Genomic DNA, 288358 nt, shown 5'->3' with positions numbered 1-288358 from the left:
TTTAATGATTTTTGGGGTAACTGTGGGTTATTTTTTTTCCTCATCCCAAATCTAGCTGATTTGAATTTATTAGAAACTGAATTCTCTTTTGCCATCAGTTATATTCCTAAAACCTAGCTGGCTTGTTTTCACTCTACCTGTTCTGCCAGCTGGCCACATGAACTGGCCTCAAGCTTTTCTTGACTTGCCCAGGGCCTAGCTCTTTTCCTAAACCACACAGTCTATGTCAGTGGTATAAGTTCCAGTGTGAAGGATGGCAGGCTCAAGACCCAAGAAGAGGTGAAGCTGTGGCCCCATCTGCAGGCAGGAAAAGAGCTAACCCTGCTCAAAGACGTCAGGCAGGATGAGGTCCCACTTGCTCATGGGAGGGTCTGTGTCTTGGGTCTACTCAGGCCTTTAACTGATTGGATGGGGCTGAAAGGGAGCAGAATACATGACTCCAAAGCAGTCCACTTTTGCATGTGGATGAACTGAGAGCAATCAGCACCTAGCAGATTCAAGAACAAATTTTACCTATCCATTAACAGCCTAAAATAATTTAGACTGGGACCTCCACCCCCACCCACATTCCTGCTCAGAGAGAGAGCTACCACCACAGACAATTTTTATCTGAAAGACCTATTTGTATGCAAGGCAAACATCTAATTGCTCTTATTGTCCTGTGAATCACTCTCTTCCCCTTTGAAGTCCCAGGCTCTATCCTATTTCTTATTATACTCAGGATGGCAGATAAGCCTCAATCACCTGACTTGTCCTTGGGTCTCATACTTTTATGGGGCTCCTGTACAGACAAAATTGAATTTGTTTTTCTCCTGATTATGTTTTATACCAGTTTAGAAGTGTAGAACTTAGAAGAACAGGCCCAACTCATATCAGGAAGAGCAATCTGCCTTTTCAGCCTAACAATTAGAATGTTAAGTTCATTCAGAAACACCTTCCTAGATGTATCTCACATAGTGCTTGACCAAATATCTGAACATCCCATTGCCTAGCCAAGTTCATAACATAAAATTAACCATGACAGTGTTCTTTATAATAAAATCGTAAGTGTACCACTTCCAGTGAATTCTGTGAGTAATTTGAGTGAATTATTGAAACTGAAGGTATTGTGGGAATCCCCAGATCTATAGCTGGTTGGTTAGAGGTGCAGGTGGCCCTGAAACTATAGCTGGCATCTGAAGTGGGGGCAGTGTCACCACAGACTTTGCCTTTAACCTGTGGGATCTGTGCTAATTGGGTGGTTAGTATTGTTGGGGGAATGTTGTGTATTTTCCTTGGTCCTTATCTCTGCTGCAACAAAAAATTGAAGGGCAGAGACACAGTAGTGAAGCCGAGTAAAAGTTTTATTTAATGTTACTTAAAGAGAAGTAAGTACAGGCCACCTCAGTAAGGACATGTGCCCTGAAAGGTTGGAGAGAGAAAGTTTAAGATTAAAAGTTTACACACTTAGAAAGTGCGGGTGACCTCAGAGAGAGGAGTGCCCTGAAAGGTGGGGTGTGGGATTAATGGTATTAATACATAAATCAAGTAATATAGAAATCAAATGTACAAGTACATATGACCTGATTGTTTCTCCTACAACTCCTGATGCTTGATCAATAACAAAATGAGTAAAGATAAAACAGTTCCTACAACTCATGAGGGCCCTCACATTGTTTTTGTGTCCTTGAGGAACGTCACCCCCTAGGGCTGGACTCAAGGTCAGATAATGATTGTGTGTTGATCATGTGTTGAACCCCCTACTCAAAGTTCTTTGGATGTTTGGGTTCATTTTCTCAATAAATATGAGGAGTCCTTTTCACCATTACTCTTGCGCTGTTACACCTTGAGTCTTCTGGCTGGCCCTTTCAGATCTTCGATAACTCATCGTGTCTCCTCCCTTATCTGCGAGTCAGAGGCAGGAAGGGACCGAAAGTTGGGAAGAGTTAAATTTATGTGCTTAGAAAGTGTGCGCAACCTCAGAGAGAGGAGTGCCCTGTGAAAGGAAAGGAGCGACACATAGCAGCAATTCACCGGAGAGTTCCGCTTTATTAGGGAAAGGTGCTGGGTTATATAAGAAGGGGCATGAGTTGATTGAGGTGTCACTTCTACGGGGCTGGTGGCTGTTGGCTAGGTGCTGGGATTGGGAGGGGGGCGAGAGGTGATTGGGCTTCAGGTGGCGCCGGCGGGAACTGAGGACCCCGAAGAGAAGCCGAAGTTTGCCATCTTACTGGTGGGGACCCTTCATTCCCCCCTTTCTCCTCTATGGGTTTGTGGACGTTGCTTTCTCTCTGGCTGCTTCCTGCTGAACAGGGGCGGAGAAGGGAGTGAGGGCTTGAGGATTGGGAGGAAAGGGTTGATAGGAATCCCCGCAGTAAGGACGAGTAGATGTGGACTTCTTCAGGTTTGGAAATTAATGAAGGTTCCCTGTAACCATAGGTTGGCCAAGAGGATATGGGTGTCAGGAGCCAGGCGTCTGCAGCTATTGTTTCCAGGAACAGTTTCCAGTGGAGAGAGGGGTCCATCTCAGCATGTGGTGAGGAGGTCACGTGAGGGTGAGGGATCTTCTGTGGCCAGAAGCTGGTAGTTCCTGAGTAAAAGCTGGTTGAAAGCTTGATTAGAGATTTTTCTGACTTGGGATTTGATGAACTTTATTATACAGGGTAAGAAGAGACAGGCGAGAAGAATGATTATTATGGGGCCTGCAATGGGCCAGAGCCAGGTGAGGAGGGGGTTTGTTAGTATTGAAGAGAATGGGTTGGAATTGGAAGCAGAGTGGAGGCTGGAGGCAAGGTCGGTGAGTTTGGTAATGTCAGTTTCTACAATGCCAGATTCGTTGATGTAATAGCAGCACTCTTCCCAGAGGAAGACGCAGGTGCCGCCCTTCTCAGCTGTAAGCAGATCTAGGGCCCGCTGGTTTTGAAGGGTGACTTTAGCTAGCGAAGTGACCTGTCTTTGGAGAGAGGTTAGAGAATCGGCAGTGGATGTCAGGGCTCCCTCAAGTTTGGCGTTGAGATCTCTAACTGCCTATAGAGAGTGACCCAAGGCTTCTCCCGAAAACCCTGCCCCAATGGCTGAGGTGATCAAAGAGCTACTGACCATGATGGGAAGGAAAGCAGCTCTTTTTGTGCGCGAGGGCAAGGGAGGTTGGAGCTCAAGAAATTCTGCCATGCTGTAAAGTGTTAACTGTGGGATTAGGGTGACGAGAATGCAGGGTGTATTGGAGTTGAGAGGCAGTGAGTTGAAAAGACTGCTATTACACTAAAAGAAGTGTCCCGGTTGCGTAAAAGTCTTAGAGATGGAGGTAGGGGTGTAGATAGAGAGGCAGTGAAGTGCGCTGGAGGGGGGTGGAGTTGGGCCTACACAGTGGTGGATGGTGAGATTATCTGCGTATTCTGGTTCCCATAGGGGTATGTCTGCCAGGGGGCAGAGGGGTTGTCTTTCTGCATGGAAGGAGTAGTTGGAAATATTAAGGGGCACGGCGGCCAGCAGTGGGTGCTGTAGTGATGTGCACAAGAAACAATTGGCTGTGTTAAGGGTGTGGTTGAGAAAGATGGTGGTGTCCTGAATGAGCTGTAATGAAGAGTAGGAGAAATGGGAAGAGGGGTGGGGATAAGAAGATGAAGAGGCGCTATCAAGAGTTTGGATAATGACTTTTTTGGAATGTCTGCTATCTGATGCAACTTGAGAGATCTGGGAATGAGAGGGAACATACTTTCGAGAGATATGAAGGGTACTGTGGGGGGTCGAGGACTCCCCGTAGTAAACTGAGGCTGTGACTCTGGCAGCCCATCGAGAGTCCCAGGGATCTGGGATTGATAAGGAGAATGAGCTGTTGGGATATTTCATGAAACGGTTGGAGGAGTAATACTGTGGGTACTGGAAGTTACCTATGTAGTGAATGGTGCAAGACTAGTAGGGACATCTCCCGTAGGTATCTGGCCATCGCCTGCAATAGGCTTGTTTTTGGTCATAGAGGAAGCAGAGGTAGGGAGAATAAGGGTAGCTGCTAGTGAACACTTCGGTGGAGGGAGGAAAGTGGAGGTATAAAGGCTCAGAGCAGCTTTTCAGAGGGCAGTCTGGTGTGGCAATGAGGGCAGTAACTTTTGTTTGATGCTGTGTGTAAGTCTCTCTGACTTTGAATCGCCATACAAAGGAGGCTGGGGTGGTGGGGAAGACAATAGGAATGAGGAAAAAAAGGCGAGAGAGCAGTAAAGGAGGAAAAAGTCATGATTCGGGTATGGATGGCAAAGGGGGTGAACGGGATTTTGGAGGAAAGAGGACAGTAAGGTCAGGAGTCTGGAGGGAGGGAGAGTCTGTAAACTTTTGTAGGTTAAGAGATGTTTTAGGTGATGTGGGGACAGAATGGTAAGGGGCGCCCTGAATGTCAGTTTATGAGCTTCTTCCTGCAAGAGCTGTCTAGCGGCTAATGCTCGTAGGCAGGGGGCTCATCCCCGAACTGTGGGGTCTAATTGCTTGGAGAGATAAGCTACTGGGGGGCAAAAGATGGGCCATAATATTGGCCTAGGACTCTTAGAGCTTGACTGGACCTCTCATGAATGTATAATGAGAAGGGCTTCGACAAATCAGGAAGATGGAGAGCTGGGGCTTCCACAAGGGCTTGACAGAGCTTAATGAAGGAGTGTCGGGGTGAGGAGGATAATGGTTTTTTAGGGGGGCTCTTGCTGAGGTTGTATAGGGGTCTTGCCAACAGGGTGCAGGGAGAAGTTAGGGATCTACGTTCTAAAATATCTAGCTAGGCTTAGAAAGGGCCTAGAAAGGAAAGGATTTTTGTCTTGGTTTTGGGAATGGGCAGGTCAGAGAGGAGCCATTTTCTGTCTAAGGTAATGGACTTTCTTTGTTGAGATAGAAGGAATCTGAGGTAAGTGATAGGAGGGGAAGAGATTTGAGCTTTGACGGGGGATACTCGGTAACTTCTGGAAGCTAGAAAGTTAAGTAGGGAGGCAGTGTCAAGTTGAGACTGTTCCCACGAGAGACTGCAGAGTAGAAGATTGTCTATGTATTATAAGGTGGACTTGGAGTGATCATGATGAAACTGTTTGAGGTCCTGAGCTAGGACCTGTCTAAAAATATGGGGACTATCTCGGAAGCTTTGTGGCAAAACTGACCAAGTGAGTTGTTTAGAATGTCTTGTGTATGGGTCCGTCCAGGTGAAGATGAAAAAATCTTGGGAGCAGGGGTCTAGAGGGATAGAAAAATGGGTCTTTGAGATCTAGGACTGAGAAGTGGGATGCAGAGGCTGTATGGATTTGGAACTAAGGGATGGATAGGGACAATGGCTATGTTGATGAGGCGAAGGTCTTGGACAAGGCGGAAAGATCCGTTGGTTTTTTTAACAGCTAATATGGGGGTATTAAATGGGGAGTGAGTGGGTCTGCTTGAATGATGGGTTGGAGGCCTATGAGGGCTGAAGTGGTTGGGGGTATTGGGCCTGACAGATATACTGAGAGGGCTCACATAATTTGATAGAGGCAGGGGGACATAGGGCCACGGAGGGGCTTGTAATGTCCCAAACTTTGGGATTTACAGGGTGTATGAGGGCAGAACCGGAGCTTTCATTGGGTAGAGGGGGGTCGTCGGCTATGAGGGCCATCAGAAAGGGAGTACTGGGGGCTGTGGGAGTGGATATAGTTATGGAAACGTGGAGGAGGGAAAGGATGTCTCATCCTAGTAAAGGGATGGGACACTGGGGCATAACCAGGAAGGAGTGGGAGAAAGGTATGGGATTGTCTTGGATTGTGCATAAAAGGGTGGGTGGGGGGTTTAATGGGAAAATCTGTTTACCTCCTACTCTGACTATAGGAGTAATGGCTGGCGTGGTAGGGCCCCGGTATTCTCACAAGACTGAGAAGGTGGCTCCTGTATCTAGGAGGAAGGAGATGGGGCGACCGTCTACTGTTAAAGTAACCCTGGGCTCCTGTTTGGTGATGGAAATGGTCGGGCGAGAAGCCCCCGGGCCCCTTCAATCTTCTTCTGCCAGCCCCACTATGGCGGGCTTAGGATGGGGGTTGTTCGTCCAGCCTCCCCTTCGGGTGGTTGGGCAATCAGACCCCCAGTGGCCCTTTTTGTGGCATCTGGGGCATGGGGTGGTAGGAGATCTGGGGGAGGGGCACGCCCTTGACCAATGTCCCTCTTTTCTGCACTTGAAACAAGCTCTTGGGGGGGCTTGTTTGTAGAGGGGCGCCCAGGTTGTGGTTTTATCAGCTGGGCCAACATCTGGAAATTGGCCTGATCAGCCTTTTGTTTACGGCATTCTTTCTCCTCCTCCCGCTTATGGAAGACTTTAAAGGCCACTGTTAGGATCTCAGTCTGTGGGGTAGCGGGGCCCTGTTGTAACTTTTTGAGTTTAGCTTTAATGTTGGGGTAGCCTTGAGCTAGGAAGTATGTCATAAGGACATGTCTTCTTTCAGGTGTTTCTGGGTCTAGGCTGGTATACTGTAATAGGGCTTGAGTGAGTCTGTCTAAGAACTCGGAGGGGATTTCATCTCTCTTTTGAATTATGTCTTGGAGCTTTTGAAAATTGACTACTTTACGAGCTGCCCTTTTTCAGACCTGCTATTAAGCAGGAGGCAAAAATATCTCGAGAGCAGAGACTCATGGCGGTGTTATAATGTCAGTGTGGGTCTTGTTCGGGGACAGCAGTGGGGCCAGGGGGACAGGTGGGGTCAGTCCTGTGGGTTTCAGTAGCCTGCATTTGGGCGAAGTCCTAAACTCGTCTACGCTCTTCAGGGAGGAGAGTATTGGCCAGGAGCATGAAAATGTCATGATGTGTGAGGCTATAAGACTGGAGGGTCTATTGAAACTCCCTGATGTATGTCATGGGATCAGTGGAAAAGGAACTTAGGCGTTTCTCTAGTTGGGCTAAATGTTTTAAGGAGAAAGGGATGTGAACGCGCACGCTGCCTTCGGATCCTGCTACCTCCCGGAGGGGGGCGATAATTTTGGGAGGCTCTCGGGACTGAGTCTGAGGGGGACTGAAGGGTTCTGGCTCAGTCTGTGGGGGAGTGACGCGGTCTAGCCGTGCCTAGTCGAGCAGGTCCTGAAGTGCAGAAGGGGGGCAAAGAAAATAAAGAAAGATAGAATCGGACCCACATGTCGCCAGCTAGCAGCCCAGCTGCTTACTTCTGCCGCTCTAGTTGGGCTTGAACTCATGACTCTGAATTAAGAGTCCCATGCTCTACTAACTGAGCTGCAGCAGGGCTCTAGTTAATTGCTTATGGAATATGTAAACAGAATGTTCTTTGTTCTCCATTCCTGCCACATCTGCAAGTGGGGGAAGGGCATATTTAGAAGCAGGGGCGGTGTTTCTACACATCTTCAAGGTCTCCCTATTTTCAGAGTGAGGAGTCTTGGCAAGATATGTTTTTGTGGACAGATAACTTCTAAGGACTGCACCGGTTGTTCTCTAGCTTGTGCTTTCCCATGCTGTGTTCAGACATGGGGGAAGGTGCTTTCCCATTCTCCCTGCAAAAGTGTGAGAAGACAAAGGCGGTCCCTAACAGGGGAGAAACAGGTGTTGAGGGCAAAGACGGAGGAGGCCCCTGGGACCTAGTTAAAGGGGGGCTGAAAGGCTCAGGCTTAATCTGCAGGGAATGAAGGTGGAGGAGGTGAGATGGGGGAGGAGATGGTTGGGGAGGAAGGGAGAAGGGCTGTTGTAGGAGAAGAAGGGGAAGGGAGTGAACAGGAGGCTTCTGCGGGGGCGGCGGCTTGCAGGCTAGGAGAACTTGGGAGGGGGCGGGGAGAGGAGGAGGTGGAAAGCTTCGATATAGGGAATCTCCTTCCATTTTTTCAGGCACTGGCAGTAGTTAAAAAGATTGCGAGTGATGTTAGGATCAAGAGTTCCCCCTGCAGGCCATTGGTTTTTATTGTCTAGGGGGTATGTCGGCCAATCTTGGGAGCAATATTTACGGAGAAGTTTTGGTTTTATATCAGGCATCAGGGAGAGGGTAGCCAGATGCTTAAGCAGGCATTCAAGAGGTGAACTTTCAGGGAGGGATGAGGAGGCTCCCATGGCTAAAGGACAGAGAAGGAGACAAACAGGGGAAGACGAACAGAGATCCTCGGACTGGAAGCAGACCACAAGAAGACAAAGGGCGTCCCCGATGATCCTTGGTGGTCTGTGGAAACTCGTATACGAGTCGGAATTTCTTGGAAAGTGTGGGTCGTCACCCAGACTTCCCTGAGAAGGCAGAGTGCCGGAGTCACGAGGTACCTAGCGCTAGGCGTTTTCGGCGGACGGAGCAGAAGGAGGAGGGGGGGAAAGGGAGCGTTCTCATCCACAAAGGAGTCACCTCGTTTATGGCTGTTGGAGGGGGGTGCCTGAGAGTCGGCCGCAGCCGTGAAGGCCTGAGGCGGGGATTTATGACTGTCGGAGGAGGGGCCTGAGCGTCCGCCACACCCGTAAAGGCTTGAGGCGGGGATTTATGGCTCTTTGGGGAGGGCCCTGAGGGTCCACCGCAGCCGTGAAGGCCTGAGGCGGGGAGAGTTCCCTCCTCATCTCCGAGTGTCAGGGCCTTGCCGGACGATTACGGTCAATGGCACTGCGATAGCTTGGGGAAGAGTGGCCCACCCCGGGGAAATTTTGCTTAAAAACTTTCAGCACTGATGGAAGGGATGGTGAATGCGTTTGACTGTCGGAGGAGGGGCCTGAGCGTCTGCCGCAGCCGTAAAGGCTTTGAGGCGGGGATTTATGGCTTTTGGAGGAGGGGCCTGAGGGTCCGCCGCAGCCGTGAAGGCCTGAGGCGGGGAGCGTTCCCTCCTCATCCCCGAGCGTCAGGGCCTTGCCGGACGATCACGGTCAATGGCACTGCGATAGCTCGGGGAAGAGTGGCCCACTCCGGGGGGAAAACTTACCTAAAGGCCAGAGAGGAGTGGTGAGTGTGATGAGCCAGCGCCGGAAAAAGAGGACGAGGGCAAGCTGCTGCTGGTGTCGGGGGAAGACGGGGCCCAGTTGGGGTGTCCCGTCTCCCGGGTTTCGGCACCAATGAAAGGAAAGGAGCGACACATAGCAGCAATTCACTGGAGAGTTCCGCTTTATTAGGGAAAGGTGCTGGGTTATATAGGAGGGGGCATGAATTGATTGAGGTGTCACTTCTACGGGGCTGGTGGCTGTTGGCTAGGTGCTGGGATTGGGAGGGGGGCGAGAGGTGATTGGGCTTCAGGTGGCGCCGGCGGGAACTGAGGACCCCGAAGAGAAGCCGGAAGTTTGCCATCTTACTGGTGGGGACCCTTCACCCTGAAAGGTTGGAGAGAAAAAGTTTAAGATGAAAAGATTACACACTTAGAAAGTGTGGGTGACCTCAGAGAGAGAAGCACACTGAAAGATTGGGGGTTCACCCTTTTAAGGATTTTTCAGGAATGTGACAAAGGGCTAGGGTGTGGATTTAAGTGGTCTCAAGTACTTTGATGAGATATTAAGTTTCTTATCAGTCAGTCCTCTAGGTAGGTAGTTCTGAAAAATTAGCTTATCAATCAAGACTACCCTTCCTCCAAGGTAGGCAGAGCTTTTGGTTGCTAAAGAGTATGTTAAGAATCTTTTCTTCTTAAACTTCCTGGGTTTTTTTCAAAATGCAATTTTGGCTTAAATGTGGGATCTCCCTGTCTTTTTTATGCTGTTCATAGGTGGGCCTTTTAGCAGGCTAGAGTAAATCTTACAATGATTTAATTGACACAAGGAAAACATGGGCTGTGCTCAGATACTTTTCTTATCTGGGGAATATTCAAACATTCAAGGCCAAGATGCTCCTGACCTTTTGAGCTTTAACTGATTAACTGATTAACTCTGATTTCTTTTCTGGCTTCCTAGTTTTAACTGGTTAGCTGAGTCCTTTCTAGGGGGTTTTACTGACATTGTTCTCTTTCCACCCACTCATATCTATTTTCCTGCTTAACAGTTGCATTTTAAGTCAATTTAAGTATTAAAATGACTCTGTAATGCAAAACTACTTATAAAAACAAAGTAAAACATAATGTATGTCCAGTTAAATTTGTAAGATAAATTCTAGTTGAAATAAGCAAGTGATGAGAGGCAACAAAGGGCCAGGCAGTTTATTTGAGGGCAATTCCTGGGCGATGTTTGCCGGTCTGGCTAGTCACAGGCCGGGGAAGTCACACTCAGCAGGGCAGGCAACAAATTTTTAAAGAAGGTAGGGGGAGGCAGAGCTTAGATTTACAACAGCATGAGGATTGGCTAGCCTAAGGCACATTTTTCAGATTGGGAGGGGGCAGCAGCCAGGGACTTTGGCACGTCATCAGTCTCTGATGTGCTCACCCCTCCCTCCAGTGCCTCCAACCTTACATTCCAACCTTTTGGTTATAATGGGTGCCAACTTGATCTGGCTACTTTCGGCTGAGGAGGGGTGGTGTGGGTAGGGTTGAGGCTGGTGGGAGGCCAGAGGAGGCTTGGAGGGAAGGGGTGAGTACTGATGTACCCACATGGTCTTGTTCACTTCTACTATCCGACCTCTCTATCGGTGGCCGGAGGTTCTAGCAGATATGTTGTCTTTGTCTCTCAGGACAGATATACCTAGCATGATCACTCAGGCTTTGCCCCGTCTAGTATTGTAGTCTGGATGATGAGAGACAGACTGAGGCTTGTTTGTAGCAGGCAGCCTGGATGAAAGAATGGAAAGATGAGCATTGGGTGGGACAAGGGGGTATCTCTCTTAGGAGTGAGAAGTAAGGTAGGTAGGAGAGGTGTTTGGGGGAACTTGAGATAAGAGAGTATAAGGGTTAGGGATGACCAGGTGAAGAGGGACTACAGCTTTGTTGATTATCTGCAGGTCTTGAACAAGCTGGTAGGCCCCCGATGGCTTCTTGACTGGAATTATTGGAGTGTTATAGGGAGAGTTAGTTAGTACCAGAAGCCTTTGGGAAAGAAGATGGTTAATGATAGGTAGGATGCCCTTGTGATGGGTTTGGGAAATAGGAAATTGGGGTCTAGAAGGAGAGGAGGATGGGTCTTTGAGGCAGATGAGGACTGGAGCATGATGGCTCAACACTACAGGAATAGAGGTGTCTCAGACTATCGGGTTAATGCCGATCTATGGTACAGGAGGGTCTGTGGAGGGCTCAGGGCTACAAGTTATATTGGCTAAGATGATGAGTGAGCTTGGTTGGGGATGACTAAGAGGCAGGGAGATAGAGGCAGTAAGCTTGGAGAGGAGATCTCTCCCTAACAAAGGGAAGGGACAGGACGGGATGACTAGAAATGAGTGGGTAAGAAGATGGCTCTCAAATGTGTAGGCAACTGGACCTGTCTCTAGAGGCTTAGAGGGGATTCCTGTGACACTCACGACTGAGACCTGGGAAGGCTGTAAATGCCTATTAAAGGAAGGTAAAACAGAGTAGGCAGCTTCCGTGTCCACCAAAAAGGAGACGGACTTACCTGCTACCCACAGTGTGACCCTGGGCTCAGCAAGGGTGATAGGGGTGTTCAAGTTTAGGCATCTTAAGTCTTCGAGTAGGCCCAGCAGGTCCAGAGGGGAGTCTCTCAGGGGGGCCTGCCTCCCATGAGACTCTGTCATGGGGGGATGACCTTCCCCAACTGGGGACTCTACTTTCTAATGACTTCTCTTACTGCAAACTGGGCAGGGTTTAGTCGGCTTGTTGGTTGGGTTGGGGAATCTCTTTGCCCAGTGGTCTTCTTGGCCACACCGGAAGCAGGGTCCCGGAGGTTCACGAGCTCTGGACTGGTCTTTGGTGTGATGAAACCCCTGTCCTGCCAGCCGCAGGGCAACCACAAAGGCTTGGGTTTGGGACACTGTCTTCTTCCTATGTTCTTCAACACAGGTATTAAAGACTTTAAAAGCCATGGTTACCAGGTTACGGAGTGGAGTTTGGGGTCTCTCTTCTGCCTTTTTAACTTCCATCTTATGTAACTAATATTTGTTCTGGTGAAATCTAATTCTTTACTAGTTTAGGAGTAATAAAACAGTGAGTATAGATGACAAAAGACTTACAAATGACAATGGTTAAAGATCTGATGAGAGCTTACTGTAAGACAGTTGTCATAAGGAAATTTGGATACTTCTGTAACACAAAACATTCAGTAACAAAGTTTAGCATCATTCCTTTTGACAGTGCTTTCTAGGTAAATATATATCAGATAAATAAGCCAAATTGGCCAAATATTTTTCCCAATGAGGAGAAAAAGAATTCTAGAAAATATCAGAGTTAACTAGAGGTAAAAGGACTTTTTTGAATTTGATTTTGGAAAGTTGTCAAAAGAGTTTTTTTGGCATTTGCTTAAATAGGATTATAGGTTGCCATGAAGAAATACTTACCCATTTAACCAGAATGACAATAAAAGATTTTAAAGGCAAATACAGAAGGTTACACAGTTATTAGCAAAGTTTAACATTTAGTCCTTTGATATTAGAATCTCATTTTCTTAAATACTCAGACAATTCATTGAGATTTTAAGCATGAGAAACTATTTTGATAAAACAATTAGAAAGCCTTTTGCAATCTTTCAACATTAAGAGCAGACTAACAGTTTAAGAAAACTGTCTTTTTAACTGAAAACAAAATTCTAATTTTGCTGTGCACTTGCTATCAAGACTCACTTGCTTTAATTTCACATAGAATGACTATATCAATTTTTCCACAAGCTTTCTACAACTTTCTCTTTACATTCAGTGTTCTCCCCTTTAAATAAATAGCTGTACTTTGGAACAATTACCTTCTTTTACCCTCAACAAAACGAATTTCCATTCTTTATACTTTCTCTTATTAAAACACACATCTTTAGCATACAGAAATATTTTCCTTATTATATTAAGTAGTTTTCATTAGAACTTAAAACCATTACTTTAACCTTCAGTGAAGTAACCTTCAGTGAACACTGAAAAATAGGCCACTGTAAACTGTTAAACTAGCATTCTTCAGATTGATACATCTATGAACATATCATTTTTGGAAATGTACTTAACAGCACAATTTCTCATTAGGCACAAAATACGTCTATATAACTTAGCAAACTTTAAGAATTTTGGTTACCACAAAAATTCTCAGGGCTGTTTGCATATATATATACACTGTTATACATTAATACAGTAATATTAATAAGATGTTTATTTGCTACTCTTGTTTACTTACTTTTAGCAACCATGCTAGATAACTTACAAAACTTTTACCAAACATTAGACAAAGTCAAGCTTTTCTTTAAGCATCGTCTTAAAATAACAGATAACATCAACTTAAATGACTTCAAGTAAACTTTGGCAGCTGATAACTATAAGGACATGTCTGTTTCAGTTAAACTTAAATTAGCATTAATGCTTAATATTTTTTATTAGATTTTCTGGAAGTTTTAGAATGCCCAATTTTCACAAGCACCTTTTTTAAATCAATTTTTATTAATACCATCTGGAGGTAGGAAAATATTTTTCATTTACACACTTAGACACACAAACATACAAATTGAGACATAATGACTACAGTTGGCAACACTTTTCATATAAAAACATATACATAGACAAACTGATATAAAGATCTGAGTTACTGATATTGAATTGCTTTCTTTCTTTTTAGCTTCTTGTCCATGGCTTCCAGAACTGGAGGGTGGGAGGAGCATGTTCTGGTGGGGGAAGAGGGTGGTGAAGGGGGAAGGAGAGGGGGAGGGGGTGGTGCAGCCACCAGAAGAGGAGAGGTGCAGGTAGGCGGCATGGCTGGGAACAAAGGACCTGAAGATGGCAGTGACGTGGGGGAGAACAAAGAACTTAAAGATGATGGCGGAGAGGGGTGGGGGTAGCACGCTGAGAGAGGTGGGAGACCAAGGTCCTCCAGCAGATCTGAAAAGGAAGAAGGACTAGGCAGAGTAAGAGGCTGACAATCCTTAACTGGAGATCGGGCCAGGAGAACTTGGGTTGTTGAACACTTAACATAAAGGTTTGGGCGGGAGTGCAAAGTCCAAAAAGCCTGCACATATGGGATTTCACCCTACTCTCCGCTCTGGTGGCAATAATTAGTCAAGTTGGTGAGGAGGCTAAAATCAAAAGTTTCCTCAGGGGGCCAGCGAGATTGATTGTCCAAGGGATACTGAGGCCTGGCCTCATAGCAAAGAAAGGCTAGCTTCTGTTTGCAAACTTCTCAGGACAAATATAGGGTAGCCAAATTAGAAATGAGACACCGCAGCGGGGTCTAAGCCTCTGCTTTCAAGGGCTGGTTCCCCATGTCTGCGCCACTTCCCAACTAATCCTGCTGAGAGGAGCACCCAGCATCCCAAGCGCGCCAAGTCAGGGGAGACGTCCTGGGAGCCTGGGTGAGGGACGTCTCCCACACCGCAGGGCCAGGGGCGGGTATCCTGGATGCCTGCAGTGGATGGGCTGGATGCCCAAACCTGGACGTAGCTACGATTTCGGACGGACCAGGTGAAACAGAGTTCAGAAGGGAAACAGACTGGGGGAAACTGAAGGACTCACTGGAAAATAGTCTACACAGCAGAGAGCAGGCTGAGGTCTCAGGTTGGGGCAGGAGGGGGGCAGGGCCACCGATGGCTGGTTGGGGCCCCACGCTCATGCTCCTTCCCGGGTTTTTCAGCACCAAATGTAAGATAAATTCTAGCTGAAATAAGCAGGTGACGAGAGGCAGCAAAGGGCCAGGCAGTTTATTTGAGCACAATTCCCAGGCGATGTTCCCTGGTCTGGCTAGTCACAGGCTGGGGAAGTCATGCTCAGCAGGGGAGGCAGGGAGTTTTTAAAGAAGGTAGGGGGAGGCAGAGCTTAGATTTACAGTGGTGCAAGGATTGGCTAGCTTAAGGCACATTTTTCAGGTTGGGAGGGGGCAGCAGCCGGGGACTTTGGCACGTCATCAGTGTCCAACGTGCTCACCCCTCCCTCTGGTGCCTCCAACCTTACAAAATTATTTTATTTTATTTTTGAATAGGTGATATATTCCCAATGCTCACTAACTATAAGAGAGTGAAAAGTTCTACTTCCACCTCTGCAACATCTTCCCCATCAACTGACCAAGTAACACTTTTATTAGCTTCTTATTCATTCCTCCCGAGTCCTTCATGTGTTCCTACAAATTAGAATTAGAATATAGACTCCTCCCTACCTTTTTTACACAAAAGAGGATTGATTAAATACATTATTTTAGACCTTGCTTTTTCTACTTAGCAATATTTCCTAGAGATCTTTCTGTGTATGTGAGAATGTGAGACAGGGACCATAAACTTAGAATAGGGTGAGGGCCTCTGGAAAAAGCAAGGCAAGATACTTAGAGCAATGTAACTACATGCAAGGAAATCCCCCTACCAAAACTCTGTGTTAAGCATTAAGCTCTAAAGTCATTCTTCAGTGAGATCAGTGAATATTCCCCAGATAAAGAAGAGTAGCACATGTTTTTATTATGCTAATCATTTGTAAAAATGTGTAAGATTCACTTTAGCATGGTAAAGGCCAAGGCCTATGTGCTGTCTTTCCTCCTTCAGACCTGATGAGGTGATTTGCAAACTGGGCAACTAATTAAACATGCAAACCCAGCTGTAAACAACATAGTGAAAGGGTGGAAGGATCCCACCTTAAAGATAAGGTTGCATTTCAACACCCATGAAGTTAAGAAGTAAGATTCTTAACTTACTCTTTAGCAAACAGACAATACCTCAGCCCACTTTGGGGGCTGGGCAGGCAGCCTTGTTTGATATGCTCCCAGACCAAGATGCCAGTACCCCAGAGAAAAATCAAAGCAGGAAATTCCTTATGTTAAGTTAATTCTAAATATTCAGGGGCCACTTAACAAGTCCACACCCCTAAGCCTTTTTTCAGGTTCCCAAATATCCTTAACTGCCTATAAAACCCCTCAACAACACTCCACCACTAGCTGTCTTGTCCCCTCCTGGCTCACGCCAGGAGTTCTGTCTGTCCTCTCACTATATCTCTCAATAAAAGCCTCTCCCTGGCTCTCCTACCTTGGGTGTTTGCTAAGTTCATTCTTTGACTCTGCAAACAAGAACCCCGGCATCATATGTACATTGACAGCTACCTCATTTTTCAAAATAGCTAAGTGGTATTCCATTGTATGGATATGTATCATTTTTTAACCAGTCCCTATTAATGTGTATTTGAGTTGTTTCTCATTTTTGGAAAAATTACAAGAAATATACAATAACTTTGTATATAAGTTGTTTCATATGTCTACCAGCATCAACGGAGATTATTTTGTGAATTCACAGTGCTATATTATGGTAAGTTAGACTATAACAAATATTGACAATTAATATTTGCTTCAAGTCTCAGCACAAGTGATAAGGAAAATATCCAACACAGCCATCAAGGTCAGCAAACCGCTTTTTTCCTCTGGTTGGCAAAGCACTCCCAGCTCCCTCCTCCCCTCCTCCAGGGTCCTCTTTTGCCCTGTGCATGCCAAAATGCCATATATCCAAATAATATAATTGCTCCCCTTTCTTTTGCTCAGGGCTCAGACCTTGAGATATTAATCCCCTCTGAGCCTGCCGGTGTAAAAATAAAACCTCAACACTCCAAGACCTCTGAGTGCTGCTTGGTCCTTCTGTCAGCATTCCAGTCCAGGTTTTCCAGTTTTTTTCCCATAACACAAGCAGATAGTAACAGATTTTAAGGAGGAGGAAAGTGATATTCAGAGATGTCAAGGATGTGGTTCAGCAGTGGAAGCCCACTTAGCATGTCCTGACTCGAGGGGTTGGGCACCTTGTCATGCCAAGCTGGTTCCATCTACATACCATCACTCTGAAACCCTTTCCAGTCAAGCCTGGAAACCTTATCAAGGATTATGATGCAAGGACAGAGATGCAAGGATTATGTTTTCAGAATCTAATTAGACAAGGAATCTTGGCCATATCTACATGTTGCAGTTTTCACATTCCATTTTTTCAAATGCTTTTGTACAAAATTTCATTTCATCTGTATTTTCAAACCTTCTGTTAAACTAGTGACAGTGGTTGCCCTATAGGAAAGACATTCTGGGGAACAAGTGAGGAAAAGAAATTTATATTTTGACATACAGTCTTTGGTATAGTTTGAAAATTTAAAACAGATATTACCTTGTTATTTAAAAAGAACAATTGTAGATTAAACTGCTCTAAAATTGTTTTCTTTAAGGTATAGCTTCCTCAGGAAGTATTTCCAATCACACATGTCCTCTTCCAAACCTCTCCCCCTCTGTTTACCATTTGCATACACAACGTTTATGTTATTCAGCAGAATATGAAAAGCCTTTTTTGAATCTTCTGTTTTGGCCCCAAAACTCTTTGAATATCAAAAGCAACTGTGTAAAAAGGGAAAGTTTCAACTTGAAAAGCAAAGCATAGAAATATAGTATATAGTATTGAAGGGCCCCCACCAGTAAGATGGCAAACTTCGGGCTTCTCTTCGGGGGTCCTCAGTTCCCACCAGCGCCACCTGAAGCCCAATCACCTCTCGCCCCCCTCCCAATCCCAGCACCTAGCCAACAGCCAACAGCCCCGTAGAAGTGACACCTCAATCAATTCATGCCCCTTCCTATATAACCCAGCACCTTTCCCTAATAAAGCGGAATTCTCCGGTGAATTGCTGCTATGTGTCGCTCCTTTCCTTTCATTGGTGCTGAAACCCGGGAGATGGGACACCCCAACTGGGCCCCGTCTTTCCCCCCGACACCAGCAGCAGCTTGCCCTCACCCTCTTTTTCCGGCGCTGGCTCATCACACTCACCACTCCTCTCTGGCCTTTAGGTAAGTTTTCCCCCCGGAGTGGGCCACTCTTCCCTGAGCTATCACAGTGCCATTGACCGTGATCGTCTGGCAAGGCCCTGACGCTCGGGGATGAGGAGTGAATTCTCCCTGCCTCAGGCCTTCATGGCTGCGGCAGACCCTCAGGCCCCTCCTCCAACAGCCATAAATCTCCGCCTCAAGCCTTTACAGCTGCGGCAGACGCTCAGGCCCCTCCTCCGACAGTCATAAACGCATTCACCGTCCCTTCCATCAGTGCTGAAACTTTTTAAGCAAAATTTCCCCGTGGTGGGCCACTCTTCTCCAAGCTATCGCAGTGCCATTGACCATGATTGTCCGGCAAGGCCCTGACGCTCGGGGATGAGGAGGGAACTCTCCCCGCCTCAGGCCTTCACGGCTGCGGCGGACCCTCAGGCCCCTCCTCCGACAGCCATAAATCCCCGCCTCAGGCCTTCACGGCTGCAGCGGACCTTCAGGCCACTCCTCTGACAGCCATAAATCCCTGCCTCAGGCCTTCACGGCTGCGGCAGACTCTCAGGCCCCCCCCTCCAACAGCCATAAACGAGGTGACTCCTTTGCGGATGAGAACGCTCCCTTTCCCCGCCCCCTCCTCCTTCTGTTCCGTCTGCCGAAATCTGTTCTTTCTGCCGAAAACGCCTAGCGCTAGGTACCTTGCGACTCCGGCACTCTGCCTTAGGGAAGTCTGGGTGATGACCCACACTTCCTAAGAAATTCCGACTCATATACGAGTTTCCGCAGACCACCAAGGATCATCAGGGACGCCCTTTGTCTCCTTGCAGTCTGCTTCCAGTCCGAGGATCTCCGTTCGTCTTCCTCTGTTTGTCTCCTTCTCTGTCCTTTAGCCATGGGAGCCTCCTCATCCCTCCCTGAAAGTTCACCTCTTGAATGCCTGCTTAAGCATCTGGCTACCCTCTCCCTGATGCCTGATATAAAACCAAAACTTCTCCATAAATATTGCTCCCAAGATTGGCCGACATACCCCCTAGACAATAACAACCAATGGCCCGCAGGGGGAACTCTTGATCCTAACATCACTCGCAATCTTTTTAACTACTGCCAGCGCCTGAAAAAATGGAAGGAGATTCCCTATATCGAAGCTTTCCTCCTCCTCCTCCCCCCCACCCCCTCCCAAGTTCTCCTAGCCTGCAAGCTGCCACCCCCATAGAAACCTCCCGTTCACTCCCTTCCCCTTCTTCTCCTACAACAGCCCTTCTCCCTTCCTTCCCCACCATCTCCTCTCCCATCTCACCTCCTCTGCCTTCGTCCCCCACAGATTAAGCCTGAGCCTTTCAGCCCCCCCCTTTAACTAGGTCCTGGGGGCCTCCTCCATCTTTGCCCTCATCACCTATTTCTCCCCTGTTAGGGACCGCCTTTGTCTTCTCACATGTTTGTAGGGAGAATGAGAAAGCACCTTCCCTCATGTCTGAAGGCAGCATGAGAAAGCACAAGCTAGAGAACAACCGGTGCAGTCCTTAGAAGTTATCTGCCCACAAAAACGTATCTTGCCAAGACTCCTCACTCTGAAAATAGGGAGACCTTGAAGATGTGTAGAAACTCCGCCCCTGTTTCTAAGTATGCCCTTCCCTCACTTGCCAATGTAGCAGGAATGGAGAACAAAGAACATTCTGTATATGTATTCCATAAGCAATTAACTGGAGCCCTGCTGTAGCTCAGTTAGTAGAGCATGGGACTCTTAACCTCAGAGTCATGAGTTCAAGCCCACCTAAAGCAGCAGAGGCAAGCAGCTGGGCTGCAGGCTGGCAACACGTGGGTCTGATTCTATCTTTCTTTATTTTCTTTGCCCCCCTTCTGCACTTCAGGACCTGCTTGAATAGGCACAGCTAGACCACGTCACTCCCCCACAGACTGAGCCAGAACCCTTCAGCTCCCCTCAGACTCGGTCCTGAGGGCCTCCCAAAATTATCACCCCCCTCCGGGAGGTAGCAGGATCCGAAGGTATCGTGCGCCTTCACGCCCCTTTCTCTTTAGGAGATTTAGCCCAACTAGAGAAATGCCTAGGTTCCTTTTCCACTGATCCCACGACATACATCAGGGAGTTTCAATGGACCCTCCAGTCTTACAGCCTCACACATCATGACATTTTCATGCTCCTGGCCAATACTCTCCTCCCTGAAGAGCGTAGATGAGTTTGGGACTTCACCCAAACGCACACTACCAAAACCCACAGGACTGACCCCGCCTATCCCCCTGGCCCCACTGCTGTCCCGGAACAAGACCCACACTGAGATTATAACACCGCCATGGGTCTCTGCTCTCGAGATATTTTTGCCTCCTGCTTAATAGCAGGTCTGAAAAAGGCAGCTCGTAAAGTAGTCAATTTTCAAAAGCTCCAAGACATAATTCAAAAGAGAGACGAAACCCCCTCCGAGTTCTTAGACAGACTCACTCAAGCCCTATTACAGTATACCAGCCTAGACCCAGAAACACCTGAAAGAAAACATGTCCTTATGACATACTTCCTAGCTCAAAGCTACCCCGACATTAGAGCTAAACTCAAAAAGTTAGAACAGGGTCCCGCTACCCCACAGACTGAGATCCTAACAGTGGCCTTTAAAGTCTTCCATGAGCGGGAGAAGAAAGAATGCCATAAACAAAAGGCTGATCAGGCCAATTTCCAAATGTTGGCTCAGCTGATAAAACCACAATCTGGGCGCCCCTCTACAAACAAGCCCCCTCCCCAGGAGCTTGTTTCAAGTGCGGAAAAGAGGGACATTGGTCAAGGGCATGCCCCTCCCCCAGATCTCCTACCACCCCATGCCCCAGATGCCACAAAAAGGGCCACTGGGGGTCTGATTGCCCAACCACCCGAAGGGGAGGCTGGACGAACAACCCCCATCCTAAGCCCGCCGTAGTGGGGCTGGCAGAAGAAGATTGAAGGGGCCCGGGGGCTTCTCGCCCGACCATTTCCATCACCAAACAGGAGCCCAGGGTTATTTTAACAGTAGACGGTCGCCCCATCTCCTTCCTCCTAGATACAGGAGCCACCTTCTCAGTCTTGCGAGAATACCGGTGCCCTACCACGCCAGCCATTACTCCTATAGTCGGGGTAGGAGGTAAACAGATTTTCCCATTAAACCCGCCCCCTTTTATGCACAATCCAAGACAATCCCATACCTTTCTCCCACTCCTTCCTAGTTATGCCCCAGTGTCCCATCCCTTTACTAGGACGGGACATCCTTTCTCTCCTCCACGTTTCCATAACTATATCCACTCCCACAGCCCCCAGTACTCCCTTTCTGATGGCCCTCATAGCCGACAAACCCCCTCTACCCAATGAAAGCCCTGGTTCAGCCCTCATACACCCTGTAAATCCCAAAGTTTGGGACATTACAAGCCCCTCCGTAGCCCTATGTCCCACTGCCTCTATCAAATTACGTGATCCCTCTCAGTATATCTGTCAGGCCCAATACCCCCTAACCACTTCAGCCCTCATAGGCTTCCAACCCATCATTCAAGGTCTCTTAAACAAAAATTACCTCAGACCCACTCACTCCCCATTTAATACCCCCATATTAGCTGTTAAAAAAACCAACGGATCTTTCCGCCTTGTCTAAGACCTTCGCCTCATCAACATAGCCGTTGTCCCTATTCATCCCTTAGTTCCAAATCCATACAGCCTTTTATTGCAGATCCCTGCCTCAGCATCCCACTTCTCAATCGTAGATCTCAAGGACCCATTTTTCTATCCCTCTAGACCCCTGCACCTTGACGGACCCATACACAAGACATACTGAACAACTCACTTGGACAGTTTTGCCACAAAGCTTCCGAGATAGTCCCCATATTTTTAGAAAGGTCCTAGCTCAGGACCTCAAACAGTTTCATCATGATCACTCCAAGTCCACCTTATTACAATACATGGACAATCTTCTACTCTGCAGTCCCTCGTGAGAACAGTCTCAACTTGACACTGCCTCCCTTCTTAACCTTCTAGCTTCCAGAAGTTACCGAGTATCCCCCGTCAAAGCTCAAATCTCTTCCCCTCCTGTCACTTACCTCAGATTCCTTCTATCTCAACAAAGAAAGTCCATTACCTTAGACAGAAAATGGCTCCTCTCTGACCTGCCCGTTCCCAAAACCAAGACAGAAATCCTTTCCTTTTTAGGCCTGGCTAGATATTTTAGAGCATAGATCCCTAACTTCTCCCTGTTGGCAAGACCCCTATACGACCTCAGCAAGAGCCCCCCCCCTAAAAAACCATTATCCTCCTCACCCCGACACTCCTTCATTAAGCTCCGTCAAGCCCTTGTAGAAGCCCCAGCTCTCCATCTTCCTGATTTGTCGAAGCCCTTCTCATTATACATTCATGAGAGGTCCAGTCAAGCTCTAGGAGTCCTAGGCCAATATTATGGTCCATCCTTTGCCCCAGTAGCTTATCTCTCCAAGCAATTAGACCCCACAGTTCGGGGATGGGCCCCCTGCCTATGAGCATTAGCCGCTAGACAGCTCCTGCAGAAGGAAGCTCATAAACTGACATTCAGGGCGCCCCTTACCATTCTGTCCCCACATCACCTAAAAGATCTCTTAACCTACAAAAGTTTATAGACTCTCCCTCCCTCAAGACTCCTGATCTTACTGTTCTCTTTCCTCCAAAATCCCATTCACCCCCTTTGCCATCCATACCCAAATCATGACTTTTTCCTCCTTTACTGCTCTCTTGCTTTTTTCCTCATTCCTATTGTCTTCCCCGCCACCCCAGCCTCCTTTGTATGGCGATTCAAAGTCAGAGACTTACACACAGCATCAAATAAAAGTTACTGCCCTCATTGCCACACCAGACTGCCCTCTGAAAAGCTGCTCTGAGCCTTTATACCTCCATTTTCCTCCCTCCACTGAAGTGTTCACTAGCAGCTACCCTTATTCTCCCTACCTCTGCTTCCTCTGTGACCAAAAACAAGCCTATTGCAGGCGATGGCCAGACACCTACAGGAGATGTCCCTACTGGTCTTGCGCCATTCACTACATGAGTAACTTCCAGTACCCACAGTATTACTCCTCCAACCATTTCATGAAATATCCCAACGGCTCATTCTCCTTATCAATCCCAGATCCCTGGGACTCTCAATGGGCCGCTGGAGTCACAGCCTCAGTTTACTACGGGGGGGGGGTATCTCTTGAAAGTATATTCCCTCTCATTCCCAGATCTCTCAAGTTGCATCAGATATCAGACATTCCGAAAAAGTCATTATCCAAACTCTTGACGGCGCCTCTTCATCTTCTTATCCCCACCCCTCTTCCCATTTCTCCTACTCTTCATTACAGCTCATTCAGGACACCACCACCTTTCTCAACCACACCCTTAACACCGCCAATTGTTTCTTGTGTGCATCACTACAGCGCCCACTGCTGGCCGCCGTGCCCCTTAATATTTCCAACTACTCCTTCCATGCAGAAAGACAACCCCTCTACCCCCTGGCAGACATACCCTTATGGGAACCAGAATACGCAGATAATCTCACCATCCACCACTGTGTAGGCCCAACTCCACCCTCCTCCAGTGCACTTCACTGCCTCTCAATCTACACCCCTACCTCCGGCTCTAAGACTTTTACACAACCGGGACACTTCTTTTGGTGTAATGGCAGTCTTTTCAACTCACTGCCTCTCAACTCCGATACACCCTGCATTCTCGTCACCCTAATCCCACAGTTAACACTTTACAGCATGGCAGAATTTCTTGAGCTCCAACCTCCCTTGCCCTCGCGCACAAAAAGAGCTGCTTTCCTTCCCATCATGGTCAGTAGCTCTTTGATCACCTCAGCCATTGGGGCATGGTTTTCGAGAGAAGCCTTGGGTCACTCTCTATAGGCAGTTAGAGATCTCAACGCCAAACTTGAGGGAGCCCTGACATCCAGTGCCGATTCCCTAGCCTCTCTCCAAAGACAGGTCACTTCGCTAGCTAAGGTCACCCTTCAAAACTGGCGGGCCCTAGATCTGCTTACAGCCGAGAAGGGCGGCACCTGCGTCTTCCTCTGGGAAGAGTGCTGCTATTACATCAACGAATCTGGCATTGTAGAAACTGACATTACCAAACTCACCGACCTTGCCTCCAGCCTCCACTCTGCTTCCAATTCCAACCCATTCTCTTCAATACTAACAAACCCCCTCCTCACCTGGCTCTGGCCCATTGCAGGCCCCATAATAATCATTCTTCTCGCCTGTCTCTTCTTACCCTGTATAATAAAGTTCATCAAATCCCAAGTCAGAAAAATCTCTAATCAAGCTTTCAACCAGCTTTTACTGAGGAACTACCAGCTTCTGGCCACAGAAGATACCTCACCCTCACGTGACCTCCTCACCACATGCTGAGATGGACCCCTCTCTCCGCTGGAAACTGTTCCTGTAAACACTGGCCACAGACGCCTGGCTCCTGACACCCATATCCTCTTGGCACCATTAGAATCAACAGGTCCTTGACCTATGGTTACAGGGAACCTTCATTGATTTCCAACCTGAAGAAGTCCACACCTACTCGTCCTTACTGTAGGGAGTCCTATCAACCCTTTCCTCCCAGTCCTCAAGCCCTCACTCCCTTCTCCGCCCCCGTTCAGCAGGAAGCAGCCAGAGAGAAAGCAACGTCCACAACCCCATAGAGGAGAAAGGGGGGAATGAAGGGCCCCCACCAGTAAGATGGCAAACTTCCGGCTTCTCTTCAGGGGTCCTCAGTTCCCGCCGGTGCCACCTGAAGCCCAATCAACTCTCGCCCCCCTCCCAATCCCAGCACCTAGCCAACAGCCACCAGCCCCGTAGAAGTGACACCTCAATCAATTCATGCCCCTTCCTATATAACCCAGCACCTTTCCCTAATAAAGTGGAATTCTCCGGTGAATTGCTGCTATGTGTCGCTCCTTTCCTTTCAAGTATGAACATAAATATTTCAAAACAATTATACATACACTAAGGAAGTACATTTCAAAACATTTTTCAAGGAGGTTATCTTTGATCAGTGTAACTCTTGGAGTGATTTTTAAATCTCTTTTGCACTACTGTGTTCCACAAATTTTATGTAGTATGGATATGCATTAGTTTCCTAGGGCTGCCTTAACAAATTACCACAAACTTGGAGGCTTAAAACAACATAAATTTATTGTCTTACAATTCTGGACTCTAGAAGTCCAAAATCTATGTATCTGCAAGGCTGGTTCCATTTTGGAGGCTCTGAGAAACAATTTGTTCTCTGCTTCTCTCCTAGATTCTGGTTGCCAGCTGTCCTTGATTTATAGACACATAGTTTTTCCTAAGTGTCCCTATGTTGAAATTTCTCTCTTCATATAAGGACAATAGTGCTGGAATAAAGGCCCACTGTAACTTGACATAACTTCATCTTAACTTGATTACCTTCCAAAAATCCTATTGTCAAACAAGGTCATTGTCATAGGCACGGGAGTAGAACTTGGACATACCCTTTTAGGGGACACATCTGCCCACGACAGCACATGTTCATCATGCTATGACCTTTTCATTAAGACAAAAGTAAGCAGTAAATTGTAGAGAGGTTAAAAATAAAGCAAGTTGCACACCATATATCTGAAATGACACACAAGAATGTGGTAACATTACTCACCTCCCAGGAAGGGAGTTGGAGGGACAAGAGAAGGAGAAAGAATTTCCATGGTGTCATTTTATATCCTTGGTACATTGCACATGTACATGTATTCCCTATTCAAAACTGAAGTTTAAAATTTTTAAAAAGGTGACCTGAAAAATAGGAAAAGTAATATTATGTATACTCTATCATCCAGAGACCATCCTGTTAACACTTTCAGATATATTTTTTCACACAAATTCTTCCCAAGGATGCCCACTTTGGCACTTATATTCAACACAGTATTAGAAGTTTTAGACAGAACAATTAGGTATGAAAAAGGAAAGTCATCCAAATTGGAAATGATGAAGTAAAATTATCTCTGTTTGCAGATGACATGATCTTATATGTAGAAAACGCTAAAGATTCCATGAAATAAAATTTTGGGACTGAGAAACGAATTCAGCAAAGTATCAGGATATAAAATCAATACACGAAGTCAGTTGCATTTCTATACACTAACAGCAAACAATCTGTAAAATAAATTAAGAAAAGCATTTTATTGACAATAGCATAAAAAAATACTTAGGAGTAAATTTAACCAGGGAGGAAAAAGACTTGTAAACTGAAAACTGTAAAACACCTCTACCACTCTGAGGATGCAGAAGCACTAAGGTATTAATTTTAACAATGCATAACCAGAGGAGGGGATTAAAGATCGTGGCATGAGAGGTGAGACAGAGACCTCTTCCTAAAACCACATATAATATGAAAATATAATTAATACAACTAATCCTGAAAGAGCAACAGGAAAGAGGACTGCACCAGACTGTATACACCTGGAGAAAAGAGCAAACCTCACAGAACAGGGTGATGTACCAAAGCTGTGGCCCAGCCGGACCCAAGCCCTTTCCCCACCACAGGTTATCGGCAGGAGGAAGAGAAACGGAGCAGGGAGGGAGTGGAGGCCTGGGACTGCTGAATACCTAGCTTCAGAGATCTGCTCTGGGAGCACCAACCTACATTTCATGGTGCTTCCATGGTATTCTCGTGATTAGGGGGTTGGAAAGCTAAGACAGGCAGAATTCCTGGAGAGACTGAGATTCCAGCCACTTGTGGAAAGCAGGGATCCATATCCGGCTGCTCTGGGACAAAATAAAGGTGGGCAGTCTGAGAGACTTCCTAACAAAGAAGCCCTTAGCAAGAGGGCTGCTAAAGGGGCAAAGATTGCACAGAGCTTACTGCTCAGGAGAAAGGACAGGTAGACAAAATTGTCTGGGTGCACTCTGCCCACCAGGTTAGGAGCTTTCATGATCTTCTGGTGCCCTAACTTCCTGGTGGGCTACACAGCTCCAAGGACCCTCTCCATGATATACAGCCAACTGAGCCTTTCTCCCAGCCAGGTCCACCTGGCTAGCAAATGGGCAAACCCTACCCTGGTGTTAGGCCAGCCAGAGGGAGGGATCTGTCTACAACAACTACAAATGCAAAGCATAGAGGCTTACACCTGTGTGCTTGGCCCACTGGTTCAGGCAGTGGAGGCAGGCACAGCAGCCAGGAAGCAGGAAGCAGCTCTTTCCTCCCCCCAGGAACCAATACCACTCCCCTGTGACCCCTGACATTGCTTCAGGGGCTGAGCAGCTCTAGAGAGTAGAACTCTGGGCACCAGACGGTGCCATATACAAATAAGAAATGCCAAAGGAACCTGGTTCAAAGTAAAATTATTAATACAACTGCTGAGAAAGATTTAACCAACATAGACCTCATGAATCTTCCTGAAAGGGAGTTCAAAATAAAATTAGTTACCATGCTCATGGAGGTACAGAAAGATATTCAAGAACTCAGGAATGAATTCCAGTTGGAGATACAATTGTTGAAGAGCACAATGGAAGGTATTAAAAGCAAATTAGATATGGTGGGGACAATAAATGAAGTAGAAAGTAGAGAAGAGGAATACAAAGAAGCTGAGGCACAAAGAGAAAAAAAGGATCTCTAAGAATGAAAGAATATTGAGACAACTGTGTGACCAACGCAAATGGAACAATATTCACATTATAGGGGTACCAGAAAAAGAAGAGACAGAAAAGGGATAGAAAGTGTCTTTGAGGAGATAATTGCTGAAAACTTCCTCAATCTGGGGAAGGAGATAGTCTCTCAGACCATGGGGATGCACAGATCTCCCAAAAGAAGGGACCCAAGGAAGACCACACCAACACATATAGTAATTAAAATGGCAACAATCAAGGATAAGGAGAGACTATTAAAAACAGCCAGTGAGAGAAATAATATCACATACAAAGGAAAGTCCATCAGGTTATCATCAGACTTCTCAGCAGAAATGTTACAGGCCAGAAGGGAGTGGAATGATGTATTCAATGCAATGAAGCAGAAGGGCCTTGAGCCAAGATTACATTATCCAGCAAGATTAGCATTTAAATTAGAAGGAGGGATTAAACAATTTCCAGATAAGCAAAAGCTGAGAGGATTAAATCTCTACAGTGTATTTTGGAAGGACCGCTATAAATTGAAGTGTTGCTAAGGTTTAATTGTTGTGACCAGAGGTAATAAAACACTGTAAAGAAAGTAGAAAAGCTATTTGCTAAGCAAATGAAAAATTAAATTAACTATCCCCAAAGTCAATTAAGGGATAGACAAAGAGTACAGAATATGATACCTAATATATAAAGAATGGAGGAGGAAGATAAACGAGGAGGAAAAAAAGAACCTTTAGATTGTGCATGTAATAACATTCAGTGAGATAAGTTAGACTCTTAGATAGTAAGGAAGTTAAACTTGAACCTTTGGTAACCACGATCTCAACCGTGCAATGGCAATAAGTACATATCTATCGATAATCACCCTAAATGTAACTGGACTGAATGCACCAATAAAAAGACATACAGTCACTGAATGGATAAAAAAACAAGACCCATCTATATGCTGCCTACAAGAGACTCACTTTAAATGCAAGACATACACAGACTAAAAGTGAAGGGATGGAAAAACATATTTCATGCAACTAATGGGGAGAAAAAGCAGGAGTTGCAGTACTTGTATCACACAAAATAGACTTCAAAACCAAGAAAGTCACAAGAGACAAAGAAGGAAATTAAATAATGATAAAAGGGTCAATCCAACAAGAGGATATAACCATTATAAATATATATATTCAACCAACATTGGAGCACCTACATATGTGAAACAAATACTAATTAAAAGGGGAAATAGAATACAATGCATTCATTCTAGGAGACTTGAATACTCCACTAACTCTGAAGGACAGATCAAACAGACAGAAAATAAGTATGTACACAGAGGCACTGAACAACACATTCAAACAGATGGACCTAACAGACATCTACAGAACTCTACACCCAAAAGCAACAGAATACACTTTCTTCTCAAGTGCCCATGGACCATTTTCAAGAAGAGATCATATACTAGGCCACAAAAAGAGACTCAGTAAATTCAAAAAGTTTGAAATTGTACCAACCAGTTTCTCAGACCACAAAGGTATGAAACTAGAAATAAATTATGCAAAGAAAATGAAAAACCCCACAAACACATGGAGGCTTCACAACATGCTCCTAAATAACCAATGGATCAATGACCAAATAAAAACAGAGATCAAGCAATATATAGAGACAAATGACAACAATAATTCAAAATTGCAAAATCTGTGGGACACAGTGAAGGCCATGTTAAGAGGAAAGTATGTTGCAATACAGGCCAATTTCAGGAAAGAAGAACAATCCCATATGAGCAGTCTAAACTCACAATTAACAAAACTAGAAAAGAAGAACAAATGAGGCTCAAAGTCAGTAGAACAAGGGACATAATAAAGATTAGAGCAGAAATAAATAAAATCGAGATGAATAAAACAATAGAAAGAATCAATAAAAGCAAGAGCTGGTTCTTTGAGAAAATTAACAAAATAGATAAACCCCTAGCCAGACTTATCAAGAAAAAAAGAGAGTCTACACACATAAACAGAATCAGAAATGAGAAAGGAAAAATCACTACAAACAAAACAGAAATATAAAGAATCAATAGAGAATACTTTGACAAATTATATGCCAACAAACTGGATAACCTAGAATAAATGGACAACTTTCTAGAAAAATACAATCTTCCAAGGCTGACTGAGAATGAAACAGAAAATCTGAACAGACCAATTAGCAGCAACTAAATTGAATTGGTAATCAAAAATTACCTAAGAACAAAATACCTGGACCAGATGGCTTCATTGCTGAATTTTATCAGACATTTAGTGAAGACCTAAAACCCATCCTCCTTAAAGTTTTCCAAAGAGTAGAAGAAGAGGGAATACTTCCAAACTCATTCTGTGATGCCAGCATCACCGCAATACCAAAACAAGGCAAAGACACCACAAAAAAAGAAAATGACAGACCAATATCTCTGACGAACATAGATGCAAAAACACTCAACAAAATACTAGCAAACCAAATTCAAAAATACATCAAAAAGATCATCCATCATGATCAAGTGGGATTTATTCAAGGGATGCAAGGATGGTACAACATTCGAAAATCCATCAACATCATCCACCACAGCAATAAAAAGATGGACAAAAACCACATGATCATCTCCATAGATGCTGAAAAAGCATTCGACAAAATTCAACATCCATTCATGATAAAAACTCTCAGCAAAATGGATATACAGGGCAAGTACCTCAACATAATAAAGGCCATATATGACAAACCCACAGCCAACATCATACTGAACAGCGAGAAGCTGAAAGCTTTTCCTCTGAGATCAGGAACAAGACAGGGATGCCCACTCTCCCCATTGTTATTCAACATAGTATTGGAGGTCCTAGCCATGGCAATTAGACAAAACAAAGAAATACAAGGAATCCAGATTGGTAAAGAAGAAGTCAAACTGTCATTATCTGCAGATGACATGATACTGTACATAAAAAACGCTAAAGACTCCACTCCAAAACTACTAGAACTGATATCAGAATACAGCAAAGTTGCAGGATACAAAATTAACACACAGAAATCTGTGGCTTTCCTATACACTAATGATGAACTAATAGAAAGAGAAATCAGGAAAACCATTCCATTCACAACTGCATCAAAAAGAATAAAATACCTAGGAATAAATCTAACCAAGGAAGTGAAAGAACTATACCCTGAAAACTATAAGACACTCTTAAGATAAATTAAAGAGGTCACTAACAAATGGAAACTCATCCCATGCTCTTGGATAGGAAGAATTAATATCATCAAAATGGCCATCCTGCCCAAAGCAATATACAGATTTGATGCAATCCCTATCAAATTACCAACAACATTCTTCAATGAACTGGAGCAAATAGTTCAAAAATTCATATGGAAACACCAAAGATCCCAAATAGCCAAAGCAATCCTGAGAAGGAAGAATAAAGTCGGGGGGATCTTGCTCCCCAACTTCAAGCTCTACTACAAAGTCACAGTAATCAACATGATTTGGTACTGGCACAAGAACAGAACCACAGAACAGTGGAACAGAATAGAGACTCCAGACATTAACCCAAACATATATGGTCAATTAATTAATATTTGATAAAGGATCCATGGACATATAATGTCTCTTCAACAGATGGTGCTGGCAAAACTGGACAGCTACATATAAGAGAATGAAACTGGATCACTGTCTAACCCCATACACAAAAGTAAATTCAAAATGGATCAAATACCTGAATGTAAGTTATGAAACCATAAAACTCTTAGAAAAAAACATAGGCAAAAATCTCATGGACATAAACATGAGTGACTTCTGCATGAACATATCTCCCTGGGCAAGGGAAACAAAGGCAAAAATGAACAAGTGGGCCTATATCAAGCTAAAAAGCTTCTGTACAGCAAAGGACACCATCAATAGAACAAAAAGGAATCCTACAGTATGGAAGAATATATTCATAAATGACATATCCTCTAAAGGGTTGACATCCAAAATATATAAAGAGCTCACACACCTCAACAAACAAAAAGCAAATAACAAAAATTAAAAAATGGGCAGAGGAGCTGAACAGACAGTTCTCCAAAGAAGAAATTCAGATGGCCAACAGGCACATGAAAAGATGCCCCACATCACTAGTCATCAGAGAAATGCAAATTAAAACCACAATGAGATAATATCACCTCACACCAGTAAGGATCACCACCATCCAAAAGACAAACAACAACACATGTTGGTGAGGTTGTGGAGAAAGGGGAACCCTCCTACACTGCTGGTGGGAATGTAAATTAGTTCAACCATTGTGGAAAGCAGTATGGAGGTTCCTCAAAATGCTCAATATAGACATACCATTTGACCCAGGAATTCCACTTCTAGGAATTTTTCCTAAGAATGCAGCACTCTAGTTTGAAAAAGACAGGTGCACCCCTATGTTTATTGCAGCACTATTTACAATAGCCAAGAAATGGTAGCAACCTAAATGTCCATCAGCAGATGAATGGATAAAGAAGATGTGGTACATATACACGATGGAATATTACTCAGCTATAAGAAAAAAACAGATCCTACCATTTGCAACAACATGGATGGAGCTAGAGGGTATTATGCTCAGTGATACAGGCCAGTTGGAGAAAGACAAGTACCAAATGATTTCAGTCATATGTGGAGTATAAGAACAAAGAAAAACTGAAGGAACAAAACAGCAGCAGAATCATAGAACCCAAGAATGGACTAACAGTTACCAAAGGGAAAGGGACTGGGGAGGATGGGTTGGAAGGGAGGGATAAGGGCAGGGAAAAAGAAAGGGGGTATTACGATTAGCATGTATAATTAGCATGTGGTGGTGCATGGGGAGGGCTGTACAACACAGTGAAGACAAGTAGTGATTATACAGAATCTTACTACCCTGATAGACAGTGACTGTAATGGGGTGTGGTGGGGTACTTGGTGAAGGGGCTAGCCTAGTAAACATAATGTTCTTCATGTAATTGTAGATTAATGATAACAAAAAATAATGGGTATAGAGGGCAAGTACCTCAACATAATAAGGGCCATATATGACAAACCTACAGCCAACATTATATTTAAGAGCAAGAGGCTGAAAGCTGTTCCTTTGAGATCAGGAACAAGACAAGGATGCCCACTCTCCCCACTTCTATTCAACATAGTACTGGACGTCCTAGCCACAGCAATCAGGCCACACAAACAAATAAAAGGCATCCAGATTGGCAAGGAAGAAGTCAAACTGTCCCTGTTTGCAGATGACATGATATTGTACTTAAAAATCCCTAAAGAATCCAGTCCAAAACTACTAGATCTAATATCTGAATTCATCAAAGTTGCAGGATACAAAATTAATATGCAGAAATATGTGGCATTCCTATACACTAACAATGAACTAGCAGAGAGAGAAACCCGGAAAACAATTCCATTCAGAACTGCATCAAAAAGAATAAAATACCTAGAAATAAGCCTAACCAAGGAAGTGAAAGACCTATACTCTGAAAACTACAAGACACTCATGAGAGAAATTAAAGAAGATACCAATAAATGGAAACACATCCTGTGCTCATGGATAGGAAGAATTAATATTGTCAAAATGGACATCCTGCCTAAAGCAATCTACAGAGTCAAAGCAATTCCTATCAAAATACAAACAACATTCTTCAACGAACTAGAGGAAATCATTCTAAAATTCATAGGGAACTACCAAAGACCCCGAATAGCCAAAGCAATAGTGAGAAGGCAGAATAAAGCTGGGGGGATAATGTTCCCCAACTTCAAGCTCTATTACAAAGCCACAATAATTAAGACAATTTGGTACTGGCACAAGAACAGACCCTTAGACCAATGGAACAGACTAGAGAGCCCTGATATAAACCCAACCATATATGCTCAATTAATATATGATAAAGGAGCCATCATCATACAATGGGGAAATGACAGCCTCTTCAACAGCTGGTGTTGGCAAAACTGGACAGCTACGTGCAAGAGAATGAAACTGGATTATTGTTTAACCCCCTACACAAAAGTAAACTCAATGGATCAAAGTCCTGAATGTAAGTCATGAAACCATAAAACTCTTAGAACAACATAGGCGAACATCTCCTGAATATAAGCATGAGCAACTTCTTCCTGAATGCATCTCCTCAAGCAAGGGAAACAAAAGCAAAAATGAACACCTGGGACTACATGAAACTAAAAAGTTTCTGTATGGCAAAGGACACCATCAACAGGACAAAAAGGCATCCTACAGTATGGGAGAATATATTCGTAAATGACATATCTGACAAGGGGGTTAATATCCAAAATATATAAAGAACTCACATGCCTCAACACTGAAGAAGCAAATGGGCAGAGGATATGAAGAGACAGTTCTCCAAAGAGGAAATTCAGATGGCCAACAGACACATGAAAAGATGCTCCACATCAGTCATCATCAGCGAAATGCAAATTGAAACCACAATGAGATATCACCTCAGACCAGTAAGGATGGCCAGCATCAAGAAGACTAAGAACAACAAATGCTGGCAAGGATGTGGAGAAAGGGAAACCCTCCTACACTGCTGGTGGGAATGTAAGCTAGTTCAACCATCGTGGAAAGCAATATGGAGGTTCCTCAAAAAACTAAAAATAGAAATACCATTTGACTTGGGAATCACACTCCTTGGAATTTATCCAAAGAATACCATATCTCAGATTCAAAAAGACATATGCACCCCTATGTTTATCACAGCACTTTTTACAATAGCCAAGATATGGAAGCTAATTGTCCATCAGTAGAGGAATGGATAAAGAAGATGTGGTACATATACAGAATAGAATATTATTCAGGCATAAGAAAGAAACAAATCCTACCATTTGCAACAACATGGATGGAGCTAGAGGGTATTATGCACAGTGAAAGAAGTCAGGCAGAGAAAGATGAATACCAAATGATTTCCCTCATTTGTGGAGTATAAAAACCAAGCAAAACTGAAAGAACAAAATAGCAGCAGACTCAGAGACTCCAAGAAGGAGCTAGTGGTTACCAAAGGGGAGGGGTGTGTGAGGGCGGGTGGGGAGGGAGGGAGAAGGGGATTGAAGGGTATTATGTTTAGTACACATGGTGTGGAGGATCACAGGGAAAACAGTGTAGCACAGAGAGGGCAAATAGTAATCTGTGGCATCTTACTATACTGATGGACAGTGCCTGGATTGGGGTATGGGTGGGGACTTGATAATATGGGTAAATGTAGTAACCACATTGTTTTTTTCATGTGAAACTATCATAAGAGTGTATATCAATAATACCTTAATAAATATTTTAGAAAAAAACTGTAAAATATTGTTGAAAGTAATTAAAGAAGACATAAATAAATGGAGAGACATTCTATGTTCATGAACTGATTGGAAGACTTACCAATGTAAAGACAAAAGTACTAGTTGAGTTGCTACAGGTCAGCAGGCAGGGGGGCTGCAGGTGATGCTGGGGGAATCCAGGACGGATGGGGGCCTATGTCGTGTCTTGCCAATAATGAGGACTAAAGAGAAGGTGATGCCTTTGCCTTAGGACTATGCTCACACCTGCTTATGTGGGAGGGGTCTTCCTCCTACCACCAGGTGAGCAAGCAGTTGTGCACCTGGGGGGAATCCCAATCTGCAGAGAATGGCTTCTCTGTTACTGCACCTTCCTCATCTCCTGAAAATCTGTCTGTTCTATGGTCATCCCAACCCAGACATACACAGATAGGAATTCCACAAAGCATAGTTCTGCTTAACCATGTTGAGAAAACAAAACCTCCACATAGACGTTATACTCCAAGAACTAAATAAATAATCTACTTGTTAACAAATCAGGAGATTGTAAAGGCATCAAGTAAGATTAAATTCAGCTATGTTCTAACTTTCATTAGAAATTGCATTTCCTATCTATTGTTGATTCAAGAAATCCAATGGACACTGATCAAATTGGTTTGCACAAAAACTCTTTTTACCCATCAAAACCATAATTTTGTACTTAACTCAGAGATGTCATCATGATTTATGAAATACATTTTAGATTATTTCCAAATTTATAAATGATTTTGTTTTCACTAATTTATATGCATATGTATCTAATAATTTTAGATATACCTGAATTTATAGTGAATTTGCTGTTCCCTGTTTCTCTTCCTCCTTGATCTAGAGTACTCCTTCCACACACACTCCTTTCTATTTATAGAACCAGATGTATCTTCTGATGGTTGAAAGGTGTTTCAATTGCTGTTTCCCTGTTGTGGTCATTTATAATTAATATTTTTCATGCCTCTGACAGTTTCAGACTTAAAACAGTACAGGGAAAATTGCAGAAGACTTTGAAGTGGACCAAGAAGACATTGGGCATATTTAGTGGAATCTGGTCTGGGTTCCCTGATCCTGTGGGTTCCCTGATCTTTTTTGCTGTATGAGGTATTTTATAATTCTTTAATTCATAGAAATCTGGTAACAATGGCAGTGATTCTTGTTTGCAAGAAATACAAATTAATTTTGTCCAGTAGATTGTAATGGATTATTCCCTGTGTATAGTTCATTTTACTTCAGTTTGTAAATTCATGCCAGTATTTCTTCAATTTTCCACTTAAACCTGTTGTAATTTCTTACCAACTCTCCACTTATCTGAGGTAAATAAAATCTTCGGCAACTGTTCACATCTGTCTCAGTGTCTTGACTATACCCTCTTTCTAAAAATTACTTTTTCACAACAGCATGATGCTTTATTCACTTCTATATGCTGATTTCAGTAGAGCTCATGGGACCACAGGTGCCTTCTAGTCTCATTATGTGTTTATTCCACTTTGAGGACTCAAGCCTTCCTGTGGCTCTTGGGAGGAAAGACGAAAGCCTCCGTGGCAGGTCAGCGAAGCACCTGGTGCAGAGAAGGGTCGCAGTAGAGAAGGGTGCAGGGGACTTGTGGACGTTCAGAACGTCCCTGAGGGCGTCCTGGCCCAGATCCTGTGGAATGGGCAGGACCTGGTCAGAGAAAAGGGGGAAGGGCATTTGTGCAGCAGCACAGAGGGACGCTGGGAACCGGCCAGCGATGGAGAAGGGCCGGTGGCTCAGTCCACGGGTAACACAGTGAAATCCCAGAATGGGTGGTGTATATACAGCGTAAGAGTATTTCTGAACAGTTCTGGCGGCTATGGGCTAATGGCTCCGGCAGGCTGGGTGTCTCTAGGTTGCAGATGCCAACTGCGTCCTCAGTAGTGGGAAGAGGCCAGGGCTCTTTGTAAGGACACTGATCCCCTTCCAGAGGGCGCCACAGTCATCTCCCAGAAGCCCCACCCCCTAAACCACTGCCTTGGGCGTTAGGTTTTCAACATAAGAATTTTAGGGGGACACAAACCTTCAGACCTTACCTGTTGGAGAAGTGACTGAGGGCCGTGGCCACCCCAAGGAATTCCGACTTTATTCAGAAGCCTGTTGTGGGACTGTAAGCACACAGGGTCCTCAAACAGAAAGATGCTCTGCTGGCAGGAGATGTCCACTTTGCTCAGAGGCAGGAGGCCTGGCGGCTGACTGAGGAGTGCCCCCCAGGACTGCTCTTCTCAGACTCTCAAGCTGCTACTCCTGCGTTCCAAGGAATCACCCGCAAGTCAGGGGCAGGGAGCCCTCCTTCTTAATAGTGCTGGAGTCCGACAGCGTGGAAAGGAAAATTTATATTGCTCCTTTCTTAACATATATCTTAAGTTTATCTGAGCAACTTCATATCTAGTTACATCTTAATATATTTAAAAATGAAATACTATTATTTTAACCAAAGAGGCTTATCAACACCACAAATTAGTCTTTTCTTGGTGGATAAAGTTCTGTTTCCTTTCACAGCAGCTACTAAGCAATATCGCATAACTAATCTTTTTCTAAAAGAATCATTAATATGTAAAATCATCATTTTGAAGGGCACCTCGAACTCTACATTCATTACTTAATGAAATTGTCTATTCTGTGTCCATGAGAACTAGAGTTTGCACATAATTATATGATACTGAGAATAAGTAAACAAATTGTTTAACATATTTGTGAATTTGTCAGCTGGCATCTTTTCTTTTGAAGCGTCATCTAACTTTTAAACTCATTCAAAGTAAAATTTCACATTTGATAGTGGTTTGATACATATACATAACTCCTTAGAGGGAGTTTGCATTTTGACAGCAGATGTCAATGGTAAACTCCTTTGAATTTTTAGGTCCTGTGACAGAGCCAGTGGGAGAGTTGGTTTAGGTCATTAGGTACAATCATTCTAAATGTTTTGTAGACATTTACTGAATAAGTAAACAAGTATGTACTGTATCTGGGCCTAAAACCTCCTTTCCTATGTCCACAAATGTTATTTCTTTGCCTGTCTTTAGTGCATGCTTTTTTAATTTTCAGAAGTTTTATAAGAAACAGTCATTAAACAGTGTTCTTGAGTCAAATATTGTTTTGCTGTAATAATGCAAAAAGTCCTGAGAGGGGAGGAGCATTTTGCCAATTAAATAACCATTTAATCCTCTAGAGCTTTTAGTCCTTTCCAAAGTTCCATTGGTAAGAGGGAAGAGGTTTCATACACTTAAAATACAGCTTCACAGTGCTTGAGTTTCACCTTGTGGTATCTCAGTGTTCAGAATGTGTCTCTGATAACATATAAGTAAACCATAATGTTCAGGAAATCTTTTACTGTAACCCCATTTTAAATCATCACAGCACACAGCTTATAGACAATTCATGACAGATGCTATATGCAATTTCAAACTGATTGAAATGTTTTGATTGTAACTTACATTACAATATAATTTTCCAACTAAGGAAAGACTTTTCATTTTTGCAAGACTGCATTAGGGTTTCCAGGGCTTACCAATATCACATCACACCCTTTCCTTTTGAAACACCATTAAAAAAGCAAGGAGCACATGCAAGGAGAGTACTAGGCATCTGAGCAGCAGGTAGAATGGAGACTCCTGAATTTTATGAGCAACAAATTTCATCCAATTAGAAATTTCCATCTAAGGGCTGATGCAAAGCACGGGCCCATATTGTCTATTGTTCTCTGGTGGTAATACAGCAAACACTTCTGCAGCTTGGATCTTCCTACAGACCATCTCCTGGCCCTTGTGGAAATCATCCCTCCCACACATGTAACAGTTACTGTGAGGAGCTGGAAAAGGAAAAAGGTGGGAACCAGGGAGGAAAGGCTGGGATGGAGGCTGAGTACCATGACAGATGAGGGGCCGTGAAGGGGCAGCATTGCACATGCCTCTGGGGCAGTTCCTGAGGGCTTATAGGGAATGAGTGGCCTCTGTGTGCAACTTCACAGTCAAGGCTGCACAGCAGATGGGTGAGAAGGAGCAGTCTGACTATTCAAAGAGGCTGGGTTCACAGCCATCTTGAGCTGAAAACAGTCTCATTCTATAAAATATCCTTTAATTACACATTACTGCAGAATAGATTTATCCATGTATATGGATGTGTATACTGATGAAATACATATATGTGTGGTGTAAATATATGAACAGTTGATCCTTAAACAGGCAGCGATTAGGGCCCCCCTAGTCAAAAATGCAATTACACCTTCTGACTCCCCCAAAACTTAACTACTAGTAGCCTACTGTGGACTGGAAGCCTTACCAATAACAGAAACAATCGATTAACACATATTTTGTAAATTGCATGTATTATACACTGTATTCTTACAAGCTAAAGAAAAGAATGTTTTTTCAAATTGTTACAAATCTCCAAAAATGTTTCCAATATATTTATTGAAAAACATCTGCTTTTAAGTGCACCCACGCAGTTTAAGCCTGTGTTGTTCAAGGGTCAACAGTGCTTTTAAATTATAATCCAAATACAAACACAACATTTTCACATAACTCAAACCCCCAGAATATGTATAGGAGTCCATTTTGCCCTTTTGCTTTTGTAGTAAAATCCATAAAAATAAAAACGATCCATGAATTTAAATAATAAGAGATGGATAGGCAAATTATGTGAGCCTTTAAGTAATAAGTGAAGAACACCCAAATGAGAAATGAAAAGGCCATTTATTCAGAGCTAGTTCCAGCAAGGTGCTGTGATGGTCAGGACAGCATGTTTGACTTTCTGAATATTGGAAATGGGGACAAAAATTAGGGAAGCTGGCAGTTTTTAATCAAGTCCTGGCCATTTGGGGCTGACTGTTACAGACGTTATTGTTGAGCTTATTGGACTGTTACTAGAGGTAACAGTCAGATAATTTGATAAACATTAAAAACTGTAACCTTAACAAACAAAACAGAAAAGTCTGACCCCACCGGCTGGCTTCTGGGACTGCTGATTGTAGATAAGGGGCCCATAACCAATGTGGGGCAGGTGGCTGCAGGTTGTGGGGCACACAAGTTCTATTTTTATGTATGGTCTGGCTATTGTCCTTTTGTATATTCTGTCTTTCAAATAGTATTAAAGTAAAGGTATAATCTGTTGTATGAAAGTGTATACTTGAAAAATTATATTCTGGAAATGCTGGCATCACCATCAGAAGTAGCTTAAAAATAAGTATTTGTGTTTCTTATCTTGTGACCATACAGATCCTTTACCTAGTTCAGGGATTGCTAATACCTTTTTATATTGATTTTAAGAAAACTCTGTATGTTAAGAAAACCAAATTTAGGGTATATGTTTTGGAAATATTTTTCTGTTTGTGTTTTAAGCTTTGCATATAGTATTTAATGCAAAACATTTAAATTTTGGTGTATTCAAATATGCCAGTTTTTAAAGGGTTTCATAACTTGTTGTTCTGATTTGAATGACCTCTCCAAGGTCATAAAAATATTCTTTACTTATTTCCCTAGGTAATATATGTACATGATAAGAATTTAAATAACAGAGATGGTGAAACATCATTGTCTGCCACGCCTAACTTCCAGGCCCCCAATTTCCAATACTTTTGTCATTTTATTATTCTTTTTCTTTTTTTTCAATTAGTGGAATACAAAAATCTGTGTTGTAGAATACAGTGAAGGTTTGGAGAAAAAAAATTGGGGGTCTAAACATGGGCTCTGGAGCAAGACTTCAAATCTTGGTTTTGCAACTCATTTGTCCTAGGACAGGAGACAGATTCCATCCCTTTCCTTGCCTGGGGTCCTGTCTGTAAGGTGGGCATGCTAACTGCACTACTAGTGGGGAAAACATTTTGAAGAGTATGGTACACAGCAATGTGATGTGTTTGCTAAATACATCATGGAATCAGTTGTTCAGTCTAGAAGGCTGACAAAGCATGGAAAGTAATGGAGGCAGTTTTTAAAGTTTTTAACTTTCTATTTGCAATTATGGACAGACCAGTCAGAGAGCTAGGAGAAGAAATAGGTCAATACACAGAATTCAAAGGATAAGCACTCATGAGGTCTTGGGTTTTACTTTTTTTAGACTTTACATTGTCAATGAGATCATACAGTATTTGTCTTTCTCTGAGATACTTCAATTAGCATTACTTTTATTAGCATGTCTTGAAGGTACATCCACAAGTGGAAGGATTTCCTTTTTTTAATGGCTAAATAACATTTCATTGTATATATGGCAGACTTCTTTATCCATGTGTACATGGATGACACTTAGCTTTTTTTTTTTTCCTTTTTTTAAATTTTGGTATCATTAATCTACAATTACAGAAAGAACATTATGTTTACTAGGTTCCCCCTTCACCAAGACCCCCCAACATACCCCTTCACAGTCACTGTCCATCTGCTTAGTAGGATGCTGTAAAATCACTACTTGTCTTTTCTATGTTCCACAGCGCTCCCCATGTCCCCACGCACTATACATGCTAATTGTAATGCCCTCTTTCTTTTTCCCCGCCCTTATCCCTCCCTTCCCACCCATCGTCCCCAGTCCCTTTCCCTTTGGTAACCATTAGTCCATTCTTGGGTTCTGTGATTCTGCTGCTGTTTTGTTCCTTCAGTTTTCCTTTGTTCTTATACTCTACAGATGAGTGAAATCATTTGGTACTTGTCTTTCTCTGCCTGGCTTATTTCACTGAGCATAATAACCTCTAGCTCCATCCACGTTGTTGCGAATGGTAGGATGTTTTTTTCTTATGGTTGAGTAAAATTCCATTGTGTATATGTACCACATCTTCTTTATCCATTCATCTACTGATGGACATTTAGGTTGCTTCCATATCTTGGCTACTGTAAATAGTGCAGCAATAAACATAGGGGTGCATCTGTCTTTTTCAAACTGGAGTGCTGCATTCTTAAGGTAAATTCCTAGAAGTGGAATTCCTGGGTCAAATGGTATTTCTATTTTGAGCATTCTGAGGAACTTCCATACTGCTTTCCACAATGGTTGAACTAATTTACATTCCCACCAGTAGTGTAGGACGGTTCCCCTTTGTCCACACCCTTGCCAACATTTGTTATTGTCTTTTCGATGATGGCGATCCTTACTGGTGTGAGGTGGTATCTCATTGTGGTTTTAATTTGCATTACTCTGATGATTAGCAATGTGCAGCATCTTTTCATGTGCCTGTTGGCCATCTGAATTTCTTCTTTGGAGAACTGTCTGTTCAGCTCCTCTGCCCATTTTTTAATTTTTGTTATTTGCTTTTTGTTTGTTAAGGCATGTGAGCTCTTTATATATTTTGGATGTCAATCCTTTATTGGATCTGTCACTTATGAGTATGTTCTCCCATACTGTAGGATACCTTTTTGTTCTATTGATGGAGTCCTTTGCTGTACAGAAGCTTTTCAGCTTGATATAGTCCCACTTGTTCATTTTTGCCTTTGTTTCCCTTGCTCGGGGAGATATGTTCATGAAGAAGTCACTTGTGTTTATGTCCATGAGATTTTTGCCTATGTTTTTTTCTAAGAGTTTTATGGTTTCATGACTTACATTCAGGTCTTTGATCCATTTTGAATTTACTTTTGTGTATGGGGTTAGACAGTGATCCAGTTTCATTCTCTTACATGTAGCTGTCCAGTTTTGCCAGAACCATCTGTTGAAGAGACTGTCCTTTCGCCATTGTATGTCCATGGCTCCTTTATCGTATATTAATTGGTCATATATGGGTTTATGTCTGGAGTCTCTATTCTGTTCGACTGGTCTGTGGCTCTGTTCTTGTGCCAGTACCAAATTGTCTTGATTACTGTGGCTTTGTAGTAGAGCTTGAAGTTGGGGAGCAAGATCCCAACTACTTTGTTGTTCCTTCTCAGGATTGCTTTGGCTATTCGGGGTCTTTGGCGGTTCCATATGAATTTTTGAACTATTTGTTCCACTTCATTAAAGAATGCTGTTGGTAATTTGATAGGGATTGCATCTAATCTGTATATTGCTTTGGGCAGGAAGGCCATTTTGATGATATTGATTCTTCCCAGCCAGGAGCATGGGATGAGTTTCCATTTGATAGTGACCTCTTTAATTTCTCTTAAGAGTGTCTTGTAGTTTTCAGAGTATAGGTCTTTCACTTCCTTGGTTATGTTTATTCCTAGGTATTTTATTCTTTTTGATGCTGTTGTGAATGGAATTCTTTTCCTGATTTCTCTTTCTATTAGTTCATTGTTAGTGTATAGAAAAGCTACAGATTTCTGTTTGTTAATTTTGTATCCTGCAACTTTGCTGAATTCCAATATTAGTTCTAGTAGTTTTGGAGTGGAGTCTTTAGGGTTTTTTATGTACAATATCATGTCATCTGCAAACAGTGACAGTTTGACTTCTTTACCAATCTGGATTCCTTGTATTTCTTTGTTTTGTCTGATTGCCGTGGCTAGGACCTCCAGGACTACATTGAATAACAGTGGGGAGAGTGGGCATCCCTGTCTTGTTCCTGATCTCAGAGGAAAAGCTTTCAGCCTCTCGCTGTTCAGTATGATCTTAGCTGTGGGTTTATCATATATGGCCTTTATTATGTTGAGGTATCCCCTCTATACCCATTTTGTTGAGAGTTTTTATCATGAACGGATGTTGAATTTTGTCGAATGCTTTTTCAGCATCTATGGAGATGATCATGTGGTTTTTGTCCTTCTTTTTGTTGATATGGTGGATGATGTTGATGGATTTTCGAATGTTGTACCATCCTTGCATCCCTGGGATGAATCCCACTTGGTCATGGTGTATGATCCTCTTGATATTTTTTTGAATTCAGTTTGCTAATATTTTGTTGAGTATTTTTGCATCTACATTCATCAGGGATATTGGTCTGTAGTTTTCTTTTTTGGTGGGGTCTTTGCCTGGTTTTGGTATTAGGGTGAGGTTGGCTTCATAGAATGAGTTTAGGAGTATTCCTTCCTCTTCTATTTTTTGGAAAACTTTAAGGAGAATGGGTATTATGTCTTCTCTGTATGTCTGATAAAATTCTGAGGTAAATCCATTTGGTCCGGGGGTTTTGTTCTTGGGTAGTTTTTTGATTACCTATTCAATTTCGTTGCTCGTAATTGGTCTGTTTAGACTTTCTGTTTCTTTCTGGGTCAGTCTTGGAAGGTTGTATTTTTCTAGGAAGTTGTCCATTTCTCCTAGGTTTTCCAGCTTGTTAACATATAGGTTTTCATAGCATTCCCTAAAAATTGTTTGTATTTCTGTGGGGTCTGTGGTGATTTTTCCTTTCTCGTTTCTGATTCTGTTGATGTGTGTTGACTCTCTTTTTCTCTTAATAAGTCTGGCTACAGGCTTATCTATTTTGTTTATTTTCTAGAAGAACCAGCTCTGGGTTTCATTGATTTTTTTCTGTTGTTTTATTCTTCTCAATTTTATGTATTTCTTCTCTGATCTTTATTATGTCCCTCCTTCTGCTGACCTTAGGCCTCATTTGTTCTTCTTTTTCCAATTTTGATAATTGTGACATTAGACTATTCATTTGGGATTGTTCTTCCTTCTTTTAATATGCCTGGATTGCTATATACTTTCCTCTTAAGACTGCTTTTGCTGCTTCCCACAGAAGTTGGGGCTTTGTGTTATTGTTGTCATTTGTTTCCATATATTGCTGGATCTCCTTTTAATTTGGTCATTGATCCATTGATTATTTAGGAGCATGTTGTTAAGACTCCATGTGTTTGTGAGCCTTTTTGCTTTCTTTGTACAACTTATTTCTAGTTTTATACCTTTGTGGTCTGAAAAGTTGGTTGGTAGGATTTCAATCTTTTGGAATTTACTGAGGCTCTTTTTGTGACCTAGTATGTGGCTTATTCTGGAGAATGTTTCATGTGCACTTGAGAAGAATGTGTATCCTGTTGCTTTTGGATGTAGAGTTCTACAGATGTCTATTAGGTCCATCTGTTCTAGTGTGTTGTTCAGTGCCTCTGTGTCCTTACTTATTTTCTGTCTGGTGGATCTGCCCTTTGGAATGAGTGGTTTGTTAAACTCTCCCAAAATGAATGCATTGCATTCTATTTCCTCCTTTAATTCTGTTAGTATTTGTTTCACATATATTGGTGCTCCTGTATTGGTACATATATGTTTATAATGGTCATATCCTCTTGTTGGACGGAGCCCTTTATCATTATGTAATGTCCTTCTTTATCTCTTGTTAGTTTCTTTGTTTTGAAGTCTATTTTGTCTGATACTAGTATTGCAACACCTGCTTTTTTCTCTCTGTTGTTTGCATGAAATATCTTTCTCCATCCCTTGACTTTTAATCTGTGCATGTCTTTGGGTTTGAGGTGAGTCTCTTGTAAGCAGCATATAGATGGGTGTTGCTTTTTTATCCATTCTATTACTCTGTGTCTTTTGATTGGTGCATTCAGTCCATTTACATTTAGGGTGATTATTGAAAGATATGTACTTATTGGCAGTGCAGGCTTTAGATTCGTGGTTACCAAAGGTTCAACGTTAGCTTTTTTACTACCTTACTGTCTGATTTAACTCACTTACTGAGCTGTTATAAACACATTCTGATGATTATTTCTTTACCTTCTTTTTCCTCCTCCTCCATTCTTCATATGTTCGGTTTTTTGTTCTGTGCTCTTTTTAGGAGTGCTCCCATCTAGAGCAGTCTCTCTAAGATACCCTGTAGAGGTGGTTTGTGGGAGGCAAATTCCCTCTACTTTTGCTTGTCTGGGAATTGTTTAATCTCTCCTTCATATTTAAATGTTAATTGTGCTGGATACAGTATCCTTGGTTCAAGGCCCTTCTGTTTCATTGCATTAAATATATCATGCCATTCTCTTCTGGCCTGTAAGGTTTCTGTTGAGAAGTGTGATGATAGCCTGATGGGTTTTCCTTTGTAGGTGACCTTTTTCCTGTCTGTGGCTGCCTTTAATACTCTGTCCTTGTCCTTGATCTTTGCCATTTTAATTATTATGTGTCTTAGTGTTGTCCTCTTTGGGTCCCGCCTCTCAGGAGTTCTGTGTGCCTCTGTAGTCTGAGCAACTATTTCCTCCCCCAGTTTGGGGAAGTTCTCAGCAATTATTTCTTCAAAGACAGTTCCTATCCCTTTTCTCTCTCTTCTTCCTCTGGTACCCCTCGGTACCAGATATTGTTCCTTTTGGATTGGTCGCACAGTTCTCTTAATATTGTTTCATTCCTGGGTATCCTTTTATCTCTCTCTGCGTCAGCTTCTATGCGTTCCTGTTCTCTCGTTTCTTTGCCATCAATGGCCTCTTGCATCTTATCTATTCTGCTTACATATCCTTCAAGAGTTTGTTTCACTTCTGTAATCTCCCTCTGGATGTCTGTACTCTCCCTCCGGACTTCATCCTTTAGCTCTTGCATATTTCTCTGCAGCTCTGTCAGCATGTTTATAATTTTTATTTTGAATTCTTTTTCAGGGAGACTGGATAGGTCTGTCTGTGCAGATCCTTTCTCAGGTGTTGAACTATCTTGGACTGGATTAGATTTTTTTTGCCTTTTCATGGTGATAGTGGTGGCTGTGGTCGCGGGTGTGTCAGCTGGGAGAAGAAAGTCCTTTCCTGCTTGCTGGATGCCTTGCCCTTCTCCGTTGCCTGTGACGGTTACCTGCACTCCTGGAGCAGCCACCGGGTTAGTCCCCTAAGCTGCTGTGGGCGGGGTGTCCGTCAGCGCACCACATAGTCCTGCAGGGAGTGGCAGGCACGCCAGGTGCACCCTTCCGTGCTAGCAGCAACCTGTGTGGCACCAGCAGCCTTTGGGGCTGGCCTGGGTGGCTGTACGTTGGGCTGGGATTCTTGTCGGTTGCTGGGAGCGTGCCTGCTCCCTCTGGCTCTGCTGCAGGTGCACGCAGGTCTCTCTCACACGGGCTTCTACCGGACTCCTCTGGCTTTACTGCCGCTGGTGCGCACGAGCCGCGCCCGGGCTGTTTGGTTGCGCCACTGCAGGCTCGCACAAGACTCTCTTGATCCCATCTGGTGCTGCTGGCACACGGATCTGCTCCCAGTCCCTTCAGGCGCTGTCATCCCCGGCATGTGCAGCCACTCTCCCGCTGCTGGGTCGGTGTGTCAGGGTCTGCGCCAGTTGGAGGAATGCCTGGCAGGCTGCTTAGTGCTGTGAGGGGCTTCAGAGCTGTGCTGCCTCCCCGGGGTTTAGGGCGCCTAAGTTTCCCCGGGATTCCCAGCTGCTGGCTAGTGTGCCGCGACAACTTCATCCAGCTATGAGGTCCCTGTCTCTTTAAGACTTGCAGAAAGCACTCGCTTTTCTTTTGTCTCAGGGGCACCAGTTGCGGGGACCTGCCCACAGGTTTTGATTTTCCGTTTCTCTAATATCCAGCACCCCGTGCACCTTATGTCTGCGTTCCGGGTGTGGATTTCTAGGGCTGGTTGTTTAACAGTTGTGGGCTTTCACTCCCTCCCCGTTCTGACTTCTTTCTTCCCGCCAGGTTTTGGAGTCGGGGAGCATTTGGGTCCCGCCTGGCTGAGGCTTGTATCTTACCTCCTTTATGTGATGTTGAGTTCTCACAAATATAGATGTATCCTGGCTATTGTACTGCATCACTAGTGTCTCTTTTAGGAATAGTTGTATTTATTGTATTTTCATAAATAGATATGTTTTGGGGAGGAGATTTCCTCTGAACTACTCACGCTGCCATCTTCCCGTGATCCCCGACACTTAGCTTTTTATCCATGTTTTGGTTATTGTAAATAAGGAGGTATGAACAAGGGAGTATGAGGTTTTATAAATTGCTCCCTTTATCTGGAAAATTTGTAGCTGCCTTAGAAAAAGACCCTCTCTTCTGGAGTTTACATGCTAATGGAAGCAGACAAAGAGTAAATTCCTAAACAATTCATAATTTCTGACCATGACAAATCTTAAAAAGGAAACTGTGATGGAATAGAGTGATGAGACAGCAGCTGGCTTGACTCCTTAGAGCAGGCAGCTAACAGAAGGGCTCTCTCAGGAAAGGATCTCAAGTTTATGAACCTATGTGAAGTCCTGAGGGCATCCACACAGAGGATGGCCAGCTGAGGGTAAGAAGCCAGCCTGAGCCAGTAAGGATGGCCTCTGGCAAATGGTGTGTTTACAGACCTTCAGGACGGAGACAGTTTGGACACAAAAAGGTATTTAGTGTGACTGGAACATCCTGAGTTAGTTATGGGTCCCAGAAGCACATAGGGGTCAGATCCTGTAGTGTTTTAATTATGAATGACAAGGAGTGTCTAGTTTATTTTTTTTTTTCATTTTATCATTTTATTTTATTTTTAAAAAATTTTTCTTAAGGTATGATTGGTATACTTTTCAAGGTTTCACATGAAAAAAGCAATGTGGTTACTATATTTACCCATATTATCAAGTCCCCACCCATACCCCAATGCAGTCATTGTCCATCAGAGAAGCAACATGCTCTAGTTTATTAGAATAGGAATCTCTGAAAGGTTTTAAGAAATGAGATAATGCCAGTTAGTATGGCATTGCCTAAGTGGAATAATGTGATTTGTTTTTAAAAGATCAACTTTAGCATTGAAGGGTAAAGAGGATCATGTGGGCAACTTACTCTCAAAATTTGATGAGAAACTTATTTACATAGTTTGATTATCTCCCCACAAGACAAAATTATAAAGGAGGAAACCTGGAAGACACTACCTGGCTCAGTGGCCAAGGTGAGCCTCACCATTAAAGTGTCATGTTTAACGGCGCTTCTTGGTTAGATGACTGAGACACAGCCAACACTATGGGCAGCTCCTCAAAAATGGATGCTTGGAATCTACTCATAGATATCAAACCTGAACTAAGAGGCATTTTACAAAAGAACTGGCCTGCACTCTTTAAACTGAGAAAAAACATGAACGTTCCAGACTAAAGCAGACGAGACATGGTGAGAAATCTGTAATCCTGCAAAGGAATGTTTTCACTTTTACTATGAACAGTATTGACAATTGATGAAATTGGAATGTCTGTAGATTTAAGTTTGTTATGAAATTATGGTTATATAAAGCAATGTCATTGTTTTTATGGTATACATATATTTTAGCAAGTACCTAGAAGGGGCATCCTGTCTGTAATTTACTCTCAAATTATAAAAAAATTAGAGAGAATGATAAAAGCCGACTTGAGAAGTTGACATTAAAGAAATTTGAGTGAAGAGTATATGGGAGTTATTATAATTTTTGTATAAGAATGAAATTTCAGCAAGTTTTAAAAATTGAAGCAGAGGTATTTTAAAAAATTACCTTAGATTTATTAAGTAGTAGCACTTTCTTATTTCCTAGCATAATGCCAACATTGTCTTTAAATTCTGGGTTTCTTTATTCTTCTTGCTAATACTTGACTCCTTTGGATTGAGTTGGTTATATTTATGATGGGTAGTGGAAGAATGACACATGTATATTTGTGAAAATCAAATAAAACCATTCTAAGCAAGTCTTGGTATCTTACAGGATCAAAATCAGAGGGAAACTCCAAATGGAGTTACTTATATTGTAATGTTATTATTTTAATATATATCCTTAAGAATTAAGCCAAAATTGTATTGTCCCAGTAAGAAAAAACCCACTCTCCTAACTGTTCGCAGTAACAATCCCCACTGAGCACTTACTGGGTGTTAGTCCTAAGCAGTGCCACTAGGAGTGGCTGGTGAGCTGGGGCAGCCCACACCTGTGCTCACAAACACCTGTCCAAGTGCAGAAGATACTCTTCAGCCCAAGGTCTTGGCTCTCAGCCTCTCTTGCCCCAATACTCCTGAGGGGTACCAGGCACACCAACTGACTCTTGGGGAACGCCCTTTAAGGGAGCATCTGCCAGAATACAGGGAAAGAGCTCTAATTTCAACACATCCTCCTATTCTACTCCACATTCTAAGTTTCACTGATTTCAACGGTGCTGTGGTAACTTTTACATCCTCTCTCCCTTCATGGAATCAGTGCTATCAACAAACAAATCAATGCTTCATGCAATCGATAGCATCAACCAGGCACTGCCAAGAGGGTGTTGGTCACCACTTTCAGACCCGCAGGCCATTAGGCAAGCTACATGTGAGAAGTTAACTCATCAAATTCAATAAACTTAGATTCACAAGGGAACCTGCCCGCACCAGGACACATTTTCACTAAACTGAAATTCTAATTGAGCTATATACATTTCATTTATAATTTTATGTAACTTCCATCTAGGTACTGAAGTGCAAGGTTTAGAAACACATAACCTTCAGGGAAAAGAACACCTTAGCAAGTGTGTACTGAGTATCCACTATTTCCCGAGCAGTTTCAGGTACCATGCAAACTGTATAAAGGAACCAGCTCTAGAACCCTGACATTGTGTTCTAGCCAACTAGTGACTGCCAGTGTTTGCTCTTTATGACTTTATAATTGCACAGGCTTTTTCTATGGTCTTCTTCAGTATGCAACTTAGGGTAAAGTTGAGGGTGCTTTCTGTGGTCAGAGAACATGATTCCCAATTACTTTTAGGTAACTTTACCTCACAAATCCCTACATAATTTGTGTAATATCTATAGTGTAAATGTGCTTTTACACAGCTTGACAGTGGCAAGCTCAAAAACAGTCTAAGAGCCAGCTATCTTTGAGTAACTCTAGCCCTGTGAATAAAATTTATTTTGTCTGCAAAACATGGCATCACAAGAACACAGTTCAACAAACTTCTCTTCAATGGGACATTTATAAAGTATGCACCATGTGACAGGACCCAGGGACCCTGCATGATTCTGGAGGCGTACACAGTGCATTCGAAAGCACTGAACAGTTAAGCATCTGTGTTATACCCGAGTGCTGAAAGTTAAGTTCTAAAGACAGACTCTACTGTTTTTAATTTCATCTCCATATCCTGCTTTGGGTCATGTGAGATGAGACTTCTTGCTTCCCTCATCCATAAAAAGTAAAGTACTGATCCTATGCAGTGAGCTCACTGAGGAAAGCTCTCTAGTGAAGCCAGCTGGTGGGCAGCTAGCCTTGCACCCTCTGATGCCCCCACCTAACCAGCACCTCCCTCAAAATGTCAGGTGTTTTGCAAACCTGCCAGGGACAGTACAGGTAAGAATGGCAACTCAGGAAATGAGTATGGTTGGATGACATCTAAATGTCATTCTGATGTTAACATTCTAATGCTATTCATTTTCTATGGATACTTTATTAATGATGGTAGCCTCTTAAATTATAAAAAAAAGGCTTAACTCATATAATGACAATGTTTCAGAAATTTTTTATTACAGTAGTATTTCCATATAAGATTACAGCTGTGGCAGTTTTATAAGAATAATGACTGCTAAGATTGAAATAATTTTTGAATAAAATGAAACCCATTATAGTATAGGGAATTTCTTTTATGATTCATCAAGTACTTACAATCATGAATTTTCATGAATATAATCTTCATTAATGCTTTTTTTTGATGAAAAAGAATGCCAGATAACCAAATACTATTTATTCTATCATTTATTTAATAGGAAGAAATTTTATTTATCAGCATAAAGTAGTAGAGATTAACCTAGAACTTAATCATTTCTAACCACCCATTTTTTATCCAGTAGTCATGAGAACAAGCCTCTAGGAGAAATGATACTTGAGAATAAGAAAGGCCCTCATCCTTCACTACCTCCCACTGACTGATATACCCTGGCTAAGTCTTATCTCCTATTACAGAAACCTCAAGCACTTGGGACATTGCCATTAGAAAGGATGAACAAAAGCCATGACCCAGACTGGCATCTCCAAAAAGACCGACACCTGCTTATCTGTGTATAAACACAGATAAAGAGCCTCGGTGCTAAAGTAATGGCACTTGAGGAAAACAATTTCTACTGTGTATGTCTGTAAACTGACACAGAACTTTTACTTAAAATAAAAAAATAAAAACACACGCTTCAGTATGAAAATTGAACCCAGGTTAGGAAATTTTCAACTCTATCTCCACTGACAGCAGCAGCAGGTGACCAGCCTGGGCGCCACACCACACAGATATGCAAGCACGTGCCATGCACAGGGCAAGTGTGCAAAACATAGCACTGCTCAGGGCTTCAGAGCAGGCGGACGGTTTTTCCAGTTACTGTCAAGAAGTCATCATCAGCCAAGACACGGAGGGCTTCTTCAAACATATCTTTGGTAATTGCCTTTGGGGAAGAGATGAAAACGAAACTTTACATGGCACGTACTCCTTTACCTGATGAAGGTACAGTGATTTCAACAGTAAAGAGCCACCAGCCTCTCCTTTTTTGGTGGTTGTACTTCCTATGCTCTGACTCAGGAGTGGCAAACACTTCCTATAAAGTGCCAGAGGATGAGGGCTGCAGGTGGCTTGAAGTCCAAAGGTCTGTCACAACTACCACACACTGCCCTATTGTGCCAACATAGCCTAGAAAACACATCGCATGCAGAGTGTATGACGGTGGGCCAAAGGGCCGGATTTGGCCAGTGAAGTTCTTCTCCCTAAACAACTCCACTTCACTTACTCACAACAAGGAACCTGAGTATCTCATCCCTGAAACAAATTTATATAAACAAACTTGATAGTTACTGCAAACATCCTAAATGTCCACCAACTGGTTCAGTAAGTGATGGAATATGGGTGCAACAGAATGTTTCCCAAGCCTTATGTCATGAAGTTCATTTACCATCACAGATGATTTAGTATTGTTCATCAAAAAGAAAACAAACAGCAAGTTAAAAAATGGCGACTACAGATGGCTATTCATTTTTCAAAGACCGTATGTGTAACCGTAACACACAGAAAGTTACGAGGAGTTTAACAAAATTTGCATTCTAATGTTTTTTGATGATGTATTTATGGGTGACCTTACTTTTTCTTCTTTATTCTTATCTATACTTATTACTTAGACAATAAATGAAGAAAAAAAAGAAAACCTTGAAAGCAGTCTAAAGGGAAGAAAGAAAAACTCTATAAATTAAAAAAAATATATGTAAACACTTACTATGTCAGATTGTCCCCGAATATCTTCAAAAAGTTGTTGGTATTTCAGAGCTGGTGTTTTGCCCTTAGATAAAATAAGTTTTTTCAACGCTTCAGCTAATTCTTCTTTCCGTTTACGAGAGGTGGCACTCATTCCTAATTTAAAAGAAATTAACAAAAATGTTTATGCTATAAGCAAGTGAAATACTTCAAATTTCTGTTAAGTATCTCTAAAGTAGTGTCACCAGAAGTCAGGGTACGGTGGCTGAATGCCAAAATTTTCAAAATCATGAGTTCTCAATCCTTTGCTGTTTCTAATTTTCTATAAGTCAATAGCTGTTACTTTCTACTGAAGCATCATCTATATAACCTGTATATGAGTAGTTGCTGCTCGGTAAGAAAGGAATTACTTTAAAATGGGTTAATACGGTGGCCTAGACAGAAAAGATTAAATTCCTTTCAAAATTAGATACAATACTGTGTGTATGTGCATACATGAGTATTCTTCTCACAACTTTTTTCAGATTCTCAGCGGCTCTAATCCAAAAAAGGCTAAAAACCTCCATTTCACATGCTGTAATCATGAGCTCAATTATGAAATATCAATTACATATATATCTAATAACTTTCATGTGCTTTTATGTTCAATGCAAGTAACAAACCTGTGGTAAGAATGGCTATGTCCACGATGCCAGTCCGGGGGTCCGTTGCAGACTGCTTTAGGGCCTCCCGATGGAGGCGTTTTGCCTCTTCAACATCAATTGCTTCAACTTTGTTTGAAAACCGTACTTTTGCATGGGCTTCTGCTAAGCGAATTAATGATTCCAGCTGTCGAGGGTATGCAGAAACCATTCCTCGGCTACTACCAATCTTCCTCATGTCTACATAAGCCTAGTGGGAAATAAACCCAACAGTAACAAAAACCTCAGTTTTGTGGGTGAACTTTGAATAGCCAGAATTTTGTTAAATAAACCAAACTCCTGCAGGGCTGCCATGTGTAGGTACAAAGGAGAATTACAAGCCAGACCTAGCCCTGGGTCTGAAGTCATCAAGGTATATCTGATGTAGCTTTGAAGAACAGGAATGCAAGTGAAGGTGTGTGAGGCTTGGCACCCAGGGGACACAGTGTGTGCGGTTAGGGGCGGGATGCCGTGACTGCACAGCACTCGTCTGAAAAGATGCTCAGGCTTGCTCTGCTTTACAACCCCCACCGAGGAGTCATTTAATGAGCAATGCACAGGATTACCAGGATACCGAAGGTAAGCTGTATTAAACTTAATATAAAGATGCCATTATTTTATTTCTTTTCAAACTCTCAAGAATAAGATACAAATGGAAAACTACATACCATTTGTAACTTTTATTTGCATACTTTTGGGGGCTTAGTTAGGATGTAATCATAAAGCCCATCAAAGCTCCAGGAACCTTCCCAGTATATCACAGTGTTGGAACAACTAGCAAGTGTCATTGGATACTGCGGCCCATGTAAAAGGATACTGAAAAGAGAATATAAGTACTTGCAATTCACTTTATTTTTTAGAAATTAGCAAGTGGAAGCTCAGAGAAATTGGATGACATGTCCAGAGTCACAAAGTTACCAAGTAGCATCATCTATATTTCAGCTCAGGTATTGATATTAAACTCACTGTGCTTCTAAGTATTTGAATATAAAAAGAGTATGTACAATGTACATAAGTCAATCTTTTTTTTCCCTTTTGTTTACATTTGGAAAAGTCAATTTGCAACATAGAAAACAGGTATAGAAAAATTTGTTATTTTTAACAAAGTAATTCATGTTTTGAAGGGAATAACCAGCTCATCCTATTAATGTTTTTGGCTACAGGCTCAGCAAAATCTTTTTAGGCTTTAACGATGGATGTGTTACCTCGATGAGAGCCTGGCTGGCTTCCTGGCTCAGCCGGGGCATGACTGTGCTGTGGGCGTAAGCGATGTAGTCCTTCAGCACTGCCATGTCCATGAACTCCTCTGCCTCCTGCTCCTCACTGCGGTAGTACAGAGCCACTAGGTGGTGAGCCAAACGCCTGTCATAGGCTTCGTCCTGAGGGTCCAGCATGAGGAATATCAAATCAAACCTGAGAAGACATTGTAAAGGCACTGTTTTTCCTGGATGGGAACACCACATACCTACAAACGTAATTTTAAAATTACTCTTGAGCCACCCAGGCATGCACAGTAGACATGTGTTTGGTGGGGCTGTCTTGGGAAAAGGGCCTTCAGATCTGTGCACTTCACCCTGTTCTGTTCCCAGCAGGTGCCTGCTTTCCTGGCCCTGAGGAAAGGCTGGTCACAAGAAGTGAGATACTCCTGAGGGAAGTGTTACCATAATTTTGAAGACTAGATTTAAATGAAAACACAATTATTCTGGGGGAGAAAGAACTATTTGGTTAAAAAAAGTCAAGTAATTAAAATCAAAAATCCTTTTAAGAATGACATTAGTATTTGGAGTAGGGGGTGAGAAAATGTGTGGATTATATGGCTACACTTTAGCACACTAGAACTCATCTACTATCTGAAGCTGTTTCCTGCATGCACTGTTGATTCTCTATGTCATCTTTAAGACTAAGATTAAAGTTGTGAACAATAGGCTTCTGAAAAGGATGTCAAGGTGAGATGTCCTAATTGCTTCAAAAAATGAATTAAGGCACTACCCACTGTTGATTGAAATAGCATATAGTCCTTGCCCTGAAAACCCTTGAACAAATTGAAAACTTTTACATCAGTGATGAGTTTATCACATAAGCAGTTGCTGAACTTTAGTATTTCCTTTATCACATAAGCAGTTGCTGAACTTTAGTATTTCCTTTTCTTAATTTCACCCTGAAAATTCTACAAATGGAGCCAGGTTAGGTCTCTTTTACAAAAATGTTTTTATACCTTGATAATAATGTGTGAGGGAGCTGGATATTTTCAATGGTGGTTTTTCTAGGATTCCACTGAGACTCAATTGGATTTGCAGCTGCCAGGACAGAGGTGCGTGCATTGAGCTGACAGATAATCCCAGCCTATGAAAGAAACAGTGCCGTTAGAGGCCCCACCCCAACACTGACACCCCAACACATTGCTAGAGGGCAAGTTATCCTCACACGTGTCCTCTACCATATGTCCACTGTCACTCAGAGCCACGTCACCTTGGAAAGTGTCCTGTCCTCAAATTCATGCCAAGAGCCAAGTTTTAAATGTATGTACACCAATACATCTTTCTCAGAAACTAAATTCCATGCATGAGACTTACAACAAACTCAAGTTCTATGACTACCACATCACAGCAGATTACTACAGCAAAAAAGATGAAAGAATTCTGGAGAAAACACTCAGTATTAGCTATAATCTAGTGAGAAAAGTTATTTACCAGTTTCCCTAAGTTAGAACCAAGGTTAACACTGTGTGGTCCACAGATCTGTATTTCAAGTACTCATGTTTATGAACAGAGAATGGGACTCACCTTGGCTATAGAAAGAGTCTGCTGTTCCATGACTTCATGCAATACTGATCTTGTACTTTCATTCATCTTGTCGAACTCATCAATACAGCAGATACCATTGTCACTCAGGACAAGGGCACCGGTCTGCAGGACGAGCTGCCTCGTCTCAGGGTCTTTCATTACATAGGCAGTGAGGCCAACAGCACTGGAGCCCTTCCCGGATGTGTACTGGCCCCTGGGGACCAGGTTGTACACGTACTGCAGCAGCTGGGACTTGCTAGTTCCAGGGTCACCACACAGCAGGATGTTGATCTCAGCACGAAATTTGCCCCTTCCTGTGTGGCTAAAATCCTTTCTTGTTCCACTGAAGAGCTGAAGCAAGATTCCCTAAACAAATAAACAAACAAGTAAACTATGTCTAAACATTCATTTACTATAGAATAACTGAGGTACAGCTTAAACATGAGAGGTACTTTTCTACTCTGTTAATAAAGAAGTCAAAGGAAGGTAGAAAAAATGTTAACAATGCTATAAGTTACTACTAAGCAAATTATTCGTAAGCATATAATTCCATCAGGCCAGAACGGGAGCCCTGTAAATCCCTATTCTGACCTGACTCCGTGCGGCTTTTCTTAAGTTTAGAAACATTTAAGTTTGTTGTAGAGTTGAGGTAAAACAATGATGCTGTGGTTCTTGTCAACCAATAACCAGGTCAGGCTGTGAGTGCCTTGCTCTGCCTGACAGGCAGCAGCCCTTATTCTTTATTGGGGAGAGCAGGGGGAAAGGATGTTTATATCATTTGATCCCAAAGAACCATAAATTCCAGCCACATGTTACAAATCCATTGTTACCTTCTTTATATCTTCATGTTCATAAATGCTGGGAGCCAAGGCTGAAGCAAGTCTCTCATAAATATCTGGTTTTCTGGAAAGTTCCTTAAGCAATTCCACACGCTTCTCTGAAAAAAGTTTCTGTTCTGCTTCTTCATCAAGACCATGCAGACGTTTTGCGTCGGTTTTCCGATAGTGAATGACATCAATGTGGGTTTTGTAGACAGATTTCACGTTACTCACTCTTGGATTCACTCGAATTGGAACAGCTCGATAGATGCCTGAGGGCACAAACACAAAGCACTTTACCTCCCACTATCCAGCTCACTCAGCCAGCGCAGACCACAGGCAGTGCAGAGAGCTGAGCGCTGGGCCTGGAGGAGGCAAGCTTCCCAGCACACTGCCTGCACGGCCTTCCCAGAACTCAGGACTCAGGCATACCCTGCAAAGCTTCTGCCTAACAGGGCAGGGCAAGAGGAAAGAACACAGATCTCTGAAAAAGGCAGACCTAAAAACACGTTCCTCTGTGAGCACTCATCAGCTATGGCTTTGCGCACCCACATGAACATAACCACGGCACATAACCATTCTGAGGTTTAAATGAAATTGCTTTGCTTCTAGCACAGCACATGGTTATATTCAATGAACAGTATTCAATTAACAGTACTTTCACTTTTAAGCTGAGTGTACAGAATGTTAATAATTATTGGACTGGAAAAAAACACTATGATCTGGTACCAAAAACTTGGGTGAGTGGCCACACCCTACCCTACTTCGTAAAGAGAATTTGTGAGCATTAAAAGAAGCAGATGAACCTTTCAACCTTACCAACTCATCCATTCTCTATGAAGAAAAGCTTCTAAGACTGATACGTCTGATGTTTATCTTTTTTGAAGTCCAAACTTGAAGGATTGAACTCCAGGACAAATGTTTCCTGCTGCTTTGAGAAAACACTGGATTTCTCTCAGCCTTCACAACAGGCTGCCACAGATCACCTGTCATTCTGTTTATTAACAGGTCACTGAAGTCTTTTTTATGATTATAAAAAATGGTTTCTATGTAACATTTTCAGATTGTACACTATTCTTCACCCCAAGACAGATGAGGCATGGATGACTGTTTCTTGGGATAAAGGGGCTGGCTATCTCTGCTGGTGTGCACCACAATTCATCTCTTCACAGAACTGCACTGATGGCACTCGCTTCGTATCTACATGGTGCTTCCCACAGCCCCCAAATGCTTTCCCACATATCCTCACATTAATTCCACTTCGCCATGAGGAAATTAAAACATTGGATTAAATACTTTATCAGAGGTTTCAGAGCAGTAGGGTGGCAAAACTAGGATTGAAGGATGACATTCATTCCCATTTGGAACTACTACAAGTACTTTTACTACGTGAGTGCTGGTGACAACTGCTGGGCTCCTTCTCAGGGGACTGGGCGTGGCCGGGCTCACAGAGCAGGGCAGGTGAATACCTCAGGAGCACAGCCCCTCGGCCCCAGCAGAGGCCTGAGCCTGCCACAAACACAAATCCCCAGTACTGAGAGGCCAAGTGAAACGGCGCCACACTACCCAGTGGGACTGGGAGAAAGACTGGCAGCTGGGTGCAGTGAGAAGAGCCCCAGGGCAGCAAGAGAGGAGGAGTCCTGGTGCCACTCATTACCACAGGCTCTTAGCACAGTGATCTACACATCTGAGTCTCATCCTCCTCAGCTCTAAAAATACTACAGTGAAATCCTGCAGTGTAAGTAAGGTGCTCTGACTCATTCTTCCCTAAATAAATATATTTTAACCCTTAGCTGTGTATTTGGGAAATAAGGAAATTATTAAAAATTCCAGAGCTGGCCAAGCGCTGATTCCTTGAGTGGTTGGCATAGTGCAACACCTACCACCACCCTCGTTTGAAGCTTTCTCCAGACATCGACACTCTCAAGTCAAGATACACACGTAGCTTGGGATGCTGAGACAAGGCAAGTGACTGCAGGGGGTGCACACTGGAGGGTTCCATCTGGCTAAAAAGAGCGTGATTGAAGCAGCACACCCCACCATCTCCAGACCTGAAGGACAGCGGAGGCAGGACTGAGCCCTAGGACAATGAATTCCCAACTAGGCAAAGGAATAGAAAGTGTCACTAAAAGCCAGACAGACTTACTGCCATCAATACAACCTACATTCTTACCTGTAACATTCACTCTGTCCCCTGGTTGAACCTTGTCAACAAGATCATTGTGAGCAAACAGGATGACAGTGTGAGGTGTCTGTCCTGCAGGCATATCTTCAGGGGACTCCTGAAGCTTGATCTGAAAAAGGAGCAGTGCGAACAGAAAACTCAGGAAAGAGCATAATGGAGACAAAACTTTGTACCACTTACAGGCAACTGTTTTTGATACCTAGCATCTTTCTCTTTAAAACATCATTCTTTGTTTTAACCTCTGGATGGTTAAGTTTTTAGAAAAGCTTTTAATGTGGCATGGACACATGCTTTGTGAGAATGTTATTCATTTAAAAACTTCTATGAAGAGGAGGAGCAGCAGTTCACTTGACTGTTTTCCCACCATTTAGAGACTGTAGTGGAGATCTCTGCATAAATGTTTCTCTACATTTCTAATTATTTTGGGGGATATTACTGCTAGCAGACATCCTGGGTGGAGCTGTTCATGGTCAAGCACTTCTGTGCATCTGTAACTGCCTGCAACTCACAAGTTCCTACCTATTCACCTGACTTGTATTTACTCACCTGATGGGCACCTGCTGAGCACAATGGCACAGGCTGAGCCCTATTCCAGGTGTTGGGGACTCTGAAGCAATCAGTTTCTTCCCCCAGATTGGAGGGGGGACAGATAATACACAAAAGCATTGCACAGAAGAAAAAAAGCAAGGATCACAGGCAGTGGGTTGGAGATGCTTTCCATAAAGGTTAGGAAGGGTCCTTCTCAAATCAGGTGACCTCTGGGCAGAGGTCTAAGGATATTAGGAGGGACACAACGTTCTTAATGAAAAGAACAGCAAGTGCAAAGGTCCTGAGGCAGGCCAGTGCTTGGCTGAGCTGTGAATAAGGAAATGGCTGACATAACATCAGTGAGGCCTGTGGGTACAAGGGGGTGCTGTGGGGTGACACTTGGCCATGTAGACTTGAAGGCTACTTTAAGATACTAGGTTTTACTTAAGTCAGTTGGGAGTCTTTGAAGCATTCCAAGACTACTACACCAATGAGCTCCTTGGAAGCAGGGCACCCACCTCTCCATCTCCATCGCCTAGCAATGTGCTGGCATGAGTTGAGGTACATTTGCCCCAGTAATTTATACCAATAGCAGATAAAAATTTATATCTTAATTTTCAGTTTTTTTGGTTAGTAAAGAAGTTGAGCACTTTTCCACATTTGCTAGTAATTTTCTTACTGACTTCCTGTCAGTAAGTATTCTGAACACATTCTCTCTACTTAGCATTAAAAAACTGTTAAAACATTGTAACAATAAAAACTCAAGACCTTGTGCATACTTTTTACACCACTACAATCATGGTAAATAAATGATTTCCTTTTACCACTTACTTCTGTCATTTTAGTAACTTTATCTTTTAAGATTTTCATGATTGAAGACATAAAAGACCAAGCTTCCTATAAAGTTTGCGAGGAAAACTTAGAAAAATTTCTCAGCCTATTCTATACCAGTGAGACAGTTGCAAAATGACACAATTTAATCAAGTAATTTTCACTGATTTTAAATCTTTGATCTGACATATATGAAAAATTTTTTTAACAATCTTAATTACTTCCCATAGAAGTATCTGATGTTAAATTTAATAGATGAAAAAGTAGGCTAGTTTCATCTGTTAAATTACAAATGACATTAAACTTAAGATGTTTATAGTGGAAGAATGCATTTTCTTCTCATTATGAAGTACTTCAGGCTGAGAACAGAGTATATAATAAAGAGGCGGAGCTCACTGGTAATAAAAACAGGGACACTGCTATCCCTAAGCTGAAGTGCTGCAAATGCCAAACCAACATCCTGCTAACAAAACCTACATCATCAGAGAAGGAGCTGAATGCCGTTTAGGAAGCAAGGCTTCAGGGCCTTCCTAGCAGGCAGGTTTGGCTTTTGAGAATCTAGACAGATGTAGAATGGAGGCAAGATATATGCTAAAGGGTTGGTGGCGCATGGGTCAGAAGGCCACGTACCATCTGCTTGTCGGAGAACATGGAGCGGTTGTGGATCAGCGCCATGCTGTGGGCAGTGCGGCAGCGATCACACACACAGGGCTCAGCAATGCGGCCACGGTCTATCTCCACCCGGGCCGTGTGGGCGCACAGCTGGCATTGGAAGAAGGCCTCCTGCATCTCCGGAATCAGCTGGGATGTCCTGATCACCATGCCACTGATAGCGATGAGCTGGTCGATGTCTGCAAAGGGAGGGAGGCTGGCTCGCCCACCAGGCCAATGTCCCCAGCCCAGCCAATGTGTCCCTTAGCTGGCCCCTGTCAGGGCAGGTTTGGGCCTGCCACCAAGTCCAGAACAACACCGGGAGATGCAGAGGAACCAGGGATGGCAGAGGTCAAGGCAGGTGCATGTCCAGGTGCCCTCAGTCTGGCCTAGGATGCCCTTCCTGTGTCCAGTTTGCCTTCCTCCTGACCTTAATGGGTTCCTGGCTTCTTTCCTCAGGGCACTGTCCAATAGGCATCCCCACCTCGTTTCTCTCCTGCTCAGCTCCACTGTCTTGTTTCAGATCAGAAGCTCTGTGCTTTTGCCCTGTCCACAGCCTCCATTCACTCACTGTGCCACGTGCAGTCCTGCTCTGTATGTGAAAGCCAGACAGCTGGGCCTGAGTACCTATGTGACCCTGAGGACACTTAGCCTCTCTCTGCCCCATGGTCAGAATGGGACTAATGACAGTACATGCCTCACAAAGTTGAGACTAAGACGGGGCATACATCAAGCCTAATGAGAACAGTAGGCAGAGAATAAGCACTATAATTCAGGCAGTCATCACTATCTATAAGAAAACCCCTGTATAATTTCTCACTCTTGCTCATGGTTCCTCTAAAATTTGGACCCTTCCTGACGACTTTTTCCCCAACTAATTCCCACTGCTGGTTCCAAATGAGTTAGTTACTTGTGGTCTAAAAAACTTGGCCTGTAGTTAGCCACTGCCACCTTGTAGATGGCTCCATCCTTCCCCCTCCCAGTGCTGAGGCCTCTGCAATTCAGCCCCACCCTCCTACCTACTTACAAAGCTTCCTTGCTTTTTGACCAATCCTTCTTTTCCTTTAAATGCAACTTGTTAACAAGTTATATAAATAAAAGTTAAAAACCTTTGAAACCAGCGGACTACTTGGCAGTTCCCTGACTTCTAAAACTATGTAATCTCCAATCTTACCAATTATTTTTCACCTAGCAATGTTCTGCCTCTGGAAACCTCAATGCAGCTCCCCTACTTGCTCGTGTCCCCACCAGAACTGCCTAACAGAGAGATGAGGTCAGGAACCAATTTCATAAGAGAAAAAATACTACACTTCTTTAATCAAAAGCGAAGTCCAACATTTGTTCATATTTATGGCTGTCTTTTACTGAAATCTGTGTCTTTTCTCAGACACTGCCTTGTTTCAACAATTTGCCTACAGGGGTATTCATGAATTCTCAACAGCTTTTATACCTCAATCTTCAATGCATGGCAGATAATCACACACATGACATGGCAGGTAACTGTCTTGTACATCACTGTTCAGCTTAGGGTCCTGTCTCATGCCTGAGCTACTGATAAATTCTCCTAACCGAACTTCAACATACCTTATATACTAGACCCACTGTGAACTTCTCAGGAGTGGCAAAATCCTTCTCCTCAAAATTATCAATGGCAGTCTATTGACTTTGGAATAAAAGTCTGATGAAGTAGGAATTCAAAGCTCTTTGGGACCTCAGCCTTACAGCACCCCCACAAACATTTCCTCCCAACTCCCTGCTCCAGTACCACTTATTGTCCACATGTAGTCCTGTTTCCCTTCTGCTTATATCCCTTCCTTCTGCTAAGTGAATTCCTTCACATCTGCTGTCCAAGTGCTGAGAATAATCCAAATTTCTCTTTCCCCATGAAATCTTCCACTAGGTTCTATGCTCTCTTCCTCCCCCTGGGCTAAAAGGCATCTCCGCACTGTTTTTCTGTTATTCTACCTCTTTTTCTACTTACTTTCTAAACCAGATTTCTTTCTTAAGCTCCAGGCAGGGATCATAGCTTGTTATTTGTTTTCTACAGTGATTTCGACAAAGTGCCTACTATAAACCCTAAAATTATTATTTGGGAAAATTCACCTTAAGATAGAGAATTGTTATCAATAGTGCGAAAATATTTTATATAATTTCAGTTAAGTTAGAAAAAGGTATGGTGAGTTCATAAATGTACAGAATAATCGACTCTGCTAATATTTTGCCAAGTTGTAATCTATTACCACCACTATCACCAATTCTTTCGATGAAGTAAGATACTGCTTTTTGTGTAAGGTATTTTCCTGCTATTCAAAATATTACCTTCTGGATTCAGGTTTCTCATATTCTTAGTCTTCAATGCATTGAATGGTCTTACTTGAATCTGATGTTCTAAGATAGAGTCAGGGTAACGGTCAAAGAAGATCTCATTGACGGCCATGTCAAAAGTTGGGATAACTTCCTATAAAAAATAAGTAAAAGGATGTTAAGCTGTGCTTGTATTCCTATCTTAGGCTTAAATGTATGAAACAAAGCATTTCATAGCAGCAAAGTATAAAACAAAGACACATGGCATAATCCTAAAGTGTTATCATGTATCATCATACACATTGTTTACAAAACTTTAGGCACACTGGACTAGCTCACCTCTGCACATTCTCATTTGGGTTAAATGTGATTACACGAGAGAGTGCCTTTGTGACATGCAGGTGTACCTCAGTAACACAAGTCTGAGCTCATACCTTCCATGTCTTACTTTTTCTCCATAATGAAATGATACCAAAATAGGTTTAAATCATAGCTATTTTTATCAAATTTGTTAACATTTGTTTCTTAATTCTCCAGATGAAGAAACAGCCTCTGGGAGCCTAAGTAACTCAAGTTTCAAGGTTACATAGCTATTAAGCAGCAAAATTAAGTCTGTCAAGTCTGCTTATCTCCAAAGCCTATAGCTAAAATCAACATAGCTGATAGTTGAAAAAGACTATAATATGGTTAATATATTGTTAGAGATGACAGAAGAGTATATGCATTTATAGAATATTTCCCTTTAAGATAATTTACTTAATCAAACCCAAGAAGTCATCAATTTTAAGATTCAGCATTATTGTTAAACTATCAAGAAACTGCCGATTAAACTATGACACGCCATTGACAGTAATACACATCCCAATTTCAGAAATGTTCAAGTGTGAAAAAATGTTCATCTTAAAGGAGATGAAACATGGTTTGCTTAAGTTTCTGTGCTTTGGAGGCACATTCTGTTAACCAGGGAAATTTTGCTGTCCAGAAACCTAGTTGATCTACATGTTTACTGTAATTCAAGAAGGTCAAAGCCAAGTTCTTACCTGTGGGTAGCAGATGAGCTGTCTGTATAGATTTTTGTCAAATGATTTTATGTGTTCACAGTTTATATCTAAAAATGGCTCCCCAATAACATTAATCTATAAGACAAAACAAACAAGTTATATTCTAGTTGTTTTAAAATGCATAATTTGCATTTATAAGTAAGAACATCTGATTACCTCCCCGAGTCGTTGCATGTACAGAGGTTCAGTAATATCTATGCCAACGTTTTCTTCTTCTTTGGCCAGTGGGTCAATAAAACGCTGAAGGAATCTCTTGATGTGGAGAGAAAAACCATTAAACTCAATGTATTAAATGAGCAACCATCAAAAAACAAATAGTTTTAAGTAGGTCACTAACTGGAGGAAAACAAAAATACCTTTTCTTCTTAAAAACTAGAAAATCAACAATTCTAAATTACCTAAAACTCTGCCCCTAAGCATTATGGCTCCTTAGATATACGCTATAAACACTTTCTCTAGCATTTTCAGAGCCCTAAAGGCATGAATTTTAACACATATAGCTTACCTGAAAATTTTCTTTGCAGGTTGCCACATTTACATCTGTTCCCCAAATCACAAGTTTCTGGCCTAAAGTCTGTTCACTTGCCACTGTATCTTCTGCAGTGGGCTACACAGAAAAATATGACAATCATGTTAATGGGAAATTACCCATTTTATGTTCCCCAGTGATGCCAGCAGAAGACTGTACTGTATACTCACCCCATCTGACTGCAAATCCACCTGCAGGCCCTTGCGGGCAGACCCCAGATCAGGCCTCTGCCTCACTGGTGTGCCTCTAACACCACTCCTTGGAGTTCCCTCTATCCGAGAGCTGGGAGTGCCATATGTCAGTGGCGAGCTATCAAAGTCAAGAGGAACAGCTACAAAAATAAAATTTGAAATTCTACCGTTAAGTTTTGGTAGTGCACAAACCCTAAACTACAGGATAACATAAACAGATAACACGTGTTGATCTAAGTCATCTAACCGCAATTGCACACAGTGTTTATAAATCCTGTGGTGGAGAACTGTCTGAGGACTATTGAATGCCCTGTTAAAAGAAGCTGCGCCAAGTTTGTTTGCTCACTAAACTCTGAATGTATGATCCCTGTACTCTTGGGTGAACGCATCAGCTCGTGCACGGAGTTGCAACTACCCATCAACAAAGCAGCAAACCTGATGCACCATGTGCATAAACCACAGGATAACCCAGACCTGCACAAACATACCTGAGGAGGGCATCCTTGGAGGGCTGGAAAACAAAGGGTCGCGTGAGGTGGGGCTCTGCAACTCGGCCCCCGGGGAAGTGGGCATGGGCTGCAGCTCTCCGGTGGACGTGGAGTCCTCGCTCCGGCGCTTGTGAGAAGGGGAGGCCCTGGCATCCTCACCGCGAGCTGGGACACAAGAACAGAAAGGCGCCGTCACCCCTCTCTCTTCCCGATGTGCCTCTTGGGGCGGTCAGACTCGTTACTGGACATATATCACAACACCGCGCCGGCAGGCGGCGACGCCACGTTTGCCCGTACTGGTGTGGCACCGGCCGGCGCGGCGGATACCGTCGCCGCACGCCCAGTCTCCGGAACGGTGGGAAAAGCGGGCGGGACCGTACGGCCCACCCGCCGGCCGAGGCACTTACGCGTCTGCGCTGGGGTCGCCCGCCCGCGCCGGCTTCCGCGGCGGCTCGGGGTCGATGCCGGGGACGACATGGTGCTCTGGAACGTGCGCCACAAAACACCAGCTAGCTCTGCCCCAAGCACTCACAGCCCGCTCCGCTCGACGGCACGCGCAAGGGCAGCGCTTCCGCACCGAGCCAGCCACGACGGAGTTTCGCGCCCTGGGCCCCGCCGTCCCGCCCTTGGCAGCGCCTCACCAGTCATGGAGGCGGCTCTGGAATGGCCCCGCCTCTGGAAGGCTCCATTGCGCACCGACAGGGAGAACTGAAGGGCTGCCCAGGGAGGTCCAGACAGGGCTTCTCTCGGAGTACCCCTTCGTGCAGATGGTTTGCTCCCGTGGTGTACCGCGCTTTCGCAGGAAATCTGCGGACTCCCACCAGGCCAAGTGACGTGGGCTCATCTTCACGGTGGCGGCGCCCAGGGAGAACACGCTTCTTTAGCTCTTAGGCGTTTTCCGTTCTAACGATATCCCTAGTGCTTTTCCACTCATTTCATCACAAATGTTAGATCCCGACCCAAGCCCTGGCTTGTCTTTTTCTGCCTCGGGTACCTACCTAGTCAACTTCAAGTTACCAACTCTCACTCATTTCAGGTCAAAACGTTGGATTCCAGTTTCTCTTTAAGCGTCCACATACGCATCCTAAGTGTACTGTGTGCAACACACTAAAAAAACCCGCCACTATCTTAATTCACGGGTGAAAGGCAGTTCCTACGTTTAGGACCCACCGCGACGGCCTCATGGAAGGTTCCCGCCGTCGCGAACACCACCCTCCGCCAGGCCCGCCCCGAGCCCCGCCCGCCCCCGCCCCCCCGCCAGGCCCGCCCCATGCGCGTGGCATATCGGGACCTGGCGGCTGTGCGCCGACGCGTGAGGTCTAGCAGCCATGGCGGATTCCGGGTCGGCGGTGTCGCGCTCTCTGCTGCAGCTGCAGGAGGCCTTGTCTGCAGCGGATCGCTGCAGCGCGGCGGTGGCCAGTCATCAGCTGATTCGGGGGCTGGGGCAGGAGTGCGTGCTGAGCGCGAGCCCGGCGGTGCTGGGTGGGTACGGCCTGCGGCCCCACAGCCCGCTTCCCCCGCCGCGGGATGGAGCGCTACGTTCGTAGCCAGCCAGTGACTGTGGGCCGCCAGCGTTCTGTGGATGTGTGTTAAAGTGACTTGCTATACTGCTTTCTTTCCTAGCAGGGAAAAGGTGTTTCAAAACCAGGGTTGGTGAAAGTCCCCCAGTCTGGCAATTGGCTGTGCAGAGTCGGGGGACAGAACAAGAGGAAAGTTTACTTTCGCTTTAATCTAGCCTAAAAAAAAAACTTTTTCCAGACTCTTGTATGTGCTGGCCTGCTTTTCAGAAGCATTGCGCAAATACAAATGAAAAGGCATTCTGTTCTTTTAACTTTTTAAGCAATGCCTGGATGAGAACATTTCTCTATGCAAAAGTGCCTCTTTTAAGCACTTTTAAAATATTTTGCGTGAGAATTTCTGACGATGCTGTATGGTACCTCTATGTTGTCAACGCTGTATTAATGGGAAATTTAAAAATTAACATGCTTTCTAGTCTCAGAATTAGTAAACTAGAAGTCTTTTTGTTTTTTTACTGATTTCTTCATAAAGCAGTTCCAAGTTTACTTTTAATATTCAGTGTATGTCTCTTCTTTAGGTTATAGAGTGACTTACTAGTTTTCTTTTGCTGCTGTAGTAAATACTGTAAACTTGGTTTAAAACAACACGTTTGTTAATCTTACAGTTCTGTAGCCTGAAAGCCCAACACCGGTCTCATCAAGTTGAAACCTAGGTATCAGGCAAGGCCATTTCCTATCTGAAGGCTTCAGGGGAAAATTCATTTTTATTCAGGTTAGAATTCCTTGGAGCTGTGGGACTGAGGCCCCTTTTCGGTGCTGGTGTTCCTGCCCACGTTTCTTGGATTATAGTCCCCTCCTCCATCCTCAAAGCCACTAACACTCCCACCCCCCAACTATCGGTCATTAACTAGCATTCCTGCTTGAAATTTTCCTCCTGATCCACTGGTAAGGGCCTATGTGATTATATTGAACCCACAGGTAATGAAGGATAATCTCCCCATTTTAAGGTCAGCTGATTAACAACCGTAATTCCATTTGCAACCGTAATTTCCTGTAAAGGTAGCATATTCACAGGTGTGAGACGTTGGGGATTAGGGCTCTAGCATCTCCGGGGGGCCATTCTACCTCCTGCATCCTTGTGGAACATTGCCTGATTTCCTTGTCGGTATAGCAGCTTTAGGCTAGTGTTTTACTGCTTATGAGGATGCAGCACATTGCCCTTTGGGGGCAGTTTATGTAGTGCTTCTTGGCAGCGCTCTTAACACTTTTTCTTTTTTTTTTTGTCCAGCGTTACAGACTTCCTTAATTTTTTCCAAAGATTTCGGTTTGCTTGTATTTGTTCAGAAATCACTTAGCATTGATGAAGTAAGTTGAAAATTTTCATTTTTCTTTCCCTGTATAATTCCTTTATGTTAGAGTGATTCTTATTCTTACCCATATATTTACTATAGTGTTTATTTTTTTTCATATAGTTCCGTGATTGTAGAGAAGAAGTCCTAAAATTTTTATGTATTTTCTTAGAAAAACTTGGTCAGAAGATCACACCTTATTCTCTTGACATTAAGGTAAGGAGGAAAAAAATATACCTCTTTATACCAACATCCATTTTAATTTATGGTGTTAAACTTGGATTTTTAAAATTTCCACCTTATTTGGAAGTTTATTTCTGTTTGATTGTGTTAAGAGATGAAGTGGGCTATTCAATTTTTTACTTTTTTAGTTTTAATAAGCTAAGGCTCTTATCAGCTATTTTGATAGCTTTCTGCACACAGGATAAATAATACCTTTTGTAGGAAGTCATACTCTTTGGAATTGTGGGGAGATTTCAGAATACTTTAGAAAGCAGTTTTGACAAGCTCTCCCATTCGGTAAGAATTCATATTTCCTGCAGTTCATGGGCTCTCTGACCACAGTCTGAAAAGTGTGCCTTTCTTGTGCCCATCCTCCTCCACCCTGCCTTACCTGGTGCTTCATAACTTACTATGGAACTAGCAATCGTAAATAAAAGTTGTTCTTCCTCATAACACTCTCAACAAGTGCCACATTCTAAGTGAGTTGTTTTAATTGGTCCTAAATTTGCTCCTAGTTCTGGGATGCTAAGAGTTGATGAAGATGTATGTTTTCAACCTGAGGTAACTTTTAAGAGGTTAATTTACAAATTATAACTAGCTCTAATATATAAGCTATTTTTAATAATGGTCAGTCTTTTTTATATAGGTTTTTATTTTATTTTCTTTTGACTTCTAGTCGTTTTGGATTGGAATCTTAATATTTAAAAAAATTGTCTCAATGGTAGGAGTAGTTAACATTTGCATAGTGGTTCATAACAAAGTTCTTTGATGTACAGTTTATCTGGTTTTTGCCAAGACTGTGAGATAGTAGTCTTACTCTCTCTAGCTTGCAAATGAGACTTAGAAGTTAAGAAACTCACCCAAATCTTGGAGCCAGGCTGCCTACTTATGGAGGGCTGCTTCTGTCATCACACTGTGGTTCCTCTGGGCTCCCAACTGTTCTCTGAATAGCCTTGGTTACCTTTTTAAAAAAATTTTTTTAAGTATCATTGATATATAATCGTATATGAGTTTCAGATATACAGCACAGTGGTTCAACAGTTACCCATATTATTAAATTCTCAGCCCTTCGAGTGCAGTTACTATCTGTCAACATAGATGTTTCAGAACCAGTTGACTATATTCTCCATGCTGTACTACTCTCCCTGTGACCAACTTACATGATTGAGAATTTTTGTGTCCCTTTATCCCCCCTCACTCCCCCATGGTAGCCACTAGTCACTTCTCAGTGTCTGAATCTACTGCTGTTTTGTTTATTCTGTTCGGCTTTGTTTTTATATTCCACAATAAGTGAAATGATACGGTATTTGTCTTTCTCTGCCTGTCTTATTTCACTTAGCATAATACCCTGTAGGTCCTTCCATGTTTGCAAAAGGCAGAATTTCTTTTCTTTTTATGGTTGAATAATACTCCATTGTGTATATATACCACATATCCTTTATCCATTCATCTGTTGATGGACAGTTAGATTGCTTCCATACCTTGGCTGTTTTAAATACTGCAGCAGGAAACATAGGGGTGCATATATCTTTTCAAATCAGGGATTTTGTTTTCTTTGGTAAATTCCTAGAAGTGGAATTAACTAGGTTGAATGTACCATGAGAACACGGCAGTTGTACCAGTTGACATTCCCACCAACAGTGTAGGAGGGTTCCCTTTTCTCCGCATCCTTGCGAACACTTGTTAATTTATTGTCTTTTGGGTAATGGCCATTCTGACAGGTTTGAGGTGATATCTCATTGTGGTTTTGATTTGCATTTCCCTGATGATTAGTGACATAGAGCATCTTTTCATGTGCCTGTTGGCCATCTGTATGTCATCTTTGGAGAAATGTCTGTTCAGGTCCGCCGCCCATTCTTTAACTGGGTTATTTGTGTGTTTTTTTTGGTGTTGAGGCATAAAAGCTCATATATTTTGGATGTTAACCCCTTGTTGGTTATGTCATTTAGGAATATATTCTCTCATACTATAGGTTGCCTTTTTGTTCTGCCGATGGTGTCCTTTGCTGTACAGAAGCTTTTTAGTTTGATATAGTACCACTTGTCCCTTTTTTATGTTGTTTTCCTTACCTAATGATATGTCTCTAGCAAAAAATCGCTCATACTTATGAGATTTTTGAGATTTTTGCCTGTGTTTTCTTTGCCTTAGTTACCTTTTTATTCTTCATTCTTTCTTTTTTGATGTAAGGCAGTAAGTGCTATGGGAAGTATATAAGGAAGAGTAACTTTTTAAAAAATCCTGCTGAGCTCTCCATTTATTTTGTGTTTTTGTGGTTATTGTTATTACCATAGTGTATTGCAACAATGTTTTCAGTAATGTTTAATCTGTCCATCACATATTCTAATATTATACTTTTAACAGCTAAATGTTAACTTGTGGTCTGTCATATATCAGTCTTGCTTCTTTCAGAGATGTAGTTTTAGCTATTGTTAAGTCTTAGTTATAAGAACTCAGATGTTATCTTATTGGTGATTTTGGTATGTCTCCTTTTGAAACCTAGAAAACTTGTACCAGTGTTTACACGAAAGATAAAGCTGCTAAGTGTAAAATTCCAGCCCTTGATCTTCTTATTAAGGTAATTTTATATTTTTAAGTACATATATTTTATATTAAACATATAACTTAGAAAACTGAAAACTAGAGTTTTGGGTTGTGTTTTGGATGAGAGGTGGTGCACGAAGTCCTGAGTTACATCAGTGTGTGGATGAGATGTGCATTTCCCACCCACTGCCTGACTTCCCTGGGTGTCTTGTCTCAGACTCCTCAGGCAGCAACAAGAGCTGGGTGTGAGGGGACCCGAGGGAGAGCAGGGAAGATGTGTGTGGTGCCCTGTTTCTCTTAGGCTAACGGAACTGAGAACTGCCAGGACCCACCCCTTGTGTCTCTGAGTTTTCCTTAAAGGTGGACCATGAGACTGGGTCTTCGTTGTGTTGAGTGGGCTTTGTGGCTCACTCTTACCTGCATCTCAGGTGCATCTCTTTTTTTGCATCTTAATTTGAGAATTCCTTTGGGTCTAGTTGGTCCCTGTCTTCATCGCCTCTCAGAGAATGGTCAGGTCATATCGTTGGTTCCTTGTGGGGGTAAAATGAAGCTTGTACCCTCTTCTCCCATTGTAACCCCTGTGTTCTTCCACTGCCCACCTTAACCACTCTCCCAAATAATCTGGCCAGGTAAAAGTGCTGAGAGGCCAACTGTAAATCCCACAGAGACACATAATTCTGGAACTTTGCTGTCTACAAACACGCTTAGGAAGGTGAAGCCTTTAGTTATTTTTCTCTTTAGACAATGCTGCTTTGTATTCTTTTAGTTACTTCAGACTTTAAGAAGTTCCAGACTCATGGATGAACTTAGAGTTGGAGAATTATTTAGCAAATTCTATGGAGAAATTGCATTGAAAACAAAAATAGCAGATACAGGTGAGGTGCATTTAAATGTTATTTTAAAGTGTTTTTACAAATTTGCATTAAAAAATTTAGTATAAAAATTAGGTTTTTTCCTACTAAGGTATTACATACTTTACAGATGAATCTTTTTTTTTTACTGAGAGCAAACCAAAATTGAAACAAACAAAAACCATGTGTGAAGATTTAGCTTATAAAATTTTAATCTTTACAAAACAATTTCTTTAAATAGATAACTCACAACGCATGTCAAATATGACTTAGTCTATAATAACAGATTTGCATAAAACTTATCAGGAAAGATTCCAGCCCATAAAACTAGATATTTTGTATTATTGTGAAATTACCTTTGAAACTAAAAACCCTGTCATATTCTTTTCATACATTTTAAATTAAATGTAATTTTAGGCCTTCATTTGTCTAAAATTTATTTTTCAGTTTTAGAAAAAATATATGAACTCCTAGGAGTATTAGGTGAAGTTCATCCTTGTGAGATGATAAATAATTCAGAAAGTTTGTTCCGCGCTTTTCTTGGTGAACTCAAGACCCAGGTATGGTAAACTTTATGATATTTTGCTTCCATAGATTTGGTTGTATTTTTCTCTTTTCATTATAATCATCTTAAAACTCTCCTTGTAGATGACATCAACAGTGAGAGAGCCCAAACTACCTGTTGTGGCAGGGTGTCTGAAGGGATTGTCTTCACTTATGTGTAACTTCACTAAATCCATGGAGGAAGGTATTGCCTCACTTCACTTGTCTTTATTCGAAAACTGTAAGTCTAAATGAATTACCTGTGTATTTTTTTAAACTCTTAACCAATTGTGAATTCACCTAAGTTGTGAGAAATAATACAGAGATTCCATACATCCCTCTACTGTGTCTCCTAGAGATGACGTCTTTCAAAACTGTAGTACAGGGGCACAACCACAATACTGACACTGAGAAAATCTAGTACCCTTACTCAAATTCACAAGTTTGACATGTGCACATTTGTGTGTGTGTATTTAATCCTATGAAATTTCATAACATGTAGATTTATGTATGCACTGCCTCAGTCAAGGTGCTGAACAGTCCCTCACTATGAGGATCCTCCCTGCTTCCCTTCCCTAGCCATAGCCACCGCTCTCCCTTCCCCACCTCTTGCAACCTCTAATAATCTATCTCCATCTTGAATTTTGTCATTTCAAGGTTGTATAAATGGACTAATGGACTGTAGTACATAACTTTTGTTACTGGCTTTTTTTTACTTAGTGTAATGTCTTCAAGGTTCATCCCTGTAATGACCTGTGTCAGAATTTCCTTCCTTTTTAAGGCGGAATAATATTCCATAATATGAATATCCTATATTTTGTTCATTCATGGATCAGTAGACACTTGGGTGGTTTCTACTTTTTGACTATAATGAATAATGCTTTTGGAAAATGGGTGTACAAATATCTGTTTGAGTCCCTGCTTTCATTTTTTTGGTTTATGTACTGAGAAGTGTAATTGCTAGAACTTATAGTAATTCTGCATTTTAATTTTTGGAGGAATTGCCATACCGTTATCTACAGATAACTGTTTAACATTACTACCAGCAACCACCACAGGTTTCAATTGCCCTACATCCTTACCAATACTTACTTTCTTTTTTTATAATAGCCAATGGGTATGAAGTGGTATCTCATGATTTTGATTTGCATTTCCCTTATGAGTAGGTATTGATGTCAAGTGCTGATGGGCTATTTGTATATCTTCTTTGGAGAAACCTATGTTCAAGTCCTTTGCCCATTTCTTAAACAGATCATATGACTTTTTGTTGTCAAGTTGTAGGAGTTCTTTATATATCCTAGATAGCAATTCCTTGTCAGATACATGATTTGCAGATATTTTCTCCCATTCCATGAGTTGCCTTTTTATTCTATTGACTGTGTCCTTTGATGCACAAAAATTCTTTTCTTTGTCCTGATGAAGTCCAAATAAAATAAAATTTATTTTTTCTTTTGTTGCCTGTAGTTTTGGTGCATATCCATAACATCGTTGCTAAATTACTGTTGAATTGTTTTGTGCCTTTGTAAAAAGTCAGCTGGGCATATATTTCTGAGTTCTCTGTTCTGTTCTTTACCTGCCTGCCATCACCACACTGTCTTTTTGACTAATTATATAATAAGCCTAATGTTGAGTAAAATTCTCCCATTCTATTATTATTTTTCAAAATCATTTTAATATTATATGGCCTATATTTTTCCATGTAAATTTTGGAGTACATTTGTGTCTGCAAAAAGCTTTCCTTGGATGTTGATAGTCACTACACTAACTATGTATTATTTGGCATATTTACTGTGTTGAGTTCTCCTATCCATACACAGTCTATCTCTACATTTATGTAGGTCTTCTTTGATCAGCATTTTGTATTTCTGTGGATGCAGATACTTACCTTCCAATTTTAAGTTCTGTTTAATATACTTTCTTCAGAGTTATCAATGTTTTCCTGTAGTGCCTCAAAATTAAAGGTTTTGAGAATAATACAGCTGTGACATTATAAACATTATGAAACTCATTTCTTTTTAAAAGGCATATAAAATTTTTAGCTCTAAAAGATTCTTTAAAAGAAAAACATCTCTACTTCGTTTTCCTTACCATTTTTACTCAAATAAGCAAATATTTCTACCTCCTATTTTTGCTTTTATCGGGTTGAAAGTTATGAAATTCTAATATCCTGTATTTTTAAGTTCTGAAATCAATGATTTTTTGCAAAAATACCAATTTCATATGTGTGAATCTATTATTTCTACTCATCCTTTCTTTATTACCTCTTACCAAGAATATTGGAGTAGCCCTGTGATTTCTTTCTGTCTTCTTTCTCATCTCTCCCATATCCTGTTATCAGCTTCCACACCGTCAAGTTCTTGTTCAAAGATCACCTATGTTATGAAGCCTTTATGATTCCCCTGAGCTGAGTAGTAACTTCTTCTGGCTTCTGTATTTCTCTCTGTTACAGCACTGACTAAAATATGCTTTTAATTTATCAGGTTATATGTTTATTTTTGTTACTTGACCCTGTTGGGAGGTAATATTGCTTATTTGTCCTTGTATTTGTTTGGCATATTAATTGACATCTTCAGTGAACATACATAATTCAAGAATAATAATACTCATTGTTCATTTACTGTGGGCTAAAGATTCGAAACATGTTGCAAGGAAAATTCCTGTAATAACTAAAACAGGTAATAATATGTCTATTTTATAGATTAGAAAACTAGAACTAAGGCAAGTTAAATAATTGTGTAAGTTGCACAACTATTGTGATAGACAGAACAGTCGCCCCAAGGAGGCTCTTATTCTCTCTACTAGAACCTGTGAGTATGTGGACCACAGGGTAATTGGGAATCAAGGTTGCTGATACAGTTACAGTTGCTAATCAGCTGACCATGACATAAGGAGATTATCCAGGGGGCCCCATATGATCATAGGGCTCTTAAATGTGGGAGAGGGAGGCATGAGAGTCAGAGTCATGTCAGAGTGTCCCTGTGAGAAAGACTTAACCAGCCACTGCTGGCTCTGAAGATGGAAGGGGGCCATGAGCCAAGGAGTGTGAGTGGCCTTTAACTGGAAAATCTGGGGAAGACAACCCCCTAAAAGCTCCCTAGAAAGGAACACAGCTTTGTTGACAATTTGATTTTATCTTTTATTATATTGATTTCCAAAGTAGGTATTTTTGATTTTCTTTTATGGCATTATCCTCTGTACATGCTGATGTTTCTCTCATCTTAATTCCTCTTTGACCCCCTTCTCCCTCTATCTACTATCATATCTGGGCTCTGTTTTCAAGTATATCAATCCTGGCAATCAGAGCAAACAATTCTTGAGCCTCTGCTGTTTGCAAGTCACTGTCACAAGGGCAGAGACCTCAGTGATGAATGAAACATGATTTCAGCTGCAGGGAGTACTGGTGGGAGTAGTTACAGAATAATTGTGATGTCCATCCATCAGGCAGGATAAGAGCCTCAGATTATAGTTGTGTGCCTGTTTTATCTTCCCTTTCAGGTAGTATTCCCTTAGGTAATAAGTTTACTAAGGTCAAAGATCATATTTTATTCATATTTGTAATTCCCATAATAATTTGGCATATGCTGTTGTTCAGTAAATGCATAGGATATTGGGAGAGTAATGATGTATTTAGCCTTGTTTAATTCTCCTAACAACTCTAAAAGAAGGAATATAGTGTCCCTGTTTACAGGTGAGAAAACAGAGGCTCTGAGAGGTGATCAGTAGCTTGTAAGTGATGAGTTGGACTTGTTATTCCAGAGTTCTTCCTGCCTCGGGCTGTATAACGGCATGCAGTTCTGAGCTGGATTGAATGAGGTATGTTAATTCTGAATTCACAAGAGACACTTGGGATTCATATAGACGTGAAGCTGTCTGAACTAAAGCTGCTGTAAAGTCGTTGGTGAGATTTCTCAGATGATGCTGTTATAATTAGTAACACAAGTTTTTTTTTTCCCCTCAGATCCCCAGACTTCAAGAGAGATTTTTGATTTTGCCCTAAAGGCAATTTGTCCTCAGGTAGGATTCATATTACTCTATCTCTTGCACAGCTGAGATTTGCATTCATCAAATATTGATGGCAAATTTTTTTTTAATAGATTGGTCTGAGGAGATACGCGGTACCCTTAGGTAAGATTCGATTCTATAATGAAGTATAGAATATTCTAGATTATTAAATTAATGTCTTGAGTAAACTTTCACTTAAACTACAAATGAAAGTAAGTATCCTAACATCTGTGATATTTCACATGCAGTTATTTACAGGGAGGCTTTTGGAGACTTGGCTTCTAGCAACACGCACTCCAGTCAGATGGTCACACTCAGATTGCACGATTTAAAAAAAAGATGACCTTAAGTGCATCTTTCAGGAGATCCAGATTGTTTGATTCTGACTTGATCTAAATAAACCCTGATCCTACTTCTGAACTTTGGTTTGGGGGTCATTGGTCTGTAGATTGAAGTGGAGTTTGGTGGTATTAGTACTCTGGTGAGGGTCCCTGCATCATTACAGTGTCATGATGCTGGCTCTTCACGAACAGTTTTAATTTTGATGTCTACCTGAAGCTTTCTTAGTTCTTTGTCTGCCTTCTCCTGTCCTGTTTTAAATGTAATGGTTTTGCAATTGCAGCTGGCTTATGCTTATTTACTCAGCATGCATCTCAGTTCAGCACCTGCCTTCTGGATAACTACATTTCTTTGTTTGAAGTGCTGTCGACGTGGTGTAGCCACACAAATATAGAGTTGAAGAAGGCTGCATATTCGGCTCTGGAATCTTTTCTGAGACAGGTACTACAAATTCAACTATCACTTTAAAATACTGTTGCCATTCAAAAATTTAAATTCCAGTCTTGCACATGCACATTTGAAAAATAAATGCAAGAGGATCCATTAGCTTCTGTAGTATTTACAGAAAAAAGCTTGGTTATTGATCAGCCTCATGTGTGGCCACAGGACTGAAAGAAAACTGCTCAGATAGCAGGTCTGATCAGAGCATCAGAGCCAGGATTGGGGCAAAGTAGGAGGGTTCCCCTTTCTCCACATACTTGCCAGCATTTGTTGTTCTTAGTCTTTTCTATGCTGGCCATCCTTACTGGTGTGAGGTGATATCTCACTGTGGTTTTAATTTGCATTTTGCTGATGATTATTGATGTGGAGCATCTTTTCCTGTTTTTTTTTTGGCCATCTGAATTTCTTCTTTTGAGAATTGTCTCTTCATGTCCTCTGCCCATTTGTTAACCGGGTTATTTGCTCTTTGGGTGTTGAGGTGTGTAAGTTCTTTATATATTTTGGATGTTAACACCTCGTCGGTTATGTTGTTTACAAATATATTCTCCCATACTGTAGGATGCCTTTTTGTTCTGTTGATGGTGTCCTTTGCCATACAGAAACTTTTTAGTTTGATGTTTAATTTTGCTTTTGTTTCCCTTGCTCGAGGAGATTGGTTCAGGAAGAAGTTGCTCATGCTTATATTCAGGAGATGTTTGCCTATGTTATCTTCCACGAGTTTTATGGTTTCATGACTTACAAGTCTTTAATACATTTTAAGTTTACTTTTGTGTATGCGGTTAAATAGTAATCCAGTTTCATTCTCTTGCATGTAGCTGTCCAGTTTTGCCAACAAGAGGTTGTCATTTCCCCATTGTCTATCCATGACTCCTTTATCATTTATTAATTGACCATACATGGTTGGGTTTATATCAGGGCTCTCTATTCTGTTCAGCTGGACTGTGGGTCTGTTCTTGTGCCAGTACCAAATTGTCTTGATTACTGTGGCTTTGTAGTAGAGCTTGAAGTTGGGGAGCGTAATTCCCCCAGCTTTATTCTTCCTTCTCAGAATTGCTTTGGCTGTTCGAGGTCTTTTCTGGTTCCATATGAATTTTAGAATGATTTTCTCTAGTTCGTTGAAGAATGCTGTTGGTATTTTCATAGGAATTGCATTGAATCTATGGATTGCTTTAGGCAGGATGGCCATTTTGACAATATTGATTCTTCTATCCATGAGCATGGGATGAGTTTCCATTTATTGGTACCTTCTTTAATTTCTCTTAAGAGTTTCTTGTAGTTTTCAGGGTATAGGTCTTTCACTTCCTTGGTTAGGTTTATTCCTAGGTATTTTATTCTTTTTGATGCAATTGTGAATGGAATTGTTTTCCTGATTTCTCTTTCTGCTAGTTCATCATTAGTGTATAGGAATGCAACAGATTTCTGTGTATTAATTTTGTATCCTGCAACTTTGCTGAATTCAGATATTAATTCTAGTAGTTTTGGAGTGGAGTCTTTAGGGTTTTTTATGTACAATATCATGTCATCTGCAAACAGTGACAGTTCAACTTATTCCTTACCACTCTGAATGCCTTTTATTTCTTCATGTTGTCTGATTGCGGTGGCTAAGACCTCCAGTACTATGTTGAATAGAAGTGGGGAAAGTGGGCATCCTTGTCTTATTCCTGATCATAAAGTAAAAGCTTTCAGTTTCTCGCTGTTAAGTATGATGTTGGCTGTGGGTTTGTCATATATGGTCCTTATTATGTTGTGATACTTGTCCTCTATACCCATTTTCTTGAGAGTTTTTATCATGAATGGATGTTGAATTTTGTGGAATGCTTTTTCAGCATCTATGGAGATGATCATGTGGTTTTTTTCCTTGTTGATGTGGTGGATGATGTTGATGGATTTTGGAATGTTGTACCATCCTTGATTCCCTGGAATAAATCCTACTTGATCATGATGGATGATCTTTTTGATGTATTTTTGAATTTGGTTTGCTAATATTTTGTTGAGTAATTTTGCGTCTGTGTTCATCAGGATATTAGTCTGTAATTTTCTTTTTTTTTGAGAGGGCATCTCTCATTTTTATTGATCAAATGGTTGTTAAGAACAATAAAATTCAGTATAGGGGGGGTCAATGCTCAATGCACAATCATTAATCTATCTCAAGCCTAATTCTCATCAGTCTCCAATCTTCTGAAGCATAACGAACAAGTTCTTACATGGTGAACGAATTCTTACATAGTGAGTAAGTTCTTACATGGTGAACAGTACAAGGGCATTCATCACAGAAACTTTCGGTTTTGATCATGCATTATGAGCTATAAACAATCAGGTCAAATATGAATATTCGTTTGATTTTTATACTTAATTTATATGTTGATCCCACATTTCTCCCTTTATTATTACTATTTTTATTTTTAATAAAATGCTGAAGTGGTAGGTAGATGCAAGATAAAGGTAGAAAACATAGTTTAGTGCTGTAAGAGAGCAATAGTAGATGATCAGGTGTGTGCCTGTAGACTATGTGTTAATCCAAGCTAGACAAGGGCAATAAACCATCCACGGATGCAGAAGATTTCTCTCAAAGCAGGGGGGATGAGGTTCTGACCCTCACCTCTGTTGATCCCCAATTTCTCACCTGATGGCTCCCCTGCGACTGTGCCTGTTATAGGTTGTTCCTCCCTTGAGGAATCTTACCCGTCTCTGGCTACCCAGTCATCTTCCGGGGCCATACAGGGAAATGTAAAAGTGAGAGAGAAGCCATATTGTTTGAAAAGGTTAGCTTTTTACTTCTCGGCAGATTTATGCCCTGTGGCTTCTATGCCCAGCACTTGTCTCGAGGTATCTTTACCACGTGGAGGAATTATGATACTCAGTAACTTCGATATGAGGCACGAATTCTATTAAGGGTTGTAATTAGGAAGGAAGAAGAAAAGCTATAGAGGTAGCATATGGAAGAAAACATGGGAGGATTGATTATTTCTTTGACATATCTTCTTGTAGAGTACCTTAAGTATGTATAGGTTTTAAACTACTAACTAATTTGCACACACATATTAACATAATAGGAATAGGTGACATAAACAAAGCAAATCTATAATTACCATCCATCTCCAGTGAAGCCAAGAAAACCATTTAGGCACCCTAGGCATTTGTGAAAATTTGTCTATGATATGATCGATATTGTCCAACTGTACTTGAACAGTCTGAGAAAAATCAGACAAATTAAAGCAGCCCATTTCTGGGATCTGTTCACCTCCCATATGTTCTTTTAACCGTAGATAGTCTATAGTCATAAGATTTTGGAGTGCTACAACTTGCACCCCTCCCAACTCCTGGTTGAGTTCCAACAGTACAGATCCGATCAAATTCGTTGTCTCACTGTATGCACGTGCCAACCTAGACATCTCCCTCCTCATTCCAATGGCAAGTCCAGGAAACGGTGGGGTGAACGCAGCCACGACCGCAGCATCGCCCGGATCCCTGTGGAGGCTTTTTCATGATCATCCCCCGGCACGAGTCCTCCAGAGAATGCTGATGCCGGAAGCTCCTCCTCATATCGTATCTTAGTTCATTTTCTGGGTAGCCAAGCTAGGCCTTGATCTTCTGCATAGAAACAAACAGACCCTTTGCCCACACTTTGACATGCCCTCTATACCACTGTGTAGAACTCATTGGAGGTCAGCACACAGGAACTGCTTTTTTTTAATTTTTTTAATTTATTTTTTTATTTTTTAATTTCTATTAAGAGAAAGGAATAATATCAGAAAAGAGTACCTCCATAGCTTATCATCTGACACCATTTAAGTGATCAACATTAAGGATATTTAAAGCATGCATTGATCTTTGATTTACCAATAGTTTTATCCTATCAAGGAGTAATCACCCTTTTCTTTCGTTCTTTCTTTTTTTTTTTAATCTTTAATCTACACTTACATGAAGAGTAATATGTTTACTATGCTCTCCCCTATATCAGCTCCCCCCTAACAACCACATTACGGTTACTGTCCATCAGTTTAGCAAAATGTTGTAGAATCCCTACTTGTCCTCTCTGTGTTGTGCAGCCCACCCTCCCCTTTCTCCCTCCCCCCCCATGCATGCTAATCTTAATACCCTCCTTCTTCTTCCCCCCCCTTATCCGTCCCTGCCCACCCATCATCCCCAGTTCCTTTCCCTTTGGTACCTCTTAGTCCATTTTTGGGTTCTATAATTCCACTGCTGTTTTGTTCCTTCAGTTTTTCCTTTGTTCTTATACTCCTCAGATGAGTGAAATCATTTGGTATTTCTCTTTCTCCGCTTGGCTTATTTCACTGAGCATAATATTCTCCAGCTCCATCCATGTTGCTGCAAATGGTTGGATTTTTCCACTTCTTATGGCTGAGTAGTATTCCATTGTGTATATGTACCACATCTTCTTTATCCATTCATCTACCGATGGACGTTTAGGTTGCTTCCAATTCTTGGCTATTGTAAATAGTGCTGCGATAAACATAGGGGTGCATCTGTCTTTCTCAAACTTGATTGCTGCGTTCTTAGGGTAAATCCCTAGGAGTGGAATTCCTGGGTCGAATGGTAGGTCTGTTTTGAGCATTTTGATGAACCTCCAAACTGCTTTCCACAATGGTTGAACTAATTTACATTCCCACCAGCAGTGTAGGAGGGTTCCCCTTTCTCCACAGCCTCACCAACATTTGTTGTTGTTTGTCTTTTGGATGGCAGCTATCCTTACTGGTGTGAGGTGATACCTCATTGTAGTTTTAATTTGCATTTCTCTGATAATTAGCGATGTGGAGCATCTTTTCATGTGTCTCTTGGCCATCTGTATTTCTTTTTTCGAGAACTGTCTGTTCAGTTCCTCTGCCCATTTTTTAATTGGGTTATTTGTTTTTTGTTGAGGCGTGTGAGCTCTTTTTATATTCTGGATGTCAAGCGTTTATCGGATCTGTCATTTTCAAATATATTCTCCCATACTGTAGGGTTCCTTTTTGTTCTATTGATGGTGTCTTTTGCTGTAATGAAGCTTTTCAGCTTAATGTAGTCCCACTTGCTCATTTTTGCTGTTGTTACCCTTGCCCGGGGAGATATGTTCAAGAAGAGGTCACTCATGTTTATGTCTAAGAGGTTTTTGCCTATGTTTTTTTCCAAGAGTTTAATGGTTTCATGACTTACATTCAGGTCTTTGATCCATTTTGAATTTACCTTTGTATATGGGGTTAGACAATGGTCCAGTTTCATTCTCCTACATGTAGCTGTCCAGTTTTGCCAACACCATCTGTTGAAGAGACTGTCATTTTGCCATTGTATGTCCATGGCTCCTTTATCAAATATTAATTGACCATATTTGTTTGGGTTTATGTCGAGTCTCTAATCTGTTCCACTGGTCTGTGGTTCTATTCTTGTGCCAGTACCAAATTGTCTTGATTACTATGGCTTTGTAGTAGAGCTTGAAGTTGGGGAGTGAGATCCCCCCTACTTTATTCTTCTTTTTCAGGATTGCTTTGGCTATTCGGGGTCTTTGGTGTTTCCATATGAATTTTTGAATTATTTGTTCCAATTCATTGAAGAATGTTGCTGGTAATTTGAGAGGGATTGCATCAAATCTGTATATTGCTTTGGGCAGGATGGCCATTTTGACGATATTAATTCTTCCTGGCCATGAGCATGGGATGAGTTTCCATTTATTAGTGTCCCCTTTAATTTCTCTTAAGAGTGACTTATAGTTTTCGGAGTATAAGTCTTTCACTTCTTTGGTTAGGATTATTCCTAGGCATTTTATTCTTTTTGATGCAATGGTGAATGGAATTGTTTTCCTGATTTCTCTTTCTATTGGTTCATTGTTAGTGTATAGGAAAGCTACAGATTTCTGTGTGTTAATTTTGTATCCTGCAACTTTGCTGTATTCCGATATCAGTTCTAGTAGTTTTGGAGTGGAGTCTTTAGGGTGTTTTATGTACAGTATCATATCATCTGCAAATAGTGACAGTTTAACTTCTTCTTTACCAATCTGGATTCCTTGTATTTCTTTGTTTTGTCTGATTGCCATGGCTAGTACCTCCAGTACTATGTTAAATAACAGTGGGGAGAGTGGGCATCCCTGTCTGGTTCCCGATCTCAGAGGAAATGCTTTCAGCTTCTCGCTGTTCAGTATAATGCTGGCTGTGGGTTTATCATATATGGCCTTTATTATGTTGAGGTACTTGCCCTCTATTCCCATTTTGCTGAGAGTTTTTATCATGAATGGATGTTGAATTTTGTCAAATGCTTTTTCAGCATCTATGGAGATGATCATGTGGTTTTTGTCTTTCTTTTTGTTGATGTGGTGGATGATGTTGATGGATTTTCGAATGTTGTACCATCCTTGCATCACTGGGATGAATCCCACTTGGTCATGGTGTATGATTCTTTTGATATACTGTTGAATTCTGTTTGCTAATATTTTATTGAGCATTTTTGCGTCTACATTCATCAGGGATATTGGTCTGTAATTTTTTTTTTTGGTGGGGTCCTTGCCTGGTTTTGGTATCAGGGTGATGTTGGCTTCATAGAATGAGATTGGGAGTATTTCTTCTTCTTCTATTTTTTGGAACACTTTAAGGAAATGGGTATTATGTCTTCTCTGTGTGTCTGATAAAATTCCGATGTAAATCCGTCCGGCCCCGGGGTTTTGTTCTTGGGTAGTTTTTTGATTACCATTTCAATTTCTTTGCTCGTAATTGGTTTGTTTAACTTTTGTGTTTCTTCCTTGGTCAGTCTTGGGAGGTTGTATTTTTCTAGGAAGTTGTCCATTTCTTCTAGGTTTTCCAGCTTGTTGGCATATAGGTTTTCATAGTAGTCTTTAATAATTCTTTGTATTTCTGTGGAGTCTGTCGTGATTTTTCCATTCTCATTTCTGATTATGTTGATTTGTGTTGATTCTCTTTTTCTCTTAATAAGTTTTGCTAGAGGCTTATCTATTTTGTTTATTTTTCTCAAATTACCAGCCCTTGGTTTTGTTGATTTTTGCTATTGTTTTATTCTTATCAATTTTGTTTATTTCTTCTCTGATCTTTATTATGTCCCTCCTTCTGCTGACTTTAGGCCTCATTTGTTCTTCTTTTTCCAGTTTCAATAATTGTGATGTTAGACTATTCATTTGGGATTGTTCTTCCTTCTTCAAGTGTCCCTGGATCGCTATATACTTTCCTCTTAAGACTGCTTTCGCTGCGTCCCACAGAAGTTGGGGCTTTGTGTTGTTGTCGTCATTTGTTTCTGTATATTCCTTGATCTCTATTTTGATTCGTTCATTGATCCATTGATTATTTAGAAGCATGTTGTTAAGCCTCCATGTGTTTGTGAGCCTTTGTGTTTTCTTTGTAGAATTTATTTCTAGTTTTATACCTTTGTGGTCTGAAAAATTGGTTGGTAGAATTTCAATATTTTGGAATTTACTGAGGCTCTTTTTGTGAGCTAGTATGTGGTCTATTCTGGAGAATGTTCCATGTGCACTTGAGAAGAATGTATATCCTGTTGCTTTTGGATGTAGAGTTCTATAGATGTCTATTAGGTCCATCTGTTCTAGTGTGTTGTTCAGTGCCTGTGTGTCCTTACTTATTTTCTGCCCGGTGGATCTATCCTTTCGGGTGAGTGGTGTGCTGAAGTCTCCTAAAATGAATGCATTGCAGTCTGTTTCCCTCTTTAGTTCTGTTAGTATTTGCTTCACATATGCTGGTGCTCCTGTATTGGGTGCATATATATTTAGAATGGTTATATCCTCTTGTTGGACTGAGCCCTTTATCATTATGTAGTATCCTTCTTTATCTCTTGTTACTTTCTTTGTTTTGAAGTCTATTTTGTCTGATATTAGTACTGCAACCCCCGCTTTCTTCTCACTGTTGTTTGCCTGAAATATGTTTTTCCATCCCTTGGCTTTTAGTCTAGGCTTGTCTTTGGGTTTAATGTGAGTTTCTTGTAAGCAGCATATAGATGGGTCTTGCTTTTTTATCCATTCTATTACTCTGTGTCTTTTGATTGGTGCATTAAGTCCATTTACATTTAGGGTGACTATTGAGAGATATGTACTTATTGCCATTGCAGGCTTTAGATTCGTGGTTACCAAAGGTTCAAGGTTAGCTTCTTTAGTATCTTACTGCCTAACTTAGCTCACTTATTGAGCTGTTATATACACTGTCTGGAGATTCTTTTCTTCTCTCCCTTCTTATTCCTCCTCCTCCATTCTTAATATGTTGTGTGTTTTGTTCTGTGCTCTGTTTAGGGGTGCTCCCATCTAGAGCAGTCCCTGTAGGATGCCCTGTAGAGGTGGTTTGTGGGAAGCAAAATCCCTCAGCTTTTGTATGTCTGGGAATTGTTTAATCCCGCCATCATATTTAAATGATAGTCGTGCTGGATACAGTATCCTTGGTTCAAGGCCCTTGTGTTTCATTGCATTAAGTATATCATGCCATTCTCTTCTGGCCTGTAGGGTTTCTGTCTAGAAGTCTGATGTTAGCCTGATGGGTTTTCCTTTATAGGTGACCTTTTTCTCTCTTGCTGCCTTCAAAACTCTTTCCTTGTCCTTGATCCTTGCCATTTTAATTACTATGTGTCTTGGTGTTGTCCTCCTTGTATCCTTTCTGTTGGGAGTTCTGTGTAATTCCATGGTCTGTTCGATTATTTCCTCCCCCAGTTTGGGGAAGTTTTCATCAATTATTTCTTCAAGGAGACTTTCTGTCCCTTTTCCTCTTTCTTCTTCTTCTGGTACCCCTATAATACAAATATTATTCCTTTTGGTTTTGTCACATAGTTCTCTTAGTGTTGTTTCATTCCTGGAGATCCTTTTATCTCTCTCTATGTCAGCTTCTATACGTTCCTGCTCTCTGGCTTCTATTCTTTCAATGGCCTCCTGCATCTTATCCATTCTGCTTATAAATCCTTCCAGGGATTGTTTCACTTCTGTGATATCCTTCCTGACATGTGTGATCTCCCTCCAGACCTCATCCCATTGCTCTTGCATTTTTCTTTGCGTCTCTGTCAGCATGTTCATGATTTTTATTTTGAATTCTTTTTCAGGAGGACTGGTTAGGTCTGTCTCCTTCTCAGGTGTTGTCTCTGTGATCTTTGTCTGCCTGTAGTTTTGCCTTTTCATGGTGATAGAGATAGTTTGCAGACCTGGTGCGAGTGACCGCTGGAAGAGCTTCCCTTCTTGTTGGTTTGTGGCCTTCCTCTCCTGGGAGAATATCGACCTCTAGTGGCTTATGCTTGTCAGCTGTGCACAGAGAGGGCTTCTGCTACCTGCCTGTTTGCTATGGAGTTTATCTCCGCTGTTGCTGTGGGTTTGGCCTGGCTGGGGCTGCTCCTCCAAAGTGGTGGAGCCCCATTGGACGGGTAGCGGCCGGGAGGCTGTTTATCTCCGTAAGGGGCCTCTGTGCTCCCTGTTGCCCAGGGGATTAGAGTGCCCAGAGATCCCAAGATTCCCTGCCTCTGGTCTAAGTGTCCTGTCCTGCCCCTTTAAGACTTCCATAAAGCACTCTCCAAACCAAAACAAGAACAGCAACAATGAGAGAGGGAACAGAAAAAAAAAAAAAAAAAAAGGAAAAAACACCCGATTTTTTTTTTTTTTTCCTCAGGCGCCGGTCCTATGCACCTGCTCACTGGTCCTGCTGCCCTGCCTCCCTAGCACCAGGGTCCCTGTCCCTTCAAGGCTTCCAAAAAGCACTCGCCAGAAAAAAAAAAACACTCCGGTTTCTTTCCACCCGCCGGGAGCCGGGTGGAGGGGCACTCGGTTCCTGCCGGGCCGGGGTTTGTATCTTACCCCCTTCACAAGGCGCTGGGTTCTTGCAGGTGTGGATGTGGTCTGGATGTTGTCCTGTGTCCTCTGGTCTCTATTTTAGGAAGAGTTTTCTTTGTTATATTTTCATAGCTCTATGTGTTTTTGGGAGGAGATTTCCACTGCTCTACTCACGCCGCCATCCTGGCTCCGCCCCTGTAATTTTCTTTTTTTATGTGGTGTCGTTGCTTGGTTTTGGTATTAGAGTGATGCTGGCCTCATAGAATGAGTTTGGAAATATTTCCTCTTCTTGTACTCTTTGGAAAACTTTAAGGAGGATGGGTATTAGGTCTTCACTAAATGTTTGATAAAATTCAATGGTGAAGCCATCTGATCCAGGTGTTTTGTTCTTGGGTAGTTTTTTGATCACCAGTTCAATTTCATTGGTGGTAATTGGTCTGTTCAGATTTTCTGTTTCTTCCTTGATCAGGCTTGGAAGGTTGTATTTTTCTAGAAAGTTGTCCATTTCTTCTAGGGTATCCAGTTTCTTAGCATATAATTGTTAATAATGTTCTCTAATAATTCTTTGTTTTTCTGTGTTGTCCTTAGTGATTTTTCCTTTCTCATTTCTGATTTTGTTTATGTGTGTAGGCTCTCTTTTTCTCTTGATAAGTCTGTCTAGGGGTTTATCTATTTTGTTTATTTCTCAAAGAAGCAGCTCTTGCTTTTATTGATTCTATTGTTTTATTCTTCTCAACTTTATTTATTTCTGCTCTAATCTTTATTATGTTCCTCGTTCTACTGACTTTGAGCCTCATTTGTTCTTCTTTTCTAGTTTTGTTAATTGTGAGTTTAGACTGCTCGTATGGGATTGTTCTTCTTTCCTGAAGTTGGCCTGTTTTGCAATATACTTTCCTCTTAACATGGCCTTCTCTGTGTCCCACAGATTTTGCAATGTTGAATTATTGTTGTCATTTCTCTCTATATATTGCTTGATCTCTGTTTTTATTTGGTCATTAATCCATTGGTTATTTAGGAGCATGTTGTGAAGCCTCCATGTGTTTGTGGGGTTTTTCATTTTCTTTCCATAATTTATTTCTACTTTCATACCTTTATGGTCTGAGAAACTGCTTGGTACAATTTCAAACTTTTTGAATTTACTGAGTCTCTTTTTGTAGCCTAGTATATGATCTCTTCTTGAAAATGGTCCATGGGCACTTGAGAAGAATGTGTATTCTGTTGCTTTTGGGTGTAGAGTTCTGTAGATGTCTGTTAGATCCATCTGTTCTAATGTGTTGTTCAGTGCCTCTGTGTCCTTACTTATTTTCTGTCTGGTTGATCTGTCCTTCAGAGTTAGTGGAGTGTTGGAGTCTCCTGGAATGAATGCATTGAATTCTATTTCCCCTTTTAATTCAGTTGTGCTCCTGTGTTGGCAGCATAGATATTTATAATGGTTGTATCTTCTTGTCGGATTAACCCCTTTATCATTATTTAATGTCCTTCTTTGTCTCTTGCGACTTTCTTGGTTTTGAAGTCTATTTTGTGTGATACAAGTACTGCAACTCCTGCTTTTTTCTCTCTATTAGTTGCATGAAATATCTTTTCCCATCCCTTCACTTTTAGTCTTTGGGTTTAAAGTCAGTTTCTTGTAGGCAGCATATAGATGGGTCTTGTTTTTTATCCATTCAGTGACTGTATGTCTTTTGATTGGTACATTCAGTCCATTTACATTTAGCGTGATTATCAATAGGTATGTACTTATTGCCATTGCACACTTTAGATTCGTGGTTACCAAAGGTTCAAGGTTACCTTCCTTACTATCTAAGAGTCTAACTTAACTCAGTTAATATGCTATTACAAATACAATCTAAGGGTTCTTTTTTTTTTCTCCTCCCTTTTCTTCCTCCTCCATTCTTTATATATTAGGTATCATATTCTGTATTCTTTGTCTACCCTTGATTGACTTTGGGGATAGTTAATTTAATTTTGCATTTACTTTGTAATTAGCTCTTCTACTTTCTTTACTGTGGTTTTATTACCTCTGGTGACAGCTAGTAAACCTTAGGAACACTTCCATCTATAGCAGTCCCTCCAAAATAGTCTGTAGAGATGGTTTGTGGGAGGTAAATTCTCTCAGCATTTGCTTATCTGGAAATTGTTTAATCCCTTCTTCAAATTTAAATGATAATCTTGCCAGATAAAGTAATCTTGGTTCCAGGCCCTTGTGCTTCATTGCATTAAATATATCATGCCATTCCTTTCTGGCCTGTAAGGTTTTTGCTGAGAAGTCTGATGTTAGCCTGATGGGCATTCCATTGTATGTGATCTTATTTCTCTCTCTGGCTGCTTTTAATAGTCTGTCTTTATCTTTGATCTTTGCCAGTTTAATTACTATATATGTTGGTGTTGTCTTCCTTGGGTCCATTGTGTTGGGAGATCTGTGTTTCCTCATGGCCTGAGAGACTATCTCCTTCCCCAGACTGGGGAAATTTTCAGCAACTACCTCCTCAGAAACACTTTCTATCCCTTTTTCTCTCTCTTCTTCTCAATATTCTTTCATTCTTAGAGATCCTTTTTTCTCTTTGTGCCTCAGATTCTTTGTATTCCTCTTCTCTACTTTCTATTTCATTCATTGTCTCCTCCACCATATCCAGTCTGCTTTTAATACCCTCCATTGTGCTCTTCAACGATTGGATCTCCGACCTCATTCCTGTGTTCTTGAATATCTTTCCATACCTGCATTAGCACGTTAATGATTTTTATTTTGAACTCCCTTTCAGGAAGAGTCATGTAGTCCATGTCATGTTTCTCAGGGGTTATATTAATTTTACTCTGAACCAGGTTCCTTTGGCATTTTATATTTGTGTATGGCGCCCTCAAGTGTCTGGAAGCTCTACTCTCTGCAGCTGCTCAGCCCCTGAAGCAATGTCGGGGGTCTCAGGGGAGTGGTATTGGTGCCTGGGGGGGAGGAAAGAGCTGTTTCTTGCTTCCCGGCTGCTGTGCCTGTCTCCACTGCCTGAACCAGTGGGCTGAAATGGCTATTAAATTTGCCAGTTATTCCGTGAAGCCCTCTTTAAACTGTTGCACAGGTAATACTCTGTAGTAAGGATATACTGCAGTTGGTTTATGGGCGTTGGGTTGTTTCCAGTTTGGATCTATTTTAAATAAAACAGCTAAGAATATTTGAGACCAAATATTTTTGTGGACAAGTTTTCATTTCTTGAAGTGGGATTGCTTGGTCCTATAGCAGGTATGTATTAGACTATAATAGAAACTGCTGAGCTCTTTTCCAAACTGGCTCTGCCATTTTACATTACTACCAGCAATACAAGGGAATCTGTCACCCCACCTCTTCATCAACACCTAGCACTGTTGTTCTTTTTAACATTAGCCCTTCTATTTGGTGTATGATGTTATACTATTGCAGTTTAATTTGAATTCCTATGGTAACTGTTGATAGTGATCTTTTTTTGCCTGTAGTTGTTAGCCAGTTCTTATATCTTGTGAAGTATTTGTTCAGTTAGTTTGCTCATTTTAAAATTAGATTGTGTATTTTTATTAATGAGTTTAAGAGTTCTCTACATAATTTGGATGTAAGTCTTTTTCTAAAAATATTACAAATAGTTTTCTTTCTCTTACCTTTTCATTTTTTTAATACTATCTTTCAAAGGGCAGAAGTTTAAAAAATTAAGTCCTATTTACCAATTTTCTATCTGCTTCCTCTTTGTGTGTCCTACTTAAGAAATTTTTTGTCTATCCCATGTTTGTGGACATTTCCTTCTGGTTTTCTTCCAGAAGGAAGAAGGTAGTTTAAGTCTATAATCCATTTTCAGTTAGTTGTAGTGCATAGTGTAAGGGTTGAAGTTGATTTTTTTTTTCTCCCATATTTTGGTTTGGGCGCTGTTTGTTGAAAAGACTCTTTTTTCTCCATTGACTTACTTTGGTACCCTTGTCAACAATCAGTTGGCCTCTTGTGTGGGTCTGTTTGTGGACCTGTTCTGTTGTGTTCACTTTTTATCTGCTCTTAATGTCAGTTTCTCAGTGTCTTGATTACTGTAGCTTTATGTTATGTCCTGAAATTAGGTAGAGGGTGCCCTCCAGCTTCTTCCTTCATTCCATTATTGCTTTGACTATTTTATGTGCATTTTTAAATTTAAACATTACTCTTGTGGGAAAGAAATTTTTCTTTTTTAATTCAACTTTATATAAAGTTCTTGTGAAAAACATTGCAGGTTAGTAGTACCATATAATTAAAACAGTATAGGAGAGTACAGAGAATGAACGGTTAAAATTTCCTTCAGAGGGTGGGAATGGGGAGGGAGAAAGAGAGACATCTCCACATAAAAGGAGTATTCATAATTTCTGTAGCCTTAAGATTTTCCACAGTATTGGGTATTTCCTGTTAGCACATTGAAATCTACTTGATTACTTATTAATGGCAACATAGCTGATCATTATATTTATGAGTCAAATGTTTTAACCTGTTGTCTACTGTTGGATAATTGTTTCCAAGTTTTTGCTGCTCTATGAAGAAAACAATTGGCTAAAAAGGATGTTTCTTGAAAGTACAATAATAAAAAATTAGAAATTCCAAATGTGTAAACATTATAGTATATTCAATGAAGACTACTCTGTAATTAAGTAAAATGATGTTTGTGTGCTTCTTCAGTAACATGTTCATGATATGCTTGAGAAAAGAATTGTGAACCAGTGTTTATGATGTCCCATTCTTGTAAAGTAAATGGGGAGCAAAGTGCCTAGAAGGACATAAATACTTAGATTCTTTCCATTCTTGTCTTTCACAGTCTGCCCTGAAATTGGGAATGTTTTGACACTGTGTTCTTGAATTCAGGCTATTGCCACTTTTTGGTAGATAGTGATCCTACTTACTTATCAAATAAATACTTACTTCCCTTGCCTCACCTAATTTAAGCTTTATTGATTGTAGTTTATTTTTCTGAAAATGAGATGCTTGGTCTTTCTGATTGTTTTTAACTCTTTTGTGTTGCCCTTAATGAGGCGCCCAGTCTGTTGATAAATTCTGCACTTTCTGATCCCTGGGCCTGCACAACTCTGTGTCACCTTGTGAGTCACAGATGAGTCCTAAAGAACTTTCTACTTCATCAGGGAGCCTTAATTTAAAATCTGCTTTTGTGTGTGTGTGTGTCTGTGTGTGCATATGTTTTCCTGCATTTCCCTGGTCTCTTTCAGACCCTTTCTCTAGGAAAAAATGAATCACATGTTATATATAATTATTATTTAAGAGAATGTCATTTCTGTACTTGATGGAGACTAAGCAAGTGGAAGCAGTGGTTGGTATGAATAGAGTGAAAGGAACTATATGGAATTATGACAATACATTGATAATATCTAAATAATTTTAGTCTTTATGTTTGTACAGATCCTTTGTTTTGCTATTAAATATTTTTAACAAGTAAATATGTAATTGCAGGTTTCTCTTATGGTGGCAAAAGATGCAGAAATGCATAAAAGTAAGCTGCAGTACTTTATGGAGCAGTTCTATGGAATTATCAAGAATGTGGATTCAAACAGCAAGGACTTATCCATTGCCATTCGTGGATATGGACTTTTTGCAGGAGTATGGTCATTAATTTACCCATATCTTTTTAGTTTCATTTGAGTGTTTAAGGGAATATAATTATTGCATTTTTGTGACAATAATATTGTGACAATATTATTATTTTTGTTGTTAACTTAATTTTTCAGTATCTGCTATGTACTAGGATTCTGTTCATGTATCATCTCCAATACTCACACATTTCCTACAAGCTTTTAGGAGTATTATTTCACTTTACAAATGAAGAAACAGACCCAGAGAAAGTAGGTAACTTGTCAAAGGACACACAGTTAGTAACTGACAGGCCCAAGACATAATTCAAATCTGAAGATGAGAAACACCTTTTTTTCCACTATGCCTTTCTGCCCCTTACTTGTGAAGTAAAATTGTAGTTGCTGTAACTCAGCATTTTAGAAAGAGAAGTTCTTGTGGCAGAAAGAGGTCTAGTTAAGCATATTGAGAATAACCATAGTTATTTCCCTGTTAATGGTTCGCTATGACTTCTTCTTCACAGAAAGAATCACTTGCTACTTTGCTTTCTACATATCTGTCCCTCAGTGTCTGTTCCCTTGTTTCCCAAAGTGAGAATCCTTCCCTCCCGCCTTCCACTCTCACTGCTCATTCTACACTGATACTTAATGAGTTTGCTTCCAAATGATCTGTCTACCGACCCCCTCCCCCCCCACCTTTTTTTAAAATCTCCATCTTCATTTGTCTCTGTTAGGTTCTTGAATATACTTAGGGCAGAAGAATTGTATGTGAGAAGGCTCAGAACAGGAAACTTTGAACTTTGTACATGCTGGTCTAATCAGCTTCACTTGTTTATTGTAGTTAGGTATATTCGCACTGTGGCTAGAGGGTGATAGACAAACAAAAAGGGAGAGCCTTTAAAAGATAAACACAGGTTCTCATGATGGTGAGACTTGATGTGAAGTCCAAAGTAGCCTTTGGAAAATCAGAGCTGGGAGGTAGCATTGTCAGGTTGGGCCCTATAAAGATGGCCCTGGGCACAGTGTATAGCACAGTGTAGTAGTGTGTTCCAACTTTGAGGTTACCTCCCAGCCATTTCCTTGGGGTGACTGGACTCCCTGGGGGCAGGGACTTACTTGTCTTTGATATCTGGCATCTAAACAGTGCCTAGAATGTAGCTGAAAATCACTAGATGTTTTGCGTATGAATATTTAGAACATAATTACAGATCATTTAAAAAACATCTTTGTAAGATACACAAATTTTCTATTCTCCATTAGAAAGCTTGTTAATTTTCAATTTATAATCATTTGGCTTAACATGCCACCTTAAATATTATTTGACACTGATAAGATTGATAAAAAACTTCCGTTTTACATTTCCTGTAGCCTTGCAAGGTAATAAACGCAAAAGATGTTGACTTCATGTACGTAGAGCTCATCCAGCGCTGCAAGCAGTTGTTCCTCACCCAGCTAGACACTGTTGATGACTACGTTTACCAAATGCCAAGCTTCCTCCAATCTATTGCAAGTGTCTTGCTCTTCCTCGATACAGTAAGTGAAATAGTTAACTAAACTGAGCAGAATTTTAACTATTTAATCTTAGTTTAAATGATATGATGGAGTCGTATGAGTTGCAGGCATTCAGGACAGGCACCATTCTGATCAGGTGGATATTTTTAATTAGTATTTTGTGTCAATAGAAATATTGTCATGGAACTTGACTTTTTGTTACCCAAAGCAGGAAAAATTATTTCTTACTGTTTTCTATCTTTCTAAAAGATTAAGATTACTGCTTGGGATAGAAATGCACTGTAAGTATTCAGTTTTGCTCTGATTTTTGTAGGCAATCACAATAATAACTGGTAAGCTTATTAGCAAACTAGTAAAACTGGGTTTTTTTCATTGATCTAATATGTATCTGAGTTGTAATTACTTTGAATATGTGTATTATTCCTATTTTTACTTACTCCCTCCTTAACTTTCAGTTCTCCATTTCTGGTAGGTTCCTGAGATATATACTCCAGTTCTGGAACATCTCATGGTGGTCCAGATAGACAGCTTCCCGCGGTATAGTCCAAAAATGCAGTTGGTATGTTGCAGAGCCATAGTGAAAGTTTTCCTAGCCTTAGCAGAAAAAGGACCAGTTCTCTGGAATTGTGTTAGTACTGTAGGTAAGTCTGGAATTCACTGTTGTTTCTGTGATGATGAGTGATGAATACTCCACATGTTTGGTATAGTGACTATCTGATTGCTAAATTCTTTTGTATCTTTGGATGTGTCTTGGAGAACTAATATTTTAGTGAAAAAAAAGTCTTCTTTTCTATCCTTTTTTTTTTTTTGGATCTTTTTTTTCCCCTTTCTTCAGAATCTTAATATTCCAAAAAGTAAACCTAAAGATACTAACAAACTTACAGAAAAACTTGAGAGGTAAGGTTATGTTCAAAAGCAATGGCTGTCATTTTTGTTGAGTGTTTGGTTGTATATTTAAGTGTTTCCTTTATTTTTGTTCTCATTTGCTTTTTTTCAGTGCACCAGGGGTTAATCAGAATATGTTCTAAGCCAGTGATCCTACAAAAGGTAAATTCTGAATCTAATGTTTTGAAAATTAGTCTTTTTCAGTTTTGCTGAAAGTTAGAAACATTGCTGGCGTTTTTTTGTGTGTTAAATATACAGAATCGGTCTTTTTAGTTATTAGCCATGCCTTAAGTTTGAAGTGTAGGACATACTACCTCTCTGTTTTTTCTGGTGAATGAACTTCTCCTAAGTTAAGAAACATACTTAAATGTAAGTTTACTATTATAAACACATTTTTATAAAAGGAAAATGTTTCTTGTCTTAAAACTTGAGGGCAAAATACTTCAGTGTATTATGGGAGGCATATCTTAGTTTCAGGAAATAGGATGAGATGAGAGATTGACTTGCTTAAGAAAGTGAGATAAAAGATTTATAACACATTCCTTGGATATTGCCTTGAAATACTTTTTACTGTGTCACTATTTTAATCCCAGTTAGAAAAATCATGACTTTTTCTAGCTTATTTGTTTTATAATGCTTCATAATATACTCTTCCTCAGTCAAATTTAGTCTCCTACTGGTGGCTATTTTAGCTTAGAAAACTGAAAATCAGAAAGTTCTAGCAGCAGTGCTTATTCTGTGACTCTGTCAGTAAGCGTTGGCTGTTGTCTTCCTGCCCAGCTTGCGGAGTCCGAAGACCACCGTGCATCAGTGGAAGTCAGAACCAGCAAGTGGAAAGGGCCCACGTACAAAGACTATCTGGACCTTTTTAGAAACCTCTTGACTTGTGATCAGATGGTGGTAAAAATGACAATTTTAAAATCTAAAAGTAGCCTAGTTCCCCTTTGTCAGTCTCCATAGTTTTACAATTAAGACTTATTTATTTCAGAATTAGATTTTCCTAGCTTTCAGTTGTTTTTCTAAAATGTAATTCAAGTAATAAAAAATTAAAGCAGTATAAGTTAGAACAGTTAAAGTGAAATTAGAGAAAAATCAGTTAACAGGAACAAAATCATAGAACTCCACTTAAAGTTAATTGCTGAAGCTGAGTCCTCATTTTTCTTCAAGTGGCCATGTAATAGAGGTGATTCTAAGTTGTTCTAACAGTCTCTTAGGTAACAAAAATACAACAGAAGTATCACTGTGGAAGAGCTCTTCTATTTTTAGTTGTTAAAGATGAAGATAAATCCATTCGATTTAATCGATATGAAGGAGAATGGTGGATAGCTATTTCTTACATCATTTATGGCTAGAATAAAGCTTCCTGCCTAATGTGTTTCTAGCTGTTGTTTCTTTAATGTCTACTTTAAGCCAGGTCTGGCCACTGTTTTAACAGTTTTTGACAAAGCATTAATAGGCTAGGAAAAACTAGTTTTGTCAGTGAATGGTTCCTGTCCTGTGGAAAATCTTAGGAGTTTTTACTTTTCTTATTGAGGTAAAATAGTGTATATAACAGTGTTAGTAATTTTACCTAAATATTTCTTCTTTATACATGATATTATAGGCACAATAATTGGCCTGTATTTTTAGAATGGTAGAATACCTTCACTTTTAAAGAAATGATGGATAATACTTTTAAATTCATTCTGAGGATATATATATCCATTTGTATGTATGAGCATATGTGTATATATGTGTGTGTGTGTATAGGTATACACCATGCATTAGCACAAATACACAAATGTGTAAATATACATATGTATGTACAGACATATACACAAATTAATTGGGGTAAATGCTTTTACAAGGATTGGCCTAAATCTTCTCATTGACTCCTATGTACTAGTAATTATTTGACATGACTGGATAAGTCATATCTGACTAAATGAATGTCCTAATAATTTAGGGAGGTGGCTACATTTTGCTGCTTGAAAACTTCACAGTTTACATAGTAGTTTCTATATCTAAATATGCATGTATGTCTGTATGCATCATAATACTTAATACTTAGGCTTTTTAACACCAAATTTTGAAGTTTATTATTTTTCTTTGTTTTAAAGGATTCTCTTTTAGCAGATGAAGCTTTTCTTGTTGTGAATTCCTCCCTTCAAAGTCTGAACCGTTTGCTATATGATGAATTTGTAAAATCAGTTTTGAAGATTGTTGAGAAATTGGATCTTTCACTAGAAAAACAGAATGTTGGGGAACAAGAGGTTTGAAGTTCTTGTCAATAATGATTTTGCATCATTTTTATACCAATTCTGTTTGCATGTAAATAATCAAGGGAAAATAGCACATTTGTAGAGTGTTACAGTTAATTGGTTTCTTCCTCCTTAGTCTGTTTTGCTGATTATTTTCTATTTCAATAGCCTAATGTATAGAAAATGTTATTACTAGATTGTTCAAAAAGTAATTTAGTATATGTTTAATAACGTTGAAAGCAATTTTTAAGTTGTTTACGAGACTTGTTTGTTACTTACTCCTTAGCAATGGTAGAGTCAAATCTTGCTTTTTTGTAGAGGTAGCTTTTTGCAGTAGGAGAGGGAAACTTGTATTCGTCTTGTTTTTAGCTAAGGAAACTCCAAACACTGGATATATAGTGGTTGCTGTGTTCCTGGGATAGTAGGATACAGACAACAGGCAGCAAAATGAGCATGACCCTCCATTTTTCCTGTACCCCACTTTCCCGGTGCAGGTAAAAGTCATGGTTTAGTGCTGCCTCTAGGAGCTGCTGTGATCTCCTTTGAGGAGATCAAAAAACTATGATAATGAGACAAGTGTCAAATGGCTTGAGTTTCAGTGGGAAACATAGCATTTGAGCCCAGCTGTGGGATCTCAGACTAGAGTATGCTTGTTGGGGTCAGTGCATGTGTACTTCAGTGCAGTGCCATGATCAGGGGAGATGACAGGGAGGGAATGCAGAGGATACATAAAGGAAACAGTAAAAGGCCACTTGTCACATTAGCTTTATTTCATTTTTTATGTTGGTTAATGGGAACACCAATGTGTGTTTTCTTGCTTTTTCTGTTTTGTGAAGGTCTGAAATAATTTCATTTAAAAACTTGCAGAAAAGGGACCTGCTGGGACTGTGTTAGTCAACAAACCTACTTTTTAGATTACACGTCTTAATCATTTTTGTTGCATGTATTTTGTTTCTCTTTTATTTCTTGCCCTTTTTACTTCATTCCAAAAGGCCAGGTGTGACCTGTTAGCATTTCCCAAGTACATCTAGTCTCCAACCCTCCTTGATAGTTTCCAGCTCCATATTTCTAACTACTTATTTAGCATTTCCCCCTGAATCTGGTAACACAAATTCAGTATGTCAATTTTAAGTTAATATTACTTAACACTGTTGTTTCTGTTTCTCACTTTGAAACTTCCAAGTCACTATTGATAATTTCTGCTTCTCCTTTAAGAAATTATAGCTCCCCTTCATATTTTTGTATTCGTACCATTCTTTTATCACTTTATCACCTCCCACGTGTCCTTTAATTTAATGTTTTCTGCAAGATTGATTATTTTTGTCAAATTGTAAGTTCTTGAGGGCCCATCTATACTTTCCTCACATTTGCATTTCTTCCTCATAGCATTAGGTCTTGATTGTGAAGTCAGTCAGTTATTTGTTGAATGATTGAATGGTACAATGTTAGTTTTGTTACAACTGATTTTTAAGGATGAAAATGAAGCTACTGGTGTTTGGGTGATCCCGACTTCAGATCCAGCTGCTAACTTGTATCCCGCTAAACCAAAAGATTTTTCAGCTTTCATTAACCTGGTGGAATTTTGCAGGTATTTTAAAAAAATTCTAATTATTTAAGAGTAAAAATTACTAGTTATTGGCTATAATATAAGGAAAACATATAGGTATAAGAAATGAAAGTCTTAAAATCTAAAATCACTTATATGAACCTTTAAAATGAATCTAAATGTACCAGCTTAAATTTATCTTTTTTTATATTTAAAAGATCCTTAGGTATGGAAAACAAGGAATATAGGTATGCTTGAAAATGTTAAAACTGGAATCACAGACCTGTTTGATTATGTTCCATATAATTTCAAAGCTGAATAAAAGTATTATATAATAAAAATTCTGTAGTAAGCTTTTAATTATTTTTACAGAGAGATTCTTCCAGAGAAACATGTAGAATTTTTTGAGCCATGGGTATACTCATTTGCATATGAATTAATTGTCCAGTCTACACGGTTGCCACTCATTAGTGGTTTCTACAAATTACTTTCTATTGCTGTGAGAAATGCCAAAAAAATAAAATATTTTGAGGTAAGTGTTTTTTGGAGGACATGAAATATTCCTGTGTTCTGTGTTTTTTTAGTTGTTTGAGCTTGTATAAATGCATTGTAGGCGTACCTTGGATATATTGCAGGTTCGATTTCAGACTACTGCAATAAAGCGAATATCGCAATAAAGCAAGTCCCAGCATATAAGTTATTTTTACACTATATTATAGTCTGTTAAGTGTGCAGTATTAATTATAATCATAACATTGAGGATCACTGATCACAGATCACCATAACAAATACAGTAATAGTGAAGATTTTTGAAATATGGTAAGAATTACCAAATCTGACACAGAGACTAGAAGTGAACAAATGCTATAGGAAAAATGGTGCTGGTAGAATTGTTTGATGCAGGGTTGCATAAACCTCCAATTTGTAAAGAAAACCAGTATGTGTGAAGTGCAATTAAATTAGTGTATCTGTATAAAATATGAGGTTATAACATACTGCAGTTTTTAAATCTAATTTTATTATCTGTATTTTTAAAAACTGTTAATGTGAGTGGCAATTGGATGACATGCTTTAAAAGCTAATTGCATTTTCTGTTCCGATTTACAACCACCTGGCTGATTATGTCAGATTAACGGGTCCTTGAGGCTTGGTCCTAGGATCTGTAGCACAGCATTGCTTGGGAAGTCTCATGCCTTCTCTCGACTTACCTAATCAGAAACTGTGGAGGCAAGGCTCAGCAGTCTGTGCTAACCAGCCACCCAGATGATCTGGTGGCTCGTGAAATTTGAGAATAACTGGATTAGAGAACCTAAGGCTCCATTCAGTCATGAGCAGTCTGGTTAATTATAGGGTGAATGGATGGGTCTCTGGGATATAAGTGTGCGTTTTGGAAGATAAGGAAGGAGAAATGGATTTAGCCAGGCCTCTGGCTTTTGACTATCCATTCATCTCATACCTCACACTGCTTTCCACTGTCCTCTGCCTGGAATGTTTTCAGAGCTAATTTTCCTTTTCATCTGCACAAGGCCTTGGCAAAGTGGAAATGGATTTATCCCTCAGAAGGAAGGTTGCCAAATTAGGACACAGTATAACCCTACCATTGTTCATTGCACTAATTTGGTATTTTATTTAACAGGGAGTTGGTCCAAGGAGTCAGAAACAGCCTCCTGAGGACTCAGAAAAATATTCTTGCTTTACTTTGTTTGCAAAATTTGGTAAAGAGGTAATTTGAAATGATTTATCCATTGTTATCATAGGCTATTTAAAAATGAATGTATGTTGAAAAAAATTCTAGTGATCATAAATGATCTCATTATCTAAAAATTGGTTTACTTAATCCAGGTTGTCATTAGGGATTAAGAAATTAGATGTTTTTTTAACGGATTAATAAATACTAGCAGGAATCATTTTGGTGCAAAGGACACTTGAGTTTTCTTAAAATAATTTCAATGATGAGAACTCAAAATCAATAGATTTTTTAGCTTTTCATATAATGTAAGTACTTCAACAAATGAACTTTTCCTGGAGATCAGTGCTTAATTTGTAAATGAATGTTACCATGTCAAATAAAAGCTACAGGATCATTTTTTATATTCCAGAATAGGGTAGATACTTTTTAGTTGATTTTCAAGTCATAGGCTCTGTTCAGGTACATACCACGGTCTTTCTCTTCTTTCTTGTTTAGGTATCAGTCAAAATGAAGCAATACAAAGATGAACTTTTGGCCTCCTGTTTGACCTTCATTCTGTCCCTGCCACACGATGTCATTGAACTTGACATTAGAGCCTATGTTCCGGCATTGCAGGTGGATGCATTGTTTTGCACAAATCCATTTCTTCATGCAATGCTTTGTTTCCTAGAAAACATGGAAATACCAAAGTTTTGCCCTGGCAGTCTCAGTAGGTGCTTACCCATCAGACACCCCTGGGTAAAAATCTCCTTCTGCTACTTCGTAGCTTTGGAACTTGGAGCACTTGGCTTGGCCTCTTTGAGCTTCCCTTATAGATGGATATGAGGATTAAGAAATTAAGAATTAAACTGAAAGGAAGGAGCGACACAGCAGCAATTCACCGGAGAATTCCGCTTTATTAGGGAAAGGTGCTGGGTTATATAGGAAGGGGCATGAGGTGATTGAGGTGTTACTTCTACGAGGCTGGTGGCTATTGGCTAGGTGCTGGGATTGGGAGGGGGGTGAGAGGTGATTGGGCTTCAGGTGGCGCCGGTGGGAACCGAAGACCCAGAAGAGAAGCAGGAAGTTCGCCATCTTACGGAGGAAAGGGTTGATAGGACTCCCCACAGTAAGGACGAGTAGATGTGGACTTCTTCAGGTTGGAAATCAATGAAGGTTCCCTGTAACCATAGGTCGAGGACTTGTTGATTCCAATGGTGCCAAGAGGATATGGGTGCCAGAAGCCAGGCGTCTGCGGCCAGTGTTTCCAGGAACTGTTTCCAGCGGGGAGAGGGGTCCATCTCAGCGTGTGGTGAGGAGGTTACATGAGGGTGAGGGATCTTCTGTGGCTAAAAGCTGGTAGTTCCTGAGTAAAAGCTGGTTGAAAGTTTGATTAGAGATTTTACCAACTTGGGATTTGATAAACTTTACAAGGCAAGAAGAGACAGGGGAGAAGAATGATTATTATGGGGCCTGCAGTGGGCCACAGCCAGGTGAGGAAGGGGTTTGTTAGTATTGAAGAGAATGGGTTGGAATTGGAAGCAGAGTGGAGACTGGAGGCAAGGTTGGTGAGTTTGGTGATGTCAGTTTCTACAATGCCATATTCATTGATGTAATAGCAGCACTCTTCTCGAAGGAAGACACAGGTGCTGCCCTTTTCGGCTGTAAGCAGATCTAAGGCCCGCCGGTTTTGAAGGGTGACCTTAGCTAACGAAGTGACCCGTCTTTGGAGAGAGGCCAGGGAATCGGCAGTGGATGTCAGGGCCCCCTCAGGTTTGGCGTTGAGATCTCTAATTGCCCATAGAGAGTGACCCAAGGCTCCCCCTGAAAATCCTGCTCCAATGGCTGAGGTGGCTAGGGAAATACCAACCATAATGGGAAGGAAAGCAGCCCTTCTTGTGCGCAAGGGCAAAGGAGGTTGAAGCTCAAGGAACTCTGCCATGCGGTAAAGTGTAAGCTGTGGGATTAGGGTGACGAGAATGCAGGGTGTGCTGGAGTTGGGAGGCAGTGAGTTAAAAAGACTGCCATTACACCAAAAGAAGTGTCCCGGCTGCGTAAAAGTCTTAGAGCCGGAGGTAGGGGTGTGGATAGAGAGACAGTGAAGTGCGCTGGAGGGGGGAGGGGTTTAGCCTAGGAAAGATCTGGGTGAGGAGGATAGAGGCAACCGCGGACGCTCGTTTGTTAGTGGTGGGGAAAGCTTCGACCCATCCTGAAAATGTATCTACTAACACGAGTAGGTATCTGGTACACCGTACGGGGGGCATGTTAGTGAAGTCTATTTGCCAGTCTGCGGCGGGGACATTACCCCTTGCTTGATGAGCCGGGAAGGGTCGGGCCTATTAGGGTTAGTGTGTTGGCAGATGGTGCACCTGTGGGTGATTTGGTCAAGTAGGGTTTTGTCTTTAGGAGAGAGAGAAAAAAAGGATTGTAAAAAATGGATCAAGGATTGGGGGCTAGGATGGAACAGATCATGTAAGAAGCGGAAGAGGGACTCTTTGTCCTGGGAACAGAGGGTGTCTTGTGATAAGGCTAAAACCGCAAGGGCAGACAGATTGTTGTCTGGTGTGTCTTCTGATAGGGCAACTGACCGGGCTACTCTGTCAGCTTTGTTGTTACATCTTGCAATGGGGGAGTCATCCTTTTGATGTGACTTGCAGTGGACTATGCCCAGTTGGTGTGGGAGTTGTGAAGCCTCTAGGAGTTTAGTTATTAAGGCTGAATTAGTGATGGAATTTCCTTTTGTGGTGAGGAGGCCTCGTTCTTTCCATACTACCACATGAGACAAGAGAAGGTGGAATACGTATTTGGAGTCAGTGTACAGTGTGAGAGACGTGTCCCGGGCCAGAGTGCAAGCTCTGGTGGCTGCAATGAGTTCGGCCTGTTGATTGGTTATACCGGGGGGTAGGGCTCGTGCCTCGATGACGTCTTTGAGGGAGACTACTGTGTATCCTGCGTAGTGGGTGCCCTCATGTTTAAAGGAGGACCCATCAGTAAACCAGATGAGGTCGGAGTGTGAGAGGGCTCCTTCAGAGATCGTGGAATGGCACGGAAGGAAGTTGTGAAGGGCTTCCAGGCAATCATGCGAGGGAGTATGAGGAGAGTAGGGTAGAGGAAGAAGAGTAGCCGGATTCGGGGGGGGGGCAGGGGAGGAAAGAAATGTCTGGATTTTGGAGGAAAGAGGATAGTAAGGTCAGGAGTCTGGAGGGAGGGAGATTCTGTAAACTTTTGTAGGTTAAGAGGTCCTTTAGGTGATGTGGGGACAGAATGGTAAGGGGCGTCCCGAATGTTAGTTTACAAGCTTCTTTCTGCAAGAGCTGCCCAGCGGCTAAAGCCCGTAGGCAGGGGGCCCATCCCCGAACTGTTGGGTCTGATAGCTTGGAGAGATAAGCTACTGGGGCAAAGGATGGGCCATAATATTGGCCTAGGACTCCTAGTGCTTGACTGGACCTTTCATGGATGTATAATGAGAAGGGCTTCAACAAATGAGGAAGATGGAGAGCTGGGGTTTCCACAAGGGCTTGACGGAGCTTAATGAAGGAGTGTTGGGGTGAGGAGGATAATGGTTCTTCAGGGGGGCCCTTGCTGAATTCATATAGGGGTCTTGCCAACAGGGAGAAGTTAGGGATCCACGCTCTAAAATACCCAGCCAGGCCTAGAAAGGAAAGGATTTCTGTCTTGGTTTTGGGAACAGGCAGGTCAGAGAGGAGTTGTTTTCTGTCTAAGGTAATGGACTTTCTTTGTTGAGACAGAAGGAATCTGAGGTAAGTGACAGAAGGGGAAGAGATTTGAGCTTTGACGGGGGATACCCGGTAACCTCTGGAAGCTAGAAGTTTAAGTAGGGAGGCAGTGTCAAGTTGAGACTGTTCCCACGAGGGACTGCAGAGTAGAAGATCGTCCACGTATTGTAATAAGGTGGACTCGGAGTGATCATGATTAAACTGTTTGAGGTCCTGAGCTAGGACCTGTCCAAAAATACGGGGACTATCTCGGAAGCCTTGTGGCAAAACTGTCCAAGTGAGTTGTTCAGAATGTCTTGTGTATGGGTCTGTCCAGGTGAAGGCAAAAAAATCTTGGGAGGAGGGGTCCAGAGGGATGGAAAAAAATGCGTCCTTGAGATCTAGGACTGAGAAGTGGGAGGCCGAGGCAGGGATTCGCAATAAAAGGGTGTATGGATTTGGAACCAAGGGATGGATAGGGACAACGACCATGTTGATGAGGCGAAGGTCTTGGACAAGGCGGAAAGGTCCATTGGTTTTTTTAACAGCTAATATGGGGGTGTTAAATGGGGAGTGAGTGGGTCTGAGATAATTTTTGTTTAAAAGATCTTAAATGATGGGTTGAAGGCCTATGAGGGCTGAAGTGGTTAGGGGGTATTGGGCCTGGCAGATATACTGAGAGGGGTCACGTAATTTGATAGAAGCAGGAGGACATAGAGCCACGGAGGGGCTTGTAATGTCCCAAACTTTGGGATTTACAGGGTGTATGAGGGCGGAACCGGAGCTTTCATTGGGTAGAGGGGGGTCATCGACTATGAGGGCCATCCGAAAGCAAGTACTGGGGGCTGTGGGAATGGATATAGTTATGGAAACGTGGAGGAGAGAAAGGATGTCCCGTCCTAGTAAAGGGATGGAACACTGGGGCATAACCAGGAAGGAGTGGGAGAAAGGTATGGGATTGTCTTGGATTGTGCATAAAAGGGGGGGGGTTTAATGGGAAAATCTGTTTACCTCTTACCCTGACTATAGGAGTAATGGCTGGCGTGGTAGGGCACCGGTATTCTCCCAAGACTGAGAAGGTGGCTCCTGTGTCTAGGAGGAAGGAGATGGGGCGACGGTCTACTGTTAAAATAACCCTGGGCTCCTGTTTGGTGATGGAAATGGTCGGGCGAGAAGCCCCCGGGCCCCGTCAATCTTCTTCTGCCAGCCCCACTACGGCGGGCTTAGGATGGGGGTTGTTCGTCCAGTTTCCCCTTCGGGTGGTTGGGCAATCAGACCCCCAGTGGCCCTTTTTGTGGCATCTGGGGCATGGGGTGGTAGGAGATCTGGGGGAGGGGCACACCCTTGACCAATGTCCTTCTTTTCCGCACTTGAAACAAGCTCTTGCGGGGGGCCTGTTTGCAGAGGGGCGCCCAGGTTGTGGTTTTATCAGGTGGGCCAACATTTGGAAGTTGTCCTGATCAGCCTTTTGTTTACGGCTTTCTTTCTCCTCCTCTCAGTTATGGAAGACTTTAAAGGCCACTGTTGGGATCTCAGTCTGTGGGGTAGCGGGGCCCTGTTCTAACTTTTTGAGTTTAGCTTTAATGTTGGGGTAGCTTTGAGCTAGGAAGTATGTCATAAGTACATGTCTTCCATCAGGCGTTTCTGGGTCCAGGCTGGTATACTGTAATAGGGCTTAAGTGAGTCTGTCTAAGAACTCAGAGGGAGTTTCCTCCCTCCTTTGAATTATGTCTTGGAGATTTTGAAAATTGACTACTTTACGAGCTGCCTTTTTCAGACCTGCTATTAAGCAGGAGGCGAAAATATCTCGAGAGCAGAGACCCAGGGCGGTGTTATAATTGTAGGAGAGGAGGGGGAAGGGAGAGGATGGGAGGCTTCTGCGGGGGAGTAGGTGGAGGCGGTGGTGGCCGCGGAAGAGGGCGGAGGGGTTGTAGGAGGGGGAGGGGCCGACGGGGAAAGCCTTTATGGCAGAGGTTCGTCATCTGGGTCAAAGGTAATCGAAGAGGGACTGGGAGTGTGTGGAGGGGAGGGAGATGGCCTGCAGGCTAGGAGAATTTGGATCGGGGAACAGGTGGTGCAGAGGCTGGGATTTTGAGCTAGGAGGTGAAAAGCTTTGATATAGGGAATCTCCTTCCATTTTTTCAAGTGCTCCAGTAGTTAAAATGATCGCGAGTGATGTTAGGATCAAGAGTTCCCCCTGCGGGCTTTTGGTTGTTATTGTCTAGGGGGTATGTCGGCCAATCTTGGGAGCAGTATTTACGGAGTTTTGGTTTTATATCAGGTGTCAGGGAGAGGGTAGCTAGATGCTTGAGCAGGCATTCAAGACGTGAACTTTCAGGGAGGGATGAAGAGGCTCCCATGGCTAAAGGGCAGAGAAGGAGACAAACAGGGGAAGACAAGCGGAAATCCTCGGACTGGAGGCAGACCGCAAGGAGACAAAGGGCGTCCCCAATGATCCTTGGTGGTCTGCGGAAACTTGTATACGAGTCGGAATTTCTTAGGAAGTGTGGGTCGTCACCCAGACTTCCCTAAGAAGACAGAGTGCCGGAGTCACGAGGAACCTAGTACTAGGAATTTTCAGCAGAAGGAACGGAAGGAGGAGGGGGAAAAGGGAGCGTTCTCATCCGCAAAGGAGTCACCTCGTTTATGGCTGTCGGAGGAGGGGCCTGAGGGTCTGCTGCAGCCGTGAAGGCCTGAGGCCGGGAGAGTTCCCTCCTCGTCCCCGAGCATCAGGGCCTTGCCAGATGATCATGGTCAATGGCGCTGCGATAGCTTGGAGAAGAGTGGCCCGCTCCAGGGAAACTTTACCGGAAGAGTTTTGGCACTAATCAAAGGAAGGGGCGGTGAGTGCATTTATGACTGTCGGAGGAGGGGCCTGAGGGTCCGCCACAGCCATGAAGGCCTGAGGCGGGGAGAGTTCCCTTCTCGTCTCCGAGCGTCAGGGCCTTGCCAGACGATCACGGTCAATGGTGCTACGATAGCTCGGGGAAGAGCGGCCCGCTTCGGGAGAAAACTTAACCAAAGGTCAGAGAGGAGTGGTGAGTGTGAGGAGCCAGCGCCGGAAAAAGAGGACGAGGGCAAGCTGCTGCTGGTGTCGGGGGGGAAGATGGGGCCCAGTTGGGGTGTCCCATCTCCCGGGTTTCGGCACCAATGAAAGGAAGGAGCGACACACAACAGCAATTCACCTGAGAATTCCGCTTTATTAGGGAAAGGTGCTGGGTTATATAGGAAGGGGCATGAGGTGATTGAGGTGTTACTTCTATGGGGCTGGTGGCTATTGGCTAGGTGCTGGGATTGGGAGGGGGGCGAGAGGTGATTGGGCTTCAGGTGGCGCCGACGGGAACTGAGGACCCGGAAGAGAGGCAGGAAGTTCGCCATCTTACAGGTGGGGGCCTTTCATAAACCTTCAATGTATGGACAGTCTGCAGTATAACAACAACAATGTAGACTTTGCTAATGACCAGAGATGCACCCACTTACCTCTAGCAGTGTCTGGCATTCTGGCATTAGAAGGGCTTTTTCATTAGAAACAATTGGTGTTTTTTTCTTTAAATCTTAAATTGTCTATGTTTCAGTTTACCTTGTGTGTACTTGTAGATGGCTTTTAAACTGGGCCTGAGCTATACCCCATTGGCAGAAGTAGGCCTGAATGCCCTAGAAGAATGGTCAGTTTACATCTGCAAACATGAAATTCAGCCCCATTATAAGGATATTCTACCCAGCCTTGATGGATATCTGAAAACTTCAGCCTTATCAGGTAAGGTTTAGAAGAATTGTGATGTGTATGTTAAAGTGACAATGTAATAACTATAATAGGACTATCCGTGTTTTTGCAACTTCTGCAATTTGAGCCCAGTGTATTAAAAATATGATTGGTATTTTTATCTCCCAATTCATTTCAATTAATTGCGTTATAGGAAATATAACTGAGATATTAAGCCTATTTTTTCACTTACACATTTATAGAATCTTCAAGGGCAAGAACTCTATCTTACATATTTTGAACTCCGCATAAATCCTAACACTGCTGGCCAAAATGATTTTCTTAAACAGGAATTAGAAAGCCATGAGAAAATTCAGTAGTAAGTGGGTTCCTAAAATGCTTCTGAGTTTGTTTCTGTAAGATTTTTTTTTAAGTTTGGCATATTTAAAGCATTATGACTGCAATTTCCTTTTCAGAGAATTTTAGGAATGTTCTCTTTACATAGCTATTTATCATATAAATAAGTCAGAACATAGCTCCTTTAAGAGACTTTGTAATCTAATTTATTGATACTCTCCAAATACAGGAGCATTACACACAGTCGCCTTTCTCAGCTCAGGCATGCAGACGCAATACCGGGAGGGCTTATTGCTTCAATTCTGTAATACAAGTCAGAGCTTGAAAGACACCAGAGACAACCACTCACTGGTCCCAACTTCAAACAGGTGCTTTCCAGTGAATGGAATTCTTAACTAATTTGAGCTCCACGAAATAAGAAAAAGGCTGAAAACCAGATCCTCTTTTTGTCTCTGGCCCATTGGAGAGTAGGTCTCTGGCCTCAACTCACAGGTCACCATGGGGTCAGCACACTGTAAACCCAAATTCTCAGTCATTGCTCCTGCCATTGCTGCTAGGTTGTTGGGTATGGGCAAAGCAAAGATAAAGTCGTAGAAAGGAGAACTAGAGAAACAGCAGAGGTAAGGCTCTGCTGTTATTTTGGATTTGTTTCTGCGAAATGTGCAGGGATTAAACCACCAGTGGTGTCCCCCAGCAGTGCAACTTCCTGTGGACTGTCAGCCAATCCACTGGGCATCTCCAGACTAGTGAGAAGCAGCTTTACAACTGTAAAAGTAAGAATCTATACTGACAGAAAACCAGCATGTATTGAAGATCTTATTTAATTCAATAAAGGTACTAGTAAGCTGTTACAGTAGGTTCCTATAACCTGAGTAATCAGAAGAAAACACTAGACAAACCCAAATAGAGGGACAGTACACAAAATTACTGGCATAAAAAAATTCAAATGTCCTAATAGTGAAAAGCAAGGGAAGAATGAAGAACTGTTTGAGTTTACAGTAGACTAAAAGGACAAGACAACTAAATATCACATGTAGTCCTGAACTAAGATATTGTAGGATCAGTGTTGGAACCAGAATGGGGCTGAGCATAAATGTGAGCACTGTCTCAAGAGCAGTGTCCTGATTTGGATAGTTGTATGGTTCTGATGTAGGAGAATGTCCTAGTAGGAAATACACACCAAAGTGTTTAGTGGTGGGGGAGCATCAAGTTGGTAGTTTTCTAACTTGAAAGTGAAATCTTGTACTACACTTCCATGTTTTCTGTTAGTTTATGATCGGTTCAAAAAATTTATATGGAAGTACTTTAAGACTGTACATATTCTTGTTCTTCATCAAGCTTTTACTGTAATAGTTTTAGTATCCATTGATGAGACTTCTTTAATTATTACTATAACAGTTGCAAAGTGGTGTTTTTCTAACTGTCATTTGTTCTATACTAGTTGGCATTCTACTGAAAGAAATAATGTTATTTTCTCACCTGTTTATTTATATTAGTAGGGACTTGTGGATTCTTATCTTCTCAGTGGGTATAATCTTTTACCGTTCCTGATTGAGACACTCAAATTGTCCCAGCTTTGGCTTGTATATCAGGAGTGGGCACTGGGTGCTTCTCCTTGAGCAGTTCCTTACTTCCTGGCACCTGCCCCATCTCTTGTATTAGCCATTTCTCCAAGGAACCGCGTTTCTTTTAGTAGACAACAGTATTTAAAATCAAGAAAACAACTATTAATATTTTTTTGTTCTAGAAACTTAATTTTTAAATTGTGATTAATAGGATTTTTAATGTCTCTTATTTGTCAGTGTAGTGTTTTCTTCTTAGTACTCATCAAATCAGTGAATGAATGCTACTTCAAATTGATGTTTGTTTACTATTGATAGATGAGACCAAGAATAACTGGGAAGTGTCAGCACTTTCTCTGGCTGCCCAGAAAGGATTTAATAAAAGTATGTTAAAGCATCTGAAAAAGACAAAGAACATTTCATCAGTAAGAAATCCCTTTATTTTCTTCACCTTAAATAATTCAGAGATCAGATTCTATAAAAAGTAAAAATTTTCATTTATTGTTATATGTGTTAGAGTATAATATAGAAAAAATTTCAATATATTTTAGCAATGAAAATGTAAGGTATGTTAAGTATTTGGTTTACTGTCTTGAACTTGTTTTGCTGTTTGTCTCTACATTCAAATGTATTTAACGGATAATAAAAAGTAATATGTTTCATACTCAATAAGCAGTTAGAAGATTGATACGGATATATAAGGTTGATTCAATTACTAATTAGATCTTAAGTGTGTCATTTTTTCAAGTTCAGTTTATACAACTTTTATGGAGTTTTTTGGTGATAATTTCTTGAGACCAGTTTTTTGAGATGTGGCATTTGATGTAATAATAAAAAATAATGTAAATAGCAAAAATTGAGTTAATATAGGGCAAATATCTATTTTAGGTGAAAATTGAAATGAAAACCGTTCAGTGTTTAGAACTGGTAATACAAGCTCTAGGGTAAATTCTTCCTACATTATTATTTTTGACAGATTTTGATTGAGAGCCTTAAATGAAACTAGGGACTCTAAAAGTTTTAAATTATTTTATCATATACAAATAAAGCAAGATGAAATTACTTCAGTTATCTCTGGCTTTGCAAATTAAATTTCTTTACAGACACACAACCCCTGTTCCCTAGGACAGCAGTGCCCGAAGCGTGTGCTCCTGTGAGTTCCAGGGTGCAAGGCCAGGACTGTTCTTACTTGTTGACATTTGCACTGGGGTGTACCAGTGGCTGACACTATTGACTCCTTAGTGTTTTAGTAAATTGTGACCCTTGAACACACATTGTTTTAATATTCTGTGAGATGAAACAGGAAGTATCTACATAAAGCAAGCTGTTGTCAGTGAGGCATGACAGCTGCCTTCAGGAAAAGCACTTATGTGATGCTTTGAGCTGTAAGCTAAAGTAGCCACTCATTTTATGAACACCATTTTTACTTAAAAGAAAACTGACTGACAACCAGTAGCTATTCAGTATTTGGAAGACATTTTGTCTAAAATAGAGTGAGCCTGTCACTCCAAAAAAAACATCTGAGAGTATTTGTTGCCAGTGATAAAATTCAAGTGAAAATTAAAATTTAGGAAAACTTGTAGGCATTACCATGAGCTTGATGACTTCTCAATATTTAAGTGATTTTTCTGATGAGATTGGGGGTGATATTAACAAATGTGATTTTTTTGCATATATAGTGGAATGTGTCTACATTTGGAAGATCTGCATAACCCAGTGAACTAATATTTTCCGATGAGCAATACATTATGTCATCAAATCATGTATGGGTGAAAAATCGACTCAAAGTGAAAGATAAACCAATGGATTTTAATGTAATAGACCACATAAAATTCGTTGATAAAGTTTCAGATTCTCACATTGTTACTAACCTCTAAGAAATTACCGCATGTTCAGTTTTGCAGTAGTATCAAAAAATAACCACTATTATCTAAAAAGATTTTAAGTACTCCTCCCTCTTCCAGTTACGGCCCCAACAACATATCATAAGAGTTGTGTTCTAGTGACAGTAAAGAGATTTGCACAAATCTGAAACAATGCCTTTTCTAAGTAAATATTGGGAAATGTAGTTACTTGTTCTAAAAATATGTCATTTGTTAACACTCAATGGGTCTAGTATTTTTAAATAAAATAACAACTGTTTAAATAATTTCTAAGTTTTTACTCCATGTATGATACTGGTAAATACAACCCTCATAAACAAAAGCTCCTTGGAGATCCTCAGTGTTTTTAAGGGTGTAATGTGTCCTGCCAAACCTTTGGGACTGCTGCTCTAGGAACGTGATATCTAACTGCAAAATTGGAAGACATATGGCTTCTTTTCATGAATTTGCAGTAAAAATAACAATAGTCCTGTGTAGGATATAAAGAACCATTGAGAGACATTAATAATAGAGATGGTAGTAAAATAGCTTTTCTTTACTCTCAGAATTCTCTTTAATTTTTAACTCAGTTATCACATGTATACTGTTGTTCAAATTTGCAGAATGAAGCACTGTCCTTAGAAGAAATAAGAGTTAGAGTAGTACAAATGCTCGGCTCTCTAGGAGGACAAATAAACAAAAATCTTTTAACAGGTAAACTTACCTTTAAAATGAATTAACCTCTGTAGATATAGTTTACTTTATATTAGATAATATATGTATCATGGTATATTCTGACATTTGTATTTTCAAATAAGATTACAAAGAATAATGTTTTGCCTAATGAAATGCTTTGACTATCCCCATGTAATCTGACTCATTCAGTACACTAGCAGGCAAAATGTTCTAGCTCTATTTGTTAAGCTTGTTTTCCATTTTGAAACAATCTAATTTGACTCTCTTTCAATTCCTGATACAATGTTTAATATAAAAGTCTTTTTTAAGTCTGATACTCTTAATATTTGGATATTGTTAGAGTATTTTTGATCAGAATGTTTTAGATTAGTAAAAATGTATCTGTATTTTTACTTCTGAAATTTCATATTAAGTGTACTAGTGACTTTCTGTTATTTAGGAAATCAGCGCCTATATTGGGAAAAGAAGTGTTAAAAAGAGATTTTAATAAAAATATTGTTTATTTATTATTTTTCTAAAGACTAACTTAAGTAACTCTTATTGAAATTGAACATTCCAGAGTGTTAGGCTTATTTAAAAATAACTTTAAATCAAATCCAGAAATAGTGTAAGTGATTTCTAATGTTGAATTACATGTCTGAAGTAAAAACAAAAAAGGGAAGATGAATAGCATGCCCAACTTAAAAACACAAAAGCACTCTGGTTTTACGAATGAATTGTATAGCAATTGGCATCAAAAAAATTTTGAATGAAAAAACACTCTTAATCTTTTTTAACAGCTGCATCCTCAAATGAAATGATGAAGACATGTATGGCATGGGACAGAGAAAAAAGACTCCGTTTTGCAGTACCATTTATAGAAATGAAGCCTGTCATATATTTGGATATATTCTTGCCTCGGGTCACAGAATTAGCTCTTTCAGCTAGTGACAGACAAACTAAAGTACTTTTATTTTTCATTATTCATTATTTAGAGTGTATTATTATTTTTATTAAGGTATCATTGATATACACTCTTATGAAAGTTTCACATGAATAACATGTGGTTACTACATTCATCCATATTATCAAGTCTCCTCCACACCGCGTTGCAGTCACTGTCCATCAGTGTGGTAAGATGCCACAGAGTCACTACTTGTCTTCTCTGTGCTACACTGTCTTCCCCATGACCCCTCCACACACCATGTTTACCAATCATAACACCCCTCAATCCCCTTCTCCCTCCCTCCTTACCTACCTACCTTCCCCTATCCTTCCCCTTTGGTAACCACTAGTCCCTTCTTGAAGTCTGTGAGTCTGCTGCTGTTTTATTCCTTCAGTTTGCTTTGTTGTTATACTCCACAAATGAGGGAAATCATTTGGTACCTGTCTTTCTCCAACTGGCTTATTTCACTGAGCATAATACCATCTAGCTCCATCCATGTTGTTGCAAATGGTAGGATTTATTTTCTTCTCATGGCTGAATAATATTCCACTGTGTACATGTACCACATCTTTATCCATTCATCTACTCATGGACACTTAGGTTGCTTCCATATCATGGCTATTGTAAATAATGCTGCGATAAACAGAGGTGCATGTCTTTTTGAATCTGAGATCTTGTATTCTTTGGGTAAATTCCTTGGAGTGGAATTCCTCATTCAAATGGTATTTCTATTTTTAGTTTTTTGAGGAACCTCCCTATTGCTTTTCACAATGGTTGAACTAATTTACATTCCCACCAGCAGTGTAGGAGGGTTCCCCTTTCTCTGCATCCTTGCTGCCATTTGTTGTTCTTATTCTTTTGAATGTTGACCATCCTAACTGGTGTGAGGTGATATCTCACTGTGGCTTTAATTTGCATTTCCCTGATGATTAGTGATGTGGAGCATCTTTTCATATGTCTGTTGGCCATCTGAATTTCTTTGGAGAAGTGTCTGTTCAGAATCTCCACCCATTTTTTAATTGGGTTATTTGCTTTTTGGGTGTTGAGGCGTGTGAGTTCTTTATATATTTTGGATGTTAACACCTTGTCAGATCTGTCATTTACAAATATATTCTCCCATACTGTAGGATGCCTTTTTGTTCTGCTGATAGTGTCCTTTGCTGTACAGAAGGTTTTTAGCATGATGTAGTCCCATTTGTTCATTTTTGCTTTTGTTTCCCTTGCCTAGAGAGATGCATTCAGGAAAAAGTTGCTCATATTTATGTTCAAGAGATTTTTGCCTATGTTTTCTTCTAAGAATTTTATGGTTTCATGACTTACATTCAGGTCTTTGATCCATTTCGAGTTTACTTTTGTGTATGGAGTTAGACAATAATCGAGTTTCATTCTCCTGCATGTAGCTGTCCAGTTTTGCCAAAACCAGTTGTTGAAGAGGCTGTCATTTCCCCATTGTATATCCATGGCTCTTTTATCATATATTAATTGACCATATATTTTTGTATTTATATCTGGGCTCTCTATTCTGTTCGTAGAGTGTATTATTTTTAAGAAATATGTTAGGAAATTTATAATGTATTTCAACCATTCCAGTATCATTAATTTTGCATTTTCTGTACTATAGTAATTGGAAGGGTAACCAGTTATCAGAAGTAGATGTCATTGATAAATGAAAGCTAAATGTAAATCATCTTAATAGATAATAACTTGGCAAAATATTTATTTGCCAAAAACTCTAATAGAAATGTAGTACAAAGGGCATTTAAAAGTGATTTTCAGTTTGTGCTCAAATATCTTCTCAACCTGGAAGGTTAGAAACAATCTAGTTTTTTTTTTTTGTAATTTGTAAATTTCCAAAATGCTTAGAAAGTATATTTAGTGTAAATTTGATAACAAATGAAGCAAGTTCTGTAATATGGTAAGCACTGAAATATATTTCTTATGAATGTATTAGTCCCAATGTCTAAATCTTTTTAATGTCAATTCTTAACTCTTCAGTATAACACTTCTATTATAGAAATGTTAACTTTATTCAAGAAGTGCCATTTTCAGTTAATTTACATTTGGGTATATATGGGTTATCTGCTACAAAAGTTTCTCTTTTTAAAGGGCTATACTGAGTAACATTTCAAAATATTCTTGAACTCCTGGACTGTTTTAGGTTGCAGCTTGTGAACTTTTACATAGCATGGTTATGTTCATGTTGGGAAAAGCCACTCAAATGCCTGAAAGTGGTCAGGGTTCCCCTCCCATGTACCAGCTCTATAAGCGAACATTTCCTGTGCTACTTCGCCTTGCATGTGATGTTGATCAGGTAAGTGAATGATTTTGAATCTGACATGGTTATGAAACTTAAAAAGAAGTTGTTCTTTCTAGTTCACTGATCATCAACAATTGCTTTACCTGTTGACTTTAAAAAATACTACTGCCTAGCTGCTACCCTTTAGACTCTGATTTAATTCCTCAAGGATCTGACCTGGGGGTCAGGACTTATAAAAGCTCTCCAGGTGATTTTTAATGTGGCACAAAGTTTGGGAGTGAATCTCTGATCTGAGAGTCTCAGCATATAAAGCTGAATTAGCAGTCACCCCTCTTGTGCAGGGACTCACAGTCTTTCGATGAATGAAGGAGATAAGTAGCATGGCCAATAGTCATGGGAAGATTGGGCATGTTGGCAAAAGGTCTCTTCCTCATGACTATGGACAAATTTCCATTGCTGTAAAGAAGCAGAAAAAAACAGAATTCTTTGTTTATGCAGCTATCATAACCCTGATATCAGGTTGCACACACACAAAAGAAAACCAACTGAAAACCTCATTTAGAAATATACATGGAAACTTCTTCAATATATATGAATAAATACAATTCAGCAATGTATTAAGGTGTGCGATAATGGAATAGGATTTTTGGTTAAAACTTAAAAACTTATCATAGTAATAGATTTAGAAGCAGTGGTTCTCTTCATGGAAGCCTAAGAGGCATTTATTCTCGTGAACTTGGAACAGTTTAATATTATCTGTAACACAATGAAGAATGTTTCCTTGCATGTCACAGCCGAGTCAGGAATGCTGCCCGTGCTGCAGCTGGTGGACGCGGGGCTGAGCAGTGACCCGGCCTTCTCACCACCTTCCAGCACCACCCAGAGCAGTGCTGTGGTTTGGAGTGGTTGCCCAGGACAGCTTCATTTACATTTAACTAATTATTTGCACTGGTTGGTATCTGGGCTCTGAGTTCCCCAAGGACAGGGACATTAGGAAGGAAGGAAAAAGATTGTTATTTTAAATACATTTTTTTTTTTTAATCTGGAAAGCCAACGAGTATGAACTGATAAACTCCTAGCTCTCTGTAAAAGCACATTTTTACAAATGTATATATGTATTTTGTCTTATTTGTAAAAAGTAGGATCATTGCATTCAAAAACACTTTCTTTTATGTTCAAATGTTATTTCTGCTATCACTACATTATAGGCATCCTTCCATGGTTTACCATAAAGTTTGCATAGAAAGGGAAATTTTCCTACAGGACACTGAAGGCAGATAAATAGAAGAACAATGTTAATATATTGATAGTTTTGACTTTATAAATGTTTAAAACTACTGAATGGAACAAAATTCACAATTTTAATGTATGTATAATGTGGAAAACATTGTTTGCAACATTCTACTGAAGATAAAAGATTTAAACATGGGCAAATGGATAAATAACAAAAATAGGCAGATCATAAATGAAGAAATATGTATGGTCAATGAAATATATTCTAAAATATTCCACCTTTTTAGTAAACAAAATTCAAATTGAAATGTTATTGTTTGCAGCTATTGTCAAGTATTTTAAAAAGTGATAATATCTAGTTTTGTCAAGCCTGTAGAGAAAGGGCCCTGTGAAGAATGACTGGTGGGGTGTGGACTGGCACAGGCTCTTTGTAGGCAGAGCAAAAGACTTGGTGCCCTGTAGCATGTCCAGATTTCATTACTGGAGATGTGCTCAGAGTAGTGTACTTTCCACTGTGATGTCTTTATAATGGACATAAATTAGAAATGCCTGTGTTTCTAACAATAGGATTGGGATAATGGTATGTCCATATATGAGATACAAGACAGTTGATAAAAATACTGATATAGCTTATGTATTTATATGAAAAATACTCAATTAAGAGGAAAAGGGGTTATAAAAAATGTATATTTATTTTTATACACATGAATATACATATATTTTAAATGTGTATAAATAAAATATTTTGAAAGTTAACTGGTTACTTTTGGGATGTAGACATGTAGAGGATAGTTTTCTACATTTTCTACAATTTCTATAAGGGAGTGTGTATCTATATATACCCTTATATATATAGATACACACATATACAAATCACTTATTTACTAGAGATAAAGCAGTATTATTCTTTTGGGAAAAAAAAACAACAGTGATGCTTTAAGACCAGGTTAAGCTCCCAAACTGAAAGGTAAGACCCCTTTACTTTGATTAATCCTAAAAATTGTTTCAAAGATTCGAAAGATGCTCTTTTGGAGAACAATATCCAGGTGCAAGGACTGTGTTTTAGGTAGTGTGAATTCTGATACATTTTACATGATTTTTAACAGCGTACAAGCCAAGGAGCTTCATTCTTGAACTTGGTATCATTGTGAGATGAAACTCCCTTGGATTTCTCAGGGCTCATCTAGGAGCCTTAGTTTTATGAGACACAGAAATGATAAAGATACAAAGGGAATGTTTGCCTTTTCTGCTATGACAAACATTTTATTCTTCATATGTAATGAGGATTAGATGTGTAACCATTTGTCTAGGTAATTGCTTTGTTCCAGAAGGATAATAAAACTTGTCTCCCCAAGATGATCCCATAGTCATGGTGGACTGGGGCACTAGGTTAAGCTCCCAAACTGAGGGAGTTTTCTACATTTTCTACAATTTCCATAAGGGTGTGTGTATCTATATATATATATATAAGGGTATATATAAGGGTATATATATATAGATACACACACACATATACAAATCATTTATTTACTGCTACAAAAGTTTCTCTTTTTAAAGGGCTATACTGAGTAACATTTCAAAATATTGAAAACAGAAGCAGAAAAACAAGCACTGTCTTCCTGGGAATTTCCTTTCAGAAGGGAGGAGACACCCTGGATTGTAAAAGTGGAGACCTAAGGGCTCTCTAGCCTCCAAAAGATGCTTTTTCTGCAAAAGGTTACAGTAGGAACTCAGTAGTAAGGATTTTTCCATCCCATCCCATCTCTGAGGAGTAAAGGTTTTTCTACCTCCTTTGGCAGGGTGGAAAAGCTGCCTCTTCTCCAGTGTATCTTCTATGACACAGGCTTTGAAGTTTGAGGCATAGGACATTGATCTGGCTTTCCTTTTGTGAATGGGGGTATAGGGAACCATACTGTCATTATTTGCTTTTTAGTTGAATAATGATAATGTCTCTGATCCACAGTACCCCATGTGCATATTCAGGATCAAATTAATAAAGATGAATATCTAAAAAACAATGTTTAACCTAAATTGCCCTCCTAAATAGAGGAACAATAAGTCTTAGTATGCATGTTTTTCTTTGCTGGACTTAGGAGAGGATAGTTAGAACATGTTCATCAGAGAATTTACCTGGAAAAGGAAAGTAATAAAACCACACTAGTAATATTGCTTAACTTTTCCCTGACATTAAAAATGGAACTCTTTTCAATATAAAATTAACATGAAGAAAATAAACTCTAATGATGTTGTTTCCTCAGGTGACAAGGCAACTATATGAGCCACTAGTTATGCAGCTGATTCACTGGTTCACTAACAATAAGAAATTTGAAAGTCAGGACACTGTGGCCTTATTGGAAACAATATTGGTGAGTAATGGTTGATTCTCTTCCTATATTCTCATTGAGTACATTTGATCTATATTTAGAATTTTAAGAAAAGTACCTGTTAAGACATCAAAATGTAGTATTTAGCTAGGTTATAGTTGTTTTTTTAATAATTGGTGAAATGGCATTTAATAGACTGTATACCATATTTATTTGATACTTTTAAATATCTGCAAGCAGGTAGTCATGTTCTGTTCTCTTTTGGGCATATGGTTATGAATTTGGCAGATTTCACCTACATTAAGGCTCCATGCATGTGTATGTGTGTAAGGAATGAGTGAATAAGCATGTTCTTGGACTTTTTCAGAGTTGTAGTATCTTCTTTTTAAAAAAACATAATCTATAGTATATTAATTAACTAAGAGTAAAAGGATTTTTGAGCTTATCCACTTCTCTCCTGAATTCAGATTCAGCATCTCAAGAGCCCTAGAAACTCACCACTTAATAATAGAACCCCCCTCAGACTGCAGAAGCCAAATCGGTAGGATTTGGTATTGATTCACTGAGGGCAGATACAGTGAGTCAGCTAAAGCCTGACTGTCTTTTTTCACTTACTTTAATTTTCTGAACTTTTGTAAATAACTTTACATTTGATTCCTTTAAATGTCACCTTAATTGATTTTATGTATTATTTCAGCCAATAATTTTGTTTTAGGGTAGTGATGGATTGTATCTATGCTTTAATTCCCTGCAGTGTCTACCAACAAATCCTGCCTATAATGAATACATTTAATTACATATAACTTGTGGCTTATTTGCATTCAGACTTATTTATTCTAATGTTTCTGTTCTGAAGTTCCTGTCTGTCTTGTTTCTTCTCCCCTTTTGATCCTTGAAGGTAGCTTAAGTAAGGGCTTCAGAAAGAAGTCAGCTAACATAATGATTGTGTAAAATGAGAGTTGAGGAAAGAAAAGGTAAAGTTGGTACAACTCTCTTGTGAAAAGAGTGTCCAAAGGCCTCCCAGTAAGAATTACTAATTCCCTAATGTTTATACATGCATTATTTACCTCTGCTCTGAGAAGCAGAAAACACCACCTCTTCACATTGCTGTGGTTTATTATCTTCTTGAATTCTAATTAGCACTGTAATCAAAGATTTTGCAAATGTTCGGGTAACACCCAGTAGGGCATCCAGCTAGGTAACTCTGAGAGGGAAAGGAGTATTATTGATAACCACACACAGCAGGTGTAACCAGGATCGTCCTGGGAAAACTGGAGCATAAGCTCACCCTACATGCAATGCTCTGCTTTCTGCCCTAACACGCCTTCTCACCCCCACCTCACACGATGCTGTCACGCAGTAATAACTAGGGATATTAGGCAGAAAGAAATCTCTTGTTTCAGTATTCAGTGTACTTTTTCAAGTTAAACTTTTTCGGTACAGGTCTAAGAGAGAATTATATCCAGAGGGAAAAATAATTCAAATTTCCTTAGTGGTTTTTTCCAGGTATTTAGAGACTGCTTTGAGGGACTGTTTTAGCAAAAAGTTGTACTTTCAGAACCATATCTCCATATGCTTTTTCTTTATGGAGGATTCCAATTTCCTTGGAACTTAACATGGGTCTTACTCTCTTTAACCTTAATAAAGCATATGAGATACTGTTAAGAGGTTAAATCAACAACAGAAATTCTTAGTACCTATTTTGTTTCTTTGGGGAAGGAAAGACTATTTATTGTGTAGTTAAAGTATTGTTTCTTTTTTTCATGTATTTTTCAATTTCTTAATTTCTTTAGAAGAAAGTATTGTCATGTCAAAAGGACACTGTTACTAGAATCTAGATTCTAGATAATCAGATTGGTTTCACTAGTGTTTATTTTTTTCTTGAATAGTGCTCTACAATTATTTTCATAATACACTCTATCTATGCTCAGAGGCAGACCATGGTATCAGTTTTCATTCTATACTTTGTTTCAGGATGGAATTGTGGATCCTGTTGACAGTACTTTAAGAGATTTTTGTGGTCGGTGTATTCGAGAATTCCTCAAATGGTCCATTAAGCAGACAACACCACAGCAGCAGGAAAAAAGTCCAGTGAACACCAAATCACTTTTCAAGCGACTATACAGCTTTGCACTTCACCCCAGTGCTTTCAAAAGGCTAGGAGCATCCCTTGCTTTTAATAACATCTACAGGGAATTCAGGTAAGCAAGCCACATGACAGAGAAGATTGGAAAGAAGTTCTTTAAATGTTTAGTAGTGATTTGAAAAGTGACTTGGTGTTTGTGCACCCATGTATTCATATATCAAGCTTTTAGTAATATGTGCCAGATGCTTTGCTATTTTCTGGGGATCAAAAAGTGAATTAAAATACAGTTTGCATTCAAGAAGCTCAAAACTACTGAGAAATGCCTACAAACATAGCACAGCAGTCTTGTAAGCACAACAAAAGTCATTAAACAGGGTCTTCTGGAGCACAAGAGTATCTAACCTAGCTTGAATAGGTTAGGAAAGGTTTCCTGTAGCATTTGTGCTTGAAATGACCTTAAAGAATGGGAATCAGCCAGAGTGACCCAGGTCAGAGGGATGGAGCAGAGATAAGAAATAGGGTGGTGTATAAGGAGGTGAAAACAGTTTACATTCCTGGACTGTGGAGCTTGAGGTTTGGAGGTACTATAAAGAGGCTGGCCAGGTCCTTGTCTGTGGCATGAAGAAACGTATGTTACTTCTGTGATGAACAGTCCCTGGAGCCGTGGGAGCAGGGAGCAGCAAGCTTGGGTTTCCTCCTAAGGGTCGCCTGCCAGTAGCTATATGGAGAGTGAGTCTGAAGGCCAGGACTAGAGTCCAAAGGAAAGATCATTATCCCTGACCTAAGGTGGTTGTAGTGTTTGTTGGTTCATATGTGCATTGCTTATTAAGGATATTATATACAAGGCACTGTGCCAAATGCTGTAGATATAAAGACATAACCCATTATGAGGGCTGCATTTAAAGTAGAGAGATAGGTAATAATGAGTCACACAGATAAATATAAAACTTGTAGATGAAATTAGTGTTTTTAAGTGGTGGTACATAATGACTCAGCAGTCTTATCCTGAGGAACCTGACCATATGTGGTCAGATAACTTCTCCCAGAAATGGCAGTTAGGATAAAGATGAGTGGAGCACTGTAAAATAAGATAGATGATAAGTTGACAGACAGATAGATGATAGATGGATGATGGTGCTATGGATGGGTAGGAATTTGTGTGTGTGTGTGTGTGTATGCACATACAAACACATTTGTATGAAAATTGATGAGAGTTTGAAGCCACTGGCTTTTTTTTTAGCTTTCTAAATTGTGAAACCTGTTTGTACAGAAGACTGTTTAAAACATGTAAAATTGTCACTATTTGCAGATGACATGATAAATAAAAAACTAAACTGTTAGAACTAACAAACCAGTTCAGTAAACTTGCAGGGTACTAAATCAATGTACAAAAATCTATTGCCATTTCTTTATACTAATAATGAACTTAAGAGAAATTAAGAAATGTGTTTACAATTGCATCAAAAAGACTAAGATACCTAGGAATGAACCTAACTAAGGAGGTGAGATGGCACAAAAAAATGAAAAACTATGCCATGCTCAGGGAGTAGAGGAATAAATACTGTTAACATGTCCATACTACCCAAAGGAATAAAGAGATTCAATTCAATCTCATTCAAAATTCCATTGACTTTTTTAGAGATAGAAAAACAATCCTAAAATCTGTTGGAGCCACCAAAGACTCTAATTAGCCAAAGCAATCTTGAGAATGAAGAACAAAGCTAGAAGCATTACACCCCTGATTTCAAACTATTGTCACAAAGCTGCAGTAATTAAAACACTATGGTATTGGCATGAAAATAGACACATATATCAGTGAAACAAAATTGAGAGCTTAGAAATAAACCCTTGCAAATATAGTCAATTAATTTATTACAGAGGAGCCAAGAATATACAGTGGGAAAAAGACAGCCACATGGAAAGGAATGAAATTGGACTGCTATCTTACACATACAAAAAACTCAACTCAAAAAATGAATTAAAGTTTTGAATGAATGTAATACCTGAAACCATAAAACTCCTTGAAGAAACATAGGCAGTAAGCTGCTTGATATCAGTCTGTAAATACATGATTTTTTTGGATCTGACTCCAAAAGCAAAGGCAAGAAAATAAGAAATAAACAATTGGGACTACATCAAAACTTAAAAGCTTTTGCACAGCAAAGGAAATCATCAACAAAATGAAAAGACAACCTATGAAATGGGAGAAAATATTTGCAAATGATGTATCTGATGAAGGGTTAATATGCAAAGGATATAAAGAACTCATACAACTCATTAGCAAAAAAACAAACAATCCAAATAAAAAACAGGCAGAGGACCTGAACAGACACTTTTCCAAAGAAGAAATACAAATGACCACAGGCATATGAAAAGATGCTCCATGTTGCTAATTATCAGAGAAATGCAAATCAAAACCACAGTGAGTTGTCACCTCACACCAGTTGGAATGGCCACTATCAAAAAGACAAGAAATAACAAATGTTGGCAGGGTTGTGGAGAAAAGGGAACCCTTCTATAGTGTTGGTGGGAGTGTCAGTTGGTGCAGCCACTGCAGAAAACACTATGGAGGTTCCTCAAAAAATTAAAAATAGAATAACCATATGATCCAGCAAGCCAACTTAAGAGTATTTATCCAGAGGAGATGAAAACACTAACTTGAAAAGATACATATACATCTGTGTTTATTGCAACAGTATTCACAGTATTTAAGACATTAGGTATCCACAAATGGATGAAGATATGCTACATATAAATAATGAAATATTATTCAGATATAAAAAAAGGAAGGAAATTTTACCATTTGCAACAACATGTGAAATAAGACAGAAGAAAGACAAATACTATTTGATCTCACTTATGTGTGAATTTAAAAATGAAGCCAAGCTCATAGATACAGAGAACAGATTGGTGGTTGTCACAGATAATGGGCAGTGGCTGAAATGGGTGAAGGGGGTCAAAGGTACAAACCTCCAGTTACAGGATAAATAAGTTAGAGGATGGAATGTACAGCATGATGACTAGTTAATACTGTATTTCATATTTGAAAATTGCTAAGAGAGTACATCTTTAGTTTTCATCAAAAGAAAATAGCTTTTTATAACTATGGTGACATATAAACAGACTTACTGTGTGGTCATTTTGCAAGGTACAGTTGAACAACATGGGTTTGAACTGCACAGGTTCACTTATGTGTAGAATTTTTTCAGTAAATATACTGGAAAATTTTTTGGAGAAATGCAACATTTTGATAAAGCATTATCTTTAGGTTACTTGTAAGAATATAGCATATAATACTTATACAAAAATGTGTTAATTGGATTTTTTTTTCTTTTTTAATTGAAGTTTGGTTGATGTAAAATCTTTTTTTTTTTTTGCTATCATGTACAATTATATGAGGAACATTATGTTTGCTACATTCCCCCCATCACCAAGTCCCCCTCACATACCCCATTACAGTCACTGTCCATCAGTGTAGTAAGATGCTGTAGAATCACTACTTGTCTTGTCTGTATTGTACAGCCCTCCCCATGCCCCCCCCCACATTATACATGCTAATCATAATGCCCCCGTTCTTTCCCCCCTGCACCCCCTTATCCAGCCCTTCCCACCCATCCTTCCCAGTTCCTTTCCCTTTGGTAACTGTTAGTCCATTCTTGGGTTCTGTGAGTCTGCTGCTGTTTTGCTACTTCAGTTTTTTTCTTTGTTCTTACACTCCACAGATGAGTGAAATCATTTGGTACTTGTCTTTCTCTGCCTGGATTATTTCACTGAGCATAATACCCACTAGCTCCATCCATGTTGTTGCAAATGGTAGGATTTCTTTTCTTCTTATGGCTGAGTAATATTCCATTGTGTATATGTACCACATCTTCTTTATCCATTCATCTACTGATGGACACTTAGGTTGCTTCCATTTCTTGGCTATTGTAAATAGTGCTACGATAAACATAGGGGTGCATCTGTCTTTTTCAAACTGGGCTGCTGCATTCTTAGGGTAAAGTCCTAGAAATGGAATTCCTGGGTCAATGGTATTTCTATTTTTGAGCTTTTTGAGGAACCTCCATACTGCTTTCCACAATGGTTGAACTAATTTACATTCCCACCAGCAGTGTAGGAGGGTTCTCCTTTCTCCACAACCTCGCCAACATTTGTTGTTGTCTGTCTTTTGGATGGTGGCGATCCTTATTGGTGTGAGGTTGGCTTTTAATTTGCATTTCTCTGTGGTTTTAATTTGCATTTCTCTGATCTTTGGAGATGTGGAGCATGTTTTCATGTGTCTGTTGGCCATGTGAATTTCTTCTTTGGAGAACTGTCTGTTCAGCTCCTCTGCCCATTTTTTAATTGGATTGTTTGCTTTTTGTTTGCTGAGGTGTGTGAGCTCTTTATATATTTTGGATGTCAACGATTTATCAGATCTCTCATTTATGAATATATTCTCCCATACTGTAGGATGCCTTTTTGTTCTATTGGCAGTGTCCTTTGCTGTACAGAAGCTTTTCAGCTTGATATAGTCTCACTTGTTAATTTTTGCTCTTGTTTCCCTTGCTCTGGGAGATATGTTCATGAAGAAGTCACTCATGTTTATATCCAAGAGATTTTTACCTATGTTTTTTTCTAAGAGTTTTATGGTTTCCTGACTTACATTCAGGTCTTTGATCCATTTCAAATTTACTTTTGTGTCTGGGGTTAGACAGTGATCCAGTTTCATTCTCTTACATGTAGCTGTTCTGTTTTGCCAACACCAACTGTTGAAGAGGCTGTCATTTCCCCATTTTATGTCCATGGCTCCTTTATCGTATATTAATTGACCATGTATGTTTGGGTTGATGTCTGGAGTCTCTATTCTGTTCCACGGGTCTGTGAGTCTGTTCTTGTGCCAGTACCAAATTGTCTTGTTTACTGGACTTTAGGGTATTTTATGTAATATATCATGTCATCTGCAAATAGTGACAGTTTGACTTCTTCTTTACCAATCTGGATGCCTTCTATTTCTCTGTTTTGTCTTATAGCCATGGCTAGGACCTCCAGTATTATGTTGAATAGAAGTGGGGAGAGTGGGCATCCCTGTCTTGTTCCCAATCTTAGAGGAAAAGCTTTTTTTTTTTTTGAGAGGGCATCTCTCATATTTATTGATCAAATGGTTGTTAACAACAATAAAATTCAGTATAGGGGGGTCAATGCTCAATGTACAATCATTAATCCATCTCAAGCCTAACTCTCGTCAGTCTCCAATCTTCTGAAGCATAACGAACAAGTTCTTACATGGTGAACGAATTCTTACATAGTGAGTAAGTTCTTACATGGTGAACAGTACAAGGGCATTCATCACAGAAACTTTCGGTTTTGATCACGCATTATGTACTATAAACAATCAGGTCAAATATGAATATTCGTTTGATTTTTATACTTGATTTATATGTTGATCCCACATTTCTCCCTTTATTATTATCATTATTTTTATTTTTAATAAAACGCTGAAGTGGTAGGTAGATGCAAGATAAAGGTAGAAAACATAGTTTAGTGCTGTAGGAGAGCAACTGTAGATGATCAGGTGTGTACCTGTACACTATGTGTTAATCCAAGCTAGACAAGGGCAATAAACCATCCACGGATGCAGAAGATTTCTCTCAAAGCAGGGGGGATGAGGTTCTGAGCCTCACCTCTGTTGATCCCCAATTTCTCACCTGATGGCCTCCCTGCGACTGAGCCTGTCTTAGGTTGTTCCTCCCTTGAGGAATCTTACCCGTCTCTGGCTAACCAGTCATCTTCCGGGGCCATAAAGGGAAATGTAAAGTTGGTAAGTGAGAGAGAAGCCATATTGTTTGAAAAGGTTAGCTTTTTACTTCTTTGCAGATTTATGCCCTGTGGCTTCTATGCCCAGCACTTGTCTTGAGGTATCTTTACCACCTGGAGGAATTATGATACTCGGTAACTTCGATATGAGGCACGAATTCTATTTAAGGGTTGTAATTAGGAAGGAAGAAGAAAAGCTATAGAGGTAGCATATGGAAGAAAACATGGGAGGATTGATTATTTCTTTGACATATCTTCTTGTAGAGTACCTTAAGTATGTATAGGTTTTAAACTACTAACTAATTTGCACACACATATTAACATAATAGGAATAGGTGACATAAACAAATCAAATCTATAATTACCATCCATCTCCAGTGAAGCCAAGAAAACCATTTAGGCACCCTAGGCATTTGTGAAAATTTGTCTATGATATGATGGATATTGTCCAACTGTACTTGAACAGTCTGAGAAAAATCAGACAAATTAAAGCAGCCCATTTCTGGGATCTGTTCACCTCCCATATGTTCTTTTAACCGTAGATAGTCTATAGTCATAAGATTTTGGAGTGCTACACCTTGCACCCCTCCCAACTCCTGGTTGAGTTCCAACAGTACAGATCCGGTCAAATTCGTTGTCTCACTGTATGCACATGCCAGCCTAGACATCTTCCTCCTCATTCCAATGGCAAGTCCAGGAAATGGTGGGGTGGACGCAGCCACGACCGTAGCATCGCCCGGATCCCTGTGGAGGCTTTTTGATGATCATCCCCCTGGCACAAGTCCTCCAGAGAGTGCTGATGCCGGAAGCTCCTCGTCATATCGTATCTTAGTTCATTTTCTGGGTATCCAAGCTAGGCCTTGATCTTCTGTATAGAAACAAACAGACCCTTTGCCCACACTTTGACATGCCCTCTATACCACTGTGCAGAACTCATTGGAGGTCAGCACACAGGGACTGCTTTTTTTTTTTTTTTTTTTATTAAGAGAAAGGAATATTATCAGAAAAGAGTACCTCCATAGCTGATCATTTGACACCCTTTAAGTGATCAACATTAAGGATATTTAAAGCATGCGTTGATCTTTGATTTACCAATAGTTTTATCCTATCAAGGAGTAATCCCCCTTTCTTTCTTTCTTTCTTTTTTTTTTTTTTAATCTTTAATCTACACTTACATGAAGAGTACTATGTTTACTATGCTCTCCCCTATATCAGGTCCCCCCTAACAACCACATTACAGTTACTGTCCATCAGCTTAGCAAAATGTTGTCCTCTCTGTGTTGTGCAGCCCACCCTCCCCTTTCTCCCTCCCCCCCATGCATGCTAATCTTAATACCCCCCTTCTTCTCCCCCCCCCCCCCTTATCCCTCCCTGCCCACCCATCCTCACCAGTTCCTTTCCCTTTGGTACCTGTTAGTCCATTTTTGGGTTCTGTAATTCCGCTGCTGTTTTGTTGCTTCAGTTTTTCCTTTGTTCCTATACTCCTCAGATGAGTGAAATCATTTGGTATTTCTCTTTCTCCGCTTGGCTTATTTCACTGAGCATAATATTCTCCAGCTCCATCCATGTTGCTGCAAATGGTTGGATTTTTCCACTTCTTATGGCTGAGTAGTATTCCATTGTGTATATGTACCACATTTTCTTTATCCATTCATCTACCGATGGACATTTAGGTTGCTTCCAATTCTTGGCTATTGTAAATAGTGCTGCGATAAACATAGGGGTGCATCTGTCTTTCTCAAACTTGATAGCTGCATTCTTAGGGTAAATTCCTAGGAGTGGAATTCCTGGGTCAAATGGTAGGTCTGTTTTGAGCATTTTGATGAACCTCCAAACTGCTTTCCACAATGGTTGAACTAATTTACATTCCCACCAGCAGTGTTAGGAGGGTTCCCCTTTCTCCACAGCCTCACCAACATTTGTTGTTGTTTGTCTTTTGGATGGCAGCTATCCTTACTGGTGTGAGGTGATACCTCATTGTAGTTTTAATTTGCATTTCTCTGATAATTAGCGATGTGGAGCATCTTTTCATGTGTCTCTTGGCCATCTGTATTTCTTTTTTCGAGAACTGTCTGTTCAGTTCCTCTGCCCATTTTTTAATTGGGTTATTTGTTTTTTGTTTGTTGAGGCATGTGAGCTCTTTATATATTCTGCACGTCAAGCCTTTATTGGATCTGTCATTTTCAAATATATTCTCCCATACTGTAGGGTTCCTTTTTGTTCTATTGATGGTGTCTTTTGCTGTAATGAAGCTTTTCAGCTTAATGTAGTCCCACTTGCTCATTTTTGCTGTTGTTTTCCTTGCCTGGGGAGATATGTTCAAGAAGAGGTCACTCATGTTTATGTCTAAGAGGTTTTTGCCTATGTTTTTTTCCAAGAGTTTAATGGTTTCATGACTTACATTCAGGTCTTTGATCCATTTTGAGTTTACCTTTGTATATGGGGTTAGACAATGGTCCAGTTTCATTCTCCTACATGTAGCTGTCCAGTTTTGCCAACACCATCTGTTGAAGAGACTGTCATTTTGCCATTGTATGTCCATGGCTCCTTTATCAAATATTAATTGACCATATTTGTTTGGGTTTATGTCGAGTCTCTAATCTGTTCCACTGGTCTGTGGTTCTGTTCTTGTGCCAGTACCAAGTTGTCTTGATTACTATGGCTTTGTAGTAGAGCTTGAAGTTGGGGAGTGAGATCCCCCCTACTTTATTCTTCTTTTTCAGGATTGCTTTGGCTATTCGGGGTCTTTGGTGTTTCCATATGAATTTTTGAATTATTTGTTCCAATTCATTGAAGAATGTTGCTGGTAATTTGAGAGGGATTGCATCAAATCTGTATATTGCTTTGGGCAGGATGGCCATTTTGACGATATTAATTCTTCCTGGCCATGAGCATGGGATGAGTTTCCATTTATTAGTGTCCCCTTTAATTTCTCTTAAGAGTGACTTATAGTTTTCGGAGTATAAGTCTTTCACTTCTTTGGTTAGGATTATTCCTAGGTATTTTATTCTTTTTGATGCAATGGTGAATGGAATTGTTTTCCTGATTTCTCTTTCTATTGGTTCATTGTTAGTGTATAGGAAAGCTACAGATTTCTGTGTGTTAATTTTGTATCCTGCAACTTTGCTGTATTCCGATATCAGTTCTAGTAGTTTTGGAGTGGAGTCTTTAGGGTGTTTTATGTACAGTATCATATCATCTGCAAATAGTGACAGTTTAACTTCTTCTTTACCAATCTGGATTCCTTGTATTTCTTTGTTTTGTCTGATTGCCATGGCTAGGACCTCCAGTACTATGTTAAATAACAGTGGGGAGAGTGGGCATCCCTGTCTGGTTCCTGATCTCAGAGGAAATGCTTTCAGCTTCTCGCTGTTCAGTATAATGCTGGCTGTGGGTTTATCATATATGGCCTTTATTATGTTGAGGTACTTGCCCTCTATTCCCATTTTGCTGTGAGTTTTTATCATGAATGGATGTTGAATTTTGTCAAATGCTTTTTCAGCATCTATGGAGATGATCGTGTGGTTTTTGTCTTTGTTTTTGTTGATGTGGTGGATGATGTTGATGGATTTTCGAATGTTGTACCATCCTTGCATCCCTGGGATGAATCCCACTTGGTCATGGTGTATGATTCTTTTGATATACTGTTGAATTCTGTTTGCTAATATTTTATTGAGTATTTTTGCATCTACATTCATCAGGGATATTGGTCTGTAATTTTCTTTTTTGGTGGGGTCTTTGCATGGTTTTCGTATTAGGGTGATGTTGGCTTCATAGAATGAGTTTGGGAGTATTCCCTCTTCTTCTATTTTTTGGAACACTTTAAGGAGAATGGGTATTATGTCTTCTCTGTGTGTCTGATAAAATTCCGAGGTAAATCCATCCGGTCCTGGGGTTTTGTTCTTGGGTAGTTTTTTGATTACCGTTTCAATTTCTTTACTCGTAATTGGTTTGTTTAACTTTTGTGTTTCTTCCTTGGTCAGTCTTGGGAGGTTATATTTTTCTAGAAAGTTGTCCATTTCTTCTAGGTTTTCCAGCTTGTTGGCATATAGGTTTTCATAGTAGTCTTTAATAATTCTTTGTATTTCTGTGGAGTCTGTCGTGATTTTTCCATTCTCATTTCTGATTTGTGTTGATTCTCTTTTTCTCTTAATAAGTTTGGCTAGAGGCTTATCTATTTTGTTTATTCTCTCAAAGAACCAGCTCTTGGTTTCATTGATTTTTGCTATTGTTTTATTCTTCTCAATTTTGTTTATTTCTTCTCTGATATTTTTTATGTCCCTCCTTCTGCTGACTTTGGGCTTCATTTGTTCTTTTTTCCAATTTCGATAATTGTGACTTTAGACTATTCGTTTCGGATTGTTCTTCCTTCTTTAAATTGGCCTGGGTTGCTATATACTTTACTCTTAGAACTGCCTTCACTGCATCCTACAGAAGTCAGGGCTTTGTGATGTTGTTGTCATTTGTCTCCATATATTGCTTGATATCTATTTTAATTTGGTTATTGATTCATTGATTATTTAGTACCATTTTGTTAAGCCTCCATGTATTTGTGAGTCTTTTTGTTTTCTTTTACAATTTATTTCTAGTTTTTTACCTTTGTGGTCTGAGAAGTTGGTTGGGAGAAATTCAGTCTTTTTGAATTTACTGAGGCTCTTTTTGTGGCCTTGTATGTTGTCTATTCTGGAAAATGTTCCCTGTGCACTTGACAAGAATGTGTATCCTGCTGCTTTTGGGTGTAGAGTTCTGTAGTTGTCTGTTAGTTCCATCTGTTCTAGTGTGTTATTCAGTGCCTCTGTGGCCTTAGTTATTTTCTGTCTGGTGGATGTGTCCTTTGGAGTGAGTGGTGTGTTGAAATCTCCTAGAATGAATGCATTGGTTTGTATTTCCTCCTTTAATTCTGTTAGTATTTGTTTCACATATGTTGGTGCTCCTGTATTGGGTGCATATATATTCAGTATGGTTATATTCTCTTGTAGGACTGTCCCCTTTATCGTTATGTAATGTCCTTCCTTATCCCTTCTTACTTTCTTTGTTTTGAAGTCTATTTTGTCTGATACTAGTACTGCAACACCTGCTTTTTTCTCCCTGTTGTTTGCATGAAATATCTTTTTCAATCCTTTCACTTTTAGTCTGTGTATGTCTTTGGGTTTGAGGTGAGTCTTGTAAGCAGCATATAGATGGGTCTTGCTTTTTTATTCATTCTATTACTCTGTGTCTTTTGTTTGGTGCATTCAGTACATTTATATTTAGGGTGATTATTGAAAGATATGTACTTATTGCCATTGCAGGTTTTAGATTCGTGGTTACCAAAAGTTCAAGGGTAGCTTCTTTACTAAGTGTCTAACTTAACTTGCTTATTAAGGTATTATAAACACTGTCTGATGATTCTTCATTTCTCTTCCTTCTTATTCCTCCTCCTCCATTCTGTATGTGTTAGGTGTTTTATTCTGTACTCTTTTTTGTTTCTTTTGAGTGCTTTTGTGAGTAGTTGATTTTATTTTTTACCTTTAGTTAGTTTTTGGTTGGTCTGCTTTCTTTGGTGTGATTTTATTTTCTCTGGTGACATCTATTTAGCCTTAGGAGTGCTTATGTCTAGAGCAGTCCCTTTGAAATATCCTGTAGAGGTGGTTTGTGGTTTGTGGGAGTCAAGTTCCCTTAACTTTTGCTTATCTGGGAATTGTTTAATCTCTCCTTCATATTTAAATGATAATCGTGCTGGATACAGTATTCTTGGTTCAAGGCCCTTCTGTTTCATTGCAGTAAATATATCATGCCATTGTCTGCTGGCCTGTAAGGTTTCTGCTGAGAAGTCTGATGATAGCCTGATGTGTTTTCCTTTGTAGGTGATCATTTTTCTCTCTTTGGCTGCCTTTAATATTTTGTCCTTGTCCTTGATCTTTGCCAGTTTAGTTCTTATGTGTCTTGGTGTTGTCTTCCTTGGGTCCTCTGTGTAGGGAGTTCTGTGGCCTCCATGTTCTAAGAGACTATTTCCTCCCCTAGTTCGGGAAGTTTTCAGCAATTATTTCTTCAAAGACCTTTGTATCCCTTTTTCTCTCTCTTCTTCTTCTGGTACCCCTATAATGCAAATATTATTCCATTTGGATTCGTCATATAGTTCTCTTAATGTTCTTTCATTCCTGGAGATCCTTTTATCTCTCCGCCTCAGCTTCTCTGTGTTCCTGTTTTCTGATTTCTATTCCATTAATGGTCTCCTGCATGTCATCAAGTCTACTTTTAAGTCCTTTCAGAGTTTGTTTTTTTCTGTATTCTCCCTCCTAACTTGATCCTTTAGCTCTTGCATATTTCTCTGCAGATTCATCAGCATGGTTATAACCTTTATTTTGAATTCTTTTTCAGGAAGATTGGTTAAATCTATCTCCCCAGGTTCCCTCTCAGGAGTTGTCTGGGTAAGTCTGGACTGGATCAAATTCTTCTGCCTTTTCATGGTAATAGAGGTGGTCATAGGCAGTTGACGCATGTGTTGGTTGGGAGAACAATGTCCCGCGCACAGGGAGCAGCTTCCGGTTTTATTTCCTGAGTTGCCGCAGACGGGGCAGTCATCGGGGCAGCCCAGAGCCCCTTGGGAATAGGCCGGTGTGCTGGGTGTGGTCTCTTGCGAGAATGGCAACCTTTCGCGCCCTGTCCTGGCTTCCTCTGTCTGTGCTGGGCTGCTGTGCACCAGCGCGGCCTCTTGAGTATGGCCCGGTGAGCTGTGGAGGAGGCTCTGGGCAGTTGCTGTGGGCATGGCTGCTCCCCTGCTATGGCATGGCCACACCGTTGGAGAATGGATGGGAGGCTGTTTATCGCCATGAGGTACTTCAGAGCTGCACTGTTGCCCAAGAGATTAGCGTGCCTGGAGTTCACCGGGATTCCCAGGTGCTAGGCTGAGTGTTCCAGGACGCTGCAATCCAGTTGTGAGGCCCCTTGTTCATTTAAGACTTTCTAAAAGCACTCACATTTCCTTTGTCCCAGGGGAGCTGGCTGCAGGGACCCGCTCGCAGATTTTACTGTTTAGTTTCCCTAATATCCAGCACACCACACAATGTGTATGTGCGCTCCTGGTGCAGATGACTAGGGCTAGGTATTTAGCAGTCCTGCGCTCCCTCTCCCTTCCCGCCCCTACTCCTTTCCTCCCGACGGGGAACTGGGGTGGCAGGGGGTGCTCGGGTCCTGCCAGCCCGCGGCTTGTATCTTACCCTCTTTATTGAGGTGCTGAGTTCTCACAGGTGTAGATGTAGCCTGGCTATTGTACTGTATCTTCTGGTCTCTCTTTTAGGATTAGTTGTATTTGTTGTGTTTTCAAAAATATATATGGTTTTGGGAGGAGATTTCCACTGCCCTACTCACGCCACCATCTTGGCTTCTCCCATCCCTTTAAGACTTTTAAAGTGACTGATTTTCTTTTGTCCCAAGGCAGCAGGCTGTGTGAACCTGTTTGCAGTCTCAGTCTCGGATTTTGCTTTTACTCCTCTAGTATCCATTGTACCATATCATGTGTGTCTGTGCTCCCGGGGCAGATTACTAGGGCTGGTTATTTAGCAGTCCTGTGCTTCTACTCCCTTCCCACTCTGATTCTCTTCCTCCTGCTGGTGAGCTGGGGTGGGGGCAGTGCTCAGGTCCCAGCAATCACGGGTTTGTAGCTTACCCTTTTCCATGAGATGTTGGGTTCTTGCAGATGTATCCTGGCTGGTGTACTGTATCTTCTGGTCACTGTTGGGAATAGTTGTATTTGCTGTATTTTCAAAATATGTATGGGTTTGGGAGGAGATTTCAAGCACCCTACTCATGCCGCCATCTTGAGAATCTCTCTTAATTGACTGTTTGTTATTTTAAATCTTCTGGTCAGTAGAAGACAATTAGTAGTTAAGTTTTGGGGGAATCAAAAGTCATACATGGATTCTGGCTGGGGTGGGGGAGCTGGTGCCCCATACAATCGTTCAAGAGTCAACTGTATAGAGATTAAAGATCTAAATGTACAACATGAAACCATGAAACTCTTAGAAGAAACAGGCAAAATCTAATGAACATAAAGTTGTACAATTTTTTTGTGGACACATCTTCCCAGGCAATGGAAACAAAAGCAAAAAAGAAGTATGACTACATCAAACTGAAAAGCTTTTGTACATTGAAAGACACCAGCAGAACAAAAAGGCAACTTACAGTATGGGAGAATATATTGATAAATGATTAATCTGATAAGGGGTTAACATACAAAATATGTAAAGAGCACATACACTTTGACACCAAAAAAACAACCCAATTAAAAGTTGGTTGAAAGACCTGAACAGATGTTTTTCCAAAGAACACATACAGATGGCCAACAGGCAAATGAAAAGATGCTTCACATTGCTAATCATCAGGGAAATGCAAATCTAAGCCATAATGAGATACTACCTCACACCAGTTAGAATGACCACTATCCAAAAGACAAGAAATTACAAGTGTTGAGAAGGATATGGAGAAAAGGGATCCTTCCTACACTTCTGGTGGCAATGTAAATTGGTCTAGCCACTGTGGAAAGCAGTATGGAGGTTCCTCGAAAACCTCAAAATAGAAATACCATATGACCCAGTAATTCCACTTCTAGGAATTTACCTGAAGAAAACAAAATCACTGATTCGAAAGATGAATGCACCCCTATGTTTATGTTTATTGCTTCATTATTTATAATAGCCAAGATAGGGAAGCAACCAAAATGTCCATCTATAGATTGAATGGGTAAAGAAGAGGTGGTACATATACACAATGGAATTTTATTCAGCCATCAAAAAAGAGATCCATTTTTGACAGCATGGGTAGAACTAGAGGGTATTATGATTAAGTGAAATAAGCCAAGTGGAGAAAGGCAAATACCACATGATTTCAGTTACTGTGGATTCTAAAAACAAAGCAAAACAAAGTGAGAAAAATAGACTCATAGACATTGAGAAGTAACTGGTGGTTACCATTGTGGAGGGGCCAGGGTAAATGGGTGGGGAGGGTGGGGGGGATAAAGGAGTACAAAAATTCTCAATCATAATAGAAGTTGTTCACAGGGATGGTAGAACAACATGGAGATAATAGCCAATGATTCTGTAATATTTTCCTATGTTAACAGCTAGTAATGTACTAGTTGGGGTGAAGATTTAATAATGTGGGTAACTGGTGAACTACTGTGTTATATACTGAAAACTAAGATTGTGTATTGACTATACTTCAATTTTAAAAAGAGAGTCAGTTGTATAGAAATACTGAATCATTGTGTTGTATACCTGAAACTAACAGAATGTTATATATCAATTATACCTTGATTAAAAAGAACAAAACTGTATGAAGTTTATAGAATAATAATAATAAAACAAGCTCCTGCATACTCAGCATCTAGGTTAAGAAACAGAGCCTCATCAACTTTTTACAACATTCCCTGTCCTGAGTTCATCATTCTCCTGACCTTTATGTTACTCTCTTCCTATTCTTTTTGTTCCATTATCTGTGTTTGTACCCTAAGTGGTGTACTCTTGTGTTTTGGAAAGGAGATGGCACGGCATGGCTGTGTTGGGATGTCAGTGTTCTCAGCGTTAGGTCAAGGATCCTGGCAGACTCTGCTGAATGGAGACTGGCTTCAGCTTCCCTGATTATAGGAGCCATTCCAAAGGATTCAACTGACAAGGGTACATCATTAGTCCTGGGCAGCAGAAGTCTCCAGAAATGGTGTGAGGTAGAATAACAGTCGATGTCTGGGAGAAATGCTGTGAGAGGGTGTACTGCCCTTTAATTTCTGCATCTATATACTCTGTCTGTCAGGAGCGGGTCAAAGTAGAACTCTCCTATGGGATTAAGGAGCACTGTATGCTGATCCAGGCTGAGCACAGACAGGGGAACTTCAAGCACCTGGTCGTGGGAGGCTGGATTCAGAGAGGAATTGGGTCTTCTGGCCAGATTGAAAGTCCATACTCCAAGGTCTTAGCTGAGACAGCTGTCAACAATGTCTTTTTTGGGTGCTTGCTTTCCTGCTGTGACTGGCTCTCCCTGACTGCTCATAGGCTCCCTTTTCTTCTCTCCTGGGTTTGACCTGCTGTTTCCTTTCCCTGTTGTCTTCTTCCATGGATACTGTCATTTGTTGGACTACATTCCAAGTGGCTTTTTAAAAAGCGGTGCATGAGAGAGAAATTTTTTGAGACCTTGCATGTTGAATAATAGAAGTACAGTAAACTGTTTTGCATGCCTTTCTCCAGAAAGCACAGTTTTAGAGTATCATTTTGTCATGTCATTGCTCTACTTATACTTTAACTGGTTTTGGTTAAAGATAAAAACTACTGTACTTAGCCTGGCCTTCTAAGTTCCCCCCAAATTCCAGCTCCAGCTTTTGTAGTTTTATCACAAATTGCTTTTCCAAATGAACATTCTCTTCAAGCTTTGCCGGTTTGCTGGCTGACTTCTGTGATTTTCATTTTGTCCCATGTCTTTGCCCATATCCTGTATTTATTGGTAACATCCTTTATTTTCAGTGTCAGATCTAGGTGTGGGACACTGGGGGGAAGCAGCACTTGTAGAACCCTGGAGGCCCTGCTCCTCCTAGGATTCAGCTTTGAAAAACTTGAGGATGATACTCCTGCCAAATCAAACACCAGTTTGTATTTCCTAAGTCCCCCTGTCCTCTAGCACCTTGCTCCCGTTCCCAGGGTGGTGTGGTGACCTGGCACTTCCTCACCCAGATAGAATTTTCAATTCTTACTTTCCTCTGAGCTCCTACGAGACTTAGTGCCTATACCTGTCATTTTAGACTTAGTCATTGCTGTCCTGTGTTACTAAGGAACAAACGCTCATCAAGAGAGCTGGCCTCCCTTGGCCCACCCATGAGTTTACTCTGTATAAGGAGGTGATCCACAGGTATTGTTGACCGAGTTAACTCTTTTCATGTACCAGATAATGTTTGTGAAAGGCTTAGCTGTACTTATTTTTGGATAGGTTGAGAGCTTTTAAATTTCCTTTATTTCAGTGGAACTTGGATGTGGTGTCAGAGCTTTCCTACAACATTTCGTTTTAATGGGTATCGGAACAGTGTTCTGAGGTTATGTGCTCTGAGCAATCGCACAGGTGGAGGAGAGGAGGGGTACTTGTGTGCAGAGAAGCAGCCAGTGTTGCTTCTTTTGGTTGATGGGACCTTTGGTCTGCTCTTAAGGAAGTCTTCTTTGAGAAGTATTTTAGGTTGTTTTATATTTTAAAACATTGCAGCCATTTTTTAAGACATTTAGTTTATATATTCTTTAATGACATTACATTTTTTACTTCATCATTTCTGCTTATTATTTTTTTAGGTAAGTCTCAATAGTCTTTATTTTACAGGGAAGAAGAGGCTCTGGTAGAACAGTTTGTGTTTGAAGCCTTGGTTACATATATGGAAAGTCTGGCCTTAGCACATGCGGATGAGAAATCCTTAGGTAGGTCTTAACCAAGCTTAATTCTGTCTTACAGGTCTTGGAGAGCTTTTCCACTCAGGAGTTAAGCCTCCTAAAATGGTGTTTTCTTTTCTCATACCTTATATCTACAGTGATAAATGTGGTGGGGAGATATGCCCCCACCCCAGTGCTTCAGATCCAGTTTGTCAGAGCCTTTTCTGCCTTCCTCTTCTGATTCAGCATGTACCCCTGGTGGCCACTGGGCTTGACCCCTGGCTTGTCAAAGATCCTTACCAGGGAGGGTGTTATTGTGACACTGCAGTGAAGCTAGCTAGTTACTGTGATGACACAAAATATGAAAATACATGGATTGCACAATATAGAGAAAATGGGATGTGGCCACTGTCTCGGAATTCATCAATGACAATATAGAAAGCAGAAAACAGGTCTCATTACAAGATTGTGATAAAGCTATTTTGACTATAATTAAGAAATAATAACAATACTAAGTCAGAAATAGGCTAAAGTAGGAAAGAGAGTAATAAGTGGTAGTCTCTGCAATTAAATTCTGCCCAGAAGCTGTTAGGAACATGCTTGGGTTTTTGAGCTGGAAGACTTCTTGGTGATCACACCAGTCAGTGTCAACTCATTGGGGCAAGGACCCAGGAATTGAACAGTTGAACTGGGTCACACAACTGTGTGCTGGCAGAACTTCTCTTTCACTTACCCAGATTTTGGTTTCTGTTTATTTTTTTAAAAGACAGCTTGAGCTCTGTTATCCTTCATGTTGATAGCCTGCTATGGGCCAAAATGCTTAAGATTTAGTCCTTGCCATCAAACAAATTAAAATTGCTTTGTTTATCTCAACATCTTATATAGGTGAATTTTCTTGGCAAGTGAAACTTTACTCTTAAAAATCACTGTCACATTTAAACAGCAAAGAGAGAAAACTTTTTTGGTAACAGAAGTCGAAGTTAGTTGCATAGGGCTCATTTCCTGAATAGCCCTAGACATCTGTAGTTTGTTTACTGTTTTATTTCTACACTCTTTTTTTATTCTACACTGGCTGTATTATTAAGCTATGATGTAATTTAACCTACATAAAAGGAAGGGAGACCAAAGAACTTAACCCATTAAATAACAGCCTTAAATTGAGGGACCCAGGCTCTGGCCTGGTATGTTGTTTCACAATACCTGTGACGTGTCTCCTCCTTCTCAAATCCATTGCGTGAAGCTGTGTGTTGCTGGCTGGGGGCTGGTGGAGCAGTCTCTCATTAGGTGAGGTGGTTCTGTATGCACATGTGCACACATGTGTACCATGCTATCCTGCAGTCTTAAATGTGGGCTTTGTTTTTTGTTTTGGACATGCAATATGAGTCATTTACTTAAATTTTTTATTCTGCAGGATGAAAAGGTATTAGCTCTTTTGTAAACTTACCTTTTTAATTAAGAATGTAGGCCAATAAACCTGTAAAAATAATTTATTAATAATAATCAGCTCTGTATCTCCTTTGGAAATGTTTTTGTATTTGAAAACAGGTACAATTCAACAGTGTTGTGACGCCATTGACCACCTAGGACATATCATAGAAAAGAAGCACGTGTCTTTAAACAAAGAAAAACGACGACGTCGGCCACGGTAGGTTAATGCCACTTCCTTTTCCATTTTTTCCCCCCAAAACATGAAACAAATTATCGGTAATAAAGAGGAATCCAGGAGGAAGAAGTACAGTTAATTTTCTAAACAAGGAATGTGTGGAAGTTTGAAGAGTCAGTTTTTCAAAGATATTAAAAAGCTTTGTGTTTGAGAAGTTAGAGGTTGGTTGGGTTAGTAGATACAATTTAAAAATTAGTTTTGTAACCAAGATGTTTATATTACTTGCACTAATTTTGAGTACAGATTTTACATGGAGTTATTTGACTAGAATATGCATGAACTATTTTGAAATAAATTTGAAATATAAGAACTGAAATTATTGAAATAGTAGGATTTTAACAGACATGGAATTATAAAATTATGAAATGAAGCTGCTCAAAACCAAGGCCAATTGTTGACCATTCTTTGCTTCTCATTTCCATCCCAGCAAGATGAGAATTCTTCATTCTCAGACAGTATGGGAGTGTGTGAACATCAGCCCCTCTGGATCTGGGGAAGGGGTAAGGGGAGCTCTGGTGTCTGCTGGTGACTGCCATTCTGTAGAAGCATTGGCCCATATAGACTGGATATTAATATCCTCTGTTGCTTAAAAATTGATTCTTCCAAATTCTACCATTTACTTGTGACATCTCTTTAGAGCGTTGGTTCTCAAGCTTAAGCATTAATTGGAATTACTCGCAAGTCTAGTTACAACACAGGTTGCTGGGCCCTGCCCTCAGAATCTGATTTAGTAGTCTGGGGTGGGGTGAGAATTTCCATTTCTGCCAAGTTAACAGATAATACTGATGCTCCTGGTCAGGGACCACAATTTGAGAAGCGTTGTTTAAGATCTTAAACTCCCTTTTGTTATAAGGTACATTGAGAAGGGAACATGCGACTCCTTGCTGCTATTCTTTTAAAAATGCTTTTTAATTTTTCCCTGAATTAAAAAAAAAAAAGGTGAGCAACATTTAAGACCTATTTAACTTGTGACATTTTGTTGTAGTCTAATGATAATACATGAAAAGTAAATGGAATGCCTTTTAATGGGGTTTCTACATGTACCAGTGTGGCAAAATTGAGTATGATTTTCAGACTCTTGGGTCAGCTAAATGTAAAATGTTGGGGTGTGTGTTAAATACAGTGTGTTGTCTTCATATAGAGGATTTCCACCTGCGGTATCACTGTGTTTACTGGATGTGGTCCATTGGCTTTTAGCCCATTGTGGGAGGCCCCAGACAGAATGTCGACACAAATCCATAGAACTCTTTTACAGATTTGTTCCTCTATTGCCAGGTATTGTGATCTTTATTTCCTATAAATGATGGATTTTGCTTTTATCAATAGATAAGAGATGTGCACTTAAGTAAAATGTGATCTTTCTATGACTTAGGTGATTGTAACAATGTTTCTAATAAATACAAAAAATAAGCATATTCAGTAATTACAGATCATTTGTATAACAAGGGATAAATTATGGCTGTACATTTCTCAAAGATTAATAGAAGGAAAGAAGAAAATGCTATTTTGATATTAGTTAAATTATCCAAAGGAAGTGAATTTATAATTAGCCTGTGTCTTCCTCTATCCCACTACAGTTTTGCTTTTCTATCCCATTAAAAAAAAAATAAGCAAGAGTTGGATGACCATTGTAGTTGTTAACAAGAGGTTCAATTAAGATTTAGAAATCTTATTAATAGTTATTGAAATAATTAAGTTGTTTTATCTTAACATGTAATTAATAAGAAATTGCTGAACTCCTCTGAAAGATCTCAGGTCATTGTGGTATTAAAGGAAAAGCAGTGAGCCTGTGCTTTTCAGTAGTTATTGCACTAAACTATTAACTTACAGACTTGAAAATACTTAATTTCTTAGGGATAAAAGTATTGTTCTGTTTTCTCCAGTAAGTCTGTTGTGAGATTAGGTGTGGGGAAGCCATGCCTCACAACAGACCTAGGCTGTGGCTGCCCCTTTGAAGTGCACAGTGCGCTAGTCCAGACCTGAGACGTGCTGTGCCAGGCAGTCTGGGCACCACTGGTGATGAGAGAGAGCCAGTTCTCGTTAGAACAGTAGAGGACTACTACTTTTGGGCTTGTTCTTCACGGGATAAGAGGCAAACGTTACTTCATGTAATTCTAAACTCAGAAGGAGTCTCCATTTTGTTATACTATGAAATATGTGATGTTATATACTATATATTTAGTATATATTAGAATTGTATATGTTATATATGGTATGTATATTTGTTATATATGGTATATACATATGTAGTCTATATTTACTACTTTATTGGAATTTTAGGTATATAGTGGGTTCAAGCATATTTGGATTTTTAATTTAAAGAATTGTTTAAAATATGTTATTAGTATTTTATATTTGCTTACTGCTTTTAGTTAACAAAGTGTTCTTCTGTGCTAAATCATTCTCAACCAGTCCTGTAAAGTCACTGAAGGATAAAGGGGTGGAGAGGCAGGGCATATTTTTCTTATTTTTAGGGAAACTGAGGCCCCTTCCATAGGTAGAACAGCTTGTTGGCAGACCTGCCTCGCTGAGGGTCTCTGGGTCTCCTGCCCACAATTCCCAGTGATGTCAACCTGACTGACTCCAGTAATTTCTATTGCTCTTTTCAATTGCCAGCAACAGGGATAGTGTGTATTTTCAATGAAATAAATGGAGCACTGACTCTTAGAACTGTTTTTGTTAAACAAAGGATGCCAAATAGGAGGTGAACCTTGCCCTGCTACGAACATGTGGTGTATGTAAATTAACGAGCTCCCTTGACCCACCTCCTCTGTGCTCCAGCGGCACCCGCCCCTTTCCACGGCACCTTCCCCCACTGATCTTTTAGATTCAGTGTTAAGCATCTCTTTAGACCAGAGGCCCTGCATCCTGAAGGGGTGCACTGTGCAGTGGGGTTGCCGTCCACATCAGCACGCAGGTCAGCTGGACATGATGCGTGCGGTGTGCCCCTCCACTGCGGACTTGGGGGTGCGGAGACTCGGCAAAGGGGAGGCCTGTGGATGGAGGACAGAGAGCCAGCTCCGCGAATGTGCTCTCCTGCTCGAGACCTCTTCCGCCCCTGCCTTGGTCTTTCTGGATCTTCCTGCGTCCATTCTTTCTGCACTTACTCTTCTGTTACTCTCAGCTACCTCAGCTAACTCTTGATGTAGAGTTTAAATATCTCATTATTTTCACTCATTTTTTTCCTTGTCTGTTTTTAATGAAAATAATGGAATGTTTAATATTTCTTTCTAAAACAAACCCTGAAAACATGATATTAAATCTTTTACTCAGATAGCTTATGATAGGTATTTTTTGACACTTGGGATTCTTTTCTAATTTCAGGGGAGTCAGAATGATTTGACCTTTTCAGAGCCACTGATTTCAGAGTATACAAAATATAGTTTAATTATTTTTTCTTTATTTTAGAAAATGATTAATACCTAAAGAAAAATAACTTGTAAAAAGCAGATCGTTTCACTCTTCTACTTAATAAACACTGCACTTACTGTGTGGCTGGTGCTGTTCTAAGCACTTTTTCAAATGTTAAATTAACCACTTCAGTTCATTTAATCTCTGTAACAACCTCAAGTTAGATACTGTTCTGATGCTCGTCCAGAAGGAAACTGAGACAAGAGAGGTCGATTCCACACAGCTGGGAGGCAACACAGTCAAGATATAAAGTTGACAGTCACAGTGCTCCTTTTATGTTTATTCCTTAAATTATAACTTAAAAACTAATAATTTTCATGAAAAAAGGAATTTCACTTATATGTAGAATCTAGAAAAAACAAACAACAACGATAAATAGTCACATAAACACAGAGCACAAACTGGTGGTTTACAGAGGGGATGGGGCATGGTGGAACAGGTGAAGTAAGTGAAGGGGAAAAAAGGCACAAACTTCCAGTTATAAAATAGCCATGGGGGTGAGAGTACAGCATAGGGAAGTAGTCAATAATATTGTAATAACTTTGTGTGATGACAGATGACAACTACACTTGTCATGGTGAACATTTTGTATATAATCGTTGAATCACTGTTATACACCTGAAAACCAATATAATACTTTATTCCAATTATAATGAAAAAAAGAAGAAAAAAGGGAAGGGAAAAGGTGTGAAGTTCATAGCTATTCAAATAGTATCCAACTATTTTTATTATGTTTAAAGAATCTGAAGAGAATGGCTTTTGATGGAAATCCTTTCTTGTCAGTAATTATATTAAAACAATTTGTGAGTGCTGTTGTTTAAAAAAAAAGGATTATCCAGTATCATTTTGAAATTGTACTACTGTGGGTAGGTAGTTTAAGTGGGGCTTTTGGGGAAAACTATACTTGAAATACTGTTATTTTGCTAGTTTTGTTCTAGTGTGATTACATTTTTTAACATCAGAGTTTTAATTTTTGTTTTTTATTATTGGGGCATGCTATTTTTAATTAGGCACAGTGATCAAATTAAATAATTTTTAATTATATGCAAGTTATATGTATGTGTTTTAATCTCTTGTCTTTTTAAGGCAACAAATCCCCTTCTTTATGGCTGAAAGATGTTATCAAGAAGGAAGATATTTCCTTTCTCATAAACACATTTGAGGGGGGAGGAAAAGGTCCAGATCGGTCATCAGGCATCCTTGCTCAGCCAACTCTTTTCCACTTGCAAGGGCCATTCATCCTCAGAGCTGCCGTGCAGTGGATGGACATGCTGGTAGCGGCTTTGGAATGCTACAACACATTCATCCAGGAGAAAACTCTTGAAGTGCCCGACATCCTGGGTAGGTAGAGCTCACTTCCAAGTTAGTATTGGCTAGCTCCCTGGAGTCATTCTGAGGAAGAAATCAGAAGGGCTTTTGGTAGACAGTTTGCTGCTGTCTCAAAATAGCAGGTAACAGGTATCCGTTGTTTGCTACTGGGCCATGTGCTTGACCTGCATTCCTGTTTAATCTCGCTGAGGCTGGTGTATAACTGAGATGACACAGCTGAGGCTGCAAAATCCTGCCCAAAGTCTAACTTCTTTACTGCCCTGTTCACAGGTTCTTGATGACCTGTTCATAAAACAGCCTTTTGGGGGTTTCATGTTCATGTAGCATAATAAAAGAGTTCTTCCTAACATGAGGCTGCATGATCTCAGTCCATGTTTCTGGGTAGCATATCTTTATTTTTCTCACATTTTCCTTTCCTAAGGTGTTTTTATTACTGTATGGTAATAACAGGTGATTTGCAGAGGGCACATTGCAAGGTGGAATGTTTTATGTGCTCCCTCGCCTATGCTGGGGAGAAGGCGATAGGCAGCTTCGTCCTTCTAGTGACCTAGGTAGCAGGAGGTACATCTCTCCAAGGATAGAGCATCTGGAGGACTGTCAGCTGACAGAGGTGCCTCTGCTTTGAGGTTCTCTGAGCAGGCATATTTTAGTCTTCTGGATTTCCCGAATCCTCTGTCTCATGGGCTGAACCTCAGATTTTGCTACTCAGAACATATTCTGCTATTTAAGTGATTTTTAATGTAGACAGCATCCACTCCAGTGTGGAGGTGGTGGCTAACTAAAGGAACTACCGCTCTCTCATTCTGTCAGGGGTGAAGTCCACATCATGGGAATTTGGGAGAAAGGAACCAGGTTACTTTCCTTCTAGCTTGAGGAATGGTAGAGCGAGGCATAGTAGAGCCAGGCATAGTGAGAAGTGTGTAATGTGGGTGCACACACACATGCTAGGCTTCAGGAAACAGATATGATACCGTTCTGAGGAAGTCAGACTCTAGCATGAGATTCTGCATGATTCTAGCATAAGAGTCTCAGAGGAAAGGCCAAAAAAGTTGTGAAACTTTAAAAATAGCAATAGTAGTTGTTCACTTACATGTAGTACCTTTGTTGTTTCAAGATCTCATATATCCTCATTTTGAAAAATTGTAAACAAGGAAAAAAGCATAGGAAATATGCAAAACCTTCTCTCCAATCACATTTTCCAGTGATAAACAGTATAATAGTTTTGTGTTTGCTTTTGTAAACCTTGTCTATTTAATGTATAGATGTTTTTTAATTTTTATTTCTTAGTTGATGGAATCATATGCATGGCTTATTGTAATTTGCTTTTCAAAAAGAAACAACATATTGGACATCTTTTTATGTTAAGTACATATAGCTTGATCTAATTTAAATTATCACATATTACTAATAGTGTAATGTAAATGTATTTTAATTGTGGTCTATAACTTCATTTACCGTCTGTGGGGAGGGAGATATTAAAAACACTACCTTCTTTCAAATATGACAAAAAATTTTTCCTTATAGCTTTAAATAATTGAAAAAGTTACCATTTCTAGTGTGTTGTAAATATTGACATTTAATATAAAACCTAACATTCCTTGAAAAATTTATTCAGTGGGAACCTAATTACTACAGTAGTTTTATATTCAACGTGTCAGCTTTAAAATAATTTTCTTTACTGGAAATTTTGCAAAGTCCCAGAATTATTATCACCATTCCATCCTCCCACCCCCACATTTCTTTATCCTAAAGTATTAGGCTTTTATGCTAATGTTTTTACTTATAACCCTCCCAGTGTCTTTGCAACAAAAGGGTCGTCTGTGTATTTAAAGGTTTCTTTTGTGCTGAGTTGTCATTACTTTGTTATTAGGGCACATTACATTTATTACTAACACCACAACAAATAAAATAAAAACTTTGATAAATAATAATAAAAAATAATTATACACAAAGTAAAATTATATGGTTAGAATTCTGTTTAATTTAGTACTAACAAAAACTAGTTCACATAAACAAGTGCCATATATGAGTAATTCTAAAGTGCACATTTTTTCACATTGGATGTACCTGTGGTTGGAATGTGTCATATAGCCCATGGTCTGTAGGAATCAAGGCTATTTGGTGTTTAAGAATGTAATTCTTAATATATTTTTCTCAATTCTTTTGAGTCCACAGTGGCCAATCAACAAAATTATTTTTAACAGTCTATCAGTTGGCAGTTTGATTAACTTTACTTACATTTTATGAAAATAAAGAATTGGAAACCATCAGACTTATAAAAGAATTTCTTATTCAGTCATTATATTTACTTTTGCAACACACACACTGCTATTTTAAATGACCCCTTTGTTTGTTGCTCCTAAGGTCCTTATGCCTGGGAGAACATAATAGGGTTGAGGAGAAGAGAATGTCATGTCTGTCTTCTGCTAAGCAGGACAAGGGTGATCATGAAAGGGTGGGGATAGGAAGGAGAAACGGCTCAGTGACATTGTCAGACACATGCACTTTATGAAAAAGTCCCCTTAGGAGTTGATCTGAAATCGAGCCCATAAAATACCCAGTGCCTATATACGACACCTGTTTAAAGACCACTGCCATAATTTGTTTCTCTGTTTCCTCTTCGAAGAACATTTAGGTTGTTTCTGTTTTTCACTGTTAAAAGCAGCACTGAAACAAACATCTTTATAAAAACATCTTTGTAATTCTGCCATTATTTCAGTAGGATAAAATTGTATTGCTGGATCAAAGCATTTGAGGTTTTTAACATTTGATAGAAATTGGCATGCACAATTTTTAAAGCTTTTGGTATGATTTGCCAGATTTCCCTTTAGAAAAATCACATTAATTTATATTCCCACAAGTAGTGTTGGAGAAGCAGACCTCACCTTCCACAGGTGTGTTCTTACTCTATTGAGTCTACAGTTGAATTCTGTTTGTGTGGTATAAATTTTGAAAAGAAGAAATGATTGCCATTTTGTTCAGCTTTTATCAAATTTTAATTTTTTTTGGAAAGTTTTGAATTTTGGCTTAAAGTCTGTCATGCTTGTAATTAAAGAAGGAATTACACGTTAATTTGAATGCAGTTAGAAGGAAGCATATGTTAATATTTTAGTGTAATTTTTTTCTAGGTGCTGAACCACAGTCCTCACTTTGGAAAGCAGTGGCTTTTTTTTTAGGAAGCATAGCTATGCATGACATTTCAGCAGCAGAAAAGTGCTTCGGCACTGGGGCAACAGGTACCAAACCCAGCCCACAAGAGAGAGAGAGGTATAATTACAGCAAGTGCACAGTTGTGGTCCGCATCATGGAATTCACCACGACACTGCTCAGCACCTGCCCAGAAGCCTGGAAGGTAGGGTCACTCCTGCTGCTCTGTTAATTTCAGGTCAGTACTTGGCACTGGAAAAATACTTATGAAGTACCTATTAAAGGTGACTTTAGCTTTCTTAGAACTTTCTATTGCTGTAGCTGTTACCTGTTCTTGAAATAATAAAACTTTGCATGTACTTCAGATTCTCATTGTGTGAATAAAATACATAATAGTCTTTCTAAATGTTTTATTGAATATTGCTTTTTATTCTATGATCAAAGATCTGCATTAGGAAACATGGCAGTAGCAAATATTTGTAAATGTATCTGTGAGAATTATTAGATAAAGAAACCCCAGCTGGTCCATCAGTTAATATATACTAAGTGCCTACTGTATGCCAGGCCCTGTCCTCTGGAGACAGCACTGCCCTGATCAGGGGCTGGAGAACTGCAGTCTGCAGGCTGAATCCACTTGCCTCCTGCCGTTGTAAAGAAGGCTTTTTTGAGATACATTCAGGCCCGTTTTTACGTGTCATCCATGGTCACTTCACACTATTGTGGCAATTAGTTAGGTAGTTGCAGCAGAAACCATATGGCCCACAGAGCCTAAAATACTTACTGTCTTACCTTTTACAGAGAAAGTTTATTAACTTCTGGCCTAGCTAGGCAAAAATTCCCAACTTCATGGATCTTGTACTCCAGTGAAAATCTAAATGCTGACTATTAGGTGTGTTTTTTACTCAAACCATCTTTTACAGTTTCTTGGGAAGGATTTATGTAACACAAACCTCATGAAAGTCTTGGTGAAAACCCTGTGTGAGCCCTCGAGCATAGGTTTCAATATTGGTGACATTGCAGTTATGGATCACCTTCCTGGCATCTGTGTGAGCCTGATGCAAGCACTGCAGAGGTCCCCATACAGAGACATCCTGGAGACTCACCTCAAGGAGAAAATAACAGCAGAGAGGTGGGCATTTGGTCTTGCTCAGGGCCTGTGTCGTCATAGCTTTAAAGTTGCTGTGTGTGTGTGGCTGCTACAGCCCCATTGCCCCAAGTAAAGGATCTCATCCATGGGGAGTTTGGTGTAGAGGATCCCACACATTGTTTGAAAATCATCTATTTAGCCAATGTCTTCCTTATACCTTAGGGTAAGCAAGCCTTGGCTGTACTTGGCCCTGTGTTGGTTACATGGCTGGTGTGTGTGCGGGCCCTTGTTTGGTGTTAACCTGTGTTTGCTTTCCAGGGTCATGTAGTGAATTTGAATGCCAACATATAAATTATTGTACAATATATAAAACATTATAAATATATTTCTAATAGAATCCACATTTTTTAGTGTATCTTGATGAATTTTTTTGGTGAAGTCAGCACTCATCTAGTTTTCTTGTTTCTCTCATGACCAGCATTGAGGAGCTCTGTGCTGTTGACCTGTATGGCTCGGATGCTTACATGAACAGGGCCAAGCTGGCCTCTGTTGTGTCAGCTTGTAAACACCTTCAAAGAGCTGGCTTTTTACATGTTCTATTACCATCTCAGGTAACCATAGCCCATTTGTTTTTACATTTCTGTTAGCTTTATTATGCTAGTTAGCCTATATATTTATATTCTTTCTTAAACAGTCTTTATGTATGGAGCATGCTGAAATAGAAAGTACAGAAGTACTTGCTCTAGACATGTGGGTGTTATCTAGAATATAAATATGAAAGCAAATATAAAAATTTATTAAGTATAAAATGAAATTGAAAGTGAAATTATAAATACAAATGAAAATAAAATAAAGGTCATTTGAGTATTTCCAGCAGTCTTCTAAAGAATTGTAGGGACTAACTACTTTGTGCCTCTGTAGCTAGGCAGCATAAATGAAAAATACAGCATAAAGAGCAAAGCTGAGTGGAAATCATCCTGACCATTGGAAGGCAATTTTCAGTGTTAGCTAACAAGGATTTTTTAATTTAAAAAAGGTGTGAAATTGTACTGTTCCGTAAAATAACTTATTGCTGGACATTTTATTGTTGGCTTTATTTTAGTCTGCAGATCAGCATCATTCTTTTGGCACAAAACTTCTTTCCCTGGTTTATAAAAGCATTGCACCTGGAGATGAACGACAGTGTCTGCCTTTACTAGACCCCAGCTGTAAGCACTTGGCCAGTGGACTTCTGGAGTTGGCCTTTGCTTGTGGAGGACTGGTAGGAAAAGCAGCCACATGCTATGCTATCCTAAAGATGTAAATGTATAACTCATTTGCAACTTGTCTCTAGAAGTAGACATTTAGTTGGGTAAGTTCTTAGTTGCATGAGTACTTCTTTAGTTGATTTACAACTGTCTTTCTGAAAGGTCTTCTTTTTCTAATGAAATAAATAGAATACATTCTTCTTAAACTGAGGTTGACTGTGTTGATACAGTGGCCTCATCTTCCCCTGTCCTTGGTAATTCTTCAGATAGCTGAATCAGGGGAGCACCTGGAAGGTGACTCCAGAGGCTCCACAGAAAGTGTTCTGATGGGTCTGAACTGTGCTGGGCTGGCCTCCAGCAGTCTCGTGGGAGCTGAGGTCGGCCAGCCAATCATGCGTGTGCACACTAGCCCACCCACCTTCCCTTCTCCTGGAACACAGACCTCTTCTTGGCCCCCTGTTCACTTAATGTAAACAATTACATATTTAAATTGTCTAAAAATACCCTTTCTTGACTCTCCGCTCAAAGCAGCAACAGATTTTCTGGAAATTCGGGAAAAGTCAGGGAATGAAGCCAAAGAAATGGAGGCTTATTGAAATACGTGCATTTCAAACTGGAACCCAGGCCTGAACACCAGGCTCTTAGACCCTGCTGTGCAATGTTCCCCCTTCAAAGCTAGCAGCTGCCCGTGGAGTCTCCCTAACAGGAAGGCACGTTCGGGTCATCACCTTGTTCTTGTCCCCGCAGTGCGAGCACCTGGTGAATCTGCTCCTGGGTACGGCTGTGCTGTCTGTGCCGTCAGGAGGGGCCCAGAGCACCATCGTCAGCTTCTCCCATGGAGGGTATTTTTACAGCTTGTTCTCGGAAACAATCAATGCAGAACTGTTGAAAAATGTAGATCTTGCTGTACTGGGGCTCATGAAATCATCTGTGGACAATCCCAAAATGGTAATGAAATTTAATGATGAAGAATATTTTCTTATATAATGCTTATAAAAAGATTGCCATATTCCTGATATCTTTCATGATTTCTTTCTGGGTGGTTTAAAACTCTTACCAATGTTTAAAAACACTTGATTAATAATAGTTAATGGATGTTGAAACACTGGTTGTTTTTTCTAGTCTTTCACTCCCTTAAAATCTCTAGGCCTATATTACAAGGCACAGTTGTATAGGAAGGATGTTGACTTTTATCCAGACTGGGCATTGGAGCTCATAAACCTGCCCTGAGGTCCAAGCCTGCCTTTGCTCTTCCTCCAGCCAAGCTGGTCCTGTGTGCTCCAGTAGCCCTTCTTGTAGTCACGGTTCTTTGATGGTCTCTGTGCTGAGTCATCATTTCCTGCATGTTCCTTCTGTAGCCATCTTGGCCCCTCACATTGAACCTGTGGAGACCAGTATTTAGTATGTAGTTGGCTTTGGTTTGCTAAACTTAGAAACTTCTGAAATTTAATTTGGTCTCTAGACAGTCAGAAACTGTTAACTGTTGGAATAACCATTTCAAGGGAGGGTACATAATTTCCTACTGAGTTAAGTTTTTATTCTAAACAGTGTTTGTTGTCTATTACAAGGGAATATTTTATGGTAGATTGCACTAGGAATTTGTATTTTTTAAAGTTAGAAATAAAATTGTATTAGATCCGTGACACTGAGGAAATACAACATTTTGAGCTTTTAAACCATTCAGATTTATGACGAAGATGATGACTGGAAACCATATGCATTTACCTACACCTTTTCCTCAAATCCTTCTAAAATGACAGAAACAGGGTTTTTAACAAAAGCACAGTTTTAAAGGACACAGAGACAGGAGAAAAGACAGGAGAGAGAACATTTTGGAATGTGGAAAGCAAAAGGACAGGTGGTAACAGACTTTGGACTCCAAAGCCACAGTGTGCCAGAGCAGGGGAAGACAGGCGGCCAGTGTGCTGCAGAACTGAGAGAGGGGTGGGTGATGCAGGCCCTGACTCCTGAAGTGTAGAGAGCCGGGTGTGAGGGAGGCCCAGTGGGGGTGGCGTAGTTAGTTGGGTCTCTGTCAGGCGACCTGGCCTCACCCATCGTCAGGGACTGGTCCTTACCCACTTGAGGAGACTGCAGGTGGCTAATGCTCTAGAAAGGATAAATATATCTGGACAGGGGCCTTGGGCATAGCTGAGGGTAAGGAAACCTTTTCCTTTTTTTTTTTTTTTTTTTTGTAAGAACAACCTTTAGTAGAAATTAACAGTACATTCAGTCTATAACACAAGTACTTCTTTTTTTAAAAATTTTTTGTTAAGGTGTGATTGATATACACTCTTATGAGGGTTTCATATGAAAAAACAATGTGGTTACTACATTTACCCATATTATCAAGTCCCCACCCATACCCCAATGCAGGCACTGTCCATCAGTGCAGCAAGTCGCCAGAGATCCACTATGTCCCTTCTCTGTGCTACACTGTTCTCCCTGTGATCCCCCACACCATGTGTACTAAACATAATAAAACCCCTCAATCCCCTTCTCCCTCCCTCCCCATCTACCCTCCCCTACCCCTCCCCCAACACCCCTCCCCTTTGGTAACTACTAGTTCATTCTTGAAGTCTGAGTCTGCTGCCATTTTGTTCCTTCAGTTTTGCTTCATTGTTATACTTCACAAATGAGGGAAATCATTTGGCATTTGACATTCTCTACCTGGCTTATTTCACTGAGCATAATGTCCTCCAGCTCCATCCATGTTGTTGCAAATGGTAGGATTTGTTTCTTTCTTATGGCCGAATAGTATTCCATTGTGTATATGTACCACATCTTCTTTATCCATTCATCTACAGATGGACACTTAGGTTGCTTCCATATCTTGGCTATTGTAAAAAGTGCTGTGATAAACATAGGGGTGCATATGTTTTTTTGAATCTGAGAAGTTGTATTCTTTGGGTATATTCCAAGGAGTGGGATTCCCGTGTCAAATGATACTTCTTTTTTTAGTTTTTTGAGGAACCTTCACACTGCTTTCCACAATGGTTGCACTACCTTACATTCCCACCTGCAGTGTAGGAGGGTTCCCCTTTCTCTGCATCCTCACCAGCATTTGTTGTTCTTAGTCTTTTCGATGCTGGCCATCCTTACTGGTGTGAGGCGATATCTCATTGTGGTTTTAATTTGCATTTCCCTGATAATTAGTGATGTGGAGCATCTTTTCCTGTGTCTGTTGGCCATCTGAATTTCTTCTTTGGAGAACTGTCTCTTCATATCCTCTGCACATTTGTTAATCTGTTTATTTGCTTTCTGGGTATTGAGGTGTGTAAGTTCTTTATATATCTTGGATGTTAACCCCTTGTCAGAATGTCATTTACAAATATATTCTCCCATACTGTAGGATGCCTTTTGGTTTTGTTGATGGTGTCCTTTGCCTTACAAAAACTTTTTAGTTTGATGTAGTCCCATGAGTTTATTCTTGCTTTTGTTTCTTTCTCAAGGAGATGGGTATGGTTTCAAGACTTACATTCAAGTCTTTAATCCATTTCAAGTTTACTTTTGTGTATGGGGTTAAAAAATAATCCAGTTTTATTCTCTTGCATGTAGCTGTCCAGTTTTGCCAACACCAGCTGTTGAAGAGACTGTCATTTCCCCATTGTATGTCCATGGCTCCTTTATCATGTATTAATTGACCATATATGGTTGGGTTTCTATCAGGGCTCTGTAGTCTGTTCCATTGGTCTATGGGTCTGTTCTTGTGCCAGTACCAAATTGTAACACAAGTACTTCTTTTAGCAGTGTAGTAAAGTTTGAAATCCTTTGTACCATAACAGAAACATTTTGTTATTCTACTAATGAGAATTCTGTTTTGTACTTTTATCTCTCAAGCTTAGTGTCAGTTCTCCAAATCTGTATTGCTTTCCACAATGGTTGAACGGATTTACATTCCCACCAGCAGTGTAGGAGGGTTCCCCTTTCTCCGCATCCTCGTCAGCATCCTCGTTCCTTGCCTTTTGGATATTGGCCATCCTAACTGGTGTGAGGTGATATCTCATTGTGGTTTTAATTTGCATTTCCCTAATAATTAGTGGTGTAGAGCATCTTTTCATGTGCCTGTTGGCCATCTGAATTTCTTTGGAGAAGTGTCTGTTCAGATCCTCCGCCCATTTTTTAATTGGGTTATTTGCTTTTTGGGTGTTGAGGCATGTGAGTTCTTTATATATTTTGGATGTTAACCCCTTGTCAGATATGTTGTTTATGAATATATTCTCCCATACTGTAGGATGACTTTTTGTTATGCTGATGGTGTCCTTTGCTGTACAGAAGCTTTTTAGTTTGATGTAGTTCCATGTGTTCATTTTTGCTTTTGTTTCCCTTTCCTGAGATGTGTTCAGAAAACAGTTGCTCATGTTTATATTAAAGAGAATTTTGCCTATGTTTTCTTCTAAGAATTTTATGGTTTCATGACTTACATTCATGTCTTTGATCTGTTTTGAGTTTACTTTTGTGTTTGGAGTTAGACAGTTTCATTCTCTTGCATGTAGCTGTCCAGTTTTGCCAGCACGAGTTGTTGAAGAGGCTGTCATTCCCCATTGTATATCCATGACACATTTATCATATATTAATTGGCCATATATGTTTGGGTTTATATCTGGGCTCTCTATTCTATTCCTTTGGTCTATGGGTCTTTTCTTGTGCCAGTACCAAATTGTCTTGATTACTGTGGCTTTGTAATAGAGCTTGAAGTTGAAGAGCATAATCCCCCCTGCTTTATTCTTCTTTCTCTTGACTATTCTTGGTCGTTTGTGGTTCCATATGAATTTTAGAACTACTTGTTCTAGTTTGTTGAAGAATGCTCATGGTATTTTGATAGGGATTGCATCGAATCTGGGATTTGCATTATTGAACCATTTTTGCATCCCTGGAATAAATCACACTTGATCATGGTGTCTGATCATTTTAACATAGTGTTGAATTTGATTTGCTAATACTTTATTGAAGATTTTTACATCTATTCATCAGGGATATTGGTCTGTAATTTTCTTGTAGTGTCTTTGTCTGGTTTTGGTATCAGGGTAATGTTGGCCTTGTAAAATGAGTTTGAAAGTGTTCACCCCTCTCCGTTTTTTGGAAGAGTTGAGAAGGATTGGTATTAGTTCTTTAAATGTTTGTTTGAATTCACCCATGAAGCCTTCTGGTCTTGGACTTTTCATTGTTGGAAGTTTTTGATTACTGATTCAGTCTCCTTACTGGTAATTGGACTATTCAAGATTTCTGTTTCTTCATGATTCAGTCTTGGTAGGATATGTGCTTTTAGGAATTACTGTTTTTTCTAGGTCATCCAATTTGCTGGCATGTCATTGTTCATAGTAGTGTCTCATGATCCTTTATATTTCAGTGGTGTAAGGATATATTCTTAAATACAGGGAAGTTAAGTGAAAGCTTTCTTTCACAATTCAGGAAATAAGATTTCCAACCCAGAGTTCTGAGTCCAGCCAGATTATCAATTATGTGTGAGGGGTGAAAACAAGTGTTTCAGATTTGCCAGATCTCAAAGGGCTCTATCTCCTGTGCACCTCATCAGGAAGCTGCTGGAGGAAATACTTGACTGAAATAGGATAATCAGCCAAGGAGGAGGGATGTCCTGGGTCTGGAACTTGGCTTGTACTCAGAGAAGTGGACGGGCCCCTGGAGGGTGTTGAGGGAGTCCCGAGGGTGGCAGTCACTGCCACTACAGAGCCCGAGCCAGCAGACTTCCTCATGTGTTCAGATATCCTGAGGAGATTTAATTAATTTGGGAGAGTTTGATGACAAATAATGATAGACACGTTAAAAATAGCAAAGAAAGCGGACAGGGAGATGAAAATGTGCAAGAAAGGAAATGTGTGGGTAGTGTACAACTTGGATCATCTGTGAAAATTGTTTACATTGTCCTAATGAGAGGAACAGTGAATATTAATCTAACCATGTGGTGGTGATGGTAACAGAGGAGAGCAAATTCCTCCTCCCTTCAGGAATGCCCCCAGCTAAGGAAAGAGGAGATAGCAGGGTGAGCGTGATTTCTGCCTTATGCTTAAATGGAAAAATTCACATGTGCAGGTGCTGTTCTCAAATTTGAGGTGTTGTAAATTAAACAGCTATTGTGGAAATGGCATCTTCATTTTCCAAGAACAGATATGAAATGAGAGTAAATTTTGTTATGTATGTGTCAGTCTTAATAAGACTTTTCCTTCATTCATTACACCATTGTTTCAGGTGAGCACCGTTTTGAATGGTATGTTAGATCAGAGCTTCAGAGATCGTGGCAGTCAGAAACATCAAGGCCTGAAACTTGTGACTACAGTTCTGCAGAACTGGAGGAAGTGTGATTCATGGTGGGCCAAGGATTCTGCTCCTGAAAGTAAGATGGCAGTGCTGACCTTACTGGCAAAAATTTTGCAGGTATTTTGAGAGACCTTAAAAATGCAGTTGTTTTGGACTATTTAAAAACGTGATGGAGTTTTCTTGAAAAGCTCATTGGTTTCTTTCTTTCTTTTTTTTTAAATTAATTAATTAATTTATTTTGTTGTCATTAATCTACAATTACATGAAGAATATTATGTTTACTAGGGTCCCCCCTTCACCAAATCCCCCCCACAAACTCCATTAGAGTAATTGTCCATCAGCGTAGTAAGATGCTGTAGTGCTGTAGAATTACTACTTGTCTTTGTGTTACACAGCCCTCCCCATCCCCCCCACCCCACATTATACATGCTAATTGTAATGCCCCCTTTCTTTTTCCCCACCCTTATCCCTCCCTTCCCACCCATCCTCCACAGTCCCTTTCCCTTTGGTAACTGTTAGTCCATTCTTAGGTTCTATGATTCTGCTGCTGTTTTATTCCTTCAGTCTTTCTTTGTTCCTATAGTCTTTGCATTTGAGGTGAGTCTCTTGTAAGCAGCATATAGATGGGTCTTGCTTTTTTATCCATTCTATTCTGTGTCTTTTGATTGGTGCATTCAGTCCATTTACATTTAGGGTGATTATTGAAAGATATGTACTTATTGCCATTGCAGGCTTTAGATTCGTGGTTGCCAAAGGATCAAGGTTAGCTTCTTTAGTATCTTACTGTCTAACTTAACTCATTTATTGAGCTATTTTAAACACTGTCTGGTGATTCTTTATTCTTCTCCCCTCTTATTCCTCCTCTTCCTTTCTTTTGTATGTTGGTTGTTTTATTCTGTGCTCTTTTGTGCTTCCTTCAACTGCTTTTGTGGGTAGTTGATTTTATTTTTTGCCTTTAGTTAGTATTTGGTTGGTCTGCTTTCTTTGCTGTGATTTTATTTTCTCTGGTGACATCTATTTAGTTTTAGAAGTGCTCCCATCTAGAGCAGTCCCTCTACAATACCCTGTAGAGGTGGTTTGTGGGAGGCAAATTCCCTCAACTTTTGCTTGTCTGGGAATTGTTTAATCCCTCCTTCATATTTAAATGATAGTCGTGCTGGATACATCATTCTTGGTTCAAGGACCTTCTCTTTCATTGCATTAAATATATCATGCCATTTTCTTCTGGCCTGTAATGTTTCTGTTGCGAAGTCTGATGATAGCCTGATGGGTTTTCCTTTGTAGGTGACCTTTTTACTCTCTCTAGCTGCCTTTAAAACTCTGTACTTGTCCTTGATCTTTGCCATTTTAATTATTATGTGTCTTGGTGTTGTCCTCCTTGGGTCCTTTCTGTTGGGAGTTCTGTACACTTCCATGGTCTGATCAATTATTTCCTCCTCCAGTTTGGGGAAGTTTTCAGCAATTATTTCTTCAAATACTCTTTCTATTCCTTTTTCTCTCTTCTTCTTCTGGTACCCCTATAATGTGGATATTGTTCCTTTTGGATTGGTCACACAGTTCTCTTAATATTGTTTCATTCCTAGAGATCCTTTTATCTCTCTCTGCGTCAGCTTCTATGCGTTTCTGTTCTCTGGTTTCTATTCCATCGATGGCCTCTCGCATCTTATCCATTCTGCTTATAAATCCTTCCAGAGATTGTTTCATTTCTGTAATCTCCTTCCAAACATAATCCCGTAGCTCTTTCATATTTCTCTGCAGCTCCATCAGCATGGTTATGAGCTTTATTTTTAATTCTTTTTCAGGAAGACTGGTTAGGTGTATCTCATTCTCAGGGTTTGCCTCTGTGATCTTGGTGTGTATCATTTTCTTCTGCCTTTTCATGGCAATAGATATATATGTGGGGAGCTGGTGCATGTGTTCGGTAAGAGAAAGTCCCTTATTGCCAGTTTGTGGCCTTCCTGTCCTGTAAGAACAGCGGCCTCTAGCAGCTTGTGCTGGGCAGCTGCCTGCAGACGGGGCCTCTGATCTTGCCCGGCCACTATGGAGTTCATTTAGCTCTGCAGTTGCTGTTGGCATGGTCTGCCTCAGGCTGCTGCTCCAATATGGCAGAGCTGCGTCAGAGGGGGAACAGGCGGGAGGCTGTTTATCGCGGTGAGGGGCCTCTGAGCTGCGCTGCGGGAATTTGGGGGCCCAGAGTTCCACGGGATTCGCCGCTGCTGGGCTGTGTCCCATGGCACTTCCATCCAGCTGTGGGGTCCCTGTCCCTTTTAGACTTTCAAAAAGCACTCGCTTTTCTTTGTCCCAGGTACGCCGGTTGTGGGGACCCACTCACAGGTCTTACTGTCCTGTTTCCCTAGTTTCCAGCACCCCACGCACGCACTGTGTGTCTGCACTGTGGTGTGGATGGCTGGGGCTGGGTGTTCAGCAGTCCTGGGCTCCCTCTCCCTCCCTGCTCCGACTCCTCTCCTCCTGCCAGGAGTTGGGGTGAGGGGCGCTTGGTTCCCGCCAGGCCGCGGCTTGTATCTTACCCCCTTCACAAGGCGCTGGGTTCTCGCAGGTGTGGATGTGGTCTGGCTGTTGTCCTGTGTCTTCCGGTCTCTCTTTTAGGATTAGTTGTATTTGTTGTATTTTCAAAAATACATACAGTTTTGGGAGGAGATTTCCACTGCTCTACTCACACTGCCATCTTCATTCTCTCCTCATTGGTTTCATAAATAAATCAATTATATTTTGACTGGACAGTTGCTGATTATCTTACTTTTGTACTTTTTCCATTATTTTACATCATTATCTTTTACTCATTATCATTACTGTTAACTTATCTCTTTTTTGCGAACCTCTATGTGCAGCATTACTTCCCAGATAGTTTTAAAGTAATTCATAGCAAGAATTATTGAAATACTATTGAAGCCCAAGAACAAATTTATAGGTCTTTTCTGAAATTAATGATTTGAAAGATGTGTTAAAGGAAATTAGAGGCATAATACAGAATGTGTCATGTTTTTATTTCCCTCCCTTTAGATTGATTCATCTGTATCTTTTAATACAAATCATAGCACATTCCCTGAAGTCTTTACAACATACACTTGTCTTCTTGCTGATCCGAAGTTGGGTCTACATTTAAAGGTAAGTGGCTAAAAAGATTTTTTTTCAGATTACATTCTCCATTATTTTCCCACATTATATATCTGCATATTTATGATGTTTTATATTTCTTTATGGAAAAATTCAAACATATTCAAAAACAGAGGCTAACACAAGAAACCCCCATGTACCCTACCACTCAGCCTCAGTAGCTATCTGTCTGTAGGCATGGTTGGTTCAATACTACAGTCACTTCTACCCATCACCTTGAAGGAAGCCTCTGGCATCATGTTATCTGATCTGTACATGCTTTTAGGAAGTCACTCTGAAAGATAAGTACACCACAATGAGATTACCATACTTAGAAGAATTAGTATTTGTTTTTGCATATGTATGATTTAAATTGGCTTTTTAGAGAATTGTTATATAACTGACAGAATTTAAACTATTACTTAATCATTTTTCTGTTAATAAATAGCAATGTATCTTGATAATTTCTAGGGGTCAAGAGCATAATAAATATTGTAATTTTAAAGTCCTATAATTTGATTTTATACTTAATAAAGTGTGGCCTTAATGAAAGTCATCTTTTTACTGGATCATGAGGATGTCTTTGTACTTCCCTGCTCTTTGTGTTTAATCAAGTTTCTCATTTCTCAATATGAGGGAGTCTGAGAACTTCCCTGCCACACAGGGGGGATAGGAAACAAAACCTAGTCCCTTCAAGCTCAGTGTGAAGTTCTGACTTCTGCAAGGAAAATTTGTGAACTACCCCATAGGTTACTCAGTACATCTTTCCACATAAAACTTATCTAGTGTAATTCTTCTAAAATCATTTGTAGGTGGACAAATCCCATACAGAATCATCATACAGTGCCCTTATTTATTTGCATGTTTGTAGCCCTGAGTTGACCCACTGACCTTTAGAGTAGAAGCCAAGATACATCATTGTACTCAAGTTGGTTGATGTAATCCAGGAGGTATTCTGAAGTCACTCACTGAATCCACATATTGCTTCATTGCAGTCTTTAGAAAGCAGTACTTCTGTGTGTTCTGTCAGATGCGAAGCCATGATAGGTGCAGTTTCATGTGTCTGTGTTACTCCACAGGGTCATGCTGTCATTCTTCTTCCGTTCTTCACCAGTCTTACTGGAGGCCATCTGGAGGATCTGAAACGTGTCCTTGATGCCCTCATTGGTTCTAACTTCCCCATGAAATCTGAAGAATTTCCCCCAGGAACTCTGCGGTACAATAATTACGTTGACTGCCTTAAAAAGGTTAGTTGTCAGTAGTACCCGGTAAAATTAAGACATTGGTTATAGTTTCTGTTACATTTCTTGATGAAAAGAAGAGTCAAAGGAGTGTTCTAGCTTAAAGAATTCAGTTTAATTCTTTTGAAAGCTGGGTATTTTTGGAAATATTAATGCATATCTGAATCATTTAGAATTCATTTTACCCCTATTTTTAGATTGTGAAATATTTTAATGCATAATAAAGAAGTTTTGAAGAATAATTACCAAAAAGGGCCAAAAAATAGAATATTACCAATATGGTTCACCTTCTAAAATACAATTGAGTATTGTTTACTTGAGAAACATTTGGTGATTATCATTTATTTAATATACAGCTGAAGGTCCCTAAGATACCAGTGGCTGAAATAGGGTGGTGGATTATTTATCTCCCTGTGCAATTCCAGATTGGTGACGTGAGGTAGCTCCACAGTCAGCAGGGACCCTCTCCCTTTACCATCATCTCTGTCATCATCCATGAGTGCTTCTGGCTTGTCTAGCATGGCTGCTGCAGCCCCTGCCACCTTGTTCCCTTCCAGCCATTGAGACCGAAGAGAGGGCAGTAGAGAACACATCCCTTCCCTTTGAGGGCTTAGTCTAGGACTTGTACATATTGATTCTGCTGCTATCCCATTTGTCACATATATCTGTGAGCAAGGCTATGAACATTTGTTATTTTGGGCAATAGTGTAAACAGATTCCCCTCCCTACTATCAGAGAATAGTGTTCCTATGAAACCTTTCTAAGCTGAAATGGTGTAAAGTGAAGAAACTATATGGAAAATTTTTTGAACATTCCCAGATCCAAAAAATAACCTCTCTTAGGCTTTCCTGATACCCGAGGACACATCTTATAGCAGATGCACAGGATAATCCTACATAAAGCACAGATGCTCACAGACACAGTTCATGGCTCTGGTGGCTTGATGCTGAAAGGCTGAGTGGCACCCAGGGAAGGAGCTTGGGGATGCCCTGTCTCTGTAACACTAATGTAGGTCTTAAGTGTCAGGTGAACTTTAGAAAAGCGGTGGGGGGAACCTATACAGGCCTAAAACTCAAGGGTTCAACAACCAAAGAGACAAGAGAGTGACCATGGGACGTGGGTAGTGGTCTTCCATACTCTTGAGGGTCTGAGGCTTGGGCTAATGTCTGAATACTCAAAAGCAATGAAGATACTATCTTTGTTTGCAGGGAACTTATAAGAAAACAAGGAAGAAGGAGATGATTAAAATACACTATAATAAATGCTAGAGTAAAGATAAACATATGGTATTGGTGTGGCAAATTATATTTTCTAAACATGGCTATACCAATGGGTTCCATCCACATGTTCTTCTTACAGTTAAACTTTTCCATTGACAGAAAAGGTATGGTTTTCCTCCTCTTGGACGTGGGTTGGCCTTAAGACTCAATTATAACAAAAGTAATGCAGTCGAAGTGATGCTGCATGATTTCAAAGACTGACCATAAAAGGCCTACAGCGTCCTCCCGACTCACTCTTTTCTGGATCTTTTGTCTGGGACCCAGTCACCATCCCATAAGGAAGCAGAGCAGCCACATGAAAAGGCCAGTTTACAAACACTGCCCATCCATACAGAGTCTCACCTCCCCATGATTTTTATAAGTATGTTTTCTAACATATGGAAAAGTTGAAAGAAGAGTAAAATAATCATCCATAACAATCTTCTATCATTTAGTCATATTTGCTTTACCTGTGTGCATGTGTGTGTGTTTTGTCTGAAACATTTGCAGGGTAATTCCAGACCTCATGATACTTCACCGAACAATACTGTAGACTGTGTGTCCTGAGAATAAAGCACAATTCTTTTATCATTCCAAAGAAAATTAACACTCTTCTAATATCTTGTATTGTGTACTCCACAGTCACATCCCTCCAAACGTCCCCGTATTTATCTGGTTTTTTCAAACCAGGATCATAGTGATGATTGCATCAAATTGTCATGTCTCCAATATCTTTTAATCTAGAACTAGTTGACCTTATTTTTCCTGACACGGAGTTTCTGGAAGAAACCAGAGTACTTCTCTTTGGTGGTGTACCCTATTTGTCTGATTGTTTCTTTGATGTGTTTTTTTTACTTGTCCTTCTTCCTCTGTATTTTTTCCACACTGGAGTTAGGCTTAAAGCTTGGTTGTGAGATTCAGGCTAATCTTTTTGTCAACAAATAGCACATCGGAAGGCAAATAGTGTCACTGTCCCATTGTTCTTGATTTCAGGGTTAAACTGGTGACTGCCTCATCTCTTTATTGAATGGTGTGTCTTTTCTGCAAATATTAAGTAATGATGGTGTCACATCATGTTGGTACCATCTGAATATTCTGCTCCCCAGCAATCTGTCTCCAATGGTTATAGCATTCACAAAGATTCTAAGTACTTTCTCTTAACTTAAATGCATTAACGTAAGTGCAGACAATCACTTAACATCCAAGGAAACCTTCCAGCCTGAGAAAGATGTAAACCAACAGGAAAGGGACTGAACAAACCAGCAGAGGTGAGAGCACAGCAGAGAGGCTGCAGGGAGTGGCTTCAGAAGCAAGGGAAGACAGTCCTTGAGAGAAAACAAATAAGGGCCCTTGGAAATTAAATATAGAAATTCAAAATTTAAAAACACTCCACAGAACAGAAAATAAAATTGAGGATGTTTTCTAGAACAAACTGACTCATGGTGGCAAATGGGAGACTAAAAATGAGAGCATTAGATTTGCGGCATCGACTGTCTGCTGTGCAGTGAAGATGGTGTGGAGAAGAAACACATCCCCAGAATAAGTGCCCACAGAGTTCCTGGAATGTGGAAGGAAACACAGTGTCAGTGAAGGCCAGTGTCACGGAATTCCAGAACCTGGGTTTCAAGAGAAGGTTCTGAAAATTATTAGAAAAACAGCTGCAAAATCTTAAAAGAATCAAAATTCAAAATAGTTCATGAATGTTATTATATGGCAGGCATTCATAATATCTGCAGGAGTGACAAAAGTATTATTAGCATTTGTAAATTATCTGAAATTCTGCAATAATTCTGCTTTTTATTAGAATTGTTAAGAACACAGCAAAAATAACTCAACAGAATTATTACCGTCATTATTATTGTTAGGTCTTTTTTTCTAGTTTCTAGATGCATTGGAATTATCTCAGAGTCCTATGTTACTGCAGCTGATGACAGAAATTCTTTGCCGGGAACAGCAACATGTTATGGAAGAGTTATTTCAATCCACTTTCAAAATGATTGCCAAAAAGTAAGTCATTCGTTCTGGTCTAGAATCCAAGGAACCATATGCATTTTATTTCTATAAGCAGTTATCTTCTCTGTTCCAAAAAAAGTTGAGTGGTGGTTGCACTCAACTTTTACAACTGAATTTTATTTTCTTTGATGGAAAAAAAAAGATTTTTATGATAAGTTTTAAACATACTTCAAAGCTAAAAAAAAGGCTGTCGGTGAACCCCCAAACTGAACAAGTGTCAGCATTTTCCAGCTTCATGACCTCACTAGCTCTTTTCTCTTTCAGTGCTGCCTGGATTTAAAACAAATTCCTGATACCATATCATTTCACCTCTAAATACTTCTATATGTGTCTCCAGAATGTTCTGTCTTTTTGGGCAGCTATACTACCATTATCAACTGAACAAAATTATCAGTAATCCCATATTCAATTTCTCCTGAAGTTTTAAATACTGTATACAGTTTTAGTATTGTGGTTAAATGTGGTGGAAAAGATGGGACAAGTTTGATTATTTTGATTTTAATCCAAGCAAGGTCCTTGGCATTTCACTGTTGTGTCTCTGAAGTCTCATCTAGAACAGCTCCCCCATCCCCCCCATAATTTTTCTTCTTTTGAAAAAACCTGGGCACTTGTCCTGTGCAGTGTCTTACATTCTGGATTTACCTGATTTATTTCCTGTTCTTTTCATTTAATTTGTTCCTTCAGCTCCTATGTTTCCTGTAAATGGAAAGCGAAGTCCAAAAGTTCAGTTAGATTCAGGTTCAGGTTTTGGCAATACTGTTTAACAGTGGACACTCTACACTTCATGGTCATGGCCTGAGAAGGGCACACAGTGTCTGGTGGTCCAGATTTTAGTGATGCTAAGATTGATTGGCTATGTTCCTGGTAGCCTTTTCCTAATGGTGTTAGCATCCATTCATGATTGTTGCCCTAAATCATTTATCAGAAGTTGCAAATGGACATTTTTTAAATTCCCTTATTCCTTCTAAATTTAGGAGCTAGAATAATACTGTAATGAAGAAATTGCCCTTATCACTAAGGCTGTTTGGTTACCTAAAATACAGTTTTAGTATTGTGGTAAAATATGGTGGAAAAGATGGGACAAGTTTGATTATTGATTTTTAAAGTATTTGATACCATGGTTACTTGTAATTGTGGCCAGTGAGGTTTTTTTTAATTGGCCTTATTTAAATAAATATTCATGTTAATTTATCTTACTGAGTTATATTTTACATATCATAAAATTTACCCATTTAAGTATATAATTCATTGATTTTTAGTAACTTTACCAAGTGGTACAACCATCACTATAGAATAATTTCATCCTTTCAATAAGATCCTACATGACCATTTACAATTAATTCCCATTCCCATTCCCAGCCCCAGGCAACCACTAATCTGCTTTTGGAACTTTATAAATTTGCTTTTTCTGGGCATTTCATATAAACGGAATAATATAATATGTGATCTCTCATGTCTGGCTTCTTTATTCAGCAAGTTTTTTAGGTTAATCTATGATGTGGCATGAGTCAGTAGTTTATCCCTTTTTATTGGTATTTTAAAACTGTATAATAATTAAGTAACTGTAGAACGTCCCACACAATGGGAGAATATACATTCATTCTCTTTGAAAACATGGAACATTCTTCAGGACAGACTAGATGGTAGGTCATAAAACAAGTCTTAAATTTAAAAGGATTAAAATGTTACAAAGTGTATTCTCTGGCCACAATGAAATTAAATTAGAAATTAACAACAAAAAGAAACTTGAGGAACCCAAAAATATTTATAAATAATCCACTAATTAAACAACACATTTCTAAATTGGGTCAAAGGAGAAATTATAAGGGAAATTACACAGTATTTTGATCTGAATAAATTAATAATAAAGCATATCCAAATATATGATATACAGTAAAGCAGTGCTTAGAGGGGGAATTGTATTTTTTAATTCCTGTATTAGAAAACAAGAAAGAGCTTAAATCATAATCTAAACTTTTACCGTAAAATGTAGAGAAAAAAAAACTAAACTGAAGGCAAGAAAAAGGAAGGGAATAATAAAGATGAGAGTGAAAATTAATGAACTAGAAATCAGAAAAATGGTGGGGGGAAAAAATCAGACAAAACCAAACATAGGTTCTTTAAAAAGGTGAATGAAATTAACAAACTGTTAGCTACACAGTCAGGAATATAAGAGAAGGTATAGCTCATGAAAAATCAGTAATGAAATGGAATATTACCACTGACCTCTCAGAAATTAAAAAGATTATGAGGGAATGTTATGAAGAATATTATGCTGAAAAATTCAGTACCTAAACTAAATTGGACAAGTCCTAGAAAGTCAAAAATTACTAAATTGACTCAAGAAAGAAATAGAAAATCTGAATATAGCTTTACCAAGTAAATACGTTGAATTAATAATTTAAAGTCTTCCCACAAAGGAAATCCCAGACCCAGGTAGTTTCACTGGTGAGTTTTTAATCAAATATTTAAAGAAGAAATAATACAACAGTTGATAGACTCTTCAGTAAATCAGAGGAGAAAGTAACATTTTTCAACTCTTATGAGGCCATTATCACTCTGATACCAAAGCCCAACAGACATATCACAAGAAAACTATAGACTGATGTCATTCATGTATATAGATACAGAAATCCTCAAAAAATATGCTAACAAAGCAAATCCAACAACATAAAAATGTTATACACTGTAACCAATTGGGATTTGTTTTGGGAATGCAGGACTGGTTTAACATCTGGAAATTAGTGTTAATTGATAGAATAAAGGACACAAACCACATCATTTCAGTAGATGCAGATAAATTTTTGACAGAAGTCCAACACCCATTCATGGTGAAACTGACAAAAGGTCATCCACAAAAACTAATAGCTGACAAAATATTTAATAGCAAAAGCCTGAATGCTTTCCTCCTAAGTTTGAAAAAAGGGCAAGAACTCTTCCATTTTCTATACAACATAGTACTAGAAGTTCTAGCCAGTGCAATCAAGCAAGAAAAAGAAATAAAGGCAACCAAACTGAAAAGAAGGGAGTAAAACTGTCTTTATTCACAGATGGATGGCATGAGGTAGAAAATCCTAAAGATATACAAAAATCTATTAGAACTAATCTAAGCAGTTACAGAAAATTTGTAGGATACAAATTTGTAGCATACAAAAAAAGGATCAATATTTAAAAATCAATTGTATTTCTATATTTGAGGAGAGAACATTCAAAAGTATGATTACATTCATAATAGTATCAAAAGAGTAAAATATGTAGGCATAAACTTGACAAAAGTGCAAAGCTTGTACACTAAAAATCACAAGCTATTGCTGAAGGAAATTAAAAATTTAAAGATATAAGTAAATGGGGAGATGTTCCATGTTCATGAATTAGGGGAATTAGTTATCATGGCAGTTGTATCCAAATTGATACAGATTCAATGCAATCCCTGTCAAAATCCAGCAGTCTTCTTTTTGTGTGTGCAGGAATTGGCAAGCATTCCTAATGTTGTATGGAAATGCAAAAGACCCTTACTAGCCAAAACACTTTTGAAAAGGATAGAGAAATTTTACATCCCAATTTTAAACTTGCACAAAGCTACATCTGTCTCTGTGAAAATTTAACTTTTTCTATTTTTTTCACTTTAAGAACTTTTAAAAAACAAAACATAAATTTTTTCAATCAGTTGCAGTCATTACTCTTTTTAATGTCGAAATTGTCCCATGTGTGGCCAGTGGGAGTCCCTGTAAGCTGGTCCTGAGTTCTTTTACGTGACTCCATTAATCTTGGATATTTTTTCATTGTTTTATGGTTCAACATATTGTTCAGGTTTGTCTTGACCTGGAATTAGCCATTTTTCCAAGAGCCCTGGTTCTTTTTCAACAGGGTATTTAGAGACTACATTCTGGATCCTTTATGAACTTATTGCTACTGGATTGCATTGCATTACACCCTTTAAGTTAACGTAACTAAGGTGTATTTTCTTAAAGGAAAAGAAAAACATACTGATATTTCCTTTCAGTCTTAACATTATGGGTTTTTTATTATTTAACTTTATTCTTTTTTCCCCTTACACTGTAGTTCTTATTCTTTTTTTCCTTTACAATGTTCCAATAATATTCCATCATTACTTAATTGCGTTACCTATAATACACATAAAATACTTTCAAAAATAACAGTAGCAATATGACTGAGAATAATGACATCTGTAGTTAAAATTTTTCATTTTAGTTATAATTTGCTTAGAATATACTTTCTGAGGACATACAATCAGATTTTTTGTTCCAGAATCCCTTGATAGAGCTTTTTCAATGTGTTGTCATTAACATCAATTGGTTATATATGCTTGTCTTAATTAGCTTTCAGATTTTAAGAATTGTTCTATTGACTTACTTTCCTTTTCTTGATTCACAAGTGTATAATGAGCTATTTTCAAGTCTTGCTTCTGTCTCTGTCCACTCTCCTGTTCCTCTTCATCTTCCTTTTCCCACTCCATGTCAGTACAGAGGGATCATCCACATTCCCCCCCCACTTTTTTTTTAGACTATATTATTACTCATTGTGTGGAAGTGTCATGGTATTTTGGAGCAGCCCCTACTGATGGACTTTTGAGTTCAGTCTTTTGCTATTAAAAATAATGCCACAGTGAATAGCCCTGTATATACGTCATTTTGTATTTTACCAATATAACTTTGGAGTGGATTTCTTAATGTAAATCAAAGATAAACACATTTAAAATTTTGTTAGATGTCACTGTTAGGCTGGAGGAAGGAAAAACAAGGACATGCAAACAGAACAGAGAGATGCCATAGGGGGAGAGCAGACCAGACCCCAAGGTCCGTGCCTTATATGGAAAGAGGACAGCTCTTCCTGAATTCCATCCTTCTGATGTGCCAACTAAGACCCGGATGTCAGCCTCCTCCCTCTTGGAAGGAAAAAAAGTCTCTAATTGTCTGTTATGTCACCTTTAGCCAATCATACCTCTCCACACCCCCTAGGATAGCTTGCCCACTCCTCCCCCTACTAATCCCTTATAAGCCCCCACCTCCCTGACCAGGTGTGACTTCCCCAGCCTGTAGTACCCAGACCGCGGAACATCACCCGGGAGCGGCATTCAAATAAACTACCTGGCTCTTTGTTGTCTCTCTTCGCCTGCTTATTTTGGCTTTTTGGCTAAAATTTATCTTACAGTCACCATATCCCTTCTTTTGGGGCTATATTATTTGTATTCCCTCAAGCGATGTGTGAGATTATCTATTTCATCACAGTCTGGCCAGTAGAGTATGTTGTCAAACACTTGTTTTTTTTCCAATTTTATAAGGAAGGAAGGTTCTCTCAGTGTTGTTTTAATTTCTATTTCTTTTATTAGTGAAATAGAGCATGTATTCATATATTTAATGCTAATTTGCATTCAATTTTCAGTAAACCATCTGTTGGCCCATTTTTAAAATCTGGTTTTTATTCTTTTTCTTTTGTTCCATTCTTTTAGCTTTCTATATAAGAGTTGAATGTTTTAGGGCTGTGTACATTAACTGTACTCAGTAGCAGGAAGCTCCTCAACAGCATTTAAGTCTAGGCAATGCCCACGTGAATACTACATAAGCCCATTTAGCATCTAGTAGTGACCTGCAATATTAATATTTTATGACCGAATTACTTTCTATATTTAATATTTTTTCCCTGGTTCATATCTAACTTCTGAGAACTGAGATTTTAGAAGTAGAAAAGATTTTAATGATTTTAGTTTTATCTTCTTATTTTTACAGATAAGGAAACTAACTCTGTATTTTTAATATATGGATTTATAGACAAAATCTTCTGGATGATCATTCAAATATTTTATTTCCCAGATGAGAAAAAAAATGAATGTACCTCTATATAGAAAATAGGAGTGGTAGTTCATTACAAAGAAGAGACTAGAATTTTTAAATCATAATTCATGAGTTTCAGATTCTGTAAATATCATCTTTAAGCCTGACATTCTTCTAAAACCTTCCAGATGTTCTCTAAAAAAGCTCAGATTTGAAAGCAAATGAAAAAAATTCTTCCTAATGCCTGAATTTGACATGAAGATTTCTGGGGATGAATAGAATAATATAGTTCATGTACTAGTGCATCTTGGATATCATGGTTTTTATATATATAATCTTTAAAGTTACTTTTCTAATTCATAATCACTGGCATTTGCTTTGCTTGTTACGTAGTAGTCACGTATAAAATACTGGTTCAAAGCCTGAATGTTCATGTAATTTTCATTTTTTTAGGAGTTCATGTGTCACCCAGGTAGGCCTTCTGGAAAGTGTATACAGAATGTTCAGGCGGGATGACCTGGTTTCAAATGCCACTCGCCAAGCATATGTGGATCGTTCTCTCCTCACTCTGTTGTGGCACTGTAGCTTGAGTGCTCTGGGAGAATTTTTTAGCAAAATTGTGGTGGATGCCATTGATGTGTTGAAGTCTAGATTTATAAAGGTATGCATCTGTTATTAAATATTTACGGGAATTGACAGATCTCCTTGATGGATATCATTAGGAACTGACATGTGTTCAGTCAAGGGGTCTCTTGTTCTATATTGTGATAGCAATCTGGGGTTACACGGGATCTGCGTAGCTTCCTGAGGCTGCTACAGTAGACTACCACAAACGTGGCTTAGGACAGCAGAAATTTATTTTCTCTTATTTTCTGGAGGCCGTACATCTGAAATCTAGTTCATTGGGCTGAAATCAAGGTGGTGTCAGGGCTGCACTTCTCCAGAGGCTGTAGGGGAAAGTCCTTTCCTTGCCTTTTCCAACTTCTGGAAGCTGCCAGGCTTTCTTATCTTGTGGCCATATCACCTCTCTGCTTCAGTGCTCACATTGCCTCCTCCTCTTGTCTAATGTCATTGCCTCCCTCTTACAAACACATGATTGCATTTAGGGCCTACATGGATAATCTCTTCATCTCAGGATCATTTACTTAAGGCAGCATCGCAGGTTCAGGGATTAGAATGGGGTTATCTTTTAGGGGCTCTTATTCAGCCTTATGCAGTCTGTCTGCCCCAAATATTCTTGCTTACAAAATACCATCCCCCAAAACCCAAAGTCAACACATTACAGCATCAACTTTTAAGTCCAAAATCTCATCTAAATTTTATCAGTTCAAAGTCCCAAATTTAGCATCTAAATCATATAAATCAGGTATGGGTGGGATTCTGGGTGTAATGCATCTTGGAGCAAAATTCTCTCCATTTGTGGACCTGTGAAACTAAGAAACAAATTATTTGCTTCCAAAATACAGTGGTGGGACAGGCATAGGATGATAGTTATAGACAGTCATATTACAAAAAGGAGAAAAAGAAGTAAGGAGTTAGTGTCCAAAGCAAAAAATCCATTTGGCTTCAAGACCTGGGAATAATGCTCTGTGGCCTGATGCTCTGCCTTCTGGACCAAAGGCTGCAGCCTTGCAGTCACCCTTTTTTCTTGAAAGGTAGCATGTTTGCAGCTGAATAGTTTTATCAGTGTGTTCCTTGCCTATAAAAGTTTGAGAGTACAACACCCTATTTTCGTTTCATCTTGTCTTTGTCCCTTTCAGTCCAAGCTGGCAGTGTTTCTTCTGGTATAACATTCTTTAAAACCGTATGACTCTCCTCTGTATGTCTTAGAGATTTACTTCATCAGACAAGAGTCCTCCCCAGATCTTTGCTATGTAATTTCATCTGTATTTTGTCTTCTGCCGAAATGGTGGGGAACATCCATGAGTCACATGCTTAATTTCTTCAGCACTCACCACACCCTTGCCCTTCTCTCCACAGAACACTTTCCTAATAGTTAGTTAATCTTTTAACTTAGCATCTTTCATCTGAATAGGCTGAGAATTTCCCAAATCATCAATTTCTGGTTCTTATAGTTTAACAGTTCTTACCTCAATTTATCTCTTGCACTTCACATTTTATTGTAAGCAGCAAAGAAGAAGCCAGGCAGCACCTTCAACAAATTTGCTTGGAAATCTTCTCAGCTAAATATTCAAGTGCATAGCTTAAAAATTCTGCTTTCCACAACTACAGAACACTAGTCAGCTAAGTTTTCCGCCCCTAGATAACAAGGATCCCCTTTCTTCCAGTTTCCAAAAATATGCTTACGATGATTATGGGATAGTCTCTGAGACAATATTGGCTTCTCCCATGCACTCCACTTCCTTCTGAACCCTCACCAACAGTGCTTTTAAAGTCAGTATTTCTACCAGCAGTCTGTAAGGCTGTCTGGCTTTTTCTGTCATGCATGGCAAATTTTTTTCAGCCTCTGTTCATCATCTAATTACAAAGCCACTTCCATATTTTTGGCATTTTTTACAGCAGCTCTCTATTTCCTGAATTACTGTAAGTTTGATGGCTTAAGACAAATTTATTCTGTCAGTTTTGGAGGCTGGATCAGTTTTACTGAGCCCAAATCAAGGTGTTCCCAGGGTCACACTTGGCCAAGCGGCTCTAGTGCCTGTTGCTTGCTTCTTCCAGCTCCTGGTGCTGCTGGCATTCCTAGATATGTGGCTGGGTCACTCTAGTCCCTGCCTTCATTGTCGCACTGCCTTTTCCCATCTGTCTGCTCTTCCTCTACATGCCTCTGCAAGATTACAGGTAGTTTCATTTCAGGCCATCATGAATAATCCCGAATTATCTCCCCATCTCAAGATCCTTAACTTAATCATGACAGCAAAGTCCCTTTTGCCTTATGAGGTTACAGCCACAGGTTCCGGGGGTTAGGATGTGGATTTCGTAGTGGGAGTTGGGGGCATCATTCAGCCTCCTACAGGATGCTGCTGGGAAATACCGTAAATACCCAAATGGCATATTGTTAAGCAGACTTCAATATAGTTAAAAGTTTTGTTTTTTAAAGCATTGAATTTTCACATGCTATTGTCAATTCTGCAGTAAGATTTTGTACAAAAGCCACATACTCATACCCAAAACTCACTATTTATCATGTGTTTCTTGTGCCACACTCGCATCAGTACCCACAGTCTAGACCCTGGGCTGCCTCTTAACTGAAGTGATTTAATATCTTTGTTAAAACTATTTTCTGTGTATAAAGCATTGAGTATTACATTTGATATATTCAATGAAATATTTTTCATGTTCAGTAAGAGCAAAGATAATCATCTGTTACCTGTTCTTAGCTGAGTGAATCTATCTTCGATACTCAAATCACCAAGAAGACAGGCTACTATAAGATGCTTGGTGTGATGTATTCTCGTCTTCCCAAAGATGATGTTCACTCCAAGGAATCTAAAATCAATCAAGTTTTCCATGGTTCATGTATTACAGAAGGAAGCGAACTTACAAAGGCACTTATCAAGTAAGGATTTAGATAGTTTTGGATTGTATTTGATTTGTTAATATTTTTGATGCATATATTTCTAAGCATGTATTTAATATGAGTACTGAATATATGTGGTTTTCTTGTTTTTTTCTTACATACAAAGTACTTAGATGGACTTTTAATTTAGCATGTTACTGGGTGACATGTTTTATCCTATACACATCTTTTATAAAGAATAAAACTTTTTTTCTTTTACTGTCTTTCCTACCAGTTTTCCCCCTCAATAGCTTGATATATTTTTAGTGCTATGGTTTGCAATAAGAGGTGATTTCATATTTGATTTTTTTTCTGAATATCGTTTGAAATTAAAGGAGTATTAAATATTTTTAAACAGCTGTTCTGTACAAAGTAATCAAAAACACTATTTCTAAGACTAGCTTTCTAATCAAGTTCCCTCTTAATAATATTGGGCACAGAGATTGACACATCTCATTTTGCTTATCTAATACAAATGTACCATTACTCTCCTGTTATCTGATCCTCATTTTACTCCTCAGTGAGCTAAGTCACCATCCACTCCTCTGCATAAACAGACTCAGGCATTATATTTTATTTTTTCTCTATCCGTGTGCACACGCACATGGTCAGTTACTACACCCAGTGGATTTTACCTCCACAGTAAAATGAGATCAGTGCCCTCTCTTTGCCCCCTCTTCGTGCAGCCTCTTGCTCTGGGGCTCTTGAGCCCTTCCATGGTCTCCAGGATTCTGCTCCTGCTCCGAGGCTGCCTCGCCCAGTTGTCTGTCCTGCTGCCAGGCTGTCAGTACATCTGTAACCTGAGCCCCGTTGTTTCTTTTCTGTGCCTAAAACCCTTCAAAAGAACCTCATCTTCAGTTGCCGGGGTTGGTGAACTTTTCTGTAAAGGGTCTGGTTGTAACTTGAGCTTTGTGGCCAGTCTCTAATGGAACTACTGCACTGCTCTGTGAAAGCATCCCCAACTTTCACAGAGGCCCTCTTCTCATGAAACTGCTTTTAGTGGTAGCTGGTCATGGCTCGGCGGCCCCACCCTACAGAATGAAGTCCGAGCTGCTTAGTGTGGCAGGTGCACTCTTCAGGATGCACCTCTCTCCACCTTTCACTCTGCCAGCCGCTGCTGCTCCCCCTGCACCCTCTGAACACACAATGCAGCGTGTTCCTTACTGTAACTGGCACTGCTCTGTGCTCGTAATGCCCTACTACATTTTCCCCTTGACTAACTTCTAACCCATAATTCATTTCAGGTATTTTCTCCTAAAACCCCACTTGGCTTCTTGGGCTGGGCACTGTCCTGCTCCTCCCTTGCATCTGTTACCATTGTGTGCTTGCTGTTGTTGCTGTGCACAGTGGTGCAGTGAACACAGACACCGGCCTCATCTTGAGACGTGCAGTACAGTGACTTGTGCACTTCTGTTCCCAGTGCCTAGCGCCACACCAGCCACAAGGCTGAGACTCAAAAAAGGCTGACCTGACAGGAGATTCTCTGTAATATCTGGCATTGTTGGGCGTGAGCAATGACTTCCCTGTTATGTGAATTAATTTTTTTAAAAAATTTTTATTAAGTTATTACTGGTATACACTCTTATGAAGGTTTCACATGAAAAAACAATGTGGTTACTACAGTTACCCATATCATCAAGTCCCCCCCCATACCCCAATGCAGGCACTGTCCGTCAGTGTAGTAAGATGCCACAGATTCATTATTTGCCTATGTGAATTAATTTTTAACCTGAATCTACTCTACAGGTTGTGCCATGATGCATTTACAGAGAACATGGCGGGTGAGAGCCAGTTGCTGGAAAGGAGAAGGCTTTACCATTGTGCTGCCTACAACTGTGCCATTTCTCTCATCTGCTGTGTCTTCAATGAATTAAAGTTTTACCAAGGTTTTCTGTTTAGTGAAAAACCAGAAAAGGTAGGCCTTTCCTGAAATGTTCACTATTGCTGTCATTGTATGATTTCAAAAGTTAGATTATATCAGTTAAAGTCATTTCATAATTCTCACCTCCTTACAACAGTAAAGATAACAGTTCTTTAGTTCTGCAGATCTATACTTTAAAGCAGATGTACTTCATGAGTTACTAAGTAACATTAATTTTATAGTATTAGTAATAAGGATCTCCACTCTTCATATATTTTTATATGATTCTTTGGATTTACAGAACTTGTTTATTTTTGAAAATCTGATAGACGTGAAGCGCTGCTATACATTTCCTGTAGAAGTTGAGGTGAGTGAAATTTTTCAGTGGTGTTCCTAAGTTTAAAAAAACTTACCAATTACTTATAGAAGAAAACAGATTATGCTGAACACACTAAATTCCCAATATTCAAGTCTGTTTTTAACTGCAAAAACTGGCAGTCTCATGTTGTTCAACCTGGTACAGTCTTGGGCAACTACAAAAAATCATCATAACTTCGTTTTTCCCTCTCTTATAAAGGAAAGAAAATGCCAATAAAGGGAGCTGTTAGTTATTATCTTAGTTGTTATCCTGGCTGTTAGTTATTGCAGAAGTTGTTTTCTGAGTAAATTCCTCTGGTCAATGAAATTGAGATCCATCTGTTCATAGGATCATGACCTTATCCTACTTGGGTCCTACTTGGGTGATTTGGCAGGATAATGCAGGTGCTGTGAGCAGAGGCATGGGAATAATAGAGACTTGGTCTGACAAAGTGTGACAAGCTTGGTTGTAGCCAAGCTAAGTTTGGCATGCCAGCCTCAGCAGTTGGTGGGGAGGTCTGGCTGTGCTGTCCACAGCCCCTTGGAATTGGGAGGGTGGGCAGTGTGCCAGAGCTGAGACAGCATGGCCTGCAGGGTAAAGCTTGGTGGGAGCTGCCACTCATGCTTCCCTCACAGCTGTTGACCTTGACCATGTCTTAATGGGTCATAAGTTCATGTGAATGGCTGCTTCCTGCCTTATGCCCTTTGGCATATGTTCAATGAACTATAAAACGAACAAATAATAGCACTAGTTTATTAAGCATTCAGACACTTGCTGTATTACTTCTCAAGTTTGCGATAGCACTGTAAGGTACTAGGATATATCTTAACCATATAGTTGAGCCATCTGAGGCTCACAGGTTAAGTACAGACTATTAGTAATCCAGGCATGCAGCCGTGAGAGCTTAGCATACCCTGGGTTCCAGAGCCCACATGGAAGGCCAGTGCCTCTGTGGGGTTCTGTGGGAAAAGATTTCCTTAGGGACACTCACCTGTCTTTATTTGTAGATATCTTTTAATGCTTTAAATTTGATGAAAGTTTTATTTCAAAATTAATACTTTTTTTTTTGCCAGATTGTTACTAAAATAGAAACTGTGCAACCCTGATTCTTGTTCTGCCAAATAGGTTCCTATGGAAAGGAAGAAAAAGTATATTGAAATTAGGAAAGAAGCCAGGGAAGCAGCAAATGGGGATTCAGGTAGGACATTTTCACATTCATGAGAAAGATTCTAATGGTTGGTATTTGTTATATAAATAGAAAATACTTTAAAAACCCCAAAGCACTGAAATTGAGTTAGAAACATTTTTTTTTTTTGAGAGGACATCTCTCATATTTATTGATCAAATGGTTGTTAACAACAATAAAATTCTATATAGGGGGGGTCAATGCTCAATGCACAGTCATTAATCCATCTCAAGCCTAGTTCTCTTCAGTCTCCAATCTTCTGAAGCACAATGAACAAGTTCTTACATGGTGAACGAATTCTTACATAATGAACAAGTTCTTACATGGTGAACGAATTCTTACACAGTGAATAAGTTCTTACATGGTGAACAGTACAAGGGCATTCATCACAGAAACTTTCGGTTTTGATCACGCACTTTGAACTATAAACAATCAGGTCAAATATGAATATTCGTTTGATTTTTATACTTGATTTATATGTGGATCCCGCATTTCTCCCTTTATTATTATTTTTATTTTTAATAAACTGCTGAAGTGGTAGGTAGATGCAAGATAAAGGTAGAAAACATAGTTTAGTGTTGTAAGAGAGCAATTGTAGATGATCAAGTGTGTGCCTGTAGACTATGTGCTAATCCGAGCTAGACAAGGGCAATAAAACATCCATGGATGCAGAAGCTTTCTCTCAACACAGGGGTGGGTGAGGTTCTAAGCTTCACCATTGTTGTTCCCCAATTTCTCACCTGATGGCCCCCCTGCGACTGTGCCTGTCTTAGGTTGTTCCTCCCTTGAGGAATCTTACCCATCTCTGGCTAACCAGTCATCTTCCGGGGCCATACAGGGAAATGTAAAGTTGGTAAGTGAGAGAGAAGCCATATTGTTTGAAATTAGAAACATTTTTAAGTGGCAAATGTATTTTGAAAGAAGTTCAGTTAGATTAAGTGCATAGGAAGATCTGAAAGTGGTGAGGGGGCTCAGATATGACACACTTTTTTAAAAAAGGGCTAGATTGGCTTGATATTTATTTGTTTGCATATGGATTATGTTTGTATGTTATTTAGATACATTCAGAAGTCTGGGTTAAAATACAAGTCCCATCTTGCTTGTCTTCTCTAAGCCCTCCATTAAAGCTCCCACCTCCCTCAGGACAGAGCGGCCCAAGGCCCCCAACTGGCCCACTACCACCCTGGCTTTCCTTTTCACCCAAATTGTGGCACCCCAGCCTCCTGCTGATGCCTCAGAGGCCCAGTCTCTCTTTTGCCCCAGGGCATTTGCATGTGGGGTGCCTTCAACCTAGAATATCTTGGCTGCAGGTATGAACATGGCTCGTGACATTTTGTTTCATGCCAACCTCTGAAAGAGCTTCTCCCTGGCCTCCCTATTTAAAATTAACCCTCTCTCCCTCCACATGCTTGTTTCAATTTTTTTGTTTAGTTTTTCTTTATTGCTCTTTTTTCATGATTTGAAGATAAAATTTGGACTGGTTTTCTAAATTCCTTACATATTTTGGATTAGTTACTTTTCATTATATATTCCCACATTATATTAGACTTCATGGGCAAAGGTATATCACCAAAATTTTAAATGCAAAGAAATCTGTTAATATCATACCCCAAAACTGGATCTAGATTAATATCTTTGTGCATGACTATAGAGAAAAACTGCTCAATAATAACAGAAGCCACAGGAAGTCTTTTCCCCATTTCCTTTTTGCTTTATTAATCTGGATACTGAGAGTCATAAGATTGATGAAAGCCTTAGTTAAAAGTATCTTTTAATGTTGACATCATTTTAGCTTAGGGAAATACACTTCTTACTAATTTGAGCAAATGTATCTTCTTATTTATATTTCAGGTGGCCCTCATTATATATCTTCCTTGTCATATTCGGCAGAGAGTAGCCTGAGTGAGGAAATGAGTCAATTTGATTTCTCTACTGGAGTTCAAAGCTATTCATACACTTCCCAAGACCCTGTGTCCGCCACTGGCCATTTTCGGAGACGGGTAATCACAGTTTCACATATTAAAAAATATTGGTGGCATTTGTAAAGGGAGGGGGCGCTGTTGTTGCAGGGGAAGCCAGTTCTCTGTTTGTGGTAGTATTAGAGAATAGTATTAGTTTAGAGAATTTTCCAAGATCTAAGATGTCCCCATATGTCCATCCTGCAGACTCAGAAATCTGATTTACTCAGCACAGGAAAGACGGCTCTCTCCAAAGGCTGATTGAGTTTAGCCAGTCTCCCTGAGATTAGTGTGTTAAGTTAGAGCTGCATTTCAAGCTTTCCAAGGAGAGCCAAATGCTGATGCTCATCCGACTGCTGCAGCATTTCTCTGGAGAGAATGAAGGAGCTGTTCAAATAGTTGATTTTATCAAATTAAGACACCAAAAGCATCCATGTTCACAGATGATAGCTTAATTCTTAAAGAATAATCTCTTGGGGATGAGGGCTAAAGTATGCAGTGGTTTTGATGTTATTTGTAGTGATAGAATTTGGTCTTTCTTTTTTGCATCCCAGCTGGTTATAATACTCTTTTATTTCCTCATTACAAAGTTTTACCTACACCTCTCCACCTTTTTGTTGTTGTTGTTTGGATTAATCTCTCTCATCCATTCTTCCAGAGAGAGAACCCTGTCATGTGTTCATTTCCCCTATCCCACCTCTCCCTGTTTCTTTCTCCTTCCATATCCCCATTACTCCTATCTCTTCATCTCCATCTTGTCATCTCGCCATCTCTGTATTTCCATTTCCCATCTCCATCCCGTCTCTGTCATCCCATCCTTGAGCTCTCCATTTCTCTTTCCTCATCTCTCCATTTCTGTCTCCATCTCTCCATCTTTGTCTCCCTCTCCATCTCTATCTCACCATCTCCATCTCTCCATATTTCCATCACTCCATCTACATCTCTCCATGTCTCCATCTCTCTATATCTGTATCTCCATTTCTCCATCTCCTTCCCTCCATCTCTTCATTGCTCCATCTCTCCAATCTCTCTATCTCTCCAAATCCATCTCTATTTCTCTATCTTTGTCTCATCTCCATCTCTTCATCTCCATCTCTCCATATCCATCCTTCCATCTCTCTATATCCATATCTTCATCTCTCTGCTTCATATCCATCTCTCAGTCTCTGTCTCCCCATCTTTCCATCTCTCTGTACTCTCTTTCCCTGTAGCAGACTTTCAGAATCTGTGTGTGTTCCAAAATTCTTTTTCATCATCCATGGGGGATATGTTCTAAACCCCCAGTGGATGCCTGAAGCTGCTGATAGTACGAAACCCCATACATACTGCTTTTTCCTATACATTCATACATACCTATGGTAAAGCTTAATTTATAAATTAGGCACAATAAGACATTAGTAATAAGAACAGGACTATTATAATAATATACTGTAATAAAAGGTATGTGAATATGGTATCTCTCTTGAAACATTATACTGTACTCACCATTTTTCTTCTTGTGATGATGTGAAGTAATAAAATGCCTATGTGTGAGACAAAGTGGGGCATAGTCATCTTTAAGTAGCATTAGGCTGCTATTGACCTGATGATATGTCAGGAAGAGGATCACCAGCTTCTGGACAGCAATTGACTGCAGGTAACTGAAACCATGGAAAACAAAACAGGAGATGAGAGGGGACCACTGTATGCAGCACCCCTGTGGGCAGCCAGTAGGAAGTCCTTCTCAAGTACTCCTTCCTGGCTGTTCTAGCCTCCTTTGAAATGAGCTGTTTTAGTATTGCAGGAAGGCAGGACTAGTTCATCTGTGTATGCACTCTCTCCTTCTTTCTTCTTCTTATTTATTGTGTAAAGTAACATGCTGTTTTAGAATTTTGAAATAATTTCCAAAATTATTAGAGAGGAGTAGCAGGAGAAGTACAAAGAACTCCTGTTGTCCTTCACCCAGAGACCCACTCAGTTTGCCCATTGTCTCCTAACATCCTTTGTGGCAAGAGGATCCAGTCTGGGACACAGTGGCACTATAGCCACCACATCCCTGTAGCAGAATGCCCCTCAGTTACGGTGATCCAGTTCTTCCTCATGGGGAGACTAAGAATTTTGGTAGGAATGTGATACAGCATTGCTGTCTTCTCCCTGAGAGAGATTTTGAGACCATGTGGAATCTCATTCCTCATCCTTATTCTCACCCACTGATTTTTAACTGCCATTGACATGTATTTCCTGAATTAATTATTGCTGTGCCAGTTGCAAAGTGACAATTCTCTAAATCCATCACTGTTCCTTCATTAATTACTTGGCCTTCTATTGCAGTGAAGAGCATTCTCTTTTCTCCTTTTGTTTTCTTTTAATTTTTATTACTGTGATCTCCTGAATTCTTAAAGTTGTTCAGTGGGTTATTATTATTCATTTTGATGCTCAAATTATCCCAGGTTTGGCCAGTAGGATGCTGGTTCTGTGTCCTTTTGACATGTCCTTGTCATTTGGGCAGTTTCTTACTTGCTGGAACAAGGAAATGTTCACAGGTGGTCTCATTCTCCCCCTGCCTTAACCTTGTGATGGGCTGCCTCTCTAGGAATCCCCACTTCCTGTGGATGGAGAGTGGCAGGAAGCTGCTCACAAAGCCCTTTTTCGATCAGAGACAGGAAACATGTAGGTAGACACACATCTGAGCACTTACATAGGCACACATGTGTGTATATGTAAAACTGATTCCCTTCGAGGGCACCCTCAAGCTTCTATCCTTCCCAGTTTCTCTGATGTGCACTGGCTCACTCCCTCTCCCCTGACCCTTCTTCCCTCTTCCTACCTGACACCCTTCTGGGGTGGGCCTTACTGCAGGCCAGCATCCCACTCTCCCGACCCCCGACGCTGTGAGGCAGCTCTGCCCCTCTACCCTCTGTCCAGTGGTTTTGGCTGGGGAGGTTCAAGGGCAGCTTCTTTACTATCTAGCAGTCTACCTTAACCCACTTATTACGCTGTTATAAACACAGTCTGAAGACTGAAGATTCTTTTTCTCTACCTTCTTTTTCTTTCTCCTACACTCCTTATATGTTAAATGTTTTATTCTGTACTCTTTGTGTATCCCTTAACTGACTTCGTGGTAGCTGACTTAATTTTTCATTTGCGTAGTATTTAGTTGGTCTACTTCCTTTGGTGTGATTTTATTTTCTCTGGTGACAGCTATTTAGTGTTATACACACTTCCATATAGAGCAATCCCTTTAAAATACACTGTTGAGATTGTTTGTGGGAAATAAATTCCCTCAACTGTTGTGTATCTGGCAATTGTTTAATCCCTCCTTCAAATTTAAATGATAATCGTGCTGGGTACAGTATTCTTGGTTCAAAGCCCTTCTGTTTCATTGCATCAAATACATCATGCTACTCCCTTCTGGCCTGTAAGGTTTCTGCTGAGAAATCTGGCGATAGCCTGATGGGTTTTCCTTTGTAGGTGATCTTTTTTCTCTCTCTGGCTGCTTTTAATATGTTTTCATTGTCCTTGATCTTTGTCATTTTAATTATTATATACCTTGGTGTTGTCCTCCTTGGGTCCCTTGTGTTGGGAGATCTGTGGACTTCCATGGCCTGAGAAACTTTCCTTCCCCAGATGGGGGAATTTTTCGGCAACTATTTCTTCAATGACACTTTCTATCCCTTTTTCTCTCTTCTGCTATCCCTATAATGCGAGTATTGTTCTGTTTAGATTGGTCCCACAGTTCTCTTAATTCTTTCATTCATAGAGATCCTTTTTTCTCTTTCTTCCTCAGCTTCTTTGTGTTCCTATTCTCAAGTTTCTATTCCATTAACTATCTCCAGAGCACCATGCAGTGTCATCTCTGCTCCCAGGGCAGATTTCTAGGGCTGGGTATTTAGCAGTCCTGTGCCTCCACTCCCTCCCCACTCTGATTCTCTTCCTCCTGCTGGGAGTTGGAGTGGGGGGAGTGCTTGGGTCCCGCCGGTTACCACTTTTTACTTTACCCTTTTCCGTGAGATGTTCACTTCTCCTTTATGTACTCTTCTCCCTAGTGTACTCTTACTCCTGGTCACTCTCTTATGAATAGTCAATTTTGCTGTATTTTCAAAATGTATGTGGTTTTGGGAGGTGATTTCCACCACACTTCTCACCCCACAATCTTTTCCCCTCCACAGAGGTCCTGTTATTTTTTAGTTGTTTTATAGCAAGTGTATCTGATATTATTACCAAATTAATCATTGTTACCTGAGTGTGTCTGATGATTTTGCCCAAAAAAGTCAGAATGGTAAACACCCTGAAACTTGAACAGTGTGCTCTGCATCACTGGCTTCTTCCCTCTCCCTAGGAACATAAAGATGCCATGATCCAAGATGATATCCTGGAGTTAGAGATGGACGAACTCAATCAACATGAATGTATGGCACCCATGACAGCCTTGATCAAGCACATGCAGAGAAATCAGATCCTGCCTCCTGGAGAAGAGGTCTTTCTCCTGCCTGTCTTGTATTGTCTCATCGCTATTCATTGGTATCATGTTAAGAATGAACATTTCATATTAAAGACTAAACCAAATTCCATAGCAAATAAACATGACTTTTTGTTGCTCCTGTCTTTGTCACTGTTATCTCGTAACATCAAAATATGAAGTTATTTTATTCACTTTTTAAGTTAATTTTCGGTGTGTCATTTCAGGGTTCAGAGCCAAGAAGTCTTCCTCTTTGGATGAAATTTCTTCATGACAAACTCGGAAATCCGTCGGTACCATTAAATGTCCGTCTTTTCATAGCCAAGCTTGTTATTAATACAGAAGAAGTGAGTAATTAATTATTTCTTTTAAAATTCTGTGCGATTACATGCATCTACTTAAAATCCACAACAAAGATGTAAAGGAACAGAGCATGACATTTTATTCTGTATTAGGCAGCCATATTTATTATTTGCTTAATGTCATTCTTTTATTTTCTTTTAAAACATGGAAATTAACTTACATTGAGTTGGTAGTGATCTTTGTATAAAGTGTCTTATGTTGGCAACTGTCTTCTGGCTACCAACCTTCTTGGTTAATAGTAGCAAAAAAGTGGTGAAAATACTCCTGTTAACTCTATGTGAAAAATAGCTGCCTCTTTTAGAAAAAGAGTTGCTATGTTCATTGGTTGCTCTGTGTATTACACTATGTTGGAGGTGCCTTTTCCAGCAGTGGGAATCGGGAGATTTTCGAGAGAGCCCTTGAGCTAAGTGTTGTACAGTGTGGTGCAACTTCTAAGTTTTGCATAGAAGAAGCAGTGTTAGCAGAGGTGGCCCTGGAGAGCCAAGTCTGCCTGCCCCAATAGCATAGACCGTGGGCACCCAGTTCAGAAGAGGCATGTGAATGCATGTCCATGTGTTCACGGGGCAGGTGATGGGGCCAGGCCATCAGGGTTCATGAAAAGGGTCCAGCTCATTCATTGAGTGGTAAGGAGACACTGAAGGGTGCTAGGTGGAATGACAGGACACACCTTGCCCCATAGAAAGTCCGAAGAAGCACTGTAGTTGTGAGCCAAAGGCCACCAGGCTTGGGAGGTGGTTGACTGGGCTGAACTGTGCTACAACAGCGCCTGTGTTCTTCAGGTCATGACTGACTTGTAGTTCCTGGGACCGCCATAACAAAGCTTCCACAAACATGGCTTAAACAGCAGACACTTACTGTCTTACAGTTCTGAAAGCCGAAAGTCCAAGGTCAGGGTGTGAGCAGGGTGGGTTCCTTCTGAGGGCTGAGGGAGAATCTGCTTCGGGCCTCTTTCCCAGCTTATGGCAGCCTTGGGCCCTTCTCAGCATGTAGGTCGTGGTCTCCACGAGTTTTCACATCGTCTTCCTCTCTGCATCTGTCTCAAATGTACAAATTTCAATTTCCTCTTTTAATAGGGACTCTGTCGTTGGATTAGAGCCCACAATAATGACCTGTCTTGATTTGATAATCTTCAAAGATCCTGTTTCTAAATAAGGTCACATTTACAGGTACTGGAAGTTAGGACTTGAACATCCTTTGGCAGGGTTCAGCCCCCAAACACTGGGGTCACACAAGATTTCCACCTCTCATTCCTATAAGCACTGATTTGATGGCTAGCAAAAGAGCCAGTGTCTTGGTGTTATGGATGTTTTTTTGGTGGGCTAGTTGTGGGGAGGGAGGTTGGCAAGCATGCTGAACGTGCTTAAATGTGTGTGTGTGAGGAGCCTCTGTGATGTCCCTGGAGCTCAGGAGTGATCCCATTGGTGGTTTCCAAAAGGGGTTGTTCAGGACAATCCATTGTCCTATGGAAGAAAAGGTCAAACTTAGATTTACATTACTTTTTCAATTTCAACCTATTTATTTTTTATTTCGATCTTCCTCAACTTACGGATGGTATCACATCCCAATAAACCCATTATAAGCTGAAAATCTTATGAGTTGAAAATGCATTTATATACCTAACCTACCACACATCATAGCTAAGCCTGGCCTACCTTGAATGTGCTGAGAACACTTATATTAGTCAAGAGTTGGGCAAAATCATCTAGTGCAAAGCCTATTTTATAGTAAAGTGTTGAATATCCCATGTAACTTACTGAACACTGTACTGAAAGTGAAAATGGAACAGTTGTGTGGGTGCAGAATGGTTATCAGTGTAGCAGGCGTTCACCTTCACGTTCACGGGGCCGACTGGGAGCTGCAGTTTGCCACGTTGCCAGCACCACTGGGGAGGATCGAACTGCATATTACTAGCCTGCGGATAGGTCAACATTTGAAGTACAGTTTCTACTGAATATATATTGCTTTCATACCATAATAAAGTTGAAAATTCATTGTGTAAGTTGGGGACCATCTATAGTTAAACAATATAGTAATGAAATTTGTATTCATAATTTATAAGTATACCAGTAGACATACATAGAGAGTATTCATACTTTTATTATTTGTGAGGTGCATAAACAAAACAGATTTGAGACCACACATATTTAAGCTGTGAGAACAGATGAGAAATCGCTGAGAAATGTAATTGGAAAAAAAAGAAGGTGGTGAAGGTTAAGAAGATAGTTTGAATTATACTTTCATTTGTTCTTTGGCATCAAAATAGCATTCTATTGCAATTTTCAAAACAAATGGAATTTAGTATATGGATACATTTTATCTAAATTTCAGAGATCTTGGGCATCTGAAGTCTGTAATAGAATGACTTTGATAATATAGGAAAAAATGAAAAAAAATTAGCCACATGCACTTAACTTAATTTTTCTATTCTCATTTTTCTTATACCCTAAGCATAAAAGTAGAATTCTCTAGAACTGCATATTATTCATATGGGACAGAGTTGATGTAACATGCTACCATCTTGGTTTCTACAAGCAGTGTTTTATCAGAAAGGTTTTAAGCCAAGCAAGATGAATATTAAGTCCATTTCCAATTCAACTGTGGTTGTAGGGGCCCATGAGGAGAAAATTCAACAGAGAATCTGATATGATTAAACAGGGTAATTATTGGGATTTACATCTGTTTTGGATTTAGGTTAACTCATAAAATTCTGGCTGATAGAAGATATGTTTCTGCATTAGTATTTTGGTTATTCAAAATAATTCTTTGATATTTGACTTCTCAATTCTCTTTTAGGTGTTCCACCCTTATGCAAAGTCCTGGCTCAGCCCTTTGCTGCAGCTGGTGGTTTCTGAGAACAACGGAGGAGAAGGGATTCACTATCTGGTGATTGAGATAGTGGTGACAGTTCTTTCCTGGACGGGATTAGCTGCTCCTATAGTAAGGAAACACCTGTCTTCTGTGCAGTGTGCAGTAATGATCAGTCTTTGACTGGCATGTTAGAGTGTGTGACAAACCTTCAAGCTCCTCTTACTGACATATAGTCATTAATTAGCAGTAATTGTGATACTTGAGGTGCTGCAGTGCTAAATAGCCTCATCCTGCTCAGTTCTGTTTCTGATAATTCCTCTGACACTCCTTTTATTTTTCAGTTGTCAGTGTTTTATTTTAATCTGATTTCACTTTTTATGTTAAGAGCTTGGAAGTTAGAAAATTGATTTATTAAAACTATGTGTAAAGAATGGGTCAGCAGACCCTGAATGTGACATTCTGAAAACTTCTGCTGTGATTCAAGTTCCTAGATATTTTGCCATTCATTTTGCCCACCTTATACCCATACTGGCTGTGATATGTAATGGTTCAGCTTGCTAAAAGGTGACTGCCACATGAGTGGCATTATGCTATGCTGAAGCCAGCTTATGGCCTCCGTGAGTATAAACTCGTTAGGGGCTGGGGGGTGCTTTGTGCATTCGTTTAAAAACATTAGCACTAATAATGTACATGAGTTTTCCTGGGAGGGTATCCTGGGACAGTCCTTATTAAACATAACATACATACATATGGATGCTATCTTTACACATGTATATCAGCTTTTATGTGTTTGTGTCTGGACATGCCAACCTCATTTCACAATAAATCAAATTTAGATTGTTTAGTTTTTTTGTTTGTTTTTGTTTTTGAGAGAGCATCTCATATTTATTGATCAAATGGTTGTTAACAACAATAAAATTCTGTATAGGGGACTCAATGCACAATCATTATAGATTGTTTAGTTTTAATGTGATGAAACAATTTGTAATCTGCTTAATGACATGAAAAAATTAAGAAAGCATTTAGTTTAACTTAGAAAACATTGGAATAGATTGATTTAGATGTCAGGAGTTCAACTGAGCTTGAGAGAGCTGAACTGCTGGGTGTGAAACAGCTACTGAAAGCCACAGTAAGCCAGGGTGAAAGGGCCAGTGGAGCCTTTCGTGGGCATGGCAATAGTGTGAGTGAGAGGTAAGCAGAGGGTGTGAACTCCTTAGTGGGACAGCACCGTGGTCAAGGTCTGCACAAGTGTGGGGTCATCTTGCTGTTGAGGGACGCCTGAGTAAAGAACCACAGCAGCTTTATGGGAGCCTGGGGTTGAGGGGAGTATGAGGCAGAGAGCCGAGGTGGGCAAGCCTGGTGCTGAGCCAGAGTGGGGAAGAATACAGCCCTCTTCCTCCCTCGTAAGCTCTCAGCAGAGGGTCCTGGAGAGGATAGAGACCCCAGAATGAAGGGGCCAGGGCTAGGCGTGCAAACGGGTGAAAGCAGGGCCAGCTCGGGGGCCCTTGTGTCTGACTACAGCCCTCTTGACCTCTGTGCACGTGTCTGGTGGGGAGGCAGCTGCCCGCGAGGCTGTCAGGGAGTCTGCCATCACCTGTGGTGGGAGATGAACAATCACACACGGGTTTTTAACCAGGAGCTGGATGCCTTAGTAGAATGCCAGATGTCTTTTATAAATGGAGTTTTGCATTAAAATATACTTTTCTAGAATGGAATGCTACATATTAATATGGAATTTCTATACCTTTTTAGGGGGTCCCTAAAGATGAAGTGCTAGCAAATCGATTACTGCATTTCCTAATGAAAAATGTTTTTCATCAAAAAAGAGCTGTGTTTAGACATAACCTTGAAATTATAAAAACCCTTGTTGAATGCTGGAAGGATTGTTTATCGATCCCTTACAGGTATAAATTTATTAGATTTTGTAATACTGTTTAGAAATTTAAAAAATACAGCATGTTGTAAATGGTGACTACAGTGAAATTTACTTAAAATGATAGGAGTAATATAATTTGATATGTATATGTACACCTTTATAATGCCACAAGTAAAATCAGAGTTTCCAAAGTTTGGTGCCAACAGCATCTCTGGGAGGGTCATCACCTCAGGCACCCACCAGGGTCTCTATGTCTGCCTTCCCTGCTGTGGGTGTGTGAGTGCATTCTGCCCTCACTGTGCTGGCCCCGGCTGTAGGATTTCCCTTTGATTCCTTTTAGCATAGCCTGAGGCAAGCTAAAACTTTCAAAAATTGTTGTTATCAATGAAAGGAGAATTTGGGCAAATAATTAGATTTATAAGAAACAGACTGCTTATGTTCCAAAGCTAGAGTAACCTGGGTGAGAACAAGGGGGATTTCAGCAAGAAGGGTGTTAGATGTGGGAAAAGATAGAGTATTCCTTACCCTGAAGATTAGCTATAGAAAATTTTATGTTTTTCTTCCTTTTTATTTTATTATATGATAATCTGTATTTTTCTTTTATGCTTTTGTTTCAGGTTAATATTTGAAAAATTTTCCAGTAAAGACTCTAATTCTAAAGACAATTCAGTAGGAATTCAATTATTAGGCATTGTAATAGCCAATAACTTGCCTCCCTATGACCCGAAATGTGGCATAGAGAATATAAAGTGAGTATCATGGTGTTTGCTTTGAGACTTTTTAAATTAAAGTATACCTGAATTGGATTGACAGACTGGAGTAAGGTTTAATTTTGATAAATTTAAGGAACAGAGTCATGTTGAAAATCTCTTACCAAAGTCGAGGTGGTTGCTGTAGAGGTAATTTGGGAGAAGAAATATGTTAGTAGAGTGAAGGAGGAAGGTAAGTTTTAAAAAATCAGTGTAAATTTTTCATGTTCATTTTAGCAAATAAGAGGTGCTCAGTATTTTCTTTCGTATTTTCTAAACTGGTATTTTCAGCGTTTACCCGAAAGCAGCATGAGCTCTGCGAGACTGTTTGTTATGGGGTCACAGCCCTCGAGGGCTACCCAGCCTTGTGCTGCCCAGCACTGAGCTTGGAGGCCCAGCTGCAGCCGTGGTAGCTTCAGGCTCAGGAGGTGGGCCCCTCGTGTGAAGGGGACGGGAATTTTGTCACATCACAAAATAGGCACTTCGTTCTCTTCCTGTTTCAGAATTTTGAAGTCTGTTCCTGTGATGGTCATTTATAGATCTCAGCATGTCCCTTCCAACTCGTCCCCATTTTTTTGAAGTGTCTCACTTGTCTACTTGGTCCTCCTGTGGTATCCTCCTTGTCACCAGTTACACCGGGCACCTGGTATCACAGAGAGGCGTGTGGCTCAGCACAGATGCAGTGGGGATAGTTCCCTTGTTCGGAGCTTTGGTTTCCCCCAGCGACAGACTCACAGAGCAGCCAGTGCTGTCCAGTCGGTGGGAGTGGAGCTGTGCGCGCTCCTCTCATCATTCGCCATCCTTCCCTTGTCCTGAGGGTGGCTTTCAGGGGGAGTCAGTAAGTCCAAATCTTGGGTCACAGCTTTTTTCCACAAGTGTTTATAATATCATGCATTGTGTTTTAACTACCGCAGCTCCTGGGTGATTGAACTGTGGACTTTCATGTGCTTCCTGGACATGATATCAGAGCCTTAAGTACATCTTCATGTGTATTTTCACACAAATAATTTAGGTTATGTTTAGGTTTCATATTTTCTCAGTTTGTGCTGTTGATACAGCATGAAGAGTAAAATTGTTACACTCTTAAGTCCAACAATGGGAAGGATTATCTTATGCATTTTTTTCTATATTTGTTATAGGTACTTTGAAGCTTTGGTCAGTAATATGTCCTTTGTAAAATATAAAGAGGTTTACGCGGCAGCAGCAGAGGTCCTAGGGCTCATCCTTCAATACTTCACCGAGAGAGAAAATGTGAGTGTGTGCGGCAGTGTTAACTAAATGCTGCTTCAGGTTTGATTTATCACCACACATGGTACTTACATTCTCTGTACTGTAAGAAACCAAGCTGGGCATTCTGCAATCATTAATACTTTACTCTCTGTCCAACTGAATACAGTGCTCAGTGTTCTTTTTAAAAGGACATATATGATTTTTTTTTTTAATACTTGGAAATTTGGTAAACATTTAAAGTTGGTTAACTTACATTTTATTGTAGAAGTCAGGATATGAGTATTTAGCCAGCTTTTGTTCCTGTGAAGTTGGTCTCAGGATTTCCTTTTGGACAAAATTATCCTGGTAAACACCTGCTGTGCTGTAGGTTCAGAAGTAACACCTTCTACTTCCAATGTTTGACATAACATAGCTGCTAAACAGGGTGTGGTGCCTCTCAGGGAACCTTTCTCTGTCTTATGTGCCCACCCACTTCACAGGGTTGTGGGAAGAACCTTATGGAATCTTTGAGTGTAGTGCACTTTTGGAGTACCATCATTTTCAATAAAATACAATGTTAAAGACATGTATATAACTGCATGGGCCACTGTATGGATATTACGTGTTATGTGTGACTAGAAGATAGTGTAGCAGAATGACGTTAGCACTGCATTGCTCTCTGCATGTCGGGTGCTGTGCACTTTGGGGCCTTCAAACCTGGCATCACATCTTGTGAGGAGATTTTCTGTTGTGGTCCGTCCAGGATGACTCCCCATGACTCCTCTTGGCCTTCTTCTTCCTTCTCTGGCATTTCTCTCCCTTCCTTTGCTGCGTGTCCCCAGCCACCTCTTCAGCTCTGATTTTGGTCCTCTCCTCTTTAATGGGTTCCCTGCTGATGTCCAGCTTCATGGCTTTACAAACTGCCTATATGCTCATGATCCCCAAATTTGTGCCTCCAGTCCACTTCCTCTCCTGAAAGAAAAGGTAAGAGTCTGGCTATGATCATCATCAGGCCACGTGAAGAGAGGGGTAGGGGAGGTCAGGAGGGCCTCTAGACACCCAGGACACCCCACACAGTGTGCTGGACGCTGCCCACTTCACCAAGTATGCATTTATTGGATTTAAAAGGAAATAGATCCCTTTGGGAAGATCAGACTTCATTTATAATTTATTTTAGGGATTACCAGCTCTGTTAGAAAAATAAATTTAAAATTCAGAATAACCTTGTTTCATGATTCTAATGTCCCTAAATATAGGGTTTCAATTTACATAATATGCTTAATTTTCACCACAGATGGAGCAAATTAGAGCAGATCCCAGGTTAAATCTCCCTTGACTTAAATTTCAATTTGACAGGAATGATAAATACTTTTGTTTTACGTAGTTCTTTTTTGAATGTAAATGATATTATTTAGTGTAGAAATTAGGAAAACAGTAAAACATGAACAGGTAAGTAAGCTGCATCCAGCCCCACTCTGAGGGAGCTGGCATTTGGAGAGGGGAGACAGACAACCCACAGACAGTTCTATCATAGTTGGTGGTACCTATGCATGCAGAGAAAGCAGGCTATGGGGAGATAGGCCAGGATAGGGCTGCTGTTAGAGTTGCTTGAAAATTCTGGTTTGTGTGAATATTTGACCAGAGACGGGAACACTGATATCATAAAATGTGTCTTAAATGGTATTTAGTCACTAATTTTAGCTCAGCTTCTCAAATGACTTGTAGCAGAGTTTCAGTGCCAAAAGGAAGCACCACAAACTAGGTTGCCAATGCTGGCAGCCCAGACACATGTGGCTGGGGCCTGGCTCACCTGCACTCTGGGGCCTAGAGCTCTTGTCGTGCCCAAGGTTCCTGCAGACCCATGGGTGAGCCTGGCGCCTCCGCTTGTGAACACTTTTCAATTGTAGCACTGAGCCCCTTCCTTGGGGTCACTTAGCTATTTAAAATAAACCTATTTTCAGTACTTAACATAAGTGTTCACTTTTGTGTATTTGAAAGAAAGTTGATTTTTCAGGTGCTGGAGGAGTTGGTGTGTGAACTGGTCGTAAAACAGTTAAAGCAACATCAGACCACAAAGAAGGACAAATTTATCGTGTGCTTGAACAAAGCTGTGAAGAACTTCCCTCCTCTTGCAGACAGGTAGGATGTCGGCTGTGGTGACCATTCTTTCGGGGGAAGGGGGTCTGCTGCCTTCCTGCTCACAGGACATGTCTTTGGGGTAGGTTCCTGAATTCTGTGTTCTTCCTGCTGCCGAAATTCCATGGTGTGATGAAGACCCTCTGTCTGGAGGTGGTGCTGTGTCGTGCAGAGGAAATAACAGATCTGTACCTGCAGCTAAAGAGCAAGGATTTCATTCAAATCATGAGACACAGGTGAGTGGGAAACCAGCTCTGGGTTCTTGGATGCAGCTGGCTAAGAAAATTTTGACTTGTTCAACTGTCTCCTTCAACTCAGGAGGAACTTGCAGGTTTTCATGAAATGCATATTTGTTAAATTTGAATCTGAGAAGAAAAGTTGTGGGGACTGGCCTTCCAGCTTCTTCTGACCTGGCACTTTGGGGAGGCCACATCTCAGAGACTGTCTAGAGCTCTTTCACATTTAAAAGGCATGGTTTTGAGTTCAGTACCTATTTTGCCAGATAAGAGGTTTCCATTATTTATTAAAATTGTTCATTTATTTTTAAAATCACAATATACTGTTAAGGTAAGTATGAAAGAGAATGCTATTGATCACTTAAGATATTTTTATTTTCTCTGTATTCTCTTCTAGTCTTTCCTGTTTACATATTTTTTGCATGGGGATAAGTTATTGGTAAATGTGTGATGTGCCAGTAACAAAGAATGTATGTCATTGTGTTCTGATATCCATCATTAAGGATTTACTGAGTATCAACTATGTGTAAGGCATTACTGGTCACTTTAAGGAGGAAAAGATACATAAAACAAGCAAATAGGTGTGCATCTTATTTGGGACCCAGGCTATACTTCACTCTGCTATATGACATGCCAGGTGGCCTGACTAGTACTTGAAATCATTTTTTTAAATCATGAAATCCTTTATATTTAGCTTATTTTGTTTGACATTGTCAGGTTTTTTAAAAATGAACTTTTTGTTCGGGAATATTCCTATATTTACTGAAAAGTTAAGTGTACAGAGTTCCCACATCTTCACCCAGTTTCTCTTTCTTGTTGAATTGGTTTGTCAAAAGAAATTAACATTAGTTCATTATTATTAGCTAAACTAGAGTTCATTTGTATTTCACCAGTTTTATCACTAATGTCCTTTTTCTATTTTAGGATCAAGACAGAATACCACATTGAATTCATTTATTTTTAACCATCTAGCCGATTATAATGATTTTTAACAACAGAAATTTTTAAAGTATAGTATTATCTATTATAATAAATTTTAAGCTACAGAATAATACAAAGAAAAAAGTTTCCATCATATCTAAAAGTAGAATAATAAAAAGTGTTAAATTTGTATTTTTAAAAATCTCATTATAGAGATGATGAAAGACAGAAAGTATGTTTAGACATAATTTATAAGATGATGGCAAAATTGAGACCAGGAGAGCTCCAAGAATTCTTGAATCCTGTTGTGGAGTTTGTTTCTCATCCTTCTCCCGTGTGCAGGGAACAGATGTATAACATTCTTATGTGGATTTATGACAATTACCGGTAAGCTCTACACTGACATTTTATATACATTTTTTTTAAGGGAACACACCCAGGCTTTTGCAGTGTGAAACAGATTATAATAAACAATAAAACATTTTCTGGCATACAGTTAATAATAAAAATCATTTTAGTGTATTCAAGTGTGTCCTTACTTCAGCTCATTTTACGTCTCTGGGAAATATTCAAAGTGTGACATTACTGGTTGAGTTAAAAGTGTAATTTGTTTTTATAGTTATCCCTTTAAGATCAGACAAGGTTAAGGTAATGAACTGTGCCAAGAGATCTTAATCCTTCAGGACTAGTCACACTACTTCTCCTGGGGACTGGACCTGTGCTAGGACCTCTTAGTGCTCCCTGGGAGCCCTTTGCAGCCCCACTCCCTCCACCCATCCCCTCTCCCTCAGGCTCAGAGCCTGGGAATGATGTCATTTGGATGGGCTTGTAGAGTACTCTAAGGAAGATATCAGGTTACAGAGGTATGACACAGTTCTGTTGTGATTTTGGAAATAAAAGTTCCATGGGAAAAGCCACAATTTTTTACTTTAATTCTGGACAGTGTTACTGGGGTTGAGCAAAAATGACAGAAGTGAGTATTACTGTTTTTTCATTTTGTTACTTCTCTCAGGGATCCAGAAAGCCAAGCAGATAATGACTCCCAGGAAATACTTAAGTTGGCAAAAGATGTTTTAATTCAAGGATTGATTGATGAGAACCATGGGCTTCAGTAAGTGCTCTTCTTGGAATAATTGGGCCAGGACAAGTAAATTTAGGAGTATTTCTTTCTAGGTTAGCATAGAGTATTTTTCTGCAGTTGTAGAAGTGTTATTTGCAATATTAGTGTTTTTTATGCCTCTTCCATTCATAATGTTTAATAAAAATGTATCTTAAGTCACTGTAAAACTTAAAAATCCTGATATTACTTTAATATAAAAAAGTCCTAAAAAAGTGGTATGGATAAAAGCTGTTTCTACTAGTGTAATGAATTAAAGTGTTCCAAAATAAAGAAAGAAAATCTGTAATGACAATTATTATTTTTCACACTTAAGAATATTGAGATCACTATATGTATTAGTATTGAATAAAATGTTTGAAATCTTAGAAATAAGAGGGAACTCTAGTGTTAATTATATGTGGTAATATGCCTACCCTAAATCAGTTATATGAATGTTTATCGAATACATATCTATTTAATTTTCTATTCAATTTAAAATTCACTGAGCTTTTAAAAATTGTATTTGATTTTATAAGCATCTATAAATTTCAAAGCCTAATCTGTTTTTTACCTAAGTTAAATTTTGAATATCTTACAGCACTAATTTTTAGAGTGACTTATTTCATCAAGGTAGTAAAGGATTGTATGTAATTTCTTAAGGTGTTTTCTCAGTTTCAAAATAGTTAGTAATACATACTCATCATTGAAAATTTCCCATGTAATAGAGATGAGGATAAAATCACCCAGTTTCTCACCTCTTGTTAAATATGCTAAAGGTTCTGGAATATTCCCTTCTTTCAGTGCATATTATTGTTTATAACTCAGACTATACTGTTTATACACTTTTAAATGTGGTTTCCCTCTGTGTTAAGCTTTATATAGATGAAAAACCATTCCTTCTCAACATGACACTCTTTTTCCTCATTTGCCAATATCTGAGGGATATGCTTCTTTTTCCTTTCTGTTTTTCAGATTGATTATTCGAAATTTCTGGAGCCATGAAACTAGGTTACCTTCAAATACCTTGGACCGATTGTTGGCATTAAATTCCTTATATTCTCCTAAGATTGAAGTGCACTTTTTAAGTCTAGCAACAGACTTTCTGCTTGAAATGACGAGCATGAGCCCAGATTATCTAAACCCTGTGTTTGAGCACCCCCTGTCAGAATGTGAATTTCAGGTGAAGTGCTTGTCTGTGTGATAGTCTGTATTATAAGCTTTCCCTGTTTGTTAGTCAACAAACATTTTCTAATAGTGCTAAACTGGCTTTTTTTTTTTAAATTGAGATATAATTTGCACACAACATTGAATCAGTTCCAGGTATAAAATAATGATTCAGTATTTGTATAGGTTGCAAAATGATCGCCACAAATAAGTGGTTAACATCTGTCTCCTCAGGTATTTTTTCTTGTGATAAGAGCTTTTAAGATCTACTCTCTTAGCAACTTTCAAATACATAATACAGTATTATTACCTACAGTCACGATGCTGTGCATTACATCCCCAGGACTTACTTATTTAATAACCAGAGGTTTGTACTTTTTGACCACCTTCACCCATTTCGCCTGCCCCTGGCCTCTGACAACCACCAGTTTGTGCTCTGTATCTGAGTATGGTTTTTGTTGTTGTTTAGATACTACATACAAGTTGAGATCATACAATATTTGTCTTTCTCTAATTTATGTCACTTAGCATAATGCCCTCAAGGTCCTCTGTGTTGTCACAAATGGCAAGATTTCTTTCTTTTTCATGGCTGAGTAGAATTCATTGTATAGATGTACCACATCTTGTCTATCCATTCATCCACCAGAGATACTTAGGTTATTTCTATATTTTGGTTATTGTAAATAATCCTGCAGTGAAAAGGGGGATGCAGATATCCCTTCAAGTATTTTTGTTTTCTTCAGGTAAATACTCAGAAGTGGGATTGCTGGATCATGTAGTTCTATTTTTATTCTTTGAGGAACCTCCATACTATTTTCCATAGTGGCTGCACCATTTACATTTCCACCAACAGAGCACGAGGGTTCCCATTTCTATATGTCCTCCCAACACTTGTTATTTCTTGTCTTTTAGGTAATAGCCATTCTAAGAGGTGTGAGGTAATAATGTCGTTGTGGTTTGGGTTTGCAATTTCCCCATGATTGATTAGAAACCCTAGCTTTTAATTTTACTTGGAATACTCACACATTCCTTTCTGAAGCATTCACATTGGCTTCACCCCCTCTGCCCACACTCCTTCGCACAGCTCACTTCTCCATTCAGCCTCCACTTAGATTTTCCTTCCTCTATAATGCCTGCCCCCTCATCACTCCTTATGCCCACTTAGTAGATATTGGGTGTGTACTTTATCCTGGCAGCCTTAACAGCTATGATGATTTACACATTTCTGCCTGAGCTCCTGGGCAGGAGAGCCTGACTGATCTGCTGGCACTTGTATCCCTGGCATCTTCCTAGTGCTGGGCATGTGGTGAGCACTTAGGAAGGAGTTGAGTCATTCAGCTTGTTGCAGTTGTGTTTTGGTGCCATTATCGTGTAGGCCATTCAGTCTTTGAATGCCGAATGTTAAGGAGTAGAAAAATGTTTTTTCATCCCCAGTACCAATTAGTTTTTCTAGTTGGCAAATAATTACTTAATTAAAACTTTTAAATTTGAAAAGGTTCTTCTTCAGCTGCTTCCCACAGAGATACGTGAAATTATAGTACGTATTTGCTGAATACTATTGGATTTTAAATTAAAATATTTCCGTGTTGACAAAGAAAGATAATTATTTCACATAAAATTCTCTTACATGCAGGAATATACTATTGACTCTGACTGGCGTTTCCGAAGTACTGTTCTCACGCCAATGTTCATTGAGACTCAGGCCTCCCAAAGTGCTCTCCAGACCCGGACCCAGGAGGGATCCCTCTCAGCTCGAGGGGCGGTGGCTGGGCAGATACGGGCCACCCAACAGCAGTATGACTTCACACCTACACCAAGTGCAGGTAGCCATGAGCTGATCGCCTGCCTGCTGTGTCCTCCGAAACAGATACGTCAGCCACAGGAGGAAAGGACTGTCAAATTCTTAGAGACAGGAAGTAGCAGGGTAGTCTCCAGGGCTGGGGAGGGGACAGTGGGCACTTGGTGTTTAATGGGTGTTGGGTTGAGCTTGAGGAGGTGGGAAAGTTCTGCAGAGGGGTGGTGGTGGGTGGTCGTTGTTCAATTGTATCAATGTGCTTGTTGTCACAGAGCTATACACTTAGAATTGGTTAAAACAGTCAATTTGATGTTATATATATTGTACTACTAAAAAAACAGGAGAAAAGTATTATTTCTGATTGGAAGAAACTGGAAAAGTTTCTATACATGTGTGTATTTTTTTGGTTTTGTCTAGAAAAATCTGTTAAGTGCATCAAATTTGGAACTCATCTCAAAAGCAAAGTAGAACTAAACCACTCATTCATTAAACTTTTCTTAAATGGTACAGCTGCTATGATCAGCAAAGTACAAGTTGTAGAGTAAAATATCTTAATCATTTTATATAACTACTTCAGTATCTTCTCTTTATATAAGTTTTTCACACTGTGTTGATTCTAGTGGTAGGACTAATTGGAATGATTACAATGGAAATTTTGACACTGATACTAGAGACCACAGACTTCAGTACCTTATGTTAGATACAAGTATTCCTGTAGCAACCACAGCAGCTTGAAGGAGAAGGTGATGGCTTCCTACTTTACAAACAGGGGTCCACTGGTGATCTGATGGAGCATCTGCCCAGTGCCCTGCCATGACATGGCTGTCTCCCTGGGGGAGCTGTGCCTAGTCACTGCTGCAGGTGAGCACCTGGAGGTGCCGGTGGCCACCAGGATGACGTGCCCCTTTTCATGCAATGCACTCTGGCAGTTGGTGCTATTCCCTGCAGTTGGGATGGGGTGTGGGCTTGGCAGGGTTGTGCAGCACTAAGCGTACTGTGACAGGCTCTTGTCATGCCTGTTTGCAGATGGAAGAAGCTCCTTCAATTGGCTGATTGGGAGCAGTATTGACCCACTGGCGGATTATACAGCCTCCTCCTCCTCTGATTTGTCATCCTCTTTGCTGTTTGCCCACAAGAGGAGTGAAAAATCTCAGAGAGCACCCTTAAAGTTCGTGGGGCCTGATTTTGGAAAAAAAAGAATGAGCCTCCCAGGGGATGAGGTGGATAACAAAGCAAAAGGTAAAGTATAGTTGCTGACATGTGTTTGAAATAACCTACCCTCTAAATCTGTAATTAAGCCCATTAAAATTCAATTCAGTAAATGTCATCTGAATACTTACCATGTTGCAAGCATAGTTTTAGGTGTTTCCAAGAAATGATTGAATAAATTGGACCTAATCCATTCATTTAGTGACTTTCCAGAACATTAGGGGTCAGTAAGGCAATAGTTGGTGATAAGGCAGAATGTGTAAGCTAAGACTCAAAGAAGGGAGTTTAAATCAGGTAGAGAATAGAGTCGGGAAAGACCCAGTGGATGAGGGGAGGTCTTTGTAGCCTTGGGGGATTGGGATATGGAAAGAGGGGATGAAAAGGACAGAGGTAGAGAAGTAGGGAATGTGTGTGGGTGCGACTTACAAGCTCAGGAACATTCATTGAGAGCTCACTCTGGCAGGGCTCAGCAGTCCATTAAAGGTGCTCTGGGACACTGAGCAAATATAAAGAATGCTCAGAAGACAGGCTTGGGGATGGGGTGTGGCTTAAGGAAGGAACTGCAACTTCAGATGGTAAATGGCGTGGAGCCTGGCACAGGGTCTTTAGATGGCCTTTCTGTGGAGGTTCCTGTGGATCCTGCAGACGCCTGGAGGTGCAGGTCAAAGGCACCACATGTTCCCAGGGTCAATGCAGGAAGAGAGTAGGGTGGGGAGAATGAGGGGCGAGCCCATGTGAAATGCCAGGAAGGCTGAGTAGAAAGTGCTGGCAGATTGACAGAAGCAGCACAGAGGGGACTGGTGTAGAAGTAAGTATGGAAGTTAGCTCTGTGTGAGGATTGTGGCTCTGGGAGTGAGTGAAAGCCCAGAGGAAGAGAGTATAAAGACAAAAAGGTCCCAGGCCAGAGCCTACGGAAATGCTAACTATGAATTTAGATACAGAGAAATGAGATTAGGACCAAAGGTAAATTCTTTTTTATTTACTTGTATGAACTAAAAAACAGACACACAAAATATTTTCCTTACTCCCAGATACTCTTTTTCACACTTTGATATTGCAAATCTGTGACCAGGCACAGTTATCTAAATACAATGGACAGAGGTGAATCTCTCCTTTTGCTTAGAGCTTTGAGTTTGAAAGAGGGCTTCTGAGCCCATACTCACTCCATCTTCTCCACAACCACTGCTTCTTAGCACGCCTCTTCTTTTACATACTTTTCCACTACTGTCTATCCAAACCTATCTATCAAATGTGTTACATGGCTCTTTTCTTCCTATGACTTCAGTTGTGGAAGCTCCAAAGTTACAATGAAGCTCCAGAGTGACTGTCACCTTTCCATTGCTTATAAATTATATCATGAATAGATGTTGGATTTTGTCAAGTGCTTTTTCTGCTTCTATTTAAGTGACTAATGGTTTATATCCTTCTGTTTGTTAATGTGATGTATCATGTTGATTGATTTCAAGATATTAAACCATTTTTCCATCCCTGGAATAAATCCCACTTGATCACGGTTAATGATCCTTTTAATGTATTTGTGAATTCGATTTGCTAACATTTTGTTGAGGATTTTTGCATCTATGTTCACCAAAGATACTGGTCTGTAAATTTCTCTTACTGTAGTGTCTTTGTCTGATTTTGATATCAGGGTGACGTTGGGCTCATAGAATGAATTTTATTTTTTGTCATTAGTCCACAGTTACACGAAGGACATTATGTTTACTAGGGTCCCCCCTTCACCAAGTCCCCCCCACAAACCCTATTACAGTACTGTCCATCAGCATAGTAAGATGCTATAGAATCACTACTTGTCTTCTCTGTGTTGCACAGCACTCCCCATGCCCACACCCCACATTATACATGCTAATCATAATACCCCCTTTCTTTTTACCCACCCAAATCCCTCCCCTCCCATTCTCCCCAGTCCCTTTCCCTTTGGTAACTGTTAGTCCATTCTTAGGTTCTGTGATTCTACTGCTGTTTTGTTCCTTCAGTCTTTCTTTGTTCCTATACTCCACATATGAGTGAAATCATTTGGTGTTTGTCTTTCTCTGCCTGGCTTATTTATACCCTCTAGCTCCAGCCATGTTGTTGCAAATGGTAGGATTTGTTTTCTTCTTATGGCTGAATAATATTCCATTGTGTATATGTACCACATCTTCTTTATCCATTCACCTACTGATGGATATTTAGGTTGCTTCCATTTCTTGGCTATTGAAAATAGTGGCTTTTGGATGTAGAGTTCTATAGATGTATGTGAGGTCCATTTGTTCTAGTGTGTTGTTAAGTGCCTCTGTGTCCTTACTAATTTTCTGTCTGGTGGGTCTATCCTTAGGAGTGAGTGGCGTGTTGAAGTCTCCTAACATGAATGCATTGCATTCTATTTCCTCCTTTAGTATTTGTTTCATATATGTTGGTGTTCCTGTGTTGGGTGCATATATATTTATAATGGTTATATCCTCTTGTTGCTGAGCCCTTTATCATTATGTAATGTCCTTCTTTATCTTTTGTTACTTTCTTTGTTTTGAGGTCTACTTTGTCTGATACTACTGCAACACCTGATTTTTTCTCACTGTTGTTTGCATTAAATATCATTTTCCATCCCTTGGCTTTTAGTCTGTGCATGTCTTTGGGTTTGAGGTGAGTCTCTTGTAAGCAGCATAGAGATGGGTCTTGCTTTTTTATCCATTCTATTACTCTGTGTCTTTTGATTGGTGCATTTCAGTCCATTTACATTTAGGGTGATTATTGAAAGATATGTACTTATTGCCATTGCAAACTTTAGAGTCGTGGTTACCAAAGGTTCACAGTTAGCTTCTTTAGTATCTTACTGTCTAACTTAACTCACTTAATGAGCTATTTTAAACACTGTCTGGTGATTCTTTATTTTTCTCCCTTCTTATTCCTCCTCCTCCTTTCTTTAAATGTTGGTTGTTTTATTCTGTGTTCTTTTGTGTTTCCTCTAACTGCTTTTGTGGGTAGTTGATTTTATTTTTTGACTTTAGTTAGTATTTGGTTGGTCTGCTTTCTTTGCTGTGATTTTATTTTCTCCGGTGACATCTGTTTAGCCTTAGGAGTGCTCCCATCTAGAACAGTCCCTCTACAATACCCTGTAGAGGTGGTTTGTGGGAGGCAAATTCCCTCAACTTTTGCTTGTCTGGGAATTGTTTAATCCATCCTTCATATTTAAATGATAATCGTGCTGGATACAGTATTCTTGGTTCAAGGCCCTTCTTTTTCATTGCATTAAATATATCATGCAATTCTCTTCTGGCCTGTAAGGTTTCTGTTGAGAAGTCTGATGATAGCCTGCTGGGTTTTCCTTTGTAGGTGACCTTTTTCCTCTCTCTGGCTGCCTTTAAAACTCTGTCCTTGTCCTTGATCTTTGTCATTTTAATTATTATGTGTCTGGGTGTTATCCTCCTTCGGTCCCTTCTGTTGGGGGTTCTGGGCACTTCTGTGGTCTGATCAATTATTTCTTTCCCCAGTTTGGGGGAGTTTTCAGCAATTATTTCTTCAAGTACACTTTCTATCCCTTTTTCTTTCTCTTCTTCTGGTACCCCTATAATGCGGATATTGTTCCTTTTGGATTGGTCACACAATTCTCTTAATATTGATTCATTCCTGGAAATCCTTTTATCTCTCTCTGCATCAGCTTCTATGGATTCCTGTTCTCTGATTTCTATTCCATCAATGGCCTCTTTAATCTTATCCACTCTGCTTATAAATCCTTCCAGAGATTGTTTCATTTCTATAATCTCCTTCCGGACATCATCCCTTAGCTCTTGCGTATTTCTTTGCAGCTTCATCAGCATGGTTAAGAGCTTTATTTTTAATTCTTTTTCAGGGAGATGGGATAGGTCTACTCATTCTCAGTGTTTGCCTCTGTGATCTTGGTCTGTATCAAATTCTTCTGCCTTTTCATGGCAAGAAAGGTATTTGTGGGGAGCTGGCGCGTGTGTTGGCTAAGAAAGTCCCTTCTTGCTGGTTTGTGGCCTTCGTCTCCTGGGAGAACAGCAACCCCTACTGGGTTGTGCTGGGTAGCTGCGTATTTCTAATTCTTGCCCGGCCACTGTGAAGCTCCGCGGTTGCTGTTGGTGTGGCCAGCCTCAGGCTGCTTCTCCAATATGGTGGAGCCACGTCGGAGGGGGAAACGGATGGGAGGCTGTTTCTTGCCGTGAGGGGCCTCCGAGCTGCGCTGCCGCCCAGGGGGTTAGGGCACCCAGAGTTCTCTGGTATTCCCAGCTGCTGGGCTAAGTGTCCCGGGGCGCTTCCGTCCAGCTGTGGGGTCCCTGTCCCTTTAAGACTTTCAAAAAGTACTCGCTTTTCTTTGTCCCAGGTGCAAGAGCTGCAGGGACCTGCTCACAGGTCTTACTGTCCTGTTTCCCTGGTATCCAGCACCCCACGCGCTGTGTGTCTGCACTCTGGTCCAGATGGCTGGGGCTGGGTGTTCAGCAGTCCTGGGCTCCCTCTCCCTCCCCGCTCTGACTCCTCTCCTCCCGCCCGGAGCTGGGGTGAGGGGCACTTGGGTCCCGCCAGGCCGGGGCTTGTATCTTACCCCCTTCGCCAGGTGCTGGGTTCTCGCAGGTGTGGATGCAGTCTGGCTGTTGTCCTGTGTCTTCTGGTCTCTCTTTTAGGGAGAGTTGTATTTCTTGTATTTTCAAAAATATATATGATTTTGGGAGGAGAGTTCCGCTGCTCTACTCATGCCGCCATCTTGGTTCTCTCCGTCATAGAATGAATTTTGAAGCTTTTGAAAAGGATAGGTATTAACTCTCCTTTAAATGGTAGAATCCACCCATGAAGCCATCTGGTTGTAGACTTTGGTTTGTTGGTCTTAGACTCTGGTCTGATTCAATTTCATTACTAATAATTTCTGTATCTTCCTCATTCAGTTTCTGGAAGACTGATTGTTTCTAGGAATTTACCATTTCTTCTAGGTTGTTCAGTTTGTTGCCATATAATTTTTTGTAGAATTTTCATATTATCCTTTATTTCTTTTTTCTTTTTTTAATATTTTTTTATATCTTTTTATTTTGGTATCATTAATCTACAATTACATGAAAGACATTATGTTTACTAGGCTCCCCCCTTCACCAGGTCCCCCCCACATACCCCTTCACAGTCACTGTCCATCAGCGTAGTAAGATGCCATAAAATCACTACTTGTCTTCTCTGTGTTGCACAGCCCTCCCTGTTCCCCCCCCCCACTATACATGCTAATCATAATGCCCCCTATCTTTTTCCCCACCCTTATCCCTCCCTTCCCACCCATCCTCCCCAGTCTCTTTCCCTTTGGTAACTGTTAGTCCATTCTTGGGTTCTGTGATTCTGCTGCTGTTTTGTTCCTTCAGTTTTCCTTTTTTCTTATACTCCACAGATGAGTGAAATCATTTGGTACTTGTCTTTGCCTGGCTTATTTCACTGAGCATAATACCCTCTAGCTCCATCCATGTTGTTGCAAATGGTAGGATCTGTTTTTTTCTTATAGCTGAGTAATATTCCATTGTGTATATGTACCACATCTTCTTTATCCATTCATCTACTGATGGACATTTAGGTTGCTTCCATATATTGGCTATTGTAAATAGTGCAGCAATAAACATAGGGGTGCATCTGTCTTTTTCAAACTGGAATGCTGCATTCTTAGGGTAAATTCCTAGAAGTGAAATTCCTGGGTCAAATGGTACTTCTATTTTGAGCATTTTGAGGAACCTCCATACTGCATTCCATAATGGATGAACTAATTGACATTCTCACCAGCACTATAGGAGGGTTCCCCTTTCTCCACAACCTTTCCAACATTTGTTGCTGTTTGTCTTTTGGATGGTAGCCATCCTTACTGGTGTGAGGTGATATATCATTGTGGTTTCGATTTGCATTTCTCTGATGATTAGTGATGTGGAGCATCTTTTCATGTGTCTGTTGGCCATCTGAATTTCTTCTTCAGAGAACTGTCTATTCGGCTCCTCTGCTCATTTTTTAATTGGATTATTTGCTTTTTTTGTTTGTTGAGGTGCATGAGCTCTTTATATATTTTGGATGTCAACCCTTTATCGGATCTGTCATTTATGAATATGTTCTCCCATACTGTAGGATACCTTTTTGTTCTATTCATGGTATCCTTTGCTGTACAGAAGCTTTTCAGCTTGATATAGTCCCACTTGTTCATTTTTGCTTTTGTTTCCCTTCCCTGGAGAGATATGTTCCAGAAGAGGTCACTCATGTTTCTGTCTAAGAGATTTTTGCCTATGGTTTTTCCCAAGAATTTTATGGTTTCATGACTTACATTTAAGTCGTTGATCCATTTTGAATTTACTTTTGTGTATGGGGTTATACAGTGATCCAGTTTCATTCTCTTATACGTAGCTGTCCAATTTTGCCAGCACCATCTGTTGAAGAGACTGTCATTTCCCCATTGTATGTCCATGGCTCCTTTATTGAATATTAGTTGATCATATATGTTTGGGTTAATGTTTGGAGTCTCTATTCTGTTCCATTGGTCTGTGGCTCTGTTCTTGTGCTAGTACTAAATTGTCTTGATTACTGTGTCTTTGTAGTAGAGCTTGAAGTTGCGGAGCGAGATCCCCCTCCACTTTATTCTTCCTTCTCAGGATTGCTTTGGCTCTTTGTGGTCTTTGGTGTTTCCATATTAATTTTTGAACTATTTGTTCCAGTTCGTTGAAGAATGAATGCTGTTGGTAATTTGATAGGGATTGCATCGAATTTGTATATTGTTTTGGGCAGGATGTCCATTTTGACAATATTAATTCTTCCTAGCCAGGCACATGGGATGAGTTTCCATTTGTTAGTAACCTCTTTAATTTCTCTTAAGAGTGTCTTATAGTTTTCAGGGTATAGTTCTTTCACTTCCTTGGTTAGGTTTATTCCTAGGTATTTTATTCCTTTTGATGCTATTGTGAATGGAATTGTTTTCCTGATTTCTCTTTCTATTAGTTCATTGTTAGTGTGTAGGAAAGCCACGGATTTCTGTGTGTTAATTTTGTATCCTGCAACTTTGATGAATTCTGATATTAGTTCTACTAGTTTTGCAGTGGAGTCTTTAGGGTTTTTTATGTACAATATCATGTCATCTGCAAATAGTGACAGTTTAACTTCTTCTTTACCAGTCTGGATTCCTTGTATTTCTTTGCTTTGTCTAATTGCCGTGGCTAGGACCTTCAGTACTATGTTGAATAACAGTGGGGAGAGTGGGCATCCCTATCTTGTTCCCGATCTCAGAGGAAAAGTTTTCAGCTTCTCGCTGTTCACTATGATGTTGGCTGTGGGTTTGTCATATATGGCCTTTATCATGTTGAGGTACTTGCCCTCTACACCCATTTTGTTGAGAGTTTTTATCATGAATGGATGTTGAATTTTGTTGAATGCTTTTTCATCATCTATGGAGATGATCATGTGGTTTTTGTCTTCCTTTTTGTTGATGTGGATGACGTTGATGGGTTTTCGAATGTTGTACCATCCTTGCATCCCTGGGATGAATCCCACTTGGTCATGGTGTGTGATCCTTTTTATGTATTTTTGAATTCGCTTTGCTAATATTTTGTTGAGTATTTTTGCATCTACGTTCATCAGGGATATTGACTCTGTAGTTTTCTTTTTTGGTGGGTTCTTTGCCTGTTTTTGGTATTAGGGTGATGTTGGCTTCATAGAATGAGTTTGGGAGTATTCCCTCCTCCTCTATTTTTTGGAAAAATTTAAGGAGAATGGGAATTATGTCTTCTCTGTATGTAAAATTCCAAGGTAAATCCATCTGGCCTGGGGTTTTGTTCTTGGGTAGTTTTTTGATTACCGCTTCAATTTCATTGCTGGTAATTGGTCTGTTTACATTTTCTGTTTCTTTCTGGGTCAGTCTTGGAAGGTTGTATTTTTCTAGGAAGTTGTCCATTTCTCCTAGGTTTTCCAGCTTGTTAGCATATAGATTTTCATAGTATTCTCTAATATTTCTGTGTGGTCCGTCATGGTTTTTCCTTTCTCGTTTCTGATTCTGTTGATGTGTGTTGATTCCGTTTTTCTCTTAAAAGTCTGGCTAGAGGCTTATCTATTTTGTTTATTCTCTCGAAGAACCAGCTCTTGGTCTCATGGATTTTTTCTATTGTTTTATTCTTCTCAACTTTATTTATTTCTTCTCTAATCTTTATTATGTCCCTCCTACTGCTGACCTTAGGCTGCATTTGTTCTTCTTTTTCCAATTTCGATAATTGTGATCTTAGACTATTCATTTGGGATTGTTCTTCTTTCTTTAAATATGCCTGGATTGCTATATGCTTTCCTCTTAAGACTGCTTTGGCTGCGTCCCACAGTAGTTGGGGCTTTGTGTTGTTGTTGTCATTTGTTTCCATATATTGCTGGATCTCCTTTTAATTTGGTCGTTGATCCATTGATTATTTAGGAGCATGTTGTTAAGCCTCCATGTGTTTATGAGCCTTTTTCCTTTCTTTGTACCATTTATTTCTAGTTTTATGCCTTTGTGGTCTGAAAATTTGGTTGGTAGGGTTTCAGTCTTTTTGAATTTCCTGAGGCTCTTTTTGTGGTCTAGTATGTGGTCTATTCTGGAGAATGTTCCATGTGCACTTGAGAAAAATGTGTATCCTGTTGCTTTTGGATGTAGAGTTCTACAGATGTCTATTAGGTCCATCTGTTCTAGTGTGTTGTTCAGTGCCTCTGTGTCCTTACTTATTTTCTGTCTGGTGGATCTGTCCTTTGGAGTGAGTGTTGTGTTGAAGTCTCCCAAAATGAATTCATTGCGTTCTATTTCCTCCTTAATTCCTTTAGTAGTTTTTCACATATGTTGGTGCTCCTGTGTTGGGTGCATATATATTTATAATGGTTATATCCTCTTGTTGTACTGAGCCCTTTATCATAACATAATGTCCTTCTTTATCTCTTGTTACTTTCTTTGTTTTGATGTCTATTTTGTCTGATACTAGTATTGCAACACCTGCTTTTTTCTCCCTTTTGTTTGCATGAAGCATCTTTTTCCATCCCTTGACTTTAAACTGTGCATGTCTTTGGGTTTGAGGTGAGTCTCTTGTAAGCAGCATATAGATGGGTCTTGCTTTTTTGTACATTATATTACTCTGTGTCTTTTGATTGGTGCATTCAGTCCATTTACATTTAGTGTGATTTTTGAAAGATATGTACTTATTGCCATTTCAGGCTTTAAGTTTGTGGTTACCAAAGGTTCAACATTAGCTTCTTTACTATCTTACTGTCTAGCTTAACTCGCTTATTGAGCTATTATAAACACTGTCTGATGATTCTTTATTTCTCCCCCTTCTTTTTCCTCCTCCTCCATTCTTCATATTTTGGGTGTTTTGTTCTGTGCTCTTTTTAGGAGTGTTCCCATCTAGAGCAGTCCCTCTCAGATACCCTGTAGAGGTGGTTTGTGGGAGGCAAATTCCCTCAACTTTTGCCTGTCTGGGAATTGTTTAATCCTGCCATCATATTGAAATGATAATTGTGCTGGATACAGTATTCTTGGTTCAAGGCCCTTCTGTTTCATTGCATTAAATATATCATGCCATTCTCTTCTGGCCTATAAGGTTTCTGTTGAGAAGTCTGATGATAGCCTGATGGGTTTTCCTTTGAAAGTGACCTTTTTTTTCTCTCTGGCTGCCTTTAATACTCTATCCTTGTCTTTGATCTTTGCCATTTTAATTATTATGTGTCTTGGTGTTATGCTCCTTGGGTCCCTTGTCATGGGAGTTCTGTGTGCCTCTGTGGTCTGAGAGGCCATATGCTCCCCCAGTTTGGGGATGTTTTCAGCAATTATTTCTTCAAAGGTGCTCTCTATCCCTTTTTCTCTCTCTTCTTCTTCTGATACTCCTATGATGCGAATATTGTTCCATTTCAGTTGGTCACACAGTTCTCTTAATATTCTTTCATTCCTGGCTATCCTTTTATCTCGCTCTGCATCAGCTTCTCTGCGTTCCTGTTCTCTGTTTTCTAGTCCTTTAATGGTCTCTTGCATGTCGTCCATTCTGTTTTGAAGTCCTTCCAGAGATTGTTGTATTTCTGTATTCTCCCTCCTTAGTTCTTGCATATTTCTCTGCAAGTGCATCAGCATGGTTGACTTTTGTTTTGAATTCTTTTTCAGGAAGATTGGTTAAATCTACCTCCCCTGATTCCTTCTCAGGAGAGGATGTGGAAGATGTCTGGGTTAGCCTGGTCGGGATCAAATTCTTTTGCCTTTTCATGTTGAAAGATGCACTGGTATGCTATTGATTCGTCTGTCAGCTGTGAGAGCCAAGACCTTTTCCACTTGGCTCCTGGCCTTTCTTTACTGGGAAAACTGCAACTCCTAGCGGCTTGTGTTGGGCAATTGCGCGTAGACTGGGTCTGTTTCTTACCCAGCCACTATGGAGGAAGCTCCCTTGCTTTGGGTGTCGCCAGTCTCAGGCTGCTGCTCTGCTCTGGCAAGATGCCAGACTGGGAACAGACTGGTGGGGGGGTGCTGTTTATCACCGTGAGGCTTTTCAGAGCTGCTGCCCAGAGTGTTAGGGTGCCTGGAGTTCCCCGGGATTCCCAGCTCCTGGGCTGTGTGTCCCAGGATGCTTCCGTCCATCTGTGGGGTCCCTGTCCCTTTAAGACTTTCAAAGAACACTTGCTTTTTCTTTGTCCCTAGGGCGCTGACTGCAGGGACCCACTCACAGTTCTTACTGTCATGTTTCCCTAGTTTCCAGCACCCCACGCCCACACTGTGTCTGCGCTCTGGTGCGGATGGCTAGGGCTGGGTGTTCAGCAGTCCTGGGCTCCCTCTCCCTCCCTGCTCTGACTCCTCTCCTCCCGCCAGGAGCTGGGATGAGGGGCGCTCAGGTCCCGCTGGGCTGGGTCTTGTATCTTACCCCCTTCGCCAGGTGCTGGGTTCTCGCAGGTGTGGATGTAGTCTGGCTGTTTTCCTGTGTCTTCTGGTCTCTCTTTTAGGGATAGTTGTATTTGTTGTATTTTCAAAAATATATATGTTTTTGGGAGGAAATTCCCACTGTCCTACTCACGCCGCCATCTTGGCTCCACCCTCTATCCTTTGTATTTCTGTGGTGTCAGCGTGACTTCACTTTTATTTTGGATTTTTTTTTTGACTTCCCTCGTTTTTTCTTGATGAGGCTTGCTAATGGTTTATCAATTTTATATTTTCAAAGAACCGGCTCTTAATTCTGATTTTTTCTTTTGTTTTAGTTTCTATTTCATTTATTAGCATTTTGATCTTTATTATTCATTTCTTCTGCAACTTTGGGCTTTGTTGTCCTTTTTCCAGTTCCTTTAGTTGTAAGAATAAACTATTTATTTGAGCTTGTTCTTGTTTTCTTGAGTTAGGCCTGTAACACTATAAAGTTCTTTCTTAGAACCCCATTGCTGCATCCCAAATATTTTGAACTGTTTTTTTTTCTGTTTTCAGTTACCTCCATGTGTTTTTATTTTGTCTTTGATTTATTTGTTGACTCATTGGTTGTTTAGTAACTTTTAGCCTCCACATGTTTTTGTTTTATCCCTTTTTTTTTTTCTTGTAATTGATTTCTAGTTTCATACCATTCTGGTCAGAAAAGATGCCTGATACGATTTCAGTCTTAAATTTATCGAGACATGTCTTGTCGCCTGACATGATCTATTGTGGAGATTGTTCCAGGTACATTTGAAAAGAATGGCATTCTGTTGTGTTTAGATGGAATGTTCTGTATAAATCTGTTATGTCCATTTGGTCTGATATGTTGTTCAAAGCCATTTCTTTCTTACTGATTTTCTACCTGGATGATTTATCCATAAACATAAGTAGGATTTTATGTCCCAATACTAATTATTGTATTGCTTTAAATTTCTCCCTTTATGTCTGTTAATATTTGCTTTATATATTTAGGTACTCCTTTGTTAGGTACATAGATATTTATAATTGTTATATCTTCTTGATGGACACATCCCTTTATCATTATATAGTACCCTTCTTTTTCTTTTGTTACAGTCTTTGTTTTAAAGTCTATTTTGACTGTACAGATACTGCCACATCAGCTTTTTTTTGGGTCCACTTGCATGGAATATCTTCTTCTATCCCTTCAGTTTCAGTCTGTGTGTGTGATTATGTCTGAAGTGAGCCTCTTGTAGGCAGCAAGGGGGTTTTGTTTCTTTATCCATTCAGACACCCTTTGTCCTTTTTTTTTGATGTATACTTCTTTAGTAATGCGCAATGTTTAATTCTTAAAACAAAAACCAAAAAAAAGGCGCACACAAGCCACTACACAGATTCTTTCATGCACCTCTTTCTCTACTTCACAAGTTCTGTGTGTGATTTTTAGAGGACTTTCCCTGCTCAGGGTTGGCACCTGTCTTTCAGTTTTCACTGTCCAGAGCCGTATTTATAGAAAGAGGTGCAAACATTGTAGATGGCAGACTGCATGTCCCTCACGTAGTTAAAACCTCAGCCCCTTGGTTTTCTCAGGCTTTGTGTAAATGCCAATAAACTTGAGAGTTCGCCCAACTGTGCCTCCTAACCTTTGTTCCCAAAGGTGAAGGGTACAGTTTTTAATGAAGTAGCAATTTATCTTTAATTAGGGAAACATAATTAAGCATTATCACCAGCCTAATTGCAGTTACCAGTGGAGAGAGTCATATTTCACAAGTAGTGACCTGTGCTGGATTATCATTCTCCAGTTACTGAATTTTGCATCTGCATTTGTACATGGCAGAGGGCCAGTAAAAATTCAAAGGTAATCACCGTGCCTCTCTGCAGTCTTGCATCAAAGTCCCCAACTCTACTGCCGAGTGAAAAACCAGAGTACTTACTGAGCCACCTCTGGGCCATCCCTTTAACCTGCTCAGATATCAAGTGTAGACAGAATAATTGTATACAAAAACCCCATGTGAAGTAGGTTAGAGAATGGTGCCACTCTTTGTTTCTGGTACAGTTAAAAACAAGTTTAATGTCTCAAGGCACCATATTGTCAGACATCAGACACATGGGTAGTTGGCTTGTCATCTACTGTGAGGTGAAGTCAGGGAATAGCTTGTGCAGTTGTGAAAAGCAATCTCTAGAGGACCATAAGATACACAGTAGGCACATGGATCATAATACAAATAGAAAACAATGAGTCCTAGAAAAAGCATGTTGAGCAACACTGTGGCCTTGTGTCTGTTTCTTGCCCTACAGAAACCTCACATTTATAAGAGGAAAGACTAGCTTGTTAAGGTGATGCTCAAGGCTGCCCTCCACGCTATTGCCGAGCTCACGGCCCTACCTCGCAGGTGTACTTTCAGAGGTCGCCAGCTTCTGTCCTGCTGGCGGGCTCATTCAACTGTGAGCTCAAATTCTCCGACATCAGGTGGGAAGCCTTGTAGACGATCTCATTGAGGTTGGACCTGATGTAAACCAGAGATGAGTCATTCAGTGGGTCTTCCACAGAGGCCAGGTGTTTTCTCCAGTGAGTCCCATGTCCTTGCTGTGTTCTGATGGGGATTTCCTCTTCATGTGTGTGTACGTTTTGTCTCCATGCTTTGCTCCTTTTTCAGAAACTGTCCAAAGAACCAAATGAAGAATCCAAACCACACGAAGGCTATTAGGCTCGGAACAAAAGCCAGACACTTGACATCACTGGCCCCTGTGAATCTGCTGTGCAGAAACATGTCTCCCTCCTCATACGTTTTATTAGTCAGAGGGTTAGCGTGATTGAACCTCCACTCCCAGGAAAGCTTGGTTCTGTTTAAATCCTTTAAACTTTTGAACTCTTTCACTGTATATATTTTCTGCCCTGGGCCAATATATTGTCTGTATTCATGAGGTTTGTAAAAGATCTGGTTCTTCCACATACTAAGATCCAAAAATCAAGACAAGAAATATAATTCCATAGTGAAACCATTTACCTGTTATGTGAATATGATATTTCTCCTTGAAGATCTTCTGGAAGAAAGGAATCTTGAACTGCATATGAGAAGTGTGCAGTCCAGGGAGATTACATCAACATCTCCTATGAAATGTGGGAATTCCCAGCCCTGCATCACAATGAGGAGGTCAAAGACCAAGAGGAAGGAAGCCAGGAATGCTCTGGAAACTTCATTACTGGGCAAAAATCCCCAATTGAGCTTGTCCCAGCTGATCCAGTCAGTGGTGATGATGAGGACAACGGCAGAAGTCAGAGTGAAAAGAACCGTCCAGAATAAAATGATCCTAACATTTCCTTTCTTCCAGAAAGCTCTTGCGGATTTCCCCCAGTAAGGATAGGGTTTGTCCTGAAGCATCATGTCAATGACCAAGGTGTGACAAAGTCCGTCCCCCCCCACCCCCCTGACCATCCAGGTCCCCACTGCAGCTAATTTCATGAAACTTTAATTTAGGATGCCCATATAGTCGGTAATGATACATGCTCCCATGTTCCCATCCAACAGAAGAATCGTGTTGTATATATGAGAAAATATGAAGAGAAAGAGAATTGTGCTGAAGAACATTGTCATCCATGACCTGTGGCCCTGTCGAAACATTTTTAACCAGAGCAACTGACCAAACAAACGCTGATGGAACAGATATTTGCCATCTACTAATCCTGTGAGAACCGCAAGGAGGCACAGAAGCACCTTCAGAAGCCTCTAGCCAACCCCTCTGGGGTATTTGTTTGTTACAAATGAAAAACAGTTTCCAGCAATGATAACATTGGCTTCTGTTTGGCTCTGAGAAACTGGGTCCTCCACAGTTTCTCACTGAAGTTTCTCACTTGAAGATCACCAAGTATGCCACGATCATGCAAGACCAGGGATGCTGTAAATAATACCGGAAGTCTTTACCTATCCTTCAAAGCTTCAACTCTGCGGTTTGCCCAGGGACTGCAGGCACCGCAGCCCTGGAGACACTGGAGCACTGCCTCCGCCGCGTGCGGCATTAGCAGCCAGCGCCAACACCCGCCCGGCCCCCGCGTGCCTGGCGCCGTCCGCTCCCTGCCCTGGTGCCCCGCGTGCCTTCCCCGCCAAGCCTCAGCAGCTAAGCCCACCTAGGAAGCTGGCGGACAGGCGGGGGAGCCAGGCCATCACCCATTGTCTTTTGATTGGAGCATTTAGTCAGTTTACATTTTAGAATAATTATTGATAGGTATATATTTATTGCCATTTATTGTTTCCTGGTCATCTTTGTAGTTCCTCTGTGTTCCTTTCTTCTCTTGCTCTCTTCCCTTTTGATTTGATGACTTACTTTTGTGTCGTGGTTGGATTGCATTTAAAAAAAATTTTTTTTAAACTGAAGTATCGTTGATATGCAATCTTATATTGGTTTCAGATGAGCAGGACAGCAGTTCATCAGTTAACCCACATTATTAAATCCTCACACCCTCTAGTGTGGTTGCCATCTGTCAATGTAGAAAGATATTACAGAGTCATTGATTGTAATCTCCATGCTGTACTACCATCCCTGCAACCAACTTATATTGTGGTTAAATTTTTCTGCACCCTTTATCCCCTTTGCACTCCCCATCCACCCACCCAACCCCTCCCCTAGGGTAACCACTAGTCACTTCTTTGTGTCTGTGAGTCTACTGCTGTTTTGTTCATTCTGCTTTGCTTTGTTTTTATATTCCACAAATAAGTGAAATCATATGACATTTGTCTTTCTCTACCTAGCTTATTTCACTGAGCATAATACCCCTAGATCTGTTTATGTTTTTGCAAATGGCAGGATTTCTTTTCATTTTATGGCTGAATAATATTCCTTTCTGTGTATGAACCACATCTTCTTTATCCATTTATCTATTGATGGTTACTTCAGTTGCTTCCAACTCGCAGATATATCTTTCTGGATCAGTGATTTTACTTTCTTTGGGTAAATTCCTAGAAGTGGTATTATTGGGTCAAATGGCATTTATATTTTTAGTTTTTTGAGGAACCTCCATACTGTTTTCCACAGTGGCTGCACCAGTCAACCTTCACTCCAACAGTGTAGGAGCATTCCCATATCTCCACATCCTTGCCAACACTTGTTACTTCTTGTCTTCTGGATATTGGCCGTTCTGACTGGTGTGAGGTGGGTGATACATCATTGTGGTTTTGATTTGAATTTCCCTAATGATTAGCAGTGTGGAGTATCCTTTCACGTGCCCATTGGCCATTGTATTTCTTCTGTGGAGAATGTCTGTTCAGGTCCTCTGCCCAATTTTTAATTGGGTTATTTGTTTTTTGGGTGTCAAAGTATAAGAATTCTTTATGTATTTTGTCTGTTAACCCCTTATCTGAGAAATCATTTATTAATATATAACTCCCATACTGTAGGTTGCCTTTTTGTTCTGCTGATGGTGTCCTTTGCTGTACAGAAGCTGTTTAGTTTGATGTAGTTCCACTTGTTCAATTTTGATTTTGTTCCCTTTGCCCGAGACGTGTCCAGGAAAAAATGCTCTATTTATGTTTAAGAGATTTTTGCCTGTTTTCTTCTAAGAGTTTTATGGTTTCATGTCTTACATTCAAGTCTTTGATCCATTTCTAGTTTACTTTTGTGTATGGAGTTAGGCAGTAATCCAGTTTCATTATCTTCCATGAAGCTGTTCAGCTTTCCCAACACCAGTTATGGAAGAGGCTCTTTGCCCCATTGTATATTCACAGCTCCTTTATCATATATTAACTGACCATATATGCATGTGTTTATATCTGGCTCTGTATTCTATTCCATTGATCTATGGGTCTGTTCTTGTGCCAGTACCATACTATTTTGATTATTATAGCTATGTAGTATAGCTTGATGTCAGAGAGTATAATCTTCCCAGCTTTGTTCTGAGGATTGCTTGGCTATTCTGGGTCTTTTGTGATTCCACATGAATTTTAGGACTATTTGTTCTAGGTTATGAGAAACGTTATTGGTAGTTTGTTAAGGATTGCACTGAATCTGTAAATTGCTTTGGGCAGAATGGCCATTTTGACAATATTCTTCCTATCTATGAGCACAGGATAGATTTCCATTTATTGGTGTCTTAATTTCTCTTACAAGTGTCTCATAGTTTTCGGAGTACAGATCTTTCACTTCCTTGGTTTGGTTTATTCCTAGGTATTTTATTATTTTCGATACAGTTGTAAATGAAATTGTAGTGGGGAGAGTGGGCGTCCTTGTCTGGTCCCTGATCTTAGAGGAAAGGCTTTCAGTTTTTTGCCTTCAGTGTGATCTAACTATGGGTTTGTCATCTATGGCCTTTATTTTATTGAGGTGCATACCCTTTATACCCATTTTGTTGAGAATTTTTATCATGAATGGATATTGAATTTTGTCAAATGTTTTTTAAGCATCTATTGAGATGTTCATGTAGTTTTTATCCTTTTCATTAATGTGATATATGATACATATTGATTGATCAATATTATACTATCCCTGCATCCATGGAACAAATCCTACTTGGTCATGATGGATGATCCTTTTGATGTACTTTTTAATTTGGTTTGTTAGTATGTTGTTGAGGATTTTTGCATCTATATTCATCAGGGGTGTTGGCCTATAATTCTCTCTTTTTTTGTGGTGTTATTGTCTGGTTTTGGTATTAAAGTGATGCTTGCCTCATAGAAAAGGAGGTCATATTGATTGATCAATATTATACTATCCCTGCATCCATGGAACAAATCCTACTTGGTCATGATGGATGATCCTTTTGATGTACTTTTTAATTTGGTTTGTTAGTATGTTGTTGAGGATTTTTGCATCTATATTCATCAGGGGTGTTGGCCTATAATTCTCTCTTTTTTTGTGGTGTTATTGTCTGGTTTTGGTATTAAAGTGATGCTTGCCTCATAGAATGATTTTGGAAGTATTCCCTCCTCTTCTACCTTTTGGAATATTTTAAGAAGGATCGGTATTAGGTCTTCCTTAAATGTTTGGTAGAACTCAGCTGTGAAGCCATCTGTGCCTGAACTTTTGTTTGTTCAGAATATTTTTATTATCAGTACAATTTCATTACTGGTAATTGCTCTATTCAGATTTTCTATTTCTTCTTTGGTCAATTTTGGGAGGTTGTGTTCTTTAAAGAATTTGTCCATTTCTCCTAGGTTGTCCAATTTATTGGCATGTAAATTATCATAGTATTCTCTAATAATTCTTTGTATTTCTCTGGTATCTTTCATGACTATTCCTTCTTTGTTTCTGATTTTGTTTGTGTACTCTTTTTTTCTTGATAAATCTGGTGGTGGTTTATCTGTTTTGTTTATTTTCTCAAAGAAATAGCTCTTGTTTCATTGATTTTTTTCCCTATTGTTTTATTCTTGTCTGTTTTATTTATTCTGCTTTGAACTTTAATGTCCCTCCTTCTACTTACTTTGGGTTTCATTATTTCTTTTCTAGTTTCTTTAATTATGATTTTAGACTGTTATTTGGGATTTTTATTGTTTCTTGAGGCGTGCCTGTATTGCTTTGTACGCCCCTCCTAGAAACACTTTTGCAGTGTCCCACAAATTATGAGCTGCTGAATTTTTGCTTTCATTTGTCTCCATGTATAGCTTGAAATGTTTTTTATTTGGTCATTGATCCAGTGGTTATTTAGAAGCATGCTGTCTAGCCTCCAGGTGTTTGCAGGCTTTTTTGTTTTTTCATTGTGTAATTTATTTCTAGTTTCATACCATTGTGGTCTGAGAAGTTGTTTGATACAGTTTCAATCTTTTAAAATTTATTGAGGCTCTTTTCGTGGCCTAGTTTGTGTTCTATTCTGGAGAATGTTCCATGTACACTTGAGAAGAATGTATATCCTACCGCTTTTGGGTGGAATGTTCTGTAGATGTCTGTTAAGTCCATTTTATCTAATGCATTGTTCAGTGCCTTCATTTCCTTATTTATTTTCTGTCTGGTTGATCTATTGATGTGAGTGGTGTGGTAAAAGTCTCCTAAAATGAATATATCACAATCTATTGTCCCCTTGAATTCTGTTGGTATTTTTTTTTAATATTTAGATGTGCTGTGTTAGGTGCATAGATATTTATAATGGTTCCATACTCTTGTTGGACTGACCCCTTATTATATAATGCCCTTCTTTGTCTCTTGTTACTTTCTTTGTTTTGAAGTCCATTTTGTGTGATATATATACTGCAACTCCTGCTTTTTTGTTCCTATTATTTGCATGAAATGTCTTCTTCCATCCCTTCACTTTCAATCTGTGTATGTGTTTGGGTCTGAAATGAGTCTCTTATAGGCAGCATATAGTTGGATCTTGTTTCTTTATCCATTCTACCCCTTTGTGTCTTATGATTGGTGCATTCAGTCCATTTACATTTAAGGTAATTATGATAGGTATTACTTATTGCCATTTTATTAATTGTCTTCTGTTTGTTTTTATAGTTCTTCTCTTTTTCTTCTCTTATTATTTGGTGATTTTCTTTAGCATTGTGATTGCATCCCTCTTTAAATTTTTTGTCTATTTATTAAAGGCTTTAGGTTTGTGGTTACCAAAGCTTCAAGGATAGCTTCCTGATTCTGTAACAGTCTATATTAAATTGATTACTCTGTTTCAAACACAATCTAAAAGTACTCTTCTTTTTTCTCTACACTTTATGTATTAGATGTCATAAGCTCATTTTTGTGTATCGCTTGACTGATTTTGTGTGTAGTTGGCTTTATTTTATTTTTTTTAAATTTTGTACTTGTTTGGTGATTATTTGGTCCACTACCTTTACTGTGGTTTTATTTTATGATAATCTTGCTGGGCAGAGTATTCTTGGTTGAAGGTCTTTATGTTTTAATACATTAAATATTTCATGCCACTCCCTTCTGGCCTGTAAATTTTCTGCTGGAAAGTCTGCTGATATCCTGATGGGGTTTTTCTTGTAAGTAATCTTTTTTCTCTCTCTGGCTGCTTTCAATACCCTCTGCTTATCCTTAATGCTTGTTATTTTAATGACTATATGCCTTGGTGTTATCTTCCTAGGGTTCCTTCTGAACTAGGGGCTCGCTGAACTAATATGACCTGAGGGTCTGTTTTCTTCCCAGATTGGGGAAGTTTTCAAAAATTATTTCCTCAAAGAGACTTTCTGTCCCTTTGTGTCTCTCTCCTCTTTCTGGTAACCCTATTATGCAAATATTGTTTTGTTTGGATTGGTCACAAAGCTCTCTTATCCTTTCATTCCTAAAAATTCTTTTTTTTCTCTGTTCCTCAGCTTTCTTGTATTTCTGTTCTCTTAATTTCCATCTCATTTTCTCCTCCACTTGCAGCAATCTATTTTCTATTCCCTCCATTGTATATTTCATTACAGTGTGGTATTTTTCAGCTCTGAGTGGTTCTTTTTGGCTCTTGTATCTCTTTGTTGAAGTCCTCCCTAAGATGGTCAATACTTCTCATATCAGTGAGCATATTTATGAATTTTGCTTTGAAATTTTTATCAGGAAGATCGGTGACCTCCATTTCATTTAGCCCTCTTTCTGGTGTCTTATCCTGTAGTTTTGTTTGGATCATATTCCTTTGCCTCTTCATTTTGTCAGGGTTTCTGTATTTCTTCCTTTGTATTAAACGGCTTTGCTATAATTCCTGGTCTAGAGAGTAATAACTTTATGAATAAAGCGTCCTGTGATGCCCAAACACTCAAGAGTCTTTACTCTCCAGTGCCTGCTTCTCCTTTGCGGTGAAGCCCCAGTTGCTGTTGCTGGGCAGTGCATGGGCCTGCCTTTGTGTTTGCCTATAGTGGTCTCAGTCCACTAATGCCAGAAGTTTGCCTTAGCTGGCCTTTTGTGAACAGAGCAGTGGCTTCTGCTGGGATCATTGTGGGCGGGGTCACCCTCGCCTGCTCTGCAGTGGTGGGGAGGCTGTAGGTTTAAACTGATAAGCAGGGCGTTTGCATGGCTCTGGGACAGGGCAGGGCGGCAGTGAGTCCACTGTGGCAGGGAGAAGTGAGGCAGCCAATCATGGGATGCTGTGGCACCAAGTGGCAGATGTCCCCTGGTGGCAGCTTGGTGCACAGCACCAGGCTTGGTCATCCAGAGGATGATGGAGGTCTTGGAGCTGGCTCCTGCAGGTTCCTCCCTTGTTGAGCTGAAACTGGGAGAGTCTCCCTCTGCCCACCAGGCAGCAAAGTCCAACACTGCTGGTTTGAGTCGACTGGTGCACCAGTGGTGCGCAGGGAGGTGCCTCTGGGCTGAGCCGCTAGTGACTGGGATGGAGTATCTGGGACTCCTGAGAGTGCCTGAAGTGTTGGACCAAGGTGGGGCTGGAGAGTATCATTCACTTGCTCTTTCCCCTGCAGAGAGAGCTCCCTCCACCTTTCTCCCTCCCACTACTGGTGAATTTTTCAAACTGCTGCTTCTGTGTTCAGTCTCAGCAGAGTGTGCCTGTCCTACACAAGTGGCTGGAGTCTCAGCCCCCCAGAGTGTTCCACCTGTCCCTGGTGTCAATCCCTGCTAATCACCAGTACCTAATGCAATGTGGACTCCTGCTCTCAGAGCAGATGTCCAGGGCCAGGTGTGCAGAGTTCCTGGGTGCCTGTCCCCTCTCTTCTCTGTTCCTCTTCCTCCCAACTGTGGGCTGGGATGTGGGAAGAAGGGCTTGGGTCCAACTCGATCACAGCTCTGCCACTTTGCCCTTTTCTGTGTGGTCTTCTCTTCTTTGCCAAGTCTAGGTGGTCTGTTCTGCAGTCTTCAGGTCATTCTCAGGTTAGTTGTCTTTGCTATAGTTGCTTCTTTGGTGTGTATGTGGGAGGAGGTTTCCACTTTTCCTTTCTAGTCTGCCATCTTCTTTCTGTCCTCTGGTCTACTTTCTCCTTATTTTTTATGTATCTGTTACAGGTTTTTGGTTTGTGGTTAACATAAGGTTCATATATAGCATCATATATATAGCAGATATTAAATATTAAATCAATGGTCACTTAAGTTTAAACACCTTTACAAAGCACTATATTTTTATTCCATCTGCTTTTAATATATATGATTTCATGATATTCATCTTTTTGTTTTGTGTATTCCTTCACTCAGTTTGGCATATGTAATTGATTTTACTACTATTCTCTTTTGAACTTCATACTTGCTTTATGAGTGATTGAGCTGCTTTCTTTACTGTATGTTTATTTTTACCAGTGGTATTACTTTCCTTCCTATTTCTTGATTCTAGTTATGGCCTGTTCTTTTCTACATAAGAAGTCCTTTTAACATTTCTCCTAAGGCCAGTTTAGTGGTTGGTGAACTCCTTGACCTTTTGTTTGTCTGACAAACTCTTTATCTTTCCTTCAGTTCTAAATGATAACTTTGTTGGGTAGAGTATTCTTGGTTGTATGGTTTTTTTTGTTTGTTTGTTTTCCTCTTACACTTTGAATGTATCATGCCACTCCCTTCTGAAGTTTCTGCTAAATAATAAGCAAATAGCTTATGAGATTTCCCTTGTATGTAACACTCTGCTTTTCTCTTACTGCTTTAAAGAGTCTACTTTTATCTTTGATTTTTGCCATTTGAATTACTATGTGTCTTGGTGTGGACCTCCTTGGGTTCATCTTGTTAAATGTGTTCTCCCAGACCTTGATGTCTATTTCCTTCCCCAGGTTAGGAAAATTTCATCTTATTATTTTTTCAGGTAGGTTTCTGCCCCTTTGTCTCTCTATCCTCCTGGATCCCCTGTTAGTGTGAATACTGTTTCATTTGAAGAGATCTCTTAGCATCTTCTCATTTAAAAAATTTTTTCCTGTTGCTTACCTTGCTTGCTTTCTACTACCTTGTTTTCCAGATCACTGATCTGATCTTCTGCATTCTCTAATCTATTGATTGTCTGCAGTGTATTTTTCATTTCATTTATTGTATTTTTTAGCTCTGATTCTTTTTATATTTTCTATTTCTTTGTTGAAGTTCTCTCTGAGTTCATCTATTCTCTCTAGTGAGCATCTTTATGACTGTTACACTCAATTTTTTATCAGGTGGATTGGTTATCTCTGTTCCATTTAGCAATTTTTTTGGTGTTTTGTCTTATTCTTTTGTTTGGAACATATTCTACCTCCCCATTTTGTCTGGCTCTCTGTGTTTGTTTGTATGTATTAGGTAGGTTGGCTATGTTTCTAGTCTTAAAAACAGTGACCTGATATAGTGTGCATCCTGTGGTACCCAGATGTGCAGTAACCCTTGCTCACCAGAACCAGGCACTCCAGAGGTGTCTCCTGAGTGGGCTGTGTACACACTCCTTTTCCGGCTGAGCCATTACTGCTGTGAGTGGGCTAGTGGGTGAGCTGACCCTCTGCCTGGCTACCAGCAATGGACAGTGGACTACTGCAGTTGTGCTCATTTGCAGGGCTTACTCTCAGTGTAGCTGGCTAAAGCTCAGCACAGCCCCTGCCAGTGCAAGGGTGGATAAGGTTAGCCCTCAGCTTGGCTTCTAGCAGTGGCTGGCCATGACTAATGTGGACATCCTTGTGGGGAGAACTGCCTGAGAGGTCCAGCTCTATCTACTGCAATGTGATACTGAATGCAGCTAGCTCCTGCCCTCCCCACAACAGAGGATGCTCTGGACTGGCATTGGTCCTGGCTAGGGCTGGTTGCCGGGTAAGGGGTAGGGCTTTGGAGGGACAGGGTGAATCCACAGAGGAACACCTAGTGGGCAAGCTGTGCTAGCATGGTGATGGAGAATGTCAGAACTGGCTTCTGCAAGCTTCCGGCCAGCTGGGCTAAGGGAGAGCATGATAAATGGCACCCATCAACCCATCCTTCCCTGAAGAAAGCTCCTGGAGACCCCCACTCCTCTGGTACATGACCCAAAATTAGTCAGTAACTCTCCTTCACATGTAACACAGATGCTTTTCAAACTGCTGCTTCTGTGTCTCAGACTGATTGACACAGCATGCCAGCCCTCCCAGAGTGGAGACTTGGCCTCCCACAGTGTTCTGGCTCTCCTAGAGTAAAGCCCAGCTAATTTTCACAGCCAGGTGATATGGGAGCTATTTTTCCCAGTGCACGTCCCCAGGGCCAGGCATGCTGGGTGTGGGACTTGATGCCCTCATTTTTCCACACCTCTCTCCCTCCCACTTGTGAGCTCCCAAACTATCTCTGCCCATGTACTCTTCTGAATGTGGCCTTTCCTTCATCATTAGCCTTGGAAGGTCTGTTTTGTGGGTTTTCAGCGCAAGTTGTATGATGTGAATTTGCTGCTTCAGTGTGTATATAAGACGAGGTTACCACAATGACCTATTATGCCATTTTCCCAGAATCCCAACCATAATACCTATCCATTGAATTCAATTAATATGTTTGAATCTCCCCTTGTACCTTTGTAGATTTAAAATATTTCACAGACTGTCTTCTTTAGGATATGTATATTTCCTGCTTAAAGAGTAACATTTGTAGGTTTGCAGGTTCATAAGATACAGTAAATTAATACTTACTATGATACTACTTATTACCATTGAAAGGGATTAGCTTAAAAACTTGAAATTGTACCCTAATTAAAATATCACTTTTGCCATTATTTTGTTCATTGCATTTTCCTGTATGAGAGTAATGTGTGCATGTAGTGTTGGAAGGAACAGCAGCCTTCCATACCTATTTCCCATATCCCAGATGAAACAGCTTACATCTTTTAACCAAGTTTTTGGTATTTATCTCTGTATTTCCAAATAGTATTTTTATATTGCTACCTTTTACTTTCAGTATTAGGCATCCTCTTTTAGCTTTGCATGTAGACAGTGAAGATTGGCTCCTTTTGGTCCTTCTCTCCTATCACATACACATGCACACACATTTAAGATGAATTCTTCCTGTGCATTCGTCTTCTGATACAATAATTACATCTTAGTGTTGATTTAATCAATATTCAGTTTCCCCTTACTTCAACTGCATAAATCGTATTTGTGGTTGAGCCTTGAGTGAAACTGTGATTATTTTTCCTTTTTTTTTAAATTGAAGTGTAGTTGACACACAATACTATATTAATTTCAGGTGTATAGCACAGTGAGTTGACAATTACATAATTTTGCCCTTCTTACACAATAATTTTTCCTAGGTATTAATAATTATTTTAGTTTAGAGGCTTAGATTGCTGTGTAATCTCTATATAGTTTTTCCTCTGAGTTGTACAGTTGTTTTCTACTGTGCCCCAACATATAAATGTTTCATCTTCTTAAATCTTCCCTGAAGCCCCTGAGATGTTCTGTTTCAGTTTGCTTGCGCTTGGGGTCTCTGTTCAGCCATAGTCTAGAGACTACCTCCTCATCCTGAGGGTCTGTTTACCTCTGATTCTTCTTCTTTGGTTTATTCCATCTTTTTGCTGGAGCACCTCCTCAACTAGCTTCCTAGGAAAAGGATTCAGAAGCTGTAAGCTTTTCTGATATGTTGATGGCATATATTGCTTTTGATGGTGCTAGTGAATGGTTTAGCTGTGGAATTATGAGTATGAACTCAGAGGTTCTGTACTTTCCAGGGCTGCAGTTGGGAAATCTGAGGTCTCTTGATCCTTTGTAGGAACTGGGTTGTTTGTCTGTGGGTGCTCCGAGGATCTTCTCTTTTAAACCAGTTTTAGGAAATTTACAAAAGTGTCTTTGGTGTAGGTCTGTTTCAGTCCATTTTTCTGGGCACAAGGAGGGCCCTTTCAGACTGCTGACACATTTTCCAGTTTTGAGACTTTTTTGGGGGGTGATTTTGTTGATGATTTCCTCATTTAGGTTTTTTGTTTTGGGAATCCTGTTGCTTGGATATCAGACCTTCTGGATTATCCTCCTAATTTCCTTGTTTTTTTTCCCCCCGTTTTTTGCTCTACGGATGGGAAATAATTTCAGCCTTATGTTCTAACCCTTGCTCTGAAGTTATAATACTACATTTTACATTCTCATGAGTTTTTTGTTCTGAACATTCCTTCAGTGATTGGTCCACAGTTGCAATATCTGCTCTTTAGTTTTCTGATAAATGATCATTAAAAAAATTTTTTCTGGATGGCCTGCTTTCAACAGCTGTTACTTCCCTAGTGTTTATCTTGGTATTTCATCTTTCATGTTTAAGTCTTTCCTCAAAATGTCTCGTGATGTTTGGCCTTTTGCTTGTATTCCCAGGTGGGGCATTTGGCATAGCTGCAGATTGGAAGTGGTGCTGACTAGGTCGATACTGAGCTGTCGGACTGGCCGAGGGCATTAGGACCCCTGCTCTGTGAGCATCTTTGTCTGCTCTTTTGTCCTGGTTAATTGTCCAGCAGCAAATTCTCCAGGCTCTTGCCTGCAGGCTAAAGGCCTGGGTGCCAGCACTTTGGGGGCCAAGTAGGAGGAGGCTTCAGATGCCCATGGTCATGTAGCTAGCTGCTCTGCCTCCAGCTGGTCGGCCTCTTCCATTCATGGGCCTGTGTCCTTTCCCCATGTTCCACACCAGCAGCATGGGAGCTGTGCTTTGAAACCATACTTTGTGCTTCAGCCTCACTTTCCTCCCTTCCTCAGGAGGTGCCTGGTGCTGCCAGGCCCTGGGTCTTTTGAAGTCTTCTCCAAGGTCATTACTTTTTCCCTGTTCTCTCCATCACAGCACAAGGGTCGGGATGAGTTAGTTATACTTTCTGTCCTCTAGCTTCCAGAACTGGTTAGCTGTCTTTTCTTCTTTTCTTCATAGGTTTATGTCATAAAAAAATAAATAAAAGTAAAAAATGGAGAGAAGCAAGCAGTCTCACTTTTAGGGAATTTAAGGGATTCTGGAAAGAAGGTGAAGTAACTGTGTGTCAAATTGGCTGTCTGTAATGAACCTGATTTATATTCTGCAGGTACAAACAGTCGGGCAGAAATACTAAGATTACGCAGACGATTTTTAAAGGACCAAGAAAAGCTCAGTTTGATTTATGCCAGAAAAGGTGTTATTGAACAAAAACGAGAGAAGGTTTGTATCTTTCTTCAAGAATTGATTGGTCAGTAGTATCTGTTTTATGTCAAAGCTTATATACAAAGGAAATAGGCTTCTGTCAGATACTGGTTCTAGTTTTGGTCTCCAAACCAAAACTACAGAAGCAGCATTGTATAAGTTCAGGTTATTTGTGAGCTGAAGTCTTCCCTGATGAATGCAGATGTAAAGGGCATTCATGACTCTCTGGGGAGGTCATGAATGGGCATCTTGGAATGAAGACCTTGGGTCTGTGGGGTGCCCTGGCTCCAGGCACTGCTGGGCCCCATCTCTGCCTTATCTCAGCTTCCTACTACAGCACAGCTTGCTCCTCTCTCTGCACGACTGTTTTTCTCCATGTGGTGGAACCATTACCACCAGTCTTTCCTGAATTTCACATCTGACCACATCAGCTTCTGGGAAGGGATTAGCCTCATTCTCTACCTCAAGGCCAGAACTTTGGCCCACCTTGGGTCAGGGGCACTGCAGGTCCTATAAGCTGGGGTTGGGGGTAGGTGAGGCCACATTCATTACGACAAGCTGCTGTCCTGGAGATACCTGGAAGGGCCACAATGGTGACTCAGAGGGAGGTGTAGACAGGGCTCTCTGTTGAAAACAGGACTCGAGGCACAGTGTGGCCTGGATTAATAGTTAAACATTTCTCAAAATGTGGAAATAATGAATTTATTTAGTCATAGCTTCAACATAACTTATAGATCAGTAATTATGACAAAAATTTCAAGAAAAGAAGACTAGGTTATGAGTTCTTATTCTAATTTAGTTTAAAATTCTTAACCGCTTAACTTCCACATCTGAAATGAAGTGTTTGAATGGTTCCACTGTATCTTCTGTGGAAAGAAAATGTGGTTTTTTTGTTTTCCTCTTGTCTCTGTAAGTACAACTATTCTTTTGAAGACAAGGTTCCAAAATCTGTGTCTCTGGGTTCCCCCACACTCCCTCATGCTGTCCCCACCATTGGAGGGCGCTCTGTGTTGCCCACTCAGAGGAGTATATATGGACTCTTAATTAAACCTTAAACCTAACAGGCATGTCTGAAGGAAATAAGAAGAGTGTCAGCGGAAGGAAGAGAGGAAACCAGGATTGTTGGGTAGAAGTATAAGGAGATATTTGGCCTGCAGCAAAGGTCTTTTAAGTAGTTAGTAAATGTAGAATGGCCTTCTCTGAGACTATACACCCTGACACAGGTGTTTTGGCTTCCGTGGTTGACCACTCATTGGAACACAGGAAGTGATCAGGCATCGGAAGGCCACACACTGTGGTCATGTATTTGTCGGAGCAGTGTGCTAAGGGCCAGGCACCATTCTTGATGCTGGTGGTATGGAGGTGAATGTAATAGGAGCATGGAGCTACAATCCAGTGTTTACGACACATGTCGTGTCAGAAATGAACCAAGTGATGAGCATGTCTTGGGAAGATCATGAACAGAGATGGTGAGGGAAGCCTCTTTGATGATGGACCCATCGACTGAGGTGGGAACTAAGTGATGTGTGAAAAGCTGTAGCAAGACAGTGAGGCAAAGAGATGAGCAGTGCCCATGGCCCTGCAAGGGGTGAGTTGAGGTGATGGAGCAGCAGATGGAAGTCAGCCTGGCCTAGGCCATGAACAGGGCCAGGAGGGGCCAGGTCTTAGAGGGCCTGTGCTGATCACACAGGGCTCAGAGCCAAGGTTTATTCTAGGATTAATTTAAGGGAAATAGGGCCCTCTGATTTGTGGCTTTAAGAAGTTTGAAACCAATTTCTCTGATTTTATAAATATTTCAAATACTTTGTAATAAATGTTTAAATAATCTTTTCACTGTACATCTGATAGTGATTTTTATTTTGGATTTATCACCTACCATAGACTCATAAAGCATAGGGACTAAATCATTTTGGATAAAAATTGTCATTGATTCACCTTTAAAGATGATTCACTTTAAAGATGGGTGCTGACCATTTCACAACTCATGCACTACTGATTTTCTTAAATAAAGATTATAATCTGACTTCTTTGGTTCTAATGATTACAGGAGATGAAGAGTGAGTTAAAAATGAAGCACGATGCCCAGATCATCCTGTACAGAAGTTACCGTCAAGGAGACCTTCCTGACATTCAGATTACATACAGTAGCCTGATCAGCCCCTTGCAAGCTGTGGCCCAGGTTGGTCTGTGAATACTGCATTTTCTATTGGTAGATAATAGTTGTTTAACATTTCCAGGGGTCTACTCTGTGGAAGGAAAAATGGGTGAGGGAAAACTGTATCATAAATGAGGTGTGGAATTGTCCTAAACAGTGGACTTGGTGAAGAGACCTTGTTTCAAATCTTGACTCTGCTGTTTCCTGGCTCTGAAACTTCTTTGACCATGATGAGACTGACAGAGTCATCTAGGAGATAGTCCTGCAGTTGGGGTCCTTGTCAGCTTAATGCTCTGAGCCACAGTATCTTCTATATAAAGTCAGAAGTGAAGTCTGTTTTCTTACCAATAATGTTAGAATGAAATAATATTTTTAAAAATCATTGTAAAACTTAAGGTGTTAAGCCACTTCAGTTTGCTTCTTGTGCAAAATCCTTTTTGGGGGGGATCAGGAAACTATCACATTATCAGTGGGATCAGTATTCTTCCTTTACTGTTAATTCTCTTAATTGCAAAGGAATGGAAATATTTTCCTAAGTCCTGAGGGTATAGAAGTATTGAGAGTGAATGAAGTTTCTAGCTGAATTCTCTGACAGAAACAATATATTTATCCCCTGAAAGCCTGATTTTTTTCCCTTTTACTGAAGTAATTTTTAAAATCAGAGTATTATAATAAATGTAGAGAGAATTATGCTAGGTGCTGAAATATGATGTCTTATATTTTATTGTACTTAAGTTTCAGTACTAATAGTGATTTATTATATAATATTTTATATTTGCAGAGCCCTTTAGTATTTTTAAGCTTTTTATTTAATCTAAATAATTATAGGTGGATAGGAACTTGCAAAAATAGTATATAGTGTGTGAATTACAGCATTTTATCCTAATTTGTCTTTGTTTTGAATATTTTACAGAGAGACCCAATAATTGCAAAACAGCTCTTTGGCAGCTTGTTTTCTGGAATTATAAAAGAGATGGATAAATATAAGACCATGTCTGAAAAAAACAGCATAACTCAAAAGTTGCTCCAGGACTTCAATCATTTTCTTAACACCACTTTCTCTTTCTTTCCACCTTTTGTCTCTTGTATCCAGGTAAAAGTCCATACACACTTCATAAAACATGCATTGTCTGCTTTGCCTTCACATGAGTATGTTACAACTTTGTTTTACAAGTTGGAATAGAAGGTGTCTCACAGAGTAGATGTGTTCTGTTTGGGTTACCTCTTCCCAGATGGGTAGATGTAATATATGTATTTTTTTTTTCAAAAAAATTGTGACAGAATGATCAGAAATCAAACTTGGTATGAAATGCTGTGGTTTCTAATAAGCTGACCCTTCAGTGTTTGGGGTAAACCCTGCCTATAGTTTAGTTGTTTTTCCTTACATATGTGTCATCAAATTCTTTCCCACCTCCTCACTGCCTGCAGGAGATGTTGGTTGATGCAGGCCTGACTTATTCTGAGGGGTGGAAGAGGCACAGATGCCTGCCACTTGGAACTCACATTCTAGTTGGGGTTAGACAATAAACACACTTAAGGTAACGTGAGGTCATGGAACCAACATGATGGAGGGCAGGAGTGACACAAGTAAGTAGGCAGCCTCTTGGTGAGAGTGGGCTACATGGTCCAAGATAGATAGATGGAGTGGTCAGAGAAGGCCTTTCTAAGACATTGCAGGTGAGCAGAGAATTAATATAGGTATACTTCCAGTTACTATTTAAACATACTTATTGGAAAATTACTTTTTCATGTAAGAAACATTGTCTTTGCCATTCAAAGCATGGATCATTACAAAGTCCCTAACAGAATATTTTTTCAATTCATTTTACTATTTTTGTGACTCGTAACTTCTCTAGCATAATTAAAAAATTATATTCTTTAATATCACTTACCTGTAGCTTTGGTTTGCAAACTAATTGGGTAATAATTCCCTGAGATGAAGTACTTAGTTTTTCTGTTTTGTTCTTTTTGATGAAACTGAATATGGTTTCTTTTTACATATTAGTTCTATTTCTGTTTATTTATAATTTACAAGTAGAATTCCTTCATCGTCTTTTACCTGGCTGCTCTAAAGATTAGGTTTGAGAAATGTGTTGAATCAGCCAGTGTTTCAAAATAAGTTTCTCTTTACATTGTGTTCTGAAGTTATTTTTAAAATCTGATTCCCTAGTTTTGCCCCTATATTTATTTTAAAAACTAGTTTTTTTCCATTGTTGTTTAGGAGAGTCACTAACCATCATTAACTAAATAAGCAACTTCCACTCACCCTAGAACTTGCCATTTGGCATTGACCATGGAAAAGACCACCTGAGTGCAAGTCAGTGCTTACAGCTTGCAGCATTTGCTGTTAAGACTTCTCTCTTTAGTTATGTGGTTCATATCTGAAACTACAATTTGTTTTCTCTCCATGGTGTCATAATACATTTGGCATAGCATTCATATGACTTCTTGTTCTTACAAGGATGACTCTCTCCTTGAGGCGCTGTGACTCCACAAGGACTTCCAAAATTAGGTTCTCGTCTGCAGCATATCCTGTATTTGTCAGACTGTCCTAACTATATATATCCTTCAAGCTAGAAGGAAAATACATTCAGCCATTTTTCCATGACACAATTAGTGACCAGCAAACAGACATTAATTTGGTGCTGTGCTTTTATGCTATGTGTTGCTTGTTTGAACTTTATGTAAAATTTTTATTTTTCTTAATGAAAACACTTGTTAAGTGTATTCTATGTGCAGATCTCTTTAAGAACTATGGACTGTTTGAAACAAACTGACCCCTGCCATCACATAAACAGATAAAGGTCCAAACAAGGAATATTGTTATTAATTCCAGTAGATGGTAAACATTTTAAAAATTAGGCTTCATACTTTGTTCTATTTTGGAATTTATAAGAAGTGAAATTGGTTGACCAAAGTTTTTTTTGCTTATCAAATCATTATAAGTAAAAGTATATTGTCAGGATTATACAGAAGAGTCAAACTTCTTGAAAATAGACTTACAGAACTTTTATTTAAATTAAGCACATGTTTACATATAAAGGATGACATCCCAGGAACATTTATTCATTAAAACCATCTTACTGAAAGACTTCTACTGGGCAAATAGGAATAAATCTTAAGCTACATGCAATCAGGGACAACATTATTACCACAGTATCTGGAACATAGAAGGATTCAATAAACATTTATAGAATGAGATAATTACTTGGAAACTTAAAATGTTTATTTAAAAATATTATTATCTTATTCTGGGCTTACTTCTCCAAATCAGAATGGTGTTATCTCAAAATCTGACACCTTGACTAAGAGTCTTTGCTGTGTTATTAACTGAAATAGAATTTTGTTTCAGTTTTCTTTCCTGTATCACTAGTTCCTTTTAAAAGTGACAAACATTTTTGTTTGTTTGCTTGCTTTAGAGAATCTGTATTCTTCCAAGTCCCCTCGTGTAGAGTTTATGTAGCTGACTTAGTGGTAACTTGGTCAGACTTAGCAACTGGTCTGTGCCTGGCCCTGCTGCAAAGGGGGAAGGAAGTGGCTAGTGTGGATGTTGTGGGGGGGTCTGTTTTTTCCAGACATGTGCATGTATGTGCATGCACAGACACACATACATAAGACACACGTGCAGGTTTGTTTCAGTGAAAATGCTATCATACTATTCATAGTGTTCTCTATGTTGATTTGAGGGTTACTTTTTATTATTTTGGTGTATATAGGACTCTAAAATTAGAGTTACAAACTAAAGGTCATATATTAATTCCTGAAATCTTCTATTCAATGCTATTAATTAAGTTGGTCCCTAGGTGGGAAGAAATGGAAAAAAGATGTTGATTAGAATATTGTGGAAGAGTATAATACCTTTTAGTGATTGGATATGAAATCTTTGTGTTTCAGCTGCTTTTTTTTATGAATTCAGGCTAAATATTCCTGGAAATTGCAATTACTGTTTGGATATATAGAATATACATAAAAATCTTCATATCTTGCTGGTGGTTTTCTTGCTTTAAATTAATCCCTGGATTGGAAGTATTAAAAGGTCATTTCCTCCTTTGAGCAAATTGAATATTGGGGAAAATTTGTTAATACAATTACACAAGAGAATCTTTTTGTCACATTACATCAAAACTTTCTTTCATGTTTAGTAAAATGAATTATTCACTTGTAAATATATGGTCAAAGTACCAAAGGCTAAATAGCTCCATGTGTTTGTGGTTTCATAGGAAGTCAGTTGCCAACACCCTGACTTGCTGAGCTTGGACCCCGCTTCTGTCAGTGCTGGCTGCCTGGCCAGTTTGCAGCAGCCTGTGGGTGTCCGCCTTCTTGAGGAGGCTCTGCTCCACCTGGTGCCACAGGAACCTTCTGCCAAGCGATTTCGGGGGAGATCCTGCCTGTCTGCTGATGTTGTCAGATGGATGGAACTTGCTAAGTAAGTTCTGTGATCCTGACAGTGTTGGGAAACAGTGAACTTGACCGAAATAATACAGAAAAATCTTGGTGTCATTTGGCAGAAAATGAGCAAATTAAGTTGATAGTAACACTTCTATAAAATTCTTTGAAAAATCTTTCAGACTCATTCCATGAGTCAAGAATAGTTGTCATGACAAGGAATATCTTGTTCAAGGAAAGAGAATGCCTGCCAAGTTCAGTTTCCTGTAAAGTGTGGCTATAACCTATAGTTTCTAGTATTGTTTATGTTGTTTTTGCTGCTTTGCTAAACTGAAGAGGATGATTTATTATTTTTGGCAGGACTCAAACTTCTGAAAATAATTCAACCCTATTAGTTTATTTGGAAGAAACACATTCCATTTTGTTATTACACCATTTTGCCTTATGTCTGATTCTTCTCTTACCTGTGGTTTCATTCTAAGAAAGCCAGTGCATGTCTGATTCTGAGAGGGATGTTAGATTAGGTTGAAAGTAAATTTGTGTTTGATTTTATAGCAATGATTTTTAGATCTCCAGGTTCTAGAAAAGAGAGTAAAGGTAAGGGGGAAGAATCCTTGCACTTTCCCCTGTGTTATAGTCATTTAAGTGAGCACTGTTGGTGAGTAAGGCATTGTGTCAGGTGCTGAGAATTAAAATACAAATTAGACATTTCTCACAGACTTACAAAACTAGCCTTTCAGTAGGAAGTGTGTGTACTACATGTGTAAGTAACCATAATGTGAAGTAGGAGGTGGGGAGTTCTCTGGGAGGCAGTTCAGAGAGTGCATCTTGGCCTCCACTGATGGTAGCCGGGAGCCATTTATCCTGTGGTTTCAGATACCTAAGTGAACAGTAACACTTTGTATAGTTAGTATTGTCAGGGAGTGAGAAACTCATGCAACGTGTATTTGCTGGGTAGAGGAAGCACACAACTTTTAAGGGCCTAAACTTTAAACACTTTTTTTGTAACTTTACTATACTTCTTCATACTTCTGTAGATATTTTTGTATTCATTTCAAATAGAATTTAGAGCATAATCTAGACTTTTCTTGAAATATCATAGTTATTATTTTGATATGTTATAGTGAAACTAGTCCCAGGATCTTGGGGCCCGTGTAGGGTGGATGTGGGACTGATCTCTGCCGAGTTCCTGGAAAATGTTTGTAGCTCTCATCTGCTTTGGCTCTTGGGCCATGAGCTATCATCCTACCTCCCATCCCCTCTGCCTCTGATTATTACCGTTCACCACTATATGGACAGGGCAACAAGAGCTACATCCATTATCTAAATGTGGAATTGGTAGGTTCTGAGAGCCACTGGGGCTCTTTTCATTTAATAAATACATGAGATTTCATACCTGGGAAGGGTCCAAAGTATGAGACAACCAAAAGGAAGAGGTCCTCAGATAGCTGGCCAGCTGACTGCACGTTTAGGAAGAGATGACATTTGTGTTGAAATGTAAAAGATGGAAGGAAAGTGTCCAAGGGGAAGGGAACAAACTTATTAAATACTTAACTTAAGAATATCTTAAAGCAGGAAGCTTGATCTGAAGCAGACTTTTGTCATTGTGAAGAGATGAGTGAATCCTCTAGCAAATATTAAAGCCATAAGAACATTACCTGTCAATGGAATAGAGATGTTCTATAGAATATGAATTGAGACATAGTATCATAACCAGGATTGATTTTTACTTGCTTCTGGGTCCTTGACTACATTCCAAATTTTAGGGCTACAGGATTCCAAATAGGTTACCCACAGATATGTGCAATGTTACTGTAATGAATTAACAGGAAAGAGGCTTATTTAATGAGATAATTTATACATTGTAAGCCTATGATATATTCAGATTTCACTTTAAATGCATCTTAGAATAATTTCTGCCTTCTCTACAACTAAGTTCATAAAACCTCATGGAAAATACAAAATTTTTAAGATTTCATATTATTGCAAAAAGTAAGATATATCCTTTTTAGTTAATGTAAAGTTGGAATAAATACCTCAAAAATATTGAGCATTCACTGATTTGGACTTTTTTCTGGTTTGTTTTATAGACTGTATAGATCAATTGGAGAATATGATGTCCTCCGTGGTATTTTTAGCAGTGAGATAGGAACAAAGCAAGTCACTCAGAATGCATTATTAGCAGAAGCAAAAAGTAATTACTTCGAAGCTGCTAAGCAGTATAATGAGGTAAAGTTGATCTTTAGCCAAGTATGTCAGTTACTTAAATACTTTTGTTCTCTGAATGAAAAAACTGTTGGCTTAACAATTTAGAGCTTCATAATGATTCAACTTCATTTCTTAGATTTTACACAAAGATTAGTAGTAGAGAATGGTTTGTAATAACCAAATGTGGAATAATTATTGTTGTACCTCTTATTTGTTTTTAAGAGAACATCACTGAATAAAAGAGAATTACCAACTACTATAAAACCATAAGATGTTACTTAATAGCTGCTATTATTATATAATTTCTATTTGAGTGTATTGTTTCCCTTTAGTAAGTAAAAAACTTATAGAGGTAGGTAAGAATTGGTTTTGTGAAGATGACTATAAGTCTAATTTTGTACATTTTGTGTTTTCAGTTGCAAGTGTACTTGTCTAGCAAATAGTTGAAACCTGTGAGACTCTTGAATGAGCCACCCAAGTTGTAAAATTCTCTGCAGTGTTCAATAAATGTCCTATTTTCTAATTTTCATTCCAAGACTTTATAAGTAATAACAGTATTGATTTAAATCAAATTATGAGTCATTTAAATTCTTCAGTTTATTAATTGGCTTCATTAGTAAGTTTTTCAGAGAAATTGTTTCCTCTTGGTTAGGGTTTTTATTTATATTCATTTGTTACTATAAGATTCCTTTTGGTTTTTCTTCCATTCAACATTACTCTATTTTCCCTTTTCTCTCCTCTTGTCATAAATTCATAAATCAGATTATTGAATGCTGCTAACACTACCCACAGTACAATGTCTTCATTTATATTCTTTCCAACTTTGAAAAATAATTTTGAGAACTTTTCTTTGCCAGGCTCTGAATAAACAAGAATGGGTGGACGGTGAGCCTACAAAAGCCGAGAAGGATTTTTGGGAACTTGCATCCCTCGACTGTTACAACCAAGTTGCTGAGTGGAAATCCCTGGCATACTGCTCCATAGTCTGTGTTGACAGTCAGAACCCTCCAGATCTAAGTAAAATGTGGAGTGAACCATTTTATCAGGTGGGTAGAATTATTTGTGAGATCACTGAAATAAATAGGTGTTTTCTAATGAATGAAACTGTTTAAAACTTCAAAAACAAGGTAGTCGTAAAGCATTAGGATACTTCTATCACCTGATTCCCCCACAAACTACATAGTGTTGGTAAATATTTTACCACTTTTATCTAACCCTTTCAAAGTAAATGGGATACACTTAGAAAGAAATGTTAACAACGCTGGTATGACGACATAAAGTATTTCCTGTTGTCTGAGCTCTGGATCACACATTGCACACAGGCCCACCACAACTCCGAGAGCAAGGTGTCTCTCCCACACAGGGTCCCGACTCCTGGAGTAAGGCTCCATCTCTGTCCCTCTCACACTGCTGCCATCTTGGCTGTGCTTATAGATTCCTCACTTTGTGTGTATCATGCAGTTACCTTTCAGCTAAAAGTAGTTCCCATTTTTTATAGAACATATTCTTACATGTTTTGTGGTTACAAAATGAGCAATTTTAGATGAACTTATTTTGAAAATTGCAGCTTTAGGTTTGAAACATCAAATATCATCACTTTGGCTCTAAATCTTGACTTATAAAATTACACCAAAGACTATTATAGTAATAAAATAATAACTCAAATTAGCTTTCTGAAATTACAAATAAATTCTTGTGTTCCTTAGGAGACCTATCTACCTTACATGATCCGCAGCAAACTGAAGTTACTGCTTCAAGGAGAGGGTGACCAGTCCTTGCTGACTTTTATTGATGAAGCTGTGAAGCAGGAGCTCCAGAAGGCTCTCATTGAGCTTCACTATAGTCAGGAACTAAGTCTTCTTTACATCTTACAAGATGATGTTGACAGAGCCAAATATTATATTGAAAACTGCATTCAGATTTTTATGCAGGTAATCTACATATACCAATCTGAAATGTGTCATTTCTATGATATTTTTTAAAATAATAAACTCATTCATAAAACTGTAGCAAGCAAAAATTTTCTTTTACTATTTGGTGCCACCCATTTCCTTCCTTTTCTTCCAGCTTCTGATATCCTCTTCACCCTGTCCTTTGTCTTAATGCCTGTCTTAATCCTTTTTTTCTGTTTTAGATGTTCCATTTCCTGCGTTTCTTTAGGTTTTTACCTCTTTCACACTGGAAGAACATGTGAGAGTAGACTCTCAAGTGTAGAAGTCAGACTGTTTGGTGAATATGAATTAACCTTCCCTTTCATTTTCTGTCAATATGCCTTCTTTCCTTTTTGCTTTTCTTAGAGTCTTCTTCTGATGTTTGTTTTTAAAGCAGTGTCTGTGGAGAGTCCATTAACACCGTCTGTTGCTAGTGTATATTGATAATAGAAGCATACTTGTCCATTGCCTTTATTTTTTAAGCTTTTTTGAAATTGATTAGTATACTCAAGGAAATCTATTGAAGAAGAAGGAATTGGCTTCTGTAGTTGGCAGCTTTACATTATAAAAAGTTGTGATTTTTAAACATTGGTGGCAGATAGGGAGCAATAGTCTAGTTGGATTGATTTTACTGATTTCACTGAACCAGAATGTGACTGAAACCCTGTTTTAAAAAAGTTTAAACCATTTAATTGCTTCTCTCGCCTAATTATTAACCACTCTGAGACAGTGTGTAAGTGATGTATTTGTAGGGTGGTTGCTGTATTTCATGTTTTAGAGAATTGTATTTATTAAAATGTAAAATAGTATATTTGTTAACTATGCTAAATACCTTTTTTCTAGAGCTATTCTAGTATTGATGTTCTCTTACACAAAAGTAAACTCACCAAATTGCAGTCTGTACAAACTTTAATAGAAATAAAGGAGTTCATCAGCTTTATAAGCAAACAAGGTAATTTTTTTAACCTACCATTATTTTTTTCTTTATAACTATGGAAGAGTTTTGGCATCTGATTTTTTTGCTTAATGAAAGTACATGTTTCTTAATGTATGGGTTAGAAACTGCCTTGAATTCATTCTACAAATGTATATTTTGAGATCATTGAAATAAATATTTAAAATGGTCAAGCACTGTTCTAGGCACTGGGGGTGCAAAGCCAAATAAACATACTTCCCAGCTGGAAGCAGCTTTCGAAAGAGCAGGCTAATTCCCACATAACGTGATGCCTGCTGAGGAGAAGCATGCCCTGGAGCCTGTGTAAAACATGATGCCAGAACCTGCCCTGGAAGAAGAGGAGCAGGAGGCTCCTGGGGGAAGGGCTGGAGCTGAGTGTGAAGAGGGAGGGGGCTCGCAGAGTGCCTCCTGACAGGAAGCCCGCGGTGTCCCTGAGTTACCCACGTCCTGTGACTGGGAGCCAGGCGCCCTGGCCGAGGGCACTGCAGTCAGCAGTGTCCACACTGAAGGTCACTGTGCCACTGAGTGAATGGGTTTATCCTGGTGCCTGTGGCAGGCCACCAAGAGTCAAGGGAAAGAGTTCATGTTCACAGCAGTAACATATGTAAATCTGAATTTCAAATTTTGTGCTAAATAATTTTAAATAATTGTGAAAGACACTTGTCAGAGTACAAATGAAAATTTTGTCTACCTAACAGTTCTGTTTTCAATTTGGAGAAATACTTTTTAAGTACATTATAAGGACACATCATTCGCTAAGTGCCTTTCTACTTTACAGAAAGCTTTTTTTCTGTTAGCAGTTTTTATAACAGCCTCATGAGATGTAGATTCTTTTTCCTCATGTTATAGAAGCTTAGAGTGATTAAATAACTTGCCCAAGCTAATAAGTGAAAGATAAAGATTTTGAACCCAGAACTGTCTGATTTGTGTTCCTAACCACTGCTTTTCTGCTAATAAAAATAAAACAAAAGCTTTAAGCATTAGCAATGGGAAATTTAGAGATTCATGTAGATTATTATGAATCTCTTTTCAGAAACCCTCAAATATTCACATGAATGTCATAAACATAGCCCTCCACCGATTCAGATAAGATTTTGTCAGAAAATTGGCTGCAACTCTCTGAAAAACTTGAGTTTTCAGTGCTTTTTGGGTTTTGGAATTGTGGATGAAGGATTGTGGGCCTATGCTAAATGTAAACATTGTATATGTTTATTTCCCAATTTTATTTTGTATCCTTAAGAAATTGAGTTCTAATATCAGAGTATATTAGATTTAGTATGAAAACTTGGTATTCCTATTGTGAAAGACAAGATAAAATGTTTCAGTTTGGACAGGAAACTAGAATTAAGCATCTATAATGGCAGCCCCCACCTTGTAAACTGGTCTTGCCATTAAGCTGTGGCTATAATCCTCCTCTGATACTATTTTTAGGTAATTTATCATCTCCAGTTCCCCTTAAGAGACTTCTAAAAACCTGGACAAACAGATATCCAGATACTAAAATGGATCCAATGAACATCTGGGATGACATCATCACAAATCGGTAAGATATGGTCCTTCTGAATTGAATATGGTTTTTTTCCCAAAATTGCCAGAATGGTGTTTCTCCTAGCTGTGGTTTAGAAAAATGTGGGGTTTGAGTCTTGCGATTTCCCATTTAAGTGCTAATAAAACTCTCCATGTCAGCAGTGTGACCTTTGTTCCCACTTGTACCCTGTGGGGGATTGCCACCCACTCACATTGGATTCATCCTGTGCAGGGTGGTTGATTATGAACATGTTTCTGACAATGTGAGAAGTCAGGGCAGCGGGGGCTGTGGCCCATCTGCTTCTGCCTCAGGACTGAGCATTATGTACTGAAATGGCAGCAAAGGAAATATGCTTAATGATTTCTTATTACTCTGTTATTGTAACTTGGATTTTTGACACCCCGACCTCCTACCTTCTGACGCTATAACATAATTGCCTGTATTACTTTATCAGGTCTGAGATCTTTTTTATAACCTTGTCTTTCCTTGCTCTGTAACAGCCCTGGGTAGTCAGTAAGGCAGATATTAACCATATATTTCAGAGGTAGTAGAATCAGAGAGGCTGTGAATTATTTTGTGAAAATATACACAGTAAGTAGGACTCAAGGACTGTAACCCCATGTGTGTTATTCTTGCCATTATGTCCTGTTTTCTTTGCTACTAGTTTTTTAAAAGTTACTTTTTATACTTTTTAACTTTTTAATTTGAGATAAGTTCTTACTTATTGAAAAGTTGCTAGAAAAGTAGACTTCTGCTCTGTATCTTTTACCCTGATTCACAGTTTTTTAATATACTCCACACTAGCATTTTTATTTGCTCTCTCTTTCCACATACTTATTTTCTGAACAACTGATGATAAGTTGCATACATATGTCTCTCTCTTTATCCTTTGTTTATCAGTGCATATTTCCTAAGAAGAGTATTCTCTTACATAACCACAGTACATAATAACTTCACTGTTTTCATTTTTACTCTACAGCCCCAATTTCAGTGTCATCAGTTGTCCCATTAATGTCCATTGAAGCATTTTCTCCCTTTTGAAGACAAGATATGGTTCATAATCATATACTGCATTTAGTTGATACATCTTTTTGTCTCCTTTAATCTAGAGTAGCTCCTGAGCATCTCTCATGACATTGACGCTTTTGAGGAATGTTCCTCAAAACACTTTGAGTTTAAGTTTGTCTTTGTATCCTCCAGTTAAGTTCAGGCGCTGCATCCCTAGCTGGAATACCATTTAACTATCAGTCCACATCTTACCATAAGGAAGTGCCCTTCTGTCTCTATTTATACATTTACTTAAAATTTAATTATCAGTATCTAATGATGTATTCTAATTTTATTTAATGGAATATAATCCATCACTGTCGTTTATTTCATGTTGAAATTATCCTAAGATTTGGCTAGGGGAGCCACTTCAAGCTGATGTGGCTGGTTTATTTTGTAAAATGATTCTATGTCTTAATCTAGAAAGGTTAAAATTTTAGTTCTTGCGCTTAGGTCTGTTATCCAGTGGAACAGAATTTTTGTGGGTGGTATGAGGTAGGGTAGATGCTCACTTTCTCCCATATAGATATCTCATTGCCTAGTCCCATTTGTATAAAAGTCTCACTTTTCATAATTGAATTCTCTTGGCACCTTTTTGAAAATCAGTGACCATATGTGTTGGGGTCTATTTTTGAAGGCTGTGTTGTGGTCCTTGATTTATATGTGTGTCTTCCCACATTATACTATCTTCATTACTGTTGCTTTATAAGGCTTGAATCAGATAGGGGGAGTACTCCACGTTGTTTTTCTTTATGAAAATCACTTTGTTTATTTTAGATTCTTTGCATTTACATATACTATAAAGAAAAAAATGGAGAGTTTGGGATTTTACTAACTATAGATGATTGTTGGGAATTGCCATCTTAACAATATTGAGTTCTCCAATTTGTGAATGTAGTATGATTTTCTGTTTATTTAGATCTCTTTAATTTCAATTATTTGTATTTTTTCAGTATGGAGAGCTTGGATGTATTTTTTTAGATTTATTTCTAAGTACTTTATGTTTTTTAGCATAATGGTAAATGGAGGTTTTTTTTTTTTTTTTTTTTTTTTATTTTTATTTTTATTTTTATTTATTTATTTTTTTTTGAGAGGGCATCTCTCATATTTATTGATCAAATGGTTGTTAACAACAATAAAATTCAGTATAGGGGGGTCAATGCTCAATGTACAATCATTAATCCATCTCAAGCCTAATTCTCGTCAGTCTCCAATCTTCTGAAGCATAACGAACAAGTTCTTACATGGTGAACGAATTCTTACAGAGTGAATAAATTCTTACATGGTGAACAGTACAAGGGCATTCATCACAGAAACTTTCGGTTTTGATCATGCAATATGACCTATAAACCATCAGGTCAAATATGAATATTCATTTGATTTTTGTACTTGATTTATATGTTGATCCCACATTTCTCCTATTATTATTATTATTTTTATTTTTAATAAAATGCTGAAGTGGTAGGTAGATGCAAGATAAAGGTAGAAAACATAGTTTAGTGCTGTAAGAAGGCAAATGTAGATGATCAGATGATCAGGTGTGTGCCTATGGACTAAGTATTAATCCAGGCTAGACAAGGGCAGCAAGACATCCACGGATGCAGAAGATTTCTCTCAAAGCAGGGGGGGTGAGGTTCTGAGCCTCACCTCTGTTGATCCCCAAATTTTCACCTGATGGCCCCCCTGCGACTGTGCCTGTCTTAGGTTGTTCCTCCCTTGAGGAATCTTACCCGTCTCTGGCTAACCAGTCATCTTCCGGGGCCATACAGGGAAATGTAAAGTTGGTAAGTGAGAGAGAAGCCATATTGTTTGCAAAGGTTAGCTTTTTACTTCTTTGCAGATTTATGCCCTGTGGCTTCTATGCCCAGCACTTGTCTCGAGGTATCTTTACCACCTGGAGGAATTATGATACTCGGTAAATTCTATATGAGGCACGAATTCTATTTAAGGTTTGTAATTAGGAAGGAAGAAGAAAAGCTATAGATGTAGCATATGAAGGAAACTTGGGAGGATTGATTATTTCTTTGACATATCTTCTTGTATAGTACCTTAAGTATGTATAGGTTTTAAACTACTAACTAATTTGCACACACATATTAACATAATAGGAATACGGTGACATAAACAAAGCAAATCTATAATTACCAGCCATCTCCAGTGAAGCCAAGAAAACCATTTAGGCATCCTAGGCATTTGTGAAAATTTATCTATGATATGATGGATATTTTCCAACTGTACTTGAACCATCAGACAAATTAAAGCAGCCCATTTCTGGGATCTGTTCACATCCCATATGTTCTTTTAACCATAGATAGTCTATAGTCATGAGATTTTGGGGTGCTACAACTTGCACCCCTCCCAACTCCTGGTTGAGTTCCAACAGTACAGATCCAGTCAAATTCGTTGTCTCACTGTATGCACATGCCAGCCTAGACATCTCCCTCCTCCTTCTTATGGCAAGTCCAGGAGACAGTGGGCTGGATGCAGCCACAACCGCAGCATCGTCCGGATCCCTGTGGAGGCTTTTTGATGATCATCCCCCAGCACAAGTCCTCCAGAGAGTGCTGATGCCGGAAGCTCCTCCTCATATCGTATCTTAGTTCATTTTCTGGGTATCCAAGCTAGGCCTTGATCTTCTGCGTAGAAACAAACAGACCCTTTGCCCACACTTTGACATGCCCTCTATACCACTGTGCAGAACTCATTAGAGGTCAGCACACAGTAACTGCTTTTTTTTTTTTTTTTTTTTTAATTAAGAGAAAGGAATATTATCAGAAAAGAGTACCTCCATAGCTGATCATCTGACACCCTTTAAGTGATCAACATTAAGGATATTTAAAGCATGCGTTGATCTTTGATTTACCAATAGTTTTATCCTGTTAAGGAGTAATCCCCCTTTTCTTTCTTTCTTTCTTTTTTTTTTTTTTTTAAATTTTTAATCTACACTTACCTGAAGAATACTATGTTTACTATGCTCTCCCCTATATCAGGTCCCCCCTAACAACCACATTACGGTTACTGTCCCTCAGCTTAGCAAAATGTGGTAGAGTCACTACTTGTCCTCTCTGTGTTGTGCAGCCCACCCTCCCCTTTCTCCCTCCCCCCATGCATGCTAATCTTAATACCCCCCTTCTTCTTCCCCCCCCTTATCCCTCCCTGCCCACCCATCCTCACCAGTTCCTTTCCCTTTGGTACCTGTTAGTCCATTTTTGGGTTCTGTAATTCTGCTGCTGTTTTGTTCCGTTAGTTTTTCTTTGTTCCTATACTCCTCAGATGAGTGAAATCATTTGGTATTTCTCTTTCTCCGCTTGGCTTATTTCACTGAGCATAATACTCTCCAGCTCCATCCATGTTGCTGCAAATGGTTGGATTTTTCCACTTCTTATGGCTGAGTAGTATTCCATTGTGTATATGTACCACATCTTCTTTATCCATTCATCTACAGATGGACATTTAGGTTGCTTCCAATTCTTGGCTATTGTAAATAGTGCTGCGATAAACATAGGAGTGCATCTGTCTTTCTCAAACTTGATTGCTGCGTTCTTAGGGTAAATTCCTAGGAGTGGAATTCCTGGGTCAAATGGTAGGTCTGTTTTGAGCATTTTGATGCACCTCCATACTGCTTTCCACAATGGTTGAACTAATTTACATTCCCACCAGCAGTGTAGGAGGGTTCCCCTTTCTCCACAGCCTCGCCAACATTTGTTGTTGTTTGTCTTTTGGATGGCAGCTATCCTTACTGGTGTGAGGTGATACCTCATTGTAGTTTTAATTTGCATTTCTCTGATAATTAGCGATGTGGAGCATCTTTTCATGTGTCTCTTGGCCATCTGTATTTCTTTTTTGGAGAACTGTCTGTTCAGTTCCTCTGCCCATTTTTTAATTGGGTTATTTGTTTTTTGTTTGTTGAGGCGTGTGAGCTCGTTATATATTCTGGACGTCAAGCCTTTATCAGATCTGTCATTTTCAAATATATTCTCCCATACTGTAGGGTTCCTTTTTGTTCTATTGATGGTGTCTTTCGCTGTACAGAAGCTTTTCAGCTTAATGTAGTCCCACTTGCTCATTTTTGCTGTTGTTTTCCTTGCCCGGGGAGATATGTTCAAGAAGAGATCACTCATGTTTATGTCTAAGAGGTTTTTGCCTATGTTTTTTTCCAAGAGTTTAATGGTTTCGTGACTTACATTCAGGTCTTTGATCCATTTTGAGTTTACCTTTGTATATGGGGTTAGACAATGGTCCAGTTTCATTCTCCTACATGTAGCTGTCCAGTTTTGCCAGCACCATCTGTTGAAGAGACTGTCATTTTGCCATTGTATGTCCATGGCTCCTTTATCAAATATTAATTGACCATATATGTTTGGGTTAATTTCTGGGGTCTCTAATCTGTTCCACTGGTCTGTGGCTCTGTTCTTGTGCCAGTACCAAATTGTCTTGATTACTATGGCTTTGTAGTAGAGCTTGAAGTTGGGGAGTGAGATCCCCCCTACTTTATTCTTCTTTTTCAGGATTGCTTTGGCTATTCGGGGTCTTTGGTGTTTCCATATGAATTTTTGAATTATTTGTTCCAATTCATTGAAGAATGTTGCTGGTAATTTGAGAGGGATTGCATCAAATTTGTATATTGCTTTCGGCAGGATGGCCATTTTGACGATATTAATTCTTCCTAGCCATGAGCATGGGATGAGTTTCCATTTATTAGTGTCCCCTTTAATTTCTCTTAAGAGTGACTTGTAGTTTTCAGAGTATAAGTCTTTCACTTCCTTGGTTAGGTTTATTCCTAGGTATTTTATTCTTTTTGATGCAATGGTGAATGGAATTGTTTTCCTGATTTCTCTTTCTATTGATTCGTTGTTAGTGTATAGGAAAGCTACAGATTTCTGTGTGTTGATTTTGTATCCTGCAACTTTGCTGTATTCCGATATCAGTTCTAGTAGTTTTCGAGTGGAGTCTTTAGGGTTTTTTATGTACAGTATCATATCATCTGCAAATAGTGAAAGTTTAACTTCTTCTTTACCAATCTGGATTCCTTGTATTTCTTTGTTTTGTCTGATTGCCGTGGCTAGGACCTCCAGTACTATGTTGAATAACAGTGGGGAGAGTGGGCATCCCTGTCTGGTTCCCGATCTCAGTGGAAATGCTTTCAGCTTCTCGCTGTTCAGTATAATGCTGGCTGTGGGTTTATCATATATGGCCTTTATTATGTTGAGGTACTTGCCCTCTATTCCCATTTTGCTGAGAGTTTTTATCATGAATGGATGTTGAATTTTGTCAAATGCTTTTTCAGCATCTATGGAGATGATCATGTGGTTTTTGTCTTTCTTTTTGTTGATGTGGTGGATGATGTTGATGGATTTTCGAATGTTGTACCATCCTTGCATCCCTGGGATGAACCCCACTTGGTCATGGTGTATGATCCTTTTGATATACTGTTGAATTCTGTTTGCTAATATTTTATTGAGTATTTTTGCATCTACATTCATCAGGGATATTGGTCTGTAATTTTCTTTTTTGGTGGGGTCTTTTCCTGGTTTTGGTATTAGGGTGATGTTGGCTTCATAGAATGAGTTTGGGAGTATTCCCTCTTCTTCTATTTTGTGGAACACTTTAAGGAGAATGGGTATTATGTCTTCTCTGTGTGTCTGATAAAATTCCGAGGTAAATCCGTCCGGCCCCGGGGTTTTGTTCTTGGGTAGTTTTTTGATTACTGTTTCAATTTCTTTGCTTGTAATTGGTTTGTTTAACTTTTGTGTTTCTTCCTTGGTCAGTCTTGGGAGGTTGTATTTTTCTAGGAAGTTGTCCATTTCTTCTAGGTTTTCCAGCTTGTTGGCATATAGGTTTTCATAGTAGTCTTTAATAATTCTTTGTATTTCTGTGGAGTCTGTCGTGATTTTTCCATTCTCATTTCTGATTATGTTGATTTGTGTTGACTCTCTTTTTCTCTTAATAAGTTGGGCTAGAGGCTTATCTATTTTGTTTATTTTCTCAAAGAACCAGCTCTTGGTTTCGTTGATTTTTGCTATTGTTTTATTCTTCTCAATTTTGTTTATTTCTTCTCTGATCTTTATTATGTCCCTCCTTCTGCTGACTTTAGGCCTCATTTGTTCTTCTTTTTCCAGTTTTAATAGTTGTGATGTTAGACTATTCATTTGGGATTGTTCTTCCTTCTTCAAGTGTGCCTGGATTGCTATATACTTTCCTCTTAAGACTGCTTTCGCTGCATCCCACAGAAGTTGGGGCTTAGTGTTGTTGTTGTCATTTGTTTCTATATATTCCTTGATCTCTATTTTGATTTGTTCATTGATCCATTGATTATTTAGTAGCATGTTGTTAAGCCTCCATGTGTTTGTGAGCCTTTTTGTTTTCTTTGTAGAATTTATTTCTACTTTCATACCTTTGTGGTCTGAAAAATTGGTTGGTAGAATTTCAATATTGTGGAATTTACTGAGGCTCTTTTTGTGAGCTAGTATGTGGTCTATTCTGGAGAATGTTCCATGTGCACTTGAGAAGAATGTATATCCTGTTGCTTTTGGATGTAAAGTTCTATAGATGTCTATTAGGTCCATCTGTTCTAGTGTGTTGTTCAGTGCCTGTGTGTCTTTACTTATTTTCTGCCCGGTGGATCTATCCTTTGGGGTGAGTGGTGTGTTGAAGTCTCCTACAATGAATGCATTGCAGTCTATTTCCCTCTTTAGTTCTGTTAGTATTTGCTTCACATATGCTGGTGCTCCTGTATTGGGTGCATATATATTTAGAATGGTTATATCTTCTTGTTGGACTAAGCCCTTTATCATTATGTAGTGGCCTTCTTTATCTCTTGTTACTTTCTTTGTTTTGAAGTCTATTTTGTCTGATATTAGTACTGCAACCCCTGCTTTCTTCTCACTGTTGTTTGCCTGAAATATGTTTTTCCATCCCTTGACTTTTAGTCTATGCTTATCTTTGGGTTTAAGGTGAGTTTCTTGTAAGCAGCATATAGATGGGTCTTGCTTTTTTATCCATTCTATTACTCTATGTCTTTTGATTGGTGCATTAAGTCCATTTACATTTAGGGTGACTATTGAAAGATATGTACTTATTGCCATTGCAGGCTTTAGATTCGTGGTTACCAAAGGTTCAAGGTTAGCTTCTTTAGTATCTTACTGCCTAACTTAGCTCGCTTATTGAGCTGTTATATACACTGTCTGGAGAGTCTTTTCTTCTCTCCCTTCTTATTCCTCCTCCTCCATTCTTCATATGTTGTGTGTTTTGTTCTGTGCTCTTTTTAGGGGTGCTCCCATCTAGAGCAGTCCCTGTAGGATGCCCTGTAGAGGTGGTTTGTGGGAAGCAAATTCCCTCAGCTTTTGCTTGTCTGGGAATTGTTTGATCCCACCATCATATTTAAATGATAGTCGTGCTGGATACAGTATCCTTGGTTCAAGGCCCTTCTGTTTCATTGCATTAAGTATATCATGCCATTCTCTTCTGGCCTGTAGGGTTTCTGTTGAGAAGTCTGATGTTAGCCTGATTGGTTTTCCTTTATAGGTGACCTTTTTCTCTCTAGCTGCCTTTAAAACTCTTTCCTTGTCCTTGATCCTTGCCATTTTAATTATTATGTGTCTTGGTGTTGTCCTCCTTGGATCCTTTCTGTTGGGGGTTCTGTATAATTCCATGGTCTGTTCGATTATTTCCTCCCCCAGTTTGGGGAAGTTTTCAGCAATTATTTCTTCAAAGACACTTTCTATCCCTTTTCCTCTTTCTTCCTCTTCTGGTATCCCTATAATACGAATGTTTTTCCTTTTGTATTGGTCACATATTTCTCTTAGTGTTGTTTCATTCCTGGAGATCCTTTTATCTCTCTCTATGTCAGCTTCTATACGTTCCTGTTCTCTGGCTTCTATTCCTTCAATGGCCTCTTGCATCTTATCCATTCTGCTTATAAATCCTTCCAGGGATTGTTTCACTTCTGTGATCTCTTTCCTGACATCTGTGATCTCCTTCCGGACTTCATCCCACTGCTCTTGCATTTTTCTCTGCATCTCATCCCATTGCTCTTGCATTTTTCTCTGCATCTCTGTCAGCATGTTCATGATTTTTATTTTGAATTCTTTTTCAGGAAGACTAGTTAGGTCTGTCTCCTTCTCAGGTGTTGTCTCTGTGATCTTTGTCTGCCTGTAGTTTTGCCTTTTCATGGTGATAGAGATAGTTTGCAGAGCTGGTACAAGTGACCGCTGGAAGAGCTTCCCTTCTTGTTGGTTTGTAGCCTTTTCCTGGGAGAATAGCGACCTCTAGTGGCTTGTGCTGGGCAGCTGCGCGCAGACAGGGCTTCTGCTTCCTGCCCAGTTGCTTTGGGGTTTATCTCCGCTGTTGCTGTGGGCTTGGCCTGGCTGGGGCTGTTCCTCCAAAATGGTGGAGCCCCGTTGGAGGGGGAGCAGCCAGGAGACTATTTATCTCCGTAAGGGGCCTCTGTGCTCCCTGCTGCCCAGGGGGTTAGAGTGCCCAGAGATCCCCAGATTCCCTGCTTCTGGTCTAAGTGACCTGTCCTGCCCCTTTAAGATTTCCAAAAAGCACTCCCCTTCACAAGGCGCTGGGTTCTTGCAGGTGTGGATGTGGTCTGGATGTTGTCCTGTGTCCTGTGGTCTCTATTTTAGGAAGATTTTTCTTTGTTATATTTTCATAGCTCTATGTGTTTTTGGGAGGAGATTTCCACTGCTCTACTCACGCCGCCATCTTGGCTCCGCCTGGGAGGTAATCATAATGCCGGAGTCGATAAGGAAACTCATGGCGAAGAATAGGGGGTGCTCGTGCCTCCCCTTAATCACTCCCCGAGGCCACAGAACGTCCTGGTCACAGGCCCTCTCACTCAGGAAGTAAATGGAGGTTTTTTTAAAAAATTGAATTTTCCAATTATTTACTGTTCATGTACTGATTTTCTGAAAGTTTGTTTTATCACAATTGGGTGTTGAATTTTGTCAAATACTTTTTCTGTATCTTTTCAGTTAATCAGATTGTTTTCCTCCTTCATTGTGTATGTGTCTATTAGGTCCATTTGTCTATAGTGTTGTTCAACTCCACTGTTTACTTATCTCTGTATGGATGATATACCCATTGTTGACAGCGCCAATGTTGGGTCCATAAGTATTTACAATTGTTATCTCTTCTTGACGAATTGACCCCTTTATCATTATATAATGACCTTTGCATCTTTTTAATACTGTTAAAGTCTATACTGTCTCATGTAGTATAGCTATCCCTGATTGTCTTTTGTTACCGTTAGCTTGAAATATCCTTTTCCATCCTTTCATTCTCAGTCAATGTGTATCTTTAAAACTAAAGTGTGTCTCTTGTAGGGAGCATATTGTCATATCTTGTTTTCTTTTTCTATCCATTCAGCCGTTCTGTCTTTTGATAGCAGAATTTAATCCACTTAAATTTAAAGTAACTATTGATAGGTAAGGACTTACTATTTTCCATGTTGTTAATTGTTCTTTTGAAAGTGTTGTACAGTCATTAACCTAGCTTCTTATCCTATCTTTAGTGATCTTATTAATTTTTGTATGGATATGATTTGACTTCTATATCATGATCTTTTTTTTTGGTATCATTAATATATGAGCAACATTGTGGTTACTAGACTCCCCCCATTATCAAGTCCCCCCCCCACATACCCCATTACAGTCACTGTCCATCAGCATAGTAAGATGCTATAGAATCACTACTGGTCTTCTCAGTGCTATACTGCATTCCCCATGCCACCCCCACATTATGTATGCTAATCATAATGATCCTCCCTCACCCTCCCTTCCCACCCACCTGCCCCCCCCCCCCAGTCCCTTCCCCTTTCCCTTTGGTAACTGTTAGTCCATTCTTGGGTTCTGAGAGTCTGCTGCTATTTTGTTCCTCCAGTTTTTTCTTTGTTCTTAAACTCCACAGATGAGTGAAATCATTTGATGCTTGTCTTTCTCCACCTGGCTTATTTCACTGAGCCTAATACCCTCTAGCTGCATCCATATTGTTGCAAATGGTAGGATTTGTTTTCTTCTTCTGGCTAAATAATATTCCATTGTGTATATGTACCACATCTTCTTTTTGTTTGTTTTTATTTTGGTATCATTAATCTACAATTACATGAGGAACATTATGTTTCCTAGACTCCCTCCATCACCAAGAACCCCCCACATATCCCATTGCAGTCACTGTCCACCAGCATAGTAAGATGCTGGAGAATCAATACCTCTCCTCTCCATGCTGTACAGCCCTCTCTGTGCCCCCCTCCACATTATGCATGCTAATCATAATGCACCCTTTATTTCCCCCCTCTTATCCCTCCCTTCCCACCCATCATCCCAAGTCCTTTCCCTTTGGTACCTGTTAGTCCATTCTTGGGTTCTGTGAGTCTGCTGCTGTTTTGCTCCTTCAGTTTTTTCTTTGTTCTTATACTCCACAGATGAGTGGAATCATTTGGTACTTGTCTTTCTCCGCCTGGCTTATTTCACTGAGCATAATACCCTCTAGCTCCATCCATGTTGTTGCAAATGGTAGGATATGTTTTCTTCTTATGGTTGAGTAATATTCCATTGTGTATATTACCACATCTTCTTTATTCATTCATCTACTGATGGACACTTAGGTTGCTTCCATTTCTTGGCTATTGTAAATAATGCTGCGATAACCATAGGGGTGCATCTGTCTTTTTCTAACTGGGCTGCTGCATTCTTAAGGTAAATTCCTAGGCATGGAATTCCTGGGTCAAATGGTATTTCTATTTTGAACTTTTCGAGGAACCTCCATACTGCTTTCCACAATAGTTGAACTAATTTACATTCCCACCAGCAGTGTAGGAGGGTTCCTCTTTCTCCACAACCTCGCCAACATTTGTTGTTGTTTGTCTTCTGGATGGTGGCGATCCTTACTGGTGTGAGGTGATATCTCATTGTGGTTTTAATTGCATTTCTCTGATGACAAGTGATGTGGAGCATCTTTTCATGTGTCTGTTGGCCATCTGAATTTCTTCTTTGGAGAAGTATCTGTTCAGCTCCTCTGCCCATTTCTTAATTGAATTATTTGCTTTTTGTTTGTTGAGGTGTGTGAGCTCTTTATATATGTTGGATGTCAACCCTTTATTGTATATGTCATTTATGAATATATTCTCCCATACTGTAGGATGTCTTTTTGTTCTTCTGATGGTGTCCTTTGCTTACAGAAGCTTTTCAGCTTGATATTGTCCCACTTGTTCATTTTGGCTTTTGTTTCCCCTGCCTGGGGAGATATGTTCATGAAGAAGTCACTCATGTATATGTCCAAGGGATTTTTGCCTATGATTTTTTCTGAGTTTTATAGTTTCATGACTTACATTCAGGTCTCTGATCCATTTCAAATTTACTTTTGTGTATGGGGTTAGACAATGATCCATTTTCATTCTCTTACATGTAGCCATCCAGTATTGCCAATAACAGCTGTTGAAGAGGCTGTCATTTCCCCATTGTATGTCCATGGCTCCTGTATCGTATATTAATTGACCATATATGTTTGGGTTAATGTCTGAAGTCTCTATTCTGTTCCACTGGTCTGTGGCTCTGTTCTCATGCCAGTACCAAATTGTCTTGATTAGTGTGGCTTTGTAGTGGAGCCTGAAGTTGGGGAGCAAGATCCCCCCCACTTTATTCTTCCTTCTCAGGATTGCTTTGTGTATTGGGGTCTTTGGTGGTTCAATATGAATTTTAGAACTATTTGTTTCAGTTTGTTGAAGAATGCTGTTGGTATTTTGATAGGGTTTGCACTGGATCTGTCGATGCCATTTTGATCATATTAATTCTTCCTAGCCAAGAGCATGGGATGAGTTTCCATTTGCTAGTGTCCCCATTAATTTCTCTTAAGAGTGTCTTGTAGTGTTCAGGGTAGAGGTATCTCACTTCCTTGGTTAGGTTTATTCCTAGGTATTTTATTCTTTTTGATGCAATTGTAAATGGAATTGTTTTCCTGATTTCTTTTTCTGCTAGTTGATTGTTAGTGTATGGGAAAGCCACAGATTTCTGTGTATTAATTTTGTATTCTGCAACTTTGTTGAATTCAGATATTAGATGTAGTGGTTTTGAAGTGGATTCTTTAGGGTTTTTTAAGTACAATATCGTGTCAGCTGCAAACAGTGACAGTTTGACTTCTTCCTTACCAGTCTGGATTCCTTGTATTTCTTTGTTTTGTCTAATTGCTGTGGCTAGGACCTCTAGTAATATGTTGAATAGAAGTCAGGAGAGTGGGCATCCCTGTCTTGTACCCGATCTTAGAGGAAAAGCTTTCAGCTTCTTACTGTTCAGTATGATGTTGGCTGTTTATCATATATGGCCTTTATTATGTTGAGGTACTTGCCCTCTGTACCCATTTTCTTGAGAGTTTTTATCATGAACGGATGTTGAATTTTGTCAAATGCTTTTTCAGTATCTATGGAGATGACCATGTGGTTTTTGTCCTTCTTTTTGTTGATGTGGTGGATAAGGCTGATGGATTTTCGAATGTTGTAGCATCCTTGCATCCCTGGGATGAATCCCACTTGATCATCATGGTGTATGATCCTCTTGATGTATTTTTGAATTCGGTTTGCTAATATTTTGTTGAGTATTTTTGCGTCTATGTTAATCAGGGATATTAGTCTGTACTTTCCTTTTTTGTGGTGTCTTTGCCTGGTGTTGGTATTAGGGTGTTGCTGGCTTCATAGAATGAGTTTGGAAGTATTCCCTCCTCTTCTATTTTTTGGAAAACTTTAAGGAGAATGGGTATAATGTCTTCTCTAAACGTCTGATAAAATTCAGCATTGAATCCATCTGGACTGGGGGTTTTGTTCCTGGGTAGTTTTTTGATTACTGATTCAATTTCATTGCTGGTAATTTGTTTGTTTAGATTTTCTTATCATGATCTTTTGTATAAGTACTACAGATCTTTCCTTTTTGGTTACCATGAGGCTTACATAAAATATCTTATATTTATAATCCTATTTTAACCTAATCACAGCTTAACTATGGTAGCATTCTTATGCTTTATAATTTTGCTTCCCCTTTCCCTCAAATTTTAAGTTACTGATGTTACAATTTGCTTCTTTTTATATTGCACATCCAGTAACATATTATTGTAATTTTGGTTCTTCTTTTTTTTTTATCAAGGTATTACTGATATACACTCTTACAAAGGTTTTGCATGAAAAACAATGTGGTACTACATTCACCCATATTATTGAGACCCCCGGTATACCCCATTGCCATCACTGCCCATCAGTGTAGTAAGATGCCACAGAGTTACTATTTGCCTTCTTTGTGCTACACTGTCTTCTCCATGATTCCCCCCACACCATGTGTGCCAATCATAATACCCCTCAATCCCTTTCTCTCTCTCTCCCCATCCACCCTCCCTAACCTCTCCCCTGTGGTAACTGCTAGTCCCTTCTTGGAGTCTGTGAGTCTGCTGCTGTTTTGTTCCTTCAGTTTTGCTTCATTGTTACACTCTACAAGTGAGGGAAATCATTTGATAATTGTCTTTCTCTGCCTGGCTTATTTCACTGAGCATAATATCCTCCAGCTCCATCCATGTTGTCGCAAATAGTAGGATTTCTTTCTTTTTTGTCTGAATAGTAATATTTGTTACTTTTAATACATTTGTTTTTTTAACCTTTAATCTAGTATTGTAATTGAGTTACATACCACTATTACCATATTAGGGAATTTGACTTTGTGTATACTTAGCATTACCAGTGAATTTTATAATACTAATTTCATGTTTTTACACCATTGTTTTATTTCTGCTTGAGGAACTCCATTTAGCATTTATTACCTTATAAGGCAGGTGTATTACCTTATAATGAACTCCCTCAGCTTTTGTTTGCTCAGGAAAGTCTTTATGCTTCTTCATTTCTGAAGGACAGCTGTGCTGGGTACAATAGTCTTGATTGAGTTTTTTCTTTCAGTATTTTGAATATATCATCCCAATGTCTCCTGTCCTGGAAAGTTTCATTTGAGAACTCCACCTGTTCTTTTGGGGGTTCTTGTATGTGATGTGTCATTTTTCTTTTGCTGCTTTCAAAAGTTTTTGTCTTTGAGTTTTTTGTGTTTTTTTTTCCCCCATGCAGGAGATTTTATTATCTGAAAGAAAATGGCTGCCCCCAGAGAGAGGGAGCAGCCTGTCTTTGAGTTTTTTACAATTTAATTTTAGTGTGTCTTAGTGTAGTCCTACTTGTGTTCAACCTATTTGGGATCTTTTAGGCTTCATAAATCTGGAAATCCATTTATCTCTCCAGTTTTGGGAAGTTTTCAGCTGTTATTGGTTTAAATATACTTTATGTCCCTTTCTTTTTATCTTTTCGTTCTGGAATTCCCTAATAGGTATTTTGTTTCTTTTATTTTGACCCAGAAGTCCATAGGCTTTTTTCACTCTTTTCATTCTTTGCTCCTCTGACTGGATAATTTCATTGTTATTTTTGTCCGCATGGTTGAGTCAGCTTTTGAAGCTCTTACTGAATTCTTCAGTGATTGTATTCTTCAGATCTAGGATTTGTGTGTTTGTTGATGGTGTCTATTTTTTTTGTTGAACTTCTTGTTTTGTTCATGCATTGTTTTGCTAATTTTGTTTAGCTGTCTGTGTGTTCTTATAGTTCACTAAACTTCCTTAAAAGGGTTATTCTGAATTATTTGACAATTTATAGATCTTTGTTTATTTAGGGTTAGTTAGTGGAGCTATATTAGTTCCTTTGGGGACATAATATTTACCTGATTTTTGTGATCTTTGATTCCTTACATTGATAGCTGCACATTTGAGTAAGTGGTCTTCTCTTCCAGACTTTACAGGTTCACTTTGATTGAGACAGTCCTTCATCAGTCAGCTCTGCTTGGGGTTGTGTCAGCTGGTAATGTCTTCAGGCAGGTGGGGCTAGCTGTCAGGGTCTATTCTGGAAAGGAAAACTGCCTGACCTCTGAGGTAAGGGGGAATGGATTGCTGCTGGCTGCAGTTAGATAGGACTGCTGACTTGGTTCCCTGCTTTAGTGCAGCTGTAGGATGAGCTCTATGGTTGCTTGTAGTCTATGGTCAGGCTTCCTACATGGCTGGGCCTGAGTACTACACTCAGCAGTAGGTAGGGCTATTAATTAACTTTTCTGCTGAGGTGTGACTGCAAAACTGGCCCCAAGGCCAGCCCAGCTTGTTGTTTGGAGACCCAAATAAGGCAGTACTATGCAACAAATTCAGTGGCCAGACAGGGCCACAGGTTTGGCCCTACAGGCATGGAAAAGCACTGGCTATCTCTTTGCTCAAATACCACTGTAAGTGGGGCTGTAGATTGGGCCATACAGATCCCCATTTGCCCTGGTTAAGTTACCTTGTCAGGCAAGGTGAAGGCTTTGTTCAGCAGTGGGTAGAACTACAAATTAGTTTTCCTACCCATGTGGGGCCACAGTAGAGGTCCCAAGGCTGGCAAGGGTCTTGTTTGGAATAATTTTAAGCAGAAATGTGCATAAGTTCCCTGGCCTGATGGACTACTGTCCTGCCCCTATAGATATGCAGGGCCACCAGCCGGGTTTTCTGTAATGTAATCAGGACTTCAAGATGGGCTACACAGATTCCTGGGAGCTCTGGTTAAGTTTCCTAGTCAGGCCACGCTGGAAGTTGTATTCAGCAATAGGTGGGCTATGAAAATTAACCTTCCTGTCTGGTTGGGGCTGCAGAATAGGCCCCAAGGCTGGCAAGGCTCTTTGTTTGGGGACACCAGGCAGAACTGTGCACAAGTTCCCTGGTTAAATAGGTCTATCATATTGGTTTTGCAGACACAGGGCTGCTGACTGGGCTTTCTGTTGAAGTGCCACTGTAGTCAGGGTTGCAGGGTTGGCTACATAGATTCCCAGGCACTGTGATTAGGGTTCTGGGTGGCAGTATTGGGGTGCGTTCAGCAGTAGGTGGAGCTATGGATTAGCTTCCTTGCTTGGAATATTTTGCAGTTCTTGGATGTAATATTTATAAATTTCAGTTAGATCAATATGTTGTTCAGCATCTGAGAGAGGAATTTCAAAGTCTCATACCATGATTGTGAAATTGTTTCTCCTTTAACTCTATTGTTATTTACTACATTTTGCACTGTTATTAGACATACATACATTGATAATTGTTATGTCTTCCTCATTAAATGTTTTTATCATTATGTTGAATTAATGACATACTGATATATATGTGTCTGTTTCATTGTATATATATATGTATAAACACATAGTGAAAACACTGACAGATATTATATTTTTTGCTTAAACAGCCACACATATTTGAAAGAACTTAAGAAAAGTCTTTTCATATTACTATTCCTGATCCCCATAATTTGTTCCTAAAGATTCAGATTTTCTTCTGATATCATTTCCCTTCATCTAAAAATTTTCCTTTAGTGATTCTTGTATTACAGGTATGTCTCTCATGAATTCTCTTAGTTTTCCTCTATCTGAAGATGTCTATTTCACAGTCATTCCTGAAAAGTATTTTCTATGGATATAGAACTCCGGGTGGTTCCCCCTTCCTCCTCAGTACTATCATTTGGCCTCCTTGTTTCTGAAGTGCACTCACAGTTATTCAGATTGTTGTTGTTCCCCTTTATGTAATATATCATAGTTTTTGACTGGCTTCAAAATTGTTTTTTCTTCATCATTGGTTATCAGCAGCTTGATTATGATGTATCTAGGTGTAGTTTTCTTTGAATTTATCATGGCTGAGTTTTTCACCGAATTTCTTGAATCTGTATATTTATGTCACCAAATTTGGGGAATTTTTCTGTCATTGGTTCTTCAATGACCTCCATTTTCTTTCTGTCTTTGTGGGATGCCAATTATATATACATTTATTAGACCTTTTGACATTGTTCTATAGGTCCCTAAAGCTCTGTTCATTATTTTCTATATTGTTTTTCTTTGTTCTTCAGATTAGATTTCTGTTGATCTGTCTTAAAGTTCACGTCTATTTTCTTGTTGTCTTCATTCCTCATTAAATCTGTGTAGTGAATGTTTTGTAGTTTATTGTATCTTTCAGTTGGAAAGTTTTCTTTTGACTTTTTTTATGCTCTCTCTACTGAGATATCTACCATTTCATTTATTTCATGTGTATTTTTCTTGACTTCTTGGAGTTGAGTTAAATAACTGCCTTAAGACCTTTATTTGATCATTCCAACATACAGGTATCTTTAAGTTGACGTATATTAACTGTCTTTTCCATTGAGTATGCATACATTTTTCCTGGTTCTTTGCATATCACTTAATTTTTTATTATGTCTTAGAAATTATGGATGTTTCCTTGTGTGGACTCAGTGTTTATATAATCCTCAGGAGAATGCAAATTATTTTGCTTTAGCAAGCAATCAGCCCCGTTAGATTTGGATAGCAGATTCCATCTTGCCTTCTGTTGCTTCAAATCTCAGCTCAGTTTTCAAGCCTTACCTTCAGGTTCTAGTCAGTCCTGCACATGCATACTTCAGATATAGAACTGCAGGACTTTTTCACTGGCTCTCCCCTTCAGGATTCCTACTGCAATCTTTGTTCTGCCCAGGCTCCTTTCTAGGTTTCTCTAGGCACAGTACACCATGTTTCTGTTAAAATCTTAGTCACTTGGGCTGTCTCACCATTCCACAACCACAGTTAGTTACCTTTATGGCAAAACTTGAGAAAGAAAGAAAAAATAGGAAACTCATCCCAATGGCAGTACCTTCTCCCAGTTTTGACTTCCCTGCACATACAGTCTGCCATCTTTTACTTACTCCCAGAGTCCTCAGGTGGTTGTATTTTGTGTTTTTTCTAGAGTTTCTAATTGCTTTCAGCAGAAAGATGGGCTGTGGGGGGCTCATACTGCCGTGCCAGAACCAGAACTCTGTTATTTTCAGAAAGGTGGTTCTTTTACTGGGTCCATCATACCCAGTCTGATACAAGGATACCATGTACTATAACACTTCTCTGCCTTTGTTTAATTTGTTCCCTCCATGTGGAGCTTCCTTACCTCCTCTACCACCAGAAATGAAATGCATTCTTCAAAGCTCAGGAAAAAGTCTGTCTCATTTTGTGAAAGCTTACCCACCTCCCTAACTCATTCCCCCTCCCCTTTTTGTGCACCCAGGGTCCTTTATTCATACAGGTAGTGTGACATTTAGGTTTCATTCATTATTTGTTCAAATAGTTATCAAGTACCAATTTTATACCACTTTACTTGTTTATTCTTACAATTAAAAACAATAAGAACTTAAAAAACAGTAGTGGTTCTTGGGAGGAAGGGGACACTTACGTGTTGGGTTGGGGGTAAGGAACACAGAAGCAGATAGATGAGTAGAGAGGCTTTTTCTAAGAAAATTGAAATTAGTTACTGGAGAAGCAGAGAGTTAGTTGATTATTAATTGGGGTGAATTTTGTGGTAAGTTTGTTGGTATTACTGACAAGGAAAATGATGAAATCACTGGAACAAAGATACGTAAATTATGATACAAATAAAACTAATTTTATAGCAATACAGCTTTATCTTTTAATATTCTCAATGGTTGTAACCTGTTTGCTACTTTACATTTTTCACCTTTGGGAGTAGGACCTTAGATTGGAGATATAAGGAAGTAAATGGCTTTTGATCCAACACAGGATGTGTTACCCATTTATTAAAAGAGAAAATTGTGAGTTTAAATGCTTTATACTGTGGAGGTGGAGGCACTGCATGATATCTGGAAAAATATCCTTAAAGAGCTGGTTAATTAAAATGGGAGTTAAATCCAGTACATAGATTGTGCATTTATAGTCTAAAAAATGAGCAGCAGTTTAATAGCCAAAATTTTTCTGTGAATGCTATTTAGTAGCTTCTTGCATGTCCAAGATGTCTTTCATGAGTCTCTGGTTTTAATTCTCATTTTTCTTTGTTCTGTGTAGATGCTTCTTTCTCAGCAAAATAGAGGAGAGACTCACTCTCCTTCCAGATGATAACAGTATGAGCATGGATGGAGGTGTGGGTCCTGGTGACAGCCTGCACATGGAGGAGCAGGAAGACCTCAGCTCTCTGGTTAAGAGCTGTAAGTTTTCCATGAGGATGAAGATGGTAGAAAGTGCAAGAACACAGGTGGGGACTCATTTGTGTTTCTTTATTTTATCACAGAATTTTCTTATATTAGCTTTTTTTGAAACAGCTTTTCTTTAAAATCTGAAGCTTAAAGATAATTGAGTAGTCAGTAGTTTTTTTTTTATAAGGAGGTAAACTTGAAGAAATGATTAAAATTGTTCAGCAAGACTTTTAAAAGTAATTATATATTTGTTGATTATTTCAAAATGATTATTTTGTCATTTAAAAAGAAAATAAACCTCACATCAGGCTTGATCTGTTAACAAAATGAGTGCTTGCTTGCCAGTTAGTTACAGATTATATTTAGGTTTATTTTGTGGAAATCTATAATTTGATATTAAGATCTTTTTTGATATATGTATACTGTGCTTAAAACTTGCATATAAACTATTTAAATGTATTAAGTAATATTTTTCATGTAATTAAATCGTATTTGAATAAACTGAGAAGCTTGCCCTTTTAATGGCCATATATTGATTGCTATTGTAAAGCAGAGAATGTTATTCTAGAGGAAATAATTAACATTTCTGTTTTGTAGGTTTAAATGCTCACAGGTCCTTCTTTGAGATGGGTATATATCAGTTAGGAATATTTTTACCTTTCAAATAGCAAAAAAATCCCAATCCAAAGTAAAACCTAAGTAAATGAAGGAAATTTATCAGTTCCCATAAATGAAAAGTCTAGAAAGAACTGGCTTTCAAATAATGTCACCAGGGACCTGCTTCTCTCCCTCATTCTCTCTTCCATCATACTGGGTTTTGTCCTCAGGTTCTATATAGTGAATCTCTGGCAGCTCCAGGCTCACCCTTTGTAGTTGGAAATGGCTGTGGATGTTCATATCTTACTCCTGCGTGCTACATTTTCTTGGAATTACATATAATTCTCTGTTTCCTGCAGAAAAAAAGAAGATGCATTTTTTCCAGAAGTCTCTGTCCATTATCTCCCACCACCTCATTAGCTCTCACTACAGTGGAGGAGCAGTTGAGGATGACTTATATTTTTAGCATGGGTAGTTGAAAGGTAATTAGGAAGGCATAGGTCTGATGGAAATGGCTTTTGAAGATTGGCAGAGAGTTAGAGGTGTAGATTTAAAAGATAATCCACATAACCAACCAAATAAAAAATACACCAAAATTTAAAACTTCTGTGCCTCAAATGATACACTCCAGAAAGTGAAGGGACAACTCATATAATGGGAGACAGTATTCAGAAATCATATCTATTAAGAGTCTACCACCCAGAATACGTAAAGAATGCTTTATAACTGAACAACAGAAAGTCAATCAATACAACTAAAGAATGGGCAAAGGATTTGAACAGGCTTTTCTCTAAAGAAGTTATACAAATGGCCAGCAAACACAGGAAAAAATGTTCAATGTCATTAGCTATTAGGAAAATGCAAGTCAAAACCATTTTGATATCATTTTACACCCATGTGGATGGTTGTAATCAAAGAGAAACAAGTGTTGGTAAAGATGTGGAGAAACTGGAGCCTGCATATATTGCTGGTGGGAATATAAAATGGTTCAGCTGCTGTAGAAAAGAGTTTCATATTTATTTCCTCAAAAAGTTAAACATAGAGTCACCATTTAACCTAGCAGTTCCACCCCTAGGTATATACCTAAGAGAAATTAAAGCATATAACCACACAGAAATCTGTACACAGATGTTTATAGCAACATTATTAAAATAGCCAAAAGATAGAAACAACCCAAAAGTCTACCAGTAGATAAATGAATAAGTAAAAATGTGGCATATCTATGCAATAGAATATTGTTATTCATCCATGAAGTACTGATACACACTATGACATGGATGAACCTGGAAAATACTATGCTAAGTGAGAGAAGTCAGACACAAAATCACCACATGTTTTCTGATTCCATTGATATGAAATGTCCAGAATAGGCAAATCCATAGAAACAACGTAGATTAGTGGTTGGCAGTGGCTCAGATGATGGGGTGGTGAATACTCATGGAACAAAGGGTTCTTTCTGAGTTTATGAAATATTCTGGAATTAGATAGTTTGCTTAACTGTGTGACTATACTAGAAGACATTGAGCTGTACACTTTACATGTGAATTATTTCCCTACAATAGATAAAAGGGCATCCACATCATGCGAGCTCAGGAAATGAACTAGCTGCTCGAAGGTGAATGTATCATACAAAGAAGAACTAGCTGCTCGAAGGTGAATGTATCATACAAAGAGGGACGCAAGCCAATTAGAAACTTTCTAAGTTATCATCCCATTCTCTCTTCTACTACATAGAACAATTTCTCACTTGCCATGAAACTACTGAAGGAGCTGCGCAGAGAGTCAAGGACCAGAGCAGCGTGGCTGGTGCAGTGGGTGCACAGCTATTGCCAGCTGAGCCACAGCCAGAGCCAGGCCCGGGGCCACCTGGAGCAGGTTCTCAGCATGCTGAAAACAGTCTCTGTGCTGGGTATGAGACTGCTCTTTCTATATAAGCTCAGGGACGCTGTTTTATATTATGTCTGTATGTCTTATAAAACTGTTCTTTGTGCTGCTTTATCTGACATTTGGAAATGAAATCTTTGTAATGTATTAAATTTTTGGAGCCTAGGTGCTTTGTATCCAAATAATCGTATTGAATATGAAATTTGGAGCTTTTATTTCTTATCTATAGAATAAAATTGAAATTAGATTTTTTTCTCTTTAATAGGTACGTGAATTACAGGTCTAATCATTCAATTATTTTTACATACATGTAGGAAAAGTTGATGTCTACATACAGGAACTGCTTTATTAAAAATTAAATATCAAAAGCCTTTTTATAATAGTATAGCCTTTAAGACTGAAGGGAGAAAAACTTCCTCTGTGGGTCTTGGATTAGTGTGTCTGCTCTGCTGCTGTATGTCCAAGGACACATAGACCATTGTGGAGCACACTGGCAACCATATTCCTGAGGTCAGCTCTTCAGCAGGACAGGGCATGACATCAGAGCATCAGCTCGGTGGAAGTGCAGAAAGGAGAAACAGCTTTTCCATATTGATCCCAGAATCAGAAGCTCATCCTTATGATTGCTTAAATATTTTAGGGGTTTTTGAAAGTGGGGAATGAGGGAGAGGAGGAAGTGTTTGCTGATATTAGTGCTAGTACACACAATAATAATGCTTCAGTACAGAACTTGTAGTGTGGAGGTAGCTTGTAATGGCCTTAAGAAATAAGCGGAGCCAGGAGTTATGATCTTGTTCTGAGAAACCATATACGTGGCAAAGAATTATCTTCCCATGGATGAGCAGGGCAGTGTGCTTAGTGGTCAGTTCCTAGGTGACTCTCTCCTTTGTGTTCCCTTCTTGCACCTTGCAAGCTGCAGGCTTGACCAGGGCTATGTAAGCTCCCTCCCCAGAGCCGCACAGTAAGACAGAGCTAGACTTCTAACTGCAGAAGTTTGTTGCTTTGTTAGCTATAGGTCACAGTTTTCATTTTAAAACCTACTCTGGGTTCTTAGTGTATATGTACAAATACTTTATAAAGAGCCAATTTTTTATTTTTTTGAGAGGGCATCTCTCATATTTATTGATCAAATGGTTGTTAACAACAATAAAATTCTGTATAGGGGACTCAATACACAATCATTAATCAACCCCTAGCCCAATTCTCAACAGTCAAAGAGCCAATTTCTATTCTTTGCAATACATAGAATTAGGTGCTTTGACAAAATATAGAATAATGATGCTTGAATAAATGTTCATTCAGTGTTTTAACTGCTTAGCTTCTGTGGACTTTGATATAGTCACTGCTAACAAAGAACGTTTTTAATTAATCAAGTTCAAGAAATGCCTTAGCCAATGTTTGAAGTCAGCTTTTTATACCTTCAAGATGTATTTTAATTTCTTTATGGAAAACAACTTTTGTACACTATGAATATCTTTTTTTAAATTTATGGTATTCATTTACTTACAGAAAAATGATGTGTGTGTGTTTAATCCAACAGGTGAGAACACATCAAGCTACCTAAGCAAAAATATCCTGGCTTTCCGTGAACAGAACGTTCTCTCGGGTACAACTTACAGGATCATAGCTAATGCTCTCAGCAGTGAGCCAACCTGCCTTGCTGAAATCGAGGAAAGCAAAGCTAGAATTGTAGAGCTTTCTGGATCCAGTTCAGACAATGCAGAAAAGGTAGTGAATAGTGAAAGAATAAGCTTTCTATATTTGTGTGTCATATACTTGGATATGCAACCTTCTGGCTACATGAAAGAAATAATGAAGAATGATGATTGTCTTTGTTCTTAAAACATATTTGGCAGTTCTGCACAGCCAAATTTCTTATGAGAAAATTGGTATACTCCACGTTTCCTGTTTATTTGAATGATACCATTTTTTTAGTATTAAAAATGAGAAATTTGTGTTGAATTTATGTAGACAGTTCTTCCATGAATTTTGTTAATCGAATCTCAGCATCAGACATCCCATAGCTTGTGGGACAAATCAGTCATTCCCACTTTTTTACTTAGTGCTTTGTTTCACTTTTTCAGATGCTTCCAGCCCCCTCATCTCCCCACATTGCACCTCACTTTGGTTGGAAAGCTTGCCTCTTCCCCCACAACGTTACCAACTCTGTGTAGAATGTGGAGCATAAGTTGCCAGCTTCCTTCTCTTATGACAGGGCTGTGTGACCCCTGTCGCCCTCCAGGGCCATCTCATGACTAATGGCTGTCTGGCCCACTCTGGGCTGCTTTCTGTTTGGCGGGTTTCTGGGTGCTGAGGATCTCCCTGGAATTGTTCACTCTTTCACCATAAGGACAGACTCTTCGTTTTCCACTTACCCAGCCTTCTGGGTTATTTATGGCTAACGAATCACAAGTACTTTTCCTTTTTCATCACAAGTAGAAAGTAGGGTTCGTCCAAAAGACTTGAGTCATACTGACAGGTTTCTGAGATCTCTGTGAATTCCAGGTGATCGCGGGTCTGTACCAGAGAGCATTCCATCACCTTTCTGAGGCTGTGCGGTTGGCAGAGGAGGAGGCCCAGCCTTCCACCGGGGGCGGGACGCTTGCAGCCGGGGTGATAGATGCTTACATGACGCTGGCGGACTTCTGTGACCAGCAGCTCCGCAGGAAGGAAGAGAATTTGTCAGGTGAACACATGATAACACTTGGTGTGTCACATTATTACCACAAAATCTGAAGGGTTTTGTAGATACTTTTGGTTTCCTCTTTCTTGCCTATTTTTAAATGACATTGTTCTGAGAGGAGTCTTTTCTTTTTAAGAGGCAGTGACATCTCTGAGCAATACAACCTGCATATAAATGGAGTCAAGCTATCTCCTATCTTTCCATTTGTTTAACTGATACACTTATATTTTCATATTTTGCTTGTAGCTTTGCTATTATTGGCTTATGTGGCCTGCCTCTTGCTCCTGGAATAACTAGCAGCTGCCCCTTAAGTTCCTAACTGAGAAAGCAAACTGTACAGAATGCAGAATATAATAGAAGAGCTCAGCTTCGAAGTAGAAACTTTTTACATGTAGTCCAGAACTGTGCCTGGTGTTTGTTGATCTAAAGCATTTGTTTAAAACAGTTGTTAAAATAGCATACTACAAAATACAAACCAAAAAGAGAGCATACAACCACTTGTTAAATTTATGATTTATGTGTAAGTGGATATACTGACCACTGTTTTCTTCTTTCCTGTCCTTGGCAGTTATTGAGTATGTAGAACTACAGACATATCCAGCCCTTGTGGTAGACAAAATGTTGAAAGCTTTAAAATTACATTCCAGTGAAGCCAGGCTGAAGTTTCCCAGACTACTGGAGATTATAGAGCAGTATCCAGAGGAGACCCTGAGCCTAATGACAAAAGAGGTTAGTATCTTTATTCTAGTGAAAGGGAACTTTGCAGAACTTAAAGACATATCCCTGTTTATATAAATACATTCATGTGTGCAATGCATGCATTATAGTTTTTCCTAAACAGCATGGAATTCTACTACATTCTAGGAAAAGGCATAATTTAAAACTGTATGAAAGAGTGTTCACATCTACCCGTTTTTCTCTGTGGGTGTCAAGAAGAACACTGTCTGAACAGGGGCCCCGAGAAATAGAAGAGGGGGTATGTTTGGGACAGAAACAGGAATGTTTTGTAGCAACTTGCCCATCCAATCTAAGCTATAGTCTGTGACATGTGTGGAGCCTTATGGTCAATTTATTACCTAGCTTTGGGAGAAGAAGCATTTCAGCTGGAGTCCCACCCCCGGTGACTGTAGTGCCTGCTGGCAGCACCACATCCACAGGGATCCTGAGGCCTCCATGTGCACAGTGAGCAGCTAGTGTGTGTGGGCACATAGGAACAGCCTGCCCTCACCCCACATGGGGCTACATCAGTATGAAGTGGAAGGCCATCTGAAAGGCTCCATCATGACTTACAAATGTTTAACTGGCAACCAGGGCTGAGCTTTGAGTTGGTAATCAAATAGTTCAAAAGATGACCTAGGACTATACTAGTTTTATGTGGTAAATTTTTGTTTTTTATTTTATATCCTGTCTATATTTGTTTTTTGGTATCATTAATATACAATTACATGAGCAACATTACTAGATTCCCCCTATTATCAAGTCCCCCCCACATATCCCATTGCAGTCACTATCCATAAGTGTAGTAAGATGCTATAGATCACTACTTGTCTTCTCTGTGCTATGCTGCCTTCCCCATGCCTCCCCCCCGCCACATTATGTGTGCTAATTGTAATGCCCCTTACTCCCCTTCTCCTTCCTTTCCCACCCACCCCCGCCCCAGTCCCTTTCCCTTTGGCAACTGTTGGTCCATTCTTTGAACCTATGAGTCTGCTGCTGTTTTGTTCCTTCAGTTTTTGCTTTCCTATGCTCCACAGATGAGTGAAATCATTTGGTACTTGTCTTTGTCCAACTGGCTTATTTCACTGAGCATAATACCCTCTAGCTCCATGTAAGCTGTTACAAATGGTAAGATTTGTGTTCTTCTTATGACTGAATAATACTCCATTGTGTATATGTACCACATCTTCTTTATCCATTCATCTACTGATGGACACTTAGGTTGCTTCCATTTCTTGACTATTGTAAATAGTGCTGTGAAGAACATAGGGGTGCATATGTCTTTTTCAAACTGGGCTGCTGCATTCTTAGGGTAAATTCCTAGGAGTGGAAATCCTGGGTCAAACGGTATTTCTATTTTTAGTTTTTTGAGAAACCTCCATACTGCTTTCCACAATTGTTGAACAAACTTATATTCCCACCAGCAGTGTAGGAGGGTTCCCCTTTCTCCGCATTCTCACCAACATTTGTTGTTCCTATTCTTTTCTATGTTGGCCATCCTTATTGGTGTGAGGTGATGTCTCATTGTGGTTTTAATTGCATTTCCCTGATAATTAGTGATGTGGAGCATCTTTTCATGTGCCTGTTGGCCATCTGAATTTCTTCTTTGGAGAAGTGTCTGTTCAGATCCTCTGCCCATTTTTTAATAGGGTTATTTGCTTTCTGGGTGTTGAGGCAAATTAGTTCTTTAATGTTAACCCCTTATGAGATATGTCATTTACAAGTATATTCTCCCATACGATAGGATGCCTTTTTATTCTGCTGATAGTGTCCTTTGCTGTACAAAAGCTTTTCAGCTTGATGTAGTCCCATTTGTTCATTTTTTATTTTGTTTCCCTTGCCCAAGGAGATGTGTTCAGGAAAAAGTTGCTCATGTTTATATTCAAGAGATTTTTTTTTAAACAGTACTGCTTTCTGAGCTGTGGAGACTCAGGGCTTTACCTCTCCTTCTGACCTGATAGTGGATTTGGAATAGTGGGGATTTTTTCAATACATATTAAATAGATTAAATAGGAGAGTAAATATGTGTTTTTCTTAAACATAAGTGAAGAAATAGATAAGTTATAAATTTTCCTAAAATATTTTACTTAATAGATAATAAAATTAGCATTTTGAATTTGTGAGGCAATAAATGGAGTAGTCAATGTTACAACATCAGGGAGATACTTGAGGTGGGTGGCTAACCTTTATTGCCCCTGTGAGCTCCATGGGCAGGTGTATTTGCTTTCAAACACCTTGCTCTTTCCTCATCTTATAGACGAGCGGAGGAAGCTTGCCCAAGTTCATTCCTGTACCAACTTTCCAAAAGCATCAGATTTTATCTTAAAATTAACATCTTAAAAAGCATTTGAGGCTAACTCCATACACAAAAGTAAACTTGAGATGGATCAAAGACCTGAATGTAAGTCATGAAACCATAAAACTCTTAGAAGAAAACATAGGCAAAACTCTCTGGAATATAAACATGAGAAACTTTTTCATGAACATACCTTCCCGGGGGAAACAAAAAAAAAAATGAACAAGTGGGACTATATCAAACTAAAAAGCTTCTGCACAGCAAAGGACACCATCAGTAGAAAAAAAAGGCATCGTACAGTATGGGAGAATATATTGATAAATGATATATCCAATAAAGGGCTGACATCCAAAATATATAAAGAGCTCATGCACCTCAACCAAAAAGCAAATAATCTGATTAAAAAATGGGCAGAATATCTGAACAGACAGTTCTCCAAAGAAGAAGTTCAGATGGCCAACAGGCACATGAAAAGATGCTCCACATCGTTAATTATCAGAAAAATGCAAATTAAAACCACAATGAGATATCACCTCACACTAGTTAGGATGGCTAACATACAAAAGACAAACAACAACAATTGCTGGCAAGGATGTGGAGAAAGGGGAACCCTCCTACATTGCTGGTGGGAAAATAAATTAGTTCAACCATTGTGGAAAGCAGTATAGAGGTTTCTCAAAAAATTAAAAATAGAAATGCCATTTGACCCAGGAATTCCACTCCTAGGAATTTACCCTAAGAATACAGGATCCCAGATTCCAAAAGATATATGCACCCCTATGTTTATCGCAAAAGTATTTACAATAGCCAAGAAATGGAAGTAACCTAAGTGTCCCTCAGTAGATGAATGAATAAAGAAGATGTGACATGAGAGACTGACAAGATGGCGGCATGAGTAGAGCAGTGGAAATCTCCACCCAAAACCACATATATTTTGGAAAATACAACAAATACAACTCTTCCTAAAAGAGACACCAGAAGACACAGGACAACAGCCAGACTACATCCACACCTGCGAGAACTCAGTGCCTCGCTAAGGGGGTAACTCAGTGCCTGGCGGGACCTGAGTGCCCCTCACCCCAGCTACCGCCGGGAGGAGAGGAGTTGGAGCGGGGAGGGAGAGGGAACCCAGGACTGCTAAACACCCAGCCCCAGCCATCCACACCGGAGCACAAACACACAGTGCGTGTGTGGGGTGCTGGAAACTAGGGAAACAGGGCAGTAAGACCTGTGAGTGGGTCCCCGCAGCCAGCGCCCTTGGGACAAAGAAAAGCAAGTGCTTTTTGAAAGTCTTAGAGGGACAGGGACCCTACAGCTGCACGGAAGCATCCCGGGACACTTAGCCTAGCAGCTGGGAATCCCAGGGAACTCTGGGCACCCTAACCCCTTGGACAGCAGGGCAGATTGGAGGCCCCTCACGGAGATAAACAGCCTCCCGGCCATTTCCCCTCCAACACAGCTCCACCATATCAGAGCAGCAGCCTGAGCCAGGCCACGCCCACAGCAACTGCAGAGCTAAAATCCATAGCAGCTGGGCAAGAATCAGAAGCCCCGTCTGTGTGCAGCTGCCCAGCACAAGCCGCTAGAGGTCGCTGTTCTCCCAGGAGAGGAAGGCCACAAACCAACAAGAAGGGACATTCTCCCAGCCATCACTTGCACCAGCTCCGCAAACTATCTCTATCGCCATGAAAAGGCAGAATTTGAGACAGACCAAAATCACAGAGTCAACCCCTGAGAAGGAAATAGACCTAACCAGTCTTTCTAAAAAAGAATTCAAAATAAAAATCATAAACATGCTGACAGAGCTGCAGAGGAATATACAAAAGCTAAGGGATGATATCCAGAGGGAGATTAAAGAAGTGAAACAATCTCTGGAAGGATTTATAAGCAGAATGGATAAGATGCAAGAGGCCATTGATCGAATAGAAACCAGAGAACAGGAATGCTGGAGGTCCTAGCCACAGCAATTAGATAAAACAGAAATACAAGGAATCCAGATTGGTAAAGAAGAAGTCACACTGTCATTATTTGCAGATGACATGATATTGTACATAAAAAACCCTAAAGACTCACTCCAAAACTACTAGAACTAATATTGGAATTCAGCAAAGTTGCAGGATACAAAATTAACACACAGAAATCTGTGGCTTTCCTATATACTAACAATGAACTAATAGAAAGAGAAATCAGGAAAACAATTCCATTCATAATTGCATCAAAAAGAATAAAATACCTAGGAATAAACCTAACCAAGGAAGTGAAAGATCTATACCCTGTAAACTACAAGACACTCTTAAGAGAAATTAAAGAGGACACTAACAGATGGAACAAATAGGACTATATCAAGCTAAAAAGCTTCTGTACAGCAAAGGACACTATCAATAGAACAAAAAGGTATCCTTTAGTATGGGAGAATATATTCATAAATGACAGACCCGATAAAGGGTTGACATCCAAATATATAAAGAGCTCACGCACCTCAACAAACAAAAAACAAATAATCCAATTAAAAAATGAGCAGAGGAGCTGATAGTTCTCTAAAGAAGAAATTCAGATGGCCAACAGACACATCAAAAGATGTTCCACATCGCTTGTCATCAGAGAAATGCAAATTAAAACCACAATGAGATATCACCTCACACCAGTAAGGATCGCTATCATCGAAAAGACAAACAACAAATGTTGGCGAGGTTGTGGAGAAAGGGGAACCCTCCTACACTGCTGGTGGGAATGTAAATTAGTTCAACCATTGTGGAAACCAGTATGGAGTTTCCTCAAAAAGCTCTAAATAGAAATACCATTTGACCCAGAAATTCCACTTCTAGGAATTTACCCAAAGAATGCTGCCCTCCAGGTTGAAAAAGACAGATGCACCCCTATGTTTATCACTGCACTATTTACAATAGCCAAGATATGGAAGCAACCTAAATGTCCATCAGTAGATGAATGGATAAAGAAGATGTGGTACGTATACACAATGGAATATTACTCAGCTATAAGAAAAAAACAGATCCTACCATTTGCCACAACATGGATGGAGCTAGAGGGTATTATGCTCAGTGAAATAAGCCAGGCGGAGAAAGACAAGTACCAAATGATTTCACTCATCTGTGGAGTATAAGAAAAAAGGAAAACTGAAGGAACAAAACAGCAGCAGAATCACAGAACCCAAGAATGGACTAACAGTTACCAAAGGGAAAGGGACTGGGGAGGATGGGTGGGAAGGGAGGGATAAGGGTGGGGAAAAAAGAAAGGGGGTATTATGATTAGCATGTATAGTGTGGGGGAGCACAGGGAGGGCTGTGCAACACAGAGAAGACAAGTAGTGATTTTACAGCATCTCACAACGGTGATGGACAGTGACTGTGAAGGGGTATGTGGGGGGGACTTGGTGAAGGGGGAAGCCTAGTAAACATAATGTTCTTCATGTAATTGTAGATTAATGATACCAAAATAAAAATAAAAGAAGATGTGATACATATACACAATGTAATATTATTCAGCCATAAGAAGAAAACCAATCTTACCATTTGTAACAATATGGATGGAGCTATAGGGTATTATGCTCAGTGAAATAAGCCAGGCAGAGAAAGACAAGTACCAAATGATTTCACTCTTCTGGGGGAGTATAACAACAAAGCAAAAACTGAAGAAACAAAACAGCAGCAGAGTCACAGATCCCAAGAATGGAGTAACAGTTACCAAAGGGAAAGGGACTGGGGAGGTTGGGTTGGAAGGGAGGGATAAAGGGATTAAGGGACATTATGATTAGCACATGTAGGGGGAGCACAGGGAGGAAGTGTAGCACAAAGACAAGTAGTGACTCTATAGCATCTTACTATGCTGATGGACAGTGATTGCAATGGGGTATGTTGTGGGGACTTGATAATGGGGGGAATCTAGTAACTGCAGTGTTGCTCATGTGATTGTATATCAATGATACCCGAAAAAAGATGATGGGAAGCTAATTAAGTTATGTCATCCTATACAAAGCCAGAGGAAAAAAGCATTAGTTGCTATATATAAAAAAAATAATAAAGCCAGAGTCTATAGCAAATGAAAAAAAAAAGGCATTTCAGGAAGAATATGAGCAAAGTTTGAAAATGGTTTTGGAATAAAGAGACAAAAGAGTAGAACCATAAAGGAAAATAATTATGATACTATGCAGAAAAAAATACCATGCCAAAGTTTTAAAAAACTGGGAGAAAAATATTCACAACACGTTAGAGATAGAATTGACATCTCCATTTCATAAAATAGACTGTTAGAATATGGTCAAAGGAAATGCATGCATGATTAAAGTATATAAGGCAAATAAACTCACATATGCAAATTAAAATCACCTTTAGATTGACAGTAAATTAAAAAATTGTGTCCAGTGTTCCAAAGGATTTTGGAAAGTAGTCATTCTGATACACTTTAGAAGTGAAAGTATCACTTTTTTGGAGGGAAATTAGCAATGTTTTTTACAAGTGCTAATGTTCACACAATTATTTTATTTTTAGGAATTGATTCTTTGGGTATAGAACAAGTACAAAGAGATAAACATATAGGAATGTCCATTATAGCATTATCTATAACAGTAGAAACTGGAAAATATCTTAAAAATTGATTACAGAGCAGTAGGTAAATAAAATAGAACACTATACAGTTGTTAAGAGGAATGGGGTAAATTAAGAAAACCCAGGAGTTGTATGATATGGTCCAATTCCATTTTTGTGAATAAAGGGTATGTATACATATGCATAACAATATGTAGAAGAACTGAAAGATTGCCCTAGTGGCATGGGAATTATGAGGCCTGAGGGAGAGAAGACTTGTTATACTTCCACCTGTTTTATACGTCTGATTATAAACAAATATACTTTTTGTAATAGACACATACTTTATAACAAACACTGTTTAATGTTGTATTCATTAGTTAGTTATGGCTCTCTGTGTTTTAGATTTCTTGCATTCCTTGCTGGCAGTTCATTGGCTGGATCAGCCACATTGTGGCCCTACTGGACAAAGAGCAAGCGGTTGCCATTCAGTACACTGTGGAAGAGATTGCTGATAACTATCCACAGGCAATTGTCTATCCGTTTATAATAAGTAGTGAAAGCTACTCCTTCAAAGATACTTCTACTGGTCATAAGAATAAGGAGTTTGTGGCAAGGTGATACAACTAAAAAATTGGTTAATCAAATATTACAGGTTATAAAATGTGCGTGGTAAAAGCAAACACATGAAAGCATGTGTGTCTTCAGTTTAATTAGAGCTGTCATTGAAGAATAGAAAATCATAGACATCTGCTTGTTCAATGTACCTACTCCGGGCATGTTATTTTTCACTGAATTTCTTTCCTTTTTAGAATACTTTTCTATTAAGAAATTCATGAAGCATTCTACCATCATGCCAATAGTAATCTATTAGTTGAGACATACTAACTGAGATGCTTTTTGAAATCAGTTCCTGAAATTGTTCTTTAATGAAATACCTGGGAAGGCTGTCCTCTTAATTAGGGTTCAGTAGACTGCAGACATGGTGTCCTTTTCACTTCTTTAGTTGATATATGTAAGTTGAGACAACTGACTGCACATACCAACATTAGTATTACTTTTCAGGAATACTTTGTAAATATTAGTGTGTTAGTTGACATTCTTTGTCTAGTTGTTTTGTCATGAGCTGATTTGCCTCATTACTTAAAGTGCTTTGTTTCTGAAAAGACAGGCAGAGGGAATCACACCTTTGTCACAGGTTGTTGATGAACTATGCACATGCCATCTGCCACCTCACTGTTCCTCAACAGAGCTGGTTGCAATATGATTAATTCTTTAAAAAAGAAAGGAAAGGAAAAGGTTTCAAAGTGTATTGAGAAAGTGGCTTTTTCTTTTGTAACATAATTTCAGAAACTATGTATCAAATTGTGTACATCAAAATGTCAACATCATTTTTAAGATTTGCTTTTACTTTAAGAACTCACCTCTTGATAGAATATATGCTTTGTGCGTCATCTAATATTGGATTGAATATTAAAATTGTTCCTTCCCTGTGCTATGTAGTTGGTTACATATAGATTTATATGTAAGTGTAAATAATTATGTGTGTGTGTGTGTATAAAAATCATAAGCCTTGGTGTTTGGAAGATGCTTGTTTACCTCAACTTAGAATTTTTTTATAGGATTAAAACTAAGTTGGATCAAGGAGGAGTGATTCAAGATTTAATTAGTGCCCTAGAACAGCTCTCTAATCCGGAAATGCTCTTTAAGGTAATGTAATAGCTTCTAGCACATAAAGCATCAAACTTAGATAAAATTTACTTGCAGTCTTGCTTGATTTTTCTTTTTTTTTTCTGCACAGGACTGGACTGATGATATCAAAGTTGAACTAGCAAAAACCCCTGTAAATAAAAAAAAACTTGAAAAGATGTATGAAAAAATGTATACAGCCTTAGGAGACCCAGAGGCTTCAGGTGTTGGGGCTTTTAGAAGAAGGTTTATTCAGGTATGGTTATTTTAATAACAGAATCATAGTGAAGAACAATATTCATATTTTATAATTTATCAGTAATTCTGTTTTTAAAATGTATCTGTTGGATTTGTAAACTTTCTTTAGACCTGATGCTTTCTGTGAGATATTGATGGCATATTTTTAGGTCAGATAGTGGCAGGTGGATCAGTGGTAAACCTCAGGTTTTATTACATTCTGTTCTTCATTCTGTGTTCTTAGATATGAAGGTACATGTAGCTTAATATTTTCAACTCTCAAAGTGATTTAAATATTGGGTCAAGAAAGTATTTGTATTTTATACAAGTTGATCACTGTTTTGAACACTTATCTCTGTCCAGTGTGAGTGATTCCTGTGCTGTAGGACCTACAAAGACACAGGACCTTGAATTCAAAGGGATTGAATGACAAGCACAGTCCGTAAAGCACTGTGATGTAAGGACAGTGTGATAATGTGAGATCTACTTTAAAGTTGCTCTGGAGTTGCAGGGAGGAGAACACCCCTCAGTTTGGGAATCCAGAAAAGCCTCTTGGTGCAGGTGGAGACTGAAATGAGCCTTGAAATGTCTGCCGTGTTTACACGTGTTGCCCCCCATTTTAAATGGGTTTACTGCCTCCCTTCCCCATCTTGAGCCCATGCTCAGAGACATGGCTTATGCATCCCTTTTCCTCAGAACTGCCCTGAGCCGACTCATCCTCACTGTCCCCAAGAAGAAGACACTCCTCCTCCGTCACCTGACATACCTCATGTACACCTCTGCTAGCATCAATTGCTCTTAAGTTTTTTTTGCCAGTTTTAGTCAAACTCTGTTCATTAAGCCTCAAGAAGTGTGGGAGCACAAGGAGAGGCCCTGGTCACCCTATAGCCAGTTCTCATGTTCTCTAATGCCAAGAGGGTTATGACTCTTCTAGTTGTTTTTACTAACTGCTGATTAAGATGTAAATCACATACCCCACAGTCCATCCATTTAAAGTGTACAGTGCCATTGTTCTTCTAATACTCACCAAGTCTTTCAGATGTCACCACTTCAATTTAGAGCACTGTCTTCACTCCAGGGAGAAAGGGCATACCTGACCTCAGTCACTCCTGGGTCCCGTCCTGCCACTGCCCCAGGCCAGCACTGAACTACTTCCTGTCTGCAGACTTGCCTGTTTGGGACATTTTGTATAAGTAGAATCATGCAGTGTGAGACCTGGCTTCTGTCACGTGCATCATGTTTTGGAGTTCATCTATGTTATAGCATGTGTCAGCACTTTGTTCCTTTTTATTGCTGAATGTTGTTCCACTGTATGAATATGTTTATCCTTTCTTCAGCTGATAGACATTTGGGGTGTTTCCACTCTTAGCGATGGTGAATAACGCTGCTGCAAATGACTGCAAGTTCTTGTGAGGACATCTTCAGGAGAGGAAAAACACATTTTTCTTTAACTCTTTCCTTAATTTGTACCCCCAAATTACCCTTACCAGCAGGGATTTTGTCTTGTCTCTTTCCTCCACTACCTACTATCCTGCCTGATGTGGACAGGCATCTTTAATTAGATGGATGAATGGTGTAGCTGGAGTAAGTGGAAATAGATTTTGGTGGGTCATTCCTAATTAGGGTAGTTTTAGTTAAAGGTAGGAATGTAGGAACATACAGGACTATCCATTACCTAAGCATGACCAGGAGTGTATCCTAAAAGTGAAGATAAAAACATAAACCTCTGTATTTGGTTTTATGACATGTATCACTCCACATCATATCAAATCTGTTTCCCAGTGACTGCTACATGTTAACTAGGCAAGGGTCTCAGAACAGGACTTGCAATACATAAACCTACTTGAATCTGGTGGACTAGCATTAATAAAAGGTGTAGAGTTCTAGAACACTGGGTTTGGAGAAGTGTTTGTGTTGATGCTTTTCCTGTACAGGCCAAAGTCTCCAGTCTGCAGGCCACACCAGCTGCTGATAACAAGCGTCCACGTCTGCCATCAGGTGTGAAAGCAGCCCTGGACAGTATGTAAGGAATAGGACTCTAGTGAACTTCTATTTATAAAAACAGGCAGTGGCTGGATTTGATGTGTGGGCTGCAGTTTGCCAGACCTCTTCTAAACAAAGAAATTAGAGCTGAAAAACAGGTGACTTCCCTGGTGCCAAGCAGAGAGAGGCAGAATGGAAAGTAGAGTCACGTCTCTGCATGTAACAGAGCCAGTCCACCCGCTGTGAGAAGATTTCACTGTGGCACTGCTGCTTTTCTGCATCCCCCGCTGACCCACCTCTCCAGTGTGCTTGGGCCCCTGCCCCAGGCAGAAGGGTCTGCTGCTGGTTTCCTGGGCCTGCGTGTGAATATCTGCAGCAGTCCCATTCATTGCGTGAAGGGAGCAGGCCTTCACAGCCCCGCAGGTGCTGTGCACTGCCCCTGAGTGCACAGCCCACCTTTTCTCTGTGCACTGGCGCCCATCAGACTCTGCCCTGAAAGTCTGTGTGCTTGGCCACTGTCCTTCCCGGCTGCTGCTTAGCACTGCAGTGTCCTCCTGCCCAAAGGAGTGTCACGTGCCAGAAGCACACCTCTGCCATTCCTACACAGTGGGATATTTCTCTTGAAGTTTATTTCTAGTACATTGGAAAATCAATCTAGAACTTTCTACTTCCTACCAACCACATCAACACATAATTTGCATTAATTAATTAAGTAATAATCTATCCAAACAGAATTGCCTCAGATTTCATGTTAGAGGATCCTTAAGGGCATTATTCAGGTATATTGTTGGTGCTACATAGCTGGTCTTTCCATGTAGTCCAAGAATTACAGATTGTTTCTATACTTTCAATCCATTTATAGATTAAAGAAGGAATGTTTCATATGTCAATTTTCCTGTAATGAATTGTCTTAAAATAGAGCATATATTTTTCATTTATGCCAGATTTATGTTGTGGGGTTAGTTCTAAATTTGGTAAAAACATTTCTAATTAAAGATGATCAGGTAATTCTTGATGATTATTAAGTTGCTGTTAGTAACACTTTTTTTTTTTAATCCTGGGATAATAATTTAAATATTTGAGTGGAGACTACAACAAATAAATGTTTTATTGAAGTATGGATGATACATCAACTAATATCAATATTCAGTTTATATACTGAAGTATAGTTGATAGTAAACCAAAATATATTGGTTTTAGGTGTACAACATAGTGATTCACGATTAAATGCATTACTAAATGCTCACCACGAGTGTAGTTACCATCTGTCACCATACAAAGATATTACAATATTATTGGTTATTTCCCTATGCTGTATTTACCATTGCCATGACTAATTTATTTTATGAGTGGAAGTCTGTGCATCTTTATCCCCTTCACCTGTCTCACCCGTCCCTCCATCTCCCTCCCTATGGGAACCATCAGTTTGTTCTCTGTGTTTATGAGTCTATTTCTGTTTTGTTTGTTGTTTTTTAGGTTTACAAAGAAATATTTGATATGTCCCAAGATAAAGTACTTACAATAACAATTGCTTTTAGAAATATAAATTATTTAAATAATATTCATACTGGATTATGGTCCAAAATAATGGCTTAAATTGTCAGTTTTTCTCTTCAGCTCTAATGAAGAATTTTGGGCTATTGATTTTTATTGAATTACTTCCTTCATTATGTACTTCATTTTGTACAAAATGACTGTATAAGAGGAGTTGTAGTAAATCCTGTTACTGTAATGTTGTAGGTTGGTAACTAGACCATGGGCACAGGAAGGCTAGATGACTTCCTCAAGTTTCTAAAGCCCTTGTGTGACTAGAAGCTGTTGCTACCATAGCCTTTCTCTTCTCAGTGAACACAAAGAAACAACAAAAGGCAGGTTTCAGGTGTTACAGAGTATTGAAACATTCAAGGAAAGCAAAACTATAAATCTTAAAAAACACAGAAAACACTTATAGAATTGGGTGCTTATTTTATAAACATTCATAAGCCTAGATAGAACCTTTCCCAAAGTCCAAACTAAACATTCCTATTTATAGTAAATTATTAATTAATTTCAGGCCTTTGGAAAAGAATTTGATAAATACTTTGGCAGAGGAGGTTCTAAGCTGCCTGGAATGAAGCTCCATGACTTCAATGGCATTGCCAACTCACTATATTTAAAAATGTGTGAAGACTCAAAGCCTCCTGGGAATCTGAAAGAATGCTCACCCTGGCTGAGTGACTTCAAAGTAGAATTTTTGAGAAATGAGCTGGAGATTCCTGGTGAGTTAACCTTCAAGGGTGACAAAACTACCTTAAGAAGAAAAGTGACATAGCAGGAAGTTTTGATTTCTAAAATCGTGGTAGCAGGTTCTTGACAGTTCTCTTTATTTTAAAGAATTTAAAATGTGACCTTATTTCTCATAATGAGGAATCTATAACCAGTATGAATTACTATACTTTACTAAATGTTCAATTAGATTATAGTTTTCTTATATTCCCGATTAAGACAAGTATTCAGATCTCCACCTAATAATAGTGGTAAATGGTAATTTCCTATGAACATATCCATGCTTCGCTCCTCAATAACTTTTCTCCAGAAATGTGATACAGGTACAGATGCACATCACTTCCAGGGATGCACATGTTGGTCCCATGAGAGGGACAAGATAATGATAAATGACTTACCCTCAAGAAAAAGCATAGGACACTGAGGACAAGTACGCATGCGGGTCGGATGTGAGCACCGCAGGATTTCTGAGAGTCAGTTTTGTACATTTCATGTTCCTCAGCCTGAAATTCACCAGACAAAAAAAATACTGTCTTATGGTTACTCATATTCTCATTCCAGTGGCTATTTTAAAAAAAACAAATTTGGAGAAACACACTTCTTTGTTATTATATACAGCTGTAAATTGCATACAATTTCAAGAAAAACATTGAAAATATAAGCCTCCTGATATATACATTGATTCTCCTTGAAATAATAGTGTGCTAGCTCAGTGCATTACTTTTCCTGTTTGGAATTTGTCTATGCCGTTAGAATAGGAAGCTAACTTCCATTAGTCAGTCAAATTGAGAACTAATAGCATTAAAAGAAATGTCCATTTTTTTTTAAGTGAAAATTTCAGTAAAAAGTTCTATCGTGTTAGCTTTTTCAAATTAGATCAACAGATATGTTTTAAAATACAGGGTTTTGGAACAAGCTATCTCTAAGTAAGGCTTCTGTGGTTTGTCTTAGGTCAATATGATGGCAAAGGAAAACCACTGCCAGAATACCACGCGCGGGTCGCTGGGTTTGATGAGCGGGTAGGTGCCGGCATTTGTGACGCCACTCATCAGAGCTGGGCTTGCTAATGTGTGGAGTGTAGTTCTTTAGATGTGAGAATGACATATTTGCTTTTACAAAGAAAAGACAGTTAGCTTCCATATTGGTCTCAAGTGTGTGGAATTGTCTGATCCTATTATTTCCTGAATTTCTTAATAATAATAATGTTTCCAATGTTTCAGCACCAGTCATATTTAAGGATGTAATAAACTTAAAGAGTAAAGCATACATGTGTGTGTAAATCCACTATAAAATATATGTAAAATTAAGTAATTGTAGGAAGTTAGCTTGTTGTATATCGCTCATCACTGAGGGCATCCACATTCATAAGCAAGTGTGTGTCCCTAGGACTGGGGGGCTGCTGGGGGTCAGGAGTGGGTGTGAGCATGTCCCGCTAATCCTGGGTTCCCTGTTCTTTGTCTCTGTCACCTGACTCTGTCTTCAGAAGGTCTTTCTTTGAGGAATGTGTGCCACCAGCCTTCTTTTTCCTCTTTCAGTGATGATATGATGGGCTATTCTCTCAATTGCTCAGACTGCACCTAAAATTTTTTCTTAATTACTTAAGGTAAAAGTGATGGATTCTATCAGAAAACCAAAGCGCATCGTCATCCGTGGCCATGACGAGAGAGAGTACCCTTTCCTCGTGAAGGGGGGAGAAGACCTGCGCCAGGACCAGCGCATCGGGCAGGTCTTTGAGGTCATGAATGTCATCCTCTCTCAAGATGCCGCCTGCAGTCAAAGGAACATGCAGCTAAAGACGTACCATGTCATTCCCATGACCTCCAGGTACAACCCCACACACAACATCCTCCTGGAGCACATTGACAGGGATGGGAGTTCCAACACCAGGCCAAACCCTGTGTACTTTTACTGAGACAGGGTTGGAGGTCACCTGACAATTCAGGGTTTTAGATTTCACAAGGAGCTAAACAAAACCAGTAAATACCTCTGTAATACTATCTTAATGTAAAGAGTTGACATGAAGACACCTGCTTTTCTTTGATTCTGCAGAACTTTTTTCCTAGTGAAGAAAAAAGCAGTTTGGGTTTTGTTCATAAATTATTTATTCTCATTTTCAGATTAGGATTAATTGAATGGATAGAAAATACTGTTACCTTGAAGGAACTGCTTTTGAGTACCATGTCGCAAGAGGAGAAAGCAGCTTACAGAAGGTAGTGTGGAGTCTAAACACTTCCTCCAGCTCTGCCCCAGCCCCCGCAACCCCTCTGCCACCCAGAGCACAGTTGTTCCAGGTCCACTTTCCTCTGCCTTGTTTCTACAGTGACATTGTACGGCTCCTTTTACTTGGCACTGTCAGCCATACCCTGGCCAGTTTAATCTGCCTCTGACTGGGTGAATAAAATAAACGGAGAAGAAGTTTCTAATTAGTATTTGCATATATTTTAAATTAAAAAATTTTTTGTAAGTATTAACTTTCAAAAAAAAACTTGAAGGAAATAAGATTAACAGCTAAATCTAAGCATTATTGTTCTGTTTGTAATGCATATGAAGTCATTTATGTCCTACAAAAACCTACAAGGTGAGTATTATTATCACCTCTGTATAGATGAGGAAGCTGAGGTCCAGAGAAGTTAAGCAAGTTGTCCTAGGACACCCAGCATGAAAGTGCTGCAGCTAGAATTATTAGTGATTCATTCTAGGTCATGATTTAGGTGCTCTTTGGTTTTCCTTATCCCTTTATATTTTTGAAGTTTTCACAACAAACATCTAAGGTGGGATAGTGATGGAAAATGCACAAAGTAAACACAGGTGTCAATAGAGTGTAAAGTGCTTATCAGGATACACAATGGCATAAATTACTTTCTACTTTTTTAAAACAGGCCCTTATGAGTAAAATCATAGCTGTTCTTAATTTACATGTTGCAATTTTGCAAACTAAAGATTTTCATCCCAGTTGAAACTAGAAGAGAACTTAAATGAAACTAGAAGAGATTAAAATGCAGTTGTCTATTTGTGAAATTAATTTAGTAGCTGCTCAGAAAAGATTCATTTTAAGTAATTGAACTACTACGTAATGTGTCGTGAAATTGTTCTGTCTTCACACAAGGAAAACTTGTTAAAGCTTTTGACACAAACTCAAAGGTGGCTAAACATACAAACACAACATTATTTCCGGCTGCTTGGAAACTATCTTTTGCCTCTGAAGCATAGTTGAAAACAGCTTTTCATATTCACTTCAAATCCATTGTCATTTCAGACAGTACTGTCCTGTACTTTATATGGGTTTTGTCTATATCTGCAAATTGGAAATGGTGGAGAAAGAGCCTGGCAACCACTGACACAGACCCACCCTGTCTTCCCCAAATGATGTGTGGTCCTTGTTAGCAGTAGCAGGTGTGGTGCCTCCCACAGGCTTGCCTGCCACGCCGCATCCCGCTCTTCTAGGTCTTGCCCAGGGCCAACAGTGTAAAGCCACATGCCTCAGTCACTGTGCTCAGCTCATCTCATTCCATCTGACTGTTTTGTGCCTGAGTCTTTGCCTAGGATATCACTTGGGTTTCTGTAGGAGTAATTAAAAATGAATAATGATACATTGAAATCTGAGATCCAGAGTAACATGGGTTCAGTGTTAATGTTAAGTATGATTAAGAGTTGTATTTATTTCTCCCTGCCTCTTCACTATTTTTCAGTGAATTCTTGGTGATTTTTGCCTCTGAAATCACATAATGCTGTGTATTTTTCCTATGCTGATTCCCTTTTCCCTACTTGTTGTAGTGACCCAAAAGCACCAGCACGTGATTATAGAGACTGGCTGGCAAAGATGTCTGGGACGTACGATATTGGCGCCTACATGCTAATGTACAAGTGAGTTTTGTTTTGGTTTTCCTGTTACTAACTAGTTCAGTCTTCTCAAAGTTGCATATTTTTTGTTGTTTCTTAGAAGTTTTGCCTTAGAGAGATCATCAAAATCTAGTTAATTTGATATTTCAGCTTCAATACATTTTAAATTTCAAGTCACAGAAAGTTTGTTCTAATCGTATGTTTCCTGTTATTAAATCATAGGGTAGCTAGTCATTCTGAAACAGTCACATCTTTTAGGAAAAGAGAAAGTAAAGTGCCAGCTGATCTCCTGAAGTAAGTACACTTGGGATGCCCCCAGCCCGCTGGTGACGCAGCAGAGACTACAGACAGAGATGGTCTTTCTCTCTCGCAGGCGGGCCTTTCTCAAAATGAGCGCGGGCCCCGCGGCCTTCCTGGCTCTCCGCTCCCACTTTGCCAGCTCTCACGCCCTCATATGCATCAGCCACTGGATCCTGGGCATTGGGGACAGACATCTGAACAATTTCATGGTCAGCATGGAGACGGGCGGAATGGTGGGGATCGACTTCGGACATGCATTTGGATCAGCTACGCAGGTCTGCCCACCTCTCTCTCAAGGCTCTTGACTAGTTTGGAGTTATCATAGGACTTTATAATACCCCCTGGAAATGGGTAGTTTTTAAAGACAAAATGACAAATCAGGTTGATTTTGTCATAGTCGTTGAATTTGGCATTCTTGTAGAAAGGGGCTATCTCAATTTTGTTCTGGCATTGTTCAGGTGTGTGGTGATCAATTGTGTAATCAGAGCCAAGAATAAAATGTTCCCTGTAAAGGAAAGGTTATAAGGAGGCTTCATGAAGCTCCCTAATCAAAATGTTTCACACAGACATCATGCAGAGCCTTCCTCTGACATTAAACTGAGCACTGCACTTGTAAGTGTCTGCTGGCTGTGTAGGCGTGCACACGTGGGCATGTGCATTGCTAGGATGGATTGCAAGTCCCCTAGGATACTTTTGGGGACAGTGAATTCACATCCATGTGGCTGGTTTCAGGAAAAGAGGTGTTAATGTTCCAATAAACATGAATAATTGTCATGGGAGGGTATTTCATTGGTGCCTGTGATTTTGAGATTTCTCAGTCATATATTCTGCTCATTCTGTATTCTTTTCTTTAGTTTATACCAGTTCCTGAGTTGATGCCTTTTCGACTAACTCGCCAGTTTATCAGCCTGATGTTACCAATGAAGGAAACGGGGATTCTGTGCAGTGTCATGGTGCACGCCCTGAGAGCCTTCCGCTCACGCCCTGATCTACTCACCAGCACCCTGGATGTGTTTGTGAAGGATCCTTCCTTCAGCTGGAAGGTAGGTTGTTGACATGTGCTTTTAGCTTTTATTATCACACACCAGCGGCTGGTGCAGCATCTCCTCTCCTGTGATGGAAAGGCATCAAATTGGGCTTATTAGAGTATTCACCTTGTTCATACAGCATTTCTCAAAATTGGCATTAGGGGTCATTGGCCTAAAAACCAGATGAGAGGCATAACCTTTATTTGGAGAAAACTGTTGTTTCAATGGAGCATACTTCTAAAGAGGAAAGGAATCATGTACGCTTTGGTGACAGTGATTTCTCTCTGAGACAACTTTTAGTTTGCAGTCTGTTCCATGAGAGGTCTTCCTTAATCATAAAGACAGCACTTTCTTAAATCTCAAATGTTCATAATATGGCCCCAAAAGAATGAATGAATGAAGCCCAGTGATGGCTCCGTTATAGGGCGTAAGGTTTTACATGTAACTGCAGTCCCTCGCAGTCACTGGCATGGTTCTGTGTGCTGCCTTTAGAATTTGCATAAAAGCTGTATGGCTCTCCCCACTTACAGATATTTGTTTATTTTAAGATCATTGCATGTTTAATCTGTTTGAAGGTGATCATATATGCTGTTATAATAAGCAGGGATGTCCTTTTCCTTTAGAATTTTGAACAGAAAATGCTGAAAAAAGGAGGATCATGGATTCAAGAAATAAATGTAACTGAAAAAAATTGGTATCCCCGGCAGAAAATATATCACGTTAAGAGAAAGTTAGCAGGTGCCAATCCCGCAGCTATTACTTGGTAAGATACTTACTTGCTGAAAGAATGAACAGAATGCTGTTGTGTCACCATTTTCTAAAGAATCACTAAATGTGTAAAGCACTGAGTTCTTTACATTTGCATGTGACATTAGTATTATTATCTTCATTTTATAAATGATAAAAGCATGGCTGAAGAAGGTTGGCTTCTCAAAGGTTGGGCATCTCTTAAACCTGTGTTCTTTACCTCTGCCTCTCAGCCACAGGTCAGCACCTGGATTAACCTGCACCAGTGTGAGCAGGAGCCTTCTTAGGCTAGTACAAGAGTATGTTTATGTGCATGAGGAGATTTAGGTTTCAATTTGCTTGCATCCTTAGGATGTGAATGTGATGTGATGTTACTCTCATACCAGAATGTGATCTTGGTTTGCACAGCATGGAGGTGTGGAGAATAGTGTGGGCTTATTAAATGAGAACCTAAATTGGGTTAGCTGTTAGGTTAGCTTTTAACATTTTTCTTAAGTTCTAAAGCAAATAGAAATCTATAGAAATGATTCACAGAAAGGAAAAAATGAACTTTACAATTAAATAATAGTAAATGCAATCTATGTCCAGCTGTTTTTTGACAAAAGCACCTAAGACTATTTAGTGGATTTTCCAACAAATGGCTGTGGAGCAGGAATGAAGTCAGATCCCTATCTCACACCATATACAAAAATTGATTCAAAAGGTGTATCAAAGTCCTAAATTAAGAGCTGAAACTATAAAGTAGTTAGAAACATGGAGTAAATCTTCATGATCTTGGACTTGGCAATGACATTTGACATTTGACAATGACATTTCTTTAGGCAATGAAATTTGACATTTCTCTAGCAAGAAAAAAATAGAAAAACTCATCAAAATTAAAAACTTCTGAGCTTCACAGGATACCATCAAAAAAGTAAAAAGACAACCCACAGAACAGGAAAAAATATCTGAAAGTCAGATAGCTGATAAGGAACTTGTATCTTGAATACATAAAAAAGTTTTGTATCTCAATAATAAAAGGACAAATAACCCAGTAAAAAATGACCAAAGGATCTGAATAGACATTTATGTAAAGAAGATAAATAAATGGCCAAGAACATATGGAAAGATGCTCAACATCATTAGTCATCAGAAATGCAAATGAGATACTGCTTCACACCAACTAGAATGGCCATTAAAAATAAATAAAACAAGTGTTGGTGAGGATAAGGAGAAATTAGAGCCCTCATAGGTTGCTAGTAGGAATGTAAAGTGATGCAACTGCTATAGAAAACAGTCTGGCAGTTCCTCAAAAGTTAAAAAATTACCGTTTGATCCAGCAATTCTACTCCTAAGTATACACCCAGGAGAAATGAAAGCATATGTCCACTCAAAACTTGTAAACAAATGTTAATAGCATTATTCATGTTGTATTTTCCTACAAATCCAACCTCTTGACTTCAAGGTTCTAAGCAACAGAAACTTTTCTGTAAGTGACGAGAGGGAACATTTGGATAGGAATGCAGGCAACAAAGGAAAATAATCTATAATTTGTATTCTCATGTGTATTTCCTCTTTTGTCCAGTGATGAGTTACTTCTGGGCCATGAGAAGGTACCTGCCTTTGGGGATTATGTGGCTGTAGCACGAGGAAGCAAAGATCACAACATTCGTGCTCAAGAACCAGTGAGTGGACTTTCTGAAGAGGCCCAAGTAAAGTGCTTGATCGACCAGGCAACAGATCCCAACATCCTTGGCAGAACTTGGATAGGATGGGAGCCCTGGATGTGACTTCTGTGGGAGTTAGCAGATAAAAAGCATGGAAGTGTTTAAAGAATCTCCTAAACTTTCATCTACATCAATCAGTGAGCTGATTTTCCCAAAGCACTGAAGAGAAGAAATCTAGTTAGTGAATAGTCTTGTAGCAGGAGTTTAATCAAGATCATGATAAGTGAATAATGTATGAACACATGACTAGGTTATAATCAAAGATTAGGTTAGGGTTATAATAGACTTTTATAATAGAAAAATCCATATCCAGGCTCATTCCAGTATCAAATCCAAAATATAGTTTATTACAGGTGCTATGACTTAGATAAACCAGCTTTCAACAAATGGTGTAAAGCAAACTTTCCATGCAGTGTTCTCAGTGGTAGTCATGGCAGATTGGCGGTTTACACCCAAGAGACCTCCTCTCTCAGACTGTGAGAGTCCAGCAGCATAGCTGACATGATACTGCACTACATTAGCAGTGCAGGGATACTAAGAACAACAGGCTGGCTATGACTGTGGCTTATTTTACTTATAAATGATTGCATTTGATATTTTAGGATACTTTTATAGGTTTTTCTTTCGCTTCATTTTCTTCTAGTTTGATATTTTATGATTCAGTCGTTCTCTAGAGAGAGAGTATTGAGGAGAGAGGAAAGCCTTGGTCTTGCACTCAATTTTGATGAGCGATCAGCACTGATCCACAATAGGACTCTGGATTGCTTCAAGAATTTCAAATATGAGAGGAATAGCACTGACTATTTCAATTCTAGGGTATTTTAATTTCAGAATTCTAGACTATTTCAATTCTAGGAAAATAAATCCTTAGTTGAAATGAATTCTTTACTTGGAGAGAAAAAGTGCATTCTAGAACAGCAAGATCAAATGTTGAGACATAACAATGGCTTCTTTCCAGTCACAGATTCTGCCCCTCGACCCTAATACCTACCTGGAACTTTTTGGGTTAGTTTCTAGCTTTTTGTTAGTTTTCTTCACACATTTATATTTGGAAACTTGTATGATTTTGAGAAATAATAATGTTAAGAATATGAAACATCAAAAGATTTTTCCCAAATTAATGTATAACTTTTATAGTTTCAAAAGCAAAATGTTCGTCTTGTAAAATATTTCCATATATTACTGAAAAATTCATTCTGATATGTATAGATTGCATTATGGCATTAATGTTCTCAACAAATGGTATCTATTCAACCAAGGAAATACCATCTTTAAAGAAAAATAAATGATGACATGTGTGAGAACCCAGTATACATACGATCTAGTATATATTTTTTGCTATAGCACACAGAAAAAAAACCTACTTTGGAGATGAGTTGATGATATTGTTTTCTGTAACAATTAACCATAATGTTTGCATGAGTCCTGATAAAGTGGGATATATTCACTAACTAGATTACCATATTTTGGAAAACCCTGTTTTTTAACATGTCAATAAAAGTTTCTTGGTACAAGATCACTGTATGAGTCCACTCTCAAATCCGAGAAGATTCCTTAGAATCCACATGAATACTTAATAAAAAGCACTCATATGCATTCATAGCATCCATGTTTGTGTACAGCATTCATAAGGCGCTTGACTGACAGTTGCTTAGGATGGTAAACATCCTCACTACACACTTAGGGACTGCATGTCTGACCCATACTTAAGGCACTTCCACTGATTGGATCAGGCCCACCTCGATTATCAAAGTTAATCAACTGTACTTAAAATCAAGTGACTGTTGGAGGAGAGAAGCCAACATGGCAGTGTGAGTAGGACAGCAGCAATCTCCTCCCAAAAACATGTATATTTTTGAAAATACAACAAATACAACTATAACTAAAAGAGAAACCAGAAGATACAGGACAACAGCCAGGCTACATCTACACCTGCAGGAACCCAGCGCTTCACGAAGGGGGTTAGGTACAAGCATGGCCACGTGGACCTGAGCACGCCCCTCACCCCAGCTCCGGGCGGGAAGAGAGGAGTTGGAGCAGGGAGGGAGAGGGAGCCCAGGACTGCTAAATACCCAGCCCTAGTTATCCGCACTGGGAGCGCAGACATACAGTGCATGGTGTGCTGTATACTAGGGAAACAGAACAGTAAAATCTGCAAGTGGGACCCCACATCCGGCGGCCCTGGGACAAAAGAAAAGCGAGTGCTTTTTGAAAGTCTTAAAGGGACAGGGGCCTCACAGCTGGACGGAAGTGTCCCGGCACACTGAGGCCAACAGCTGGGAATCCCAGGGAACTCCAAGTGCCCTAACCCCCTGGGCAGCAGCACAGCTTGGAGGCCCCTCAAGGTGATAAACAGCCTCCTGCCCATTCCCCCTCCGGTGCAGCCACACCATAGAGCAGCAGCCTGAAAGTAGCCACGCCCACAGCAACCTCGCGGTGCTTACTCCACAGTGGCCAGGCAAGAATCAGAGACCCTGTCTGTGCACAGCTGCCCAGCACAAGCCGCTAGGGGACGCCATTCTCCCAGGAAAGGAAGGCCAGGAGCAAGTGGAAAGGGTCTTGGTTATCCCAGCTGACACACGTGCCAACTGCACACAATTGCCTCTATCGCCATGAAAAAGCAGAAGAATTTGATACAGACCAGACTAACCCAGACATCCTCTGATGAGAGGGAATTGGGGGAGATAGATTTAACCAATCTTCCTGAAAAATAATTCAAAATAAAGGTCATAACCATGCTGATGTACTTGCAGAGAAATATGCAAGAGCTAAGGAGGGAGAATACAGAAATAAAACAATCTCTGGAAGGACTTAAAAGCAGAATGGATGAGATGCAAGAGGCTATTAATGGAACAGAAATCAGAGAACAGGAACACAGAGAAGCTGATGCAGAGAGAGATAAAAGGATCTCCAGGAATGAAAGAATATTAAGAGAACTATGTGACCAATCAAAACAACAATATCTGCATTATAGGGGTACGAGAAAAAGGGATAGAAAGTGTCTTTGAAGAAATAATTGCTGAAAACTTCCCTAAACTAGGGGAGGAAATAGCCTTACAGCACGGAAGCACACAGAACCCCAACACAAGGGACCCAAGG

At 39.8% G+C, this 288358-nt stretch overlaps 2 protein-coding genes and 1 pseudogene across 6 annotated transcripts; 1 reads left to right on the top strand and 2 right to left on the bottom strand.

Moving 5' to 3' along the window:
- Positions 1-50720: 50720 nt before the first annotated feature.
- MCM4 (minichromosome maintenance complex component 4) lies at positions 50721-66682 on the bottom strand. Of its 2 annotated transcripts, none has more exons than XM_073229490.1 (16): positions 66135-66682; positions 65494-65658; positions 64985-65145; positions 64791-64892; positions 64442-64537; positions 64265-64360; positions 63240-63378; positions 60900-61120; positions 58899-59019; positions 56738-56997; positions 55908-56273; positions 55340-55467; positions 54330-54537; positions 53107-53335; positions 52467-52600; positions 50721-51647 (listed from the first exon to the last, which is right to left on the bottom strand). In XM_073229490.1, the coding sequence occupies exons 1-16, from the start codon at positions 66139-66141 to the stop codon at positions 51555-51557; spliced, it is 2526 nt and encodes an 841-aa protein (XP_073085591.1). In that variant the 5' UTR covers positions 66142-66682; the 3' UTR covers positions 50721-51554. The 2 variants fall into 2 exon arrangements, with proteins under 2 accessions (XP_073085591.1, XP_017526284.1); XM_017670795.3 differs by lacking the exon at positions 66135-66682 and adding an exon at positions 65901-66128.
- A 103-nt stretch (positions 66683-66785) lies between these two features.
- On the top strand, positions 66786-286775 carry PRKDC (protein kinase, DNA-activated, catalytic subunit). Of its 4 annotated transcripts, XM_073229489.1 has the most exons (86): positions 66786-66975; positions 68299-68375; positions 68483-68575; positions 71082-71156; positions 71889-71997; positions 72421-72533; positions 72622-72721; positions 76475-76530; positions 76611-76641; positions 77141-77298; positions 92478-92624; positions 93962-94126; positions 94578-94746; positions 95103-95152; positions 95771-95890; positions 97090-97242; positions 98703-98818; positions 99149-99308; positions 100413-100499; positions 100962-101081; positions 107759-107918; positions 110102-110208; positions 112269-112359; positions 113121-113284; positions 115425-115577; positions 119015-119122; positions 121055-121281; positions 138291-138385; positions 139883-139982; positions 141142-141275; positions 144498-144752; positions 147869-148092; positions 148808-149016; positions 149453-149585; positions 150077-150235; positions 150969-151169; positions 156426-156611; positions 159516-159620; positions 160688-160855; positions 163988-164115; positions 170367-170574; positions 173252-173430; positions 175177-175345; positions 175593-175658; positions 176775-176847; positions 178687-178835; positions 183112-183249; positions 183459-183578; positions 186388-186531; positions 188155-188306; positions 188896-189027; positions 190167-190278; positions 192251-192375; positions 192459-192608; positions 193743-193916; positions 194542-194640; positions 195601-195808; positions 197426-197615; positions 198614-198826; positions 225430-225542; positions 227572-227703; positions 228593-228772; positions 231900-232105; positions 234156-234294; positions 235131-235319; positions 235980-236204; positions 237048-237156; positions 238591-238702; positions 258619-258805; positions 261078-261252; positions 262768-262955; positions 263733-263913; positions 264479-264639; positions 271870-272081; positions 273087-273174; positions 273266-273409; positions 277427-277631; positions 278590-278657; positions 279242-279462; positions 279756-279848; positions 281413-281502; positions 281701-281772; positions 281852-282053; positions 282633-282821; positions 283430-283569; positions 285118-286775. In XM_073229489.1, the coding sequence occupies exons 1-86, from the start codon at positions 66822-66824 to the stop codon at positions 285320-285322; spliced, it is 12387 nt and encodes a 4128-aa protein (XP_073085590.1). In that variant the 5' UTR covers positions 66786-66821; the 3' UTR covers positions 285323-286775. The 4 variants fall into 4 exon arrangements, 2 of the variants coding, with proteins under 2 accessions (XP_073085590.1, XP_036849591.2); XM_036993696.2 differs by lacking the exons at positions 66786-66975; positions 68299-68375; positions 68483-68575; ... (3 more) ...; positions 72622-72721; positions 77141-77298; XR_012128154.1 differs by lacking the exons at positions 277427-277631; positions 278590-278657; positions 279242-279462; ... (5 more) ...; positions 283430-283569; positions 285118-286775 and having other exon boundaries at positions 271870-271992; positions 273266-273311.
- Positions 206972-213142, bottom strand: LOC108402210 (transmembrane protein 117 pseudogene; annotated as a pseudogene).
- Positions 286776-288358: the final 1583 nt, after the last annotated feature.

This window comes from Manis javanica, chromosome 2, assembly GCF_040802235.1.
Source record: "Manis javanica isolate MJ-LG chromosome 2, MJ_LKY, whole genome shotgun sequence".
Classification (NCBI taxonomy): domain Eukaryota; kingdom Metazoa; phylum Chordata; class Mammalia; order Pholidota; family Manidae; genus Manis; species Manis javanica.
Note: the sequence above shows the minus strand (reverse complement) of the source record. Positions and strands in the feature narration are given on the sequence as shown.

Excerpts from the sequence above, each read along its gene's own strand:
- PRKDC (XM_073229489.1), top strand. The coding sequence starts at position 66,822 with ATGGCGGATTCCGGGTCGGCGGTGTCGCGCTCTCTGCTGCAGCTGCAG. Across the intron at positions 71,998-72,420 it reads AACAAAAATAGCAGATACAG|TTTTAGAAAAAATATATGAA; the intron begins GTGAGGTGCATT and ends TTTATTTTTCAG. Across the intron at positions 234,295-235,130 it reads CTGCTAAGCAGTATAATGAG|GCTCTGAATAAACAAGAATG; the intron begins GTAAAGTTGATC and ends TTTCTTTGCCAG.
- MCM4 (XM_017670795.3), bottom strand. The coding sequence starts at position 65,970 with ATGTCGTCCCCGGCATCGACCCCGAGCCGCCGCGGAAGCCGGCGCGGG. Across the intron at positions 64,538-64,790 it reads CCTGCAAAGAAAATTTTCAG|AGATTCCTTCAGCGTTTTAT; the intron begins GTAAGCTATATG and ends CTCCACATCAAG. Across the intron at positions 61,121-63,239 it reads GAGAAACCTGAATCCAGAAG|ACATCGACCAGCTCATCGCT; the intron begins GTAATATTTTGA and ends CTCCCTTTGCAG.